The sequence below is a fragment of the Ptychodera flava genome, assembly GCF_041260155.1.
Source record: "Ptychodera flava strain L36383 chromosome 3 unlocalized genomic scaffold, AS_Pfla_20210202 Scaffold_25__1_contigs__length_14229661_pilon, whole genome shotgun sequence".
Lineage (NCBI taxonomy): Eukaryota > Metazoa > Hemichordata > Enteropneusta > Ptychoderidae > Ptychodera > Ptychodera flava.
Genome location: NW_027248279.1, coordinates 13,286,789 through 13,575,146, shown reverse-complemented (window position 1 = coordinate 13,575,146; position 288,358 = coordinate 13,286,789). Strand labels below are relative to the sequence as shown.

The 288,358-nt window shown below is 37.9% G+C and overlaps 8 protein-coding genes, 1 long non-coding RNA gene and 1 pseudogene across 9 annotated transcripts; 5 read left to right on the top strand and 5 right to left on the bottom strand.

The window, feature by feature from the left end:
- Nucleotides 1–54,439: 54,439 nt before the first annotated feature.
- Nucleotides 54,440–59,914, top strand: LOC139125450 (tripartite motif-containing protein 2-like). The gene is made up of 3 exons (XM_070691531.1): nt 54,440–55,812; nt 55,848–56,448; nt 59,816–59,914. The coding sequence occupies exons 1-3, from the start codon at nt 54,440–54,442 to the stop codon at nt 59,912–59,914; spliced, it is 2,073 nt and encodes a 690-aa protein (XP_070547632.1).
- Nucleotides 59,915–70,812: 10,898 nt separating this feature from the next.
- Nucleotides 70,813–75,605, top strand: LOC139125219 (zinc finger protein 678-like). Its single transcript, XM_070691318.1, has 2 exons — nt 70,813–72,147; nt 74,198–75,605. Exon 2 carries the CDS (start codon nt 74,211–74,213, stop codon nt 75,219–75,221), a length of 1,011 nt encoding a protein of 336 aa, XP_070547419.1. The 5' UTR covers nt 70,813–72,147; nt 74,198–74,210; the 3' UTR covers nt 75,222–75,605.
- A 26,601-nt stretch (nt 75,606–102,206) lies between these two features.
- LOC139125449 (sepiapterin reductase pseudogene) lies at nt 102,207–103,079 on the top strand (annotated as a pseudogene).
- A 6,630-nt stretch (nt 103,080–109,709) lies between these two features.
- On the top strand, nt 109,710–110,060 carry LOC139125448 (kiSS-1 receptor-like). The gene has a single exon (XM_070691530.1). It carries the CDS (start codon nt 109,710–109,712, stop codon nt 110,058–110,060), a length of 351 nt encoding a protein of 116 aa, XP_070547631.1.
- A 6,322-nt stretch (nt 110,061–116,382) lies between these two features.
- Nucleotides 116,383–117,813, bottom strand: LOC139125329 (uncharacterized). Its single transcript, XR_011550198.1, has 2 exons — nt 117,488–117,813; nt 116,383–116,605 (listed from the first exon to the last, which is right to left on the bottom strand). It is a non-coding gene; the product is annotated as an uncharacterized lncRNA (long non-coding RNA).
- A 13,779-nt stretch (nt 117,814–131,592) lies between these two features.
- Nucleotides 131,593–137,464, bottom strand: LOC139125480 (uncharacterized). The gene is made up of 2 exons (XM_070691550.1): nt 137,142–137,464; nt 131,593–133,616 (listed from the first exon to the last, which is right to left on the bottom strand). The coding sequence occupies exon 2, from the start codon at nt 133,472–133,474 to the stop codon at nt 132,071–132,073; it is 1,404 nt and encodes a 467-aa protein (XP_070547651.1). The 5' UTR covers nt 133,475–133,616; nt 137,142–137,464; the 3' UTR covers nt 131,593–132,070.
- A 30,713-nt stretch (nt 137,465–168,177) lies between these two features.
- LOC139125607 (sortilin-related receptor-like) lies at nt 168,178–212,295 on the bottom strand. The gene is made up of 23 exons (XM_070691704.1): nt 212,128–212,295; nt 210,698–210,905; nt 210,087–210,272; nt 207,610–207,698; nt 206,406–206,587; nt 205,164–205,359; nt 204,782–204,907; nt 202,079–202,161; nt 200,776–200,948; nt 200,047–200,273; nt 192,997–193,249; nt 190,975–191,113; nt 186,006–186,209; nt 185,191–185,304; nt 184,442–184,558; nt 183,050–183,178; nt 182,367–182,489; nt 181,824–181,940; nt 180,199–180,344; nt 172,479–172,649; nt 171,158–171,304; nt 170,466–170,608; nt 168,178–168,298 (listed from the first exon to the last, which is right to left on the bottom strand). Exons 2-22 carry the CDS (start codon nt 210,857–210,859, stop codon nt 170,582–170,584), a joined length of 3,111 nt encoding a protein of 1,036 aa, XP_070547805.1. The 5' UTR covers nt 210,860–210,905; nt 212,128–212,295; the 3' UTR covers nt 168,178–168,298; nt 170,466–170,581.
- LOC139125608 (sortilin-related receptor-like) lies at nt 212,128–235,191 on the bottom strand. Its single transcript, XM_070691706.1, has 7 exons — nt 234,919–235,191; nt 221,814–222,056; nt 220,969–221,130; nt 219,691–219,758; nt 218,192–218,372; nt 216,878–216,984; nt 212,128–212,303 (listed from the first exon to the last, which is right to left on the bottom strand). Exons 1-7 carry the CDS (start codon nt 235,180–235,182, stop codon nt 212,291–212,293), a joined length of 1,038 nt encoding a protein of 345 aa, XP_070547807.1. The 5' UTR covers nt 235,183–235,191; the 3' UTR covers nt 212,128–212,290.
- A 4,606-nt stretch (nt 235,192–239,797) lies between these two features.
- On the top strand, nt 239,798–240,316 carry LOC139125447 (medium-chain acyl-CoA ligase ACSF2, mitochondrial-like). Its single transcript, XM_070691529.1, has one exon. It carries the CDS (start codon nt 239,798–239,800, stop codon nt 240,314–240,316), a length of 519 nt encoding a protein of 172 aa, XP_070547630.1.
- Nucleotides 240,317–243,133: 2,817 nt separating this feature from the next.
- On the bottom strand, nt 243,134–279,916 carry LOC139125446 (uncharacterized). The gene is made up of 9 exons (XM_070691527.1): nt 279,806–279,916; nt 272,819–274,118; nt 272,107–272,598; nt 271,687–271,874; nt 271,230–271,305; nt 270,233–270,487; nt 268,861–269,577; nt 268,179–268,265; nt 243,134–245,521 (listed from the first exon to the last, which is right to left on the bottom strand). Exons 2-9 carry the CDS (start codon nt 272,892–272,894, stop codon nt 244,716–244,718), a joined length of 2,697 nt encoding a protein of 898 aa, XP_070547628.1. The 5' UTR covers nt 272,895–274,118; nt 279,806–279,916; the 3' UTR covers nt 243,134–244,715.
- Between the last annotated feature and the right edge of the window lie 8,442 nt (nt 279,917–288,358).

The window sequence follows — 288,358 nt, the reverse complement described above, 5'->3', positions numbered from 1 at the left end:
TCGGACTTGATTGCAACTACTCTCTCCAAGTAGTGCCGGTGGTGGCTTGGTTTGTACTGTGATTCATTTCTTTTGCATGTTTTATTGTTCATTATCGCTCTTATCATGAAGGACACATACCACAGACTCAGCCTTAATCCTGAGTTTTACATGTAGCAATTGAATATTGTTTACCATGATGTTTATTTTGGCTGAAACTCAACATCTAATGATAAAACATAAATCAAAGTTCTCATGTTTTCCATGTACACTTCACTTTAAGGAAAGGCATTTTGAAATATATAAAGTGAATTTTATTTGTCAACAAAGTACATGTAACAAAAATTTCAAAGTTTTTGAATAAGTTTTTCATGGTTAAATTTCTTTATATATATGTGAATTTAACATAATATTTTTTTAACTGATCAGTTTCTATTTGATACACATTTTAAATATTGTGATCTGTTGATCTTACCGTGGTCTTTCAAAGGACAGATTTTACAATTTTTTGTGTATTCCATTATCAGATTGTTCAGAACCAAGTCATTCAAAAAAAAAGCTTCAGAACAATAATTGCTATGGCCAATTTCATATCATTCAGCAATTCAAAAAAAAAGAAATCTTTTTGCATGTACATCTGCATGAATATTGAGATAGATGCTTCCTTTGTTCACTATAATAATTTTTGTCAAAATTTTCCTGCAGTATAGCACCTCATGTAATTTTTCAATAGAAATTTTAATTCAGAGACGATGATTAAGTATACTGATAATTATTAACTAAACTTTAGATTTTTGCTCAGAACTATTGCAGTAGACTTTATTGTCCTTTAGGGAAACATGTTTTGATGTTTTGATATTAAATATAGTTTATGTTCAAATGTGTTTAATCCCGTTGTAGCTTGTTGCTGAAAATATGCTAATTTTCTATAGATGAAATTTATACTGATTTTTCTACTTTTCAGTGATTTTCATACATGATAGGATTCATTAGTGAAAGGCATAGAAATTCAGTTCTCACCTTTTTAGATTTATAGTTACGATGCAACTGATTTGCATGCACCTACTTTGATATCGTTTAAAGGGGAAGGTTACCCAGTGATTATGTATTCAGCAATAAGAAATCTATAACAAACTGGTGTGAAATCTGTTTTTGTTATTAATTTTCACTTACTGATAGCACGATGGCATCCATTTGAAAACCTTTAGTTATAGGTGGAAGTGACGTAAGAGCCTACGACTGCACTGACACTTGTGGGGCTTCCTCGGCTGAAGACTACGGGGAACTCCTATAAGTGCCAGTGCAGTCCTAGGCTCTTACGTCACTTCTACCTATACCTATAGTTTTCAAATGGGTGCCATCGCGCCATTGGTAAGTGAAGGTTGATAACAAAGACAGGTGTCGCACCATTTTTTCATAGATTTTTTATTGCTGAACATACAATCTCTGGGTAACCTTCCCCTTTAAGATAATAATAGTAAAGATGGTTACTGTTAGGATAATTAGTGTAACGTGTTATATAGACTTCAAAGTTACAAAGTTGCTTAGTACAAAGAGTAATCGGATAAATTTTCATTATAAGATAACCAGGTATGTTCGATAAAAAAGGTCCACAGATTGTGTCTATTGCAAAGCCATTGGATGTTCTGATCACACCATAATTACACCCCTGTCAAAATTTGGTACTTCAATTTTAATATTTTTGAGGACATGGTCATGTTAAGAAAGAAGAAATGGTAATATTGAGTAATCTCTAATGGATTACCACATCTTTCTGTCATAAAGTCTAAGTTACAAACCACATTACATTTTTTGCAATATTTAAATTTTTCACCAGAGGAATTTCAACTACTGTCATTCATTCATGTCAACAAAATCAAGAGATACATTGCATTATTTTTGACATTTTCAACATTTTACCCAACTGTACCATTTTCCTATTTATTATGCCAACTTGTTCTTTCAATTTTGCCATTCATATTGTCCACAGTACAGCCTCATTAAATATTCATTGCTTTTAGGTACATTAAAGAAGGACTTCTCAGTTGAAAAATATATTTTTAAAATTATTTTATTCTTTAATCATAATGTAGTACTTGCATTTAATAATTTTGTACTGTAAAAGTTAATAGTAAAACATATTTCTGTATTGCAATATTTGAAATGACAGTAATATTGTCCTTTCATGACTTTGCTACTATTGTTGTTCAGTTTGTCAACTGCACTTTCTTGCTCAGCTCCCTGAATTTTGTTGAAATATCCACTTGTCAGCCTATCAGCATGATCTGTATATTTACATATAGATCCAGACTTCATACAATGCATCGGTCAACTAGTACAATTTTGACTATAAAGGTAATAGACTGTTAACATGATAATAGTAGACATTTCAACTTGCTTTTGGCAATAGAACAAGAAAATGTAGTTAATACAAAGAACAGAAATAGGGCAGAAACCAGTTGTTACAGCTACTTTTAAAGTACATATCAGTATTTTACTAGAAGTAATTGGCCTTTAATGCAATATTTTTCATAAGTCAACTCGGCTCAGTTATCTCAGAAAGATACATTTATGTAAACACTTTTTTAAAAATATATGTTATTTTATTAATACAAACTTTGTTTAAAATTTATATAGCTCTCAACTTGTTTTATTTGTGTATGAAGGTGTTGTCTGCTGATTTTACCACACTTGTATTGCTTCTTTCTCCTCTGTAGAGGTCCAACTGTACCAGAGAGAATATGGACTTTGATCAAATCACTGGATAAAAAAGTTAAGGTACATTTTATCAAAGGCTGAATGCACTGGATTATTTTTTGTATGCTGAATCCTAAAAGTACAAATATGAAATCCATTGCATCAGCTTTATCAGTAAAGAAAATGGCCCAATAAAATTGCATTTCCCCATGCACCATTTTTGGAGCCTCTTTGTAGGGCATTATACATATGCCACCACACAAAGCCAACAAATTGTTGTTGGCTGCAGTGGGTGTACACTGATTTGCCGTAGAGCCATGTTTAATCCCATCTAGCTAACTACTTGTGACCTCATTGTCATGAGCTCGGCCTGTTAGCTTCCTTGACCTTTGATGTCTACCCCCTTCCCCCAAGCTGCAGGTTGTCTGTGAGAGGTCTGTCTCAGAGCTGCAAGATGTCTGCAAGGTCTGTCCCAGAGCTGTGGGTTGTCTGCAAGAGGTTTACAAGAGATTACTCGCTAGGTGATGGGTTTTCATCCCGTATATGCATGCTGTGCCTGAACAAGGTGAGAAGACTTGCTAAGGTTCGAGAAACGATCGCAACGATGGGTGCACGAATGCGGGAAGAGGAACGTAATCTCTCGAATCAGATCAGTGACATTCACAAGTCATCACTGCCGGCGAAGACTCCAGAAAAAAAAGGAAAAGAGAAGTTGCGTTTACACCAACGCCGAAACGGTTCAGCAAAAAACCTAACGAACATCGCTCACCAAACGCTCGCGCTGGACGAGCACCTGAGCGCCGGCGATCACCAGCTGTTTTGACTCGTTTGTTTGTGCCCCAGCAAGGTGATAAAAATGGTGTGACTGTTTGGACGCAAACATATAAATCCAAAGATGAGAAGGATTTTCATGTTAAGGTACGTTTAGTACGTTTGGTTTAGCTTGGTCAGTGTGTTTTCAAGTCTTTTAAAGCCCTATAACTATCTATAAGTTATAACGATTTCATCTTAACACGATTGAAAATAACACCCTGGGCCAATAATCCGACTTCTCAGTTTGCTCAAGAGCGACAAGACAAAGAAAAAGATCGAAATGTAGGAAAAAAGGTGCACCACATAATAACGTTGTTCATTAGAGTATGATTTTTGGTCAGTGACACAAAATAGCAGTGGAATCTTGGATATTTCCATTAGTTTCGTTCATGATTGTAGCAACTGCAATTTATTGTATGATTTCCTCATGCATTATGGCAGACTTAGCCATTTATCAGCAATAAGTATGGTTGTTACTCATATACAATCTATGATAAACATGGAGCCGCAGTTTGTCCCAAACAACAAAAAGTCATGATGATGATGATTATTATGATGATAAATAAAGGATGTTCTTTTATTTTTTTAAGATAATGGTGAAATACAATACCCAGGTTAAAACAAAAATCGTCACAGACAAGGACATACAGAAAATTTGCAAATCTATAGTCAATGGAAGAGGTTTTGCAAAGATGCTGTACCAAAGCAGCCGTTTAAGGGAACCTATTCAGAAGGAGTTTCTATCAAGGTTATCCACACAGTGTCAACAACTTGTAAGCAAAAAAAACCCATCTTATCTCAGATCTACATCACCAGATGATCTCCTTAGTGTCAACTGGGAAAAAATTACAAATGAATGGAAAGAAAGGTAAAATATTTATTTATATCTTTCTGTTCAAAATTTTAACAATATTTTTTCATGAATAATTATAATTTTGCATTTGTCCTAATTTCAATGTAAAGTTTTTTCCTGTAAACATAATGAAAGAAACTTTTTCTTATGAGTAATGTTATAAATTATTTTTTTCTGTAGAGCACCGCTGCTATATAAAACTCTAGTGGCCGTAGCAGCTAAGAACCCAAACATGCAGATCCCAATAACCGTCATTGCCTATCATGGAAGTTCTCTGCTCTTTGAGAGACACCAAAACATGTCTTTGGTACAGCACGCCATTGGCATGGTTTTAGATCATGGAGGGGCAACCAATGAAGTAAGTTTTCACACAAGTAAAACGCAAGACAAATTTTAGGTTGTATGTAATGACACTGTGCCTGGATAACATTACATGGAAACTTTCAATATTAATTGTTATCATGTAATCAAGTCACACATTATAATAATGCAAATACTGTTATTTTTTGAAAAAAAACAATCAGTTTTTTTTATCACATGCATCTTTATGGTACATTTCTTTGTTCTGGGAGCATTATACCACCTCCGTGATTATACCAACATTCATTGTCTTCTTTCCATTGTTATGATGTGTGTGACTTTAACGGCCACAACAGAATTTGTGAAGTAAGGCAATACTGATCTTTAATTCCTTTTTTGCAGACTGTGACTATCATGAATGAAATTGGTTGCTGTGTCTCAGCAAGTAGCAGCTACAAGAAAACCAGATATGAACTGTAAATGCTCACTTGTTTCATTATATATTGAAGTTATGTGTAAATTTGAACCGTTGCCACATGTTTGCACTTCATTGAAAGTATTATGATCAACATAATGAACAATAATCACCGCCGATTAATTCTTAAAGGTCATGAAGTATACAAATATGTAATTAGCTGAAATAAAAATATCAAAGTTATTTGACTGCTCTTATTGTATCACCACTTTCTATAGCAAGTGTAATTACTGTTGGCCAAGTCCTTCAAGCCATATAGCCTAGCTGTGAAAGCTCATTAGATATGCAAATTATAAATTAGCTGACGTGAAAATGTGAAATGACTTTCGATATTGTTTAACCTACTACCAGGTATAATCATCAATGTACATAGGATGTTTTGCCAACTTTGATCAAGTAAATCCCAGTATATATCGCTAATAAGCAAAGTTCATTAAATATGCAAATTAGGAATTGGCTTAAGTGAAAAGCTTAATGATTGTCAATAATGTTGTATCATGGTATCTGTAATATGTGTAGCAAATTTGTCAACTTTGGTCAAGTCAATTCAAATATATATCTCTAATTAGGAAAGATCATTAAATATGCAAATTAGGAATTGGCTGAAGAGAAAATGCTTAATGACTTTCAATAATGTTGTATTATAGTGTCTTTAATGTACATAGCAAGTTTCATCAATTTTGATCAAGTCAATTCAGATAAATATCCCTAATTATGAAAATTCATTTAATATTCAAATTAGGTTTTGGCTGAAGTAAAAATGTCTTTTGACTTTCAATAATGTTATATCACAGTATCTTTGATGTATATAGCAAGTTTCAATAACTAAAATCAAGTTAATTCAGATATATATCCCTAATTGGGAAAGTTCATTAAATATGCAAATTCGGAATTGGCTGAAGTAAAAATGCTTAATGACTTTCAAAAATGTTGTATCATAGTGGCTTCAATACATGTAGCAAGTTTCATCAACTTTGGTCCAGTCATTTCAAATATATATCCCTAATTAACAAAGTTCATGAAATATGCAAATTAGGAATTGGCTGAAGTTAAAACGCTTAATGACTTTCAATAATGTTAAATCATAGTATCTTTAACATACATACCAAGTTTGGTTAATTTTGATCAAGTCAAATCAGACATATATCCCTAGTTAGGAAAGTTCATTAAATATGCAAATTAGCATTTATCTTTCATGTCACCCCTTAATGGTTCCCACTGCTGATATATCTTGGTGTGATCAACATTTGTAACAAATCTCATCAAATTGTGTGTAGTTGTTTTTAATGTATATCCGTTTTTTCTAAAATCATTAATTATGCAAATGTGCAAAAAGTATGCAAGCCACACCCACCAAAAACTAATCAGTTCTTGCCATTAACTAACTGAATATATGTACCAGATTTGATTCTGATCTGATGAGCCGTTTTTGAGATATCGGACCAACAGACAGACAGACAGACAGACAGACACACAGACACACAGACGGACAGACAGACAGACAGACAGACAGACAGACATCGCTGCGACATATGCTCACGTGTGTAAACACGTGAGCAAAAAAGGCAAGTTTCGATGAAACATGCACAGTTGATTGAGGAGGGGTTTACCAAACCAGTCATCAACATTGAAAATATAAAAGGGGCTGAGGCAGTTTTGTCCAATTTGCCATCAGAACTTTGTACAACTGAAACTGTGAACAAATCACCAGTATCATTTCTTGATAAAGAAACACTGGACTTGATACACCAAAGTGATGCAGAACTTAGAGATTGTGACATTAATTGTGTCACAAGTGGTATTGTTGAGGTGCCATGCCTTCAAACACCTATGTCAGTTGACTGTGATGATACCACTGACACAATGGTGAATGCTCACACATCACAATTAGCTAGATTGTGGTACCAGTGAAACACAACATCCTCCATCATTAGTGTCAGCTGATTATGAAAGTGCTATGAATGACATGGTTTCATCTTGTTCATCACAGTCAGCAAATGGTAGCATCAATATAATGCCTTCTTTCCCTGTATCAGTGTGCTGTGCAAGTAATGATAATGCTATAATCCAGCCTGCTGCTGCATTAGATTTTCTACCCTTTTGTAATAATGGTGCTGTCGATGAAAACTTCTCCTTTAACAGCTTTGCTACTTACTGTCAAGCACCTAGTGCATACACTTTTGCTAATTGCAATCAAATTGCAGCTTCTGTTTCTTCAAATAAGTGCGGCTCAACAACAACCACAGAGAGCAAGGGTAATGTGGTAGTTTTGAGTCACATAGCAGCATGTGATTTTAAAGAATCAGTCACGAACGTCAGAGCTCAGTCTTCCTATTTCATCAAACAACAGGTCAATTCTGTCAGTTTTTCTCCATGTGGTGCCTTCTATACATCTGCTTCTCAATGCAAAAGTTTTGATTATTTGACATCGTTTGCAAAAAATTCCCCTGCAGCTGGAAAAGATATTCCTTTTGAAATCATTGGGGACAATTTAGATTTGACTATAACCCCAACATATATGACCTCAGACAAACAGCGAAAAAGTCTCCATTGGTTTTTGAATGTTGGAATACAGAAACGAGTGTTAGGTGATCATTTGCCAGATGGCAAACCCAAGGATGATATTCTTAAAGTACCTAGCACATATTTCTTGCCTACTGTTGAGGAAATCAATGAATTAAATAGGGACTTTATCTTCCATACTGTTAAAAGTATGGTCAAATATCTTACATTTTTACAACCATATAGTGAGTGTGTTCCAAGGTGTATAACACATCCATACATGAAGGAGACATCAAAGAAGTCTGACTTTGTCATCTGTGACTTAATAGATAAGAGTGAAAATGATAGTGAAGGGATAATACATATCGTTCAACAAATACATGAAAAATATGTACCTCATACAAAGGGGGATAAGCCCAGAGTTCTTAGCAAAGTTGTGATTGGTGGTGATGTTTTGACTAATGAAAGGGCGTACACCGTACAGATGTCAATGTTTAATGGAGAGACAGATTATGAGACACTTGCAGGAATAATTCACAGACCTGAAGGTTTACACAGGGTGATGAACTCCATACGGGTATGCCTTGGCTTCACATTACTTTGCAGAGGAAAGCAAACCTCAATGTCTTGTTTCAAAATAAGTTTGCCTTTGTACACAATTTGTAATTTGCAGTTTGCAAAATAAGCAAGGACCTTCTGTGTTTTACAAGAAATTTCCTAAATTACAATACATGCACAAACTGACAGTGACAGAAACAAGAAAAAAGAGTTTTGTTTTCTCTGCACTTCAGCATGTTGTTATGTAATGCATGGCATGTCCAGGCAGCAAAAATTTGCTGCTCTACAATATCAGCATTACAGGCCATAAGTAAGGATATTCTGTGTTTGCATTCCCTTAAAAAGTTTCACTCTGATATTTCATGGAAAATATTGTGTTCTATGACTGTCAAAGTCTCTGTATCTAAACAAAAGGCAGATTTTACTAACTTTGGCCTATAAATTGCTGTACAAGCTGCCCATATTTGCTACAACAAATATGGCTGCTACCATGAAAACGCCGGTCAAAATTCGACTGGATCAGAATTATGTTCTAACACAGGTATCCGAAAAAAAACATTGGTACACGAGACGGGAAACATAAACTGAAAGGATTAATCCAGAAGTATGGGGAAATAGAGGTTATTGAAGGCTGGCTGTGCTATTGCAGCGGTACTTGTTGCGTGTATCGAATGCGCTAGGGTCATCGAGGTCATCGCCGACAGTGGCGTTACCCCAATGACCCGAGCACGTTCGATACACACAACAAGTAATGCTGTGATATCACAGCTAATTGAAGCATACTTTGTTGGAACTGTGAACGACGATTGATTTCGATGGATAGAATATGGTGTCCGAATTTCGTGAAAAATGCCAGGCATCATGTCGACGTTCTAAAAGTATTAAGAGGTGTGCTAAATCACAGTGGCTAAATCATGGAGGTAGAAAACTTTCTTTCTACCTCCACGGCTTTGTGGTACAAACAAGAAGTTGGTGTCAAGTGAGCCTGAAAGTGCGAAACCCAAGAAAGATGAGAAAAAGTTACAAGTGTTACTTTCATCCAATCACAGTTTGTTTTATTTAACCCAATAGCGTCCATGTTTACATTAGCCGGTACCTGACCCTATATTTCCCCACGCCCTCTACCGGGGAAATGGGTCAGGGAACCAGACTAGACTAAACGTCAGCATTCCCACATGACACATTCCATTTCCCAGGTGACAGGCTCCCTGTCGCGCGCACTACCCCTATCGATTCTCCAATCAAGTGGCCGCCATATTGTATTTGTCGTCTGCCCCGACCAAAATCGATCGGGCTATTCGGGGATCCCCGAATAGATACGCGCGCAGAATCCCCGACCCAATCAAGTACGAACTTAGTTGGCCTGGGTGCACCGGTCTACACCGGTCGTCCCAATCAAGTCCACCCTGTGTGAAGCCGAAATTCGGTAAAGCGCCCTCGGGGCAAATTGTGAGAATCTTTTGAAAGAGGGCGCTGTCAAACTAATCGTCCAAAGTGTACACCCATTGTTTCTGGCGATAATAATGTGGCTTATGGATAGAGCCGACCATATATTTTCCAGAGAAAAAAGACACTTCTAGCTTTCAAAGATGTTACTCGAATATATCTTGAACATAATAAATCTGTCGGGTGAAAGCAAACGCTGTTGTAATTGATTTACCGAAAGCCTTCTCCTTCACGTTTTCGGTCAAAAACTACACATGGCTTTTAATGTCAATCTATTGGAGAGAAAAATAATAAATATCTAACGCTTTTTATTGTATTTCTTGTACTCTAGGTTACTATCTTCAAACGTATTGAAAGTATAGCGTTTTGTTCGTTTTTTTAATTGTGCAAGTATATTATTTGTTAGTCACTTGTACTCAAATTGTCATAAAATGACCGTAACTAGTGCAAAGTAATTTCTGTGAGTATGTAGACCTAAGATTACCAAATTAAACCATGATAAACTCAATTTCCGTATGTGTAAAATATCTATGATGATAATTTCTTGTGCATTTAACGGATTTGCAAATATAGACCAAACGATTGTACATTTTAATCGATACATTCGCAGTGCATTGTAATTGTCAGTATTAAAACTACAAATTCTTGTTCGGACTGTAATTTTCAGTTTTATTTTTTAGGACGACAAACCATGTGTGCTTCATTTCATCGTTATTCATTGTATACAGTGTTATTATCCTGGAAATAGACATGCATATTTTATAACTACTCTCATTTGTATCCAAGATCAGTGTGAATACCTTTCTCATTCTTTTTCTCTCATCAACTTTAAAACGATTACTGGCATGTACATGTACATGTATACATTAATTGCGTAGTTATGAAGATGAACCATTTCGATCGCCATTGAACTGTTGTCAATCACTGTAAACTGATAAAACATGTATACCCTTCCATTTTTATGATGCAGTCTAAGTTTTATGGAATTACATTTTCATATTCTGCACGGCACTGTAGCCTGACATAATTCTCTTTTTAAATGTATCACTATTTGAAATAATTAGTTTTACTTTTTTTGAAAAATGATAAAGAAATTGATTAAATAATACAATTCAGTATAGAGTCTTCTATTGTATACTGCCCTCTACGGTAAAACAGCTCGAGTTACTTTAATGGGAGAAAGCTAGATTTCAACGATCTTTAAAGATAATTTAACCGATCTCTAGGATTATGAAGAGTACATAATTTTCCTCGAGGTATTCTCTATTGCCCACGTCAGCTGAACTTAAATTGAAGTGGTTATTTACTGTTGGAGATCAGTTCATGTTGACATAAATTGCACAAACGGCCGACACGGTAAGTATGGTTATCTTTACAATATTCTCAAGTGAGGCCAGTCACAGTCAACACTGTTTTTTTTACTTCCGTTAAGAATTGTTCATCCTCTACGGAGCAATATTATTGACATCGCTTCGTACTATTTGATACATATTTCAATATGAGACCATTTCCGAGTGGACATAGCTTTGTTTTCCGAAGGACGAGTAGTGTAGATTCGTCTAAAGACGGATAGGTAAAGTTGACCTTGAAGGAAAGTAATTTATAAGACAATAAAGCATTCCAGACAGAAGCCACCTCCAGATTGTTATGAGTCAAAATATTATCGTATAATCAGTGAATCGCTGCTTGGAAATCTTCGAAACTCAATGTTTTCTTTGAAAAATGACTCTAAAGCGTCCTTTGTACCATCGACTTCAATACTTGTTGCTCTGTTAACTGCATTATCGTTGATATGAAAAGCAAGATCTAACTCTCTTAAGTTAAGTAACAAAGACGTGAGTTTTGGACGAGTCTTCTGAACCAATGACAAAGGATTATCGCAAAAAGTGAAAATTGCTAAAACATAACACGCACCTGTGACTGTAATTAAAACTTTATTCAATCATACTTAATAATTCAATGTGTAATGAAAATGGTAATAATTCAATTTTACAATAAAACACCAAAGAATAATCAAGTCGGAAAATCACGGAGGTATCTCCGGGAAAGAAAAATCAGCCAATAGGAACTGCAAGAAGCTTAAATGTGGCCTAAGGACTTGCATACATCGGCTAAAGGCACCAGAATGACATTTCTTATCCCGGTAGTTCCTGAGATACACTGAAGTAGGATACAGGTTATCCAACGTCATTCTTCAAAAATGAAATCTTGAAATTTAACTTTCAGTTTTCTAGTCATGTTTAGACTGTAAATTAATTTCCTAAGTATGAATATGTTCAAGATGACATTCCAAACCCAACACGGCAATATTAATTTTTCCAAACCCACAACAATGTAATATTTTGATGAGATTGTGTACTACTGGACTGTCCTTACAAACCATCAGATCTCAATTACACCAGAGACAAACGACCGGTACGGTTCATTTGTCAATGAAAAGTAATTGTAAACCCTTACCTGTATATCCTATGATAACTCCAGCATTATTTGCAGAAAATATTTCCATCCGATCACCATTATATACTCCAAATTTTAATTGTTATGTACGATCAACAAACGTTTGCAAATACCGCAACTGATGTCCTTTGGTGGTATTTAGAGAGAGTTCTTTTGAAAGCTTTAAGGACGCTGTGACAGTTCCTTGTTCAAACATAAGTATTCAGCCATTACATCATCCCGGAGCTCCACTGTATCAACCTGCTTCAGAATTTTAGTAAGATAATGTTGGAATTCGTTTGAAAATAAAATTAATAGATTTAGCATTGTAAAGTTTCTCTCCCAGAAATAAGAAAAGGTCATTACATTTTATCGATGTTTTGACGTCTTTAATAGTCATTCCTTGATTTCAATATTTTCTGTAAATGTGCCGATGTATTCATTTTGTCAGTAACTATCGGATAATGTATTTAAGTAAACGATTTTAAAATTTATTTGTTTGTAATATCAATGGAGATGTCTTTTATGGAGTGTTTATTCAGTTACATACTACCAATGTAATATTACACAAATATCAATCCGTAGTTTTTCTTATATGTTAAAAAGGAAGCGGTGAATACAATAATAAGGTCAGCATGTATTATATCACATTTTTTCATGCAGTGGCACTTACTATTATTACAAATCAACACACAATTTATGTGCAGTGTGTGCGTTTTAGTCACTTCTCCCTTTGATTTTTCCATAGTTTACTTCAACATTGAAACCATGATGGCTTGTGTCAAGACGGTCGATATATATCATCATATTCTCTGACTTGATATTTTCTCAGTCTTTAATAGATTACTTTCGCCTATTTTCAATGGTGTAGACTCCCTTACGTTTTTTGCTTGCAAGTTTACTGCTCTTAATTAAGTTCTGTCCTTAATTTTCCACTCATCCTTTATGAAGGGCACAGATATTATTATACCTGTGAGTTTTTTCTTATCAGTCAATCGGAGATCTAAGCTTATAAGTATTTCTCTCCATATGTACAATCATACATAGAATTGTCAAAATTGTAACATCAAAATTTAAGTACTAGTTACTTTCAATTTGCAGCTCTATGTTCTTTCTGCAGAAACAACGAAAAGCTTAACTCCATATTTTACATGATTGTCAACATGTGCAGTTTTTTATGGAATCATTTTTTATGTTATTGAACCAAAAATTAAAAGTAAAAAAAAAGACCAAAAATATGGCAGATCATACCGTGATCCTAAACTTTCTGTTATTGTGAGTTTCCTACTTCTTTATGGTAAAAAAGGAACTACCCAGCATACAAATGATTTGTTAACTTTGTACAAAAAACTGAGTTTCACATTGCCGTTACAAAAGAGAAAATGTTTGAAAATAAAGTGGGGAATTTACAGTTCTAATATCCACCGAGATCCATGCACAACAGACATGACACATGATAATGATAATGTATGATTAATGTTCAATATTTTATTGGCTTCTGTAATGTAATTTTTCTCAGATTCAATAAGATATGTATTAAAATCCTTTTGATAACTATATAAAAAACTTTCAATTTTCAAAAAAAACAAATATGGGCAGACGAGAGTAACGTTTTTAAATAAGAATATTTTTTAAAGTTGGTTAACCACTCTCACTTCAAATATGAAGATTGAGTAAGAATGCAACGATAATTTGCAATGTCTTATGTCATATTAACGCCAATAGCTTGTTATTTTGCAACTTTAAACAGCTTAGTGAATTTCTCTTAGTAAACGTCATTTGAAGAGTTGAAATCGCGGAGAAAGAGCGAACTATGTGTTATAATTTTAGTCTTCTCCATCGTTAATTAATAACAACTCTGTTATTAACTCCGTTGTAATGATTACCTACCTTTGTGCGTGATTGTACTTCCATGGTACTACGATTGTACTTCCATGGTACTACGATTGTACTTCCATGGTACTACGATTGTATTGTTAAAAGTATCTATGTCACGCTTACGCATCATCCGTACGTGCGTACATACACATACGCACACACGCACACACACACACACACACACACACACACACACACACACACACACACGCACATACATACATACATACATACATACATACATACATACATACATACATACATACATACATACATACATACATACATACATACATACATACATACATACATACATACATACATACATACATACATACATACATACATTCATATTGAATACAAATCTTTCGCGACAACTGCCTGCATTTTCATGTTCTTTTGACGGAAAGTCTTGATATTGTGTCTCAGATGTTTTGAAGCGTGTCTGCTAATTGGTCATTCCACCAAGCAAACGCGGAGATTAAAAGACATCGTTACTATGGAGATAAGTTATTTGAGAGATGTGAGAGTCAGACTTGACCACCTGAGCCAGACACTGATACTTGCTTAACTGAAACTTGGATCATTCATTTCTTCTGTGCTTTATGTCCCTTTGGAGACACTCGAGGCATTCGAATTGCACGGAATGGATTTCAGCTGTGTCCACTGCATCAACGGACGAAACATCGACAGCTACAAAATCTCCGTCTACCCGTTTTTGTCTGCTGTCGATTAATTAGCAAGGCAAGATGAAAAGTTTGTAAAACCTTATTTATTCACTGTAATCATTTCAACTGTTTGTTTCATCACGCAATAGTTGGAAACAAAGAGACTTCTATACATTTTGATGCTTTGAGTTTGACAATTTCTGGAAAAGCATATTGCTATATATGGCAGTACACGTATGCGCATGTGACTGCAAAGAGTTAATATAAATTATACATATTATACGTCAGTAAATCGAAGTCTTTCAAGTATTATTTCCCAATAGAACGAAGTTATTATGTTGTCAGCAAATTTTTTACAATATTTCAATGACCCTGCAACGTTATCGTAACTTTTGATGTCAGAGAGGATGCGTTTTTGCAATTCTAAGTATTGTAGTTGAATGGTGGTGAGGTGGAACACGTGACAGCTTTGATGCCAAAATACAGCTTGTTACAGAAATGATACACGTGATTTCTCAATCAGGGTCAAAGGTGATTAAGGAAACCCGTCAGTCTGCGTACGCGTAGTATGTCTTCGTTGGCAATATGTCTCATAATTAAACACGGAAAACATAGACAAATCCTTTGCTGGATCCTAGAAACGCAACCTAAGGAAACATGAAATTACCTGACAACCCTCTGACCTCACTTCGTTTGGACATAGTCACTGTCTAAGCGTCCCATGAAATAACATAAACCTGGGGCGTCGCAGCGAGATAATTCAATGAAATATAATTCTCATTATGGAAATAATAAACTTTATTAGATTACGGAGGACGGAAATAATTATTTGAGTGCTTCCCTTATCTATTTTTGATTTGATAAATTAATCATATTTCAGTCTGCAGCAGTGTTGGTGCAAGTGATACAGACATTGCTATATCGTCAATAATTTTTGAACGTTGGCGACACATGTTTTTCATCTTACTTGTTACATTTTATCATAACGTATAGGTGCGAAGATTTGTATAATCGTCGCTGGAATGAGGATCAGCCCTGTGCAGCAGTAGAATGCCCTTAACATCTACTACACTGTATCTAAGACTCATACATTTGTGAGTCTGAAACTGTATTGCTGAAGCCATTTAACTTTAACTAAACCCAATTCATACTGTTGCTAATGTGTATTATGAACCATACTGCAACCACCTCCAAGGACTTGCCATCAATTTTTACAGAAATGGTCGTTAGTAGTCCCTTTAATTTCAAACGTCCATGGTGCGGAACTTTCTCTAAGTATTCCAGGCAGGGCAGCGATGTGGATATGTCGCTAAATGTTTTTAAATTTTATTCGCTTGGGACTAGCATCTTCAGTCTTGACGTTTTCCTAAAATATGAATTGTCAATCGGAAAAATGGTATGACAGAGACACATGAAAGGTTTTCACGGTAATTTTTTATTACAGTTTTTTCTATATGTTCATTCTTTACTTTACTGATCAAATAGCGCGAACGCCGTGATCATTTGCAAATCCACAGTCTGGTTGTAGTCTGACCGTCTTTTACTGTGATGCAATGCCGGTACGCTTCATGGTCTATCATAAATTACAACAGATGACAGTTAGTACATCAGACTTTGACATGCCGTCCAAGTGTCTCTGTATTTGTAAAGACTGTGTATACTGGAAGAAAAAGTAGCGACGAAGACATCTGGAGACAGAGATCCCTTTTCGAATGGTAGATGTATTGTAGTTTAGATCTATAATTCCTTCGGTACACAGACCCGCACGCTCATTCTTCATTCAGTGTATCAACGGAAATTAGGAAGAAGATTATCACCTGATCACGATCAGTCGCTTCCTTTCTCATGGAATTATATTCAAAGAAGTCACAATCTCGTTTGGGAAAAATACTGGCAGCCCTCTCAATTATGTGAAACATGTACAAAACCTTTGATTTAATTTTGTTAGGCTGTTTAATCCTGGGGTCTGGAAGATTTTCGGAAAAAACATATTCCCAGCAAATGCAACTGAAAAAAATTCAGTCAGAGTACGATTGAAAAAAAAGATGAGAGAGTAGGAAAAAATAATGTACAATGGATAAAAATAATGCTACCTCATCAATCTTTCAGCCCCCCCCCCAAGATATCATATGGCCCACCCCTAAATGCAGTGTCAGAGAAGTATAGTGCAGTGTAGTGTAGTGTGGCGTAGTGTAGTCTTGTCGATTGTAGTGTAGTGTAGTGTAGTGTAGTGTAGTGTAGTCTTGTCGATTGTAGTGTAGTGTAGTGTAGTGTAGTGTAGTGTAGTGTAGTGTAGTGTAGTGTAGTGTAGTGTAGTGTAGTGTAGTGTAGTGCAGTGTAGTGTAGTGTAGTGTAGTGTTGTGCATTGCAGTGCTGTCTGATCACAAGGACGATGCAGCCCTTGTTTGTTCTTGGCGTTGTCGTTTGCTACTATAGAAATGCTATTCCAGTCCAAATGAGAATGCAGTCTGACATGTCGAGCTCTTTACATCAGTAAACCGAAGACTTACACTAAACAAAAATTGAAATAACTTCTTTCAAACTTTTCATTTGAAATTAATCCGGATGATCTAGTGGCGATCTTAATCAACCTACCACAGCATCCCTGATTAGAAAATATTGCACATATCCCAGCCCTGGCAGATTCGAAAAACAAGAAAATTCCATTTAAGTATCTTTTGCCGCAGGGCACTTCAAAAGCACATAAAAATCAAAGAGGTAAGATACAACAAAAAGACAAATAAATTCATTCAAGTTTTGGAGAAATACATCTCTCATAATTTTTTGCGGAACAATTGTTATTTTAATGTAATTATATAGTTTCTATAGTTTGGCATATGTAGACAGTTGTTTGGCAACTACAGACGAATCAGCGATATCGCTTGCTTATTATTTACACAAATACACAGTGTATTGTTTTTAGTAGTCGTCTTATTCCCCGGATATTTCATTTAAATGAATTTCTTGCGTGATTCGACTATGTTGCTCAAAGGAAATGACAGTTGAATAAAACCCGTATGAATACGTCATTTCCGCTCTAATCATAATACTACAATTTGATTGGTGTTCAGAGTTTTAGAACAAACTAGCATGACATTGGAAATTAAAATGTCAATCAGTGGCGTGCCCTTGAACACCTTAACAATGAGACTTCATCGGAAACTTTCGAAGTCCCTCGGGTACCTTGTAAAATTCATCAGCTTAATTGTTGTCCTTTTGCTCAATGGTAATCAGTTACACGTCAAGGACATGATTGAGATAGGAAATGTAACAATTGCCAATCGGAGTATTTCAATTTTTGATAGTTTCTTGTCCGGTGGAAGGGTCGGAAGAAGTTTCCGAAGTTCTCCGAACGCAACATTGAAAGCTTCGACTCTTATTCTCTCCCTGGTCGCATGCGCTGTTCTATACTTGGCAGTGGCCCTGCGTCTGCGACGTCGTTCTTCACGCGTGAGGTGAGCTTCCTTGCGACCGTTTGCACCCATGTTATGGTTCTCGTTTTGAATCTCGTTGTGATTTTCATTGACTTCCGCTTCCGATGAGATCTCTTCCGGTTCCTGTTTAATACTTGGTAGCACCATCTTGTGACGACACAACGTTTATCCTCCCGGGCTTTGCGCTCGGCCGTTCACCAGAAAGTGGTTAACCAGTTCTGAAATGAATCAGATATTGATCTGTAAAACTTCCTGTGTAATCACTGTGTGTACAAACACTGCCATCGTGTCCGTTGTGCACAGAGGGGGAAATTATGACTTGAAATTTATAGAGATACAAGGGTGTGTCACAGTCGTTTGGTGGGCTATTCAGCTCTAGGACTATTCGCCCCATAGACGAGTGTACAGAAGCGCTTCTGTACACTCGTCTATGGGGCGAATAGTCCCAGAGCTGAATAGCCCACGAGGGACTGTGGGTGTGTGCATTCATCTTTGCCTCACACTATCGTCAGCTCAGCCATTTCTGTCATTTCGTTGAGAATAATGAATCCAATTATTTCGATTACACAATGTACAGATGAAACTGCACAATGGCATCTTACAGTCTAATCTCTTAAACACAGTGCTTAGGGATGGGAAAGTGGTGGAGAAGAAATAGCGAAGTAAACGTTCATTGTCTTCTACACTCATGCCGATGGCGAAATATTCCAAATATCCATCAATCCATCCATTCATCCACCAATACATTCATCTATCCATGCATTCACACATCCATCTTATTTGGAGACAGCAAACGTACATGTATTTGTTATGATGACCCGATTTTGCTATGGTTCAAAGCACGCAAAAACGATCAAATCACGTTATCTGTTTGGCAAGGGTAGACGGGTAAACTCATGAGATTATTCGTAAATAGATTTTCGCGACGTTTCCTTTGTTCTCTTGGACGCTTAAAGACCGTTGTCAAAACACGGCAATACATTAGTAACTCCCTGACAAAGTCATATTATTATCACAAAGGAAAATTCAAGATTTCACTGAACGACGGGGCTAGTACTACTTCACATACTGAATGCCAACATTTCCTTTACCAAATAGCCCTTTCTTCTCTAATTTGGTCGTTGAAAACATGACACTGTCGTCATAATTTAAAACCAACAGCTCTTTGTGCAACTCTCTCTCTCTCTCTCTCTCTCTCTCTCTCTCTCTCTCTCTCTCTCTCTCTCCTCTCTCTCTCTCTCTCTCTCTCTCTCTCTCTCTCTCTCTCAAAATTAATTCATGTTAAATCTGACAAATATGCTATCATGTGAAACTTTGAATTGATGTAATAAGCTCCCATATGTGCCGAAAAGCAATAAATATGAGTGGTATGACCATTACTTGATGGCTGTTTTTTTCAGACATGTCAATTGAATATTTGCCTTGAAAAATGTAAAATCATTATAACGGGGACTTTGTTGCAGTTAATCAAGCAATTTCTACTTTCTGACCGGTAACTTTAGATGCTCTTTCAAACATTTTACAAGTTGTAATGTCAATAAGCCATATTGTCTATATTTAACACTTCCGCTTGCCAAAGAAAACTTTTGACATCAACGGCTTCACTTCTTACCTGCCACAATGACTAGCATTTATATAAGGGAAATAATGAAGTCTCGTGCTAACATTACTTCATCAGGTCTCCAGGGGATTCTGAAGACAACGACAGATGTTCACATTGGAGACTTATGCCCTTATGCCCTGTGGACACCCTCCCCACTCGTTTACTAATTAGCGATATAGGTTTCTACGCCCAGGGGACTCTGAAATTATTTTAATGATTTTGTTAAAATCGTGACTGCCATATCGCTGAGACCAAGGTCCCAGAAGAGCACACTTTAATAGTAGAATACCTATTTACGGTGAAGAATCTTGTAAAATGTGTCGTTACGCGGAGAAAATGATGTTCTCACATTCTGTATAGGCCCTACTGTGTTATTACAAAGAAGGAAAATGAAACTCTAAATCTTCGAATAATTTTCCATTTCTTACTAAAGCATTCCCATCTTCTTTTGTGCAGGATTAAAAAAATAAAGTTTAAAGGTGAGCTAAAATATGGAAAGCAACTACAAATATAGAGTGCAGTCATTCAAACTCGCCAGTACATATAATTGTACAAGACTGTCGGTTGAAATGCGACCAGATTCAGACTCAAGTTCGTTTGGGAAAGACTCTTTTCACCAACTGTTTTGGTTGTTGACGGATAGCCAAGTCCGAAAGAAATATACATACACTTTGCTTAAAGCCACAATTCCTAATCCCTGGTGCTCGTAGTTGTTCTTGTTTGCACCGATTGTTTTGTTTTCCCTGAATTGAAAGCTTCGTTCAGATAATCGATTTATTTGGAGTTAACGCTGATACTTTTCGTGTGCTTTTAAGTTGGTATATATACTTCGACAATGAAAAGTACCTTCGTTAAATGTTTATTTGTATAGATAGCCTTATTGACACTGTGTGATTTCTATCTGTCCCTGTCTGTATCGCTGATGCTCTAGAGGATGATGTTTCTGCCATAAAGAAACCAATGGAAGATAAAATATGACAAACAGCAGCAGGTAGAACATTAAAATGGTAACTTTCGTCTTTCCCAGTGTATCGTTTTCATTTATAGTACCATATAACATTTACAGCTGACTGAACGTAGCGTTCTGCCAAAATTGAAACCTTTCAACTCCTGAAAGTTGTTATCGTTGACGTTAACATCACTGTAAAGCTACACTGTCTATTTCACTGTCCTCGATCCGCGACAGACTTTGACCGTTACAAGACAAAGGACTTTAATGCTCTTTATCAAGAGACAAAAAACTGCACCTCTACATAGAATGCAATATTTACGATACAAAGTAAATATACATCGGTAACAAAAAAATTAAGTTACGTAAAACACGATTTGGAAATGACACTGCGGCGTGAATAAGTCAAGACATTCAACTTGATGAAGATCAGAGGAAAGGATATCATTTAAAGCCTTGGTGGAGATTTTTATTCACACCTTTATTGAATAAGCTGGATAATCAGGACCAATTTCCAAAATTTTTGTTCGATTTTATGATCCTTTAACACGATATATCGAAGAAACAGGAGCATCACTGTTGGTCTTAAGGAAAACAGAACCCTTGAAAGACAACTATTATCAAAATGGGCGACTGTTTGTTCCTTGGTCAGAAGATTGACTACCGCTCTGAGTGACAGCGCGTCCATTATTGGGATAAACAAAGGAAAGCGTCCTTTTACAATAACTTGATTGGTTTTCGCGCATTTGACCGAAACAGTGCACTAATTAGAATGTGCAATTATCTCTTAAATTAGCGACGCGTGTCTACTTTTGAATTACTTTGGCTTAATTAGGAAATTAGGGTTAGTATTATGACGAAATGCCATATGACGATTTCCTTCAACCTGAGTATGATCTTGGTTGATGCGTTAAATCAGTCTAAGACTTGAACCTTTGCTCATTGTGGTTATGACGTATTGCCTTCAATTTTGCAAATTGTAAAGAGAGAAGTTAAAAATGTAAAATTCAGGTTCAGCTTGCAAAATTTCGCAGTCGATTCAATTTCTGACGTGTGTCGTGGTGATATTCGTGTTCGCCACATACTAGTACATTATGAACGCTTTATTTCAATGACAAGACAAGTATTAAAATGTTTCATACCGCGTTTTTTGGAAACTGAAATCGGCTAAGCAAAAGTTGGTTGTTTAGGCTGTGTACTTGTCTTTTGTTTTTTTGGTTATTTATTTGTTTGATTGACTGTTCATTCGTTTGTTTGTTCGTTTTGGGATGTTGTATAGACTAATGTTTGTAATTGATAATGAAACTAAAAAGACTACGATGAAGTTTCATAACACAGTCGTTCATTAACTACTAGATTCGAAATACTACTTTACTAAAAACAAAAAAGGAGTACATATATTCCGTCAAATCTAGCTTGAAAACCTGGAATTAAAAGACATTCCTTGTTTTATAACAACATTATATTACCACCATGAAATGTAAAACCAGAGATATTTAACTTGCAGAATCATTTATATTTGTGGTCGTCAGTTTAGCTGTCTGCCTGCATGTTCATCTATATGTGTCTGTATGTCCGTCTATGTTGCTGGCATTTCTCGTGCAAAAATACCCCGTCTTGTCTGTCGCATTCTTCCTGAAAATGCAGCAGGGCCTTGAGGTGTCGTGAATGGGTAGTGATATTCAAGGGCATCTCATGGTTATTCAGATTTTCACGCGTCGTTGATTTCAGAAAGCCCCTCGTATGCGTCAACTGTGATATGACGGTAGAATGTACATAAATAGAATGTACATAATTGAAGGGGGGGAGAGACACTGTATCAGGGACGGACGAGAAGGCGACCAGAAAGTCACGGAGATGCAGTGAGACGGACAGATGTACAGAGACTTCGACGAAGAGGGAATATTTTTGAACTGTGGAGAGACAAAGACTTCCATGGAAATGTGGATCAACCTTTTGAAAGCCTCGATGACTCACATATTCAACGTTTAATCGGAATGGGAAAGAATCCCTCTGGAAGTCGTTATGTCTTCTAAATGTAGACTTGATAATCCCATTAGAGCCAAATGCAAACGTCACGAGACTGAAATTGGGCTGATTTTGTCAATATAACGAGGTTTCAGGTGTTCAGAGATGGTCATCGTCAAAACCATCACAAATGTAAGTCAATATCTCTGGTAAGTGGTCAAGTAACCGACACGCATTAATTCTCATCGAGGAGAAGTCTGTCCTAGACATTATAAACTATTTTATGGTGGATGAATTTTCACAAAACAAAATCAATTTAGTCCATTCTTTTGTTTCATTATATTCGCCAGATACGGTGGTGTCCCACCCTTTACGGCACGCTGACATCGTTTAAGAATTCTTAGTAAGATTTTGTTCAGGGGAGTCTTCATGGAGTTGATGAGAGAGCGGCACATTTGTTTGGAGCTAACAGAATTGTGTCGCCTCTTTGTCGACTAGCCGTTGACGATTTCAAGCCTTTACGGCTCCTGGTGTTAATTGATCGGTAAAGTGACAAAATGCAAACGGTGCAGCGGTCACATATCGGCAAATTTTAGGAGCCGATCACCTTGATTAAGTTAGAATACTCTACCGACATGACACCCCAATACTGAACTTGCAGCCTGTGGGCTTTAACGAAATATTTCGATCGAACTTTTTTATTGTGTTTTAAAAAAGGAGGAGAAAAGTCTCCGATAGGAGTTTACCGTTGTGGTTTGATAAAATAAAATACATACGATGTTTGCGACCTGGTCATTTATCGGCACAGTGCTGTATCGCATAACAAACTACTAAACACTATCTATAGTCATTGCTGCCGCCGAGTAACAAAACTGGATACAGGATCTTTACCAGCAAGAGAAAAATGAGGCCACGATAGCCACTTTGAAACGAAAAAAGAACGCCGTTTCAAAAATTATTTGTTCGATTTGAAATAACATAGTGTTCACTCTTTACTGTTTCTGTCATGAAGGTTACCATCACTGTACCATCATTTTCACGGAATGAAATATATTGCAATTCGGATTCAGACGGCTTATAAATTCAGGTTAGAAAAAGCCGACGATTCTATGTTTTTTGTGTGCTTGTATGTCAAGGCCGGCACGACAACAAAAGCCATTGACACAGTGCTTTGTGAGTTTTTCAATGTCTCCATTCCTCAATGAACAAAGCAGAATTAATCCGGGACAATTAAAGTTAAACCCCCCGCAGTACCAGAGATGAATGTCTTGGCTTAATTCCTGCTAATACCCTTTTTGAGTCCCTACTTTGAATAAATCTACCGACTTAATCTTCCCCATACCAAGTAATCGCTCATTTCGGTGCTTTTTTATTATCTGACGGGTCCGTCAACATTCCAACCACTTGCCAAATGATTCCATTATTAAGCAGATTCGTCCTTTCATTGGGTTTCCAATAAATGTGTACCAAGGACATTTTTCACTTTTCATTTCCTTTTTTCTTATGTTTTATAAACTCTACCGTATTTCATATGATTTTATGTGACATTATTCCATTTGAAGCTCAAGCCGTCTAATCTAAATATTTCAAATTTCGACCAGCCATTTGGATGAATTTCGTATGAATTTGGGATTATATATATATATATATATATATATATATATATATATATATATATATATATATATATATATATATATATATATATATATATATATATATATATATATATTAATTAGTAAACTTGAGTTCAACAGATAGCTCCCAGTGTTGTTCATAACATGGTTTGGTAATAGCGGATGAATATTTTTACACACTTCTACTGATCTGGTTGTATATTTTCTGTTTATTCTGTTGGTAATTTTGACACAATGTTTCGTCCAAAAAGTAGGAATTCATCAGGTGAAAAGAAGGCCATTCTTTCACCTAAAAACATTACCAACGCAATAAACAAAAAATATACAACCAGATCAGTAACCGTGTGTAAATATATGCATCATATATATATATATATATATATATATATATATATATATATATATATATATATATATATATATATATATATATATATATATATATATATTCCGGATTTATTCTGCTTTGATCATTGAGGAATGGAGATCTTAAAAAACGCACATAGTACTATGTCAATGGGTGTTGTTGTCGTCACGGTACCGGCATTGAACTAACTCTATCGAATACAGCCATGACTTTGGTAGCAGGTAGACGTTTGGTTCACGAAAATTTGGATGAAATGATTAGCAGGACATACACCACGCCGGTCGATTGATATGATGTTATTCATTTTCTGAGAGTATTTCGGTCGTTTCTATGACAATTTTTATTCATGCAAGCCTAATTTTGTTTCAAATAAATACCCACAATGGTTTTACATGAGATGAGTTTCACGATATTCATTGAAAATCAGAACTCGAAGACACTGATGATTTGGAAAATGTTTTGTCCGGAGGATCAGTGTATGATAAATGAAACAAACGGTGCGATCACCAAACTGTTATCTCGACGTCATTTCCGGTATAGATCTGCTCTATGCACGTACTAGAAACAAATATGCCGCTGATTACTGTATGGTGCTGTGGGGACGCTCAAACGATTTCGTTTTTAACACTTACAATATTTTTTATTATTTCCTGTATGTTGAAATTGGCAATGCCATACCAATGAAGACTATGTGATCGTTTTTCGTTGATTGAATAAACCTTTGAAGTCAGTTTCAGTTTGAATGCCTGCAAAATCTCCGAAAGGTAAACCAGGCGATAATATCGCCATGAGAGAAAACGGGTTGATGAATTAGTCTCATGTTAGGTTTGTAGCATATGAAATACAGAAGACGTGTAGTCGTGTTTTTACTTTTTCGTTCATCCACCCATATTTTCATAATCGTTCGTTTTCCATCCGGCAAAGGTGAGAAAAAGAAAAATCATTTCAGAGTTGGCAACGAGAACCAGCTGACGTGGTTTTGTTGACTTTATGTTAAATATTACTAAAAATCGAAGGCGATAAGCATTATGGTGGAAATACTTTGAATACCCTTGCAGTTTTTTCTACATTTGAAATGAGAAATAATTCACTGTCATCGACATGAGAACGTTGGGAAGTCGTCGCTTACACGGCAATTACAGCGTTGAAGAGATTTTGACACCTACTTAACAGATCTCAATATAGGAGGAGCATTTCTCACTTTTTGTTTCAAAATGTTTATAATCCGACAGTTAATACTTTGCTGCCATAAAGTCGTGATTGACATGAATCAGAGTCGCAGGGGTATTTTTTTCGGACGTTCTCAAGATCTCAACCTAGCTGCGAGGATATAGAAATGTTGAAAATAATGTGACGTATCGCTTTGTCCCTGTAGTTCTCAGACACGTGCGAAGTCATAAATCACACACAAACTATGGAAATGTTTAATAGGTTTGTGCAATTGCAGTCATAAACGGCAACAACTTGCAGCATTTCGATAATGATTCAATATCGGAAATACTTCACAGTAACGATATCATGCCCTTCAAAAAAATGGCAATTTTACGACTGACTCGCAGCGTGGTGAGCTAGTGGGTTATACGTGACTTTCCTACAGCGAACAATCACCACTATACAGTTGCCGATGAGGAAACACTTCATTCTATTGGGCGTATTCGTCAGAGATTCAGAACGGATGGATGTAACGATTTGTGAGGGAAATGTGTTCATCGAAATGGTGCCAACTATACCTATACGTTCAGCAATAAATACAACGAAAGGGTTAGCTGTATGGGGGAAGGAAGACAATTTCGATGAATAACGGAATGTGTCTATCCCTTCAAGACACGAAAGCGTATGAAGTGAAAACTACCAAAGTCGTGTTCTGTGTTTCCAATTTGCAGACGACAATTTATGATTCACCTTGGCACATGACCTGTCCAAAGTTTGGCTAGACACACAAGGAGTTTTAAAATGCATGGTCTGGTCTTCCAAGTAAAAAAATGGACGTAGTATTTATTTCGATAGTTTTGAAATTTCCATGAGCATTTATGCACAAGGTAATGCACAATTTAAATTAAATTTTCTGATTATTTGCTCTATATAGAAATTATTAACCAACCGCACAGAGTACACAATTCAAGCATAATCGGTGACGCTCGGTCGTTTCTCCACGTTATACTTTGAAGACAATTTTTATAAATGCGCAAACGTGTTCAGAGAGTTGCAAACATTTAATGAAGAGAAGAAGGGGACACGAATTAAGTGATTTTCATTCACGACTTGTTGCATTTTCCTTCAGAAAGTCGAGAACTACAGGATGTAATTTCCCGCCAATATCCGCGCAGACGACAACTATGAATGGCGGAATTTCTCATTCAGGTAATTGATATTCTAATATCGCTGAATCATTAATTATTTATAAATATTTATTCAAGTCCTTGACATCATAATAGAAGTGAACATTACAGAGTGACGGCGAGATCGTGTCTATTGTTTACCAGGCACTTCAATTTGCTAATTGCTATTAATATGAAAAGACCGCACAAGAACGGTTAATTTTCTTTTCCGTCAATAAATATTTGTAGCGTCGTGTTCTGGTAGGATTCGCTTCCCTTTCGTAAATATTTGTAGTTCCGATCATACTTTACGCTTTCCTGATTCAGTGATGGTTTCAGAGACATCGATGATGTGACGGACGGCTGGTCCCGTTGAATGACAGACAGGCTCATCATGCGTGAAGTAAGAATTAAAATCATAGTGTTTTCGCGTAACGTTTCTTATGTATACCTGGTTTTTATCTGAAGTTAAATGCAGAACTTTAAGAAATAACCGATATTCAGATGTATAAATTTATATTTGGGATTTGTCAAATATGTGCTAAATTTATGGTGGTATGAGTGACAGTCAAGTATACTTTTGACTTTTGCTTTCGTCTCGGTTGTGCATCAGTCACCTCGAAAAAAAGGTCATTTTGAAACTCTGGAACGAGGGTCCCAATTTTCCCAGTAGCCCCCGGGATCGCTTCTGGGCCTCGTCTTGTTTTGACAACATGGAACAGAGAATTTTTTGCGGATAAATGACGACAGATTGTGGAGGCCATTCAAGGGGTTAGTTCAAAAAGACGAGGACAAGGTGGATTACTAATTTCATTATAGTTCACAACGAGTAACAGGGTTTGTATCTGCAATGAGCTGGAAAGCCAGAGAAACGACGACTGAATTATTGGGTTCTAGTGTAAAACCTTTCATTGTCATCGATTCTTTCTGCTTTAAATTTCTGCAAAGACTAGCCTATATAAGGAATACGCATATTTCGAGTGACTCTCTAGAAGTGTCAATACTTGTAAATTTTAACATTTGTTTTAGTATTTAGATACATTTTGTAAAAACCCGAAACAGTCCTCATACTCTGGACTCTAGACACACACAGAATCGCAAGGCATGATAGCTGTCCATTGAGTTATCACCTTTTGTTATTATTTAACATAACCAGGTTCTATTTAGACATAAATTGCATCCACCATTTATCTTATAATGACATTCATAATTTTTTTCTATTCTACGTGTTTCTTGAAATCTAAATGAGTCGCTAAACCATAGAAAACACAACAGATCGATTTTGGAATAGAAAAATTGGTGAAATAAGGACTATAGTTTTAATTTCAGGACTTTAAACACATCAAAAGAAGCTTATCGTATTTTTCAGTTTCTTGTTGTCATAATTTAAAGATGGTTTGGTTTGTTTTGTTTTGCTGTTTCATACGAGTTAATGGAACAAAATGGTAACAGTACATCAATGTAACCGGTTCACAAAATAGCAATGTTGGTTTCACATTAATATCTAGGGCCTATGAACAATGTTATCCGACATGGCCGTCGTTAATGTACCATCTCCTTGCTGTAGCTTACACCATAATGAGACAAACTCTCGTCTCAATAGTTTGCCTCGCAAATTTCTCAGTAAATTGTCTCTCTTACTAATTGATCGACCAAATCAAATAATCCATTCTTGTTTGAAGGAAAAAATCCTGAAAGTTGGCATTCAATTTTGGATATGTTACAATCTCCGACTGTGGTAAAATTCGGTGACGTCTGCCGATAAGATTAGATTAATACAGGCGGGCGGTACAAGTTCGCGCCAATTTCACTGAAATGTGAAGCACACGTTCGGCACAAGTACGGCATAACAGCTTGCAAATAGATGAAGCGTCCAGAGTCGTGGAAATTACAATTAAATTGGTTAAAACCACTACAGCTATAAATAATGCGCGGACGCACCTTTCTCTAACCCCCCTCTACTCTTCCCATTAAGTGCATCGGTTGATATAATTGCTTATTTCGGCTTTTCGACACGCCAAGTTTAAGAGTAAAACTCGTGTCAGATTCAAGCACTGTCTTGTATTCACTATGAAATTTAAACAAGATTTCTGGACGATCGCGATGTAGAAACATGGCTATTATTGTTGTATTTCCCAGCATTTATGGATATTTAGAGTGGCGACGTTGGCCGCAACACGCCTTTCTACCAGATGATGTGTTACAATGACGCAATCTGTCGGCTTTCGCGTACTCATTACCGAAAGACGCAACATCACCATAGTAACAAGTAAGCGTAGGAGCGGAACCGCATAGAAGTTGGCAAATATAATTTTCCTGATGAAATTTGAAAATGGTTAAATGGAGAAGAAGATTGCAACGGTGGGGTATATCAAAATGAGAAAGGAGAGGAAAATGATATACATGCAGTGTTTGCGAAATTCACGAAAGAGGAAATTTTGGAACAGATGCAGAGGTGTAGTTCAGCGCCAGATTGAGGGATTTCTGACCCAGTGCCATTTTCTAACAGACCGCTTTTAGAGCGTACATAGCTTATCATTCAACAATGATTAATTGCAAGTGTTTGCCACTCAGAGATATAATTAAGTAAATGGGATGGGGTTTTTTTCTACATCCAGAGACGAATAAACTTGACTAGAATACGAATCTAAATCATTTTTCCAAGACAGGATGTTCACGTTTGGAGAGTCGAATCCGCTGCATGATTGTGAAATAGACAAATAAGAAATGTATCCTACATACATAACGTGCACGGCCAGAAATAAACGTTTTGAATCCATTATAGAACGAGATTTGCTTTCCAGTTCACGTCCATGCTTCCAGATAAACATGCATATTTCATCCCAATTTTGTGCTTATTTTTATAATGACATACTATGCCATTACTATAGTCATAAATAATGTCCTTTCAAATTTATACTCTTTTTGCCTGTCCATGAGATGTAATTTCAACCAAATCTCTCTCTCTCTCTCTCTCTCTCTCTCTCTCTCTCTCTCTCTCTCTCTCTCTCTCTCTCTCTCTCCTCTCTCTCTCTCTCTCTCTCTCTCTCTCTCTCCTCTCTCTCTCTCTCTCTCTCTCTCTCTCTCTCTCTCTCTCTCTCTCTAGTGGACAAATTCACACTTGTACAATGACTTGCCATGTAATTTGAACTGACAATACTTTTTCAATTTCCCACAAACTTTATACGAAATCGGATAGAAGTGGGAGGCGAAAAATACTTTTTATTCAGATATTGTACTCTCGTAAATAAATGTCAACGATTGAATGAAGGACTTTTTTAGAATTCGAAATCGTCGCTGTTTTTTTTAAATCTAGATTGCAGAATTTGTTCGGCAGTATAATATCAGACTTCATGTTTATATTGACGAAAATAAAAGGAAGATTTCAACCAACTTGGGTTTTTTTTAAATTTAAAAGGGCCTCACACCGTCAAGGTGACATCATATCTCACTGTCAGAATTAAAGAAATCGCATGTCGGTCCTTTCGAATTGTAGCGAGCATTTTATGTGCCAAACATCCCTCGGGAAGTCTAACCAATTTACCGGCTTGACTGCCTTTTCCCATTTGTCTGTGTATTTTAGGGACTCGGGCTGAAATCTTTCACTTGAAAAAATATTCTAGAAGATGTCTTTTTTTCATAGATATGACACAGAGGCTATAATGGCAAAGAAATGGGATTATTTTAGTGATGTTTCGGAATAACGGTCATGGAGCTTGTAACGTGGAAATCATCTACAGGGATTCGAGTCTAAAACAAACACATTTGACACAGGATGCTGAGTTCATCCAAGGCAAATGGAATTAAAATAGAAACAGAAAGGCACCGTCGAATAATGAAAACGCAAGCTTGATATGAAATGTTCATGATATCTTTTATAAAATGTACAATGTATTAGCTGACGTTGCATCCAAGATTGTAACATTCGCTGTTTTACGAATACGTGTCTATGAATACTCTGCACAAATTTGCCGATATTTTCTTTCCTGTGATGAAATTTCGTCGGTTACTATTTCATCTGTCTCTCCCTGCAAGAAGTGATGATCAGCTTTCAGAAAGCACAGAACACAGACGTGACATTAAATTCCATCTATGGATATTGACGGTATCGTTGGTATCGAGTGCTGAAACAGAAACACCAAATACCGATAGTTACTTCGGGCCTTACCTGATGTGTATCCAGACTGCAAAAATGTCGGTAGAATCTGCGAGATGGTTGAAGACAAAGATGTAGTTGAAATATTTGGTCTTAAGTAGACCTTTTCTTAATATTTTCCTTCGTTAGTTTCCCAGGTTGGAGACTAGCCCTCAGGAAAAAAGTCCAAATAACGTAATAGTGTGTGTAGGGTTTCACGGAATAGTGCGAGAAATTTCTCAAGAATCGTGTGCCAACGTCCTTCAGGGAGGCTTGATTATCCAGTCTCTCCGTCTCCACCCTGCCTCCGTAACTTGCTGCTAGCAACCGCCTGTCCTGTTCGCTGCTTTCCCGACGCTACGCTCGACAGAACCAGATACAGGTCGGAAAAGGCTAGCGTTGCCTGGATGTAAAGTCATTCAAATTGGGGGAAAATACACGTCCCTCCTCACGGTCCCTTGCTGAACGTCCTTCTCTTAGATGCTCGGCTCGCCCTTTTATATCATGTCTTCAGAGCCACAAAGGAAAGGGAGGCCCGCTTGTTTATGTACGTCATTTGTGCGACACGCTTCCTATTCGCTTCATTGTAATGCAGCAGCCAGAATAGAGTAACTCTCCCCAGAGACCTCTCAACCTGCTAGTTCTTTCTTCTTATTCGCTGTTTTGCTAATCGAATACGGAGTTTGGGTCACACCCCATTGCTTAGCTGCCAAGAATCAGCAAATGATACCGGGGCCCGTAACCATGAATAGTCCTTTCCTTCAATGATTAGGGGCACCAGCAATTTGAATGATGAGATCGAATTTTTCAAATATTTGCGATATATTTTCAGAAATTATCACTCGCAGTAATTCTTTTTTAAAGCTGCTAAATCGAGGCAAATACCAGCTTGTCCTATGATTCACATAAAAAGGTCATTTCTTAATCCTAATGCGACAGAACGGGCAAATTAGTTCGCCCTATTCAGAGTTAGGGACCGGAAATCCACTTCAACTCATCCCTCCGGCTATTTACTAATTATACTGCGCGTCTGATCAGCATAAATAATAGAACGTGTCACAAAGTCAAAGAAACACAAAACAAAATGTCTTTTATTTGCCGGAAACGTCAACTGTCACACCAAAGTTAGCTTGTCAAACCATAGCCAGACAAATTCTACGTACACGGCTCAGACTCCTGTGGGAAGTTCTACACCAAGGCGACAATTTCTGACGCTTTTATCTTCTAAAAGTTTATAATTTGTCAAAAAATTTCCAGGAGTGGCAGAGAAAAGTTACAGGCGACTTTTTCTTCCAGGCTTCTGTCATCGAACTTGTTGGAATTTTCACCAAAACTATATGCTTTTCTGTTTTCAACACAACTTATTAACTTATTTCTATGATATCAAAACTTCTGTCATAAGAATGTAGAAAACAAGACATGTCTTTTTTATCGCTATTTTTACAGCTTGTAAATATAATTTCCTCTAACAGAAGCGCAAAGCCAATAATGATAGGTTTTGCGCAGATGTAGTAATTATGGTTAAAACCATCAACATAATTATCAATACTTTTCCTTGAAGGGGATCGTTAGGTCTTCTATCCTGGTGTTTTAAATGTTAATATTAATAGTCCGACTCAGAACGAGTCGGACTTCGCACTGAAAAAGTGAATACGAAAGCAAATTTCGGGAACAAATCTTGATCGGACTGGCAACAAATTAAGAGGAGGCGCAACCGATATTTGTTCTGGCACGCTGTCTGCGAAAGGCCCTGTCGTCTAAATTCATTGCCAAGGCCCAGTAATCGAACACGACGGCTGGCCATTCGCATACTAATTAGATTTGTTAATTTAGGAAAATAATCATGCCATAGAGCATGTCTCGGTCGCCAACTGTTGTTTTTTGCACTTTAATGTATTTGCAATTAGAATACTAGTAGTTCTCTGAATGTAATATTCCTTTGAAAAATAAACAACAACAAGAGACTGATCAGCTAGACAAACAGGTGAGGTGAATATGTTTTGTCCCGAATCAGTGGAGATTGGGTATACCAGAAGAATCTATTTTCATTTGTGACTTTACTTTTCAACCACAATGTCACCGTGCAATATTCAGTGTGTTAGTGTCAATTATCTTCATGTTTCCATGCAAATACTGTTGATAATATATGCGGCGGGAAAATTACATAATGCGACAATATCAAAATGCTTGATATCAACTCAACCAAAACACACGCTCAGTAATTAATTCCGTTAAACAGTCAATGCAGGATGATTATGTTCCTCTCTACACAGTATGGACTTACCCATTGACAAGCGACGCAAAGCAAGGTTCATATCCCGGTACGTTCGCCCATCAGCGGACGGTTGTATCGGATCTACAGTCGGAATAAAATATTTATTGTCGATGGGTAAAATTTTGCTCCAAAAATGATTGCAGAGTTAATAATCTTTATTATATAAATTTAAATGCAAGGGAACGGGTGGAATTGGTTGACCTAGTACTAGCCTCCGAAGGTTAATTTTCAGCTTAGGTAGCAAATTGGAAGTTTCCTTTCCTACACACTCAGAGCCGAGATCAAATGGATCTGCCGTAACAAACACGCATGACCTTTGACCGTTAGTTACCTTTTCTTTCCCGAGGGACTGAGAAAAGTTCGTAGGAGCCAGAGTGCATAATTTATGTTTTGAATCCGCTCTAAAACGTCGACAGACTGCAGCATGATAGCAGAAGATGGATACATCACTAAAACTAAATTGACTCTCGCTAATCTCTTCACACAAAGGATTGAAAACTGTGTCATAAATTATTTTCAGCCAGCATAAGTACAAGTTTACTTACCATTTCAAAACGGTTCCTAGCGTTGTTTGCCCGAAATTTACCTAAAATTGGTTAGCTTTTCACCGGCAGGAATGCTGTTAATCAAGTCCGTTTAAAATTTCTGCAACATTTCGCGCAGACGACAATTTGTGGCACGCTCAGACGATCCCTCGAATGAGTGAGAGGACGAGATTTTCTGAGCATATGGCGTCCCCTTTGGACATTGCTTCCTCTGACATTTTGATACGCTACAACAGCGTTATGAATATTATCGTTTCGCGCTCGGAGGACTGGGAGCTGTGGTATCGATTTCAAACCTCCATTTGTCAGGCCTTGCTAATACTTCGTATCAAAATGAGTTTTATAAGATAATTTGGCGCCTTGTGACGTGGCGTAACCTACGCCATCAATCTTGATATTGAACATGAAAACCATTTGACAGGCTGGAGTTGCAAGAGCGGCGCACACGACTGACGATAGTTAAACAGAACAAGCTACTCTTACACCACAGAAGCTTACATAAGCTTTTATTCGGTATTTTTGATTAAATGCATAATGATGAATGCTAACTATGTCGCCAAATGTCACTTACTAAAACAAAACAATTAAAAAATAAAGAGAGAGTAGGTAAATCATATCACATGGTGCAATTATAAACTAATAGTGGTTTTCTAAAACATTGACAACAGGTTTTATTGTGTGTATGGCCAAATACAGAGTGGCATACTGGCTCTTAGCTTCTCTTCAAAAAAATCAAAACAGTTTGATAAAAAAATTGTATCCGTGTGATTAAATAAGTGATTGTCTCTTGCATTCACCGACACCCACACTCAAATGCACGTAACACTCTTTCGGAGATGACGTCTTAAAATTGTCGATGGAACTCGATTCGTGTTTGCAACTTAAAGAAAAATGAAACTGATTCGCTGTTCTGGTATGTTATATATTTTTATCTATTTTATTAATTTTATTTACAAATCCATTCAAAAGTCCAAGTCCCAATTACATCTGAGGCATCCACGATCCATTAATCAATGAAGCCATGGACAGTAAACGCCTTGCTCAACAGCGGAACACCATGTCTATTTCATTATCAATCGATCGTTTCGGCGAAGGCGGATCAAATGTAGCCAGTTTAAAATTTCTCTTCCTACAGAGAAAGATAGACACCATGTTACTTTTGCTGATAAATATTGGGCGGAAAGAGTTGACCCTGAAATAAGCAATCATTAATGCTGTCCCTTTTTAACTATGTCTTGTTCCAATGCCGAAAGGTCATCGGAAATGGTCCGCCCTTCATTTTAGAGAGTAAACATAGATAGATATTAGAAATATTGCCTCCTGACTTTGTGTGACTTCTTGAACAAACACCGGCTGTTGGAACCATTCTTGTCAATCTGTCCATGAAATTGGAATCTGTACAGCGTGATCTACGATGAATTTCGTATCAGAAAAATTTGCTTTGCTCAGAAAAATCACTTCGCTTTTTAAATGAAGTATTTGAAACGGGGACTTTGCTTTGACTGTTCTTGGACAAATGACAATTTGTTTATAAATTTCATTTTTCTGACAGAAAGAAGGATTTTCTTTAACTGATACATTAAAGGAGAAGCCAATTGTTCAAAATACCTGTGATCATTATCTCCTATACAAAGGCGAAGAACGCAGAAATTCATGAAAACATGTCACTTATCTTGAATCATAAATTCAAGTTGATACTATTGGCTTGATTTAGCTCCTTGTAACTTCACTTTGTGTGCCCACATGATCCAAGACTAAAACTCCATTCGTTAAAGATCCCCAGCCCGATGTGAGGCTGATTTACCAAGAGTAAGGCGAACACAAGTGATTTCTACACGTACCATTCATAAGATATCGAAATTGAATGGCGTCCTATTGTGCTATATCCGTTGATGGAACGCGCATTGTTGACTTGACCGGCGACTTACGTAGCGCTAACAATTGAAGCAGACTATCATAGTGGTAATTGACAGTGTCATTATTGTGAGTTCTGTGCATTCCGTCGAGTTGTACTCTATAGCTTAGTAAACCCAATGCTGTCTTTGTTTCCTTGAGTGTGTCTGCTAGCGCTCCATTATCATTACCATTTGATGTCTGCATATATGTCTACAACCGTTTCTACCTTTGCCTGTATTTTTCTGTCATGATTGCTTCACAGTTAAGGTAGCAATAGCGTTGCTGCTCGTGTGTCCATACGTGTTCGGGTTAGCCCAGCCGAATAGATTCCCGCTCATTTGAAATAAACTGTGATTTCAATGTATTTGGCAATTGACGTTTTCCGTCACCATTCATATCTCCTTCCGTGTACTTTCCTTTCCTCTCTGTCTCCTTGTTTCATTTTTGTTTGTCTGTCTGTCTGTCTGTCTGTCACTCTGTCTGTCTGTCTGTCTGTCTCGTCTCTGTCTCTGTCTCTCTCTCTGTCTGTCTGTCTGTCTGTCTGTCTGTCTGTCTCTCTCTCTCTCTCTCTCTCTCTCTCTCTCTCTCTCTCTCTCTCTCTCTCTCTCTCTCTCTCTCTCTCTCTCTCTCTCTCTCTCTCTCTCTCTCTCTCTCTCTCTCAGGTCGTAATGACGCCGCTGGACAGATATTGGGTCTCTCAGATTTGTAATTCTTTTTCTAATCTATTACTTGTTGGGCTCATTTTAAAGCTGTTTGAGTACAAAAACTCTTAACCGCGTCTTAGTTTTTTTCGAAATGTTATTTTTCTCAAAGAGTTAACATAGGGATGACGGCCATTTTGAATTTTAAATATCCGTAAAATTTAGATAATTTGTTTCTCTAGCATAAAACTTTGCGGGTGACCACTGATTTTTATTCTGATCTGGTGAGAGATTGGTTGAAAGTTTCAATAAGGAGAGTTTTAGCAAACGGTTAAGTATTTCACTTTCTAGGGCGCATACTACCCTATTCACATTGTATCCACTCTCTTTAAATGTCATGGTCTACTTGTCAAAAGTATGTGTATGTATGTATGTTGTATGTATGTATGTATGTATGTATGTATGTATGTATGTATGTATGTATGTATGTATGTATGTATGTATGTATGTATGTATGTATGTATGTATGTATGTGTTATGTATGTATGTATGTATGTATGTATGTATGTATGTATGTATGTATGTATGTATGTATGTACGTGTATACTTATCTACCTATCAATCTATCTATCTATCTATCTGTCTGTCTGTCTGTCTGTCTATCTATCTATCTATCCATCTATCTATCTATCATAATCGCACCAACCTTGATAACACGGGTTTTCCGTTTACCTGTCTCTCCCCTCTGAATATAAAGCTCGTTTTATATCTACAGGTATAGTGGAACGCGACGAAGAAATTTCAAATGTTGTTGTTCGGAAGTGAACGTCCTCCGCTTCGCGCTGGCCGTTCAGAAGCCTCAGCTGCATAATGTCAAAGGTCAAGTTTAATGCTGAGACGTAAATTAATCGTCTTCACAATTTTTTTCTGTGATTGTAATTAGTCTACATTCGTACGACTTGAGATGTTCAGCTTTGTTCTCGAATAATTGAAATATGAAATTAAATTAATGCCTTACACTGCTGATTGTCACTGTGATAATAAAATTAACTTAAGGTAACAAAACAAACAAACTAACAAAGGTAGTGACGTTGAAAATCGAGAAGGCATCGTCAGTGTCGATAAATCGTCCGTTCACGGTATATCTTTGTCTTCTCTCTGTTTAATTATTCATTGCTGGTATTATCCAGGAAATTACGATATGGAACGATGTAATGGGACAGACGCGTATTCAGATAATACAGAGGTAAATTTCAATACCAATAATGATATTTTAGAGGGATACTACAGTGAGCATCGTAAAAAAATAGGGGTATTTGAAACTTTCGAGCGTCGTTCGTTTCCTACTATTTTCATTATTATTTCCATGAATGACGGCTCTCACGGATGCAAGATATCTGATGTGCACAGCTGGTCAAATCCTTTCTCCATTCTGACATATAGGATATAACATTGACACACTTAATTACGTCAACGTGACCGTGTACTTTCTCAACTGATGAAATATCTTTAGAGATGATCTCGGACAAGGGAAATTAAATAATTAATAAAACCTTGCATGCACCAAGTCGAAATCAAAGATCGGACCTTCACGTTGTCACAGTATTACTCAATGAAGCTCTAGGTTGCATCTAGGTCATAAGGCCAAAGTAATTAAATTCTTTCTTTTGCGGCCCCACCCGCGTAGGTTTTCAAGGTTTTTATGAAAAACACACACAGTGTATTTGAATAGGAAATTTTAGGATATAACCGCTTAGCTTTTCTGAACTAATTTTTTTATATTATGTTTTATTTGCTGCAATCAAATTACTTTGTGTTAATTTTCTTGTGTTTGTTTTTCAGCCGCTTAGACGCGCACCTTTTCCCATTTAGATGGACGCAAAACAAAGAATTTAATTTTTTTGGCCTAACTTAGTTTTTGTTATCATACATACTCTTTCACTGACTCACTGACTCAAGCAATCAATCAATCAATCAATCAATCAATCAATCAATCAATCATTGCATACAATACTTAATCAGCGATAAGCTATTCCAGGTCAGCGTATTGTAAAAATAACTCCTCATAAGGATGCGGTGCCATTTTAAATGTTCACCGAATTGCCAGATAGATAATATTGGACGTTGAGATTACCGAAATAAAACGCTTCGATCAAACTTATAAAATCATAACATGTATCATTCTAGAGAACAGCTGAAGAGTATGTTTTGCTACACAACAGAACACGATCTCAAGTATAGATAATTTAAGGAGAAGGCTGAGAGCGTAAATCGATTTAATCTGAGCTGTGACGGACTTGTAATATAATGCTCTGACCGGGACAGATATTACCTAAGTGTATAGACTGTGATAGTCCGAATCGGTCATTTCAGATGACCAAATGGAACTAGTTTGACGAACACCATACTCGAAATGTTACCTTGGTGAAGCTTATCTGGCTGGAAGTCGATTTGTGGGAAATTCCGAAAAAAAATCTGATTCAAACAAAGTTTTTTCAAACAAACTTTACTTGAAATGCATAGAAGCAATAATATTGACCAACGATATTGAAAATTATCCTCAGATAAGATTGATTGATTCTCGGGTTTGATGCACAAAAAGCAATCAACGATTTTTTTAAGTTCTGCTCATTAACTGGTGCATTTTATCGCTCACTTTAAAATAATCGCATTAAGGGAAGAAATTAAGTATACACATTGGAGTAGAAATGAATACGAATTCACGTTTCCAACAAATGCCTTCACTACATGATAAAACAACAAGAAGACGATCATTGACCACATCCCAAGACAAACTACAATGTGAAAGTATTTAGGACTTGTTGTGACAATTCATGCTTTGGGACTCTTCTTTAGGAAGAATTCCTTTCCCCTAGACTACGCTGCCGATTTCGGTCTGTTTTATTTTCATGAGAATTTGACAAACGATTCAAATTATTGACCTTACAATGTAAGCACGTTACGAGTGTACTAAGTTGCAACCAATATGTATGAGAGGAATTCAATAACTAGGTTGATCAGACAGTTATTACACTGCTGCTTGTCGGTCAAGGAGGTTTCAAACTTGATGCAACTGTTGGCCTGACTGAAATAGTAGATAATGGGTAATACCTTGCTAACCCGTACCTTGACTACACGACCTAGCATTCATTTACTTCTCAACACCACACGTGGTAAAGAAAATCGCCCGCGGGTTCAAAGCAACAACAAACCATCGCCAATGAAGGCTCATTCGTTCAACCTGAACGATAGAAAAGAATAGAGGCATGCAACATGGAGCGACGTGAAGATACTTGTCGATTCATAACAATTACCACACTTCACAGAGTCAAAATATTTAGAAGTAAGATGTTGATGGGGAAAAGCAGATCTGTATCTTTGAGAACCAAGCTCAATAGAATTGAGTACTCAGTGATTGATGTTAGAGAGGTTCGTCTCTACATTCGCATTTCACAATAAAACCATTTCAATTCCTGTTTTATTGTAACAGTCACATCATGAAGATTGTTGCGAAACGATTTCTTGGAACGTGCGTACATAAAAATAACGCAGCAATCACCAAATCATTTGTGAGTCGATTGTCAGGAATAGAAATAAGTTTTCTGTAGAAGTGACAACGGTTAGTGGTAATGTGACGGAACGATGCCGCTATACAATAGCATGGTGTGTCAGCAAATTTTAATTTAGAACTGAAGTATAGAAACGATATCATCTCTTTCTGGAATGAGGACAAAATCTTTCATGGCTTTCCTGCAAAGCAGAAAAATTACTTTTTACGAATCATAACCAATACCATACGAATTTCACTCCCTCTATTTCCCTCGATTAAAAGTAAAATAGTTCAAAGAAATCTAAATTCTCAGAGAAAACTTGAAAAAGGGAAACCGAACGATATTTAATCCGCCGAAATTCATTCGACGTCGCTGATCAAGCTCATGATATTTCGTGGCCCTTTTACATTTATTAATAAGTAATTTCTCACAAATAATGGCAATGAAACATTCTATAAACCATATGTACCTCCAACCGGCAGTCAAGAAACACCTGTGGGCGAGATTGAAAAAGGGTATTTATGTGGATGTCTATTCGTGAGAAATATAAATGAAATATTTAGAGTAACATTATCCCATTTGTACTTTATTTCCCGGTCGTTTACACCAGCGGAGGAATTCCCGCTTCATCACTGACTGGCACGCGCTTTCGGCCGATATCAAAGGTTGCCGTCGCTAGCGGCAACGTTATTTCAAAATAGATATGGTAACGCTAAGATAATTGATATGTTTTGAAAATTCGACACAATAATTATCATCTTCGTCCATCTCCTTTTGTATCTGATTTTCTCACTGCCCGCCCGTCTGTCAGACTGTCTGTCTGTCAGAAGATCTGTAGATATATTGTATAAAATTGTATTATTGTATATATTGTATACTTGAAGAAATGCGTGTTCTTCAAGTAAAAAGTAATAATTTTGATATATTTACTTAAGTTTCATTTATATTGCAATATTAAGAGATATGTCTGAAGATTGCAAGATGTATGAAACTTAATATATATGTATACATACATATATATATATATATATATATATATATATATATATATATATATATATATATAATATGTGTGTCTGTGTGCTTTTTTATGTCTATGTGTGCATGTGCACAAATGTGTGCGTGTTTATCAATGTGCTTATATATGTATTTTCGCTGACCCGTCTCTGTCTGTCTGTCTGTCTGTCTGTCTGTCTGTCTGTCTCTGTCTGTCTGTCTGTCTGTCTGTCTCTGTCTGTCTCTGTCTGTCTGTCTGTCTGTCTCTGTCTGTCTCTGTCTGTCTGTCTCTCTCTCTCTCTCTCTCTCCCTCCCTCTCTCTCTCTCTCTCTCTCTCTCTCTCTCTCTCTCTCTCTCTCTCTCTCTCTCTCTCTCTCTCTCTCTCTCTCTCTCTCTCTCTCTCTCTCTCTCTCTCTCTCTCTCTCTCTCTCTCTCTCTCCTCTCTCTCTCTCTCTCTCTCTCTCTCTCTCTCTTTCTGGTTTACTCGCTCAAAGCAATTATCAGTCTAATAGCAGCGTATGAAGTCGACAGATGGCGAGGAACGACCAGGCCCTGATCGCAACGGAAATAGAATTGTCTCTAATTCATCCCCGTCAAAAGAACCGCGAGGAAGATGAGACGGGCAGTGAGCGACGGATGCACCAACTCGCCAAGTTTTAGCCCCTGTCAACATAAAGCACTACTTTGAAGGATTATCGCATGGGAACGTGTAATCGCAAAGATGGGATTTTTTAATGAAAGAGAACTCCGGAGTAGATGCTTGTATTATATATTAGGGTGATTTCCAATAAAGCGGGCATTTCTCGCCCCGGCGTGCATATGCTAGCATATGGAAGATTTCTATAATTCAGGATTAGCAGAATGCTTTCTTATGAGCGCCACTTCGTCAATGTATTATTTATCCTTATTAACAGTGCCTAAACGGAAGTACTGTCTCGTTATGTTGGTACACTGCCGCTCACCGTCCCCAGTAAATCCGCCACATTTTGGAAAATTCTAATCCTTTTGGGCGATTTAATTGACTGTTTTAATACTGCGTGTTGCGCCCTCGTTAGGGCTGCCATGTTAGACTGGCAAATAAACTAGTGTTATGGCGCAGTGTATCAGGAAGAGAGACTTCGGTTGGGAGTCAGACCGACAAGCTGTGCAATTCGGTGAGACTAACACGGAGTGACTAGGCGAAGTGAACGTCAGTGGCACGTTATAAGTATTTTCTGCTCCTCAAGAAACATTCAAAGACAGTAAACGCAGCGCCAAAATGTACCAATCAAACTTGTTCGGAGTGAACAGATGTGAATTCAAATACATTTTATCGCAGCCTATTCTCTGCTATATCGCCTTGAATGTAACGGCTGACAAAAGCGGCATTGAGCGGCACATCCAGGGGTCGATGACACAATAGAGGCAGAAAGTCATCCAGATTTCAATGGTCGCACAAAAATTCGGAAAAGTCAAACTAGCTTCTAATTGTTAACTTGCGGATTGTAAATGTTGAAAGGCCGGAACGACGGTCTGCCTTGTTCTGGATGTGTTCACGTACACTGGAAATTTACGAAAACAGATCGGACACGTGATCGTTGCGATCACAGCGTCGCCACATGTCCACGCTAATTACATGTAGCTTATTGTCGTTATTTATGAAGAGGGAACAACTATCGGTGCCGCAACGACTCAAAACATGTAAACAGTTCAATAATTTTGAGCGATTTTTTGGACAAAATATGTTCGACAGAGATCCACACAGGCAGATGTTACACTGATGGCATCACTATCACAGGCCAAGACCAGCGTCCCAGAAAAATATCGAATATACAAAATTGAAAGTAAATGTCAGCCTATTCTGTTCGTTGAACACAGTGACTGTATGGAGGGAGACTCTATGAGTATATTGACGATGGAGAACCCGAAACACAGAATCAAATAATTTTTAAATCTGCCGACAGTGGTTGTATGGTTAAATCTTATTCATCTATTTCCAATATCTTACATCAAGTGACATTTTATCCCGGCAAAGAGAGGATCCTGCGGCGACACTGTTAAGTGTGTATGTAAGGTGCGACATATCCGTCTACAACTATGTGCTCTCGTTCAGTGAGTTGACAGACTACAGGGCCAATAACTTTCCCATTGCAAAGTATTGCAGGAAAGGAAATACACCCCGTTGTCATGACGCATACGTGGAAGGGAAGATAGCACACTGAAAATAAATGCGACGATATTGGAGGAGAACAATATGTAAGTAAAAATATGAAAATCAAATTCGTAAAAAAATAACAAATGTCTCGCGACATGTATACTCTAATTCTGACACCCTCTTACAGACATTCAGACACAGGGTTTGTTGCAGAGAGAGAGAGAGAGAGAGAGAGAGAGAGAGAGAGAGAGAGAGAGAGAGAGAGAGAGAGAGAGAGAGAGAGAGATATGATGAGAGATGAATGATGATGGTGATGATGATGATAAGGGACAGGCTGATCATGAAGTAGGCCGACAGGGCGCACGGGGATTTGAGACTAAAAAAGAGAGGCTATAGATCAGCTATGATACTGTTCAACATTTCCCTGGAGTGTCATGACAACAAGGACTGTTACAAAAATAACAGTTGCCAATTTTGTTTTGCGAAAAGGTGCAGTCACTCATGAAAATAGCTATTCATATGCAAATTTCGACATGGAACTGTTCAGTCACGGTTGACCCCCTAGCTCGCATTAAAAGAGAAGCGAACCGAGACTCCCGGAGCATTTAGTTCGTTAGAAGCGTTGGCAATATTTGTCCACGACATCTCCCTTGGGGAGATAGAGAAAGATGGATAAAATGTTGCAGTAACTATGAACCATACTTTGCAGATTCTCTTGGCTCTTTCTGCATGTAATGCGTGTTTCTGTTAAAGATTGCCAGCGATCACGATGACGGCGTAAACTTTCAACAGATGAACAGTCTGGTTGAAGAATGAGGCGCAAAACATCGTAGCTATATGCTACTGTGCAATAGTCACGCATTCGTTGAGTGTCACACTTTCGATTCGACTACTGGGGTTGTTTTTCGGATGCAAATTTTTTCTCCCAATTTCGCCTAATTATTTAATTTTTTTAATGAATGAACGAATGAATGAATGAATGAATGAATGAATGAATAAATGAATGAATGGAGAGAGTTTGAATAAAGTTGAATTAGATTACTGATCAGTGCTGCAATTCAAATATTACACTGACTTTATGAAAAGAGAGAGAAAAGTCGCGAACACGGCTTGCCTACTTCATCATTTACGTTTTTCATGGCCGTAGCGTACGATCCATCGTTACTGATCATCAGTGTTTTATAAAGGGTAACACATTGTTTTAAGGGCACAAGTAAATTTCATCGAACGAAACAACGAACGAACAAACGGAGAAACTAACAGAAATGTCAACAAAAAAGTGAATGAAAAAAGAATGAACGGAAGGAATGAAGAATAAGCATACATGAATTTGTTAGACTCGTTGAAATACCTGTGTTCATAACTACGATTTGAAGTCACGATCGCGAGCAATTTGTTTTCCTCGTATAACAAAGATTTTTGAACTGTATCAGGCATTTTGGCAAAGCCCAAATTTACGGCTTGCGACGGGTTCAAAAGTTACAAAAATGTCGTCAACATTATGCATCAAACTTGACTTTTTTTACTCGTCGAGATATATCTGCGCATTGTGTTATGGTTCTTTTCGTTCGGGCTGAAGAAAACTCTTGATGACATCTCACGATATGCCGCATACGTGACGTCGATTTGGAAAGTAAAAAATAAATATAGAGATATAATTGTCTGAGATGTAACTGCCGCGACAGTCCCCCCCCCCCCCATGCGTCGGTGTAAAACGCCGTCGAGACACCACGCTAGGTAGGGTTTCTAAATTTCATGTAACAACTTGTAAGAACACAGACTTGATTCTAAGCCTGTTTGAATTGACAAATCTGCAATATGAAATGTTCTCTCTCTCTCTCTCTCTCTCTCTCTCTCTCTCTCTCTCTCTCTCTCTCTCTCTCTCTCTCTCTCTCTCTCTCTCTCTCTGTACCTAATTTTGTGATTTACCAAACTGACAGTACATTTTCTGCCTTCACTTCTCACTCAATTGATCGCAATCTTAGAGATGACTTTAAATGGCAGATCATAAGAGCAACTTCTCATATCTCACCGACGATTGTCATGACTGATCTGACCACAGGAAATTGGAAATTCTGAAAAACAGACTCAAATCGTTATAATTGGATCACTGCACACCTGTGCCTTATTTGAACGGACTTATACTTTACAAAGCTTGCCTGTAAATTCACGCTGCGAACAGATGCTCTCCTTCATTGTTGGGTTTAGCTGTTTCAATATTCTATGTGCCACTGTACTGTGGTGTCCAAGCGTTCGTCGCGAGACACTTCTGTGATGTCTTTTGTGGCTATGAGGTATTGCACACGACCAGACAAGACACTGTAAGATAGCCACATTTGAACAATGGTAGATGAGAATGTTCCTGAACGATCAAATCGGTGTGTTTCTAAAAGAGTCGCTGATCGTGATCAAATCAATTCATCGTCTCAAGGTGTTCTCTCTTCGAGTTTAATTATTTTCCTCAATAAAGGGAACACAGTCCTTCTAGAATATTCAAGTCCATTCTTAATTCCTAAAAGCTTGAAATGGGAAGAGGTTTCACACATCTTAACTGTTTCCATCCCATGGACGATGGCTTTGTTCAGCACTCTCTTGATGCCCGCCATCGTTCCAGGTCTACATCTAAATCGGCAGATTTTTCTCAAAACCGTTTAAAGAGTCATCACAATTTAAAGGTGAAAAATTGAAAGCTAAGTATTAATATGGCAGAGATACGCTTGTATGGATACAGGGGACGATTAGACTCAAAATTCCATACGAGGGATATAACACTGTCAAGATACACACACATGTACTGTAATGTGTCAAAAAACCAAACATTTCTCAGGACGACCGCTAGCCGTTTGCACGATGTGCGTTTCCTTCGCGACACAATTCTGTCGCCATGGAGACTGAGTCAACGAATCTACCGATTCTGTCCCTATTTATAATTTACCGCGAAACTAATACTGAATTAATCTCGTTCAAAAACCGACTGATTACCACGTGTGGAATGAACTGTACACTCCCAACCTGCTTATCAATATCCGCCATACCCTCGGGCAATCCTCATTTCTTAATAAATCAAATAGGATAGGCCGGAAAATTGTCGTCTCCATCAAAGGAGACAGCCCACGGCAGATGGGGATAAAATGTTCTCGCGATTACTAGCCCATGGCTTTATTGTAGAATTATTTTTGCTGTATTTTTTAGACATCTTTCAAAATATCTCCTTCTGCTTGCCAGTGTAGAAGCACATTGCCATGGATGAATAATATGAACTCGTATGGGATGAAAAGTCGCTTGACGCATGCTCTTTTATGGTAAAATAGTGAGACTGATTGCTGTTGCTTATGTAACTACAACAACAACAACAACAACAACAACAACAACAATAATAATAATAATGATGATAATAATAATAATAATAATAATAATGTTGTTGTTGTTGTTGTTTATTTATTTATTTATTTATCTATTATTTGAAGGCGTATGCCGTTTGCTTCCAAATATCTACTGTGGATATCAGTAAATTAGAAATCACTATTACACGTTGTGACAGTTCCTGAAATGGTGAATTTTAAGTCATTGCAGTTCTCGATTGAAGTTTTCATATTGTATACTTATGTGTTAAGTTCAGGCTACTCAGATACTCGGACTCTCAATCTTTCACGATACTTTTCTAGTCTCCCACTTGCGGTCTTCATTTTGAAGGTAACAGAGTAAATAAAGTTTCCATTGGCTTATTTTTGTGAAGATTAAGTTTTCATATCGTTTGCTAATGTCTTAAATGCACTCTAGTATCATCCCACACACGTTTCGAAAATGTTTGAGTCCAGACAGGTTCTATAATATCAAATTGGCACAAAACACAAATGTGTAAAAGATAAGTATCTGAAGTTTTAAAGTTTTTATAACCATTTATGACCGATTTGTTGAGAATTTAAGGTAGATAACATAGATACTACGACTCTAAAATCTTTACAATACTTTTCAGGTCTACCACTTGCGGGGGCTCATTTTGAAGCTCACGGAATCTTTTTGTGAACATCGGAAGAGTGAATTTCCTCACAGAGGTAAACACATGGATCAAGGTCATTTTGAATTTGAATTGTGGGTAAATACTGCGTAATTTATTACTCCACTACCAAATGTTGCACATTGACCACTGATTTTATTCTTGATTTTGGAATGGAATGTTTTGAAGTTTAAAAGGAAAGTTTGAGCAAAAGTTTGTCTTTAAAATTCGAGGCGCTCATGGCCTTAAATTGTAACATTTCGCACAGACTTGGAGGTATTTCTCAGCGAGTCTTCCATAAAAACCCCTAAAAATTTGAATTCATAGAGTTCTTTAAATGTCGTTCAAGGAAGCACAGACATTGAGAGTTATAGCGTCATCATCATTGCGAAGCGGTAGGGCGAGTTTTAATCCTACATCCTAGACAAAATACAATTGCACTTGGGAACTTAGAAAGCTTTTATTGTGTATGTTAATAACCAGTAAGTAGGACATATAAAAGTCGATCTTGACTACTAATTAAGCGAGGGCAAGAGTTTTCCCGTTGGTGGCTTTTAGAGGGTTCCACGGTCAGACTATATGACTAGTGACAATTCACTGTTTTAAGAGATCCTCTAAAGCCATCCTGAATGTGTCATTAAGTGTGACACGTGACTGAATGTCGGAAACAAAGATACAAAAAACCAAGTGGTTAAATTGTGAAAATTGAATTGACATTTCCGTGCCGTCTTCCTGTAAAAATTGCAGTAATTACAGTAATTAGCACTCTGGTTACCGTGACAGTTAATCAACGCGTGTCGCTTAATCGGAAACTGTAATTGCCAAGACAGTCTGCCATCACTATCCACACTTCGCTGCAAGTCAAATCTCTCAACAAGGAACCTGATAGTTATTGACGCACTACAGATAATGCGTCAAATATTACTCCGGCCTTTTAACGTTTTGATATTGTGTTAAATTAGGACCATTTAGGATCATTTTACAGAAAGTATATATATATATATATATATTATATATATATATATATATATATATATATATTATATATATATATATTATATTATATATATATATAATATATTGCCATAAAGCATATGTCGGAATATATATATATATATATATATATATATATATATATATATATATATATATATATATATATATATATATATATATATATATATATATTGCCATAAAGCCATTATGGTGATAACCGGGAGGGCACATTGTATACATTTTGTGTGTGTGTGTATATATATATATATATATATATATATATATATATATATATATATATATATATATATATATATATATATATATATATATATATTATATATATATATATGTGTGTGTGTGTGTGTGTGTGTGTGTGTGTGTGTGTGTGTGTGTGTGTCTGTGTCTGTGTCTGTGTCTGTGTCTGTGTGTCTGTGTGTGTGTGTGTTTGTGTGTCTGTGTGTATGTGTGTCTGTGTGTGTCTGTGTGTGTATACATGTATTTGTATAATGTATATTTCAATATATATTTATGCATGTATATATGTATGTGTCTATGTGTGTGTCTTTATATGTGTCTATCCATGTATCGATCTTTGTAAATATTGCCATGACTGACATTGTCATACGTATGACTAGGAAAAGAGGAGACTTACAAGTGATATGTCGTGTAGTTCAAAGTGAAAGTTTTCTTCTGTAACCTATTTACCTATTTTTGTTGTGTACTCAGTGGAGGGACATGAGTGACTTGTGTCATTTTAAGCACTGGCTGAACAGAGTCCTTCGGGGTCAAATGTCAAGGAACACCACCTGTGAATTATCTGACCGGGCTTACTGTCACGTGAAAAACATATTGTTTCTTATGTACTTGGGCCTTTATAGTTTCGTGAACAGTTGTTGTGAAGTTGTTAATATATCAACTGTTCGGCTCGTCTTCACAGCCATGAACAAAAGACAATTTTATAACAATAAAAGAAAGATGAATTTTCGTCTTGGCAGTTGATGGAATTCTATGGGTATTGGGTATTTAAAAACACGAATATTATTTCAATTGTAGAATTGAATTCTTATTTTGAAAATTTCATAATTTCATGCTCATTTCAAGTTCTTGCTCATTTCGCTGTGTAACAACAACCAAATAAATACATAAACAAAGAAGCAAAACGTGTATATTCTCACTGAAGGTAAGACCTGCACAATGTCAAAAACCTCACTTTTAGTCATCTCAGCGATGGCGAGAGAGAAAGACCTACAAGATTGTGACAAACCCATGCAAGATAAAACTAGTTAATATTGTTTGGTCTTCTATGCGCTGTGACAGTTGTGTGATTTCGTTCACTTTAGTAGAGAGTTGCACCATAGATCGATCGTGTAAAGGTTAGCATATTTATATCAGCTCCTAATAAACCATTTATCAGTGGATGGTTCTAATGACAAGATAGACGATCTTTAGACAGGTTAGACAATCTTAGAATTTATTTTTCCTTTACAATGTGATTTCATGTCATCATGACTTTTGGATCGTTCCTCTCTTGTCAGTTAACCCGATGTTATCCTTTTCTTCCACAATGCAGTGCGTTACTGCTGTTCTTGATATCATCTTGTTCAACTTCATGTGTCGATTTTGCAAAAGTCATTTAATCAATTTAAGTAGAGATCGTCTTACTAATAAGTTAAAATCCATTGTTTCAATTGTACATGCACTGTAATTTCACAAAAGTAATATGCCCTGAATGCTGGGTGATGACTTGAAAGGCCGTCTACAGCGCAACTTTCCCATTACCGTTGAACAGATTAATGGTCTGAAGTCCAAAGAATTGCCTTGTTAGGGATACAATCTGTTTAAGTGTAGCGAGTCGTCGTGGGATCTGGGCCTGCGGTGTACGAATTGACAGATACACTAACCCACCGCTGAACACACAAAGAATTTTGACGACAGACTGTAACATTTCCATGAAAGATGAGAAGAAACGGCAAAGGTTAAAACATTATAGGATAATGAGCAAACTCAATTGCCTAGGGGGCCCTAATCAGATGCCTAGGGGGGCCTAATCAGATGCCGTCAAAAAGAAACGATGCGTCCATTGTGGTTCGCAATCTGTCGCTAGTTTTGCCATGATGTCTGCCATCTTTGGATTTCACAGTGTAACAAAATTCCGTCTGAGCTAGTCATTTCACAAAAACTGGACATCATTTATTCCTTTTTCATTTATCAGTTTATGTCCTTAGTTCTTTGATCTTTCTTTACAGCGTTTTCAGAGAGAGCGACAGAGGGGGCAGAGAGGGGGGAGAGGGGAGAGAGGGGGAGAGAGGGGGAGAGAGGGGGAGGGCACTGAGGAGAAATATCGAGTGTATATTTCATCGGAAACAAGTTACTCATATGGCTGAAGTTCATGTGCAGTACAGCTACCGGCGTACGCAGCGTGACATGGTGATGTCATCATGACACGTGTCGCCTATGCAGAAACACGGAAACGATTAGGGCCAAGCTACTAATTTCGTGTCTGCCGCTGAGCACCGGTAAATCAGTTTTCCTTCTCATTCATTGTAATTTGAACGACGTTCACGGAATTAAAAGATATTGGGTGGTCGTCAAGGGCTGACTTCCATTCTTCCTCACAACGTTGAAGCCGTGTCCACCCGTCAGCAGTACTTTGTAGTCGTTTGCTCCGAATATTCGTGGAATGAGGCGATAACACTTAAAACAACAGCAGAAGGCGTTGCTGTTTAGTGTTCTGGAAAGTGCCGCACACTAGACGCAATATTACTGGTTTTACATGTACGCCCTGTGATTTCAACCTAACACTTGCGTTTCTTTCTATCCTTGAAAAATAAATTTAAAGTAATGACATACAATGGTAGGATGTTCAATTTTGGGGTAGAAATACAATAATGGCAGCAGATTGCTTACTCTCGGCGGAGTGATCTTGGTAGCAGATTGCTTACTCTCGGCGGAGTGATCTTGGTTGGCAATCAACAGCGTTTAGCCGCTCTAATGCATTTTGCCGCCGGCCATTTTCAGACCACATCTTGAACAATCCCCTGTATTGTGTAACACATCCCATATCATCGACTTTTCGAAGATGTCAATTCATTTTAAAACAGCAATTGTCTTCTTTGTTTTGACAAAACGTTTTTCAAAAAGCCTAAATATGTGCAACTTTTCTTAAAATTGTGAAAATTTTACCACCAAACTAATGTCATGTACTATTTCAAATTAGGAATTCTGCTTGATATTACACTGATATAAGTATAATGTATGACTAAATTTGTACGTACAATCAATATCTTGGCGTGCTGCCTGAATATGGCCACAAATATTCAGGTTTCTAATACAACCTGTACATCTTATACCTTCTAAGGCAGTAATACAAACATTATGTGATTAAACTGAATCTTCCATATTCATCCACCAACATTGTAATGTAATGTCTTCTTATACTTTATCGTCTTAGTCAGCTGTCACGTGATACAAGCATAAGAGTTCTGAACTTGAAGGAGGCACTGTTAAAATTGCCCGTAAAAATACAATTGCCAAAGGTTTCCATGTCACTGGTACGTCAGCGTGACGTATAAATATTTACAAAATCAATATTGCCCAATAGATTCATCCTGGATTCCATCGAGAGAAAACCTGGATGATATATTATGAACGAAAAATACAAAACGATGAATATACTGGGCCTCAGTGACATATCATGGCTTCCCTTTAGCAACTATGGAGTTATTTTATCTCATAAAACTTCCTTATTCACAATTTACCGGAAATAAAGAAGGTTGAAAAGTTTGGTTACCGCCTTCCGAGCAATTACCGTGAATCACAACGAATCAGATCACAACGATGGAAATGAAAACAGAATGATATCAAATACACAAAATGGAGACAACGCGATTTCTCAAAATATTATGTTCCAAGAGTTCTGTAACTTTCAACCCTTTATTTGTTTACTACATTTTCATATCCAACATCAATCACAAATTGTTAAATCAGTCTATCTATCTATCTATCTATCGATCGATCGATCAATCGATCGATTGATCGACCTTCCGATCTATCTGGTATCTGTCTCTCTGGCTGGCTGTCTATGTCTGTTCGTCTTATTTACTATCTGTCCGCATGCCAGTCTGTTCGTAAATTCGTCTATTTACTTATCGCTAACATGTCTTTTAAATAATTACAACGTATTACACTGGCTCTCTCTTACGGTCGGGGATCTTGGCAAAGACCAATAATTTAGCGTTTCAACAGTGATTACAAGTTAAAGGTTATTATTCCAAATCGCAGTCAATTGTTGGTTGATTCGGCTGAAGAACAGAAACCCGAGGGAATTTTGATGATATGGAAGTTATGGCTGGCATGTCAATCAACACGCGCCATCACTCACCCCCACTCCCTCCCGGCGGAGTATTCGTCATCGATATTTAACTGGGTCAGCTGAAGGCAGAGATACACAGAGGGCGTGGTTTCGCACCTACTTTCCAAAAAAGTACCGAGTACTGCTGTAAATTCATTTTTACCGCATACCGTTTTCATCGGAAATTTCTAACATATTCTGAAAAGGTAAATATCCGTTTATTGTGTTGGAAATTATCGTCTGTCATGGGTCCGAAAATTATCGTCTGTCGTGTGCTCAGAAATTTAAGTTTGGTAGCTCATATCGATAATTAATATTACTTGATTAATAAATATGAACATTTATCTAAAATCACAGAGATAATGCTAGGCACTAGGGAAATAAATGTTGATTGCAATTTTAAAAGTACAATTCAAAGCCATCGTCACATGGTGATCTTGAACTGTCAGTTCATGGTTCTAGAAATTAAGTGACAACGCCAGCCCGGACTTAGGTGAAAGAGTCTGCCCTCTACGGTTAGTATTGACATTTATTTCGTTTGCAAAACTATATTGTATTCAGGCCTCTCACTCAACGGTATGGCGATTTCTCGGAGTCAATGATAGCGTTACACGCTCCTAATGCACAGACTAAAATTAATGTTGATGTGAAGTCCATAGAAGTCAAGGAAGCGTGATATGCCTAGATCATAATAGATGACATCATTCTAATAATTTCCTTATAGGCTTTGTTTGTTGCGATGTGCACGCTGGAATTATAAAAAACACACAACAAACAAAGAATAATATGACACAAAAAATAAAATGTGACGTAACGTACCATAATAAAATATAACGAAATCATTGAACGAAGAACTTTCTGGGAATCAATGACGTCATTAAACATTAAATATTCATGTTGTATCCACAAGCTGGGCTGCAGATAGTCAAAGTAGTGGAATTTGATTTGTGTTCCTCTTGACAATAACATACTGAATACGTGACCTTGACATCAATTAACCAGCCCTTGAATCTCTTTTCTAAGGATAGCGATACGATATTTCGAAAAATATATTTCCTTGCTCTATTCTCTGAGTACAATTTCAGGAAATCCATTGTCTACTATGGTTTTGTCATTCTTCTTTGAATTTCGAACGGGACGAACTTCTATTAGATGTAGCGTATAGCTTTACAGCTGACGGTCTCAACGTTTGTTCAAATTTTTCATGGCACGGCGTTTGTAAAATCTATTGAAAGTAAGATCGATAGCTTTCAATGAGAAAAGTTACATGAGTTTTTGCTTTGAAGTGATATCGTGAGGACGATGTGGAATGGAACGTAAACTACTGCGACTGTATTTGATCGGATACATTTACTCCGACTCTATGGAACACGAATAAACCATGGCTTCTACCTCCATGAATAAACTATTTCTCTCTTCGATGACAATTCAACCATCTGATAGATTCTATCAAGTTGTAACCTTGTCCTGACATTGGTTGCCGGGTCACATTTAGGGACAAGAGAGAAGGCGATCGGATTAGAAACTTAGTGACCAAGTTTCAGCATCGATAAGTGAACTTTGGTCATGTTCACATCCAATGCTATGTAGATAATGAAGTCCGTTTGGTTTGTTAGCAAGGCAAGATTATTTGCAATGGTTTCATCTGTGCTGACGATCATTGACCATGTACTCGGCTCAGCAACCGTCACCGTCATAAACTGCAAAAAATCAGAAAGGTTCTGTGGAATTGAATCTCTGCATTTAAATTGATAACAAGGCAAGTTCGGTTAAAAAGTTCGTTTGATACACGCCGATAAGTTGTTTGAAAGTCCAATCTGTGACGTGTTGTCCTGAGACAACCTGTACACCTCTATTTTGACCCACAGACCTTATCGCTTCGAGGTCTATTGACCCATGGAGGTTGACCCAAGGACGCGCGTACTTACACTGAAGGATGACATCATAGGTACATTGCCGATGAATAGCGAGGTCAACAGGTGGGTACTATGGAAACAACTGGGATAGGCCGCCAGTGTGTGAAAAAGTAAAGGACAAGATGGCGTCAAACGTTTCTGAAGTCAAACGCCAAATGAAAGACGGACTCTTGTCATGCGCAATCTGTTCCGAAGTTTACAAGACGCCTAAGGTACTGCCATGTCTTCATAGTTTCTGTGAGTGTTGTCTTGAGAGATGGCTGGAGAAAAATGACGGTAAGCTGACCTGTCCGAACTGCAGACTTCGCTGTTTGCTTCCCACGGACGGCGTGAAGGGCTTACAGACTAACTTCCACCTGACAGAGCTTATTGAATATGTCGAATCGCTTTCTGACGCTCGTAGTCAGCTCTGCAAAGCTTGCCACGTCAATCAAGCGGTATCTCACTGTCCGGAGTGTTGTCAAAATCTGTGTAGGCACTGTTCCCTTACACATGCCAGTTGGACTGAGTCCAAGGGTCATAAAATAATATCGCTGCAGCAGCAGCACACTGGACGGACATGTGAAGCCAAGGCCTCCAAAAAGGTGAGCTATTTGTACTGTCCTAATCACATGGAGAATCCCACCATTGCCTACTGCACTACCTGTGAAACCCCGATCTGCAGAACATGTGCAGCCGGGAAACACCGTGATCATGCGCACAAGACAATCCAACAAGCTGCAGAGGCTGATCAAAATGTACTAAAATTCCTAAAACGAGAATTAGAACAAGCACAGCAGAAAGTTCTGGCGCGACAAGACGACTTATCGAAAACATGTGACACAATGGAAACCATTCGTGTCGACCTTGAGACTAAAATAGAACGCCACACTCAATATATAATCGAGAATGTTTTTAAGAAACAAGAGGAACTAAAGAACGACTTGAAGACTCAGATCACAGAGCGGCAACAGGCGATTAAATCTCAACTTGAAATTCTTGAAGACGATGGCCGATCTCTAACAAGTGCTGTCAGACTGACAGAGGGCGTAATGCAGTCTGAGGGCTTCCGTCGAGGGCTGTCCACCAACAAAGCCATTCATAGGCACATCAACTACCTCCTGACAAAAACCTGCATTTTCTCGGATGACGTCACACGAATCACTTTCAAACCAAATTTTGATTTCCTTGAACAGCGACTGGGCGAAATTGTAACGTCTTGCGATTCCCAGTCGAACGGGCAAGTTCCTGTGGATGACACGACGAAAGGTTCCAGTGGTGTGGAGGACAGCGTCAAAGTTCAGCAACGCTCACATGATCTTAAAGAAATGGATGGATTTAAGGACGATGATGGAGTGTTTTCTGTTGGTGGTGGTACGGTCAGAATTCTTGGGAAAAGCGGCAAAGGAAAAGGAGAATTCACCTTTCCAAACGGACTTGCGGTGAATCCAAGTGACGAACTCGTTGTCGCTGACATGGACAATCATCGGGTTCAGATCTTGAACTGGGATGGAAAGTGCCGAAAAGTGTGAGCTTTTCGACTTTTTCCAGGCCATTCGAACCTTCAAACGTTGCTGTGTCAACAGAAGGCATTTACTTCATTACGGACATCGCAAACGGTCAAATTGTCGTCTGTGATGGCGATAGTCATCTACTCACCACCTTCGGTCACGAAGAATCTCTCAAACCTGACGGCGTCGCGCTGACGAAGGACGGCTTTGTCATCGTAAGCGACCTGCAGAAGGCGGCACATTGCTTGAGGAAGTACACTGTCGACGGGAGACACGTCGCCGTGTACGGGAGGTACGGCACCGGACCCGGAGAGTTCAACTGTCCGTCATCGCTAGCAGTCAATAGTCAGAATCAGATTCTGGTTTCGGATGGAGATAACAATAGAATCCAGGTTCTCGATACTGAAGGATGCTACGTATCGTCGTTTGGTGGCGATCAACTGAGTGGGCCAGGCGGGATTGACGTGGATTTTGACGACAATGTTTATGTCTGCGATGACGCCGCCAAAGTCTTGAAGTATGACAAACAAGGAAAGTTCCTTGAGACGGTTGTCCAAGAAGCAGACATTGTCCCGTTCTACGTGAGTGTCAAGAAAAGCAAACCAACGTGTCTGGCAATCAGCGAAGGCTGTAACAATATCGTAAAAGTTGTTACATTACGAAGATGATGTCATGTGAACGCTACTCAAGTTGCCCTCTCCCCTGCAAATGGTCATCGCTAACTATCGTCAGTACTGTTTCAGACACTGATCAGTTCTTGAACAACACGTCACTCGTGGCAATAAAAGCCAGACTACCCAGTCGTGTTCAATTCAGACGGAACTTCCCGCAAACATCAACAGACTAACTCTGTGATATTGTCCGGCTAAAAGCAAAGTGAACGATTTTCTAGAATTCAACATTCACAGCACTGTGTAAAATAAGTTAATGTGTTCTTTCTGTGGTACGTATAATCGCTATCAAGTGATCGCGAGGTATTTGAAAATGCAAGATGTGTTATCTTGAAAACTGTATCCTTGACGTCATCCTAGTTAAACGTTAAATGTGAGAATCGTATCACAGCCCCTCTACTATATGATGTGGACTCTACGTATCATGATAACTCTACCAGCTATTGAGTATTGTCTCTGGACTGCGTACCAGGGTTATGGATTAACCAGCCTCAGTATATCTGTAATTGTCTAATTATATCTGTAACCGCTCATTATCTGACACAAATCTTGCTTAAATCATGATCTGTAAATAGGTTTATATTGTTGCTGACTTATTTTCTAGGAGATTACATCATCAGCAGGTTTATATCTTACTTGTAAAAGCTCAATGAGAGATCAGTAGTGACAGACCGTACTAGAAATGCGATGCAATATGACATTAAATTGACCATTAAACTGGTCCAATAATTGTTTCCATTCAAGGTAATACATATCAAGGTCCATGGGACATTTGAGATTTACAAATTTAAGTAGGACAATCCAGAACCACTGATAGTTAGTGGTGGTACCAGGTGTCTGGAATGGGTAAGCGTTCCCTGCTAGCATGCTACACCCGTCAGTATTGGTCCCAAAAATCGTTTCCCCAATGAAACAATAATAAACCGACAGTGCGAATGTACGCCCTATGTAAGACCGCAAACGGTTTCTCTTGCACATAATTATACTAAACTTGATACAAAAAGAATGATTTCACAATTCAAACTTCATAAACCTTAAAATTCGACTGCTGAAACTAATTTGAATTTAGAGGCCTTCCAAAAATTTTATTTTCGCTTTTTTATATATAATCGTCAGGGAAGGTTTTGGTCATGGAAAACATACGGGTTTAAAAATCCGAATAGGCAGGGTCATTTTCAATCATTAGCTAGCAACACTGCCGTATTTATCAGTCACTATGCATAAACGATGAATAAAGAAGTCACTTGAGAAACAGACCTAGACAATCCTCTATCTTAATTATTTCAACAAAAGTTGTTTTACTTCGGTGAATTCGAATTCGAATTCAGTCATTCCAAGATATACATATCAGACAGCCTGAGTGCATCGCGCTGTTGGAGTGAACGCAACCCGCTGCCCGGAGTTTAGGATAACGCCCATTGCACTGATTTGACTAACGTATTTTCACGTTAGGCAAAAAAAAAAAACAATAATAAAAAAAATAAATAAATTGTGCTGTTCCGATAACATGGTTTTCAAAAATAGGGTAGATAGGTCGGCAGGATTTTTTTCCAAAAACACTAATTAGGGATAATTGGATTTTCATATTTTTCAAATGTCTCAAAAATGTTAGGTGCCCAATAGCTGAATGTTGCGATATTACAAATTACTCATAAAAACAAGTGTGTAACTTAAAAAGAAAAGCAGATGAGCTTACATTTGCAGATCAAATAGACATTACTTCACCATCCAATTATCCCAAATTAGTTCCAATCGTGTTCAAAATATTTTATTTTTAAATATGCATTTTCAGGGTTTAGGACGAGCAAACACTGGCCACAACATTTCTGAAAAATGTATCATACATGTAAATGGGAAAAAAACATAAAAAAACATCCTCTTTCGAGCAAAAATCAAATGCCAGGTAACGTACCCACTATACGGTTACGGGGGTTTTCTTTCTGTTTTTACTCCGGGCCATGGTCATGTAGCTCTAAAAAGTTTAGGGTCGGCAGGTAAAAAATAGGGTAGGCCGGGTTATCGGAACAGCACATTTTTTTAGTTCGCCCTATCGATATCATGTACACGAGATTGGCCTTTTTGAAATCACAGACTCGGACCAATTCTACAACCAGTCCTATCACGCGATGACTTTACAGAGAAACCGAAACTACAAGATTCCAAGATATCACAATATTGTCCCAAGGAACCATTATAATGGCATTGCACTTATCAATTACGTTTAAGTTTTGCCGCATGCAACAACTTTCCCAATACTGTTAGTGCAAGATTGGAGATTGGTTAGTTTTCATTTATGCAGATTATATTAATTACCGTTGTTTCCATATTAAACTTTGATGCTGATGATTCTTTATCAATGTGGAATATTCATGAACCTCTCATCTTGCATTGTATATCCCAGTGATGTAAATTTCCGTTAATGCATTCACTTTCAATGCGGTCACCTTTCACCGCAAAATAGAATAAAATGAAATTATTTCTACAACGATGATCTATTCTGCCAATATTTTTGTTTCATTGTTGTCGCGGAGTCTTAGCGATATTTCTTGCCTGGACATTTCCAGTGTAGAGAGTGAAAACTCATTAAGTTGACTCTGATTAGCAAAATCAGTATATATTCATGAACTCTGTGTAAAATCTATATGCCTGAACTTTGGCTCTTTTCTAATGGCATGCACAAAATTTGCATGCTCGTCTAAATTATGCATGAGCCTAATTCATTTCTAACTTTACTTTTAGGCTAATTTTTTCTAAATTTGGATTGATATTTCTGTAAATACGGTAATTTTGTCTTAATACAAGAAAAACTGAACAAATGGATATGAAATTTGAACTCCTGTTCTCGAAATATTTGACTCTGTCAATTTTCTAGATGTCAACTGTACATAGATTTTTGTGTTTGGTCGAACACGGCAGTTTACTTCCAGTAATGTAGGGGGACTTCTTTTGATTAAAGTGGTTGCTGCACTATCAACTTTTGTCACGTGATTAGGCCCTCAACTGCTGACCTATGATTTGATGCCAAAACTTAACTGACATCTCAACAATTGTCAACTCTACTTCTTGCGCTCTCGATGAGACGCATTGGTGTCATTCTATCGTCTCAGAGCAGTGGGACTGGGGTGTCACGTGTCCTGTGCTTGCCAAGAGATTGGTTGACACACGTTCACGACGTTTACACTGCTTTTGAAACCCTATCCTGCGATTTGAAGAAAGAAAGAAAGAAAGACAATATTTAGTTGATTTTTATGATATACTGACGGTGCTAGGGAGTCGCCTGTGATGCTTATGTGTGTCTGATTGACTGTTCTCTGTCTGTTTTTGTGTGTCGTTGCAGGCTGGTTTTGTTGAACTGCCCTCATCAAACACCAAGGTCTGTATGTACGCCACCAACCGCGTGGCCACCAACGAACCATGCGGTAAAAACGAAAGATAATTCAGTCTTATCTGTAATGGCGCGTTGTCATGGCAGAATCATCCTGAGAAATGTTGGTATGGTCGTAATAGAGAAAAACGTTTTGATTATTTACTCAACAACGATTATCTATGAAATATTTAGTTATAAAGCGGCATTGCTTCGTATCTGACAAGTCGAGTTTCTGCCGTTCAGAGTGCAATTATGGAAACAATAGACACTGACAACATAGAACAGTTTCTAGCGGCACACAACGTACAGCTATGGGACAAGAGATTAGGTTTTTTCTGGTGGCCTACATGATAGGAAAAGATCACTATCGTAAAATACAACATTGTCATTTTGAAGGCAGACTGTTTGAGAATTAAAATATCTGTGTACTGGATTGAACTTGAATCTGTTTGCCATGTATTGAACGCGCCTCGTATTAGACAAACTCTGAGAACAAAACACCAGGACGTGTGAGAACTCCGTTTATTGTTAGACACCTTAAGACCTTTAATTGGAACGATGTCATTGGGTCAGATAAGGATGACTTTTGAGTGGTACATTCAACGTGAAGCTATCGCTGATCCATAGATCAAGAACCCGATCTCGCACCTTGGGAATGGCTTTAAGGTATAATGTGCCTCGGGGACAGATATTTTTCCACAACTTGTCTAATCTACCGCTTGTGGGCAATTTTTGAAGATCGGAGTAAGGCAAGTTACCACCAACTTACGAGTAATTTTGAGAGAATGGAAACAATATTTCTCGAGAGTTAACACGGGGTTAGCAGCCATTTTGATTTTCAAATACATTTATGGCAAATTGTTTCCATATGGTACTAAAATTTGACCCCCGATTTTTGTTCCAGATTTTGATAGACAATTGTTGAAAGTGAAAGCTTGAGCAAACATTTGAGTATTTCACTTTCGAGGCGCATATTAATCCCTGACAAAACTAAAGAAGACGATGTCATGACCGAACAATTTTACAACGCGACATTATCCAATACTTTTACAACGCGACATTATCCAATAGGAGGCGCCCTAGGAAAACTTCAAATCGACATTATCCAATGAGAAGCATTCTAAGAAAACTCCATTCTTTTCAAAATCAGCATTTGACAAGATATCCTTCAGGATGCGTCTGATCCCAACTTGACATCTCCCCTTGACTTAGCGTTCAAGCTACAGAAAAACATTCAGCCGTCGTCAAACTTAAAGTGTTTGGATATAAAATAATCTATTTTCTTACGAAAATCACATCCTAGTAGTAGTCGTCATTTATTTTATAAACCATATTGCCGAAATTTGAGATGTGGTTAAATATTTATGTTAATGGGAAAGAAACAAAATCACCACTGTAGAAACCACGCTCGTTTATTTTTTAAGCTGGAAGTGCAAATTGTAAATATGTACCAATCTTGTTTCATTTTAAAAAAGGTTAAGTTTGAATGGAGTGTCATTGTGCGTACTTAGTAACTCACTCACTGTTTAGACGTAATTTCTATTGGGTCGTGCATTTCCGTTTACCCGGGTTGGAATAAGAATCATGCCAAATTGTCACTTTTATGTCGAGTGCTGTCGAAAAATAATCATGAAAATTTGTGCGGTGAGTAAATGTACATAACACTAGTAAACGCCGTTAAGTAACGCATCTGTGACATTAAAATGTTTGGAGATCCTGTCATTTGCATGATAAATATGTCATTTGCGGATTTGCTGTAGCAATGCGCATGCTCGTCAAGTTTTAATAATATTTCAGAATTCAAATATTACATTGAGAATTTTAACTCACATAATTTTAACTTTCAACTAAAATACTCCATTCTTAATTTAATACTCGAAACACCTGTTTCTTCGTGTAGTTGTTGAAGTTTGTCATGGACCACAAGACAAAACACTCCATGATTTTCCAATAGAAACAGAACAATATAGTGTGGTCGCCGTACTCATGGACAACATCGTATAACATTTTTATCGGCACAGGCTGTGCTCAATACAAACAAGTCATTGCGGTTTGTTGAGTTAGAAGTGGGTAATTTACTCACCCATCCGAAAATAAAACTCGATTTTTGAGTTCTTTATTATCCAACAACGACGTCTGCCCTACCGTTACCAAGGAAACCCTAGTGCAGCGCGGCGCGGCTGTTCGCACTTTAAGTGCCGATCCCAAAAATGATGATCTTGTTTTGAAAAAAATTCAGACAGCTACTTCATGCTCGTTGATACTACCTGACTTGAAATTTGTATGTCTCTTTTATACCACACCAATTTCAACGAAAGGATTCAATCGATAATTTTCCATCGATATTTTTCACTGAAAGTGTGAAAGCTCCAAGTGATCTATTTTCAATGACCCAAATATCATAGTTATCGAGCTTTTTCTTGTGTGTATATACACGAAAAGATTTTAAATTTCATGTAAATGATTGGAGATAGTTTGTCACTGATACAGTTGCACTCTGACCCCCGAAAGTAAATAAAGTAGATTTCAGGATTTGAACATATTTCTATACAGTCCATAGCACTTAGATTTGTCCAATCACCAGCCTTAATGCGCTGTTCACTTTATCATTTTCGCGCACATTTGTTTATGCAAGCAATAACGAAGACTTGCTTCGCCTGTCTCCCACAGAAAAGTCTTGACAATCACATCAAAATAGCTTTGAAAATTCAAAGTGTCCACGTCTCCCGCAACCTGATCCTGTTTGTGCAATGTATTGAGTCATGAATCTACCCCGGAAAGACATAAACGATGTGATTGTTAATAGATGTTGCAATTCGTTTTTAAACTCGTGCTTCAGGTAGAGTACCATGGACGACGAGTCAATCCTGTGACCTCCTTTTCAAAATGTATTATACCCGATCGATGAGTGGACGTTTATGAGTTTACGCCGAGTGGTGGGAACTTTTACTAGGAAAGTAAGTCACTTTAAATCCAAACAGACATGCCTAATGATGTGGTCTTCATAATGTCTGAGTACATTGAATGGATAGAGGTCGATTCTGTCGCATTGGTGGTAGTGTGTGATCGTGAAACGAAGTGAGCATCGCCTACGCGCATGCGCCGGAACGAGATACATAGAAGTGTACGTTGACAAAGGTCCCGACCATGGCGAGCGAATTACGAACTAATCTAAAATCCGAATTGTTACGACACGACTGTCGATTGTGGTGACTTAAAAGACTTATCAATAAGTATTTAAAGACTCAACACACACTTAATCATGTCTTGATAATTAATTAAGACATTAATCCATATTTTTGCAAATAATGCAATTCTACCGTTTCTAAAATAGTAAACTTTGCTTCTGTCTATCAATATGTATGGAGAATCAGGGATTTCGGAGATTTACATCTGGTAATCGATTGAATCTTCAACTCCGTCACTCCTGGATCCGAGCCAGTGCATTTCCGCTTTACAAAAAATGTCCATCATCTGCATCAAGCTGAAGACCAACCTTACAAGCCGTACAAATAACTGATTTCTTCTCTTCAGTTTGTATCGCAAACTTTATGCTGTCGATTCGATTCACAGAACTCATATCGTCTTTACTGCACTGTGTGCCTTCATATGTCTTAGAACGTGGAGATGGAACGGCCTTGCTATTTCCAAGTTTTGTGTGAATATACGTTATTAATTTATTAATTTATTGATTTATTATTGTTATTTGAATTAAGGTCTTACTTTCATATTCATGTTATTCTCAACACTGAGTAAAAGAACAGAGGAATAAGTCATGCCACAATCATGTAACTTGGGCCATATTTATTTGTAGATAGCCTTCCATCGTCTACGTCAACGTCGATCAAAGCGCATGTCTGTTGCCCCTTGCTGCATACTGCGAAGGCTAGGCTGTGATCTGGCATAGGACCTGATGATACACTGAAATTTTGCTCATTACATTTGCCTTGACCTTGACAAAGACAAGGATCAAATCCATGATGCAATACAACGGCCAGCCTGAGACCCGTTAACCGAAACATATTTCAGTATGATGTTTTCGAGATTTGTAAATATTTGTGGCATCTTTGAAGAAAGGTCTTTACCGACAAACTAAAACCCTTCACTGCTTGTACGCAACATATAGTTTTAGGTTTGTTATTTTTTTATTTATTTTTTATTTCTGAGTGATATCTAGACATACCAGAATGCTCAGTTGTATCGTGCAATCACAGCCATGCATTCATCGGCTTGTACCTGACCCGCTAATCAGTCTGATCTAAGTACATCAAGCGACAGACTGGAGCTTGCAACCAGACGAATGTCTCCTCTAACTCTAGGTTGGTTCAGGGTTAAAATGTCACAAGCTTTTATCGAACTGTCACATCGTAAGTCGACACAATGATGCCAGGCCTGACACGACGCTTTCTGTCAGTCACAGTATTAAAATTCAGTGGACACTCCAGATTCGTGATGTGATTTGGAGCTCATCCGGAATTAGCATTTGAAAAGATTGACACGCTGGCGCTGGGCAACGCATTTCACATCAAAATATGAGCAAATGTCAAGATGTTACCAAACATGAATGTTCCATGAATGACCAGTGTATCTGTTCCACAGTACACTGGGAGACTCCGCAGTTTTGGTTGTACTATACTGGCATTTCAGAAATCCATGTGAGCCTTCCTTCTGAATGTATGTGTCACGTGACAAAGATGCGGTTTCCGCCGACTCACACATAAAGTGCAGTATGAGCATAGAAACACTAGGTGCATGTTAGCTGTCATCAGGCATGGTGGCGCAAATACATATCAACACTGATGCAGTTTAATAACGTAGACACATTCACTCATGCTATAAGAAAAACACGCCACGTATTTCTCTGTATTCACCACACAACAATCCCTCTTCACAAAGCATTCTCTCCAGTTCGTTTGAAATAATGCCATGATCCCGTGACCGAAGCTTATCAATATGATCAATAACGCTGAGCGTGTAAGCATGGTAGCTGACCTGTGATCGATCCATCACAACATCTGATTTAATCATTTTAGGGTGAGTTATGAACTTTCATCAATCGCATCTCATTTTTGGTGACCTTCTGTCAACTTTGTAAAAATAAGCTTTCGAATAACATTCATATTTCGTCTTCATTTTTGAATATTAGTATGTCTAGCCTAATATATATATATATATATATATATATATATATATATATATATATATATATATATATATATATATATTATTATTATTATCATTATTATTATTATTATTATTGAATGAATTTAGAGGCGAAAGGAGCAAAGAAATGGCAACGGAAATATAATCTGAAGGTGAGAACCGACAAAAATACGAATACATTATATAGTACGAAATTAGTGGGAAGATGTAAGATATTAAAGACACATTGAGAGAGAGGAGAGAGAGAGAGAGAGAGAGAGAGAGAGAGAGAGAGAGAGAGAGAGAGAGAGAGAGAGAGAGAGAGAGAGAGAGAGAGAGAGAGAGAGAGAGAAACGGAGTATAATCTCTTAATGCATGATCAAACAATAACTCTGGAAAATTAGTCAGCGCATATTGTGACATAAGTGGACGGTGGCGTGATGGTCCATGCCGCAGACCACAACAGCCATGTACCCGTGCTGACTCTTTGCCCACAATCCTACCTCGTCCGTATGAAAGGAAGTTTGAACAAAACACAACCACATTTCAGAAATTGGAATTCGCAACCTCTGGGGAGATTTTTGTCAAACAACTCAATACCGGCTGTTCGCAATCGCAATAATAACACTATATATCATATTTAGTCAGATTTTCCACCCACAAAGAGATGCGCAAATTCGGCTGTCATTATCTGGTCATGCCGTAAACACGGATTAGTTCCACAGGCGGTTCGCTCTGTCATCGGATTTGGCAAATCTGACGACAGCTGACTGACCAAACCCAACATTTCCTTTGTTTTGCCTGAACTCTACATCTCGCGGCGTTTCAGGGATAATAATATTTTTTGTTAATCGTGTTTTTAGTTTATCCTCCGCAACCCGTCATCTCGGCGGTTTTGAGTGTTGACGCTTTCAATCGCGTCGTCTCTGAAGCACTCCGTTTTTGTTTGATAGAGAGCGGTGCAACAGTTGCTGTGTTTGTTGATAACTTCGCTTAATTCATTTTTCTATCATTCTATTCATCGCGTCAAAGTGGATCATAACCGTTTTTGTTTCCCCGTTTCCATACGAGTGAACTTAATAGTACCAGCCTTGGGTTTTATTATTGAAGTTAAATGGAATCGGAGCTCACAGTCACGGGTTTATCAACTCGTTGCCGTCAAATCCACTCTCAATGTGACACATCTTTTTTAAATCCAAATTCTGAATCGCTGCGCCCCGCCTGCCTCAAAGACACCATTTAGGGCCAACTAGTTATTTCGCTATATACATTAGACCCATTCTAAATACAACCTGTGCATCACCCCGTCTGATAGCAAAACTTTTTTTCCTGTCTCCGAATTTGTCAACGATTGTGGTCTGATTCTGTATAATTCAGTAAATAGAGCCTCTTCACTGCCCTCTGCCCCTTCTTTCCTTTCTATCCGCCTTTCATTTCTGGCCACAGCTTGGACTTTCTGCTTCTGGGCCTGCCTGGCTGGTTGACTGACTATCCCTCCGTGGCACTGTGACCGCGCATTTCTATCAACGTAACTTTCTTAAACCCCCATCACCTCACATCTGATTGCCCCCTCTACGCGTGTCTCGATGCCAGTATCTGAACCCTGGATGGTTGTCCTCCTTCAAAAACCCTTCTCGTAAAATCAACAGTGTCGTTACAATGTGTTCACTAACTACACCCTATCCCCTCTACACAGCAGGTGACGATAAGCCCGGCCAACAAAGCGGTGTTCTCGACAATTTCCATGACGACGGCGCGGTACGTAAGCGTTGTGTTGGCACAAACCAGTAACTCATCCGACATCAATCACCGGTCATAATGCACGCTACACTGGCCATGTTGAATTTAGCTATTTAAATCAACGATGCTTGCATGAATGTTATGTGTATGTCCTCGGATGATTCACTTTCAATGGATTCTGTGTCGAATGTGTAGTTTGTCCATCGATCTGTCAATCAACTACGTTTTCATTGAACATGGTAATTGGCAAGTCCTACATTAACACCGTTGATAACACATCTATCCGATGGTTTTGAATTACCGATTTGTTGATCAGCAATTTCTCTATCAAGTTACACGATGATGTTTATATCTTATAATTGATTGATTAATTGACTGTTTTCGAGGGAACTTATTGACAATGATTTATCGATGAATTTATTAATTGATTGATTGATTTATTTATTTATTGTCAGTTGATTTCTTATTGATAATTACAATAAATGAAGGTTGACTAATCAATACATTCGGTCACTTGTGCATAATTTATAAATAGACTTTTAAGCTGATCGATCGATCAACCAATCAGTCAATCAATCAATTATTGCATTTCTCTGCAAATACTGCTACCTTCAAACATCTAAGTACAGAATATTTCATTTTATTTTCTTTCAGTGTCCACTTTGATATTAAACTATTCAAAAGCCGTTTTTTTTCAGAAAGGTAACGATCAACCGAACAGTGCACAATACACAGAGCTGATTTAAAATTCGTCAAGCCTAAAACTTTATCAGCAAATATTTATCATCGAATCGTTTAGAATGTATTTGCAAAATAATACGTAAAGCCATTAGTAACAGTAAAAGTGTGAAGGATGTGACGTCATCCATAGTAAACTCCTATTACACCTTGCTTTCGCCCTTCTTGTGAGAAAAAACTCTCTCTGTCACTTTAAGGTTGCCAGTGGCCACCAACCTCACAGAGATGCACAAGTATATTAGTGAATTAATGTTTGTCTAAACACTACGTCGTTTGGTAATTCATGTGATTCAAATCAGAGTTCAAATTAAGTCAGTAGTTAGATTTTCAGTACAAGAATCAATCTCTTCATTTTGTGTCGTCATGGGAACAATTGAAACGGGATTTTGTCCTGTTTTCCCTGATATGAATGTTGTGTATATGATGGACAAAAAATCAGGATATTTGCATAAAAAATCACATGGGATTTAAAGAGCGGGAAGTGGCTGCACGGCTGGCACATTGCAGTGAACACGGCAGATACGACGTATGGTTTTGTGACACTGAGAATAAACCCCGCTATTATACGTTGATTGTCTGCATGTTAATTTCATTAATACGCTTAAACTGTCCATTGATATGCATACATCGAGTGATGGGACAATTTGAAACTTTGTAATTAATAGATGTCGCTAATTGATGGTAATATTTGCTAATCCCGTGCCAAGGACTGGCTATGCGAAAGCAATACTTTGGGGAAACGAGAAAATTCACGGAGCGGACAAGCTGGTACTGCGCCGTGTGTCACACAAGCTGTCATAAACGAACTGCAGAGACAAGCTATGTCAACTTTTTAGTCTATTTTTGTTCGGCTACACGGTAGCTTTTTGAAGATAAAAAGATATAATATTCCGAATATTTTTAGATCACTTTTAATGGATTTTCACATCTGATCATCTGTTGTAGCGATACAAAGAGCACAAGATGCCACACTGGTAACGGATATCAAAAATAAATACTCTAGGCCACCAGGCATACCAATTAGTTAATCGTCATGGAAAAGTTTGAACAATTTACTCTTCTTTGATGAAACATTCATTTTTTAAAATATCTTATGCATGGCTAATTAAGTTCTCTGATCACTTTGGAAATTAAAATTCATTCAATTTTGAAGATCCTCTTGTCTAATAAACTTCTATTGTTTTATCCAGCAGATTACAGTACAACAAGTGTGTCTGCCTAATTAACCGTCGTTAATAGTTGCCCGCCCCCCTTCGTTTTCGAATGTCAAAAATTACAGGTTTTAAGTTTGGTTATTGTGCTTCGTATAGGGTTTGAACAAAGTTGATATTGGCCAAGTTCAAATAAAACTGTCTTCTAGATTCGCATATGATCTCTCCGCGTTACAAGCATAGATATTTCTAGATCAAATCGGCTTCAGGTAAAGAAAAGGTCTATTTTACGGCCATATGTCATGTCCTCTTGATTTTCTTTGTAAGTGAGGCCGCTTAGATTTTTGATCCCGATGCTTCCAAGAAAATTTACAATCAGATGGCGTCCGCAGAAACGTTTATTCTGAGTTTTTGGAGAGAAAGAAAGGCCAAATCTCATTTACCTTTCGGTTCACAAATCGCACCGAAGTCTAAATCGTTTTCATGTCGGCACATAATATATCGGGAAGCAGCGAAAATATATTAGGCCGCAAGTCGATTGCTGTGTGCAAGGTCTTGAAAAAATCACCAGTCGATTTGGTCAACGATCAGTATAGTGCTGAAATTTATTCAAGTAAAATATTTCGATCTCTGGAATTGAGTTTTTGTTTTACGTCAAGGTTTACGTCAAGTGTTGTTATCATTAATGTTGTTATTGTTTTTGTTTTTTGTTTTCTTTAATGAAATAAAAGTTCCTCTAGTTACTCGAAAACAGGTAATCTGATAAAACACTATTCGTCCCATTAAGGAAGTTTCGTACAGTGAGTGAGTGAGTCAGTAAAAAAATGCCAGGCATCCAGATGCATTAGTTTAGGAGACAAACCGTCAGCAAACAAACGTGACTGCATCTACCTTTTTTAACTCTTACTTATCAACTCTTAATGAACCGGTAGCACACTTACTCTACGCTAACCATGCCAGTCGTGACTTGGAGAAAAGCTACTCATTCACTTAAAGTGAGCGTCATCAATTATACGACGTGTATTTTTTCACGACCAACATTCACACCACTCATAGAGGAATTCATCGACAAAATTACCTCATACTTTTTTTGTATTTCTTTTCTTATGTTTTTCTGAAGAACGTCCGTTAACGTACAAGTTAATGTCACTTGGGCAAGCACGTACAAGTCAGTATCACTGGGGCAAGCACGCACAAGTCAATATCACTGGGGCAGACACGTACAAGTCAATATCACTGGGGCAAACACGTACAAGTCAATATCACTGGGCCAAGTCAATATCACTGGGGCAAACACGTACAAGTCAATATCACTGGGGCAAGCACGTACAAGACAATATCACTGGGGCAAGCACGTACAAGTCAGTATCACTGGGGCAAGCACGTACAAGTCAATATCACTGGGGCAAGCACTTACCAGTCAATATCACTGGGGCAAGCACTTACAAGTCAATATCACTGAGGCAAGCACGTACAAGTCAATATCACTGTGCAAGCACGTACAAGTCAATATCACTGGGGCAAGCACGTACAAATCAATATCACTCCGGCAAAATTAGAAATATTAACTAGGCCTCCATATGATCATTCTTCCGGCTTTTAAAGTTTGAGGTTGGGATTATCACTTTATGGTCTTGTTTTTTTTCCATAATTGTCTTTCTGCCGTCCACTATCTATAAACTGATTCAGCATACAGCATGTATCTACGTACTCAACCACACAATAAATCATCCTAGGGTAACAGCAGTGTCGCCAGTTATTCGTCTCCACATTTCACTGTTGCTTGGTTACACGTTTCCATGCCGACAGTATGAATACTTGATTAAATAATTTGCAATGCAAAAACGAAAGAGTAAATATTGACGACTTAGTGATGAGACGGCGTGGAAGAATGTTACTTCGTCAAGGTTGATAATATTTTCTTCTCAATCTGAAGTTTTAGAACTCAATTTTGCGGGCGGTCTCTTGTCGGACGATAGATTACCAGTTTTGAGTAGTGAACTCTATTTGCTAAAGATGACGGTTTTGAAAACTGTCAACCTGTTGACTGATCCAGACCTTACTTGATAATCCGCTTTAAGTTGCATAACTAAATGTTAACTGAGAGTTTAGAAGTTGACGTATGTTCGTTACGGTGACGTAGAAGTCAATAAAACAAGATTTCATAAAATATTCCTGCATCTGTTTCTTTGTCTGTATGTCTGTATGTCTGTATGTCTGTATGTATGTATGTATGTATGTATGTATGTATGTATGTATGTATGTATGTATGTATGTATGTATGTATGTATGTATGTATGTATGTATGTATGTATGTATGTATGTATTTATGTATGTATGTATGTATGTATGTATGTATGTATGTATGTATGTATGTATGTATGTATGTATGTATGTATGTATGTATGTATGTATGTATGTATGTATGTATGTATGTATGTATGTATGTATGTATGTATGTATGTATGTATGTATGTATGTATGTATGTATGTATGTATGTATGTATGTATGTATGTATGTGTAGGTAGGTAGGCGGGTAGGTATGTCGTTACTTGTGTGTCTCTCTCTTTGTGTCGCCATGGATGCGAATCATTGATACAGTTGTTATACATATGTATTGATCGTTCCATTTTCTTTTTTCAGCCAAAGTTCCAGTCATATACTGTTCAATATTATGCGTAACGTCGACCATTCTTATTCTTGGAACTGAGTCTTTTTACGCACTCCGTAAAGTATAAAATTGAGCTTGATTCCACACTTTAAAGCCGCAAGGTGTCATTAGGTTGTATCGCATATTGATTCTAAATCGAGGAAACTTTGACATGCCTATATTTAGATTACATGATTAGAGTCGTTTGATTTTTGAAATTTTCCCACGCATCAATGAATAATATCAACATGTTTATGACAACTCAACAGGTGATTCCGATGGGATGGTAACACTCATCGACGCTATGGTATATCAATGCCCGTCGATAAAAACAGCTTATCACCTATAGCTAAATACAATCTGGCAGATATTGAACTGTAGTTTCATCATTTGTATCAATTCTTTTGGCTTCTACTTCACATGAACAGAAACTTGACAAACCTTTATGCACCATCCCTGACGCTTCACCGCCCAGTTCGAGAAAACGCTCTCACAGAATCCACGACATTCTGTGGAGACTGTTCATTGAATTTGAGAATCGTTTCGGACCCTTTCTAGGCGTTACCAGACACTATCCCCTCTTTCACTGTGTTTTTGTAATGTATTCAAGAGCGGGACGTCAGCTGTTCGCTCCTAAAATCATCGAGCTTTGCCGGGCGTGTAACACGTGTGAATGAGATGGTTCGCAGTTTGTTATATAAACCGGTGACGGAGTTTAGACAGATCAGTGCCCAACCCTATTCAACGTATCAAACATCGAGGTTCTTTGGAAATCTGTAATTGTATGAAGCGATTTATCAATGTCCCTCGGCTGAGTTGCTGAACACAGGAGTATCGGAAACCTTGGCCAATCATACGCCGACCCGAGTGCCGTTAAAGAGTAAGTAGAAACCGCCACTTTACGACGTAACAAGTACGAAGTGGTAGCTCTCTGAAATCAATATCATCTATCATGATTGTTAAATGAATCAACCTTGTGTTTGCTTGCTATAGCTCAAAAAATTAAAAATAATTGCGGTCTATCAAATGTTTAAGTGCGGATCGTCGGAAACGGATTCTCAGATGAAAAAATTGGATAACTATGATATATTGCCGTGGACTCAAGAAAAAAGGGGTTTATTGTACAGCAACAAAGTTATCGTGGTTTGAGAGTAGTTATCGTGGTTTGAGAGAGAAAGTTACAAATTAAAGCAACCGGATCGCTCTCATTTTCTATGGTCACACATCAAAAAAGAACACTTTAGTGTGGAAGTCAATTACAAGTAATTTACATTTTCGATCTATTTTTTGAACATTTTACCTGAAGCGTACTAGTGTTTCCACTTTCGCCTTCATTCCGTGATCCATCATAACGCTTGCTTGTCTATGTTTTCTAAAATCGATCAACGAGCGATATGGTGCAATGAAAACTATAAAAATGTGTTTCTATGCAAATTATTGTCTATTTATACCCTGCTATTGTATCATGTGTTTGTAATGCATTAGTAATCTGAAACTGCAATATTTTTGAATCATCAGACGCGATCATTGAACACTCTGATTTTTCCCGCAATGAAAGGATGTGAAATATAGAGAGAGCACTTGGGGTCTCAGAAACCCGGTTATCATTAGCATTTTCAAAATTTCGGCCTGTCACTAGTCTGATTTCCTCTTCAAAGCAAAACCTGATACCACATAAATACGAACAACATATATTTGTCATGAGTGGGAAACTTTATGTGTCGTTTTGTTCAGTTTAAACAGACGGATTATTTTATCGGCGTGGTCGGTCTTTAAACGGATATATATATATATATATATATATATATATATATATTATATATATATATATATATATATATATATATATATATATATATTATATATATTATATATATACATATATATATATATAATATATATATATATATATATATATATATATATATATATATATATATATATATATATATATATATATACAGACCACGCCGATAAAATAATCCGTCCATTTAAACTGATCTGATGGGTAGATGGACGGAAAGAAATATATATAAAGATAGATAGATAGAGAGATAAATAGAGAGATAAATGTGCATGATTATATGTAACTACAGTATTGTTAATACCCTGTAAAGAAACATCGTTAAATTTTTCTTGTTCTATGATTTAAATGGCCCTTCTACGCGTGCGCTGTAAAGAATTTACATATTCATTTCGGATATGTTAATCAGGGTGTGCACAGACCTTCAAACGGGCGAAGTTTCTTTGTGTTACTAATCGCCCAGCCACGGTCCATGAATTAAAAGAAGCCCATTAGGTTCGAAACAAGGGATTTAATTATCATTTGTACAGATTTTTCGTCAGCTTGCCCTACAAAAAAGTGAGTGAAATTTTGAAGCGCTAAATTCCCACGATCTTGCAGGACGATCACATGTTCCTCTGACCATTTAGTGGAAAACAGTAAACGTGACGCATCTTATCATATTTGAAATTCTGAAAATATCGATGAGCCCGAAATGTAACAGATACTTTCTTTCTGACATGTGCTATGATTGGTTTCGTCGATAGGGAACAGATTTTTGTTTTCTACTTTCGTTTACGTCAGACCACAGAAAGCCGCGCATTTTCTTTCTTCACGCGCTTTTTTCTGAAAATGAGAGAATGGTTTAGGGGGTTGATACAAAAAAGGCTGTCCTGGTTTTAAACACTGGCATTTTTTTCTGTCGATACATTTAATATTTTACATTCAGACAATTCGTTGGTAGTCTTCAATTAAAGTTTACAATGTTACAATCATGTATAGTTTACAATGTCCAAAGTGTGAACAAAGCCTCCGCGTCATTTAAGGACAACTTGAAGGAGAGCGTAATTATTACGTCAGCAGACGAACATGAAAACTGCAAAATATAATTACAACAATTATATGATTATTAAATTGTTTCTTTCAGCAGCCTCATCGAGATGAATGTCTACTTCCGACCACTTCTTCATCACTGCGAAACACCCGGATGTTTAGGTGCCTGCAAGAGACAGCTACCGACCCCGCTTATCATTCCAAAAGTCCCGCTACGGCTCGTCCGTTTCCCGACACTTGAACGGCCGCCTCCCTTCACTCCGACGCCGTTGGCGAAGACGCTGTCCGAGGAAGAGAAGACTTTTGAGGAGCATCTGTTTGAGTTGATCCGTCGGCGCGTTATGCACACCAGAGGCAAAATAAGCAATCACTACAAATGCGAGGGTTGTGATAAAACCTTCACTAATCTTTCCACGCTAACCAGGCACCGACGTATTCATACCGGTGAGAGGCCATACCAGTGCGAGCTATGCGACAAGGCATTCACTCGTCTCGATTATCTTCAAGCCCATCGTCGCATCCACAGCAAGGAAAAACCATACAAGTGTAAGGTCTGCGACAAAACCTTCACCAACCCGTCTAACCTTCAGAGACACTCGCGCACGCACACCGGGGAGCGTCCGTACAAATGCGACGTCTGTATGAAAACATTCACCCAGCCGGCCCATCTGCGATCTCACCGTCGAATCCACAACGGTGACAAGCCGTACACCTGCAAAGTCTGCGAGAAGACCTTCACATTCCCGTCCAACCTGCAGCGACACTGGAAGATCCACACTGGTGAACGACCTTACCAATGCGAAGTGTGCGGTAAAAAGTTCATCCAGCTGGCCCACTTACAATCCCACACCCGCATACACACCGGCGAAAAGCCGCTACAGTGCGATCTTTGCGGAAAGCGATTCGCCCACTACGGATCTCTGAAGTACCACAAGACGAAACACGGCGACGCCTGTTCGGCGCAGTCAAGCTCGTCATCGGAGAAGACACCGTATGACGTCATCAAAACAGAGGCGCAAGACGTCGATGACGTCAGCAACACTGACTGCCACGATAATAACCTTGGTGATGATCATGAGGAATCTGATTTTGAAATTGACATTATGGACGCCGAATGAAAGCTAGATATAACAACGACAAAACGTAACCATGACATTTTCAGATCAACATCGATTTAATCCAATCAATTTTCACCGTTTTAAGTTTTTCCCCTTTCTCTTTCATTGACGTAGTCAATGCAGATTTAAGATTAACAGCTGTCCTTTACAGTACTAAGACTTTCCACATATAAAGAGAAAATAAATAGAGTCGGTCAATGATAAGACAAACTTTGCATATTTAATCTTAATTTCCCTATCTTCTGCCTTTGCACTTTTTCTTAAATACCCTTGTAGAATCGTTCATGACGAATTTGAGTGTAAATATTATTTATTTAAAACATAATCGTGTAACTATATTTCATTTTCTCATTTGTTTAATAAATCGTAATGTTTTACATATTATCTGCCTTCAAATCATTATTAATATTTCTTGAATTTCATGACGGTGCTATCGATTTGCAAAGATAACGAGATAAATATTGATCATTAAGAGATAGATGGGTGTTGACAGATTGCAGACAGATCCATTTTGCCGTAGACCTCAATCGTAACGATGTACGATTTAGCACAGCAAAGACTCAACGCACATTGGCAGTTAATTTCCCGCCTAGATATTGAGATTATTGATTGGAAAATGATTCCCAGTGCACATGCCTATACCCTTTAGAAAATGTTTGCCTAGTGAGAGATAGTTAAAAATCGACGGTTTTGTCGTATCTGAACCGTTCCATTCGCTCAAGTAAACAGAATGAAAATGTTATCGTTAAAAATGAAATTACTGTTCTCACTCGTAAATTGAATAAACAAAATGACGATATTTACTTTTGATCCATGTCGTACCTGCTTTCGGTGGCCTGTGTATACGAATCAAATAATTCAGTCTTCACAGTGAGTTTCATTTTGAAACGACCATCTCTATTGGAGCACATTCCATGCACCAATACGTATACACAAAGAAAGACATGCTCTGATTGGCGAGTGGCTATAGGCTGGTGATCGTTGTGCCTAGTCTCAATTCGTGCCCAGCGCCTATTCATGCTTGTTCGAACGACGAACATCAATACGCATCAACGAGGGAGATGGGTACACCGGGGACGAGACATTTCGACCTCGAAGGCAAAAACCGCTTGTGAGAGACGGACAGAGAGAGTCCAAAAAAGACACATTGAGAGAGAGAGAGAGAGAGAGAGAGAGAGAGAGAGAGAGAGAGAGAGAGAGAGAGAGAGAGAGAGAGAGAGAGAGAGAGAGAGAGAGAGAGAGAGAGAGAGAGAGAGAGAGAGAGAGAGGCAGGCAGGCAGACAGACAGACAGGCAGGCAGGCAGGCAGGCAGGCAGGCAGGCAGGCAACAGACGGTGTTAGAGGCTGACGGAGACATACAGACGGTGTTAGAGGCTGGGAGAGAAAGACTGACAGACAGAGACATACACAGCGAAAGAGACGCAAAGAGAAATTTAAAGACACATTTTGAAAGACACATGTACAAGACGTGCGCATGCACGGATACTTGACGACACTGGTCAAATCAATCCTGATATGAATATCCCGTATGAATGGAAACACGGCAACATACTTACAATGCATAACGTTAAATGATTTAGTCTTTACAAACCATTTACCACCAGACAATTCTATAGCCTACTTGTGGCGCCGATGAAGCGTCATTCCCCACATTGGCCATCTTTTGTACCGCAGAACGCGTGACTGCCCGCAGTATTGAGGACCGTGTACACGGAAAGAAAGCGTGGTTTCCGACAAAGCTGTGCTTTGTTTGACGATTGTAGCGTGGAGGGACGTTTCATTCAACGCATATATATCGACACAGAAACATTAGTTATAGTAGACAATTAAAAAAATAACAATAAAAATAAAACCAAGGACATCAGCCAAAGAGTAAGGACGTCGCTGTTGCCATGTGTGATTTAACTATATGCAAACGTGTATATGTCCTGAAATTCACTGGCCCAACCCGTAGGCCTAAGTCCTTGCGGACTATTTCGATAAAAGATTATGAAAATGAAAATATAGTTAACATGACGACGAAATAACAATATACACGGCATTTAGTAACGGCAAACATAGACTTAGCTTCAAAAATCCAAGTCTTTACTTAATTTTTTTATCTGTTTAAGAGTAAGGAAAAAAATGCGTGTTTCTGGTAATAAGCCTGCGGGGGAAATGAAATGCTCGTCGGTCCTCAACTTTTTGCTTTTTTTATGTTTTATTTTAACCAATCAAAAACAGCAAAATTCGCATCGAGCAAAATGATGCATGATTTTTGAAACTGAGAAAAAGATTCAGTATCAGAGATTAAAGGTAGAAGAATTGAAGACTTTTGCTCGAACTTTTCTCAATAAAGCTTTCGACAACTCCCTTACCAAATCAAGGATAAAAATCATGGGTCGCCGTACAAAATTGGTACTTGAGAGATAAATTACCTTTCAAGATTTCCCGATATTTGGAATTCAATATGCGTTAACTCTATGGGAAGAAATACAATTTTCGATTTTCGAAAAACTTAAACAGTGAAAGCTTTTCTTACACCAAGAGCTTTGAAATGAACCCCCCCCCCCCCAAGAGAAAGTCGCAGATCAACATGGAATTGACAAAATTTGAAAATCCGAGTACCTGTCCCAGAGGAGCGTTCTACGTTAAAAAAGGATAGGTAAGCAACTTATTTATCATTTAGCCTTATCGAAACGTCACTGTTCCGTAAGTATTGGTGACAAAGTGATCAAGATCATGAATAAACAGTTTATACCGCTAAATGCCTGCTTACATCCGTTAATGAGATTTTAAATCCATTTTATTATGTACATCTACAACATCCCAACTTTTCGAGAATAATTTCACTATCAAGAAAACGCATTAAGTAGGGTCTACGCTACCGCAATGCCATCGTAGCGTAATGTATTCTTATCAAGACAAAGTTCAGTTTCATTGTCAACAATATACATTGTAAACAAACTGTGAAAACAAGGGGGTCGTTGGAATCGGTCGTGTGCAACTTTCATGTTTACAATGTTTCCATGCATTCCCACGTCAAAATAGCTCAGTTCCACATAGCGAAATTAATTGTTAACAAACATGTTTTAAGGTAGAACGCACCTCGGGGACAAAAATTCAGGCCTTCAAATTTTATCATTTTCTTCTGACCTACCACTTGTGGGGGCTCGTTTTGAAGCTCTTGGCAAAAGAAAAGTTTCACCGTCTTAGTTTTTCGAAAATCGAAAATTTTATTTTTTCTCATAGAGTTAACACAGGGATGGCGGCCATTTTGGATTTCAAATATCGAGAAATTAATCACAAGTTATTTGTCTCTCTCATACCAAAGTTTGCACGGTGACCCTGATTTTTATTCTTGCTTTGGTAAGAGAATGGTTGAAAGTTTCACTGAGGAAAGTTTGAGCAAAAGTTTAAGTCTTTCACTTTCGAGGTGCATATTACCTTAACTTAACTGTGATTTGGCCGTATTATATACAGACAGAGAACTGATATTATAATCTTAACGTCTTTTGCTTGTTCCTATCTATGTGACTGTGGAAGAAATTAATACTTGGCATTATGTTTCATTTGCCCCCAAAAGAGTGGCACGTATCGTGTACTTTTGTAATGTTAAAGGATATAAATGTGGGGGAAAAGCAAGTCACGACACGTTGGTGTCATCTGTAGCAAACTCTATACTCACAGTTTTCGAAATAAATCTTTTATGCTGCAGTTTAGATTTCCTGGAACACGTCGTGACGGGGAAAAACAATTGTTTATATATTGGTAAATCGTGCAGAATTTATGATCAGATGTGACTGAATAGAAGAGCAAATGCATAGAATGAAGCATCTGTATTGACGTGGCAACATTCAATATTTCAATTGCCGTTGATAACAAGGATACTATGATGTCAATGTTAGACGTAGTCGCCTACAAGTTGTCACGTGAACCAGTAGACATTAATCGTCACTACGAAGGAAGGAAATTTTATCACTTGTCGTGGAAATCACATCCATTCCCATGAGCATAATTTCATAAAGTTTAGACTAAAAAAAACCAAAAACAAAATCACATTTTGGACATTTCATTTGCTCATCAAGCCAAATGAATAAGATTTCTATCGTATTTAATTATCTCGAAATCACATGGCTAAATAGCAATCGATTGGTGACACATTGGGGTTATTTACATAACAAAGAGTGAGTAACCGGTTTCTGCTATCGGGTTGCGGTAGAACGTGATTTAACTTCCATCACCAAAATTTAATATTTTATCGCGTTGAAAACAACTCTGCCACCATTGTTTGTTCGGTTATGTCAGCCTGCGTCAGCGGTGCAAATAATTTTCTTGGTATAAAGGGCTTCGTAGGGTTAATAAACCTTGGTGGAAGGTGTCTAGAATTCTTTGTAAATTTGTTATTCTACGCATTGATGACAAACAAGGAATTTCCAAAATCATCTCTTTTTTCTGCTATTTGTATTGTCATTATTCTAGATATCTAAATATTTGTGCACATTTTATGTCGTAACATTAATTAAGGAGGATTTTTTCACACAACCCCGGGGGGTAACTCCAATAGATGGCTATACGGGGAGGGTCCGCGCGAAAGGGGTCGTTTTTTTGCACTGTTTGGTATCAGAAAGGGTATACTTTTCACGAGGTGTTGGTATGAGAAAGGGTCCGGTTATAAACACAAACTGACATTTGTTAAAAAATCATGCTGTCAACACTGGAAACCCATGTATCTACATTCCAGATCTACCATCAATATTTCCGATCTGTCGGTTTGACTGTTGGTACCCGTGGTACGCAAAGCAAGTCAGTCGTATCTGTATACGTATGGTATTGTATGGTATCAGATAGCTGTGGAAACGCAGCTATCTGTTGGCGGGTAGGGTGAGTTGCTATGCGGGTCAAAGGTCAACCCCGCCACTCACATGGCAACTCACGCTACCCGCCAAGAGATAGACTTATTTGTTCGTTGCACTATCGTACAAATGAACACAATAGGATCTCTCTCTCTCTCTCTCTCTCCTCTCTCTCTCTCTCTCTCTCTCTCTCTCTCTCTCTCCTCTCTCTCTCTCTCTCTCTCCTCACTGTGTCCAGGGTCTCTTTTTCTCTCTCGCCCATCTCGCTATCTCTCTGCTTCATTGCTCACTGCTGCTTTCTGATGACTCTTTTGTTCCTGTCCATGAATAATCTCTCTCCGACCATCACCGTCTACGACAGAAATTCGGCGATGTATGTCTGCTGCTGGATTCCCTCGAGGGAAGGGTCGACCACTTGGCTGTCAAGCCGTCCGCATGTTTGGTAGTCTGCCCGTCTCCTTGTACCATTGTCTCTTCGTGTCTTCGAAAATAACTTAAATACTTTTTATTTCACCATGTCATATGGATATCCGCTGAATGGCGGCTTTTTTCAGTTTTTTTTCCGGCGCCAATTTAATCTGCATTGACTGACTCGCTGTTTCATTCCTCTAATATGTTACTCTCTATCTTGGCGTAATGACGTAGTTATCATGTAACAGATGCAGGCTTTTTATTTTGTTAAGTATGTCGCCTAACGGTAAAACACACACCAGGTCTGTGTGTATGTTAATCTGAGTTTTAATTAGTGTATTTTTATTTTTATGTTTTAATTTTCCCTACGTTATCGCACTTCTGAAGACGACACCTTGAAAATCAACAATAATGCTGTAATACCATTCAATGCTAAATCTCGGAACACAGCACAACACCGTTAAAACGAACAGCCGGTCACAGTGGTGCCACAAATTTTTTTACAGAGACTAAAACATGTTACCAGTATGTGACCTATTCATTCATTTCTTCTCTACTAGACATATACCCACTTTTCAAAATTTGATAGTTTTCCTTTTGAAAAAGAATAAAAATTTATTATATATCCGGGGATAAAAGGTCTTCTCGATGTTTAGAGAATGCGCACTATATTTTGTTTTTTGAAACTGACAATGCAAATTTAGATACATCATAGATGAGTGGTCAACATATTGTTTTAACTAAAATCATCAATCTGTATTAGGGATATTCAAATCCCCATGAACGATCACCCTAATAAACCCCCGTGAGACGTAGCCATGGCAACCATACCAATCAATCACTGAGACAAAACTCACTGTTGCCGCTGTGATTCATAAAAATGTGACTGTCTTCCCCCTTTTTTTTCGTGAAATATTGCAAAGTGCGCTGGTTAATCTTCTTTGGAAAAAATGTCATCCGACAATAACATGGTGTTCAAAGAGATGGTGTGGACTATTCGCCGTTGTTTTGTTGTTTACACACTCGAAATCACACATAAAGTTATAGGCAACCGTAATCTGTGTTGGTACACTTTAACTGTGCCATAAAATCGTTAAACCGTAGAAACGATTTTCCCGGATCGGAATTTATTCGCAAAAACAGAAATAAAATGAAATTTGGAAAAAAAAACATCAAACATTTTCAGGTATTACGTTGTGTCGGTGTACTGGCACGTGTTGTGACGAGTCTAGGGAAGGAAATTGGTCTGAAAGGAAAATTTGAGTGTCTCAGGGTGCTTCTATTTTACACAGCGATTTGTGCTTTTATTGACTGTATTTAATGCCTAGAGTGTCGTTTGTCATGTAAAAACTTGCCCCACATACAACGGCTCATACAGCAGTTCGCTTTTCGAAGTTTCAAATTCGCCCGTGTTGTATTTGATGAGATTACACCTTCATTTTTGTTGTATATGCAACGCTTAGGGTGGAGCTGCATGTTCCCAACACAGGTTTTACAAGGAATATTTCTCAATCGAAGATGACAGGGAAACCCCCTCATACTATATATTTTCAAAAAGCAGAAAATCTAATGTTTAGTATGATAGTAACAGTTTACTCAAAGAAAGAAGAGTGTGTATATTTTGGGTAAAAACCTCAATTTTGGTATTAATGATAAAAATGAATTTAGTCAAAACTGGATACTATTTTCTAAAATGTAAAAATGTAATATTTCACCCGAAAGAATAGTATATGTAGGAAAAAAACGGCTATTTTATTTTGCATTATCTATCCTCATTCTAAAATGGCAAAGATTGAAAGACTGACACTCAAAAAAGTGATTAAAATCATGATTAACAAAATTAGAATTCTCTTATTCAAAATTTAAAAATTTTATTGCCATACAAAATAAAATCTTTATTATATAGCATTTAAAGAATATAATATGGAAATTTCAGAAAATTTGACCGGCCAGAGTGGCGCTAAATTCTTTGAAAATCTTGAAACTGGGAGAAAAAGAGAAGCCAGAAAATCGGGTGATTTGCATACATTTGCATAAATTAACACGTCTTTACCATCTAACTTACGACTGCTTGACAAGCTAAAAGGTGAATCCAACCAATATTTTAATCTTGGGTTGACAAATTCATTGAAATTGAATAAATATTTGCAAAAATGTTATTTTGAGCAAAATACGGTGTGTTGGGGTGCATCGCCCCCTCAGACACTGGTCATTGACATTGACTGAGGGTCACTTTTGAGATGTATATTTATAGAGTAAGCTTCGGTCGAGTTGTTTAGCAGTTCAGTATGCTTTATTTTCAAAATATTTTTACCATTTATTCAACAAATGTCTACACCTAGACACGTTGTGTTACAAACTAAACTCTGTCAACAGGTGACATAACATTTTTATTTGATGGACAAATCTCCATGGAAACATGGGATCTACAGCACTGTGAAGCACCGAGTCGACAATAATAAAACAAAAATAAAAATCATATACATTGAAAATGTATTCCGATTATTCCATACACTTTCAAGTTATTAAATATCATGCATTGATTTTATAATGATATTTTCCAGCATGGTTATTTCAATCATTCGCCATCTCCGCTTGTATTAGAAACCTAAAAATGATCTCCATCAACTAAATGTATCCCGCTGCGGTCAGTTATGGGTTATAGTATATTATCATAATCGTTGAAGATCCGACAAAGCCCGCCCTACTGTGTCCAAAACGACACTATTTTTGTGTACTTTGAATTCGCATCGCATCGCAATCCAGATATAAACGACAAATTTCAACGAAGAAAAACAAATTAAAATATTGAAATGTTCGAACGACAATTCGTGGTGCGGAGAAAAACAGAGAAGCAGTAATCTGTGAATGGTACAGTGGATAAACGACACAACGTGTTTAATGGACTGAACATTACAAATATTGGTACAAGATGGCGTCATACATTGCCTCCATCTGTGGCCATGTTATCAATGCTCTCTACATCCCTAAGTAAACTCAATTCAACTCTTTCCTTGTCTTCATATATCATTCATATTTTACAAACAAACTATCTTCGTTTCATGTAATGGGTAATCTTTCGTTATGAACCCACTCAGAATGACAATTTGTGGAATTTATTAGTTACGTGACGACTTTACAGCTTCTCTTGTCTTCCACGGTACTCTCTCTCTCTCTCTCTCTCTCTCTCTCTCTCTCTCTCTCTCTCTCTCTCTCTCTCTCTTCTCTCTCTCTCTCCTCTCTCTCTCTCTCTCTCTCTCTCTCTCTCTCTCTCTCTCTCTCTCTCTCTCTCTCTCTCTCTCTCTCTCTCATATTACTTTTTGGTAGAAAACTATCATAACTTCTATTACGCTTATTACATTATATATAACCTCTTTTTCTCTACGGTACATATAGCAAGTCTTAATAGTGAAGTGTTGGTTTCCAAGGATACCGTGTGAGAAGGTCCCGGGCGTTGTAGTCTGACCACTGCAGGGAAAAAACGAACTTAAACATTTTGCAGGACTCAACTGACAAGAGCTACCGTAACATATTTTGGATCGGCAGGTTTCAGTTTTAGTTGGAAACAACGTAGAACGTTTTCTTTACCTTTAGTTGCGATTTGTACATCAAATTATCAACGCATGTAAGTTGAAACATGGCCAAATCAACATGCTGGCAGCAAAGTGTACGGTGTCACATGTGAGCTGAATCTGTAGCATGCTCCATTACTCGCGTATTTAATTTACCGGAATACGTTAGTGGTAGCATTAGGGATTTTCTGTTTCTTTTCCTGATTAAACACAGCCCGGAATGTGGCTTGCGCTGCGACTAACTGGGCTAGAATGGGCGGGTATTCTGCACAAAGTCTAAAATGCCCGCTACAATTAATACCCGTGTATGGATTGAGGTTGGAGCCGACACAGCTGTGCTCTTACTGTGTTGTCATTGTGCCCGCTGTATAGCATAAGTAAATAAAATACGAGCGACGTACTTCGCAAATTGTTGGCATTAAGAACGAAGCACAACGTGTTGTCTGTAATCGCTGGCTACGGATTTGCTTCTCGTTGAAAGTAACACACTCACAATTATACCTGAAAAATAACGGCGTTTGAGAGGCTTGCGTTTTGTATTAAGTGTACTACTTAACATAAAAGCTGACTCCATTGACATTTTTTCGTTGTCCTAGAAAACCAAAAGTAGTGTTAAGGTGAGAATAAGAGCACGTTTCATTTCGCTGAGGGGAGAGAGAGAGAGAGAGAGAGAGAGAGAGAGAGAGAGAGAGAGAGAGAGAGAGAGAGAGAGAGAGAGAGAGAGAGGAGAGAGAGAGAGAGAGGAGAGAGAGAGAGAGAGAGAGAGAGGTGGAGGAGGGAGGGGGAGGGGGAGAGAGACAGAGAGACAGTGACAGAGACACAGACAGACAGACAGGCAGAGACAGAGAGAACAATGAAGGGTATGGGGAGATAAGGGAGAGAAATTAGAAGCAAAATGCATATACGGACAATCATACATAAATGCGTACGTGCCTACATACATACATATACACATACATACATACATACATACATACATACATACATACATACATACATACATACACACACACACACACACACACACACACACCACACATACATACATACATACATACATACATACATACATACATACATACATACATACATACATACATACATACATACATACATACATACATACATACATACATACATACATACATACATACATACATACATACATACATTAATTATTGCATGCATGCATGCATGCATGCATACATTGTCAGTCTGAGAAATCTATTTGAGATCATTTAAATTTTAAAACTCAGTTTTTATTTTCATATATTCGTGCAATGTATCAGTGTGTTGGACATTCGCACTGAGTAGGCTAACAACACAGTTTTAAGGCACTTGTTGTGACTCAGCCTTGACTTAAAACAAATGGATCTATTGTAAAAGTTTCCACGGGAATGAAATGACCAAGGCAAGGTGTGATTGTTAATTTCAAATAGAACAAATGCTACAACAAGTGGTTGAAGGTTGCTGCTTTCAATTGACGTATTCACAATATGGTAGTAACTGTTCTACAACAGTTCAAATCAGTGTACAGACTGCACCGCGATATTGTCCGTGTATACTACAACAGTTTAGTTCACTTCAGGTCGCAGAGTCACCCTGAATTCCTTCGCAACACGCTTAATTCCTTAATAATAATAAATCCACACACAAGTAGGGGAAAAAATTCGTCGTTCGAAAAAAACGGCTTCGTCAAAACAATACCGTCAGTGTAAAATGCGAATCACGTCTCCTGAATGTCAGTGTTTCTGACGAAACGTTCTTTTCGTAATAGTTGCACAAAAGGTAGGCCATCCGAACTTTTTTGCTGGATAGAGTATTTTGATAGATCTGACACATTAATTCGCTGAGGGTGTATCACTGCCCGTTGTCGTGTTCCTACGCGGCGCGATGGTGAAAGGGTGAAAGTTTTATGTAAATTCACTCTATTCAAGCTGTATTCTCTCATTTATTATCTTCACACGAAGAGTTGGTGTCATTTTTGATTGCCACGTCAATCTTTGCATTTCGGTGAATCGAAGTTACTCAATTTGTGGCCAGCTCCACATTGCTTCTGTATTCCCCAGGGACACATCACACGGCCGTGGAGAAGAGCAAATTAGAACACGGAATCCGAGATTAGCTCGCCTTTCGGAGTTCGTCACTGCTGTTTTCGAGCTTATAGTTAACGTAATCCGTCGATAAAAGACATGAAAAAGTGTTTATTTGGCATCGCTGTCATCTGGCGCCGTCTACACTATTCGACGGCCGACGGATTTTTCACCATACCTTTTATGTCGAGATTATGTTTTTTTTAAAAAGACAGGGCGACCCCACATCGTTCGTGATTTCTAAATCTGCTCCATGAAAAGCGAAAAAAATCATAGCCGGCCTTTGAGCATGCTCAAACTAGTTGATGTACATGCTTTGTGTGTTGGTGTGTTTGTACGTATACCTCTATGTGAGTATCTATCAGTGTTGTGAGCCAGACTAGAGAATTCTATCAGTGTTGTGAGCAGACTAGAGAACACTATCAGTGTTGTGAGCCAGACTAGAGAATTCTATCAGTGTTGTGAGCAGACTAGAGAACGGGACGCTCAAAGTGGATCAGGCATATGCTTGCGTTTCTAAAAATAATTAAAATCTGTCCTGCTGGCTCTTTTATGATTGGGACTGATGTGGCAGGCGACGACATCAGCTGCTATTGAAGTAGATAGTGTTTCTATGCACTAGATTTTACTAATTTTAGAATATCAAAATGTCATATTTTCCAAGGATAAATATTACACAGTATTTGTTGGAGCCTTTCTGCATACATCATAACCCTTGAGTACACGCGTGTGTGTGTGTCTGACTGTCTGACTGTCTGTACTGTCTGTCTGTCTGTCTGTCTGTCTGTCTGTCTGTCTGTCTGTCTGTCTGTCTGTATGTATGTATGTATGTATGTATGTATGTATGTATGTATGTATGTATGTATGTATGTATGTATGTATGTATGTATGTATGTATGTATGTATGTATGTATGTATGTATGTATGTATGTATGTATGTATGTATGTATGTATGTATGTATGTATGTATGTATGTATGTATGTATGTGTGTGTATGTGTGTATGTGTGTATGTGTGTATGTATGTATGTATGTATGTATGTATGTATGTATGTATGTATGTATGTATGTATGTATGTATGTATGTATGTATGTATGTATGTATGTATGTATGTATGTATGTATATTAGTTTGTTTGTTCTTAGTTTGTTTTTTGTATGTAGTATTTACTTATCTCTCTACCTGTATAACATCAATTCCAATAAGAAAATTCTATAATAATCTGTGAAGCAGTCTCAAGTAGCGAGTGGTTCAGTCGGTTGACAATTATAAGTAGTTTGTATTTGTTCAAGGCATATTTACTTAATTCAGTACTCTTATTTACCCTTGTAAAATTTGGTCAAGACCTAAAAACTACCAGAACTCATCAAATTGACAACTTGCTGTCCATTTATTGCCGCTATTAATATTGTCAGTAAATGAAAAGAATAGAGGAAATTTTAAACATATACTACGAACTTGATCCGCTCTTCATTCACCAGTGTGATTCACTCTGATTTGATGATGAAATGATTTGAATTTGATTTATTATGATTTGAAGATGAAGTGATATAAATACGGCATGCTGACATACAAGCATTCCGCTGTAAAGATGTAGTATATTCATTAAGGTAATACACAGAAATCTATGTTTGCAGTAACCAGACGTATCCCATTGAAAACCGTAAAACATTTTATACGCATTTTCAAAATAATGACGCATGATTTTGCCGAATTTTGTGTGTTTTTGATAGGTCAAACTCAAAGAAACATGAAAAATTAAAAAGAGTTCCCGACCAACCCTATTTCATGGAGGCTGGTTGATGGAAATACATGATTGTTTTGTTTTGCTTTTTTGTCGCTCCTCATCTATAAGCATCGCCCTTTCACAAAGTCCTTGCCCTTTGTACGGTAATCCCATGTAAAAGTACATTATTACAAAAAAGACACTCGAGCTAATCCTCTGTCTTAATGACATCTTTACAGCAATGAACACATTGACAATTGATAAAAAATGAAAACTGAATTGAAAAAAAAACACTTTTTCTTTATTATTCTAATTTAATTGTGTAAAAGCTACCATCGTTTACTTTTAAAGCATTTATTTGTCTTATGAAAGCAATAATTATTCTAGGCTCTCAGAAAGTAGCTATTTTATACCGTGAAAGCTAACCATACGCGTTTTTCTTGTTCATTGTTTTGTTGTTCACTGTTTGTGTGACAGTGGTCGGTAGAATTCATCTCAAGAATTCTTGTATCGGTTTTGAATTATTTACGCCACATTATCAGTTAGAATTTCACCGTTAATTAAAATTTAATTTTGTCCTTGTAATGCTGTAAGCTCCCACAAGGTGTTACATGTTACCAAGCTGTCTTTTTAGACCCTTTCTAACATGCTCAAAGGCCGTTTTACGAGACACAAAGTACCGGGGCTAGATTATCGACTTAGCCCCCGGGTAAAACCACCCTAATCGCTGCAAAATGTTGAAATTGTCACGCGCGTTCTCACTCTTGTATAGTGACACTACAGCCGCCGTGCTGAAGTTCCGAAATAGTCGCACTATTTTTACAGAATGGGTATTGTTACAATAGCCAAGGTGGCACGACGTCCATATATCACATTTATAACTGTTTGCTGGGCATACAATCGATTTTGAGCCTTTTCACATCGACTTTTCAGTGTGCACTTTTTGGAGGTAACATGTGCGGAATCGATGAATACGGGACCACAAGGTTTAGAGTAAAAATGAGACTCCCATTGTTAAATAAACGGGTCCAACATTTTTACTGGTAAGGTGCATGAAAGTAAAGTTTACAACTTTGTGATTAGGATTAAATTTCGCCAATTTTCAAACCACATTTTGAGGCACGAGAGGAAAAATGCAATTTACAAAAAACGCTGGCATTATGTTTCCGAATCCGTGAACCAGGTTTCAAAACAACAGTAACGGACTAGCTGTAGACCGGAGCAATGCATGCAGGGACACTGTGGTAGCGGTATTGTTATGGGTCACTTGAATCGTGAATTAAACAGCTTTAATTGTTGTGGTAACGTATTTTGTATAAAACGTAAAAAAGTTATTGTTTGTGACTATGGTGTGCTCAATGGAATTTGGAAAAAGTACGTTCTCAAATCAAATCATTACATTATCGTGCAAATTTTACATCAAAAAGAAATTTTCTTCAAATTATCCCCTATCAATTTTCAAATCAAATTGAATGTCTTCTAAAATTGTGTACCTGACATCAACCAAAAAACAAAAGAGATGATCGACTTCTCTTTCTACCAGAAACCATCAATATTTTGACTGGAATGAAGGGTATATATTTCTGAGACCTAATAAATAAAGTAATATTGCACCACGTCTGTAAAACTGGATATGCTGAAGTGAACAGACAAAGCCAGTACAAAAACCTGACACTTATTGCATCGCGAATCAAAGCTTAGGTGACGGCATTTTTAAAATGGTGGGAAAAATTAATGTCCCGGAAGTTTACAACCGGTATAGGTCATCAACGGGAGATTCGTCAATGCGTATACAACATACATTGGATGTAACTTATGGACGGGGTGGGGGTAAACTTTAACGATCTTTTGTGAAAAATTAAGTGGAAAAGTGACTTTACCGCATGTTTCAATTCTTTATACACGAACGAATTTTTTTCAAGGCGGCAAAGTTCATTTTAACTCCATAGGTCACACACGGGCATGATATATGAGAGTTGCATGCAAATATGAGAATATTGGTTCTTTTGTTCGTTATACCTCGAGAAGGGGGAGCAAATTTGGTACATAGATTGTGTTTTATAATTGCCAAGAACAAGGGAAATTTTATGCTCGGTGGAGACATCAGTTTTTCATAATCAATGGGTCAGAAATAAGAAGTTCTCCTATGACTTGACCTGATTATATTATTCATGTTATAGATGCCAAACATAAAAGATATGACAATTAATAAAACGAAGATATATCGAGTCAATCAATTATGGATTTTTATATTTTGAATTCTTTCAATTTTAGAGCTAAATATAGAATTACTGTTGAAAACGTGACGAAACTTGCACATGTTACAGATAAAAACGATGAGGTTATTAAAGTAAAGTTGCAGTATTCAAAGTTAATAATAGCACAACTGTTTAAAAAATTAAAATTCCTGAAAATTGTTCCGACTGTAACGAAACCGTCAGAACACATACTATAGTGCTAAAAAGATATTACATGTATACGGGCTTACGGGGTGAAAAGCCCAAATGGCTATGCATTTTCTGCGCTTTTTTACTTTCAATAATTTTATTTAAGTTTTATCTCACTGTGATATATATAGTACTCTTCTCATAACAAAAAGCAGTGTCAATGATTTTATTGTCGAAAACGTTATGCAAATATAAAATTTTAACCTCAATTTGAAGGGCGCCCTCATCATACACCAGATACTGATACGCAGTTATTACAATAGCTTTCTTCAGTAGTATAAATTTGAAAGCAATAATATCGGTGAATAAATATCCAACAGTCAATATTTCCGACTAAGTTTTCTTTCCCTCATCATGAATATAATGTCCAAATATTGATTTGAAGCCTCACGTTAATGGATATATTTTGTGGTATATACCATAATATTATTTCTACAATCAAATCTTTGCATAATATTCGTGCACAGGTGTACATGAAACACAAATCTCCAAGTGACTAAATGACACGAAATAATTATATGTTCGAAAGAACAATTTGAAAGAACATGACAATATCTCTTAAACTTGGAATTCACTCGTAGCAAAAGTTCAGTAATGGCAACTATTTTGAGTCGGAGTAGTCGGTCTCATTTTACTGTTTCTGCAGTGCATTATGGGTATTGATAAATTATATAAAGTTTTTAAAGATGGCTGATGGAAAACGCGGGTTTAATGTCAACTCGTTGAAAGACATATCACCATTGGTTACAGGATTTACGCACTAATTAATTAAAGTGATAGAGATTGAGCTGAGCACGTGACAAAGAGGACCAATCACAAACAACAGTGCAAGAAAGCAGCCCTTGAAATAGCTCTTTGCAGTTGGAATACCTTTCAGGACACATTTTCTATTTTTTTCGTAAAGAGATCATGAGAGTTATGCAGAGGTCAACGGCGTCTGTCAATTTGTGTGTTTTTTAAAGTTTGGATCAATCCCAAATCGAGCTGCATAGTCTGTTTGTCTGTGTGTGACGTCAGTACTCTTTACAATAAACACGGAAACTCAACGTTCAGTTTTGAAAATGATCCAAACTCAACTCATTGATGTTCAGTTTGTTGTCGACGCCAATTTGAAAATATTATTTTTATAGTCATCTAATGTCATCATCATCATCATCATCATCATCATCATCATCACCACAGCAACTAGAATGCTAAAGGAGGGGAGGGAATAATGTTATCGCCTTTTTCATAAAATGTTTTATATTTGGAGTATTTTTGAACAAGGCATTATTGTTTAAATCCAATGTAATAACAAGAGGCAATGCTAATGTTGTTACTATGATGGACCTCTACCTGCTTTGTGTTTCCCATTAAACTATTTTAAACACTTTTATCGGCACTATGAGTGTAACCTGGTTATCTGTTCGGTATTTATATACTCAACACCAACATGCTACAGAAGAACGCCCAGTGCGTTATATTAGAGCGCTGGATGGTGAGGTAGCTGGAGTAGATGTATGTAGATTGGTGTGTTCCTGCATAAGGCCAAATAATTAAATTCTTTGTTTTGCGTCCCAACCCGCTTAGGTTTTTAAGGTTTTCATAAAAAAACACACACAGTGCATTGAATAGGAATTTTAGGACATGGCCGCTTAGCTTTTCTGAACTAAAATTTTGTTACAATTTTTCATTTGCTGCAATCGAATTACAGTGTGTTAATTTTCTTGTGTGTGTTTTTCAGCCGCTTAGACGCCTACCTTTTCCCATTTAGAGTGGACGCAAAACAAAGAATTTACTTACTTTGGCCTTACGTAGAAAGTCACTGTAAATCCTTAGATTGACACTGGCATGATCTTTAAGATGACAACACAAAACCTTTGAAGTTGTAAAGGCAAACACATGCCAGACATAAGAAAATTTACATCATTGATTTTATGAGATTAAAAACAGAGTATCTGCCTATTGGTGTCTTTTGCGATCAACGCTGTGCGATGTGTTACGCTGATTCAAATGGCTATACTCCACTCACCTCCTGCAGCACAAATACGTTCATTTCGTACAAACAGTGTATCTATTGACAGCTTTTGGAATACAATATGATTTGATACTTAACCGATCAGCTCTTTTTACAATTAGTAGCCTTTTGTATCCTATTATCTTAACGTTTACTGAATGATGAAAAACATTCCCGCCTAAATCTCCTGCTCGTCAGAAATGCCACAGCAAAGTGAATTTTAAGACTGGCTGTTGTTGCAATAAAACAACCATTTACAGATATATCGGAGGGATCCTGATTAAAACTAAAATCATGCACAGATCGATGCAGGCATTTTTATTTCGATTCGTGTTCAGCTTTAATATTGGTTGTTCTCTTCTAGGCAAGCCTTGTCGACAAAATTATCAAAGGTGAGAGTTCATTCGGGTTCGTATCGACGGCAAAGATGAAATAGTCTCATACACCGTGTTACATTCATAATCGCAGGACCACTGACCAATATCCATGGAAACAGATCCTCGAATGTTGCGGACAGATTTGAAAATATGACGTAATGCGTGTGTGATATATTTGTGTTATGAAATTGATGAATTTTAAAGACTGTAGTGACAGTGTCGTTAGGCATTTTACCTCCGTATAACTAACTTGCTTAGCTGTCTGTCATCTGCACTTGTCGTCTGTTTCTCTCTTAACTTTTATTTTACCTCCCGTCAGGTTGTCTTACTCACTTTGACGTCATCATAGAGCACAGATGTCAACTTCAGAACTAGGTTGACACTTTTAGATTTTTTCAAGTATTTGTTGTCTGCCCTTTCGGACACTCTCGTCTGCCTGTCTGTCTGTCTGTCCGTCTATATGTCTGTGTCTATTTCTGCCTGTCTCTGTCGGTCTGTCTGTCTATTTCTCTCTCATTCTCTCTCTCTCTCTCTCTCTCTGTCTCTCTCTGTCTCTGTCTCTCTGTCTCTCTCTCTCTCTCTCTCTCTCTCTCTCTCTCTCTCTCTCTCTCTCTCTCTCTCTCTCTCTCTCTCTCTCTCCTCTTGCGGCTTTTGAAACTACGAAAAATCGTTTAATAGAATTGTCCCCTGCTCATGATGTTGAATCGCCACCACTGTACTGAAGGAGAAAGGCGGAAAAGTAGTGTTTAACGTAATTTGGTGGTCCATTATTCATGTAAGTTCAATGTCGAACTTTTCTCCATTGATTATAAAATAGGAAATGACCGCAAAAGTACACATCAAGAACAAAAGATGAACTAGTTTTGCATACAGTGTTCTTTAAAAACAAAACCCCTCTGAATCTAAATTGTCATAACATTTGTCGCTTGCATCCAGGCTCTATTCCCCAGGTAGCCATGCTGCCAACCAAATATGCAGCGAAGATGATACCATTGTTATGGTAACCGCCAACCTTTTCTCCATCATATTTTGTCCATTTCACTAATCCTCTTCCAGTCAGTCTGTTTATTTTTCAAAAAAGACCCATTAACGAGTCGAATTGATTCCAACTTGATCGGATTAACTTGTCCTATTGCATGGAAACAGTTGGTATGGGAACAATATTAATTCAGACGTGATTTTTTTTCTGTAAGTGCAACACAATTTAAAATTGATATTTATTTTAGGGTAACTTTTTTAAGTTCCATCAACAGCACAGATGGGTAGAGTTGGAGACAGAATAGCGACCTTCCATTTAGGATGAAATGGTGAATGGGCATGGCTGTTCTGATAAGTGGTTACACCCCTCCTGAGAGATGTCATGGTTCACACAGTATGTATGTATGTATGTATGTATGTATGTATGTATGTATGTATGTATGTATGTATGTATGTATGTATGTATGTATGTATGTATGTATGTATGTATGTATGTATGTATGTATGTATGTATGTATGTATGTATGTATGTATGTATGTATGTATGTATGTATGTATGTATGTATGTATGTATGTATGTATGTATGTATGTATGTATGTATGTATGTATGTATGTATGTATGTATCTATGTATGTATGTATGTATGTATGTATGTATGTATGTATGTATGTATGTATGTATGTATGTATGTATGTATGTATGTATGTATGTATGTATGTATGTATGTATGTATGTATGTATGTATGTATGTATGTATGTATGTATGTATGTATGTATGTATGTATGTATGTATGTATGTATGTATGTATGTACGTATGTACGTATGTATGTATGTATGTATGTATGTATGTATGTATGTATGTATGTATATATGTTGTTTATATATATGTATACCCACGTACGCACGCACGCACCTACATACCTCCTTATCTATCGATCTATCTATCTATCTGTGTATGTATATATGTAAGTATCGATGTATTTATACGTACCTGTGTAGTTTTCGTATTTATGCATCACTGATTATATGTATATGCATTTATTTGTTTCGAATTCCATGTGTGTGTGCCTGCCGCATTGAAATGACCATGGATAGCTATGTGTAGGTAACTTGTCATCGCCATAGCTCATCGTCTTTTATACACACTACGGGAACAAAAATGGATTAATATGTGTTCTTGTCTTTGACCGACTAATTTGAAATTTTAATTTAAAATTTTTGCTCATTTTATGCCTCGATCAAACTCGATTATTGATATATCAATAACGACGTGTGCTGGCAATTTGATGGGTCAGAGAAAGCGCCACCAACGTTCTTTTCGTATATGTTGTTCCTGTCATTCATTGATTTACCGTCATAAGATGCTTCCAACGTTCATGCAATGTAGCAGAGAACTGTAACTTTTCTTCGTTGTTTTACCAAAAATAAGACGATACATCGATGGTATTGGCCCACCCTTCAAATCACAATATACCAACAGCTTAGTTCGGTGTGTAACTGACTTTGTTCCTGGAGTACATAGGTATGTATGACTGAAAGATCCGTCGCTCCGAGGACGCTCCCGACGCTCAACTCCTCGGGGGGGGGGGGGGGGGGGGGGGGGGGGTAGAAAGCGCCCTCGAGCGACGGATCTTTTAGTCTAATAGGCATGGTTATACTTAGACTTCTATTATATAAATCATGTCGTTTGATTTCATTCAAGTATTTTCGTAGTTTGCCTTTTACACAACGAGAACCAACATCGCTCGATGCGTTGCAGATTTTTTAAAGATCTCGGTGTGTCTACGAATGCAGTTCTGTCGCTTTACTGACACGAGAATATCTCATCTGAGCGAAGCTTAGTCTCTTTTGTAGAAATTATCTAATGAGTTTCATAAGTTGACAACTTTGTTCCACAAATAAGACTAACATAGTCATTTGTGTCGTACGTGAGAATGTACGGCTGGTGAACATTGAGACAATTTTTAAAACTGATATAGGAACATTGTGAGACTGAAGTAACATTTGCATCAACTTTGCCCTCAAACGTTGTCACCTCGCAATGCGTTGAATTGAACCCGTGTTTACAAAAAAGTCAACGGCCAAACCTTAATCTACATTCAAGATTTGCCTAAGCCCTACATATTCGGTCGTATATATCGCACTCCGCATGGACAAATCAGCGTATCGAAGTATAGGCTGACGACATGGAGGAATTTTCGCTTTCTCAGGAAAGCGACACATAAACAGAATCTTAGATTGGGATTTCCCTCTTGTATATAAACAGATAACCTAACAGCATGACGAAACAATTTAATCTTTCAATGATAAGTGACTGTCCGTGAAAATGACACTGGTCAGATGAATGATGTTAAAAGAAAAAATTAAAGTTAGATAGAATTAACTTTAATTTGGTAAAACGCATTTCTATCAACGCGCTCTTATTCTCAGAGCCTGTATGATGTTGTTAACCAATGACCTATGACCTATGAAAGACATGTACAGTTATCGGCCCTTCAAAGCACCGAAAGTATCAACTTTCGACATTATTTAATGCTTTTACTTTCAAACTACGATAAGTCCATGTAGGTAAATTTAATATTTGGTATATGCATACACGTATTATCAACCCACGTTCAACTGAACGTTTAAATGTGACCAAATAATCATTAAAACGGGTGCCGCACTCGTTTATTATAAGCTTATAATCGTAAATAGTGTTGTGACTGCCTGTACAGACACGCGACGCTCCAACAGCAGAGAGAATCGACTCAGATATAACGAATATAGCAAGCTCTATGGTCAGGGTGGCGGTTTCAAATCACAGTTGATTTTTCCCTAACTGTTTCAGAAAACAACTTCAACACAATTTCCATTTTGGGTATAATCGGCCTTGAAATATCGCGAAAATCCCAACACTTTATATTAACTAATCCGTCGCAAGTTGGAGATGAGAGTTGCGGTAATATGGCTTAGTGGTGAATAAAAATATAGAGAAAGATCGGAATATTATTACCATGGAAACACCAATGCTAAATTAACAGCTTTTTGACTATAAAATGTAGTAGCAAGATGACACACTTGTGACAGAAGTAAGAAGAGTTAAATGCTTATGTCAACACATGGAAAAACTCGTTAAATTTGCACTGATGCCGAGGCTTCGTCAGCATCGGCATTTGGCAAGATGCTTACATACAGAAAGTAGAGGGCGCTGTTTTACAGATTTGACGCCGACGTGACACCGAAAGTATGACCGCCTGTCCATAAATCACATGGCTATAAATTTATCTCTTGTTAGATTAAATCTTTGGACACTTCAAAATTACCGGCCTTCATTCGTCTGTGACGGCTTTGAACCGTTCACTTCCACATAAACCCAGCGTGTATTTGTATTAAGCAACTATATTATATACATCTTTAACAGCTTTCTGAAAACTCACCCACTAGAAGATTTTCTAAAGAATACCATCCATCCTGTCAACATTTCCGCTCCCTTTAGTTCCTTGCGATTAGGTATTTATTTATTTATTTTATTACACTTTTACTGAGCGACCGAGTTACTCAAGGAGTAATTTTCGGCTCAGAAGAGCCAAAATCTCAAAAAAGAACAAAACTAATTACTAATTACAGAGGAACATTTTCTTTTATAAATTGTTTCACTTTCACCTTAAACGTTGTTATATTTGGAGCATGTCTTAATGCACTGGGTAAAGAATTCCATACTTGCGATGAACGATATTTAAAACTTCTCTGACCCATACATAAATTTGCTTTTGGAATGTTAAAATCCATTTTTTCTACAGAACGTGTATAATATTGATGAATTCTACTTCGGAAGATTAACATATCTGAAAGATATTGCGGAGCATTACCTGTCACACAGTTAAATGTTAAAATTGCAAGGAAATAATAAATTCTTTGTCTTACTGACATAACATTGAAAAAAGAAAACAATTCTACAGAAGGAAAATCATAGGGCAATTCAAAAAGTACACGCAAAGCTCTCTTCTGCAGTGTAAAAAGTTTCTCTAGATTTTTCTCAGTCGTGTTACCCCATACTACGCAACAATAATCTAATGTGCTTTGAATTAAACCATAGTATAAAACGATACGATAATCAATGGGTATAAAAGAACGTACCCTGCGTAAAAGGCCAATTCTTTTGCTCAACGATGTACACATGCAATTTATATGATCATTCCAAGATAAGCTTTCATCAAGAGTTACACCTAAAACCTTTGCAGATGAAACACATGGTATAGAAAATCCATGAATGTTTACAGATAAGATACATCTACGATCATTTAAACGATTTAACCTATAAGGAGTTGTAACCAAAAGACTCTTTGTTTTCTTAACATTAAGGCGCATAGAATTTGCAGAAATCCAGCTCTTGATAGGTACAGCATCATTATTTATAGTATTGTTTAAATCATCTATGGATTTCCCACGTGCAAGCAACGTCTGATCGTCTGCGTACATATGTAAATGAGAAGAAACTACAGATAATGATAAATCATTAATAAAAAGTGTGAATAAGAGCGGTCCTAAAATAGAGCCTTGTGGAACGCCCGCTTGAACGAGAGCTCTCTCAGACATACCGCCCATATAGCTAACAATTAAATGACGATTGGAAAGATAAGATTTGAACCAACTGAGAGCTTCATCACATACACGATAAACTGACAATTTCTTCAAAAGAATTTTGTGGTCGATTACATCAAAAGCCTTTGAGAGGTCAAGCAAGAGTATGCCATTTAAGTATCCGTCATCAATATTGCATAAAATATCATCTGTAAGGCGTAACAAAGCAGTTTGGCACGAGAAGTTTTTCCAAGACCTGACTGGTTATCTAACAGCAAATCATTACATGACAAATAATCATACAGAGCAATGTGAACATGTTTCTCAAGTATTTTCGAAAGAGCTGGTAAGATAGAAATAGGACGATAATTCGCAAAGTCATTGACACTTCCTGATCCTTTGTACAATGGAACCACTCTGGCACATTTAAAGGCGTTCGGAAAAACAGACTGAGATAAACTCATATTAAATAAACGTAGAAGAGAATCAGTAATTACAGGAGCAGCAATTTTCAGGAGTTTGCAATGGACATATCTAAACCAGTACATTTCGCCTTCAATAACGAAGAAAAGACAAAGTTACTTGAAATAGGAGGGATTCTAAAAACATGCTGATTTCTGAGTAAATCATCAACAAATTCCTGTAACTTTACAAAAATTACCAGAAACAGAGGAACAGTCGAGATGACTATTAATATTTGTAAAATAATTCATGAAAGCGTTAGCAATGTCAGTTGGTTTACTCAAGGACAATCCATCTTTAGAAAAAATTGGGCTCTTACAAGTATTAGAGTTCATGATACTATCATAAATTGCCAAATAACACAGCAGGATTAGAACTCTTACTACATAGGGTATTCACATAATACTTCCTTTTAGCTTGGATAATAAGGTGAACGACTTTGTTCCTTAAAACCTTATACTCAGACCAAAGATTATGAGAATCACATGATTTAGCGCGTTTAAGAGTCTTGTCACGCATTTTCATAACATCTGAAATCTCTCTAGAAAACCATTCTGGCTGTTTGAAACGTTTAACACGTCTTTTGACAAAAGGACAATGTAAGTTACAAATCTCATTGAAAATCGAAATCCATGTATCAAAAGCATCGTTGACATCAATAACTTTATCGAGTAGAAACCAAGGTGCGTTACTTAAGTCAAGCAAGAACTTCTCAGCAGAGAATGCTTTGAAAGATCTGTACATAATGGATACATGAGAACCAGAAAGTGGACGAGAAACCTTCAACTTACGCCTTGTTAAAACAGGAAAATGATCTGATAAGCACGATTCGAAACGTAAATATGATCTAAGCTAGACTTGGATGCAGGACGAGTGATACCCTCGACAAGTTGCACCATATTAAACAATAATAATGACTGGTAAATAAAGTGGTTAAAGCGCAGTGGTCGTCCGCGCTGCGCGTGCGTGATTTTTTTGTTGATAAACATAAATTTTTGTAAACATAATAAGTCTTCTCAACTTCAATAGGAGTGAGATGGGAGCACTCTCCCACTTTGTTAAGGCCTTTGTAAGACTCAACATCATGCAATAGTAAAATATTAAGATCGGAAACGAACTTCAGTGGTGTATTTCTATCTATAAACTCGTGTAGAGCTACGAACATTGGGACACTACACTCAGCACATTATGTCGCTGAGTTTACTGCACTCAGACACAGTGAACAAAAAGCTTTGATCGCGCGCGATCACGCTGGTTGTACACCAATGCTATGTACGCATTACAGTACAGTGAAAATACATAACTAAAATGATCAACATTGCCTATATATGTAGACCAGCAACAAGCACAATGCCTAACACAAAAATTACACTCAAGATCATGATCGGCAAGCCAGAGTAGGACACGGGAGATGTTGTTGGGAGACGGTCACATCGTTGACGTAAACGGATATAGAAAATCCGGTCCCACCACGTACCGGCCCGCGACGACTTGGCCCACAACCAACTGTTGATCACCATGTCTTACTTCTCCTAGTATTACGTGGTAAGAAATAGTAAAATGACAGGAAACAATAGACAAAACGAGCGGGTTTTCGCGGCATTTGGCAGGAAATTGCACGGCTACACCGTGCATAGACGTATCGAGAGATCCTGTGCCCCGGTCCTGTGCACGGTCATGGCAGTGATCCAACCGCTAGCTGGTGTAGGCCTACCGGTGCTGGGCAAACTTCGTTGTTGTACCTCCTGATTGCCGGGTAGGTCTGAATCCTCTTTCAAGTGAGATAACCCCCACATAACAAGAAGACCTATGAAAGGTCCTTCGCTTGACTTGATACCTGTACTCGGAATTCTCGTTTGCACCCCAAACGGGGTAAACTTTGTGGTTGAGTTGGATTCTCCACAGCCGAGTGTAGCGCGCCATATACCCGTTTGACACGGACGTTCATACAGACCACGGAACGGAACAGATGCAGAGATGCTTCTTGCTGCAGCGGGCATTGCTCTGCGAGCTGTAGATTTCTGTAGTTTGGTTGTTGTCTTTGTACTCCTGTCGGGCCTCTTGAAATGAAAGCTCTCGTCCTTGCTAGCGATGTCGAAAACTAGAGCCCGGTCGTTGATAGTCTGTTGGCGTATACATGCGTACATGCGTACGTCTAGCTCTATGGCTCGAGCGATAACAGTAGCCGAGCCCCATTCAACTGATTCAAGAAAATCATGAGCAAATGTGATCTCAATCCAGCGTGCAATTATTGTTCAATATTCAGCAGATATTTAACTTAGATTAATTGACCTTTTATTGCGTGTTACATTTGGTTAGTTGGTATGCTTGTGACAGATCAGCCGCCGTTTTTTACAAGCGGCAATATCGCAAACATTACAATCAACCCGTAACATGTGCGGCGTTCTTGGATTTGTTTTACAACAGAGGGGGACCCCCTCAGGAGGATGCCTCCAACTTACTCATAATATCTATATCAACATCGCGTGTGGTGTTCGATGGTCGATACACAGAAGCAATAAGAAAGGGTTTACTCATGTGTGGTGTTATTTCTAACCACATATCTCGAGATGATCACACTCAAGATCATAACGTCTTTTTGTAAGGTAAATCAGATCTGATATAGGAAAATATGCCAGACAGTCTAAAACATGGAGAAGGAATTGTCACATTCCTGGCCACTGGGAGTGTGGGATCGACGGTGTGGGAATCTATGAATCTTCCCACTCCCTACATTTACTGGCAATCGCTTGTGCATGTATGTCATGAAATAGTCAACATCTCGCTAGGGTGATTCATTGCTTGAATACATGTTGGATAATTTTCTTTCAATATTTGTGTAGCACTGTTAGAATCGAATGATCAGACGGGTCATCATGATAGACATGGGAAACTAATCACGATGATGGACTACTCTCCGGTGTCCTTGGTTGCATGATTAATATGAGTAACTCTCTCTCGCTCTCTCTCTCTCTCTCTCTCTCTCTCTCTCTCTCTCCTCTCTCTCTCTCTCTCTCTCTCTCTCTTTCTCTCTCTCTCTCTCTGAATAAAAAGCTTTTCCAATACTAGCATAATAATCAAAAATCCGTGTGGTCTGGCTTTGGCCAACATTCATCATTCAAATTCGATGACCAGCAAAACATAAACAAATCCGTACACAGGAAGATATGTAAGGGGGGGGGGCTACTCTCCATAGAAAGGTGTACGGGCATGTCGCCGCCCGATTGGGTCACTTTTTTACATTAAATCCCTAAACATGGGTCGATTTTTTTTATCCGAAAATACCCTAAGCATGGGTCGATAACGAAGCAAATGTCCGATGCTTTAGAATACCTTCACACCCAACAGAATAAAGGTGAAAATTTCCCAAATTTTGTCGAGTAAACCCTCAACAATGGGTCATATTTTTGGAAAGGACAAAGCATCTGTCAAGTAGCCAGGCTGTGTAAAGTTGATTATGGAGAACTGAAACGACGTATACGTGCATACACGTACATGCAAATATGCATAGAATGATTTGTGACATGTTACAAGTCATGACAGTGCTGAAAAGCAGTACCTTTGACCTGCAAGTTGTCGCAGACGATAGTGACCACGCCATGGCCGTTTTCGGTGTGCCAACTTTCTCTCTGATTACCGGTGCTAGCAGGGGTATAGGACGCGGAATTGCTGTCAATCTGGCAGAAAAAGTTGGAGAGAATTCACTTCTTGTTTTGACTGCCCGATCTGAAGAGGGTTTAAAAGAAACCAAGCGACTAATTGAGGAGAGGCGTGGCGCTGGACTCGAGGTCCGTTTGGTTGTTTGTGATTTGAGTGATTCGAGTGGCCTAGATTCTGGCCTTTCTGCCATGTTTAGTGGAGTCAGCAACGGTACTTATCAACATGCTATACTAATGAACAATGCAGCAAGTGTCGATGACGTTACGAAGACTGTTCATCAACAGACAAGTCCCGAAAAACTGGAGAATTATTTCACGGCCAATGTCATCTCCATAATTCGCATCATCTCAACATTTATAGAGGCCTTCCCTCAGACGACCGAACAGCGCCGTACCGTGGTCAACATCACATCAGGCGGGGCATCCAGACCTTGTGCCGGTATGTCACTGTACTGTTCGTCGAAAGCTGCCAAACAAATGCTGTTCAAAGTCCTTGCTGTAGAAAACCCGAGTATGCGCATTCTGAACTATATGCCCGGTCCAGTCGACACGGATACCCACACTTATCTGAGAGAGTGTGTGCTCGACCTGAATGTGAGACAGATGTTGGTAGAGTGGCATTCCAAAAAGCTCCTGATTACGCCTGAAAAAACTGCTGCTGTTCTGATGACGGTACTTCAAAATGATTCCTTTGAGAATGGAAGCTGCGTCGACTACAATCATTTTTCTGATGTGTAGAAATTCTGACGAGGTATTTTGTGGACCGCATCTGTGACTACTTTGGATGTTGAGCTACTATCGCCATATGATATCATATCATATCATATCATATCATATCATATCATATCATATCATATCATATCATATCATATCATATCACATCTCGCACGTCACGTCACGTCACGTCACGTCACGTCGCATCGCATCGCATCGCATCGCGTCACGTCACGTCACGTCACGTCACGTCACGTCCATCACATCACATCAATCACATCAAATCACATCGCATCGCATCGCATCACATCTCACATCGCAATCGCTTCGCATCGCTGCATCACATCACATCACGTCACGTCACGTCACATCACATCACATCACATCACATCACATCACATCATATCATATCACATCACATCACGTCACGTCACGTCACATCACATCATATCATATCACAAGCCATATATATCATACCAGTATATTGATGGCGCGAATACAGCGATCTGATTGGTCGAGACGCGAAAAAATACCACAGCTGGCACACGCACGAGCTCTCGACAAGAGCCAAAATTTTTTGTTTGACATTCTATGCCAAAATTTCAATATACTGTTATGATATAATAGCAATAAATCATACCCAGCGAAGGTATACCACTCGATTTTTCCAGTTCAATTCATATATGCTGTTGCTATTGCTCATGCATATATTGTCGTGAACTGGTCAAAATCTCGCGGTATACCATCGCTGGGTGTGCTTTATTGCTTAATTATGCCACACTCAAGTCTAGGTAGGCAGCAGAGCCTCGTTTTGGACCATATTCCTATTACTTCATACACAGACTAATAATGTTGACATTTTACTCTTAAAGTGAGGTTTTACAAACAGAGTCCAGCAAACTTTGACAAACTGTTTGGTGATTCAAATATCAAGCATTGTATTCATCTCGATTATTGGTAGAATAAATAAATCCTGTTGAAAAATCACTGTGTTTTGTACAGTTGCCGTCACAACGAATTTCTTGCTGAACATATATACTTACATTTGGTGTACTGTATTACACTCCACCTGCCTCTGTCGCACTGGATTGCTTGAAGTGGCTGCTCACAGTGTGTGTGAGGGGGACGGTGTCTGTGTGTGTGTGTGTGTGTGTGTGTGTGTGGTGTGTGTGTGTGTACGACAAGCATATGATATGTGGTGTGTTTCTATAAATCGACGCACTCCCTTACCTTGCCTAAAGTTGACCGAGAACGCCACTTTCAATTTTCTTGCTTGGCATCATACGTATTGTAATAATGAACCAAGTAGAGACGTAGTCTTACTACACTGTTACTTACGTCAGTATCTCCACCTAGTAAAGAATATACTGATGTTATCTTAGTTTAACTAGTACCATTTGTCGCATCTAAGCTGTTTCTCTCTTTGTAAATGTAATTTCCAAATTAATTTAAACCACATTCATTAGATTTTGGAACCAATTGTAATTCTCCGAATTTTGTAGAATGAAGATTGTTTTCGAATAGAAAGTACTCATCAACATACCTACTGTCTCAGGTTTCGTGATTCTGCGAGCAACTCTTTCAGCTTCTGTATGAATAATTCTCAGTTTTTCAATTCGTAAGATTACACGATAAGAGATAACGAACGCCATAAATCTTCCACTGTCGGCAGGTACTACTAAAACAGAGCAAATTCTGGTTCCTTGAAGTGCTTGACAGAGACTTTGATTATTTCACCGATGACATGATGAGAACAAAAGATGAACTGAAATTACCCTTCCGTCCAGACAATATCATCAAACACAGTATCAGGCATTTGAAAGCAGCCTGAGTATCAGAATTGTCAAATCTAAAAAAAAAAAAAAATGAGAAGTTGAGTGACGTAGGAGACAGCCGCCTTGAGGGTACGAAGACGTCTATTAAAACAGCCCAGCATTATCTGCGAAGTACGTATGATTATACAGACGGTACTAATGCTGACTTCAGGATGAAATCTCGTAGTCGGGAAAAGGGAAATAAAAGCAAAGCATGTTTTCCTGATTAAAATGATGGCAGTGTCCCAATTCCGTGGCAGTTACACTGATTTACTAAATAAAACCAGCTCCCGGACATATCTCTTAGAAACTGTTTAAATTTTTAAAACCCCCTTTTTATATATGTTTTTACATTTTTGTTAATGTATCATATTTCATTTGTCTTTTATGCTTTTGTGTACGGTGTTCATATCTTTTTATCTTATCCTTTGTATATTTCTTTCCGTCTTCTTTATTTGTATGTGTGATTTGCTTTTATTCTTTTGTGGAGGGTCGCTTTCTATAGGTGTTAGTCACCATTGCGACTCATCCTCACTGTGACATCATGTCAACGCCAAATAAATAAATAAATAAATAAATAAATAAATAAATAAATAAATAAATAAATACAAACGAACATCGAACTTTACAGTGTTCTCTTTTGTCTTGAATTGGAGAAAACGGAAAGATTTGGCCACTGTATAAAATTCATGCGCTCCGGCGGCATTTTAATCAAAGGGCCAAGGAGTGCCCGCACAACCCCTGGGTTGTCGACTAAACAGCTACGAAAAGGTTCCGTCGTCATTGGAAAAAGTTTAGAAAGCCAACGAAAAGCAAACAAAACACAAAACAATTGCCTGCACTTTGGATTGATGTGGGGTCACTCGGGTAGAACAGTTTAACGCATTCCATTGTTAGCTGGTTTTGGTCCCGACTTATTTGATGTAAATATCGAGCCGATGCCCGGTTGTTACGAAATGTATTCCTAAAAGAAACAAGCGCTCTTAGGTTTTTAATTGTTGCCAAAATCTGCCGGGGGGGGGGGGGGTTAACCAAATATTGACCTGCTAGGCGGTTGTGTATGGAGAAAAGGTTAATAATATGCTTGAATATGAGCTAAATCTGTAAGGTAAGTTTATTTATTTGAATTTCAAGAGAAAAATTCGACCACTTTGTGAACTGTATTCGCTCCGGCGGCACTTTTAATGTTGGGGAAGAACGAAGAGCGCCCGCACACGGCAGGGTCCTTGACTCTTCTCCGAGTAAAATGACAACATTTTCTGACGCTCACTTGTCACCACTCTACACATCCCTGAGAACATAGAAGTTCTTTCTCATGTATTCGGTGTTTTGCTCTTGAACAAGACACTTTACTCCCATTACTCCATCGCCAGTTGGATGATGTATAAATGAAAAAATATGTAGAATTTATTTATTTATTTATTTAACTTTATTTACTGTCGATAACATGTTCGGCCAATAAGGCCGATCTTCCACAAGGTCGACATTAAAAAATTTACAGAATGACAGAGGAAAAAAAAAAATACAAATACTAATACAAGCAACAAACCAGTAAAAAATCAGGTCAAGAAAAAAAACAGCAATTAGGACAATAAGACAACTAACACTACAACAAAAGGCAAGAACATATCACACCCGATCCATGAGGAATTTATACAATTGCAACTTGAAAGATCTCAGATTTGGGCTGTTTTTCAAAGATGAGGGGAGTTCATTCCAAAGGACAGCGCCAGAATATGAAAGGCTTTTTCTCATTATTTCCGTTCTAATTTTTGGCAAGTACAAATTGTTTGTTGAAGTTGAGCGCAGAGACCTGGATGAATGAACGTTAGCAGGCTGGAAAAGATTACTCAAATAATTTGGACACAAGCCATTGACAATTTGGAACATCTGGACCCCTTTTTGATAAATCAAGCGACTACCAAGTGGAAGTAGGCCCAAAGTTTAAACAATGGACCAGTTGGTTGATCCCATTTAGCCCCACAAACTAAACGAATAGCCTGTTTTTGCAACTGAAAAAGTTTGTTACAGTAGGATTGATCACAATTTCCCCAAACAACCGAACAGTAGTCGAAGGTTGATTCAATATAACATGTATAGAACAATCTCCGTGCCCGTAAGGGCAAGAGATGTCGTATTCGTCGTAACAAAGCCAATTGACTAGATAGTTTACCACGCAAGGAATTCACATGAGCGCTCCATGAAAGATTGCAATTCAGAATTACTCCTAAGAGAATACAAGCATAGGTACCCTCAGACGCAGAGGAAAGGGAGATTTGATTTCACAGATCAAAGTATTTTGTACTATAAAGTATTTCTTGAAGTAATTATCGGTAACTAGAACGACTGAGGATTTTATAATACCATCCAAGTTCGACGCTATTTGATGAGCCTTCTATGTACTGCGGTAAAGATATAAATGGTTTACTCTGAGTCTGGCAGAAGAATAGCAGTTGTGTAACATCACTAAGGAAGATTCAGAACTTCATGAAATTTCATGATGAAAATTTTGACTCTTTGAAATGAATGTTGACACACCTTTCAAGTTGATAATCGGTGAAGGTCAATCAACTCGCAAGTGTAAACCTTTAGTGGGGGAATTTTTTTTGACAGTCGAGTTGCAGCGCCTTCCTGATTTACATCATCGCGAGACTTCATAACATGTGGAAGGAAGTGTGATGCAGAAAGAGTTATAATAAACGCAGACCGATAGTGATCAACTATTTGTTTATTCTCTGAAACAGTTGACTGAGTCAGACCCGACCATTTTTCCAGGGCCTTCAGAATATAAACAAGATTTATTGCCTTGAATCAATGCACTTTCCATAATAATAAATTCATCTGTTAGGAGATGGAGCATTACATGTACAAAATGAGGAGTCTGGTCAAATGAGACGAGATACAAAAGCAGCATTTTAACCCAATTATAGCAGCATCTTTTCGTTTAGTTCACGGTTTTTGTAAAGTTTTAAACTAACCTCATGTATCTTGCTCATGAGGGATGCAATCGCGCTTGTTATACTTGCTCAAAATCTAAGATGAAATGAAATGAAGATATTCTGATACAGCTGCGATTGTAAAACTATTAATATTTTCCCTGTGTACTTGCCGAATGATAATTACACAATATTATTATGATAATCTGACCATTGGTGTTCATATCCCTGTACTATAATTAAAGCGTGGAAACAAAACTCGCCACTTACCACCGGGGCTTTAAAGTCACTGCAGCGAATACCTTCACCTTGAAAATCCACACCATTGGCGTGCAACTGAGGGCGTTGTTTCTTGGTGATTGACGGAGATCAGGAGAGCTAGACAGAACACCAACGCGATGAAACGTCATCAGCCAGTCTCCGATATCCGTCTTGATTTCTTTCAGAATCTTTCAAATCACAACAAAGTGCAGACGTGGTTAGTAGTATGGCTCGGAGACTTTTGGTGGCAACGTTGAAAATACTGTAGAGTATGGAGTCTTGATCATCGACGTTGAGGTGAGTTCAGCCTGTCCGATATGTTTAGATTTCACTGCTATTGTTTTAACAATCCTGGAAGATTTTCAGAGTCACCTACAATGGCAAACAGAAACGTTAACATGTCCAAGTTTCTCTCCCATTTTCTCAAAAAGAAATTAATTTATTATATGGAAAACCGTAGCTGTCTTAAGTGACGCAAAACGATAAATTTGATGGGCATTCGTTGCAAGGTGATAGGCATTTGTTAGTACTGTGATTGACATATATTATATTGAGATGGTCAATCATCATATTTCGATGGGCATCCATGATAATGTGATGCACATTTGTTATAAAGCCATGTGAATTCCTTACACGATACTGTTCATTTCTTTTCTCCTCATGGGCATTGATTATATTATGTTGTGTATTCCCCGTATTCCGATGTCCATTTACTTTACTTTGATTGACGTCATTCTTTTCATCGTCATGTGCATTTGTTATGTATTTTGATGGGAATTTGTTATATTGTAACGAGCATTTGTCATATGGTGATGGGCATTCGTTAAAAAGTGATGTGTGCTTGTAATAACATAATGAGCATATGTTACATTGTGATGGGCGTTTGTTAGATAGTAATGCGCATGTCCAGCTGTATGTATTCGTCTTAGTATAATGAGCATTTTTATATTGCAATTAGCATTTGTTTTATTGTGATGTGGATTCATTGTAGAGAGATATGGAATCTTTGTGACAACGGTGACCGTAAACTTTCTATTTATGAGATGCAAAATATTCAGTTGCATTTTACCGATAAGTTTTGAATCATGACACTTAAGTTTCAAAAGACATTAAACTAAGAATTGAGTTTCTCACCACATAGTACGTTTATTGGTGAAAATACCAACACTTTATAGTATCCTCTATGAAGCCAGTAGCCTATAATTCCGAGAAAGGACTGGACTGTCCAGGGAAGTTGTGGGATTTCCCGCCTGATCGGCGACAAATACACCAGAATCTGAAGAAGTAGAGTGCGTATCAAAGAAAGATGTCAGGTCTTCCAATCATGTCTTGTTTATTTTCTATGACAAGCTTGAATGACACAAAGCTTCTGAACAAAGCAGGTCTTCTTACTGTTGATATTGGAAAATTCGACTGCAGTCGGAAGTGGAAAGGGAGTTTAGGCCGAATGAATATTCGTATCCACAAAACATTGGTTGAAAGTCATGCAACGTCCAAGCCACATTCCATCATCAACTGTTTACAAGATTGTTATAATATGCTGAGAGTATTTTTCATTACATTGCAGGAATTTATCGTCAAAACCAATCGACTGAGTTTACATCTCTCGTTTATCATTACTGCAGTGCAAGTCTGAAGCGACGATGGAGTCCCACCTATGGTCGACGGAAAGAACACCTCTGCTTTCGGATCAGACACAAGATTTGGTAGCCCGGTTGTTCAACGACACTGATTCCGATGCAAGGGCAATCACTGGAGCAGAAGAAAGGCTTCTTGAGGCGTTCATTCTGTCATTGGCCGTCGTCGTTGGTAGCCTCGGTAACGCCTCTGTTGTCTTGGCTGTTGTTCGCCACAAACCACTCAGGACGAAAGTGAGATATTTGATCGCTAGCTTAGCTTTGGCCAATTTCGTCCATTGCTTCTGCATTCTACCGATGGATGTGATGTCCATCGGCCTGGGTGGCTGGCCACTACTTACGTACTCTGTGAACTAACCAGTTCTGTAAGCCACACGTTGGCAATGACTACTGTCCTCCTTCTTGTTTTAATCGCTATCAACCGTTATTTTCACATCGCCCGTCTATTGCCGCTTATCGCTCGGTGTATGGTGGTAACAAGATAAGGTATCAGTTAATATCGGTATGGTTCATTGCTTTGGCTGTGCCCAATGTTCTTGTTTCCTGCGGCATCGGCAAGAGGGGTTATGACCCTTATCTGGACATATGTAATATGGAGAATACAGCGCCTGGTTCTCAACTGTACGTCGCTATCCTGGTACTGACATTATTTCCTCTATCGATGACTACAATCGCGCTCTGTTACTTCAAAATATACACCTTTATTCGGGCATATCGGATCAGAATACAGCCGTCCAACTCGCAGGGTACCCATCAATGCAGCCGTTTCCGACCAAAGTCGACAGAGGTCCGGATTGCCGAGGAAAGAAATAAAGCTTGCAAAGATCTCCATTACTGTCGTTGCCTGTTTTGTCTGCAAATATTTACCCAGCTTCGTGGCGTACGCTGTAGATCCACATTATCAGCGTGTCACCACTGCAACGCCTGACTGTTTATATCTATCTTCTGAACGGTGCATAAATCCGTACGTATACGCTCTGACGGAAGTATCTTTCGTCTTCGCCGCGCACCGAGCAAACTGTCATAGCGTGAGAAAAATCCTTTCAATACTTCAACTTTCGAACTGTTCGCTGCAGTGGTCTAGTCAAACGGCTATTGCATGATCCGTAATGCTTCATCACTGCCAGCCCTACATTTGACTGTAAGTCAAAAATCGGTGACAGGACATCAATTGAAGAACGAACAAAAAACAATATCAATTGTAGAGATTTGGCTTGGCTACCGATGTAAAACATGACCTACTTTCAAACAAGAATACACCCTCTCTCTCTCTCTCTCTCTCTCTCTCTCTCTCTCTCTCTCTCTCTCTCTCTCTCTCTCTCTCTCTCAAGCCAGTCGTTGACATTCCATCATTTCAAAATCTAGAGGTGAGCTGAATAAACCAGCCTACTGCGCTGCGGTTTCGGAAGACCAGGCAGTTTATGGACATTTACCTGAGATAACAGATTCTCAGTCCAAGTCTTGTTATTGTCAGTATAGACAGTACTATACTAGATAGGTAGTACAGGAGAAGTCGGTGTTTGATGTTAAACTAATGTAAGCCAAGATACCGACAGTCGCAGATTAATTGACGTGAAAAATGTCAAAAGAAAACGGCTATATTATAATATACCTAGCTGCCATATTTGATCATATCGCATTATACGGAATAGCATTAGTTTATGACTACCACTGTATGTTTTCCTTGAACGAAATTGGTTGAGGCATGTTGCCCCAGTAGTGACTAGTTTTGACTAAAATTCGTGATTAAAATTGTGGTATAACATTTTCTTGTGCAAGTAAAGTACCAAACTTTGAAGCCTTTCAATTTCAAAGAAGAGTCATACTAAGGAAAGTCATCCAAACCATCCGGGATCTTTCTAAGTGACAAATTATTTTCTGATCGTGATAAATTTGATCATCAAACAATTGTCTCCAAATTGTGAAACATTCAAAATGTCACGTTATCATCTCTGAGAAGTAAACGAGTTAAAACAAATGAACCCGGACATAAGCACACGTGTTCCTTACCTATTAAGTTTCTGATGTGTTTAAGAAGTAACATTCTAATTTATATGTTATCTGCATGTTGTACTATTTGCTTGTCTGTAATTTATTTCCAAACTTTATTGGATCGAATTGTTTCTGCTTTGATTTCAACCAGAATCACGCAAATCATTTGTATTTTGCACAAGTAGTTGCCGAAAACTGTTTTCGTATTTTGTTTACCAGGGTCTGACAACAGAGAATCTTTAAATATATCTGTGAGATCTGAACAATTGATAATGATTGATTTTGTTATGTAAGAATATCGGAAATCAAGTTAATTGTTCACTTAAAGACTAAACATATTTGCAATGATTTGTTGTGTGTATTGATCAGGTATTTCGTCATGTTAGTAGCAAGGATTGTTTTCTCTCTGCCTTGTGTCACTTAAGACATTCAAAGTTGAAAACATCATACCGGGCATGAATTATACGACAGGCTTTTCAAAATCTAAATATATATCGTAAGACGAAACTTAAAAAAGTTACTATTACTTTGTTTGCTCAATAATTGAATAATTGTCATCCATATATGGGTAAATTAAAGCTATTATTACATATATGTATTGCAGTATTCCATGTTGCATGTGAAAAAATAAAATTCGTCTTTTTCAAGCTGACATGCAAATAGCAAATAAATACAAAAAAAAACCCCCAAAGTCATCCTGGTGTCTTTATTTAGGGACCGAGCACATTAACGGGCAGGGGGGGGCGGAAGAGAAAATGGGGGGGGGGGGCCCCGGAAAAAAACAAATAGCGTCAATGACACTGTAGCTCCCATCATGGACTGATTAGTGTTGTTCTCTGGTCAGATATTTGAACATGTGTGAAAGGGATAAAGTGCATGAAGTGAAAATACTTAAATGTAATGTACTGGAGACAGTGAAATATGTTTAATGTATTTATTCAGCATATAAAATGGAAAAAAAAATACAGAATTAGATATATCGAATACTGTGATACAACCATTAACTCAACAAGTCATTTACAATGACATAGTCCCCACTTGTAATAGGAGTATTAGTCTTGATGGGGCAGGAAAATGTGGTCATTAAGAAGTATCACTGGAGTGTATATGTTGAGATCTATGGGCACATAGGTCTATGTCGTTGTTCCCAATTTGAAACACATGAGGCATGTCTAAGTTATGGTTCTAAATCGGGAAAAAAGATCAGACCTCTAGCAGTATTGGCCAGCCAAGAAATACATATGCGCATTATAAATGAGGTACAAGATGTGACATCTTAAGGTCTAATATCCTATCAAAATTGCAGGGTATAGAACTTGTGGTTACTGAAATATGCATATATATGTATAATCAAGGTCAAAGGTCATCGAGGTCACATGACATTTTGAAAAAAAAAATTATATTGCTAATTAATCCCTATATGCCAAAAAATCAGATCTCTAGCTCTATTCGCTTGCCCAGAATTAGATGTGTACATAATTAATGAGGTAAAGCGTGTGTTGTCATAAGGTCTCCCATCCTACTAAATACAAAGGACATAGCACTTGTGGTTACTTATTTATTGACATAAACATATATTTTAGGTAAAAGGTCATCGAGATCACATGACATTTGGTCAAAAAATTTCTCTCCTATAGTTATCCCTATATACCAAAAATCAGACATCCAGCTCTATTGGCTCGCTCAGAATGAGATATGCACATAATTATTGAGGTACAGTATGTGGCGTCATAAGGTGTCCAATCATACCAAACATGAAGGGTGTAGCACTTGTGGTTACCGAGTTATGGAAAAATATGTATATTTGAGGTCAAAGGTCACCGAGGTCACGTGACATTTTGTCAAAAAAATTGTTTTGCTAAGTTATCCCTATATACCAAAAATCAGACCTCTAGCTCTATTGGCTCGCTCAAAATTAGATATGTGCATAATTAATGACGTACAATATGTGGCGTCATAAGGTGTCCCCATAGCTCATACCATATACCATACATGAAGGCTGTAGCACTTGTGGTTACTGAGTTATGGACAAATATGTATATTTGAGGTCAAAGGTCACCGAGGTCACGTGACATTTTGTCAAAAAATTTGTATTGCTAAGTTATCCCTATATACCAAAAATCAGACCTCTAGCTCTATTGGCTTGCTCAAAATTAGATATGCGCATAAGTAATGACGTACAATATGTGGCGTCATAAGGTGTCCCATCATACCATACATGAAGGCTGTAGCACTTGTGGTTACTGAGTTGTTACTGAGTATGGACAAATATGTATATTTGAGGTCAAAGGTCACCGAGGTCACGTGACATTTTGTCAAAAAAATTGTTTTGCGAAGTTTATCCCTATATACCAAAAATCAGACCTCTAGCTCTATTGGCTCGCTCAAAATTAGATATGCGCATAATTAATGAGGTACAATATGTGGCGTCATAAGGTGTCCCATCATACCATACATGAAGGCTGTAGCACTTGTGGTTACTGAGTTATGGACAAATATGTATATTTGAGGTCAAAGGTCACCGAGGTCACGTGACATTTTGTCAAAAAAATTGTTTTGCTAAGTTATCCCTATATACCAAAAATCAGACCTCTAGCTCTATTGGCTCGCTCAAAATTAGATATGTGCATAATTAATGAGGTACAATATGTGGCGTCATAAGGTGTCCCATCATACCATACATGAAGGCTGTAGCACTTGTGGTTACTGAGTTATGGACAAATATGTATATTTGAGGTCAAAGGTCACCAAGGTCACATGACATTTTGTCAAAAAAATTGTTTTGCTAAGTTATCCCTATATACCAAAAATCAGACCTCTAGCTCTATTGGCTCGCTCAAAATTAGATATGTGCATAATTAATGAGGTACAATTTGTGGCGTCATAAGGTGTCCATCATACCATATATGAAGGGTGGTAGCACTTGTGGTTACTGAGTTATGGACAAATATGTATATTTGAGATCAAAGGTCATCAAGGTCACATGACATTTTGTCAAAATATCCGAGATATCTGCGTGAACGGATGGACTCACGGATGGACGAACAGACGGACATGACCCAATCTATAAGTTCACTGGACTTCATCCGTGGGGACTAAAAATGTGTCACTGCATCCTTTTGCAATATGAATACGATGAGAAACTAAATTTTTATTTTTCGTGGCCTTATACATGGGAGTCTATGGAGATCTGCCTTATACATGGGAGTCTATGGACGTGTAAACTAAAAATATGCAAATTTCACCACGATTTGCCCAAATTTGGGAAAGGTCACTCCTATGCACTTCCATACCAAGTTTCAAAATCAATCGGACTTGTGGTTTCAGAGCAGGAGATTTTTTGACCAAAAATGGGAGAAAATTACAAAAAAATTCATGAAAAATAGCAAGTCCAAGATACTGACCCAAGATGCGCACAATCATTTCATGTCAGCCCAAAGTACTTACATGCTAATTTTTCATGTAATCTGCTCAGTGGTTATTGAGTTTTTTCAATTTTGACTGTTTTTACATTTTTTCACTTAATTTGCATATTTTTGGCAATGACAACTTCATTTGAACAAAATCTCATCTACAGCCCATCATCCATGTACACACCAAATATCAAGATGAAATGTACAGCGGTTTTGGAGTTTTTGATGTTGACGGACAGACATACAGACATACAGACATACAGACATACAGACGTACAGACATACATACATACAGACATTTTCCTAGCCTATAAGAATAGCTTCCATTGCCATATATACATATGGCTATGGGAGCTAAAAATGAGTGTTCTTGGGGTGGGCCATGAAAATTCCAGGGAAAGTAAGGGGTGGGCCACCAAAATTTTTTACACCATGACAGACAGAGAATATTTTTCAGCATTTTTGTTCCCTGTTGAAGCTGGAGTTCTTGTTAAACTTCTTGTAGCATGATGAAATACCAAGTCTTAAACCTCACAATGCAGTTGTTATGTGTAAAATGAGCAATATTATTATTGAAAATTGACTTCATTTGTCAACAGTAATAATGGTTGGTAATGATACAGAGGCTCGGTTGAAACTGGTTATTTCATCATGCTATAGGAATCCCTTATAGAACAGGAATGCCTGTCAGTACCATGTGAAATTAGCATTCACATGGCTAGTTGGCATGGCTTAATGCATGTGCATAGGGAATAGGCAGTCAGGCAGTCCACATTCATTTCAGAAGCACGTGGGTAAAATGTGTATAGGCCGAAATATTTAAATGAGCTAGCCATTCACATACATGTGAATGAATGGTTATTCTGAATCCACTCACATGTATGTGAACGAATGGTTATTTTGAATGACATATGAATGACAGGGTCATCCTGGCAGAAAAAGAGCACCATGAAAAGTACTGATTTGACACCCGATTTTACTTATTTTGATGTTGCCGTTATGAATTTGGTAAACATTGTTACATTTGCATGTTTGCAAGGTGTAAGCAAACATCAAATAAGTGAAATCAAATTCCAGTAAAATCAAGTACTTTTACACAGCCTCTTCGGTGAATTATATGATACAATTGGTTGGAGATGTAATTTAACCATATTTGGCCTAAAACTAAGACAGGCCAAACAGAGTTAAAAGCAACTCTGACTCACCTGAACACAGCAAACACAAGCAGACTCACCTTTCCAAACGTTCAAAATAAAAAGCACAAAACATATCTGTAAGTCTGATGACCAATTTAATACATTTTTGGCTTCAACAAATTTCATAGACACAGTGAAAAGTGATTTAGTCAAAGATTAGTTTTTAAAAGAGTTCGTTTAACTCTGGCCAAGTCTCGTCTTTCATGTCCTATTTTGTTTTGAAATTTGACATTGAAGACTTCTTTACGTAAGTCATGATTATTCTTGCCAAATTTCTCTTGGGCCTTGGCTGACATGCACACTGAAATGAAACAGAAAGAAGAGAATGAACTTAGCAACATTTATTAAGACGACAACTTTACAATAAAGTTTCAGAACATGTGTGTGATTTGTTACATACACATAGAGGAATTTTTTACATACATCTTTGCGAGTGCAAAATTAATACATTGAAAGTGTAACATATATGTCTAGAAATGTATTGGGCTTGTGTACGTTGTATTGACTTGACTAGTTGCCACAGCCACTATTCCGATTAATTTATGTACATCTTTACAAAGTGAGGGCATCACAATTCATAATTTGAATCAATACAAGAAAGTATGTTAATACATGAGGCAAACAAGTTATTGAACTCATTAAAAATTACAGCTGCTGTCCCTTGAAAATTAAGACGTATCACATTTCTAAATATTTTTTCTGTCTTTCAATACAAGGCTTCTTACCTGGCAATATCATATTAACAATGGATTTTAAAAGTAACCATGTACAAAAGAAGTAAAAAATGCAAGTAAGACCGGGTGGTACAAACAATCATAAGTTTACATAGCCATGTTCATCCTACGATCTACCGGTAGTTTGGTTTTTTTTAATATTTTCATTTCGCCTATTTTTTTTATAGCAGTGTTTTTGCACTGAGTGAGACCATGGACGCAAACTAAGCTTAGGCGTTGTTCACGCCCAGCTTTGTTTTGCGTTAATGGCCACACTGTACACCTCCCTCCGCCCTGTCCAGGTATACAGATACGTACTTTCTTTTCACCCCTAAAGCTCAGGTTAAAAATGTCGGGCCATATACAAAACCAAGCTTCCCAGGAAAACATCAATGTGCAGAGAAAAGCCTCTCTATAAGGCATACTAATTTCGTAATTGCCCTTTATAAATATGCATTTCAAATACTTACCGGATGAATGGAAAATTATCGTCCACGACGACTTGCTATCTCGGTCACTGCATCCAACACTGTCGCGGGGAAATACACTTTACCTTCATGCCAACTGAAACATTACCACTTAGACCTAACTCACTTGCTGTTTTGACTCAAAATGTGTCCTCACTGGGGGAAGAAATGACCGAGAAATCAGCCATAATTCGTGAGATTCAGCTGGTCTGAACAGCCATTACTTCAAAAAAATCTGCGCAATCTCATTTGAGAGATGCAATGTGATATCCGATAACGATCGTGTGGGAACACAAAGCATTGGTCAATTTCGAAAGGTCAAGGGTCGTGATCATGAAGAGATCAGTTAAATACGGACGTCCAACACACTAAGTGAACCCTGTTGCAATTCTGATCAGCCTCGTTAAATCCAAGCGTACTCATTTACGGGACCCTTACGTTCATACCCTGTTGCGTCCCGTCCAGTCTTCCAACACAACTCTTTCCAAAGTCACGACATCATACATCGTCAGAACCGTTAGTCCATCCGGCTCGACTTTTGAACGGTTTGGGGATGAACAGTACCTGTACTGCGTTTCCATTAAGTTTTATGTAAGTTGTAATCGCGAAAGTTTTACAATGGCAGATGCAGAACCGTCGCAAGTGTGTTCGTCGTTGTGTGATGATCTGACGTACATGTACATGACTGCACATCATAGCCAGTTGCTGACGGACGTACGCGAAAACGTGGACCGTATGAGAAAAAATAAATGACAGATCCAACCATATTACGTCTGGAAATGTGAGTACCTTTCAATAGAATGCAGGTTCCGATCATATGGAATATTTAGCGGTGAACATGTGTTTATTATTGCACATTTTGAAAATAAAAATAAACGATGTTTAAAATTTGATCTGTGCTGATTTAATTTAGAGGCTGCTCACAGACGTTTGCAGCCATCTGCATGACTCCCTCTTGTCATATTCATGGTTTATACTGAAAATCCCTGGTCTCGTTTTTTTGAATCGAGATGAATGAAACCAATGCTAATTATATTTAAGGGATAGGCTGTAAACTTCATAATTTTGGCAGAAATTGTGTTGTTCTTCGTACATCGACTACAGGTTTTTCTCTCTTTTCAAAATCATGTTAGCCAGTATTGCTAATGTTATTCTATTTTCTAAAACACGTTCAAATATCCAGTCTTCACAACCTGTATTATGTACAGTCAGCATTGTTATTGTTGGTAAACACATTTTGGTCTGGACTAAACTTCAATTGAACACAATAACAGTGAACTTTTATAATATACATGCACACAAAGTGTATGTTGGTTGTATTGATAATATCAACGAGCTAATTCAACTTAAATTTGTGAACCAATGAAGTAAGTGCAGTTGATACATAACAAAAATATTAACAAAATCAAAAGCTTACAGCTTTATACTGTCACTTTAAAATGGCAAACCGTTGCTTCTGTAGCCACTAAATATTTAATTCTGAGAACAATTTAACTGGTAAATGTGACCCATGTGGCATTTCTATAGTGCAAACATGAGTAATTTCACCTGAAAAACTTAACCCAAGTAAAATCAACTCTACACATGAGTGCCGCCTGATTATTTAAATTAAATAGACAATAGGGATGTGAAAACATGAGAATTGACAACAAGTCAGTCCTTGGAGTTTATTAATGCATGTCTAAATTTTTACCGCCACATGTGTAAGCTACCATTCAATCCATTGACAATCTTCCCTTCTATCATGAATTCAATAGGACTGCTAATCCATGGTTACTTCACATGGCTGAGTCTGATTTCACATTCATAGCCAGTGATGAATGTTCAAATTTTAACATGTCATATTTCCAATACTGGCATGTGGCAGGTTGGACTGCTATGGACTGCCTATTTTTCCTCAAATAACCATTCAACCTGTTCCACACAGGAATGTGGACTGGCTAATAGGCAGTTCAGAACTAGAATACGTAGTGGACACACAGGAAAAAAATACTGAAAAAAAGGGAGGAAAAAATGGCATTAATGGGTCTTTTATAGTTAGCCCATGAAGGACTATTCCAATGGCAGACTGTCATTACAGTGGAGTAACATTGAATATCTTGGGTAGTCATAGAAAGGCAGACACTGGGTGTGGAAAGTGCATTGAAATCACAACGGTCATGTTATACTTTTTCCCCAACATCTGAAAACATCATACAGATACTCAGTTGAAGTAAAGTTATTTTATTTTGTTTTTTATTTATATATTTATTTGTTTATTATTTATTTCAAGAATGCAAGAATGTTGTTTTCACTAAAGCATATATTAAAAGTTATAAGGATTATATATATGTGTACAACTTTGTACCTATGTAATCTTTCTTTTTTGGGGGGGGGGGGGCCACAAAAATTTTGTTGCCGGTGATGGGGGGGGGCACTAAAATTTTTGCTGGTGTTAGGGGGGGGCCTGTAAAAAATATACGCACCACATATTTTCTCTTCCGCCCCCCCCCCTGCCGTTAATTGTGCTCGTTCCCTTATGTACAAGTAATCTCATTGTTTCTATCATTGCACTCAAACAACGTTAAAGGGGAAGTTCAAGTTCACATATGTGGTAGCTTTGGGATTGCTTATTCAGGAAAAAGCCATTTTCGCTATTTATAACTCGAGCAATTTTTTACAAAAACGGGCAAAAATCAGGCGGAAGTTGCGTTTATGGGGCTTCATCAACTTAATGTATTTTGATTCATGGGAAAAAGGCGCCAAGCTTGGCACCTTCATCACCTGATATGGCAGTGACCATCTTCTGGTGGGTATGCTATCGCCACTCACGTTCACGCCGGGCTGTGCGTATTTGCATAACACAAACAAAGTGTCTGCACTACGCACAGCCTTGTGTGAACGTGAATAAATGAAATAACTTTCCCTTTAAAGAGATACTTCTGATACCAAATTAATTGCCACATTTGCTCCCAAAGTGATGAAAATCGGGTGTGGTAACCCGGTATTTTTATCAGGCCATATTCAAATCAAATTAACAAAGGTCTTCAAGGGGAACTACTTTCTGTTTGTAAACATCTCTGTCCGAATATAAAACGCTGCAGACCGTATGTTTCTTATTGTGACTATTAGGACTGAAATTTCTGTTTTAAAAATTTTGACAGATATTGTTGAGTATTAATTCCATTAAAAACTACAGTCTCTTCGCTTTTTGTTTAAAATTAACCTATTGTGTACTTAAAATTCCCTGTTCGTCGCATTTTAGTCGGTCGAGCGGGACCACGTGACGACTACTAATACACAGTAATGGTTTGTTTACGTGTCCGTGAATATGAATATTAACAACTCGCAGTAAAGTAAACATCCTATCTTTTAAAGCTGAAACATTGTACAAATCAAACATCATAATATCAATCACAAAATGAAATTAAGCCCTTGTTGGCCAAGTTTAGACACTTCTTCCAAAAAAATCCCCGGAATTGCCGAAACAGTGCTTGTGACAGCGCAAGTTCTTGGCCCCTGTAGACTTTCGCATGGGGAATTTTCCGTAAGTTTTGACAGTTTTCTCGGGTTTGTTGACAATATGTATGTATGTATGTATGTATGTATGTATGTATGTATGTATGTATGTATGTATGTATGTATGTATTAGTATGTATGTATGTATGTATGTATGTATGTATGTATGTATGTATGTATGTATGTATGTATGTATGTATGTATGTATGTATGTATGTATGTATGTATGTATGTATGTATGTATGTATGTATGTATGTATGTATGTATGTATGTATGTATGTATGTATGTATGTATGTATGTATGTATGTATGTATGTATGTATGTATGTATGTATGTATGTATGTATGTATGTATGTATGTATGTATGTATGTATGTATGTATGTATGTATGTATGTACGACAATTCATATCCAGATATCCTGCAAATTACCACGTGCCAAATGTTAATGTCCTTTCAACCTCAATCAATGGAAGTCTCAAAATCCACGAATTCATTATTCGGGATGTCATAATACATCTGCCTTTCTTGAAGAATAGAATTCTGCCGGAATTAAAACTCCCGCCTGATTACGCTGACAGTGATCGTTTATTGCATTCAAGTCTCGTGATCGAACTACGTAGAAAAATTGTTGTGATTTTTAATGACAGTTAGCTTAATTATGAAACATCCCACCTAACGCCCATCTAATACTCCAGTTTTCTAAGAGAGAGAAGGAGTATGTACGTGGAGGATACGTCACTCGGACAGTGGCGCCACGCATCACCCTGCACTTCTCATTCTCGCGAGCCAGAGCATAATTTCCGCTCCGCTGACCTACGCAAGTCCTCTTAACGGGTAGCGCTAAGCTGTTGCCGTCAAGAGCAAAGGGTTCTCAGGCTCTGATGATGATGATGATTAAACATTTAAAAATGAAGAAAAATAAAAATATATTTGGACTCAGTAAAGTTGTTGTTGTTGTTGTTGTTGTTATTGTTGTTGTTGTTGTAGTTGATAGTATTTGCAGAAAAGTCAAATTATGCGCTGCAAAATTCAATACAGGCTCACTGTAAACATGGAGGTAAGCTACTGACGTGACAGTATATGTTCTATTTCAAAAACAACAGAAACGAGATTACCTAGTGATATTTTCAAAAAAAAAACCACACTGTTTTGCATGGGTGAATGACATAATTACGATACAAACAGGGACAAAACTACAGTAGCAACTGTTGGTATTAAGTTACTGCTTTGATGACAAATCTGACCGAAGAAACCCCAGAACGGACAGATATTCTGCAAACCAAACGCTGTTTCAATGGATGTGACGCTAGAGGGACTGGTTACTTTGATAAAACAAAACACTTTATTTTTTGGTAATTGTCAATGCGGTAAATGAAATCGACTCCGAAAGACATGAAGATGACTCGGAACGTAAAGACATGAAGATGACTCGGACGATTAAACATGCTGGTATATTGAGAAGAAATGTTGGTATGTGTTTGTTTGCTATTTCATTTAAAGAGAGGTCACCCTTTTTTCGAAAGTTGGAATAGGGGTCGGGGTCAACCACTTTTTGACGTTCGCAAAAATAATCCACCCCAGCCTAAGAAACTGACCAGTCCCTAATGGAAGCGCCAGTATCGGAGAAATCAGCAGTAACATGTCTATGTGTGTGGTTTCTATATGGTCGTTGGGGGCTCATGTTAGAACTCTTACAGTATATATGTAAAGGTTTCACCGGCTTATTTCCATGAAAATCGAATATTTATTTCCCCCTTTAGCGCTAACTCCGCAAGTATTTGTTAATATTGTTTGTGAAGCACCGACTTTGTCACAGGTTTTTCATTTTATTTATTTCGAAAGGGAACGAATTCAAAGTTTCCTTATGGCAAGTTACAGCAAGAGTTGAAGTTTTTTTCTTAATTTCAAAACAAGGACAAACAATGAAGACATTTTATGAAAAGACGAGACGCCTTTGAGTTGGAACTCTTATTAGCCTGCTCAGTTTCCGGTACAGATACTACAATAGAAGCTGATTAGGGTAATTACTTTTCACGTCAATGCAATTACCATCTGTACAATTGCTAATAAGGTGAAATTCTCAAGTTGACTATTATACACGATTAATTCTTCCACATGGAGATCAACACCCACGTTTTGTAATGCAGTTAGCCTTGACAACATGATGAATAGAAATCGAACAGCTTGCCCGTCACGTGGTAGCTCGGCAACGTCGCTGCCACTTTCAACTGGTACCGAACCTTATACTCTTATTATCTATTCAAATGTCACGTGATAATAAACAGCTCTAGCAGAAAAAAAATCAACTTGTCAACCGTTGCATGATTACTTGGATCAAGTGCAGCAGGGCACAGATAAATAAACTCGGTACAATGAGAGTTGGTTAAGTTGGTATGCGCCTCGAAAGTGAAAGTGACACTTTCAGTCTTACTTTTACCAAATGATGAATAAAAATTGGGGTCACCATGCAAATTTTGGTACTAGAGAAACAAATTAACTGACATTTACCGGATATCAAATCAAGATGGTCACCATCGCTGTGTTAACTCTATGGGGAAAAATAAAATTTATTTTCGATTTCCGGAAAAACAAAGTGAAAATATTTGTCACTCAAAGCGTTTTAAGATGAGCCGCCACAAATAGTAGATCCAACTTAGGGACTGGTCAGTTTCTTCAGCCTGGGGGGGGCGGTGGATTCATGGGGGGGGGGTCACCCTGTTTTTGACTTTGGTGATAGGGGGGGTCACCATGTTTTTGAAATGCCCAATAGGGGGGGTCAGTGTGTTTTTGAATTTTGACACAGGCTCATCATTGCCTAAAATGCTAGTGTCAGCCACAAATTTCATCATTCAGTTGTATTTTTCGGCGCGCCCTTCGGGCGCGTAACTTTAATAATCGGTCATATTTTTCAGCACGCCCAACTTTAACATATCAAGCATACATACATCAGAGATATCTGTATGTTCAATATTTTTCAGCGTGCTCTTCAAGCTCATTACTTTAATATATCAGACATTTTTCAGCATGCCCTTCAGGTGCATGACTTTAATATACAAGGCATATATATCAGAGATATCAGGATGTTTCATATTTTTCGGAGCGCCCTTCGGGCGCCATACTTTAATAAATCAGAGATATCTTGATGTTTGCTAAGTGAAAGTGTACCATTATGAAATCTGCATTTCATATGAAAAGGATGACAAATTCCTGATACTTTTCTGTTCTCTCTGTGAGAATTCAGTATTAGAAAGCAACATGCACAAATATTTCACAATATATATTTGATACAGTGACTTATTTTAGAGATAGAAAAATGACAAGATATCTTTCCTTCTCATTGATGCAATTATTTTCCTTTGTTTCACAGGTTTTCTGTAGAAAGATGCTTTTTTATGAACAAAATAACAGTTAAAAAAGGCAGTTTTTGTCATTATTAGCTGTGCTTTTATGGTTTCAATGTTACAAGAAAGGTCCTCTCAGACACTGTACACATCAGATTTGGCTAAAAAAGCTCTCTATGGCTCCTCAGGAGATTTAATTGGATGGTTGGCAAGTCTTAACACCCATCAAAGTTTTTGATTCACTGCTTTTTCCTCTTTGATATTATGATTGACATCCATTTCTGTACAACAGTTCAGGACATCTGGTTAAGCAGAGAAAGTGTGAACTACATTCACAGCTCATTCAAATACAGCTCATTCAAAATGTACTGTATTCAAACTTTAAGATTGACACTTTGAAATTCCTATCTTACAACTGACATGTCAACAATTTCATTAAAACATAGAATGACTATTTAAAATATAAATATATGTAAAATGTAAAATATAATTTATAAAATATAAATATAAATATAATATATATATATATATATATATATATATATATATATATATATATATATATATATATATATATATATATATATATATATATATATATATATCCACCTTTTGTTTTATCTATGTCGCGCGGGGGGTCACCCTGTTTTTGAAATTTGGAATAGGGGGTCACCCTGTTTTCAAAATTTGGAATAGGGGGTCAGCCACTTTTTGACGTCGGCAAAAAATAATCCACCGCCCCCCCCCCCCCCCAGCCGAAGAAACTGACCAGTCCCTTAGAATTGTAAAAGTTAGTCAGTCCGGATATCTCTGGCCAGGCTCATTCTACGTTAAATGGCGATCTAGGTTCTCGCACTTTCCACGTCTCCATCACATTTCATCATATACAACACCTTCTCTTGTCTTGTAACTTTCCTATCGCATACAGATATAGCATCGCGGCTGCGTCCGCGCCCTCATCGCCTCATTGTTGCATAAAATTAGTCCTGTGTTGCTCGCTCGTAGTATGGCACCCTTCTCTATCAGGAACAGATGTTACTACAATAAACGTGTTCGACAGCTAAGCGAGCATCAATAAAACAAACACAGAATTGTTACAACTCATGCGGAAATAAACTAAGACAAAATTTAGAAATTGTTACACACAAACAGAGCAAAGATTGAAAAACGTTTTAGCCTTCCATTCAAGAGGGAATTAGATAGAAGCCGATATATCAAAGAATTCTTCGGAAAAAATCTTTCTGTGCCTTCGTGTTTATCCCTGTAATCCAAGACAGTTATATATAGCTTGGGTGTCAACACTGCGTGTGTCCTTGAATGTCTAACAAGTGCTAATCACGATGGCCAGACAAAAAGTGATTCTACTAGGAAATGGAAAATGGTAGGTGACGATGGCGATGATGACGTCATTGTGACGTGTAATGCAAGTGATACGGAAGTAGAAGTCATAAATAAAACATTTCAACATAGTTTATCTTCCGTTTTGTCTACCCGCAATGTTCATTTTCCCTTGTAGCAATTACTTGTGACACCATGCCGCAAAGACATGACGTCAAGGATATCGTTGGAAGAGGATAGAGCTAGACATTCCATCAAGTTGTACAGATCCATGTAATTTGAATTTTAAAAACGGCAATGAAAATGTGGTGTTTGTTTTTCATTTGCCCCGCCGTCATCAATGGATGAATGGATTGGGGAGTTTTAGGCCAAATTTACGTACTTTTTGATTCGCAAAGCGCATAATTCAGTTCAGCTTCTGTTAGAACATCTTGGAATATTTTGTTTTTGTTTTTACGTCAGTTGCTGGAGAAAGCAACGCCATCACTCTTAAAAACGCGCTGTTCTATTGCAGGCCTGGTTCTATTGCAAAGAAAGTAACCATTTGTTTTCGTTTTCACGGGTATCAACTGATGACGTCATTCTGGGCAAGTACAGCATATGGCAGGTAGAAAGTTACCGACCTCTCCGGGAATTTACAGCGGTTTCAGTCTGAATGGGAGAAAATTGGCAAGATGAAAATGAAACGGATTGCTGTCTCTCGTATAGCTGCTGGTTTTTTCCTAACTACAGATGTACACAAAAATCACCTTTTGCTGAGAGTACTAGTATTGATACACAAGCCAGCTTAACAAACATTTTACATCAAACTTTGACCGTTTGCTCGCCGTTTGACAGCTTAGCAGAATAAAACTCTAAGTGTCGTTGCAATTAAACAATAGTAACATAGCTGATTACTGGTCAAGTCTCAGTCCTAATTGAAAATCTAGATAATTTATCGCTGCCTAATAAAATTATGAAATAATTTTTCCCCATGTGCTTTGTTCACGTTACTTGCAAAACTACGTTCCTTTGATTTACTTTCACTGTTATAAATTCAACCGTCGTTCACTTTTGAAATAAATATGAAATATTCTGTCTTTCTCCACGAGGGTATTGTATCACAAAATTTGTCGACGTTGTACAAAGAATGTAAAGGGACATAATTTGATTTTGAGTTGACGCTTTACGGGATAGGCCGGGGAAATTGACGTTTACCCGAATAAATTAAAAAAGTGCTGTAATGAAACAAGCATTTTGCGGTCACTTCCCTTTGTAGGGGGTTGGATGGGGATGGTGTGAGTTATTAAATTACCTGAAATAAGTGTGGAGAATCGATGTCCATAAATTTGCCACTTCCTTTAACATCATTAAATATATATGTTTTAAGTGACCTTAATATGAAAAGTATTTTTCGTAATTACGTGTATTACTGCCCAAACACTTCATAATAGTAGACTGTTCATGTTTTACATTCGGGACGGAAACTTTGGTATGAACTTTATTGTAGGTATTATGTTTTTGAAAATGTGGTACTTTGAAGAATGCCTTCTTTCAGTAATGCCCGCTTCCCTGGTTACAATTCCAGACGTTACCTAAAAAGTGACCAACACATATCTATAATGTACAAAATTATTTGGGATTCACTTGGAGTTAGAGTTCATTGCAATGAGCACATTGGCAAAATAATGCTACCATGTGGACAAAGAAAATACCGAAATCCCGATATCCTAAAGCAGCTAGGAGAGAGCACCCGGAAGTCGCAGGTTGCAGTTTGACAAACACGCAGGACGCATGGGGCAGTTTTGAAGTCGCAGGTCGCATGTCGCATGTCGTGACCGGATTTCCATATGAACGCGATAATTGGGGTGAATGAACGCGATACAGAGGAGTTTGACCGGGAAACTAACTCACTGCGCAGACTCAAAGGTAGCGCTTTCGATCCCCAGGAAAACCTGACCCGAGCTGCCAAATCTCACATACACTTATGCATGTATGAAATAGAAGAGACAAAAGAGAGAATGTTGTAAATTATTATATTCTTTTAAAAAGTTCACCGACTTGAACCATGTCTATTGTGAAGGCAGACCCAAAGTACAGTCGATGTTCGGTATTTCTCCAAGATTGTCGTCAGTCGTTCAAGCAATTTTCGACGCTACAGTAACAATAAACACGCCACAGAGTAACATACACAGAGTGGCAACACTTGCATGCCTTTTGTTCCATGGTCGTCTCGGTAGACTATTGGCTTTTCATATTAAAATGAGCTTAAAAGGTGTTAAACTTTTTGGAGGCTTGGTTTGTGGTTGATAATTACACGAGATTATGCGAAACATACGACGAGATGGCATCGTACTGCCAGTCGCGTAGCAACCATAGTTACTTTGTGAGCTCTCAGGCCAGAAACACTGCCTCACGCCAATCAAAACATAACACGCCAGCAGTTTCATAAACATGTCCTTTCTTGGCGCACGTGTAAAGACGGTATGACTGACCGTAAACCATTGAGTAAAAACAGACAGTATCGATAAAAGACTTTCAAATTTGGTTCAAACACACTCATTTTATATTCATAAAAATATGAGAGGAATTTTTAAAACGGTAAAACCCACTTTCCTGAAGCTCAAACACTCCCGTTTTCGCCAGCACATCAATTCCGATCAGCACCACACGACAACAACAACACAAGCTTTGTCGAACATACTTTCGCTTAACAATTGGTGAAAATCCGAAAATTACCGAAGGGTGCATGGTCGGGGCATAGGTCCGTCGTGACGAGTGACGTTCCGTTCTTCCACAAGAGCGGCATAAATTGCAAAAACCCTAAACAACAAACAAACAAACAAACAAATAATTAAGTTGAATCTTACAGGGAGAAACTTGCAAACACCTGCACGGCAATGTAAGGGACCGTTCAGTTTTTACGGCCGGGGGGGGGGGCGGCAAAATCCAGGGGGGGGTCATCGTAATTTTGTAATCCGCGAAGGGGGAGGGGGTCATCACTTTTTCACTGGTAGGAAAGGGGGGTCACCACATTTTCAAAACCATAATACCTACAATAAAGTTCAATTTATGCCATGGCCATGATCGACCCTCTTTACCGGCGGGCTGCCTTTGGCGGCCCACTACAATAAATTGACTTTATGGAATGGCCCATGACCCTCTTAACGGGCAGATGCCTTTGGCGGCCCACTCCAATTAGGTTTACTTCATGCAATGGCCATGATCGACCCTCTTTACCGGCGGGCTGCCTTCGGTGGCCCACTACAATAAGTTGACTTTATATAATGGCCCATGACCCTCTTAACAGGCGCCCGCCTTTGGCGGCCCACTCCAATAAAGTTTACTTTACGTAATGGCCCATGACACTCTTTACAAGCTAGAATAAAGTTGACTTTACGTAATGGCCCATGACATTCTTAACCGGAGGGCTGCCTTTGGCGAACCACTCCAATAAAGTTCACTTTATACAATGTCCATGGACATAAGTTGTCTATGGAAATGAAGTTAAAAATTGCCTTACACTTGTCCTAATTAACAGACGTTTGCATGGATGTGGCTGGGAAGTTTGTGCACTGGCATCTCTGCTACACGAATAAAGTGCGCCGCGTACCGGAGTTCAAATCCAAACCGTGCGGGTAAATTTGACATATGGGTTTTGGTTATTTTTCAGCCGTGGGGGGGGGGGGGGGTCATCAATTTTTTTCGTGTTACAAATGGGAGGTCATCTTTTTTTCACGGAAAATGCAGGGGGGTCTATATGTTTTTGAACACGGACGACAAGATTTAGCCCCCCCCCCCCCAGGCCGTAAAAACTGAACGGTCCCTAACGTTACCGAGCCGAAGCCGCGATTCCTTGAGCTGCTTATTCAATACTTTTGTCACTGATTCGATGCAATCATTTGACACATGCCATTTGCCTTACAGCGATGAGGTAGGGTAGAGTCGGATGGGATATAAAATGTCCATCTCTCTTAGTATTCTAGTGTCTCTATATAACACCAATAAAAACTGTCGCAAAGGGTATTAAATGAAATGCGCAAAACTGGCAGTGGTACACTCATAATGTTTCCGCGGTAAGGGACCGTTCAGTTTTGACGGCCTGGAAGGGGCGGCAAAATCTTGTCGCCCGTGTTCAAAAAAAGTATAGACCCCCCTGCATTTTTCGTGAAAAAGATGACCCCCCCTTTGTCAGATGAAAAAAATTGATGACCCCCCCACTGAAAAATAATCAAAACCCATATGTCAAATTTACCCGCACGGTTTGGATTTGAACTCCGGTACGCGGCGCACTTTATTCGTGTAGCAGAGATGCCAGTGCACAAACTTCTCAGCCACATCCATGCAAACGTCTGTTAATTAGGACGACTGTAAGGCAATTTTTAACTTCATTTCCATAGACAACTTATGTCCATGGACATTGTATAAAGTAAACTTTATTGGAGTGGTTTGCCAAAGGCAGCCCTCCGGTTAAGAGGGTCATGGGCCATTACGTAAAGTCAACTTTATTCTAGTGGGCCACCAAAGGTGGCCTGCCGGTAAAGAGGGTCGATCATGGCCATTGTATAAAGTAAACTTTACTGAACAGGGCCGCTGAAGGCGTCCGGCCGTTAAAGGGGAAGTTCACCAAGGATGATTTTTACATATGTGCTAGCTTTGTGTCACTTACCCCGGAAAAACTATTTTTGTCGTTTATAACTCCCGCGATTTTTTACAAAAACCGATAGAAATAGTACAGGAAGTTGCCCATGTAATTTGAATCATGGGAAAAAGCGCCAAGCTTGGAGCTTGCAGAATGTGATATAAGGGTCGATCATGGCCATGGCATAAAGTGAACTTTATTGTGGTGACCCTCCCTTTCCTACCAGTGAAAAAGCGATGACCCCCCCCCCTTCGCGGATTCCAAAATTACGATGACCTCCCCCCTGGATTTTGCCGCCCCCGGCCCTAAAAACTGAACGGTCCCTAAGGATGATATACGAAAATATTTAAGTATAGAGTGCGCCTCGGAGACAGATATTTGGACTCTCAAACCTGGGCAATTATTTTCTGATCTACAATTTGGGGGCTCATTACAAAGCTCTTTGAGTAAGATTTTTCATCTTCTTAGTTTTTCAAAAATCGAAAATGTTATTTTTCTCTGTACAGTTAAAACAGGGATGGCGTCCATGTTGAATGTCAAGAATCGGTAAATCTTGGGTAATTTGTTTCCCTAGTACCATAACTTGCGCGGCGACCCTTATTCTTGATTTTGAAAGAGAGAAGTCGAAAGATTCCTTGAGAAAAGTTTGAACCATAAGTTTAAATCTTTCACTTTACCTTTAGATCGTATGTGCCTTAAAACTGACAGAGTAAGACTCTCAGATTTTTATGCTTTGGTCTACGGTTGTTGGGGTTCATTTCAAGCTCTTGGAGTAAGTAAAAATTTTACGGTCTTAGTTTTTCGAAAATTGAAACTTTTATATTTCTCATAGTTAAGACACGGATGTCGGCCATTTAGAAATTCCACATGTCAGTGACAGTTCAGTAAATTGTAGACTTACTCCAAGTCTGTGGGCATATAAATATCAAAACAGAATAGTTGGGGGAATAAACTCTAGCAGACTGTCGCGCTAAGTGGGTAGCTCTTGCGGAGATTGTGGGGTGAACGACTTGGCCTACTTGGCTTGTCGAGAAAAAGCCAAACGACTGTACCGAATTCGACCCCGAATTTTATTCCTGATTTGGTAAGAGAATAATTGAAAGTTTCAGGAGGAAAGTTTGAGCAAAGCTGAAGTCTTTCAATTTCGAGACTCGAACTACTACATTTCTCGATGAAACTTTCAAATATTTTCTTTCAAAGTAAAATAATGAAAATCAGCAGTCACCGTGCAAATTTTGTACTAGAGAAACATATTTCCTGACTATTACCGTAGTAGTTACATATTTTCAGATTTCTTTGCAGGGCGCAATGTCATATTTGTCACGCATTCGTCATATGTTTGACGTTCTACATGTAAAAAGTAACTTGTTAAAAAGTAAGCAACCGCTGAGTTCTTACATTCACAAATTTGTTTTAATTTATCACTTGGAAAACAACTAACAATTATCATCAAAACACTTTCACAAAGTAAACATGGGAAAAACTGGGTCAGAGTCATTCCACCATGGCGGGACTGTGACTGAGTGAACGATGTAACAGATAAAAGCACAAAACCCGATGCAGTAGTACTGAATAAACTTTCATTTTCTCAAGCAGATCATCATCTCTTGACAACAAAAACAACTGTATGTTTCCTCTCACATGTTATTATTGTCATTCATTGCGATCCAAGGAAAGCAATGCTAAATCATTCCTGATTTTGAAATTTGCAAACAAGTATCGCAAATGCACTTTAAAAGTAGGATATGTCGGGCGAGAGGAGGGACCGTGGTCTGAACAGGACCCCTAAAACATCACAGGTTGAATGGTTGAGCGGTTACTGCAAACTTGGTTACTATAAGGAGCACTTTGTCGGTACGAAGATATATTCCAATGGTGATTTACATTATTATCAGTGTGAAGGCATGGGAAGTCAGAGTCAACAGTCTTGCTGACATAGTCCACCGTTGAGGGGGCAGTATCTTTGTATTCTTCCAGAATATCCGGTATGTATGGATGTTTGTCACACCAACGGATGAGGTCAAGATCAAGCTGGCTCGGTGGAGTTTCGTGAAGTGCGCCATCATGGTAACTCCCGGCAGTTTCATTGTCTCCCGGGAAAGAAGTCGCGAAATGTGACTGACCCGGATCACTGTTTGGCGGTGTTATTGGCAAGCTGTAAGGGAAATCACAGAAGAGTCCATGTCGAGCTCTATAGACAATTTCATCGTGTTGCAATCTGTATTGCCCTATGAAGTCTGTGCCGTCAACATAAAATCGTCGAAATGCAGATATATCGACCCATAGAGGATATGTTTCTTTTGTCGGGATCGACAGTCGCTCATTCCTTGCTGGTTCCATTTCATGATTCTCACTCGTACTCTCTCTCGGAGAAGCCGTGGGAATTTCCTTGAAAGGTGTCTGTATTCGCTCCTTGTTTTCATTTTTTAACTGATGGTCGACTTTGACGTTTGTGTCAGAACCGGATGAACATTTCCCGTCGATAAGAAGTTGTCTGAGAATGGAACCATCTCCATCACCATTGTCGCCACCTTCTCGACTTCCTCTCTGGAATTCACCTCCGCATTCATTTGAAAAATCACTCATAGAGGGCGCTACACCATCATCAACCTCCCGTTCCGCCGTTGACTCATCAGATGTGAGCGGACGGACGGCAGGAGCGTTGTTTGTCTCCATGACAACCTGTTGATCGATAGCTGCAGGTACTTCACGGCTGCTTTCTTGGCTGTCAATGTCAGGCGATTCATCTTGCGTGTTGATACGACTGTATTCAGACCGTGGGGAGGTATCGCTGTTGACGTCTTCAACTCTAGATTTGTCCTTTCGCTTGCAGAGTTCCTCGTTGCTTGACTTTGGGTATCCCAGCTGTTCTTCAAGTGTCTGTATGTACTGTATGGCAAGACGTAAAATGTCCCTTTTCTGTACAGCAACAGCCCTGCCTCTCTTTACACTGCCGTTGTTACCCTGGTCATCTTTTTGTATCAGTTCCCTTGGTAATGGCAGTTTTCTCTTCAAGTTACAGAAAGCGTGGTTGAACACCTTCACTCTCTCTCGTTCCTGTGCTGCAGCCCCTGGCCTGACACGTTTCTTGACGACTGGACGACCTTCCACACCGCGCTTTGGCTTTCTTCCGCGCCTTGTCGGCATGGTGACAGTCCTGGGGGACTTTTTAGTATTTCCTCGTCTCATTAGACACAATGACACACGACAGTCTGACTTGCTTGAGCAGTGCTAGCCTACTCTCCTGATGGTCAGCGCAATTACGAACTGCTTCAAAATCCGTTCGTTAAACAGAGGTGTGACGACACAGCGATGAAGCAAAAGAGTCTACCTGAAAAATAAAAAGTTGTAACAAAGATATGAAGTCTGGAATTTCGTTTTCATAAAAACGTATAAAAAATTGGGGTTCTAGATATTTCGGCACCAAGTCGTTTCGGTCTCTCAATTTCCGGCTCTAAGTAGTTTCGGCACCGCAACCCAAGACGTTTCACGGTTTCGGCACCGCTCTATTTGCAGGCTTGGGGAACAGCAATGGAACTGGCCCTGGCAATAATTATAAACCAATAAGGCTATCAGTACTTTCTACAGTAGCGAGCGAGTATTTGATGTCAGTCGCACCATGAAGCTAGAAACTAGCTGCATGGTCGCACTGAAATGAGATACGACAGTTTGATAGGGACAGTAGTGACACAAGTTTATCGATAGCAAAAGCCGCCGACACGGGAAAGTTTGAAAGCGGTGCCGAAACGGCACGGTAAAATTACACAAAATGCAAAGGTCGGAAGGCAAAGGTCAAGCTTACGAAGATAACTTGTATATCAGGCAGTCACTAATTAGTTTGGAAAAAAATACAAATCGAAACAGGGATGCAGAAACGTCTTGGATCGCTGTGCCGAAACGACTTTAGGCCGAAAATTGAGATGCCGAACGATTCTTGCCGAAACGACCAGTTGTACGTGATAAGAGGATTATAGATTCACAGAAACAAGCCGTCAAATTTGTTCAAACATTATTTCACATTGCTCCTACTAGTTGCTCTATTTTATATGTAATTTCAATTTCCATCTCTCGATTGGTTTCGAAATACGTGATAAGTTCAACGTCAATGTGTCACAATTAGTCTTCACTTCAGCACGGAGGTAAAAAAGACCTATGACTACAGAGCGACGTTGAGCGACTTGCAGACCCGTTCGCATCATGTGTGGGCGCTCCACAAGGAAGCTTAAATTGGTTTCATCCACACCGGAAGCCGAATGTTAGGATCCGCATTTCGTAGGTTTGTGTGAAATCTAGTTTGTAATGTTGTATGGCAACCATATGAGAAAGAAGCCAACGCTGTCCAGAGTTGTTGCTGAACCGTAGAGGGCGCTAAACCAGTGAACATACCACTCCCTCGGTGAACTGTTACAATCTGATTGGTCGCTTACACCATAGACTCTCGAGAGTCTATGCTTACACTCAATCTTAGATACACGCGGGTCTTTGATGTAGTAAGAATGTGTACCCTACTCCGTTAATATATCGTTTACTTTGCATTATTGCTAGTCATACTCAACATCTTTTCGGAATGTGCGTTGTCTTGACATAGTTGGTAATTATCAACAGGAAAAGCAAGTCAGCTTTCTGACAGCTGATAAACCAACGAAAAAGTGTGAAGCGGTCGGATTAGCCACTGACCAAAAGCGTGAAAATAAACTTGACAATCATTTGATAACTATGACAATGAATAGGACTACAGTTTGGGGTGGCATTCTGGTAATTAATCTGTTTGTACCTACAAAACAGCTCCAGTTTTGTTTGGTTTTCTCACGAAGCTTGAGAATCGCGACAATAAAATCAGACACAGTCGTCCGAAATGTCGATACCAGCGTGTTCAGAGAAGGTATATTCATATCATCATCCCACCATGGGGCTAAATTAAACCAAAAGCTTCGTCGTTATCGCATTTACAAAGTATCTGCTACATACACCATTTCTACTACGGCTAACTATTTCGACACTTATTTCCTTTAAAGTGAACAAGACAAGCGATCTACTGAAGTGTAATTTCTTCCATTCATCACAACAGTTTCCATTCTTTTCTACGATGGGCGGTGCAATTATTGATGTAATTTACCTCTATATAGTGCAACGTTTTCAGGGTGAACCGATATATTCGATTATTTCCTATTATACTGTAAAAGCATTAAATTTCGCGAGGATTTGATTTCACTGTTTTGATGTTTTAGATCTTTACACTGATTTGCAAGTGAAAAAATAGAACCAATTTCTAATTTAGCAGACAGCACACGTTTTGAATTGTTGTATGCACAGTCGTTTGTGGTTCGATACACGACGATGTCCCCTGTGGTATTTTTATATGCATATATCGGCCGTCGCCATGCATCGAACCACAAGTGACTATATGGTTGTATGTATCCCGTTGGAGTTATATTTATTGGCGCAGAGATATGGACCTCCTCGTACTAGAATACTTTGAAAAGGAGAAAGAACTTGTGAACTTGTAAACGATGCTATCGCAATCCTTTTATTGAAAAAGCCATTGACATTGAAATAGTCTGTGAGTTTTAAAGACAGGAACAGCAGAACAGATGGTATCACACCATGTACGTGAAAAAATATTGTTTACGTCCACGCAGAGTCTCTTCACCCACTGTCGTCCAGGTCAATGCAGAGTGTGTGCGACAGCGAGCCTCAGCGAGCCAGTTTAGACAGCGATCAATGAATTAATGCTGACGTGCTTGTGATTAGTTATTATTCTGTGTTTTTACAAATTTATGTGGCACTAGAAAAACTTCTGTTAAAGTGATATTACCGAAATCATGTTGAAACACAAAGACGTACCAAACGACGTTCTTCCTATCGTAAATAAGGCTATTCGGTCCAGTAAATTTCGACCATTGCCACATGGTGTTTCATCTGGTATGGCTTTTTACCTAGCCTTGTGCTCTGATCAACCGAGATTGTGTTATTACAAGAACTGCTCTATCAAATATTGTTGAAGAGTGGAACTTTTGGTCCAGACCAGAATTCAAATGTGAACTATAACAACGTATTTTCCATATATAGACGATGTGTTCTCGAGCTAAATACTAGTTTCTGTTTAAGTATGTTTGAGGAGTAAACAAAATCGTGCAACGGACACATAAACATAAAAAGAGTAAAAAAAATCGCTACTGGCACTTCAAAATTGCGAAGCCTCTGAATTATTTCAACGAGAACGCTTAAAACGGTAAGTTTGTTTCATGGAAGTCTGTCATTTCCCTCTTTCTTCAGAACGTTGGTGCACGAGCACACATTGACAGTTGCTGATTTTGAGGGATTGAAATGATGAAAATTCGTTTGTCAAATGCAATTCAATTTGATAAATTCGCAGAGCAACGCTGAGGTACATTTACCGAAAAGTTACAAAGCCGATCATTTTCAAAGGCGTGATGTTTGCAAGGGTGCTGAATTCGTTTCCCCTTGTAGACGGCTAGAGCCGAGAACGCTTTGCTATTTTCGCGTCGACGCGTACCCATGGTGGGCGGAGGCTTCACAGGCTGCCTGGCGATTGCCTGGGCCATGGGGATAACAGCATGGAGTCACTTCCAAGGGAGACGAAGAGAGATGAAGGCTTTACCCATGACGATAGCAGTAAACAAATGTTGCTCTCACTATCCATGGCTTTCAAATATCGAAAACTACACACAACACTTTGGTGTACACGTTTCGTCTAGTGTATGGTACATTGGCTATGCTAATGGCACCGTGGAAACTACAAACTGCATGAACCGAGCTGTCGGGATTTACCAAGTCCACAAGATTGAAGTTGACTGAACTTTTAGAAAAACCTTGGTTTAGTTGTGGTTCTTACCTCAACCAGATGATCGACCTCCCGAAGACACTCCTGAAATGCGCACCAAACAGTTCACAGTCGTAGAGAAGGAAACAAATCTGGTTCGCAATTCTTCGATGGCATGTAAGCTTACAAGTCGTCCGTCTAGACACCGCGGCGATGAAAAATCCATTTGATATCAATTACTTCTGTTTGTTTTGCTGTTGTCACTTTTCGTTTTTCGGCGCGTTTGAGATCAGAGAGCCCAACGCAGATAGCTTGATGGGTTCCTATTGGCTGTGCACGAGATTGCATAAGAATGGGGCTCGACTTGTGGTCGTTTGCAGAACTTTGATTGGATGCGTCAGAATGACGTATCAGAAGCATAAGGAGAGGCAGTACACGCGTGACATCGTAAAAAGTAATTGCTCGGGTAATTAATGACTTGTAGCTGTGGTAATGTGTCGCAACTTTTCGATCCGTAAACCTAGAAAATAGCTCGCCAACATGACATGGCCCGATGCTCGTAAAACGCTAGTCAATCAACTACCATTTATACTAAGCGTACCCAATAGGTGTGAATGGTCTCGTCACAGCGGGGCTATGTCTGAAAATACTGAGCGGTTGATGTCACCATGGAGGTAGCAGAGATGTCACCATTGTCTGACATTTGATTGTGCCCCTAGTCAGACAGCTGAGTTTCTTCCTTCTTGTCGCAACGTATCACGACAAACGACCTCTCACTGAAAAAGTAATTTTCTTGCTTTGAGCAAAATAAAAGTTGTCTATCAATGATAAAAAACATCTTTTTTTTTTTGGAAAAAAGGGTCATCTCACATTGGTCAGAACACAGTTCCTCTACACCAAAGGCTTTTGGTCGGACCTTTTACAACCCTATGCTGAACGAAATGCCTGTAGCGACGAGATATAGTTCTGTTTGCACCAAGGAGTCATCTCCATATTTGCACTTTATTGCTATTTGATTTTAAGAGCTACCTTTGAAAAGTCAGATCTATGTTTTAATCGACTTGTTATTATATGCATTTTGCAACATAGTGGTGGTCATATAAAGTTTATCAGCAAGCACTGCTGGCAATCGGTTCAGGTCATTAAACTCCACGAAGTCGATTCCACCATTTGCTTTGTTACGACACGGAATGATAATTGACACATAAAACTGGCCGAAACAAGTCATTAGAGGGCGGTAACATCATTAATGATGCACGATGCACCATTTAGATATGGCAGCGGATAAAAATGACTATTATCCAAACAGGTTATCGGTTGGTGATCGCAAATCATCTTCGACCCTTACACCAGCAGACTTTTAATCCCTTGTTGAGACGGTGAGAACAAGTGACTAGTGTCCAGTCGTGGGAAACGCAAATGAGATTACGAAACTGAATAGCTTGCGACGGAAACGCTGCTGATCCTACCATAGCCAAGCGGTCTAGGATATGATCCGACCAACATCATCCATACAGGTGGTTTTCTCTAGCTCCACTGCGTCGAGTAAAACTCGCAAACAAAGCATACTTGTCGTATCCCTGTTTTAGGGAGACAATTTTTTTTACGACTTAGATAGCGCAGACTCGGTGTAGCTCATTTGAGTGATTTCACAAGCGAATTACTGATATGATTAACACTATATGAAAAGTAATGTTAACAATTATTATGTTTGAGTTAAGAAACTTCTTTTATTAAGATAAGCCCAATGGCCGGAATGTCCCACAGCGCCTACTTTGTACCGTGCAAAGTTGGCCCGTCATAGCGACATAGGCGCGTCAAGCTTGACACACTCACTGTGGACCGTCAGACCATTGAGGTCTCTGCTACCTCCATGGTCAACCATCGTCGATGCATGTTACACGATGATAAATCCAAATTATTTTCTATCTTTCATAAGTATTATATATCTACCATATCCATATTTCATGTGGTTTGCAGAGAAAAACTGAGAAGATGCAATGCCATGCATCTGCATTCATAACTTACTGGTCCTTTCTATGGAACTGGCATCATAGAATCACATTACAAGGCGACTTTTAGATGAAGTGACTTGGAATGAATTGACACTTGTAAGAAATAGCGCTCGGCGAAGTGGTTTGGGACATGTTTGTCATACTACCCATGGAACACGGTTTGTGGCACAGGCGCTCCTCAGCTGGTTAGTCTGCTAAGTAGATAGATTTTCGGCTAGATTTATCGATCCCGTAGTCGATATGCCCGCCACTGCAACCTAAGCGCTCCTTAGCTGGTTAGTCTGCTAAGTAGATGGTCCTTCAAAATTGTGAGTCAAACACAGTGAAGAGGCATCAGGTTAATTTACAGTCTGCTGTCTTGATTTACGTGTTATTGATAGAAAACTACACTAATAGGCAAAATGGTCATGCCCTCTTCATTTTGTCCATCAATATTGTCTATTCTTGTCTTGTAGTATGTTTACATATCTATCTATACTGTCTATCTACATTATCTTACACTGTCTATTGATAGTCTATATTCATCCACCGTCTCTGTTGAATCTACACTTTTTATCTACACTATCTATCTATACTGTCAGTCTATCTACAGATGGATTTTTACACACGCAATAAGAGCTTGGCTTTTTGCAAGCAACTTTTATTACAGAAAATGGTAAATTAGAATACATCAGTGTTTAACACATCAGTATTAAAGCCCACAGATAAGCTGAATTCCATAAATACAGTGACTGGATAAAATCCACCATTGTGAGTTTACATATCAGCTCCTCCATAGTCTGATAAACACTGCCTAATTTCTGAGTACTTTAGACCAAAACAGGCAGCACTTTCCAACATAACAAGTCTTTGGTGAAATTCACAGACTCATCACTGATGTTCTAGTCCAAACCCTTTAAAATCTGATAATTTCTATACCACCCAACTGGCCCCGAAAAACCCAACCCCTTGCTCCCAATATATACAACTGCTTACAGCTTGGTATCTGCATTTATAAGCCGAGAAAGAAATTTGAATATGAACATAAACACACCTGGTCTGTCGTCACTACACTGTGAGATGCATTTGGTAGCATCTGAGTCCAAGTACAGGTGCTGCTGTGTGTTCATATGTGAAAACATTATCCAGTTGTGATATATATAGAAGTTTTGATAGTATACTGAATGACACAATGTCTTTTTTCTTTCTTTTTCACTGATTATGTTTAACAGACAAAACATTGTAATATTACGTATGATATGCAAAATATTACTGAAAACATCACAAAAACTATTAAATGTCATCTGACTATAATTTCAATGTACTGATTTTTTTTTACGAAAAGCTGAATTTCTATGTTAACAGGAATACAGCTGTAACTTTTGATGTTTTTATCGCTGTGTATTTTTGTTCAAGAAAACTGAAATGTTCTTTTCCGTTTTTTGTCAATAGTATGTTAAAATGCCGGGCATCAGCCTTGCATTGTGAATACCATACTTCCCTGTTACTGTTGATAACCAAATTGTAGTATGGACTGACATTTACTTATGGATGATAACACTTGGGTGTTACACTTACAAATACTGGTTTTGTTAACAAGCTGAACATCACAAATTTTAGTGTAATTCATGGAGAGGAACAGGGAACCGTTTTACAAAGAGAACAAAAATACATCAAAATTGATCAAAAGTTACCTCTGATAAACTTTGTATGAGTACAATTAAAATTTCACACCGTATAATTTGCTGAATGTAATGTCATGCGAAAAAGAAGGCAAAATAATCTGTACCATAGCCATCCAGCTGAAGTGCATATTGAATAGAATGTTACATTGTTAAAATTTAAATTCTGAACTTTGGAATTTTCTTGAATGTCTGCTTGTTGCAGACTGTAAATATACTGGTAGTGTTTTTTAAAAACAGTAACAGCTGTAGGATTTTACAAAGTGTTTTTGTCTTCTCTGCTAATATGCACTGCTCACTGAATACCTATGATATTAGTGTATCCGTAGCAATAATAATGCAAAACTGTCTTGACCAAGATGATACTTTTCAGTATTAAAAGTGCACACACACTTGGGCTGTGCACCAACTTGTCCCTAGAGTCAATGGGAATGTTTATAAATTTACACAAATGTTGTAAAGATTTACCATTAGTCTGGAAATATACAGATATGGAGCGATCACAAACCGTCAAAACCTCTGTTGGCCATGGCAGCCCCTCATTCTCTGCAGTGCTGTGAACACAGCGCCCTCTAGCGTCACTTGCAAAGTCTGCTCTTGGTAATTGACAGGCACAGGTCGTCTCTCAAGAGAATTTTAAACAAACACTGCAAATTCAAACTTTGATTTGCAAGCCTAAACAAAATACAATTGACTTTCTAAACAAATGTCTGTAAACATCTGAATATACTCACAACATCAGTCTGAGAGAATTATTAACTGCCTGCTACCTGACTACAAAGATATAGAACTTTAAAACAAAGAAAAGAAAAGCAACGTGTTATCTTCAATATGGATTCATACTTGTATGAGTGTAATCATGAAACTGAAATGGCAAGAAAAGGGAACAACAATAAAATAGATTGAGAACTTGAAAAAAAATTGAATGCCGCTAGAACTAACAGAACAGATGAGGTTAAATGCTGTAATCTGATGGATAAAACTAACATGAAAAGTGAAGACATCAAACATGACATCAATAGTGTGCTGGCATTCCTAGGGTACAAACAATGGACTCAAAGAAGTCAAAAATGGCAACTACAGCAATGACATTTTCATTGCCATGTATGCTTTGGGGTTCTAAACCTTAATCAGGAGAATTTCACTGAGTGCTTCACCATGGTGTCATTGTTGAATAAGGTGAACAGAAGGAATTTTGCAGAACGATTTCTCTGGGGAGATAAAATTTAAAACACGATTGTACTTTTTGGCCAATATTCTTGATCAAAGATGTTAGGTACTGCATGCATGGTATCATAGACATTCCACACAGTCTGACAAACAACATAAAATACTTGAATGTCAAAGTAAAGTTGTAATGTAACACCCATCACAACTTTTCTGGTTTGAAGAACACTAAAATTTGCAATTCCTTGGTCTACTTTTAAACCAATAACAACATTACAGTTCACTTTCTGACTTTCTGGCAAGACTACAAAATGTTTGGTCCATAGAAAAGGCGATACAATTTAACATGACTTGGGGGGTATGCTCATATATATCTACCATTAAAGGCACCCTAGGTAAGCAGTGAATACTATCACATGTCAGACATAGCCCAATGGGCTCGGGTATGCTGTTTATCTGTATCTCCTACTGTGTATTGTCTCTTACAGGACACTGTGTGTTTACATCAAGATACCTGTTTCCCATCAGGTTATCCCCTTCTGTATGAGGAGATACAAATGGTATCACCCAGTATTATCACTTGAGGATGGAAGAGTCCATTTCAAACAACAGGGGGTACAAACCTTGCTATGGTTTGACAGAAATTATTGCAAAGCTCAAAGATAAGGTTTCATTTCTGTGTATATACATATATTCTCATTTATAGAAATGCTACATTTTACAAGGTGATAATGCACATCTATGAAAACTCTCGTGTAAATAACCGGAAACAACTGACCAAACCATCTTCAAAATACCATTTGATGTTACACTCTTGTTACTTAGCTATGTGAGACAGACATTAGGATAAACTTGTATTACGGTAGTATGCACCTCGAAAGTTAAAGACTTATAATGCACTCGAAAGTTAAGACTTAAACTTTTGCTCTAGCGTTCCTCAGGGAATCTTTCAATCATTCTCTTTCAAAGTCAAGAATAAAAATAGGGGGTCACCATGCAAATTTTGGTACTAGAGAAACAAATTACCCAAGATTTACTGATATTAGAAATTCAAAATGGCCGCTATCCCTGTGTTAACTCTATGGAGAAAAATAAAAATTTTCGAATTTCGAAAAACTAAGCCGCTGAAAAGTTTTCTTTTACTGAGAGCTTTAAAATGAACCCCCACATGTGGTGTATCAGAAGAGAATTGTAAAAGTTTGAGAGTCCGAATATCTGTCCCCGAGGTGTGTTCTACCTTAAAAAGACTGAATAAATGCTTGCTATGGCAATGCTTACACATCTGCTACCTCAAGGGAGAAGGCAACATCTTTGTAATAAATTTGAAAGCATTATATTCACCACTTGTAAGAGAGTTTAGAAAACTGAGCAGGGTACAAACAATGTTCATTTGTAGTCTTAGCAAAGCCATGAAGCTGGGGCAAGGAAAGCGCATGCTAGAAATGCAATAAATATGTACAAAAGTGAAGAAATTTAAAAGCTTAATCTGAAGAATGAAAACAGCTTGTACTTTTTGGTCACATTTTAACAGACTTTAGAGTTGTGAAAAAAGATATTTATGCCAATTATCAGCCTCTACGTAGCACCTGAACTGCGTAAATTTCCTTGATTACATCTGATTATAGAGAAGAACCAACCATGGTTTTACAGACTATGTTTCTTGGGAAAATCTACATGCGATGACTGCCTTGGGCAGTTGATAGTTGATGCATCTATCAAAACAGACCTCTGTGATGACATAGTGTTTCTGGTTGGTTGCTGAAGAATGGTCGATCATGGTTGCTCTGGGTTGCAGCCATTCGGAAGTCTCCTCTCAAGCAACAACAAGTGGCTCATCATCAGAAAAGCCACGAATCATTGGTGAGTCTTCCTCTTCACCTGTAACAATGTAGCAAAATTGAGTCAAATGTAGCATGTGCTGACATTGTAGCAATCGTTGGTCAATTGTTGGGTAATATGTAACACATATCATGTCATAATTAGCAATTTTTCTGTCAACTGTTGCAGCTTTGATACACTTTTTGTATAATGTCTGATCAATGCACAACATAATTTCTTATGATCAAAGCAACAGCAGCTGATACTGTTACAGCTGTTGAGTCATCTGTAGCAATGAATTGACTCATCCTCAGCAACAGTTGTGTCAGCTGCAGCAAATACATTGATAGTTGCAGTAATATTTGGCTAAATGTTAGTAAAAGTTAAAACAAGAGTAACAACTGCTTTTCATCAAGAGTGATATTGATTGTCAGAGACAAATTTTGCTTTTTAAGCTCTGAGTTTTTATACATTTATGACAACTTTTAAGCAGCCTGAACAGAGGGTACCTAATTAGCATATATTTATGAGGATTACGTTTGAATTCAGACAGCGCCCTCTAGTCGGAGACTGACCGCTAGTAATTTTTCACGGAGATTTTCATCCCTGAATTTTACCGTCATCGTTGGTCAATCGTATCTACTTTGTGGTGATATTGAATGATACTGTTGGACAGTATTCGCATGTAATTTTGTTACAATTTCTATGCTGTGAAACTGTCATTTTAACGATATGATGGGTTTTTGGGGATCGACTGTAGGCCTAAGTTTAGCGATGCCGCAAATATATGCAATGATATTTACGCCCAAAAGAAGTCCTGCAATTGATTTTTCGTGATTTTAGAAATATTCGGAGGTAATTTCAGTTTGGCTCAAGGTCTGGATACAAACTTACAGACATTTAAACTTGACCCGTGAATCGACGTTTCAATCATGGTGGCCTTCACTTCAGACGTACTGAGTTACGTGTTGCTTGTGTAGGCGTTCTAAACAAAGTACTTTGGTGTCTTATTTCTGTACACATGATGGGAAACCCGTGAACAACAGCCTAAAACAGCCATTTGTTCCATATTATACTTGCATTGTCTGTTTACCTTACTTAGCAGCGTGGATGCCCATGCCTCAATTCAATACGCACAATAGCTGTGGAAACACAGCTATCTGGTTGGGTAGCGTGCGTCGCTATGCGGGTCATTAAAAGGCCAACCTTTTGATGACCTGCATAGCGATGCACTATACCCCGCCAACAGATAGCTGCATTTCTGCTGATACCCACACCGATCTCAACATGGCGTCACTTAATCATGCCGCAAATACATGCAATATATCTTACGGCCCTAAAATTTGGACCACTTACTATCGATACTATAAGGAACAATTTCTTAAAGTTTCAGTTTGGCTCAAGCTCTATAAGACCCTCTAAATTTAGGTTTTTCAGCAAAAGTTGGATTCCAATACACCATTCGATCGTCCGCCTTGGCACGGAATTGTGCCAGCTTAAAAAAATTTTGCACTCTCTAGTCAAATACTTTGAAAAATCTTAATAAATGGTTTATTGTCCATCAAAATCGGTATAGTTAAAAGAAGGATAAGTTTCTGTTTGAGTTCACGGCCTTGTTTTTGAGATTGTACGCAGGTCTCTCTACCACACACACTTCCGCACTCAGCGAGGTAGCGAAAACGAGGCTGTCGAACAGGATAAAATATGCAAAGTTGGTACCCTCCGTTCAGGCTGTAAGCATGTGCACACAACTGCACTTTTATATTCAATTAAATAAGGATACTATCAACGCTAACATCTTCACTAGTTGGATCATTTTTTACAAACCTGACATACAGAGTCAATCTAGCAGACATTATTAATTAACCCTTTGCATCCTGATCCCTGGTACCCTATGATGTCATGCCAACATTTATGTCTGAGCTGGGTTGAAAGGGTTAATACTGTAATATAATCAGCAGTACATTAGGGTTTTGCCAAATTTGAAACCACTCACCGAGACCATCTCCTTCACGCTGAAGGTTGTAGTACCAGACCTGCTGTCGTAGTGACTGTTTGCAAACTGTGTGAAACTCCTCTGTAACCTGTGATGCCTGACAATGAAGATTACCAGTGCCACTGCCAACATTGCAACCACTCCAATGATTGGAGCAACGATGGCGGCCATCTTGGAGGATTTCTTATGATGAGCCGTGTGGGGATCACTCCCTAAATAAAAAGAGGAAAATGTGAATGAATTACATAGAATCTCATGTGACTGTCCTAAGGGGCTGTCGATTATTAAAACATGTGCACGGTAAACGAAACTAAGCGCGTTTGTCATCAACCTCCCTCCCCCCTCCCCTAAACTAAAGTTTGGAAGTGCGAAAATGCAACCAAGTCTCATTCTGTATCTGCATCAAACAATCGGTCATTACGTCGCTATGAAATCACACATACGCTACTGCCCCCCCCCCCCCCCCGACATACCCCCTCTATAATCAATCTCTATAAAGAGCCAACCCAACAATGACGCAACCAATAGAAAGACATGAAACAGTGTATCCAAAATGATTGTTACATTACTTTACCCATGCACTGATTCACATGTATGTCAAAAGAACAGTTAGCGCTGGTACCGCACTGGCCTGGTACACGTGAAACAATGTAGCGATATTTGCGATACAGAAAAACGTGTAGCAAGATATTGCAATAGGAAAACTTGTAGTGCTATTTTTGTGAATAATAATTGAAATACAGCCAAACCCCCTAAACACAGAAGTTACGTTTACCGTGCCCGTGTTTTAATTATCCACGGCCCCTAAGGTAGAATGCACCAAGGGGACAGATACTTGGGTTTACAAATTTTAACAATTCTATTCTAACATACTACCACTTGTGAGGTATCATTTTAAAACTCTTGGTGTGAGAAGAGTTTTCATAGTCTTAGTTTTTTTGAAAATTGAAAAATGTTCTTTTCCTCCATAAAGTTAACACAAGGATGGCAGCCATTTTGAATTTCAAATATTGGGAAATGGAAAGTAATTTGTCTCTCTAGTACCAAATTGGCATGAAGACCCCTGATTGTTATGCTTGATTTGGTTGAAAATGTCACTGAGGAAAGTTTGAGCAAATGTTTAAGTCATCCACTTTCAAGACGCATGCTACCTTGAAGACATCGTACAGCAGTCACCAATACACTGTGAGAAACCTATCATTACAAACAAAGATTTTACAATAAGCTACATCAGTGCAATAAGGTTGTAGTTGGCATTTTTGTTTAAATGACTCTAATATTTTTCTAAATTGTTACGTTGGATAAAATTTAAAAAAAAACAAAATTGTTGATGTACACATTGTTTCAACTTTATATCATGACTTTTACTTTTAGAAAAGTCTAGATTCTGTAGTACTAATACTCAGACGTTACACTCAACATTGTGGATAAAACTGTTTTCACACTGACGACATTTCAAGCAGAATATGTTGCATGTCATGCCCACAATATATCAACACTGATAACATCTCATCAGGTTATGGTGTTTGGGTTCAGAATCCCAGCATTACATTGAGGATATACAATATCACTTCCTATCTTCACTGATCATACCTACTTACCTGTAGCATCTGATAAAGTCACTTGCGCTACGTCAGAGAACTCTCCGTAGTAATTCATGTACTGATCTGTACATACTTTGAAGTTATAGGTCACGTTCTTTTCCAAACCAACGATGGCCGTTACATTGATGTCTGAACTGGTTTGGTGTTTCCAGGACACAGGTTTGTCACCAATTGCCATGAACACAGCATAGCCCTGGACAAAAAACAAAATGGTAGCAATATTGATTAATATATATACAAAAATAATTGGAAAACTATATGTTCTCAGGGAGCTTCAAAATACACCCCTACAAATGGAAGACAAAGAGGTATTTTAAAAGTTTGACAGTCAGAGCAGCAGCTTCAAAAGCTTTCATCATTATGGTAGTATGCACCTCAAAAGTGAAAGAGTTAAACTTTTGCTCAAACTTTCCTCGAGGAATCTTTCAACAATTCCATCCCTGTGTGTTAACTCCATAGAGAAGAATGAAATTTTGGATTTTGGATAACACTAAACTGGTTAAAATTTTTCTTGCAGCAACAGCTTTAAAATGAACCCCCACACGTAGTAGATCAGAAAAGAATTGCAAAAATTTGAGAGTGAATATCTGTCCTTGAGGTACACACTACCTTATCAAAGTATGGTACAGGTTGTACTCACAAGAGACTTGTTTAATATTCGATCAGGTGCAGTCCATTCTAATGTCACTCCAACAATGTCATTGTCTGCTCTGGGAAGTTCAAACACTTTGAGAGATGTTGGTGCTGAACTGCTCACTGCAAATACAATCATGTGAAAAAGTTGTGAATTGAAATTAAAAGAAGCACCGCATGACAATACAGTTGCAAAGATCAACATCTTATTCTTGGTACCTTAACCCTTTGACCGACAAAGTCAATTTTTGTCACCCTTAAAATTATACCTCAGTCAATTTTTGTCAGATTTTTACAGAAATTTTGATAAAACATAGGGCCAAAGTCCCTGAAGCTACTATAGACATGGATACAAATTAAGTATTTCCTGACTGTATGAAATTATCTCACTAAGGTCATCCTACGACGACAAGTAAACTAAATATTAAAGCTGTCTGACCAGCGGTTTTGAAAGAACAAGCAACTCAACAGTTGACAGAGCTCTGTTGAGTTATGTAGAGAATAACCTTTTGTGACACATGTATTGATGAAGAAGGTGGATATCTTTGATTAACATTGAGTTCTGTTTAATAAGTTGAGACTGTACATACTCAGAGAAAGCACACTGAAGAGACAAAGGTTTGAAACTTAAGAAGTTCAAGGTCATCAAAAGCATTATAAGGAATCATGTTACACTTTCATTGCACTGTTTACACAGATTGCATAATTGCTAAATAGCACATGAGGAATCTTTATACAGCCCAGCTTTACCATAAAAACCCTATCACTTTGACCACTCTTTTAATTGACCACTCTATTTTTTTCCTCAAAAAGTAATTTTATTTTATCCTTACCAAGTCAACCATAAATGGAAATTAGAACTTTCTCTATCTCTATCTCTATCTCTGTTGACTATTTTGAGCAATTTCTTTTAGATAACATACAGGGCACAATAAATGACGGTTCAGAATATGTCAAAGTTGGGATTCAGGAAAGTTGCCTTTACATGTTTTAATCCTCCAAGATGGTAAGCATTTCACTATGAACTGTCAAAAAAAGTTGAACTTTCTGATAATTCTACACTAAAATTATTTTGGCTTTGATGATTTCCTAATTAATTCAATTATTTAAAATCATATTAATTATTTTTTTCTGGGTGAATTGATAGGGTTTATACAGTACAAGAATTACATACAATGTAAGTCAAATTTTGACCAAAAATGACAAAAAAATTCCTTAAAAATACAGATTTGCATATTTCATCACAATTTGAACAAGTCTAAGTTGGGTTACCCCTAGGGACCTGTATACCAAATAACAAAGCTGTCTGACCAGCGGTTATGAAGAAGAAGATTTTTTAACCAAAAACACCTTTTTTGGCATTAATTTGCCTATTTTCAACAATATCAAAAATTAAAAAAATAGTTTCTCAAAATCATATTTTTCATCTACACAACAAATATCAAATCAGTAAGTACTGCGGTTCTCAAGATATTTGAGTGGACGGACGCCTCACAAACGGACATACATACATACATACATACATACATACATACATACATACAGACTGACGACGGACGCCGGACGGATACCCATCCCAATAGCTTCTATAGACTATAGTCTATAGTAGCTAAAAACTGAGGCCAATGAAATGTTGTGTGCGTTTGGTCCAAAATTATCAGAAAAATTACAGAAAAGTTCATAAAAATTGGTAAAATGTTGGACTGAAATTTTGGTGGGAAAAAATACAGCAATCAAAGGGTTAATATGATTTTGCCCCTCAGTGAGTCTGAAGTCCAAGGCAGAGGACTGTATTTTCAAATATGGCTGATTTCCACTGGTTGAATACGTAAGATTACTGAAAATACAGTAAAATTTTAACTTATCCAGGAATTTCATACAAAAGTATGACAATTTCAAAACACATATGATGTTACTTCCTTTCAAAAACAAACAAGAACTTTCTTGCCATGAATATGTTTCAAGTTTGTTTTGAACATATTTATTTTGACCATTATCTCAATTCTTGCTTTGGAGAGAAGTCAACTTTTCACCCAAAATGCACAGCAATATTCTGTAGTTTGAACCCCTAGCTTTTCTGAAATTGTTAACATTTCTCCAGATGATAGAATCCATGGCAGTGGTTCCTAAGTGCATTTATTACATGCCTCGATGTGAGTGCAAATCTGTGCATTGATTTGAATAGGAACATCTGGGGAGTTAGCGGTCCGTGTGAACGATGTATGGACTGGTTTCCATGGTTACCTGGTCCAGAAAGGCCCTTCAATGTTTTCAATGACAAAGTAGATGCTTAACGCTAGATATAAAATATCCATGGGCGCACTGCTATTTTGACTTTCGTTAAAATCTGTTTGATGTTGTTTGAAAATGCCCTGCATGTAACTAGGTGTCATATTGCATTAACTGTGAAAAGGCATGTAATACAAATATTATTGCCTGAATACGTGGGTTTATGTGCCCTCGCAGCAGGAGACAATTTGCCCTCCTGGTGTCGGGCAAATTACCACCTGCTCTCGGGCACATAAACCCATGTATTCAGGCAATAATATATAATCCTGGTTTCATCTACAACACATCTTCGTAGCCTTCTGATTTACATGTTACGTCATTTACTTTTTGTGCCGCACACACAAGTTGTGCAAATAACACACAGTAGATAAAAAAGAATCCAGTCTTCTGACAAAACTACCAGTAGATAAAAATTAAATACAATGTATGCAGACAGGCGCAAATCAGTTTTTTATAAGACGTATAGATAAACAGTGAGTGGAATTAATGGATGCAGTCACTCAGACATTTGTGATAGACAGAACTGTAACTTTTAACCCTTTCACACACATGGTTTGTCCCAAATCCATTGTTTTCTATGGTAAAGTTGGACCTGTATACTGGGAACTGGGGGTGAAAGGGTTAATCTACAATGTTATCAGTGCATAGCTGGTGTGTGCTGCACAAAAAAGTACAAGCAACATAGAGGCAACAGTTCCTGTATCATGTGTAATTGTGACGTACATGTTGTAACGTTGACTTCTTTTGCAATCATAGCGGCAGTCATTTCTCCATTACTTAGTTTGATGGTGTAAGGTGCCCCTGGGATCAAGCCTGTGATGTTGTAAGCCAGGCTGGTGTCTTTGGTGTCCGGAACGTTGACAGCCTGGAACTCTATTTGCCCAGCTTTGGGAATGCCATAGTAAATCTTGTATTTCTGCAATGACAACATGCTAAAGGTCATATAGAGTAAATGCCATCTGTTTTCTCCTATAGTAGACTTCGAGGATTGGCAATGGTAGTCATTTAGCCTTTGAGAACTGTAATTTTTCCCTACCAAAATTGAAGCACAATGTTTTACTCATTTTTCCATTAATTTTTGATAATTTTGGACCAAACAGACATAAATTTTCATTGGTTACATCTGTAAGTTAGAATTTTGGGTAAAATCTGAAAAAAAGTCTAAACCTTAAGAAAATTGTCTGCCTCATTCTTATATAGGCAACAAACTTAACCTTGGCACTGTAATTTTTCCCTACCAAAATTTAAGCACAATGTTTTACTCATTTTTCCATTAATTTTTGATAATTTTGGACCAAACAGACATAAATTTTCATTGGTTACATCTGTAAGTTACAATTTTGGGTAAAATCTGAAAAAAGTCTAAACCTTAAAGAAAATTGTCTGCCTCATTCTTATATAGGCAACAAACTTAACCTTGGCACTTTAACCCTTTGAGTGCAAAAGTCAATTTTTGTTACCCTAATAAATATGCCTCTGTCAATTTTTGTCAGATTTTGTAAAAATTTTGATGAAAAACTGTGGCCAATCAAATGTCATGCTCATGTGGTCCCTAATTATCAAAAAAGTACAGAAAAGTTAATAAAACATCTCACTCGCGTGCGTAAGGTGAAAGTGCCGTCACTCCGCGGTCAAGAATACCGGTACATCATTACACTGGCTGTCTTGGCCAGCAATGTGCTGTTGTAGCAATAGAAACAACAACAATTTTCATGCAATCAAAGTCTTTGTATACAAATCTGTGTTATTTGTCGACAAGCTAAACCTTAACTATTTCAGATCAGCATAGTGTGCATGACATATGCTGGAAATTAAGCAAGTGAAGCAATTGATTTGACTATGTGTATGTCAACGTAAACTGTCCTTGTGCCAGATGTATATGCATTGTCTGGCTATGGAATCCACTGAGAAAGACTGACAGACAGGCAGACAGACAGAGCCAGTCTAAAAGTTCTCCAGACAATGTAGGCGAGGAAGAAGTATTTTCAGACTATAATAGGCACAATTCTAACCAGTTTTGTTGGCAGGTCTCTAGGTGATCTCCATGTGACCTCAATGGTGGTGAAATCTACAGCTCTGGCACGAATATCACGCGGCTGAAGGGAAGGATCTGCAAGATATAATCATTACATATCATTTGGTTTTGGGATCTGTGATCTGGGAAAGGGATCTGTGGTCACACAAGTAGGACAAGAATGGAATGAAAAAGGACTGTGATCAATTTCATGCAAGTTCAGTTTAGAACAGCTTAAGGTAAAATGCGCCTCAGGGGACAGATATTTGGACTCTAAAACTTTTACAATTCTTTTCTGATGGGGGCTCATTTTAAAGCTCTTGGTGTATGAAAGATTTTCCCAGTCGTAGATTTCTGAGTATCACAAATTTATTTTTCCCCAGAAGGTAAGTACTAGAATGGCAGAAATTTTGAATTTCAGAAATTGGTAAATGCTAGGTACAATTTGTTTCTCTACATCTTTTTTTTGACCCTACGTTTTTGGTGAGAGAAAAGTTGAAAATTTCAAAGTGGAAAGTTTGAGCAAAAGTCTGTCTTTCATCTTAGAGGCACATACCACTAATAAGAGGTGTATTTCTTACTATGGTGTTACATTTATTACTCTCAATGTGTACTTATCTATTGAACACTTTGCAAACATTTGTTTCCCATTGAATTCTAAATCAGTTGAAACAATTTGCTTTCTGTTTTATGTCATCAGGAATATACCATTTGAAATCAAATGAACTATGTAGGACTTGGTGGAGAGGAACACAACCAATGCATAGTGAGTATTCTTGATCCTTTGTCTGAATGTTTATCAGACAAAATCATTGACGATCAAGTATGCTTTGACACTCTTTACTTTGGTACAGCCGACTGCTTTCAATATATTGGAGAATTCAAGATGGAGTATGACAAGAGCTAGTTACGTACCAAATTGGGTCGCCCCTACACAGGGAATACTTTGTGGTCCTTTACCGACAGGTCCAACAACACCAACTTGGAATATATACAATACATCAGACTCCAAACCAGGCACTGTAGCCTTGGTATCATTCACAATCTCCTTAGGTTCTGTCAAGTAATGGCCACTCTTGCTGTAGTAGATTCCATACATCTGCACACGCAAGAAAACAAACCAATCAAAAATCATTCTGAAAAAACACAACTTTTAAACTTAACTTGCAATTAGAACAATACATTCTCTTTAGCAGACAGAACAAGACCCTATTCAGCCTATGTGTGGTGTAATTTTTCCCTCAAAAATCATGGTGCAACATTATATCAATTTTTATGAATCTTTCTGTAACTTTTTTGATAATTTGGGACCACAAGTGGACACAAGTGTTAATTGCCGACAGTATTTGATCAAAATTTTGGGAAAAGTCTGAAAACTCTTGTCTTGATCTGAAAAAAAAAAATGGTGTTATATTTTATAAAGGTGATTACCATCAAGGAATGTTAGCACTCAATGGGTTTAACCCTTTGAGTGCCAAAGTCGATATTTGTTGCCTGCAACAATTTCTTTCAGATCTAGACAATATTTTTTCTTATATTTACCAAAATTTTGGTCAAAAAGTGTAGCCCATAAAAATTTATGTCTATTTGCTGCAAAATCTTGGTAAAAATTACAGAAAAATTCATAAAAATTGGTAAAATGTTGCCCTGACATTTTTGGAGAAAAAATACAGTGCTCAAAGGGTTAAAGCCACAATAACTGTGAATGTGTAATAAACTGTATTAAATATCCTAAGTTTTGCAAGTTTTCTTTGAATAAGACCCCATTAAACACCGAAAAAGTGTACAAAGTGTCGAAAGTGGCATGTAAATTAAAAGGTTTTAACATCATTTTAGATTTCAAACCATTTTCAAAAACTAATTATATGATATAGAAAACAAAGATTACAACAACAAAATGTCAGCCATTGTGTTGTGCATTCAAGTAAATGGCATCATACTTGTTTCCTGTATAATCACACGTGTATGTGCAGGAAATACATTATATATATATTGCATATAATAATTGGATGGTGAAGTAATGTCAATCTGCATATTGCATATATGCATTTTTGTACTTTTCCATGTGGGCACCATATTATGAGTGCAGCACCCGTTTAATATTTAACATGTTAAAGTGCATAGGCATGGTCAAAATCAGCGAGCAGTGATAATTGTGTACACACCATTCAGTTAGCACATTAACACAGACAAACTTTGGTTTGAAAATAAAATCGTGAAAATAATGCATGAAATTCGCAGCTATTGTGGCTTTACAGCAACAGCTAATGGGGCTCTGAGATATGCCCTTCAGAATAAAAGCTTACCCAGTTATGGGAGGTATCATTGATACTCCATGTGAGCTCAATGGTATGAAATCCTGTTGGTGTAGCGTTTAGGTTTGTTGGTCTGGGAAGCGGATCGCCTGCTATTGTCACACTAGCTGGGTCACTCTGTAAACTCTCTCCGTCGTCGTTGAAAGCCGTCACTTTGAATATGTAAGTCACACTTGGGGATAGGTCCTTCACTTTATGATGAGAAGGGATAAAACAAAAACATTTATTCTCATGAAATTTTGGAAAAAATATGTTTCAAAATTCTTCATTAAAGCAACATTAAAAAGCCTTCTTTATGACAGAAAAAAAAATTCGCTTCAACAGTAACGTAATGGACAATAGAATACATGTATTGCAGAGCATATATAACACAATAGGAACTAATTTGGGATAACTGGATGGCGAAGTACTGTCAATCTGCAAATGTAACCTCAACTTCTTTTCTTTTTAAGTTATACACTTTTTTATGAGTAATTGTATTATTGCAACATTGAGCTTTTGGGCACCTGTTACTTTTGAGAAATTTGAAAAATATGAAGATCCAATTATCCCAAATTGGTTCCAATCGTGTTACCTATGAAGACTTATTAGGTAACGAAGAAGCTCAGTTTATAAACACAAAAGCGTTAAAAGGGTCTACATCTACCTGTTGTTTCTGTAAGTGTTGTGTTACAACATTTCACATCCCCTATGACAGTATCGTCTGAATATGGCCACGCATAATATATATAGTACAGCTAAAAAAGAAAATAAAACACTATGTTGTGGATTATAGTAGGATGGAATATGTTGCAGTGTTTTGCTTCCCATATTAAGGCCAAATCCTGTATTCCATTGGATGAAATGCTTATTTATTGATAGTCTTGCTTGGCTCTACAATTTTATTTGATAAAATGCCAATGTATTAGCCATATGGCACAAGACCACTAATTCACTTCCGGGTTTGTTACCCACGAAGATAGTTTGGAAGAAAAATAGTGCAGACCTTGAAGTTTTGATACCTGCATGGATGCTTGTTCAGTTTGAACTTTAATGTCAAATATGTTTGTAAAGATATTTTTCTGCCTGAATCAAAATGCAGACTGTTGTGAATAATGGCTGAAGCATTCTGTGGTAATATGAGTTCCAGGGCTAATAGAAATCATGACAATAAGCCTGAATTTTGTCAAAAACACCACTGAGGACACTATTTTCACCACTATCTCAAAATTTCCGTGGACTTGCCCACATGAAAAATTTCATCTGTAGTCAGCTGACATTGACCTAACACCTGTTAAGAGGATTCGTGCCGCTGAATGTTTTAAAATAGGAAAATCGAGCTAAAGGCTACTGTGGTGGCCTATGGGAAATTAATTAGTGGTCTTGTGCCATATAATTCAAATCCTGTGTTTCAATGAATGAAATGCTTTCTAAAATGTCCTTCATATCTTGTTTCATTGGATGAAATGCTAATTTATCTACTACGTAATTATTTGCAAAGAAATTCTAATCTTGTATTTCATTGGATGAAATGCTAACTTATCTACTATGTAATTAAAATCTTGTGTTTCACTGAATAAAATACTAAACTATTTGCAAAGTAATTCTAATCTTGTATTTGATTGGATAAAATGGTAATTTATTTGTGATGTAATTTTAATCTTGTATATCATTGGATGAAATACTAAACTATTTGCAAAGTAATTCTAATCTTGTATTTGATTGGATAAAATGCTAATTTCTTTGTGATGTAATTCTAATCTTGTATTTCATTGGATGAAATACTGATGTTTAGCACTACAAACAGTTCACTTTCAATGATTTGTAAGCTACCTTGACTTTGCTGTCTGGCTTCTTCCATTCCAGGTGGGCAGTGCGGTCTTGGCTGTTCCCAGTAGCAGTCAAATCAGTCGGTGATGCAGGGATATCTGGGCAGACACAAAATCAACATAAAAATTAAATCGTTTTAAATTACGCATGAAGTGATGCATGGTTGTTCATCTTACTAGTGGTGCTTAGGACATGGTGGCAGAAAGTTTCAATAATATCTGTACTGCAAAATAAAAATAAGATTGCAACTTACTAGGCGTCACTGTGATGTTCTTCAGTTCAGTAAACTGACCGACCCCTGCTGGCGTAATTGCTGCAACCTGGGAAAAGAAATCAAACAAGAAAGCTCCATCTTGTGCAGCGGCTTGGAAGGTCATAGCTGACTGGTAGATTTAAATAATAATCAGCAACTTAAGGAGCCATAAACAAGGACTATATTTTGGCTGATTGGCTATTTATAATGGTGATAATGAAATTTAGGCAAAAACGTAAGTTAACAAGCTTCTGAGGCACTGCAATTGCCAGAATTTTCACATATTTCTAGTATTTTTCAGTTTCTTCTTCTGCTCAAAATAATACCCAAGACATGTCCAATGTTCAGTTTGTCAACAAGGTCTGTATATGTTTACAATTGACTTCCAGTCTGGACTAAAATTCATCTGTCAACAATCACATTGCATACTGTAAACAATTTGTTATTTTCTAAACCAAGACAAGGTACAGTCAAAGCTGAGTATTTATTAACTCTTCCAGGCCTAATGTGATGACGGTCAAATACAACCTAAACACAGTCACATGGACCAAGGAGTAAATTGTGTAGGGTGGTGGAGAAAATAAAGTTGAATACATCCAACTGATAAACTAAAACCTGGTCATTGTACTACAGTAGCAAACTGTTATATGTTATGTAAAACATAACACACAATGAGTACTAAAACCTGGTCATTGTACTACAGTAGCAAACTGTTATATGTTATGTAAAACCATGGAGGTAGTAGAGAAGGAGTCACAACTAGGCGGAGATCAAAGGGACCATGTGTTTTGCCGCTGTTTGCCTTACAAACTACTCCATTAGCACCAACGGGACTTGCGAACGCGTTTTCTCGGATTTAGTAAACAAGATTAAGTTCGTTCGGGTCGTTCGGGTGTTTCGGCCGTCCCTCGGCAGTTGACAGATCTTCAAACATGGCGTCACGTGTCCCAGCGTCGCGTCGGGAAGTTCGAGTCGTTCCACTGATTTTGATGTACACAATGTTAAAGAGGTCGAGGAACAGATAATTGAGGAAGGGAGCTTTTGTATCTGCAAAGGCGCGGAGACTGAGTTGATGATAGCTTGCGATCACAAAAAATGCCAAACATCGTAGAGCAGCATTGTTGACACGCCAACTTTTCCAAATCCAGTTCTTGGTTCTTGCCGTGTTTTATCATGTTGTACTGGCATTAATGATAAGGTTAAATAAGAAAGCATAGCTTTTAACTGCTACATCCATGACTTTTATGAATGGTCGCGATATAAAAACAATTCGTACGATGCATTGAAACAAAGCGTCGCAGCGTCGCCTATGGCGTCGCTGGCGTCGCGTCATAAACACCCGGGAAACGCTACAAGTTTAACCCACGCTCACGGCAGTGCTGCAGTCCGCTGCACCATACTCAGTACATGATTGAAAAGTTCGTGATCAGAACTTTCATTCTAACAAGGAAAGGTTCCTGCGATCGAATGTAAAGTATATAAAAAACGACGTTAAAATTACCAAGATTTTGAGAATGAAAAACTTAAATTCCTTGTAACTTCACTTTTCGTGGACGGAACGTGTTGGTTCTTACACTATCATGACGCACTTGACCTAAGCTACGCAAATACAGTCTTTGCGCATGTGTTATGACACTGTGGAGAAACTGAGTCGCATTAGCAAACCCAGGTTAATTTCACTCGGTTCGGTTGTGAAGGTACCGTCGGCAACGCAGATGGCGGGAAAGGGGTTTTAAACAATGGACATAAAGGGATTAAACCAATGGTGAACAATAGTAATAAACGTAATTATCTCAGTTGTGACTCCTTCTCTACTACCTCCTGAATGTTATGTAAAACATAACACACAGTGAGTACTTTGCTACAAAAATAATCTCAAGCATTGCACAATGGCTTAAAGGTGTAGTCACCTGTAATCCAAATATGCCCATATATGGTCAAAGGGGCATTCCTTGGTATTCAAAATGCCCATGTGAGGGTGCTTAAAATCTGTGATTGGTTAGATTTTCTCTTTCCATGGTAACTGTGACAAAATTAGAACAGGTAACAGTACACCTTACATGCAAAATAACTCTGTTAATAACAGTATAACTGTTAATACTGTACCCATTATCAATGGATCTGCCATGGCCTTCTGTAGGTGTTTTGGACTCAAGATGGTCATCACGACAGACAACCCTTTCAATGTCCTGTTTTCAGTAAAACAATTAAACTATTTTCCCTTAAGCTACTGGGTTAAGAAACCTGCATAGCTCTACATGAGAATGTCAAATAAAGCTTTAAGTTACCTGGAAGAAGTAACTATAACGTCCAACATATATCGTTGTATTGGTTGCAGTTGGGTCCATGACACGTCTTGGTATGAAATTAAATTCTCCGGCCTTCCTATACAATATCTATCAGGAAGGTACAAAAAATATTGTTCTAAAATACATATAATTTTAAATGTAGACAGAAGTCTTGAGCACTTGATAAAATGACTGAAAATACATGTACATATGTATTATGTATGTACATACGTATAACACACACACACACACACACACAGATATATATATATATATATATATATATATATATATATAATATATATATATATATATATATATATATATATATATATATGTATAGGATAAAGCCCGAGTACAAGGGCTCTTCTGGTATATAAAGTCCAACCCAACGATAAAATGTCGAGGCCGCAGGCCGAGACATTTTATCGTAGGGTTGGACTTTATATACCAGAAGAGCCCGAGTACGAGGGTTTTATCCGACTTAAAAACTATCGCCCCTAACTGATATATTTTCGTTTTCAATGTGTTTACGTCAACCGTCCCCTTTGTCAATGTAACATGTTTAGGATATGAATTAAAACTTTATTTGTGAAATAGCCCTCCACATCGTCGTAAACCACGCCCTCTTCGGCGAGTCTTATCACCCAACGCCGAAAGGCCGTGGTATCACTGGCCACGTTTAGCGTTCACGCATTGCTGCAAGGCTCTATGATAGTCGAGGAAAAACCTACGAGCCAATCAGATTGCCCGTTACAGAGCTGATCTTGGTGCTTACCACCACACAGCAGCGTTCACTGTCGACGAAGAGCGCGCAATGTGTAAATGTTTAATGTTTTTGGACTCAACCGCTCTATTCACACCAAAAAGACGCCATTGATAATTATTTTACAAGGAAAAGATGGGTTTCTTTGCACAAGGACCAGCGGTGGCAAGTCTGTATGCTACCAGGCATGGCCTGGCAGGCCGTCCGGCCCATCGTGTTTCACGGGCGTTATATCGAAGGGTATCGCATAACTGGAGCAGCTGGCCCCACGCCTCGCTATGCACAGTGTCCGAACCAGACGTAGAACAACACCGCTGTGTAAAACCCGTTGGTCAAAACTATTGATCATAAATTTACTTTACCACAAGTTATGTATAAACGTTTATGTATCGATCTCTTCATTAAGGTTCACACTGAAAGCTTTCTTATCGTGCTGTGGGTATACATGGAGCTAGAAACGTATGAATGGTATATTGGGCCCTTTCATTCGAGCTGGTGCTCCGCGATACAAATCACAAATGTACGCTAGGCTCCCGATCGTCTCAACACTGCCGAAATCACAGATCTCGGGAAATTGCGTAGTTGTTCAAGTCCGATTATGTTTCATTAATTCATCACAAAAGTTACGCTTACAACGGAATCAAATCAAGAGAGGTTTAGTCTGTTCCATGGGTTTGCAGTTCAGCTGGGTACGAACACGTATAAGCTTATGCGTACACTCGCTCAGTACAGTGTGACCTGGTGACAATATTTTCGGACAGGGTATGGTGAATTTCGCCCAAAGCCGTTTCACAAATAACGAGCAGTACGAAATCTTATTACCATACCCTTCGAAACTTTATTGTGTTTATCCTAAAACTGTTAACAGGACGGAAGTGGTATTTGGGGGGTCAAAGTTGCCAAATTGTTGACTCCATGGTGAGTGCGTAGTAATCGGACGTCGTATTTGGAATGTGATTATAGGGGCTAAATATTGATATTTTGAAACTTCAAACCCTCGTTTTTCAATTTCGATGTGTTGAGAAAACTGTTTGTAAAGATTTTGTGATAAATTAGTTACGTTCACCCATGGACGACGCAACTATATTTCGACGTGTATGGTGCTTACATCGGATATGGGCTGTCTCTGTGTGTTGCTTTAGATCGTACGGTGTGTTAACTTCGCGAAGTTTTATAGCGCCCGAAATAGCTTCTACCGAAAAAACTAACTATTCAAAACGGGACAGCAGCGTCACCTGACTTAATATGCGGTATCATGAATTGTAAAACGCTATCAATACGGAGCAAAGTGAGTACAACGAACAGCATGTCTTTGAATGTCCGAACCGAGATCGTCCGAAAATAGTCACACTGAGTGTACCGGGACGACCTTGCAGAGGGACCGGGTAGGGTTCGTTGATGGCCGTAGTCTGTGTACCTATCGAAGCCATAGTATTCACATGGTGTCGCCGTTGCTCTCGATCATGACAGAAAAACAGTCAAAATTTTGAAAGCTGTCGGATTTAATGCAACATATATCGGAAGAGGTGCAACAGAACCAGAGGATCTCAGGCCCTGAAAGCTCGATTGTGTACACACAGACAATGAGGAGCTTACTACCCGACATGACTTTGTAAAACGTATTCGTGATTGGCTAATTCTGATGATATGTTCTCATGAATAATTAATTAACCCCCATTCATACTTCCGCAGTTTCCCGGCGTTATATGCCAGAGCTTGATTTTTGCGAAGGTCACCGGAGCTGAAATTATCGCTCTGGCCTGCGAGAATGGCCCTCCAATGTAATGGAACATCCTTTCAATGCCCTAGAGCACATTATATAAATGCCCAAGGGCACAGCAGATTTTGTGTTGCAACTGGTTTCCGCTGTGTTACCAAATTTGAATATTAAAACGTACCAAATGTCTACAGAATATAACATGTTCACTTTTGATTGGACAGTACTTTACTACGGCGCTGTCATTCGTTTCTGAATTTGGTGACCAAGGCTTTATGAGTAAATAAAACACCCTGAATTGAGCACTCTGATTGGTCAATCAACAGTAGATAGTTTTTAAATATATATATATATATATATATATATATATATATATATATATATATATATATATATATAATATATATATAATATATATAAGAAACTGTAGGAATTCAGGTGATCCCCAGTGGAGTGTGGAGTGGGTGAAGATAGAAGAAACTTGGGTTGAAACACACTACCACACCTGGTTGTTAGGTTCCAAACGTATTTATAATAAATACGTTTGGAACCTAACAACCAGGTGTGGTAGTGTGTTTCAACCCAAGTTTCTTCTATATATATATATATATATATATATATATATATATATATATATATAATATATATATATATATATATATATATATATATATATATATATATATATATATATATGAATGAATGTATGGTTGTATGTATGTATGTATGTATGTATGTATGTATGTGTGTATGTATGTATGGGTGTATGGTTGTATGTATGTATGTATGTACGTATGTATGTATGTATGTATGTATGTATGTATGTATCATAGACAGTCAAGAAAAAGGATGGAAAGCCGCAGTATTTCCTTTGAACGAACTATGCTGGAATAAATTATGTTGGATTTGCATACCTATTGATAAACAAATCCAATTACCATCCAACTGACGTAAAATCTCGCGAAACATACTTGCTGGCCTTACTTTCAGTGTGTCCTAAACGCACTTTTTCGTAGCAGAGAATAATCCCATTCAAAAGGAAAGCAATGTTTTGTTGCATTTAGGAATAAATTAATCTTTAGGATAAGTAAATCAGACTATAATCGGAAAGACAACTTTATTCTGAAAATAAGTTCAATGAAGTATTTTCACTGCGAACTACCGGATGTCAAGCAGCGGCTATCACCCAGCTGATAATTATGCAAAAATCGATTCACATATTCTAATTATTCCAAAAGAGATTGCTCGTCGCTTCTTCACAGTTCTTTTGTTCTTTGCAGTAGCTTCCCATCCTCTTTCTCGACTGTCTATGTATGTTTATATGTATCTATGTATGTACATGCACACACACATGCATATATGTACACATCTACGCCCACTGTAGGCATACATGCAAAGATGTAGACATACTTTATACATACAAACCAATTCAATACACACACTGATACATACTTGCATAGATGTGTCTGTACACATGTACTTTTTCTACATTACAGAAACATCATCGCTGTCTTGAAGATATTTTCATTAGCTTTTAAAATTTTAAGGATGGAAATTCTTGGGACAGAAATTATGTGAGAATGATTTTGTTTTACCTCATAACCTATCAAAGTTCCATTGGGAAAGATGGGGCTTCGCCATTTTACTTCAACTAAAGCAATTTTTGGATTGCCATGGAGACTAAAATCACCTGGAGCACTTGGTACTGCAAAGGCAAAAAATGAGTGAAAGTATTGTAGAGAGACGAAAAAGTTCAAAGACTTGAAAACAATCGGTAAGTTAGTATCCAAAATTAGAGATCTAGTAGCTAAAACTTTTATGATTTTTTCATGATTTTTGTTTTTTTTACTATCAACTACAGTTTCTTGTTCTACTCCCTATGGCATTTTGTAATACACAGTATTCAGCTGGTCAACTCAGCCTGTATACGCATAGACTGTATTGTTGTTGTTGACAAGTGAATTACGGTTTGGACTAGAATTCAAATGTAAACAAATAACTGTGTATTTTACACAGTTACATATGATGTGTTGACAAGCTATAGAGAGTGTGTCTTAACACACTGTGGGGATCAAGATTTGCAAACAAACTATGAGTGTCAAAATTATCAAAGGTTACATCTACCGGCCCTGTTAGAGGTTCTAATTTCCAGTATGAAGCAAAAAAGAAGCAGCAAATTCTTACAAAGTTGATCATACATTTCTACACACTTGAGAGAGGTTAAAGAAGACAGAAAAAGACGAAAATATTTGGTGTTTAGTACTCACGTCCGTCATAAGTTCTCCTTTGTACAGTCTCCAGGGTTGGATAAATTTGACCAGTAACAGTATTCTTTACTGACACTTGGAAGACATAAGTGACACCAGCTTTCAATGTGTCCAGGACAACTTCTGAAGGATCACCTACATCTGGGGACACTGTTGTGTTAGAGCTTGAAGAGGGATCATTTAGATCACTGTATGGAAAAGATAATTGCTAATTACTTACTCTGCAAACTTTACGATACTATTTGTCGATGTCCTAGGCTGGTTGATTGAACTATTCACCATAAGTTCAAAGAAAGATATCGTTGTTCGTACACATGTTCAAAATCCATTTTTCCATTCTGTTCCCAGGTCAAATAGCTGTAAGTTTTGACGATTTTCTTTACTGGACAATTGCAAGCCAGATAGGCAAAGGTTCATTTGCATGCAACATACCATCAAGAGTGCAGACTGTTAATATTTGAATACAGGCGCCGTGCAGAGAATGTGCACAGATTTTTTATGGCAATGCTTAAAGCGTATTGTGATCTGTCACTTTGCATTCAACCAACAAAAATTAATTGAGATATCTAACTTAGGTTTCCTCTGGCAATTACTGGAAATGACGATTTTTTACAAACACTAGAGGATATCAAACATAGTGTTCTTGCACCACTCGACTGACCATCTGCTGAAAAATCAATTTTTTTTACATTGTAACTTTCACTGGGGATAGCTTTTACCTTATACTTATATTGGATCATATTCTAGACTTTTTAATCCTTACACAATGATCAGTTTGAAAAATTGAAGTTTGACTTCCGCTGTAGAGCTGCATAAAGTGCCCTTTGACCCCACAAATATGTCATTATGTGACCTCTATGAAGAGTAGGTCACTGCTCTGCGCGGAGTTTGTGGGAGTATTTCTCTAAGTGAAACCACCCATGGTCCAAGTGCATGGTGCATCAAATAATACGGAAAATTAATTGCTAATTGTGATATGCAGGGACAGAATATTCTTTTGATCTGGTTTTTTATTTTAGTTACTGATTTTTACATATCTTGGAAGTTAAGCCTTATTTTTTGAAAAACAAATGTCTAAAACCAGCCTTTTTTCCTGCCTCAATTTTTTTCACTTCAAACCCTGTGCTTCTTTATCTACACAAGTGTTTATATTTCTTTATTCATTTTTCTTACTTTTAATTTCAAATCTCTCACTTAGAAATGCCTTCGGTACAAGAAAAGCAATTAACTTTACCCAAAGTCGACGCATATGACAACATTTGGCATATTTCAAAACAGCTTGGTCAGACATGGCTGAAACAAATTTGTACATGTACACTTCCTGTTACAGTGGCCCGATATTAATCGACAGAAAATAATGTGTTAATGGTTGTGTGTTTAAACTTTGTTGACAGTGTGAAATAAGTCAAAAACTGTTCTCCAAAGTTTGCTGAAAACGATTGAACATAAGAAACTGCTAAAGTCTGATCTGCACACAGCCTAGCTGTAACTATTTGTTGGATCTAGCCTAATATTGAACACTCACGGAGTATGAGCAGAACAGGGCACTTTGCCTACAATGTGTATAGTGGTAGACTGCCTAGGCTGAACGGGCCTACTTGAACAGTTCCTCTGAACTTCAGTATGATCAGCAAAGTACAACTGCCAACGTGGGAATGGCTTCCCATAAAAACATGTGTGTAGTGATATCCAAGCATTGCAATTTCTTGCATTTCTACTGTACATAAATATTGCACTCAGCAGCCATGCTATTTAGCAACCAAGATTATGTTTTTCAAAAAATCACAAAATATTCTGTGATCGTCGGGCGGACTTCAAACTTTTGGCACATACTCATCGAAGTATTCTTTTTTATTGTATGTCAAAATTTTAGAGTATAATTTTTGCACAATGTTCAGTTTAAAAATTAAAGTTGAGGTGGTTGAGCAAGATCAAAACAACAACCTCCAATTTTACAAACAACAGAAAATCCTACCAAATTTTCATAAAAAAAACCACTTTGGTATGCCTCTACAGTATACTAACCCTAGACTCGTAAGAAATCAACAATGTACAACCTGCAAAACCTTCGGAAATGACGTGAGGAAAATGACCATGTTTTTTGGCCAAATTCAACTGTCAGAATGACTGCGCTGTACTGGTCGTCACATTTGAAACAGAATTCTCTATAATTACATGCAAATGAACCCTTGGCTGTCCGGCTGTTGCAAGTCCTTGTTCTGCTCCCCAAAGCATATCAAAACACTCGCTATTTGGCTGTCAACATGGCATCTACCCACATCAACTGTAGTCTTTACATTTGGCTCATCAATTTGATCCATAGTTATACCTGCTAGCCCTTCATTTGGAATTTCATTCAACTGGGTACTTGAGTCAATACCGCTGTGTTTTTAACATGAGTAGCAATACAACTGAGTAATATACAAATGATCTATAGTATATTAAGTCTGAAATGGTCTAGCTGTGAAACAAATTCTTTATTTGTTAAATTAAACTAGTAATTCTTACTTTACTAACATCTGTAATATTTTGCCCACAAAAAGACGCATACAGGACCTTGATGTCTAATGAATTCTATGAACATAATTATAATAATCACAAAACCATGTGATTACTTCATATTTAAAGGGCCTATGACATGCCCCTTACAACCAAACGTAAAATCACTCTTTGGGTCTTGAAGTTAGCCTACGTCACTGTCTTGCATTGCGTATCGCCCCCTTGTCCAGATAAAATGCAAGTAAAAGTTACGGGTGGGCGTGTACCCCTAGCCAAACTTGTTCGACTTTTTTCTGCTTTTCGAAATTGAGCCGATGACTTATCTTAACACGGACAAACAGTCTTTCACACCTTGGCAATCTCATGTCCGTAAGTGTGTGAGGCAAGGGCTTCCTTTGCTCAGAACGTACACCCAGCGCGCAGCGCACGAGAGAACATCGTGAGCATTAGTGCCTAAATGTTTTAGTTTGCTATAGTGACATGGTCTTTTCAGGATATTACCAACGGTCACATACGGCGTACGGCCGATCGCCTTGCCGATCATGTAAATTAAAATGACTGAAATTAAAATGACTTGTCAGGCTATCTGATTAGGTGTACTATGCTTTCGTGCCAAATACGGGAAATTTCATCGGGAAACACTTGCGCCAGGACGCTTCCCGTCTCTACACAATTGTGAATATGGTGAAGACGGCGATTCAAAATGGCGACCCGACAGTGCGGCGACAAGCTCTCTTTGTTTTTCTTCATCAAAACATGTACAAAATAGGCCTAACGCATCACTTTTTGCAGGATTCGTTTGCTCTGAAAATGCACGGGAACATGAGTCGATTGCATCATTTGTCTCGTGCTCCAAGGAAATGATAGTTCTGTCAAAGGTCGACGTCCAACACAGCTACACTCAGAGTGATAGTTTTCGGAAAGGGTACTGAATTTTGCCCAACCAAAGCCATTTCATAAATGACGAGCACTACGAATTCTTATTGCCATACCTTTTGTGTTTATCGTCAAAGTGTTAACACGATGGAAGTGGTATATAGGGGTCAAGTTGCAAAATTTTTGACCCCGTGTTGAGTGCGTAGTAATCGGACTGCTATGATTGCAGTAGTCAGACGTCGTATTTGGAAAGCGAGTAGGGGCTAAATGTTGATAATTTGAAACTTCAAAACCCTAATTTTCATTTTCGATGTGTTTAAAAACTGAATGTAAATATTTTGTGATAATTAGTTACATTTAATAGACGACATAACCATATTTTGACGTGTTTGGCGCTTACCTACCGGACATATGGGCTGTCTCTGTGTGTTGCTTTCGGCACCTTTTATCGTATGGTCTGGCTAACTTTGCCAAATTTGTATAGCCCGAAATAGCTTCTACTAAACAAACTGTCCAAAACGGGACAGCAGTATCACTTCACTTAATATGAGGTCGCACAACTTGTAAAACGCTATCATTACGGAGCGAAGTGAGTCCGACGAACAGCATGTGATTGAATGTCCAAAAACTGAGGTCGTCTGAAAACTGCACACTGAGAGTACTGTACTGCAGCTACAACATGCAATGCATTGAATCGAAATACTAAGGCGCGGGATTGCTCCACTTTTTATAAAATAAATTCAACCGTGAAAAGTTCAAACTGAGACTGATACTGTCTTATTTCATACAAAGAAATGAAACGTAGCCTCATCGTACTTTCAAATCTGTCCCGAGAATTCCATTGCTTTCAATGCACTCGCGCTTTGTCCTTCAGAGTCAGAATCTGACTCTGATTTGGAACCACTCGTCCCCTAGCTGAGTTTTTGGAGGCAAAAAATAAAAACTTTGGAAATCATGTCATAGGCCCTTTAAATTTCTGTAAGCTGAAAAAACTGCAGCAATGTAGATGGATAAAGACACACATTGAAAGCTAAAAAAGGGACAGACAAAAGGGTGGCAATTTGGTGCTGCAATACTAACAAATATCATGATATGAAAGAATAAATGTTAACAACACTCACTGCCAGGACAGTACATAGCCAAAAGGGAACTTGGGTAACTCTTCCGGCTTTATCCATGACACCATTACTGACTTATAACTTAAAGCTGATACTTGAAGGTGGCGTACTTGATAGTCTGTGGCTGTGGAGACAGGAATAATCAACTATTATGGACAGGAATATTTAATTGTTATGGACAGGAATATTTATTGTTATGGACAGGAATATTTAATTGTTATGGACAGGAATATTTAATTGTTATGGACAGGAATATTTAATTGTTATGGACAGGAATATTTATTGTTATGGACAGGAATATTTAATTGTTATGGACAGGAATATTTATTGTTATGGACAGGAATAGTATGGACAGGAATACTCAATTGTTATGGACAGGAATATTTAATTGTTATGGACAGGAATATTTAATTGTTATGGACAGGAATATTTAATTGTTATGGACAGGAATACTCAATTGTTATGGACAGGAATATTTAATTGTTATGGACAGGAATAATCAACCATTATGGACAGGAATATTTAATTGTTATGGACAGGAATACTCAACTATAATGGACAGGAATACTCAATTGTTATGGCCAGGAATAATCAACTGTTGTGGACACTGAAATGTCATCAATAATCAAACATTTCTCTTGAAATAATGAATTGTAACCGAATTTCAACAAACTATGTAATAATAATGTAATGATTAAGAATAACTAACTGTGAAGTATAATGTTGAATGGTGAAACTAAAATGATGAAGTAACAGGTTGAATAGTAGAATGTACAAGAGAATGTTGAAAGAGACATAGACAGTCTAGTTGTAAAATTGAATTCAGATTAGCAGGGCTTGAAATTAACTTTTTTCCCTGGTAGTCCACTTGGGCTAAAATTTTCTGAAGTTGGTAGCCCAGTGACAATGACTGGTAGCCCATACATATTTTAGTTCAGCAGTGTTCTCCCAAGGATTTTTTTTACAAGAGAACAAAGATGTGGTGTGAAGCACTACTAGCGACTGCACAAGCAGTCGCGGGGGAGGTCAGGAGGGGGTTGTCCCTCCTCCTGCCATTGGAGCTTTTGAAAAATGGCGATTAAAATGGTGTTATTTGGTGACACTTCGGGAGTATTTTTTCAGATTTTTTTTGCATAAAAATTTCAAAGAAAAGGAATCTGAGACAGTATTCCAAAACTTTTATTTCAGTTCACTGATTTCAATGAAGATTACATTTTTTGAAAATGAAAAAATAGCGACATACATTAACCAAGTCGAAATACATAAACACTTACGTGTTCTCAGCCTAATACATGTCCAGGCCGAGCCCTTATAATTGGTCATTTAGCCTTGGGAGGGAATAATCCAAGCGAAATTCTAACCTCCTTGAAAACTTCAGTATACTACACTGTCCTAGGTTATGACCCTCACTCTCCTTGGCATGTTTATTCAGCTAAGTAGGTTCGCTAACGTCACGGCCCGTGTGGATGTCATGCAAACATGGCTGTCATCGAAAAGTTTGCACATGGGCTTATGATCTCGGATGACATCACAAACTCATGAAATTTGCAAGATTGATAAGAATTACATTTGCAGCCTGCATGATCAACTCACACGCTTGCATACTGCTTGTCAATCCCACTCAACTTTTTTTCTCGTAAGTTTTATTGGTTTATTTAAAAAAAAAATAAATCCCTAACATTTATGGCAAGGGAGCTCAAACTTCACAAGAGGGCCCTGTTACCTTATTCAGGGAGAACAGTGTTCAGAGATATCTTTTTTCTTTAACCAGACAAGAAAAGGCTATTTTCTAGATTCTGCTCATAAAGTGAATTTTCTAGTCATTTGATGTGAATATTGCACACCTTTAACACCCAAGGAAACAGGACTGTAATAGCTCATCCGAAAGTGACAGACTGGACATGGTATGCTTAGTACTGACTGAATTTCAGGTCCCATGCTTTGGTAGTCCATCAGGGCTATCATTTCCAGGACTTTGGTAGGCCGAGAGAAAAGTTGGGAGTCTGTGGACGATGGACTACCGCTAATTTCGAGCCCAGAATAGTAAAATAGAAAGCAGTTATTTTGGCATGGATTGGACACCATAAACAGACATCATCCGTTATGATAATTGTCATGACATCATGGGGGGTAGAGAAACTTGCGTTTCCAAGAAAGAGACTTTAGGGATAAAAAGTCAACACACTGTCCGCATTAAATTTGAATATTCCACTTTCAGTCCGTATTAAAAAGTAGTGGTCCTTCGCTTGTATGACTGGACGATTCCATTTTTCAGGATGTGATATACTTACAGCAGCCTTTTTCATCAGAGCCATCCAGACAGTCTTTGTGGCCATTACATTTGTATTGGTGTAGATACACTCTCCACTCCTGCACTGCCACTGGTCACGGTTACAATACGACATAGTTACTGGTGGTGCCCTTGTACTGGTATCTACATTTGTGAAAATATAGATAATGGTAGTGTCCAAAACACTGCGCTCCAGTGAGTGCTAGTCGTACATAAGATAACCCAGATCTGTATGATGGCTAAAGGACTGTGAGGTTGTAAATGCTTATACCGGTACACAAATCAGTATTATCTATTATAACAACTTTGTCAAAGTTTCTGTATACTGATGTCTTATCACTGAAGGATTTCATGTGATCTGACTCACATAATGGTCGCCTGATGGCCAAATTATTTGGTAGCACCAATCAATAAAATGAAACAATGTGCATATGGGTGTGGTGCGCCAAGTCTGAAAGAAATCATCTTGGCCATATCTTAGATTTCAGTGAGAAAGGACACAGGATGGATGCTGTAATGTATATAAATCCCATGGACAAAAAAGTAATTCCTTTCAAAACTCCATTTCTGGTTCTAGCAGGCTTCTCACTGGCAAATAGGGTGCAGTAATGGGGCATGTGTGATTTGTATGAGTTAATGCACCATGAATGTTGTGTGACATTGAGTGACAAAATATGCCACTTCACAACTTACAATAGCGACAATTCTGCTCGTCATCTCCATCCCTGCAGTCTCTGACTCTATTGCAGCGATACCATGGTGGAATACAACTGCCATCCCAGCAACGATAGTTTGGATACCCGCACATTTGAGTGGGCGCCACTGTCGTGTAGTAGTTAGCTGTTTTCAGATTTGATTAAGAAATCAAAGTCATTATCACAGACAGACAACGATGCTGGGTGTGTAATAAAGTACTCTAGAGTGTGTATGATGTCAAGTGATTGAAAAAAATATCTTTATGGTAATATCTGACTAAAAACGGGAAATTCATATTTTTGCTTCAGCTTTTCTCATAGAAACTTTACAGTGTTCATTTTTAACAAAGAAGAAAGAAGTGTGCACATTTTTGAATAGGAGAACTAACTGGAATTTACTACTATTTGAATATCAGACCGGCCACTATATCCAATGTTAACTCCATAGGTTAAACCTATGATAGAATGCACTGGGACGGATATTTGGACTCAAATTTTTACAATTCTTTTCTGATCTACCACTTGTGGCAGCTCATTTTGAAGCGCTTGTGGGAAGAAAAATGTCCAGTGTCTCAGCATTTCGAAAAAGTCAAAAATTTTATTTTTCCTCATAGAGTTAACAAAGGGAGGGTGACCACTTTGAATTTCAAATATCTTTAAATGTTCGGAAATTTGTTTCTTAAGCACTAAACTTTTACAGTGACCCCATGATTTTTATTCTCGATGTGGTATGAAAACTGTTGAGGGTTTATAGCTGGAAAGTTTTGAATAAAAAGTTTAACCCTTTCACCACCATGGTTCCACCCAAACCCATTGTTATCAATGGTGATCTTGGACCTGTATACAGGGAACTGGGGGTGAAAGGGTTAAGCTTTCACTTTTGAGGCACATTCTACCTTGAATCCGCACAAATGAGAAAATTTTAGTTTTATTTACACCACACAATAGCACTGATTGCAAATGACATCATTTTTCTCTCTCAGTAATATGCATATTGTTTGTCTGCATTTTCCGCATAAAGACGAAAATGAAAGCTGCTGGTGTTACAATGGCTACTCAAAGTCACACCAATTCATATAAATTTATGGCTCCGACTGCAAGCTGCTAAAGCAGCCGCGCATGCAACAACAAAGTTTATCCAACTTTTAGACAGTGTTGTCTGATGTCGCGCGTGCAGCTATATTTAGTAACAAGCCTGAAATCGTGATCAATCCTATTCAAAGTGAGTCTGTACAAGTAACTGACAAGAGAGGTCAAATGAGTGTGTTCTGATAATAGTTGTACATGGTATCTTAATTGTTACAGTACGAGATACTCACTTGGGCATCCCCACTCATCACTATTGTCACCACAGTCATCATACATATCACACACCCAGCTACGGGGTATGCAGTGTTCCCTAGCATACCGACCACACTGAAACTGGTCGTATCGGCATGGCTGTATGGTTGTATACAAAGGGTAACGCTCTGTTGTTGTTGTGGATCCATCTGTCAACAAATTTCATGAACTCTTGGTTAAAATAATCATTATTATACCGGTATTACCATGCCCGGTCCATTGTGTTTTGATTGGTTGAGCTGAACCATGTGACTGCGCACAAATACACAGTAATGGCTTGTTTTCATGCCCATGAATATGAATAATGTCGTAAACATAATAACTTTACAGCTAAAACAAAAATTGTGATTTGTACAAATTTCATAATCAACCACAAAATAAGGTGGAGCATTTGTGGGCCAAGTTTAGACGCTTTTTTTAAAAAAAATTTCCAGATTTGCAAAATTTTGGCAGCGCGCACTACTCACTGTCAGGTTCTGGCGCCCCTTTGTCGTTAGCACAGGAAATTTTCGTAAATTTTGATGGTTTTTTGGTGTTCGTTGATAATATAATGGAAATAACAGACTCCGTGCTGACCATTAACATTTATTTATCGGCGCGGGCGAGAGGAAAGCCAAATTAACGGGCTCGGCAAGCCTGGCCCATTAATTTTTGGCTTTCCTCTTGCCCTTGCCCATACATAAACGTTAATGGTCAGCCTGTCGTCGGTTATTTCTATAATAAGAAGACAAGTGACCCAGCAGCTGAAAAAAACCTCTTTGTTCCCCTAAGAAATATGCACATTTGTACATATTCAAACATCTCTTAATTGGGCTTCCCTAAGATGTTATGTAACGAATTTCAAAATTGTCAGGAAACTGTTGTTTGACAAAACAATGGTGTTACAAAAAATGATAAAACCCAAAAAAATTTGGATATGCATAAACTATGTATATATTGTATATTTTTATTGCATCTCTACACTGTGTGATCAGAGCCTTTAGCTAAAGGCTAATTGTGATAATAATAATAATTAATAAAGTATTATATAGAATAATAACACCAATAATAATAGGTTCAATTTCCGTGAAAATTTCACCATAAGGGTATTTTGGGTCGAAAAGACCAAATATGATATCGATTTCACTGCCCCATGTTTCCATGGTAACCATTTTAGGTGTTGAAAATTTTCAGTTTTTCTAATATCCCTTGAAAAGTTACTTTGATTGATATGAAAATTATTTAGTGGGGAAGTTCGGGTCAGAGAACACAAATGTCAGACTTATTTTAATGTTTCGAGTTGCCATAGTAACTATTTTGGGATTGAAAATGTTACTTTTTCCCTAATTCCTATTAAAGAACTATTAATTGATGTAAAAAATTGATAATAAGGGGTTTTCTGGTTAGCACACCAAATAAAATCACACTCATTTTAATGTGAGATGTTTCCATGGCAACCATTCAGGAGTAACAATTTTTTTTTTCAGAAGTCCCAGAGCTTCAATGAATTGTTTTTTACATTTCTATATAATACTTATAGCCCCTAAACTTGTAATAATAATAACGATATGAAATATAGCTGCAAAGCAGCAATCAACCGGGTTTCGAGACATCTCGGTCAACAGGGGCAATAGAGAAATACATATGCAAAAAGATGGGAGGCTATGGTAGTATTTGTGAAATCGAGGTCAAAAGTAGTCGAGGTGATGTGACATTTGTTAAAAGAATTCAATGTCATAGTTATCCCTTTATACCAAAAATCAGACCTCTAGCTCTATCACCTTAGCCTGGAATTATATATGTGCATAATTAATGAGGTCTTGTCATGTTCCATATTGACAATTGAATCTATCCCGTAGTACTGCCTGTGTACCAAAATTCGGATCTCTAGCCCTATTGGTTAGCCTAGAATTAGATATGCGCATAATTAATGAGGTCTGGTCACGTGACATATTGACAATTGATTTCTATCCCATAGTAGTCCCTGTGTACCAAAATTCAGATCTCTAGCCCTATTGGTTAGCCTAGAATTAGATATGCACATAATTAATGAGTCTGGTCATGTGACATATTGACAATTGATTTCTATCCCAAACTACTATCTGTGTACCAAAATTCGGATCTCTAGTCCTATTGGTTAGCCTAGAATTAGATATGTGCATAATTAATGAGGTCTGGTCACCTGACATATTGACAATAGTTTCTATTCCATGGTAGTCCCTGTGTACCAAAATTCAGATCTCTAGCCCTATTGGTTAGCCTAGAATTAGATATGTGCATAATTAATGAGGTCTGGTCACGTGACATATTTGCAAGAGATTTCTATCCCATAGTAGTCCCTGTGTACCAAAATTCGGATCTCTAGCCCTATTGGTTAGCCTAGAATTAGATATACGCATAATTAATGAGGTCTGGTCACCTGACATATTTGCAATAGATTTCTATCCCATAGTAGTCCCTGTGTACCAAAATTTGGATCTCTAGCCCTATTGGTTAGCCTAGAATTAGATATGCGCATAATTAATGAGGTCTGGTCACTTGACATATTTGCAATAGATTTCTATCCCATAGTAATCCCTGTGTACCAAAATTCGGATCTCAAGCCCTATTGGTTAGCCTAGAATTAGATATGCGCATAATTAATGAGGTCAAGGTCACGTGACATATTTGCAATAGATTTCTATCCCATAGTAGTCCCTGTGTACCAAAATTCGGATCTCTAGCCCTATTGGTTAGCCTAGAATTAGATATGCGCATAATTAATGAGGTCTGGTCACGTGACATATTGACAATTGATTTCTATCCCCATAGTAGTCCCTGTGTACCAAAATTCGGATCTCTAGCCCTATTGGTTAGCCTAGAATTAGATATGCGCATAATTAATGAGGTCTGGTCACGTGACATATTTGCAATAGATTTCTATCCCATAGTAGTCCCTGTGTACCAAAATTTGGATCTCTAGCCCTATTGGTTAGCCTAGAATTAGATATGCGCATAATTAATGAGGTCAAGGTCACGTGACATATTTGCAATAGATTTCTATCCCATAGTAGTCCCTGTGTACCAAAATTCGGATCTCTAGCCCTATTGGTTAGCCTAGAATTAGATATGCGCATAATTAATGAGGTCTGGTCACGTGACATATTTGCAATAGATTTCTATCCCATAGTAGTCCCTGTGTACCAAAATTCGGATCTCTAGCCCTATTGGTTAGCCTAGAATTAGATATGCGCATAATTAATGAGGTCTGGTCACGTGACATATTTGCAATAGATTTCTATCCCATAGTAGTCCCTGTGTACCAAAATTTGGATCTCTAGCCCTATTGGATAGCCTAGAATTAGATATGCGCATAATTAATGAGGTCAAGGTCACGTGACCTGACCCAAAATATTTCGGTGAACATTAGCAGCCAATGATCGTCTATGTCGAAAAAGAACCAGACTCCTAGCTCTATTGGCTAGCCTGTGATGGGCATTTGTAAATCTATAGGGGAGGTCAAAGGTCACAGACAAATGTGAAAAATAATACTTTAAAAATCTTCTTCTCAAAATCGGCAGGGCCTATGACCTTGAAATTTGGCATGAAGAAGCCTAGCCCTATGGTCTACAAAAATATCTAACAGAATTTTGATTGGTTTATTTTTATGCAAATTAAGCCAAGTTGAAAGTTTAATTTCAATATGGCTGCCAGGTCACGTGACCCATTGTTATGGTCATGTGATCAAAAAATTACTTGTGAGGAGTTTTACCTATGTGCCAAATTTGAAGTCTCTAGGTGCAACAGTGTTCGCGTGGCAGTTGCATTTAGAGGACGGAAGAAGAAGAAAAAGAATAATAATAATAATAAATATAGCTGCAAGCAGCGATGACCGGGTTTCGACACAAGTAGCAGCATTAAGACAAAAGAAAATTAGATTATGCACATAATTAATGAAGTACAGGATGCAGTGTCATTAGGTCTCCCATCATACCAAATATGAAGGGTGTACCACTTGTGGTTATCAAGTTGTGGACATATAGGTATATTTAAGGTCAAAGGTCATCGAGGTCACATGACATTTTGTCAAAAAATTTTTATTGCTAAGCTATCCCTATATACCAAAAATCAGACCTCTAGCTCTTTTGGCTGGCGCAGAATTAGATATGCGCATAATTAATTAGGTACAGGATGTGGTGACATAAGGTCTCCCATCATACCAAATATGAAGGGTCTAGCACTTGGGGTTACTTAGTCATGCCCATATATGTATATATAAGGTCAAAGGTCATGAAGGTCACGTGACATTTTGTCAAAAAAATTGTACTGCCAAGTTATCCCTATATACCAAAAATCAGACCTCTAGCTCTATAGGCTGGCTCAGAATTAGATATGCGCATAATTAATGAGGTACAGGATGTGATGTCATAAGGTCGCCCATCATACCAAATATGAAGGGTGTACCACTTGTGGTTACTGAGTTATGGACATATACGTATATTCAAGGTCAAAGGTCATGGAGGTCACATAACATTTTGTCAAAAAAATTGTAATGCTAAGTTATCCCTATATACCAAAAATCAGACCTCCAGCTCAATTGGCTGGCTCAGAATTAGATATGCGCATAATTAATGAGGTCTGGTCACGTGACATATTTGCAATAGATTGCTATCCCATAGTAGTCCCTAAGTACCAAAATTGGGATCTCTAGCCCTATTGGCTAGCCTAGAATTAGATATGCGCATAAATAATGAGGTCTGGTCACGTGACATATTTGCAATAGATTTCTATCCCATAGTAGTCCCTGTGTACCAAAATTCGGATCTCTAGCCCTATTTGTTAGCCTAGAATTAGATATGCGCATAATTAATGAGGTCTGGTCACGTGACATATTTGCAATAGATTTCTATCCCATAGTAGTCCCTGTGTACCAAAATTCGGATCTCTAGCCCTATTGGTTAGCCTAGAATTAGATATGCGCATAATTAATGAGGTCTGGTCACGTGACATATTTGCAATAGATTTCTATCCCATAGTAGTCCCTGTGTACCAAAATTCGGATCTCTAGCCCTATTGGTTAGCCTAGAATTAGATATGCGCATAATTAATGAGGTCAAGGTCACGTGACCTGACCCAAAATATTTCGGAGAACATTAACAGCCAATGATCGTCTATGTCGAAAAAGAACCAGACTCCTAGCTCTATTGGCTAGCCTATAATGGGCATTTGTAAATCTATAGGGAGGTCAAAGGTCACCGAAAAATATGAAAAATAATACTTTAAAAATCTTCTTCTCAAAATCGGCAAGACCTGTTACCTTGATATTTGGCATGAAGGGGCCTTACCCTATGGTCTAAAAAAATTTAGGACAGAATTTTGATTGGTTAATTTTTATGCAAATGAGGTCAATTTTAAAGTTTATTTTCAAAATGGCCGAAAGGTCACATGACCTTTTGTTATGATCATGTGACAAAAAAATTACTTTTGGTGAGTTGTACCTGTGTACCAAATATGAAGTCTCTAGGTGCAACAGTGTTCGCGTGGTAGTTGCAAAAGAAAGGCGGAAGAAGAAGAAGAAGAAGAAGAAGAAGAAGAATAATAATAATAATAAAAAACAGAACGATTACAAGAGGGTTTCGCACCCATGGTGTCGAACCCTAATAATATAGCTGCAAGCAGCGATGACCGGGTTTCGACACAAGTAGCAGCATTAAGAGCAAAAAAAATTAGATTGTGCGCATAATTAATGAAGTACAGGATGCAGTGTCATTAGGTCTCCCATCATACCACATATGAAGTCTGTAGCACTTGTGGTTATCAAGTTGTGGACATATAGGTATATTTAAGGTCAAAGGTCATCGAGGTCACATGACATTTTGTCAAAAAAATTGTAATGCTAAGTTATCCCTATATACCAAAAATCAGACCTCTAGCTCTATTGGCTGGCTCAGAATTAGATATGCGCATAATTAATGAGGTCTTGTCACGTGACATGTTTGCAATAGATTTCTATACCATAGTAGTCCCTGTGTACCAAATTTGGATCTCTAGCCCTATTGGTTAGCCTAAAATTAGATATGCGCATAATTAATGAGGTCTGGTCACGTGACATATTTGCAATAGATTTCTATCCCATAGTAGTCCCTATGTACCAAAATTGGGATCTCTAGCCCTATTGGTTAGCCTAGAATAGATATGCGCATAATTAATGAGGTAAAGGTCACGTGACCTGACCCAAAATATTTCGGTGAACATTAACAGCCAATGATCGTCTAAGTCGAAAAAGAACCAGACTCCTAGATCTATTGGCTAGCCTATAATGAGCATTTGTAAATCTATAGGGAGGTCAAAGGTCACTGAAAAATCAGAAAAATAATACTTTAAAAATCTTCTTCTCAAAATTGGCAAATCCTGTGACCTTGATATTTGGCATGAAGGAGCAAGGCTATAAGGTCTAAAAAGTGACTGGAGCAGAATTTTGATTTATCATTTGTTATGCAAATGAGCTCAATTTTAAAGTTTATTATCAAAATGGTCGAAAGGTCACGTGACCTTTTGTTATGGTCATGTGACAAAAAAATTACTTTTGCTGAGTTGTACCTGTGTACCAAATATGAAGTCTCTAGGTGCAACGGTGTTCGCGTGGTAGTTGCAAAAGCGCGACAGAAGAAGAAGAATAATAATAATAATAATAAAAAACAGAACGATTACAAGAGGGTTTCGCACCCATGGTGTCGAAACCCTAATAATAATAAAAAACGGAACGATTACTAGAGGGTTTCGGACCCGTGGTCTCGAAACCCTAATAATAATAATAATAATAATAAGTATCCCACAAAATGTACAAATGGAAATTTCATCATCATTTGTGAAAAACTAAATTAAGATCATATCAATAATTCTAGATATCAAATGTGATTGTCACAGGACTATAAGTTCCAGAGAAGCATATTTTTGAAGAATGGAGCTAATGAGAAGTAAACCTATATGAAGCTGTATATATTGTATTTCAAAGCTGTATGAGAGATGGGAAAACAGCATTTCAAAGCAATATGAGTGAAATTTTCACCCTTTTTGTTTTGTTGAACATCAATTTGAATATCACAATTCTATTCTGTGACATTTGCATGAGGTCATAGGTAACCATGGGTTTAACAGACTGATATCATAAAATGCTGCTTTTGTGGTTTGCTGTCATCATTTAAATGTAAAACCAAGGGATGTAGACAATTTCAATTACAGGTGGCAAAAATAAAAGTATTGCTGTTTACAAGTTGAATGTCAGCACATTACGTTTGCGTAAAATGTCCTGATTCCTACTTAACCTGTTCACCAAATTCCCTGTAAACAGGTCCACACTCACCATTTATTACAATGGGTTTGGGCTGAAGCATGGTGGTAAAAAGGTCAAAACTAAAATTTTTCACAGCTGGCAAAATCTTAATGATAGCCAAGTATTTTTAACAGCTTCTGGCTATTTTCTACATCCCTGCAAGAAATGCATTGAAACTTATTAACATTCTGAGTGCTGTTATTTTTCCCACCAAAATTTAAGTGCCACATTTTACCAATGTTTATGAATTTTTCTGTCATTTTTGGAATATTCTTGGACAATGTACATTAAGTTTTATTGGCTACAGTGTTGTATCAAAATTTTGGCAATCTGAAAAAATTGACTGGGCTATATTTTGTTGAGGCAGCAAAACTTGACTTTGTAAGAGTTGAAGTTTTCATACTCACCGCAGTCATACTCATCCGAGTTGTCTCCGCAGTCATCACATTATCACATTTCCACCAGTAGCTGATACAATTACCGTTAAAGCAGGAGAACTGCCACATATTACAACTCCCTGTAGGACGTGTTGGCTGCACTGTCGTTGATGTCACTACAATGATAAACCAAACACACAACATGACGTAACAATCCTTAATAAATTGCTGTAACAATCTTTATCTTTGGTTATCAACCTTCACTCTGAACAAAATACACATGACACATTCCCTGTGACTAACATCTTTAGAAAAGTACACGAAAAGTTTCTATCATGCCCTGATATTTTATCAAATCATCATAAATTCTTTATCTTTAATTAATGATTATTTGCTCAGTTCTTACAACTACAACTGTCAACTCCTTTTTTTACTTATTTCTCAAATTACCAGATACATGAATACATTTGATGAGACCACAAAGTCGTTTTGGAATTGCTGACTTGCAAATGTTTTTCTCTGTATTTTGTTATGTTTATCTGTTTATTAGAGCTGCCGGCAAATGGCATTCATTTCCCCTATGCCAAAATAAAATATCATTGTGGAAATTACAGTGCTAGATGCAAATAATTTGATGCAGGATTTCTGGACGTATCACACAAATATGCAAATTAGAAATTAATTAACATGATACTGATAAATGTACTTATACACACTTAAAGCAAGATGAACTCAACACCTATACCAAGTTTTAACAATCTGAAGAAGTATTTCTTGACGTATCAGCCTAATTATGAAAATTCATTATATATGCAATACGCAATTAATTGACATGATATGATTAATGTCTTTGCATACTACCACAAACACTTTGAGATCAACATCAGTACAGGGTTTCATCATATTTCCTTTATTAGAGAAATTCATAAATTAAGCAAATTAGCAATTAAATGACATAATCCTGCTAACTGTCTGTGCATACTGTTACAGCTCTGTACCATGTTTCATCAAATTTGAGTGGATATTTCTTGACATAGCACCCTAGTAACCAAAATTCATCAAATATGCAAATTAGCTATTAATTGACATGATCTTGCCGAACGCCTTTGCACAAAGTTACAACTCTGGTACCTATACATCTTAAGAAGTTTCATTAAAATTGAGTCAGTATTTATCAAAATATTAGTGGAATTATGAAAATTCATAATTTATGCAAATTAGCAATTAATTGACACAATACTGACAAATGTCTTTATGTGCTATTAGAGCTGTGTGTGACCAACATGTGTACAAAGTTTCATCAAACTTGGTGCAGTCTCTTAAGAAACAGAGCTTTTTTTCAAAAATCACTAATTATGCAAATTAGCACTAATTATGCATGCCATACCCAAAACAATGGACGTGCATATGTATGCTATAGTGTATTATCCTTGTACCAAGTTTCAAAGGAATTGGCTCAGCCATGTCTAAGATATCTGCGTGGACGGACGGACGGATGGACGGACAGACGGAACCCAAACCATAATTCCCCCCGGACCTTGTCCAGGGGACTAAAAAATAATGAGAAAGAGACATCTTTATTTCAAAATTTGTGATTAACTGAGCAGAACAATGACAGATGACTTTGATTTTCACCAGGTCAAAGATAGACTCACCACAACCAGTTTCATCGCTGTTATCACCGCAATCATCCTCTCCATCACACTGCCAGGAACTGAAGATACAATTTCCATTTCTGCAGCTAAACTGGTATGATGAACAACTCAGTGTAGCTGTCAGGCAAGTGATACAGGATATCAATATCAATTATCACAAACTTCCTTCAATGAAAATACAGACATTTGTGATTGTATATGCTTGTGATTGTGGAAGTAACCCATAGAGAGCCACAGACTTTCTACATAGATACAGACTGATGCTAGACATTGGACAGATATCCATATATTTCATCCATCAGTGTTAGACCACTTTTTAAACTCTTTCAAACACTACGTCCCTGTAAAGAGTTCTTACTTTGCTTGGAAAAGAACCATGCTGTAGCAAATACAGCACTAAATGGGATCGAGCTATAGTACTTCTACATTCTATCTTGAATCTCCTGTATGGTGGCTCATGGTTGTGTCCACTGAATTGTGAAGGAAGGGGGATGAACCACTCAGACTTCTACAATAGGGGTGAACATGATATGTACTACTTACGACAGGAGGGTCCTTCATCAGAGCCATCATCACAGTCTTGGCCACCATCACAATGCCAGTACGATGGAATACACTGACCATTGGTACATTGAAACTGATTGGCGGAACAAGACGACACAGGCGCTGTTCAAAGAAACACAATAAGAGCGTGAACGGTCTGTCTGAGTTATTCAAAAATAGCGTCAATCATTGACATATCCCATAATATGTATGTCTAAGATGAACCATAAACCATCAATTCAGTAGTTGTCTACAAATATCTTTTTTTTTCATCTTGTAAATGTTGACTAAATCAGAAACCTACAGAAAACATTCACACAGCGTTCAACTTCAGCGCCGACATAGTTTTGTAATCTGGAGGCATACTCTCACCTGTATCACATCCTCCTACGGACAGAAAGCTTGTATCACTTTACTGTGGCTACATAAGGTGTATTACATCAACTGTATGATATTACATCAAAGACAGTAATCAAGAAGTGAAATGCTACCATACATACTCTGTGTAAATCATTATCTCAAACCTCATTGTATAAAGGTGGCATGTCACCCACATTTGTAATTATTTAAAAGGGGGATTTTTGATTGGATAATGGATTCAATCACGCCCTAGAGAAAATACTGCTTGTTTTCAAGTAAAGTAGTTCATAATGATGAAAGATATAAGATGATAAGGCACTAACTGGTTCGGTAGGAACAATCCACCTCATCTGACATGTCATGGCAATCATCATCGTAATCACAACGCCATCTCTCTGGAATACACCTTCTGTTTGTACAGGTAAACTGTCCTGGTTGACAGGTAGGATAATCTGTGAAGTTAAATAAAATGATATCTGTAAGATTCCGAGGAATATTGGAGACCTTCCTACAAAATGTGTATAAAATACTTATAACAATTTTACAGTGGCATGCATCATGATAAATGCTAGCCATTCTGAAGTTAAAATGCCTCTCAGAGTCAATGAAATCTTGGAATATGGACTCGTCATTTTTCAGTACTTTTCTGGTCTACAGTACCATTGTAGGGGCTCATTTTTAAGCCTTTGGAGCAAATAAATTTTCACTTAGTTTTTTTGAAAACCAACATATTTAATCATCCCCACTGAGCTAACAGGGATGCTAGCCATTCTGAATTTCAAATAGTGGTAAATCTTAGGTAATTTGTTTCTTCAGTACCAAACTGTGCATGATAAACCCTGATTTTTATACCTGATTTGGTAGGATAATGGTTGAAAGCTTCTTTAGGGAAAGTTTGAGGAAAAGTTAGTTCTTTACTTTAAAGGCACATTCTATTTTAATTTTATGAGTAGAAATTTGGATGTTAGAGCAAAAATACCGCTTTTCTCTCTTATTTAGTGTGGTTTTACCCTATGATATTGTCACAAACTATTATTAGCTGTGCAGGGGGTTACAATGTGGAGTCAAAAGTCTTTAACTCTCTCATCTACTTTATTACATAGCTTGAAAATCATGGCTGAAGTTGAAAAGGCTGAATCTTCCGCCAACCTATTGAAGGGTTTACAGTCATTGGCGCTGTTACCACAGGTTGCAGGGAGCCAATATGACAAATACATATGATACTCTATCATGTGAAAGGATTACAGTTGCTAAGAGTTGTGAATGTCACACATTACAAATTATCCCTTGATTTGCTGTGAGTAATATAGCAAAGCAATAAGCAGTAAAAAGTCAATAAAAGATACCGTTACTGGCACTTTGAAGGGACATTGTAGTTGTTTATATACATCAACTTTAGTTTCTCATTCTGATCCTTAAAGCATGATAAAACACCTATTAGTTAGCTTGTCAACAAAGTATCTATATCTATAAAATGCACTATTTATATTTGAATTCTTGTCCAGACCAGAATTCACTTGTCAACAATGACAATACAGTCTACACATGAGTTGACAAGCTGAATACTGTATCTCAACATGCTTTAGGGAGTCGAATAAGAATTTAACTGTTGTGGACATGAAAAACAACAATGTTAAAAAAAGGCGTCATGACTTAGAGCTACTGGGTCAGTAGCTATACATCTATGAGGAAGAATGAATGATGAAAATACTCACCACAGCCTCTCTCATCTGACCAATCGTAACAATCATTGTCAAAATCACATTTCCATTGTGGAGGGATACAGCGACCATTGTCACATGTGAACTGTTCTGGACCACAGGTTTGATAGGCTGATGAAAATGAACCACAGGGAGAACCAAACATTAGGAACGACCATTGGGAGGGTGGAAAATTAGGGACAACCACAGGGACGCGCAATCATTAGGGACAACCACAGGGAGGAGCAAACATTAGGGACAACCACAGAGAGGAGCAAACAGGGACAACCAAGGGAGAAGCAAACATTAGGGACAACCATGCGGAGCAAACATTAGGGATAACCACAAGGAGGAGCAAACATTAGGGAAAACGACATCGTGTGCAGACAAAGAGGTGGACTCAGACAGGTATGAAAAGTCTAAAGATTTTTCAAACAAGAGTAAACTGATAGGATTAGTAAACCCTGCGTTTCTTCTATGGATATCAATGTGTACAAAAGAGTTGAGTAACAGAACTTAGAGACACTCTGTGTGAAACCAAGTGTTCACATGGCAAGATCTGAACTCATTACAGTACAAGAAATTAAACTATGTGACTGGAATACATTAATAATTTGAGTTCTCACATTATGTTCAGATCATTTTATCAGAGCATTTCATTTCCTGAAAACATGTTGTCATTCCATGTCCAGAGAAATTTGTGGCATTGCGTTGAACATTATAAAGCACTGTACTGTTGCAATGAAATGAGATGCAGTACTTACGGCAATCTACTTCATCTGAATTATCACCGCAATCATTGTCACGATCACATCTCCAGCGATGAGGAATACAGTGTTCATTGCTGCATGTGAACTCATCATTGGAGCAGTTGGAGCCTAGGATACATACAAAACACATACTGGTATATATACAGACAATAGCTAACCTTATGACAAGTATGACTAACTTGAACATAACCAGCCGAACCATATATCAAGGCCATACTGGTATTTTAAGTGATGTGTGTGGAGCTAAGTCTTACTGACTAGATAACAAAAGTTTCATCATAATTCTATGGACCAATGGACACATCTAACTTCAATCAACCCCTCCCCCCTACTTCCTATAACCAGGTTCATATCCACCATTGATAACAATTGTTTGGGACAAACCATGATAGTAAAAAGGTCAAAATTGTTTAGTCTGCAGACAGTAACTGTCAATAATTTGACTCTCCAGTTGACTTCAAAAACATAAGATGTTGAGTTTGTTTCTGTTCCAAGTTAATACTGATTAATCTACAAGCCCTGAACTTTGGATATCGTATGCAGAGACAATACAGCCTTCCTGTATTATCTGTGCAACCTCCCATGGTCCGGAGCATGTACTTTTCCTTAGAAACTTAGGTGGACTGTTACCCAGAGCAGAGTCTGATGCATTCAAAAATTTCCACAGTAAGCTGGCTATTTTCTACGCAAATGACATGGATATTTAACCCTTTCACCACCATGGTTTGACCCAATCCCATTGTTTTCTATTGTAAATTTGGACCTCTTGACAGGGAAATGGAGGTGAAAGGGTTGACTGAACCACACACCTGCTGAAGTGATACAGCTACCATTCACCATGCGTTCTCTTGATGGACATTCACACATCTCAGATTGGTCAGGGCGTGTCACTGTCCTGGTGGCGTTGTCACAACGACATGATCTGGAGATACCACCGTTATCAGTAGGCTTGACCAAACAAAGTTGACTGCATTGCCCGTTAGAGTTGCCGTCACTTGAACATGGATTTTTCCCTGAATAAGAAGTGGATTCATATCAGATTCAGATTTAATAGATGTAGCTTTACCAATAACCATATTTGCACTGGGTTGTCACCTTGCAATACTTTACATTGTAGAAACACCAGCCCAACGTTTGTTTATATTTTCATTCTTTTGTTACACAAGACAACATTATCGTTTTGTTCTTCTTGAAAGATCTTAATTTTTGCTGAAATGCAAATCATTAGCCCTGTAATCACAACCCATTGAGTACAATATGAAGTCCTGTTATAAACAAATGAATTATATTCCAGACAAAATTCAGTTGTCAACAAAAACATCAGATAGGACACACGCGTGTCATTATTTGAACAATGTACACCATATGTAAAAAATGTGGTCATATTGCACCAACAGGTACAGTTGTTTGTGTGACAACACGGAGAAATCTTGACCTAATTCTGTTTGGGGACTTCAGAAAATAAAGTAAAATATAGGCACTGGGACTCATTGCGTTTATTTGTATAATTCCTGTACCTAAGGCGTCAAGGTGAGGGTACCGTGAAAAACCCGATCAATTCGACCACCCTATTAATTCGACCACCCATTTTTTTCACCAAACATAATTTTATTTGGGCCCTTTCAAATCGACCACCGACTAAAATTTGGACTTTCTCGATCTCTATTAATTCGACCGAATTACATACCCTTCAAAAACTTCCTTCAGTTGGTGAATGAACGATATTTCAAGACATCGAAAACCACCGTTACGAATACGATGAACCACGGGTCAGACAAAAAGGCAGAAATGAGAACAACAAAGGGCTTTGTAAACGGCTTTCAGATTGGTTTTCATTGGGTCACATGATTATTTTCGCTGAGTATGAAACCTCAGTGATTTATAGTGAGCTGGATCTCAGTCGCCCTCTTTCGAAATCTGCGTGAAGTTTCAGCGTGTGTGAAGTACCAACCCTCTAGTCTCTGGTTTTGTCACTATTTTCTCACCTTAATATCGAAGAAGTAAGAATAAATTACCTACTTTCTCCCTTTCTTATTGTCTTTTCCGAATTCTTACCATCCCGTGTCGATTGAAATTTACAGACTCTTTCTGTGTGTGAATCAATATCCCTTCCTAATTGGACAGATATTATGTTCTAAACCACATGTTGCTTGTTCCTAAAACACATAGACAGATGTGCCCCGTGCACTAAAAGGACGAGTTTGCGAAATCTTTTGCGAACGCTGAAAAAATTGCTGAGGAAAATCGATGTTACATGTCAGTAAGTACGGCCGCCGCCGCCGCGCCGTGCGTTCTTACCGACTGGGAACAGAGCCCGGGGAACAGAGTAATATTTTCAAATGCAAATGGGGACAGTGTCAAGGAAAGAGTAAGACGACGACTTATTTTTTCAAGCTGAAGAAATTGCTCTTTCTGGCTGTTTTAATGACTCAATCGAATATTTTTGTACCCAATTAATAAATCATAGACAATCTCAATTCTCGGTTTCTGGCAATTTTTGTCGACCGATAAGTCTTTTCATCTTCAATATTCCATTCTAATTTCACCTATATAATATCCTAACCTCCTGTGACTTTCCTTCTAAACGTTGATTTGCCTTGTGCACCAAAAGAGATGCTGTATTTTATGCCAAACGATGAAAAGATCCCTGAAGAAATAACCATGTATCAGTCAGTACGCCGACGGCAGGCGAAACCCGGACAGCCATGCCGATTGGGGACAGAGCAGAGTAGATCGAAACGCAAACGGGGTATTATTATAGGAAAGGCGATGACTTATTTTAAAGCTGAATAAAGTGCTGTCTCTGGTTGTGTAAGTCTGTCGATTGAAATATCTACATTTTGTTCCCAGTTGATTAATCATGGGGGATGGCAGTCTCGATCTCCCCTTTATGGTTCGATATTTACTGACTCGTTCCTTCTCATTTTTGTCAATCGATGAAAGCATTTTCGTCTTCCTTATTCAATCTACTTTGACCGATGTGATATCCTGACCTACAGTGTCATTAGTTTTGACCAACGTACAAAGACGCAGCCCATGCGCCCGGTTGACGAGATATTTTGCAAACGTTTAAGAAATATTATTATTTATTTATTAGCCGTGTTCACAATAATGACACTGGCTCAGAAAGAAAGAGAAGGACAAGAAAATGTATAACACTGAAATATTTGGACACGTACGGCCATACTGCATGGGGGCCCGGGAGACATCGATGTCAGTCTTTCCGGACTGTTTACATGTAGCTTAGGGGATATCAAAGGAGATGAATCAGTTGGTTGAATAAAACAAAAGTTTTCAGACATTTTTATGTCAATGTTGTAAATGTTGGACTTTTGATTCGATTGAGAACCAGAATCACCTACGAGAGATGTCTGTATTAAACACGGACGCACAATTCGGAATAGTTTGTTGTGCTTACTGCCGATCTCAGTCGTGGTGTCTCTCTCCCATAAAATTTCAAAGCTATAGGCCTACACTTGTCGTTTCGATTCACAGGTAGCAGTACAACCGATGACCAGATATTAAACAAGTCTAAGCAATTTTACGCCGTGAACGTCCTTGAACCTATGGACGTGCCCATTGTTTTACTGCGCCCATTAGCGTGTAAACCCCTGCTCGTTCCCAGCAGAGTACTTTTTTAAAGTTCTGTACATCAGTGTACACTTTGTGTATAAGCCCTAAACCTAGTTTAATTCAATTATGGAAAGGTATTAGTAAAGAATAAAGGGTCGTTACAGTTGCTAAAATTGCGAGAAAAATGGCACGTTTTTCCAGTACTTTTACAGTTCTGTGCTTTCCATCCCCGTTACTCAAATAGAATAGTCCTATTCACAAGCGCTGTTGTTTTAAATCACGTCCAGGATGTGCTGTTGATTTTCATTCTTTCGTGCAATTTCATTGTTTGAAGCAATTATCCTTTCATTTGACTGCTCTGTGGGACTCTCTGGATATGTGTTTTGGATAAAAGAACTCGACAGTGAAAGACATAAACTTCGACGGTGATAGGTATACAATATCGGTTCGATGTGCGAAGATATACAGATTACAAGTTATTTTAGAAGTTCTAAACCAGTAAAAAATTTTCTGCGCGCCACTTATTGATCGTGTCTTCATGTGAACGTCCTTGAATCCGTGACCACGACCATTGTTTTTGAAGTGTTCGACGGTCGATGATCGGTAGATTAATATGTTACTGAACTATCGTGTGTTTGTTAGCATGGTTTGGTAATAGACGGTGTAGTCTGTAGAGGCGATACGGCGAAATCCCAAGGCCCAAGAGAGCATGTGACGTACATCGCACGCTTTCTTACAACGAACGAGCCGTCGGTTTCCAGAGCTACGTGAAATCCGGCCTCACCGATGTCCCTGTCCTGATTCGGAGAACAACTTTCAAGCTGCGAGTTGAGGTTCAGATGTCCGATTTTTTCATATTCAAAAGGCTTATTGATTCACAGCGAACGCCCGTCTTGTTTTTAGCACATGAGGGCAATTGAAAATTCAAAGCCAAATAGCCAGTGGGAAAAAATTCCACCGGACGACTCGCTCTCACCAGCGGTCGCAATGAAAACAAAATCGAAGTCTCTGAAGTCGGTATCATTGCTCCGCCATGTTTACTGTTAGTTGTACGGCCAGTTTAAAGTCACAGATTTTTCTTCACGGCAAAATTCATATAATTGCCATACCGCGAAGTTCCCTGTGCAATATGTCTTATGTCAATTTGGCAGCAAAAGCGTCACGGACATTCGATCGATGGTGATACACTTTCTCCAGGCCGTGACATGTCACCAGTTACGAACTTTACCGGTTTTCGATACGAAATATGCAATATATTATCAGCATGTTCACGTTGTGTTTTGAGTCTGATATCGAATATAACAGGAAAAAACTAACGATTTGAGAGACGATAGAGACCATGCCCGATACGGAAAATTGACATCAACTACTTGCATTGAGCAGTGACCTGAAACTTCAGACTTATATATAAATGTCGACAATATAAAATATCGAAATACCGGAGAGGGAGAGAGAGAGGTTTACGCTGTCGCGATTTGATTATACTGTTTCGGATATGACTTCGGTATAGACGATACACAGACATCGAAAATGTACACCTACTTTCCAGAAATTCGACTAATCTTATAATAAGAGTAGAATAAATATAAAAGTGTTGGTTGAAGTAAATCTTCAGATGTTGGTTTTCCAAAGTTAGACAATACTTACAGAAATATGGTCATCATAGTCTTCTCTTAAAAACTATTATCTTCAACACCACGTTTCTTATGATCGGTGATGTCATTTTTATTATTTTTACAAACTTTCAATGCATCAAACGCCATTAGACTATCTCATCTGCCTGTCAGGGAGTTACTATATATTTCCAAGGGCTGGCACACGATGTCAACTTACGCGTCGTCCGTCGAGCGGCCGGTGGCAGTGTCACAGATCGCTCCGTCTGTAATCGCGGCCACTTTGATTTTGATGTGACACCCAGGTGTGTTTGAGGTTTTTTGTTACCTAATTTGTCGACCTCAAAAAATTCACAGTCCATGCTTTGAAGCAGTCTCAACATGGCAAACATGTCTCGCGTAAATTTCATCCTCGTCGTTCCAATTAATTCGACCACTAAATTATTTCGGCAGTTTTAATTTCCTAATAAATCGACGATTTTGAAATCGTAATTATTTTTTTCTGGTCGAATTGATCGGGTTTTTACGGTATCTAGAACTGCGTGAACACGGAAAGGATTATGGTGACATGGCAATTCTGTTCTGTTCCTACCTCTTTGTGAAGACTGTGCCAATATTTTCAGATCCATCACTGAGTATAGATTATCCACAACGGTGGTTTTTCCACTGCCATCATACTTGTTGGCTCTCAGTATGGCCTTCTTGTACCAGTCATCCCAATAAATATGATTCTGATTAAACAAGCACAGAAAAGACAAAATCATTTGAAAAATGATGGAAATTTATTACCAGTAAGCTGGCACTAATACAACTAGTAATGGTCATGGTAAAAGTTTTACGGACAATAATCATCTTTTTTATTTAAATATTTGACTTGTGTAAATATTTACTCTCTGCTTTCCACCTAAACATTTCTAACCAATAGTTGGGTTTTGGTTAATGACTAGATAAAGGTAGACTTGGTTCAAGTCTGTGATTTGTGAATGTTTGACTGGAGTGAACGCAATGATTTGTATTCTGCTTTCATGTGAAACGCGCGCTTGAGTGGATGTGATGAGTAGGGTGAACGCCATGAGTGGAGTGAACGCTATATAGTGGAGTTTCACCCGGAATCACAGACTTGGCTTTCTTGCGCGATCTGCGTTGCTATCAATTATTCATGAGATGACGTTTTCTTTACTCATATATTATTCATAAGGTGACATCACTAAATTTTACACATTGGGAGGAGTTACCAATTGACCCTAATGAACGTGCATAAAACTCACATGGCGTTGTTGACAAAATGTCGAGTGCGATCTCTCCCACAAAAGTCAGCACGACCTCTGGTGTATCACCGAAAACGCGTAAAAATATCTTTGTTGTTTGTGGGGCCCATGTCGAAAAATGCGAATATCGTCGCCGGTTATTCAAGGATGGAAAAAGACACCGTCCTTACAGTTGTAGCCTGTTCTCTTACGTGCCCAAAGCGATGGAAATCAAAACAACATGTGGGGCGACTTCGTATGTCAGTGATTTTCCGCTGCCGGTTGGTGCGCAGACGAACACATCTTTTCCCTCAATGTAACTCTCAACAAGCTTTCTTTGGTAATCTCGCATGATTAGCGATGGTCGACCGATCAGTTGTAAAACGCGGTTGATGTACGAACTTGATGCCATTAGGCCTATTCGCCCAGATATAAAACGTACTCGATGTCTATCTTTGCACGGAGATGACAACGAACGTTTTAATGCATGCAGAGGTTTATTAGTATGCGTTCTTCTTATTGGCCAGAATAACGGCGGGGGCTGTCAATCATTTTGTATTTGCTTACGTCACTGTGTACACAGTCCGTCTCACCGCCTGTACTTTGCAAGAAGTCCAAGTCGGTGAATCCGGCAGAAACTAACTCACTACTGCGCAGACTCAAACGTGACGCATTCAATCGCCGGGAAAACCTGGCGTGAGCTGCCAAATTCCGGATAGGTTTGTACGAAATAGGAGAGACACAAGAGAAACAATTATAAATGATTTTATTATTTTAAAATTCACTGACTTGAACCAAGTCTAGGGTATGAGACTATGATAAGAGACTAGAGCGAGGGACATGGGACCAGTGTGGACAACTACACTTAGGGACAAAGGGTTAGTGAATAGGGTTTGAGACTAGTGTTTGGTACAAGTCTTAGGGACAAGGGTTGGTGAGTAGTGCGTGAGAGTAGGGTTAAGGGCCAGGGTTAGGGTTTATGTTCATTGAGTAAATGTCTGAGGTTACTATCCTAGTTTGTCATTAGATCATAATGTGAATCTCCCTTAACATTTCTGCACAGGAAACAGTTGGGGCTGGGCTAGAGTAAGTATCTGGTGGGTAACATGTCACGGGTTACCAATCTGAGAGTTACACAACTGTTTACTAAATCATTTAAAATAATTGTTTTGTAATTCAAGGCAATGCCCACAGTCTTTGCTATGATTTTAATATTTGCCAAGGACTGTTTATGACAAAAGATTATCCTTGAAAACTGTATGGATGAATCATTTTGAAATATTTGCATTTCATTTTGGCATTTTTATGCCATTGTTACCATTTGTACTCCCTAAACTTTCACAAGAAAAATTTGGAAGTTTTCTCACCTTATATACACCAATAGCATATGGATGTGGGATGTCTTCATTCAACAAGACCTGTCTTCCTGAACCATCTAAGTTTGCTGTCTCAATGCGGTCAAAGTAAGCATCAGTCCAGTACAGTCTCTGAGTCTGGTGGTCAATGATGATGCCATTGGGCCAGTGGATGTTGTCGTCAATTATGATGTCACTGCGGCCTCCGTCCATGTGACCTTTGCGAATGTGAGGCTGATCTCCCCAGTCTGTCCAGTACATATAGCTGTACAATACATAGCAAATGTGTAAGATGACAAGTGTTTGATACTATTGTTACGTCGGTATTCAAAAACGTTCAATGTCAGGTTTACAAGTACAAAGAGCTGGTGTAAAAGTCAAGACAATCACACCCTAAACACATTAACAAACTTTTCTGAGGACATTTGAAGGCATACATAAAGACTTTCTAGCAAATTTCATTTCAATCACAGGTAACACCTCTTTGAAGGGCTCATGCATTATCATGTAAGTAAAATGCCATAATTTATTTTAGTAGATACGATATAAAATGTCCTATTTATATTATTGCCAGGCTATATATACTCGCACGTCTCGATACATTTTCACAAACAGTACAGAAATCAGTTTATGTCATAAATACCCTTTTCCACTAACAGTACATGAGACATGCTTATGAAGTTCTTTTTTTCAACACATTACACAAGTGTGTCCTCATACAGTCACAGGCAAAACTTCAAACGATAATTTTAAACCTTTGAGTGCTGTAACTTTTCCCACCAGAATTTTAGTGCAACATTTTACCAATTTTTGTGAATTTTTCTGTAATTTTTTTTTGATTTTTTTGAACAAATGGTCATCACATTTCATCAGCTACAATTTCTTATCAAAAGTTTGGCAAAAATCTTTAAAAAATTGACTGGGATATATTTGTTTAAATGCAACAAAAACTGACTTTGGCACTTGAAGGGTTAAAGGGAAACCTAAGTCCAGCGACTTTGACAGTTTATCCCTTCCAAAATCACCCTTGAGTAAAATGCAGCTCAAATTTGCAACATAATTGCACGCGCTGACGACTACGTCACGACGAAAAGAGAACTTGAAGTAGACGACATTTATGGAAATGAGCCCGGAATTCCATGGGCGCGAAAGGGCTCATGGGAGAAGCGTGCGTGACGTCATCGGCGATACAGACGATTGTAGCTTGCAGCTGGAGGATTACTGTGAACAGTTCAGCGCGTTCGTAAGACGACATGGAAAGTTCGGACAGCGATATTTCTGACATCGAGTATTACTTTTCCCTGACTGAAATCAAACCATACTAATTTGAACCTGTCCAAGATATGTAATAATTAGAAAGCATCTCAAAACATCGTTCATATCTTGGTTGTTTGCGTTTTGTGTATGATTCAGCGGAGGGAGTCACTGTGCTTGTACAGACCCCGAACTGGATTGGAGAGACTGAGTGACCCTGCGATCCTTCAACGCTACGTTTCTAAAACAGAGTTTTCTGTATCAGTCGCTTAAAATTAATTTTTGGTTCGTGAATGATACGGAATGATTGACTGATTGTATGTGTTACCGTGTAAGTCGAGCTTGGCCAGATCTTTAAGGTTGCGAAATCTCCGATATGTATCAGAAAATATTTATTCGCGATTTGACAAATCTATATAGTGTCGTCTGTTTTTCGAAGCTGGTGTCGAACTTAGGAAGTCGGACTTACTCAGATCTACAAAGTGATGAAATCGCCGATATAATGAATATTTGCCCGCTATTTAAAAAAATAGCGTCAATGACACTGTAGCTCCCATCCTGGACTATTTAGTGTTTGTGCTCTGGTCAGTTATTTGAACATGTGTGAAGGGATAAAGTGCATGAAGTGAAATACTTAAATGAAATGTACTGGAGACAGTGAAATATGTTTAATGTATTATTCAGAATATAAAATGGAAAAAATACAGAATTAGAAATATCGTATACTGTGATACAACCATTAACTAAACAAGTCATTGACAATGACAGTCCCCACTTGTAATAGGAGTATTAGTCTTGATGGGGCAGGGAAATGTGGTCATTAAGAAGTATCACTGGAGTGTATATGTTGAGATCTATGGGCAAATAGGTCTATGTCGTTGTTCCCAATTTGAAAACACATGAGGCATGTCTAAGTTATGGTTCTAAATTGGGAAAAAAGATCAGACCTCTAGCAGTATTGGCCAGCCAAGAAATACATATGCGCATAATAAATGAGGTACAAGATGTGACATCTTAAGGTCTAATATCCTATCAAAATTGGAGGGTATAGAACTTGTGGTTACTGAGATATGCATATATATGTATAATCAAGGTCAAAGGTCATTGAGGTTACATGACATTTTGAAAAAAAAATTATATTGCTAATTAATCCCTATATGCCAAAAAATCAGACCTCTAGCTCTATTCACTTGCCCAGAATTAGATGTGTGCAAAATTAATGAGGTAAAGCATGTGTTGTCATAAGGTCTCCCATCCTACTAAATACAAAGGACATAGCACTTGCAGTTAGTTATTTATTGACATAAACATATATTTAGGTAAAAGGTCATCAAGGTCACATGACATTTGGTCAAAAATTTCTCTCCTATAGTTATCCCTATATACCAAAAATCAGACATCCAGCTCTATTGGCTTGCTCAGAATGAGATATGTGCATAATTAATGAGCTACAATATGTGGCATCATAAGGTGTCCAATCATACCAGATATGAAGGGGTAGCACTTGTGGTTACTGAGTTATGGACAAATATGTATATTTGAGGTCAAAGGGCACCGAGGTCACATTACATTTGTCAAAAAAATTCTCTCCTATAGTTATCCCTATATATCAAAAATCAGACCTCTGGCTCTATTGGCTTGCTCAAAATTAGATATGCACATAATTAATGAGGTACAATATGTGGAATCGTAAGGTATCCCATCATACTATACATGAAGGGTGTAGCACTTGTGGTTACTGAGTTATGGACAAATATTTATATTTGAGGTCAAAGGTCACCGAAGTCATGTCACATTTGTATTGCTAGGTTATCCCTATGTACCAAATATAGTTATCAAAACAAACCACCAATTGTATGAAACATGGGCCTAAATACAGACAGACTGACATTCACAGACTGGCACAGAGTGATGACATTGACCCCAAGTGTGCCTTGGCCCATGGAGAGTGATAAAGATATAACAAAAAGGTGAATGTAATGATAAAATAGTTAAGTATATAGGCCTACAGACACTGAGGGTGAATATGTTACAGCAATTTGATTAGTTTCTTTTCGTTTTCTACTTCTGTGATAATTTTTAAGACAATCAAACTGCAAGGCAGTTTTAATATTTAATTGACATAATTAAATTTAATATTTAATATTTAATTATTTTATATAATTTAATTGACATACATGTTATCTTTTACAAGCACACAGCAAACTGTTCTTGATTTTTCATTTACAATATTTGACATAGACTGAAATACATAACATGCAACCAATATTTACATTTTGCCCATGCACCAGATACATGGAGAGATTTCAACATGCAATCATTAACTCAGAAACCCTATAGGGAAAAGTAAACATTGTTTTCTTCCAGAACAGCTGGTATATCCACATCTGGAGCAACTTACAAACTTAACCAATTACACAAGGATGATGACACAAGAGATAAAGTTAAACTGTGGTGAACTTGACTATTCCTTTCAAATCCTTACCTAACTTGATTGACATCCTAAACTAAAATACACTGCATGTTTAATGGCACACAAAACAAAGATTGATGAGGAACATCTTTTTTATCCGATACACTGTACATTCTTTTTTTCCCACTATCCCACCTTTTCTTTTTGACAAACCTTCTGTGGCTGATTTTTTTATTGACATTTGTTTGGATTTTTTTCAAAATCTGCCAGGACCCCCCCCCCCCCCTCCATCACTCTTTAACATTGAAAAAAATAATATATTTGTTGGAAACCAAACCTGCTGAAATCACCTCAGCTATGTTTTCTCATTATTTTTTACCACATTTCAACACCAAATACAGTTTACCATTTCAAATGCTTACTGAATCACAACATTATCTTAAACATAGGGCCAATGTCCCTGAAGCTACTATTGACATGGATACAAAATTAAGTATTTCCTGACTGTATGAAATCATCTCACTAAGGTCATCCTAGGGACCTGTTAACCAAATATTAAAGCTGTCTGACCAGCGGTTTTGAAAAAAACAAGCGACCCAATAGTCGACAGAGCTCTGCTGTGTTATGTAGAGAGCAACTTTTTGTGACATATGTATTGATGAAGATGGTTGAGATCTTGATAGCTCATTTCAGGATGGCCTGACCTAAAATGGCAACATTAGCTGCAAAAATACAAAATTGAGATTTCATCATAATTATGTATAAAAATGTATACAAAATATCAAAGCTATCACATGAGTAACTTTTGAGAAACAAATTTTTGACCAAAAATGGCAAAAATTGACCAAAAATACAAAAATTGAAGATTTCATTAAATTTCACTATATCACACTAGGAGAACCCCCAGGAACCTGTATACGAAATATCAAAGGCATCAGACAAATAGTTTTTGAGAAACACATTTTTTGACCAAAAATGTCAAAAATTGCACCAAAAATACAAAATTGCAGATTTCATCATATATTCTATATATCATATTTAGTTTATCTGTAGGAACCTGTATACCAAATATCAAAGCTGTCAGACAAGCGGTTTTGATGAAATAAATTTTTGACCAAAATGACAAAAAAATTCCTTAAAAATACAGATTTGCATATTTCATCACAATTTGAACAAATCCAAATTGGGTTATCCCTAGGGACCTGTATACCAAATATCAAAGCTGTCAGACGAGCGGTTTTGATGAAATAAATTTTTGACCAAAAATGACAAAAAAATTCCATAAAAATACAGATTTGCATATTTCATCACAATTTGAACAAATCCAAGTTGGGTTATCCCTAGGGACCTGTATACCAAATATCAAAGCTGTCTGACCAGCGGTTCATGAAGAAGAAGATTTTTTACCAAAAACGCTTTTTTGGCACTAATTGTATATTTTCAACAATATCAAAAATCAAAAAAGCACAATTATTTCTGGTCAGCCCAAAGTACTTACATGCTAATTTTTCATGTAATCTGCTCAGTGGTTATTGAGATTTTCAATTTGACTGTTTTTACATTTTTCACTTAATTTGCATATTTTTGGGCAATGACAACTTCATTTGAACAAAATCTCATCTACAGCCCATCATCCATGTACACACCAAATATCAAGATGAAATGTGCAGCGGTTTTGGAGTTTTTGATGTTGACGGACAGACATACAGACATACAGACATACAGACATACAGACATACATACATACAGACATTTCCTAGCCTATACGAATAGCTTCCATTGCCATATATACATATGGCTATGGGAGCTAAAAATAGTATCGCCTTAAAGCTTGTTGTAAGGAATGTGTTTCATACAAGACCAGCCCAAACTCCCGATGATTTCCGATATGTCCTCTGTTCAAGTCCCGATCGCAAAGTAAAAATGTTTACATGTAAAGAATGTAATTTGTGCAAGGGCCTCCCGAGTCCCGATGATATCCGATCGGCCCTCTCGACGAAGTCCCGTGTGGACATTTAATGACAAAAATGCTTTAAATGTGAAAAATATATTTCGTGCATTAATAAATCTAATAATGTAAAACATACAGTATTCTTGACTTCCGGCCATGGATGCTATTTTTGAACTAAGAGTCGGACAGAGGTATTCGGGTGGTCAGATCTGTTAGGTGGTGAAATCTCTGATATACATCGGATATTTACCCACGATTTGACAAAGTATCGTCTAGTATCAGAGTTAAAGTCCTAAGTCGCCGATATTTATCGGATAAATATCCGTGATTTCGTAGACCCGGCATGCCAACACCACACAGTGCAAGTAAATCTAGGATCGTCTGGTATCGATATTAGCCTAGGAGTTCCGGCGCAATTGATATTTATCGGGTAAATATAATATCGGCGATTTCTCACACCGGCGTGCCGAGACACAGTAGGCAAAAAGTCATTCCAATATCTTGTATATCAATATTACAAAGTATAGTCCCAAAATTGCCTATATTTATTGGTTATATATCGGCGATGTGGCAGACCCGGGATTTCAAGATAAGAGACGCTTTGTGTAGTTTCGTCTTCGGATTTTAGAGTCCCGAAATCGCCAATATTCATATTATCTGGTTAAAACCGGCGATAGTAGGCTGACTCAGCATGTCAAGATACGAACCGCATTGTGTAGTATCGTCTTGTATCGGTATCAGAATCCCGAAATCCCTTATAAAACAATCATCCTGAAAGAATTAGAACATAACGTTGTATCTTTTACAGATCATTAAACTCGCCCGACTTTCTTTAGCCACTGTCTTCGAAAAAGCTGTTCTGTGGGAAGACGGTAAAAGCTGACTCCGTTTGTTCTTCCCCGAGTGATTTTTGCATTCAACTGAACAACAGTTAACTATTTTTTATGCTACTGAGCATTAAAGAGTCGTAACGTGCAGAACTGCACTCCTGCAGTCATAGACTCCAATGCTTGGTAGGCTGTCACACACGTTCGTGTATCGCCGATGACGTCACGCACGCTCCTCCCATGAGCCCTTTCGCGCCCATGGGATTCCGAGCTCATTTCCATAAATGTCGTCTACTTCAATGTCTCTTTTCGTCGCTCCGTAGTCGTCGGCGCATGCAATTATGTTGCAAATTTGAGCTGCATTTTATTCAAGGGTGATTTTGGAAGGGATAAACGGTCAAAGTCCCAGGACTTAGGTTTCCCTTAAAGTGCACAAAAACACGGTCACAGACAAAACTATTGTAAAGTGCACCCTCATACAGTCACACAAAAAGCTATTGTAAAGTGCGCCCTCATGCAGTCAAAGACAAAACTATCGTAGTGTGCCTTATACAGTCACAGGTAAAATCAAATAACACAGTTCAATGTGATCTCATAGGATCACATGACAAACTCACCCTCTCAGTGGGTCTATTGTCAATGCTCTAGGGTTATCCAATGAGTTGCTTTCAGTGAACAACTCCCTACGATGCAAACCCGTCTTCCTTGCCACCTCAATCTTCTTAGTGCCAGAGTCTACCCAGTATATGTTTTCAGCCAGCCAATCGTACACGATGGATTCCACGGTATCTAAACGACCCGATACAATGGTTTCATGCTCACCACTTCCATCAAGGCACATACGCTGTTGACAAATATGGCAAAGCAAACATTTACTCAAATACTGACAAAGTTACAATACCTGTTATTTCACATTAACTCAGCTGAGTCCAATATCACATTCAAAGTTTCACTGAATTGGCTCACACCATACAGACAATTGTCAAACTACAAGAGACACCACAATAGGAGATTGCCGAAGACACAATTCAAATTCAAAGAAATGCCATATTTCCGATAGAATAAAACTATTTGTTAAATCACATCACTACACGTTCAAACCTTCATGTGATATGCCTTGCAGATATATAGCTTTAAAATGACTGAGCCAATTTTCCTTCAGGAAAACACCACCTTTTATAAAAGAAATGATGGATTTTGATCATATACAGTGTTTGGTCAGAAACTATGTTAACATCTTCTGTATATCGATATGCTGTAAGGTCAGGTCAAAGGTTGATGCTACGTTGGTTTAGTACATGGTTAAAGATTAAGATGGCATAAGGTGACAAAAGGTCACGGCTAACCTTGATAGCATCCTGTATCATATCAGCCCAGTAGACACAATTATCATCATAATCAAAATCTACAGCTATGGCATTCTGTAGTCCCCTGAGAGGTAACGTCTCCTCTCGGTTCTCACCAAGGATATATCGCCGAATCTCAGTCCTCATGGCATATAGAAGAAACTCCGGCTTTTCTACAAAAGGAAATAAGTTTTGAAGATTGACAGTTAATTCTTTGCAAACTTCACAACAGACTGCAGCTACCGTTATTATTGTATTAACTTATGGAGGGGTATATAGAGAATGTCTTCATGACATTTTTTGAAGAAACAAAAGGTCTGCAATACTGATAATGCCCCATATTCCATATCTGGTTGTATCATATGGCTTACAAACAATCTATCGAAATGCGGCACTATCTTGTTGACTTGAACAGTTCATTGTGAAGAAAAGGAAAATTGTGTAACTGCTCTCACTTTTATCCCTTTTCCCTGCCAGACAGTATCACTTCCTAATCAGCCAAATCAGTGAAAAGCGGTATTGAGCCAAAACTTTACATATTTCCACCCATTTGGCTTGGTCTGTTCCAGCTTTAGTCCACAAAAATTATGTTTACAGTACGGTATCTGTGATTTCAGGGGTTTCGGAAAACTTGGCAGGAAAAGGGTTAATTTGGTCATCAACTCCATTGTACAGTCGTCTCATTAACCTACTTGACAGAAATCCTCCTGGCTGCAAAAACATTGATTCATTGACCTGTATACCCCTAATGCTTGTAAATGCTCCAAAATCAGTAATGATAACAATGGATCAGGGCCAAAACACTGGGTGGTGAATGGGTAAAAGGTAGGATGCACCTTAGCAAGAGCAGGGATGTAGAAAATTTTGGTTACAGATGGCAAAAATAAAAATACCGGCAGTTACAAATAGTGAAAATGGACATGTAAAGTTTGTGCAAAATGTCCTGATTTTTACCAAAACTAAATTTTCACGACTGGCAAATTTTAGCTGACAGGCAGTTGTTTTTGTCGGCTGCCGGCTATTTTCTACATCCCTGGAAGAGACACTGGGACTCAAATATTTTCACAATACTTACCTTCTCTACTGATTGTATGCACTCATTTTAAAATTTGATGAGTAAATGAAGCAAACATGCTCTTGTTTTCATTCAAAGTAAAAATTAAATACCCTGATTTAAAATTACGATGGCATCCACTTTGATGTTTTTGTTTTTTTACTTGAGAAGAAAAGATCTGGAGCATAAGTCTGAATCATTCTTTTTGGAGGTGTATACAACCTTCATTTAAAGGGTGAGTATTCTTACCAGCAACTGGGCAGGAGACCTGGTCTGCTTCATATCGATTTTCAAGACCTCCATGACACATATCACCGGAAACTTTACGGTATCTTTGAAAAGAAAGGACAGCGACAGGTAACACAATTGTCACATTTAGGGTAGAATCCACCAAGGGGATAGATACTTGATCTTTCTAAATTTTACATAATTCTTTTGGTCTATCACTTGTTTGGGCTCATTCTTCAGCTTATGGATTAACACAAGTTTTCTCAGGCTTGTTTTTGTGACCATCGAAAATTTTATTTTACCCCTCAGAGATAACTCCGGGATGGTGGCACTTTTGATTTTAAAAATATCGGTAAATGTTGGGTAATTTGTATCTTTGGGACAATATTTTGCAAGATGACCCATGGGGATTTGTTTCAAGCTTCCTAGTGGAAAGATTGAGCAAAAGATTAATTTTTTTAAATATGGAGGCATGGACTACCGAGTTCAAATATCCTTCAATGATGCCTTCACAGTATTCTTCATAATGCATTTAAAATTTCAGCAACTCTTTAAACTATCCTCTCCTACAGAAGCTGTATCACTCACTCAGGGTTTTACATGACGCGCATTTCTGCGTCCTTTACGCATAAAACCGGACGCAGGACCCCTCAAAAACTAAACCACGCGTCCCTTGGGACGCAGCAATATCTGTTGCTGGTGTACACCTTGCGAAGCTGCTGAACACGTAAAAACACATCCCAGTAAACCTTACCGACCCCGTACTTTAACCCTTAAAGTGCCGCGTCGGTTTATAAAACCGACACGGCATTCTCGCTCTCAGCGCCACGTCGGTATATAAACCGACAGTGATTGCGTTCTATGCTTATGCCTAACTTAGCTATGCATTGCCGAACTCAGCCAGAAGGAGGGTATTCCTGACCCTTTGAACCCAGTTTAGTACCATATAAGGACTAAAATAATGACATCATGCAGCCTAACGATCGAAAATTCCAGTAATTTATGCGAACTTTCTTCAAAAGAGGTCAGCGGTTTTCATGAATATTTATTATAATCAGGTCTGCAGTTTCACGGCCACAGTGCATTGAACGAAACACGTACGTACGTTTTGAAAGCTTTACCATGCCGTAGACACGGAAGACAACTATATTATGCCAAGCTACTGCCCTCTGGGTGATAGAAATGATAGATTTTACAGTTTTTTTGAGAATATTTTATGGAAAAATGACGCGATTTGGTGACCAAATCGATCGCGATAGTGAACTTCGAACGTATCCGGCGGCCAAGATGGCGGCACTGTGTGATGCCTAACTCTCGACATGGAACCCGAGGTTAAGGTTTTCGAAGTCCAAAACATGCAAGATTGAGAAATTTGTAAGGATTCGGTTAAATTGAAGTGTATTTTGTGAATTTTCAAGCGTTTGACTGCCAAAAAGCCCCTTTAAACTGTTGATATTTGACCTCCGGCCGTCCTGAAGCGAGACGGCCATAACAGTCGACCCGGGTTGTAAATGAAATGTAGTTGTTCTGAACTGTTGACATTGCGAGACATTTCCTACGTGTTACGCATTTTTTTAACTGAAATAAACCGGACATGAAACTTTTTTCTCGATACTTAGTGGTTTCTTTCCATTTTGTGGCGGATTTTGTGGCGTGCTTGTCAAAAAATGTGATCAAACTTGGCGAACGGATTGACTAGTATGTATGGTAGTACGAGTCCGTGACTCGATAAGCCACAGATAGTTACACACGCGTACGTGAATTAAACTAATGTAAGTTGGGTCAAACACCAAAATTAATCGATAAAAAGGTTAGTGAAATGTGTTTTTGTCTTCAACTCTTCATTATAGTTATACAGGCGGTTCAAACTATACAGAGTCAGTTGAATATGCCCTATAGTTGTGTGCATGTGTTGCACAATAGTTACCCCTCCATGTACAATATGGAACCTTGTTGTCTCTGTGTATGCAAATTAATACTAATTGAACACAGTGAAGACCATGGCATTGATAAACTATAAAACATTTTTGTGAAATAAATTGGGACCCCCATATTTTGATGTAGGACTCCCATTTTCTAACACCAGGAGTCCCAGGGACTCTCAAAAGTTAAAAGTGATGTAAAACCCTGCTCACTGATTCTTTCATTGGACATTACCACTTGTAAATCCATATTTCATAGCAAGTGATCAATGACAGTTCACCTAACACACTGATTTAGATGGACCATTATGATTTAGATGCACACACACAGTTCATGGTCAACTTGAGAATTCATTCTAAAATCATCACCACTGCCACAGTGTGCTGTTTTTCTATTTCAAACAGAACTGCCTCAACTCAAAATTTAGAAAGTCGATGCCCAGTAACTGTTCTTATGTTTGTACAAACAATGCATTTCTTCAATTTTATTTACTGGATGCACATCAAAACGGCCAATGATTAAAATGTTCAATTGTATCACATACGGTACAATCTGTCACATGATTTCATTTGATCAGCTGAAAGGTAAATTTTATATGAAGTATTCTTTGCTGTGTGAGGCCATATTCCCTTTGAACCAAGTACATATACCTGTCTCTTTGACCAATTTCACATGAATTCCTGCCAACAATTTTCAAGCCACTGCCTCCTAATTGACCTTGACCTTCTAACCAGCATGTATGAACTCTGTCTGTCTGTTATGAACACACTTCAATCCTTAATCACATGACCTTTGACCTACCCCTTGCTGCGTCTATAGAATGTCCCCTCTGGACAAGGGACCGGTACGGCAGATGGATCTATGCCACTCTCCTCATCCGGCTGACATATATCAGTCCAGTAGTCATGTTCCCTGTAGCCAAAGTCACTGAAATGTACAAAACACACGACAACAGTTATCTGTCAGTTGTAGGGTGCTTGCTGGTACAAATGGTGCGTCTGCGTAACTCTCTTTGTACACCATAATGCACACCACATCATGGAAGCAGTAAAATAGAACTCCTGCAACCAAGCCATACATTGTGCATACACAGCACTTTATTACAGCATTTCTAAGTAAATCATGTGTCATGTACCAAGGCTTACACAGATACATGTAGTATATCAGTGGTAAGACAACTTACCATTCAAAATCTTCTCTGGTACACAGACAATACTCTTCAGTGATTGGTCTATCATAGTCCTGGCCATTGAAGCATTTGGCATGGGCAATGCGTCTTTCAAATGTCTGCTTGCTTCCCATCAGGCACTCTGAGAGTTCACCAGGTCTTTCTTCTCCTGGAGACCACATCTTGTAGTCATCTGGTCCACACTTTGATTCTGAAACAAATCATTCACTGTATCATCTGTACTTCAATGGTGCCCTCAGCATGTCGTCTGTACTGGTAGGGGGGTCCCTAGCTGTGTCATGCACACCAAACTAGACTCCCTAGTGCTGTGGGCTGATCATTGTTAAAGGTATACAGTCACATGTAATCTAAATATGCCCATATATGGTCAAAGGGGCGTTCCTTGGTATTCAAAATGCCCATGTGAGGGTGCTGTTTTTAAAAAGTGGCCATCCGCTTAAAATCTGTGATTGGCTAGATTTTTTCTTTTTTTCGTGGTAATTGTGGCAAAATTGGAACAGGTGACAGCATACCTTTAACTGTGTCCCACTGCTGTTTATTTTTGGGGACATTTTGCACATTTTGTGGACAACATGCATCAGTTGTCAATCAAATTTTGTATTATTTCTTAACAAGTTGGTTTCACTGAACAAAATTCAAGCTACTGGGGGACCATGTCGCTATGCTTGAATTTCAGGCAATTGTAACAGTATACTGTATCTGCCGCCAATCTGAGCTCAGACTACAGTCAAGCAAATTATGATATCAAGTGCAGTGTTTTAATTACTTTTAATCATAGCTAGCTCTGAAAGTATGTAAGTGTAAGCCTCAAAATAATTGTGCAAAACAAAGGTCATCATCAGTAATAGATATTACTTGCAGACTACACCCATCACAGTCCACTCATAAGTGTGCCCGAGGAGACCAGCAGTACGCAGGAGTGCGGGACAACAGGTTCCATTTTGGGGAACATTGTCACAAGGGTGCGTCCTGGCGGCAACACTGTGGTCATATATTGACCAAGGAGCATAAGCCCATACACCACTGTATTTTGTGCATGATTACTCTATTGTATACCTTTCATCTCTTAAGATGAAATGTCGCGAGATTTTACTTGCACTCGTGACGTAATAACCGTGTCACCACTTGTCTTCTACCAATGGTGACATGGTCATTATGTCACTCTTATTTTCCTTCGCTGAACAAAGAAAAATATTAAGAATAATATATAATTATTGAAAAATGGTCAACACTTACCAAATATAGATGACAGGTTGACTTGTATGATCATCCATGTATGTCTCTCACCGACCTTTGACCCAAAGAGTGTGAACACAGATGTGTGTTCACCAGGTTCTGTCATCAGCCCATACACTTGCACTTTGAATTTGTCAATGATTTTCAACGTGGTCCAGGTCTCGCCTTCATTCCAGCTGTATCTGTGAGTGGATGGCAGGGCTCGAAATTAACATTTTATCATGGTAGTCATTTTGACCACCACATTTTAAATTTGGTGGTCATTTCAAGGAAACTGGTAGTCAATATTTTTTGAACTGAATTATATTATCAGGCTTTTTGTATTCATGAAAAGAGAGGTCAATGTTATGATGGGAGTCTTTGAACATGGCTGTACCCAAAATGTACATGTCTGTACAGTGGATAAAAAAATAATACCTATGTTGGATAAAAAAAAACTGATTTTGCCAACAACTTCTCATCTACTGACTCGTGCTTTATTGGAACCCAAATAACATGCAAACAGGTGGCACAATTCGTTCATGTTGTCTATCTTGCAATCGTATTTTTATACTTGCCAGAGTTCCAAAGTGATCGCTGCGTTGTCTAATGTTTTGTAATGATAAGTAGAAGGATTTTGAATTTTTTTTTCCGTTGCGAGAAATATTTGCATAAATGTTGCAAAATGAAATTTAGTTTATTGGCACCTATGAACGTTATGTGTATCAATTTCTTCAAGGCCGATTGCAATGTTGTATTGATGAAACGGTACCCTCGCCATCAGACAAACCGGCAACCGCTGAAATACTAAACTTTTTCCATGGTGGTCAAAATGACCACCAGTTACAGAATTTGGAGGTCAAGCGTGGAAAAATGGTGGTCATTTGACGCAAGACCACCGCTAATTTCGAGCCCTGCATGGGTGTATAAGAATGTCATTGACAGTCTGAGAAATATCACCTCAACTCATAGAAAGGAGATTGTGATTTAAATATTTCTGGGAAAAGGAGTAAGTACAAACAAAGGATGGTATATCTGAACTTCAAATACAGGCTGTACCTATCATGTTATACATACTGTCTGCAGTTTGCAAGGCTAATACTTTAGTCTTCAACAAACATTAGAAACACAAATCAACTATTACTTTATTTTGGAATAAAATTAGAAATATTGTTGGTGGTTACGGCTACTGTCCCATTTAAAGTTTGAACAGACAATGACTCACTTAATAGTTTCGGTAGCACCAAACTGTTTGACAGCCACTATCAGTCCACCATGATCACCAAATGTAAACAAATAATTCTCCTTTAACACCTGAAAAAATATGGTTCCCATAAAGAAATTAAAGTTAACACACAGAACATGATTTACACTTGCTGAATAATGTGCTCCCTGGTAATATCCCTATTAAACAAATCTGTTTGTCTTTGTGTGCATTCATAACAAATAAACAGAAATGTGCATTTTTTACTGGACTCATAGAGTTTTTACTACTACAGACAATGGTTTAGACAATAGAAAAGTTGAGGAAAATAGTCAAACTATAGACAATGGTTTGACAATAGAAAAGTTGAGGAAAATAGTCAAACTATAGACAATGGTTTGACAATAGAAAAGTTGAGGAAAATAGTCAAACTATAGACAATGGTTTAACAATAGAGAAGTTGAGGAAAATAGTCAAACTATAGACAATGATTTGACAATAGAGAAGTTGAGGAAAATAGTCAAACTATAGACAATGGTTTGACAATAGAAAAGTTGAGGAAAATAGTCAAACTATAGACAATGGTTTGACAATAGAAAAGTTGAGGAAAAAAGTCAAACTATAGACAATGGCTTGAAAATAGAGAAGTTGAGGAAAATAGTCAAACTATAGATAATGGTTTGACAATAGAAAAGTTGAGGAAAATAGTCAAACTATAGACAATGGTTTGACAATAGGGAAGTTGAGGAAAATAGTCAACTATAGACAATGGTTTGACAATAGAGAAGTTGAGGAAAATAGTCAAACTATAGACAATGGTTTGACAATAGAGAAGTTGAGGAAAATAGTCAAACTATAGACAATGGTTTGACAATAGAAAAGTTGAGGAAAATAGTCAAACTATAGACAATGGTTTGACAATAGAGAAGTTGAGGAAAATAGTCAAACTAAAGACAATGGTTTGACAATAGGGAAGTTGAGGAAAATAGTCAACTATAGACAATGGTTTGACAATAGGGAAGTTGAGGAAAATAGTCAAACTATAGACAATGGTTTGACAATAGGGAAGTTGAGGAAAATAGTCAAACTACAGATAATGGTTTGACAATAGGGAAGTTGAGGAAAATAGTCAAACTATAGACAATGGTTGACAATAGAAAAGTTGAAGAAAATAGTCAAACTATAGACAATGGTTTGACAATAGAGAAGTTGAGGAAAATAGTCAAACTATAGACAATGGTTTGACAATAGAGAAGTTGAGGAAAATAGTCAAACTATAGACAATGGTTTGACAATAGAGAAGTTGAGGAAATAGTCAAACTATAGACAATGGTTTGACAATAGAAAAGTTGAGGAAAATAGTCAAACTATAGACAATGGTTTGACAATAGAAAAGTTGAGGAAAATAGTCAAACTATAGACAATGGTTTGACAATAGGAAGTTGAGGAAAATAGTCAAACTATAGACAATGGTTTGACAATAGAACAGTTGAGGAAAATAGTCAAATTATAGATAATGGTTTGACAAAAGAGAAGTTGAGGAAAATAGTCAAACTATAGACAATGGTTTGACAATAGAGAAGTGAGGAAAATAGTCAAACTATAGACAATGGTTGACAATAGAGAAGTTGAGGAAAATAGTCAAACTCCAAATGCTGACATCATATATGTGATGAATATGAAGAAGGGATGGCTTGATTGACGGTTTTATCAGACATGCACAGACACATACATACATAGATACATACATAGATACATACGTACATACATACATAAGTACAGACATAAATACATACATACATGTATATAAATACATACATACAGACAGACATCCAGACATACATCCATCAATCCATCCATCCATCCATACATACATGTACATACATTCATACATACATCCATACATACATATGTACATCCATCCATCTGTCCAGCCCGCCATCCATCCGTACATACATAAATACATACATACATACATCCATCCATACATACATAAATACATACATACATACATACATCCAGCCTTTGATACATACATACATACATACATACATACATACATACATACATACATACATACATACATACATACATACATACATACATACATACATACATACATACATACATACATACATACATACATACATACATACATACATACATACATACATACATACATACATACATACATACATACATACATACATACATACATACATACATACATACATACATACATACATACAGACGTAGACACACAGACACAAAAACCAAGAGATTCACATCCACATGACACATACAAATTCATAAACACATACACATTCACATAGGTTATGCAAAGGCATATATAGTCTAACTACAAACAAACACATTGTAAGCACATACGCTAACACTGTGAACACATACACCAACATTATAATACACTTTAAACGATAGTTTTACAAACTAAATGATTGAAATATGATGACATTCATCCAGAAGTTTGAAATACTCACTTCAAACCACTCGACACCAGCAGTAGTTGACAAAAACACACTGGGATTTTGTTTCATGGTTTCACCGACAGATCCAGTGGCCATAATGAGACCAGGGGCCGACTGTTTAGACATGATTGGGTATCTTCTAGAACCAGGATATAACTGACTGAACTTCTGAGTCAAGTGAAGTGAACACCTGGGATTCTACAGACAAAAAAGGCACATCAAAATTTGACTTGGACATGAATTTAAATCAAATTTATTTTACACTTTCTTGACGGACATATTATCATCAATGAAAATATTGGCATAGCAGATCCATCCTTATTTTGTAGAATGCAGATAATATGGCATCCAAACGTACTGAATAATAAATATATTACTTGTTTTTGGCCAGAATGGCTACAGATAACGGTATATCATGTGACAATTTTAAAAACTTTCCCTCACTGTGCCTAACGTAAGCAGCAGAAACATATTTCTGCTTCATTTTTGAAAGTGCAGCCAGTTTTGACGATTGCATTAAAAAGGGTAAGTTCACTGTATGAACACACGTATCATTCATGCAATTATCCTAATCCACTAACTCCTTACTGAGTACTTTTCAAGTTAGTAGGTAGAAAACGTACCCTGTCACACTCAGGAAAGGGTTTGCCCTTACTGTCTCTAGAGGGCGGCATCATTTTCTCCCATACACCTCCTTTGTCAAATGTTATCAGGGATACCATGTTTTCTTCGAGGAATCCAGCGTTTGTGTTGTTGAACTGTGAAGCTATGTAGATACCCCTCATACCCTCTACCTTGTGGATTTCAGCAAATGGCGTGTCTGCGTAATAGCTATTCAAGACAAAAATCATCATCTGTCAGTAAAAATATCATAGCATAGTTTAAAGGTATACTGTCACCTGTTCCAATTTTGCCACAGTTACCATGGAAAGAGAAAATCTAACAAATCACAGATTTTAAGCGGGTTGCAGATTTTAAAAACAGCACCCTCACATGGGCATTTTGAATACCAAGAACACCCCTTTGACCATATATTGGCATATTTAAGATTACAGGTGACTGTATACCTTTAAGGCAATAAAAACGGACAAGGTCCTAGTATTCAAACTCTCAAATTTTTACAATACCTTTCTGATCCACAGCGGACATGGACTCATTTCAAAGCTCTTGCAGTAAGTATTGTTTCCAACGTCTGGTTAACATAGGCATTGTGGCCATTTTGAAATTGGTTCATTTACGGCAATTTCTTTCCAAAGTACCAAAATTTGCACAGTGTTACTTATGAGGTTTTTTCCAGTTACTTTAATGACTTGCCAACACAGCTTTTTATGCACAAGTTATTTTTGACAACTGAAAGTTGAAATTAACAATGGACATATTAACACAGACTTTCATTTTATATTACAAGTGATTCTGATAACTACTAACCTTCAACTAAATGGAGTACCACAAAGGTTTCAGAATTCAGTTTCATTGAGGAGTTGCAGAAATATTTTTTATTGTTGCAACCATGCAGACTTGTCAGATGAAGGATTTGTACCAAGGGCACTACCTTGGTAAATTTTACAGGTGATTCAATCATGTACACACCAAGGCTACCATTGTTATGTGAATAAAACTAGGAACAACAGAATAGGTACCTGAGTTCTAAATCATTTCCCTATGTACCGGTGATTCTGCAAAATGGTTTTTACTTTGTGTATTAAGTCGAGCATCCAGTAAATTTGCAAAAGCCATTAAAAGCATAACATTATATCAACCCTTTGAGTGCTGTAATTTTTCCCGCCAAAAATTTTGATGCAACATTTTACCGATTTTATGAATTTTTATGTAATTTTTTCATAATTTTGGACCAATTGGACATTATATGTCATTGGCTACAGATTTTTATCAAAATTTTAGCAAAAAATTAGGAAAATATTGACTGGTGTACATATGATAAAGGTGACAAAATTTGACTTTGGCGCTAAAAGGGTAGATACGGTAACTAAATGGTTAAACCTCAGTGAAAACACTGAGATGTCCATGTATCTCTACAGATAACTATCCATACCTCAACCAAGTGTCTTTACCGGGACCTTCAGGACTGAAGTAGACAACATTCTCCAGTGACAATGAGAACTCAATGCCGGCAGATTCTGAGATGTAGAGGTGAGTTACAGCTGACGTCTTGTTGTGGTTCACACAGACAAAGACTTGGTGTTCTGACGCATCCGCTATGTAGAAATCCTGGAAAACAGAATCACAGACTTTAGAATAGGTTTGAATATAAGCTGTGTTTATAGAACATTGGGTCTTACTCTCCTATTTTATGTATTATGACCATCCTTGGGAGACCTCATACTTTGGAAACAGACCCTCTAATGTAAGGTTGAAGTTTAACATGAGTAAGCTTATGATGTATCAATTCAAACAGCACTTGTAAGAATTGTTTATCTGTCAGTTCAAGGAAAATTGGCACATAGTTGACTAAATCAGTCTGATCATTGTGGACAGTGAAACTATCGCCAGCAGTCCTGGGTCCCTATTGTTACAATGCGCCTTATGGTTTGATATAAAGATGTCTGTGTTTGTAATTGTAAGGCTTCATTGCGGTTTGAATACAATCCACCCCACAACGAAATAATCACCACATTTCATGTGATACATGTCATAAATGTTTATCATCAGGTGACTGGTAAAGTGAGAAAAACGCTGTTTACTGCATGGGAATGCAGGCGAGCTACCGTAACCGCCATTTTGTTTTACGGAAATCAAAACAACAAAACCAAATGACCGACCTCTCCAAAACCTAATGGATTGTTCATTTTTTTGAAATAGTTAATGCAGGCTTCACATATTAAAGTAAATATCAGTGGTTCTGGTAACAAATGTTCGAGAGAACACAACGAGAATGGGTATGAAATATGGATGCCAAACCATAATGCACATACAATCCCTAATCCGGTACTTCACACGTTAAAACGATACACATTTCCCAACCAGTGTGTGGAGGGACTGTGGTCTAACAAATGATTTATTTCTCCCCCCCCCCCCCCCACTTCCTTGATCAGTGAGAGTTTAAAAATAGCGTCAATGACACTGTAGCTCCCATCCTGGACTATTTAGTGTTTGTTCTCTGGTCAGATATTTGAACATGTGTGAAAGGGATAAAGTGCATGAAGTGAAATACTTAAATGAAATGTACTGGAGACAGTGAAATATGTTTAATGTAATTATTCAGAATATAAAATGGAAAAATACAGAATTAGATATATCGAATACTGTGATACAACCATTAACTCAACAAGTCATTTACAATGACATAGTCCCCACTTGTAATAGGAGTATTAGTCTTGATGGGGCAGGAAAATGTGGTCATTAAGAAGTATCACTGGAGTGTATATGTTGAGATCTATGGGCACATAGGTCTATGTCGTTGTTCCCAATTTGAAACACATGAGGCATGTCTAAGTTATGGTTCTAAATCGGGAAAAAAGATCAGACCTCTAGCAGTATTGGCCAGCCAAGAAATACATATGCGCATTATAAATGAGGTACAAGATGTGACATCTTAAGGTCTAATATCCTATCAAAATTGCAGGGTATAGAACTTGTGGTTACTGAAATATGCATATATATGTATAATCAAGGTCAAGGTCATCGAGGTCACATGACATTTGAAAAAAAAAAATTATATTGCTAATTAATCCCTATATGCCAAAAAATCAGATCTCTAGCTCTATTCGCTTGCCCAGAATTAGATGTGTACATAATTAATGAGGTAAAGCGTGTGTTGTCATAAGGTCTCCCATCCTACTAAATACAAAGGACATAGCACTTGTGGTTACTTATTTATTGACATAAACATATATTTTAGGTAAAAGGTCATCGAGATCACATGACATTTGGTCAAAAAATTTCTCTCCTATAGTTATCCCTATATACCAAAAATCAGACCTCTAGCTCTATTGGCTCGCTCAGAATTAGATATGCGCATAATTAATGAGGTACAATATGTGGCGTCATAAGGTGTCCCATCATACCATACATGAAGGCTGTAGCACTTGTGGTTACTGAGTTATGGACAAATATGTATATTTGAGGTCAAAGGTCACCGAGGTCACGTGACATTTTGTCAAAAAAATTGTTTTGCTAAGGGGCGACGTCAAAAGTTCAATGAAGGATAAAAAACTTAATTCTTTTAGTTTGGGGGTGGGGGGGTTTTGACCTAAAAAAGTTTCTATCCTACAAATCGATTTAAGGTAAAAATTGCCAGGGGAATGAATATTTTGAAAAAATAGAGCAGAAATGCACACTTTCGTGTTGAAGCCAGCGGAGGGAGTTGTTTTAACACGGTGCAGAGCTGCACCTGGCCTAGTTAGTGTAAACAATGCAGGCTGTTGGCCTCTGTTGCACCATAGACGGTAGTTTCTCTACTGTCTATATGGTTGCACTCAGAATTTATAATTGTATTTTGCTTCATTTCTGGTGCACGTGTAGTCCGCCTGAATGGAGTAGTGTGAACTGAGTTGTTACAACCACCAGGACAGTTGAGATAGTTTTTATACCTCTGGAAGGAGAAACCTGGACTTTATTGTTGTTGTTGTTCTTGTTCATTCATTGTTAGTATGTTGTATTTATATTTGATGAAACACAGAGTGTGTTCCCAATCTTAAGCCCCACTAGCTTTATCTTTTAGCATTATTTTTATGATTTTACTTTCAAACTAAAATAAGTTGGTGACAATGTAGTCATTTAGGTATGTGTACACACTTATAACTACCTGCCGGGGCTATATATGCAATTTTGAACAAGATAAAGATTACACTGCGATTAAATGTTCGCCCAAACATTAAATCACTGCTCTAGCCCCATGCAGAAAAGCTAAAACCTTGATACTATGCATATCTGCACTGAAATCTTCATATAAACTGCACAGAGTAGTCCAAATTGTAATGCATAGGGGTGAATGTTCTGATCCTTTTTAATATTACCAATTTTTGAAAATGCCAGGAAATCAAAATGACCGTTAAAATTTTAATTTACATGTGAAATGTTTCTGAAAGGAATGGTTTCCTAATGCAGTAAAAGTTCATATCTCTTCAGAGGGTAGATTTCAGAAAGGAGAGAATAGGTAGATAATTTGAGGTCAACAAATTTCAAGAGTTACAGCTAGTGGGGCTTTAACGATGCATTACTTTATTTCACCCCTAAATTGACTGATCCTAGCTTTGCTTTACATATAGAAAGAGCCTGGCAACAGGTTCAATATAAGTCAATTAAGTTTCTAGGGGGGTGGGGGGGTTTGGGGAGAAACTAAGGGAATTAAGTTTTTTATCCTACATTGAACTTTTGACGTCGCCCCTAAGTTATCCCTATATACCAAAAATCAGACCTCTAGCTCTATTGGCTCGCTCAAAATTAGATATGCGCATAAGTAATGAGGTACAATATGTGGCGTCATAAGGTGTCCATCATACCATACATGAAGGCTGTAGCACTTGTGGTTACTGAGTTATGGACAAATATGTACATTTGAGGTCAAAGGTCACCGGGTCACGTGACATTTTGTCAAAAAATTTCTTTTGCTAAGTTATCCCTATATACCAAAAATCAGACCTCTAGCTCTATTGGCTCGCTCAAAATTAGATATGTGCATAATTAATGAGGTACAATATGTGGCGTCATAAGCTGTCCCATCATACCATACATGAAGGCTGTAGCACTTGTGGTTACTGAGTTATGGACAAATATGTATATTTGAGGTCAAAGGTCACCGAGGTCACATGATATTTTGTCAAAAAAATTGTTTTGCTAAATTATCCCTATATACCAAAAATCAGATCTCTAGCTCTATTGGCTCGCTCAAAATTAGATATGTGCATAATTAATGAGGTACAATTGTGGCGTCATAAGCTGTCCCATCGTACCATATATGAAGGGTGGTAGCACTTGTGGTTACTGAGTTATGGACAAATATGTATATTTGAGATCAAAGGTCATCAAGGTCACATGACATTTGTCAAAATATCCGAGATATCTGCGTGAACGGATGGACTCACGGATGGACGAACAGACGGACATGACCCAATCTATAAGCTCACTGGACTTCATCCGTGGGGACTAAAAATTGTGTCACTGCATCCTTTTTGCAATATGAATACGATGAGAAACTAAATTTTTATTTTTTGTGGCCTTATACATGGGAGTCTATGGAGATCTGCCTTATACATGGGAGTCTATGGACGTGTAAACTAAAAATATGCAAATTTCACCACGATTTGCCCAAATTTGGGAAAGGTCACTCCTATGCACTTCCATACCAAGTTTCAAATCAATCGGACTTGTGGTTTCAGAGCAGGAGATTTTTTGACCAAAAATGGGAGGAAAAATTACAAAAAATTCATGAAAAATAGCAAGTCCAAGATACTGACCCAAGATGCGCACAATCATTTCATGTCAGCCCAAAGTACTTACATGCTAATTTTTCATGTAATCTGCTCAGTGGTTATTGAGTTTTTTCAATTTTGACTGTTTTACATTTTTTCACTTCATTTGCATATTTTTGGCAATGACAACTTCATTTGAACAAAATCTCATCTACAGTCCATCATCCATGTACACACCAAATATCAAGATGAAATGTACAGCGGTTTTGGAGTTTTTGATGTTGACGGACAGACATACAGACATACAGACATACAGACATACAGACATTTTCCTAGCTTATAAGAATAGCTTCCATTGCCATATATACATATGGCTATGGGAGCTAAAAACTGAGATTAATTAAACAGGTGATGAAATACTAGCAGACTTACCAAGCTGAGAAGTCTTGATGGAAACTGGGCCTGCTGAAATGGTCCCCTTTCATGGGATACCCACAGTGTTTAAGAGTGTAGTTGGTCTCTCGGTTACCATACACAACCTGTTTAAGAAATTAGCATGAATAGAGGAAAACAGTAAGAGACAAGGTAGTGAGTAGTGTTCAATGCAAAGATATAGTCACAGTAGACTAGGTCTGTCTTGTTTTCATGACATTTTCAAACAGATGAGAATTTCATCCACATGCCAATGGATTGCTATGTGTGGGAGAAGCGCCCTCACCCATTGTAGTGTTCCACAGCCCACTCAAGTTGGATGACTATGTAGAATTCCAGATCAACCTGTTTGTTTTTCACAAAGTTTACATTAACAACGCATGCACTCAAAAGGTACCTTTTACACCATTTCAATATGCAACAGTTTTGATGTCATCTTCAGTATTTACATTGATTATTTTTATATATTTGGCTTGCAATGTTTGTCGAACGCTGTTGAAGGCCTTCTAATAAAGCTGGGAAGAGCAGCAATAAAGATTGCAAATCTTGAAATTTAATTCTCTTCCTACCAGGCTCTATAGACAAACCATAGAAATAAATAACACTTGGGAGAAAGAGGATTGGTAGCTGATAATCAGATCTTTATCACTGTATGTATAATTTATGAAAATTATTATGACTATGTCCCAAAGACAGAAACGTATCACACTCTTTTTTATAAGAATGCAGAAATTAGTCAAAACCTAGGAAACGTCTCACACATAGACACCCCTACCTTGCAATCTGTTTAGCCATGGAAACATTTACTATCAAAATGATTAGTATGGATCATATGGCCTCTTTAATTGTAGTGAATTTTAAAGTAAAACACACCTCGGGAACAGATAGTCGGACTCTCAAATTTCCACAATTCTTTTCTGATCTACCACTTGTGGGGGCTCATTTTAAAGCTCTTGGAGAAAGAAAAACGCTTGTTGGCTTAATTTTTAAAAAATCCGAAATTTAATTTTCCCCTATACAGTTAACACAGGAATGGGGGCCATTTTGAATTTGAAGTATCCCAAAATTTCAGGTAATTTGTTTTGCTGATTCAAAGCTTTCCACGGTGACCCCAATTTTTATTGTTGATTTGGTCAGAGAACGGTTAAAAGTTTCATTCAGGAAAGTTTGAGCAAAAGCTTTAGTCTTTCACTTTTGAGGCGCATACTACCTTAAGACAATTATAACCATTTCAAAAGCTTTGGCTAGTGCGTTCATATCCTGAACAAATACTTTATAATGTCAAACATAAAATAAAGTCCATTCTGTACTTACATTTTTCCTTGTAGCAAACATATACTCATCATTGAGTTCAAAGTCTTCAACTTCAGCAATGACTTCATGATCAATACTCTCATAGTCAAAATAGTCATCAGAATAGATTATGGAAGACTTCCTGCCAGGTTCCTGACGTTCAACATACACCCTCTCCGGCGGATCATATCCGTCTGCTCCCCTGGAATATTAATGGAAAAAGGAAACTTCAATTGTCAGCATTCATTAGATGACTGGGATCAGTGTGTGAACTAAAGTAAGTAGCTTGGCATATCTGAGAAATATGATTCTTATTTGTCTTTTCCAAATCTTGAAAGAAGAACTGCTTTTCTCGTATAGCTTGTGATAACTTTTAATCTATTCAAAATGTATTTATATCTAGATTTAAAGATAAAAGATACAGACATCTCAAATCTAAACTCAGTATTTCATCCAAGATGCTGGAGTGAAAGGATCAATGCTTCCCCTGGCCATTACTTCAAGACAGATACCTGAGATATTTGACAGAATTTTGAGATCTGTCAATTCATGCACTTTCAGATCTTCATGCATACATGAGGTTGATAAGAAACCAAAAGTTGTTCATCTCATAAACATCACAAAGGCAGGCACGACAACTATACAACGTGACATCTGTTGGACAGTTACTTGGCGTAAAAAGTAAAATTTATGTCACATGTTAGGGACAAGTTACATTTTAAAATGTGTGTATGTACATTGTTTCCTCGTCATGTATGGATACCAGCGAGCACTTTTACACATGCAGTCATTTGTAATTGCACAATACTGTCATCTTGTCATACCAACGGACTGAGAATCCTCCATATGTTTATTAAGGGGTGCATAGCTTGCCAACATGCACAAACCATACAACTGTACAACCCAGATGAAACATTGCCCCAGTCTACCACTCTGATACACCTCAATGTTTGACAGAGACTAAATACCAAGTTATTCAAAATATAGGCAAGCTGAGACAGACGTGACACACTTACCACCAAAATATACACAAGCTGAGACAGACATGACACACTTACCACCAAAATATACGCAAGCTGAGACAGACGTGACACACTTACCACCAAAATATACGCAAGCTGAGACAGACGTGACACACTTACCACCAAAATATACGCAAGCTGAGACAGACGTGACACACTTACCACCAAAATATACGCAAGCTGAGACAGACGTGACACACTTACCACCAAAATATACAACAGCTGAGACAGATGTGACACACTAACCACCAAAATATATGCAAGCTGAGACAGACGTGACACACTTACCACCAAAATATACGCAAGGTGAGACAGACGTGACACACTTACCACCAAAATATACGCAAGCTGAGACAGACGTGACACACTTACCACCAAAATATACGCAAGCTGAGACAGACGTGACACACTTACCACCAAAATATACGCAAGGTGAGACAGACATGACACACTTACCACCAAAATATACGCAAGCTGAGACAGACGTGACACACTTACCACCAAAATGATTTGACATTTTCCTGCATCACATGCCAAGTCTCTCCAAAGTCTTCTGACTTCCACAGCTACAATAGAAGAGAGAGAAAATGACATCAAGCGTATGACACTAACCAATTAGTTTCCTATCTATGCCAGTCATGGGACAGCCTGATATTAACCTAGGGTTGTGTTGTCTCTGTATATTCATGGAAAGGGTCAATTTGTTATCCATTCATCAGAATTAGAAGTGGGCTGGAAATTTCAGGGGCAGTGTATTTTTTAATGTTTCACTGCAATTGAGATTGTCAAATCAATGCACCTAAACATGGGGAAAGTTTGACTTTCCACAGTTCAATCATTGATATCAAAACACAAACACATAATTGCACCAGTGTACATGGAGACAAAACCACAAGTACATTATTGCAGTTCATTTGACTGCATACACTCCACGTCTCATGGCAAAGTCTGCCAAGACCTTGCATATTAGTCTAGAGTTTATCCAATCAGAAGAGTAATCTCTAAGGTCTAGTAGGACATGCTGGCATGTCTCAAATATTCAAGACTGTTTGCACCTGATCATTTCAAATCAATGGATTAGAATGTAGATTTTGAATCATCTCATCACAAACAATGGGATGACACAAAAAGGGTTGGTATTGGTACGTGGAGGCATCATGGGCCAGTGTACGTGGAGGTATCATGGGACAGTAGCTAGAGCAGTCGACGCACGATCACAGGATGGTGAGTTTGAGCCCTGGCATGGCTATGGTGTTGTGTCCTTGAGAAAGGCACTTTATTCCTCATTGCTTCTCTCCACCCAGGAGTGATGGGTACCTGGTAGGACAGTGGTTGTAATGTGTGCGTTTAGCTCTGCTGTGCTTATTGGCTGCACATGTGAGCTGTTGTTTGCTCCCCAGGGAGTTGAGTGGTATCACATCAGGTCTAAAGACCAGGGGTAATAATAATTGTAGAGCGCCTTGATCACATGTACTTGTGGATATGTGCGCTATATAAGAACCAATTATTTATTATTATTATTGCATAATATAATGACTCACAGTGATAATGTATTTTACAGCTAGTATTAAGCAATAATGGCGAGAAATTCTTCATGTACAAATGATTAGTGAGGAGAAATTTTGAAGAGAAACATTTATGAAACTTCTACCCGATGGTGTAGCTGCCAGACAACTTGACAGTTGTACAAACTACATGTCGGCCAATTCAGGGAAAGGTGGAGAGATAAAGAAATAGAAAGTAACACAATTCCTTCACACAAACTGACTATCTTACCTTCTTTGATGGGTCATCAGAGTCCATACCAAGGACCACATTTGCATCTGTTTTGTGCGTAGATAGCAGAGTTGGCTTGAAACCAGGCTGCACGTTTCTGAAGTTATCGTTAAAATTTCTCATCACCCAGATTTCTGAATGGATGATGTCTGTGAAGATGTACTGCAAGATAAATGAGGCATATACATACATACAGTAAGTCTTGGCTTATACGTTGTGGTATTGGATGAAATCACAACAGGAGTCTTTTTTTCAGGCAATATTACCCATGATCATCATGTCAACCATTGTATTTTCATAGTTTTGTGTGAGGATCTACCATTGGCTGTAAATCTCACACATGTAGAGATTTGACCAATCACAGAAGTAGACTGTTTTCAATACAAGTTGAAATGGCTGCAGAACAGAATTCAACTGCAGAGTTTTTTCAAAGTGTTGCCGGCAATGAATGCCAAGATTTTAATTTATTCATAGTTGAATGATGATCTAAAAGTGTTGATAGGAAAATACCTTGAGGTCAGAGGTCAGAGTTTGAGTGAGTGTTTATCATTGGAATGTTTCAATACAATCATTTGGATATCATCCTTGTCATATTAATGTGAAGCTTAATTAGGTCAATATATTACTCCTTCAATATTTTGATATTGAAACTAAATGTGTCGTTGCAATACTTGATTACAGCTACATGTAGGCCTGAATGTACTGTACATACACATGTATTAAAGTGAATACACTTTGCAAAACAGAACAGAGCAAAATTAAGGCTCTAAACTTCACTTAGAAAATAAATTCCATCTGCTTGATAGAATGTCTGCTCTGTGGATGTAAAAAATGAGAGATCTTACCCGACTGTTATCAGCTTCAGTGTGGTAAAACTTATCAATAATTGAGTTTCCACCATTGGATAACTTCATGTTATCCTGCTTGGCTTGAAAAGTCTGACCATAATCCGAAGAAATGTAGACTTGACTTGTGGAGAGAGCACTGGGTTCCATGTCTCTGGTCAAAGCTACAATGACGTCACTGCCTGCTCCAGCCCAGTGAACTACCATTTCATTGTGATGACCATCAGATAGCTCATATTTAGTCTGTGAAACCACAGCAATAATGGTGTCTTGCATTAGGAGCAACTCAACAGACAAAGTTGTTGTTTTGGTGTGTTTACTTGTATCAGTCAGTTTTGTATTAAGATGTGATACAAATATGGTGAAATACTAGTCTATAAAACATGCATCTACACTCAATCATAAACTTTACCAGATTCAATCCACATCTACTATCAACACAGAGTATATATTCTCCCTGGCTAGTAAATTTCATGACAAGAAAAGTAATCTTGTTATGTTGATGAGATTCTTTGTCTTGCTACAATGGCTCTAGGGAGAACATTGCGTTACAGACAGAATGTGTATTTAGTAAAACCATATCATAACATGGCCAAGCCATGTTACTGGGAATCCCTTTATTGTCAAAAATCACACACTTGGTAGGGCATAAAGGAAATTATGAAAGTGTTCAAAAATCATTCGCAAACTGCATCTAAGCAACACAGTGACCACTTTCAATTATTTCCAGTTACTTTGTTCCCCATGTAAACTAATACTATATGTGACATCAGACCAACTTTGGCACAATATTTGTTAAAATAAACTTGAATAATTTCTTCTACTGTACAATACATGTAGTTCTTGAAATGGTGATGGTGATGAAAGATCTACGGCTTGTCCCTTTGTTTTCACAAAACAATACACAAACATTTCAAAGAAACATTTCACTTCTAAACATTTAGAAGAATGCAAAAATGTGTCAAATTCAAACTGCAGTTCATTTCTAGCAATAATAACGTTTTTCCACTTCTTTTGTGAAGCCACTGTTAGCTGAACTGTAAGCTGTGAGGATGATAAATTATAGTGTTGATCAAAATCTGATGCAAACCATTTTACAATCTCTTTAAAGAGATTTCCTTTACGGGAAAGGCTTTAAAAACCAACATAAGTTTTTGGTTTTGCCACTGTAACACCAAAATCTCACAACAAATAACATTAAACTGTCAAAAGACTTGTGTAACTGCTGACGATTTGAAAGTTCAAGAGTTGTAACTCTCACTTTGATAGCTGATACAATGTTAAGTTGACCTTAAGTGAACTCTAGTGACCTTAAATGACCTGTGGCATCCCAAACAAAGGCATCAAGTGGTGTTCCCACAACAACCACTTTCAAAAAGAGACTACGCTTTGAAAAGAATGACAATGAGAGATACAGACAAATACACTTTGATTTACAGCACCAACATGGTGAACGGACAGTGTGCACCAACCCATTATGACATGCTAACACTTTGCTGCACAACTTTCATTACTTTTCTTTATTTTAATTTGTGACTCATGATGTTTGTGTTATAGAGCTACATGGAATGACTGTGCAAAACTAACAATGACAAAAATTCGAAAAATTGTGAATGTCCTTGCACTAGTGTTTAGCTGTTGGCTCTTCTCACACAGTATTGACAAATACAAATTTGTCAGTTCACCATTTACTGTTGCTACATGTACATACATGTACCCTCACTCACTTGTTTTCTTCACTTGAAGTAATTTCAGTAACTCATACAAATTTTAAATAATTATTCCTCCTGGACTATGACTTTCTATACATAATTTCTATTTTGTATCACATGATTTCCATTCTGTATCACATGATTTCCATTCTGTATCACATGATTTACTCATTGTGTGTATTTTGACATCACATTAGCAATGCAACAATGCACTATTGAATAGTGTTACATGTTGGCTCTATTCAGCTGACCTGTAGGTAAGGGCTTTTCATCTCATCTTTTTTACAGTCCGAGAATGAAATTCCAAGCCTGAAATATGACACTGGTAATGCCTTGAATATAGTCCCGGCCCACTGACTAAAGTTCAACCCTAGGCTAAGCGTTAACCTACTTTTTCTTACAAGTGGTGAGAGTTCACAGTAACAACTCTTCTGATACATGTACATTACACCATTCAATCTCTCTCCAAACATTTCAATGTATGTTATGCATTAACGGTGATACTTTCATGCTGGAGGCTTCCCACATGGAAACTACAGCTATACTGACAGTTTTAGTACATTGAGTTGAAGTTTTCTTTTTGAGATGCGTTAGACAGAAACAATTATTTCCTTCCATAAAAACTGGGATTGATGTACACACACTGGTACGTGAAATACAATGTGTGTATCTGAGCTGAGAATAATTCATATATGAAATTACACAGCTCCATATAGCCCTACTGTACCAGTAGATATCAAGACCATGTCATTTGCAACTCATTTTATTTACAACTCCCTATTTGTTACTCATGCTGCTTGCAACTCATGTTATTTGGATTCACTCATGTGACTGATGCTTCTCTAACATGTAATGTGGCTCATAAATGTAGGTTGGCTGAATATATAATTGACATGAACCAATCATTTCAAAATAGAACAATTAGATGCTCAACAGCCTTAGCTTCAGACTCCCTAAGTTGCTATGAATAATTCAAATCTATAAATCTGCTGTCACGTTCTAAGCCCCTGCTCACTGGGCACCAAATTTTAGATATTTTGTCCTCTGCATGAGCACATCAACACAGATCTGTGTTGACTTTGTTATAAATCAGTTTCCTGGTTGTGACGTCCTAAGTATCAGTAGGAGACAGCTCAGCACTGGGTCATTTCAATCCATTTTCAAAATAATACTAAAACTCAAAACACCACCTGTTGCTGTTGTTAAAATTAGCAAAATGAAGTCTTTAAGGTGAGCATATGATATGCTACATGTCAGTTATTCACATAGTCAAAGACATCTGTTTCAAAAAAAAAATATTGAACAAATGAGGCTTTCATCCTCTTTTTTCAACACTGAAAACCTAAAAATTTATTCAACCAAAACATTTTCAAAGCTAAGATTAAAAATAATTTAAATTTTCACAATTTTCCTGTCTGACTTGTCACCTAAGTTACAAGCCGCAGTGTTCGCGGTGACTTTTTTTTCATCGCGTACGGCATACGCATTAGTCTGCTAAAATTGCGTAATGGCTGGATTTGAGTGCATAATTTCACTTCCGTACTCGATTGATGAAAAAACTGACTGCAAAATACAATGTGCCGTTGAATAAACCTACCGGTACACTACATATTCAGATTATACGATGTAACGTTATTTTAATTAAAACAGTTTAACGAACAACTTGAACAATGTTGAAACGTAACAGCGAAGGGTATACATGCGACCGTCAAAACACATCGGGCAACCCAATTAGAGTTATGGCAGCTTATCCAGACCCTTCTGCAGTGTTCAAAATTTATCGGGATTCTGACGAGCTCTACCGATGAATCTTTTTTTTCACGGACTCGTAGAGCAAAGTTGAAAGAAAACAGATTTGTCTGCTTCGACACCATGCTGCATATGTGCTTGATCAAAATTTGGGAACAGCGAGACGCGATGATCGTGCACGGTTGGCATTTATATAATTTGTCGCAACATTTCTGTCAATCACTCACTTTGTTTCATAAGTTTCAGAAACTATCGCTTGCCTGAAAATTAGCAAAGTAATTCATAGGCACAGCTGACATGATAATGTGCCTAACGTGATAACGTGTGAACTACGATGCCGATTTTTCAGACAACGCCCAGAGAATCCGAAACTTTCCACACAAAATGAGTGATTGACAGAAATGTGTTGCAACAAATTTCGTCTGGTTGTCGCCTAAGCACAGTCTTTGGGAGTGCTTTCGGTGTTATCCTTTGCGTATAGAAAACGCATAACAATGAAAAAAATGCGTAGAGAGTCAATTTCAATGCGTAAATACGCACGATTTTTGCGTAAACGCGAACTCTGCAGCCATGTTGCTCTATGTGTTGTGAAATGTGGAGTTTAACCAATGTCACTCTACAAACGATTTTCACTATCTTGGCATGTCTTCTGACATTTGCCACAAACCAATTCAATGTAGGTACTGGGATTACAGATAAAGTTTGGGACAGAGTAGGTGTCCTGGTAGCTGAAATTGTCAGGGCTAACTGCACTAGAGCCATGTCATGTGTATATCAACTGAACTAAGCAAATAGGAAAGATTCACACATACAAAACCAATCAATCATGTTACAATTGATTGTTAAAGGCCTGTGTTGTCACCAGATTGTCTCATCAGAAAATTTACCAAGCAGATTACATTTTCGATGGAAAACAAAAGGCTATCACACCTCCATACTCCTCTCACAGACTAGAACGAAGGCGATCCCAGGCATCGCGAACAGTGCCTTTAATTAAAGGAACATAAGCCTTAACTTGTGGCAAGTATTTCAGTAATAGTATTCTGCTTCTGTATATCAACTATCATGTCTAACCCTCATCTGTTTGTCATGCTGAAATTTCAAGTATTCTTTCTGTCAACACAGCTTGTATGTGTGTAGTGATCATTGTTTATTGTTTACAAATGAATTCTCGTCCGGACTTGAATACAATTTTCAATAATAACAATGTAGATTATACTCATATAGGTTGTGTTGATATGCTAAATACTTGGCATTAAATTACAGTTTAGGAATTAAATGCAGAAAGTGTAGGGGAGCCACAAAACAAAAGTTCTGAAAAAATAGCCAAAAGATACAGCTTATGGAGCTTTAACTCGAGTCTCCACAGCCCTTCCATTGGATATTACATTTCCATGTAACTGTGGTGTTATGATTGCTTGTTATTGTGTACATTCTATTCAAAGTGACTGCTGTGCATAGTGTATTCTCAGTGACTGCTGTGCATAGTGTATTCTCAGTGACTGCTGTGCATAGTGTATTCTCAGTGACTGCTGTGCATAGTGTATTCTCAGTGACTGCTGTGCATAGTGTATTCTCAGTGACTGCTGTGCATGGTGTATTCTCAGTGACTGCTGTGCATAGTGTATTCTCAGTGACTGCTGTGCATAGTGTATTCTCAGTGACTGCTGTGCATAGTGTATTCTCAGTGACTGCTGTGCATAGTGTATTCTCAGTGACTGCTGTGCATAGTGTATTCTCAGTGACTGCTGTGCATGGTGTATTCTCAGTGACTGCTTGCATAGTGTATTCTCAGTGACTGCTGTGCATGGTGTATTCTCAGTGACTGCTGTGCATAGTGTATTCTCAGTGACTGCTGTGCATGGTGTATTCTCAGTGACTGCTGTGCATGGTGTATTCAAAGTGACTGTTATGCATAGTGTATTCAAAGTGACTGCTGTGTATGGTGTATTCAAAGTGACTGCTGTGCATAGTGTATTCTCAGTGACTGCTGTGCATAGTGTATTCTCAGTGACTGCTGTGTATAGTGTATTCTCAGTGACTGCTGTGCATGGTGTATTCTCAGTGACTGCTGTGCATGGTGTATTCAAAGTGACTGTTATGCATAGTGTATTCTCAGTGACTGCTGTGCATGGTGTATTCTCAGTGACTGCTGTGTATAGTGTATTCTCAGTGACTGCTGTGCATGGTGTATTCAAAGTGACTGCTGTGTATAGTGTATTCTCAGTGACTGCTGTGCATGGTGTATTCTCAGTGACTGCTGTGCATGGTGTATTCAAAGTGACTGTTATGCATGGTGTATTCTCAGTGACTGCTGTGCATGGTGTATTCTCAGTGACTGCTGTGCATGGTGTATTCTCAGTGACTGCTGTGCATGGTGTATTCTCAGTGACTGCTGTGCATAGTGTATTCTCAGTGACTGCTGTGCATGGTGTATTCAAAGTGACTGTTATGCATAGTGTATTCTCAGTGACTGCTGTGCATGGTGTATTCTCAGTGACTGCTGTGCATGGTGTATTCTCAGTGACTGCTGTGCATAGTGTATTCTCAGTGACTGCTGTGCATGGTGTATTCTCAGTGACTGCTGTGCATGGTGTATTCTCAGTGACTGCTGTGCATGGTGTATTCTCAGTGACTGCTGTGCATGGTGTATTCTCAGTGACTGCTGTGCATAGTGTATTCTCAGTGACTGCTGTGCATGGTGTATTCTCAGTGACTGCTGTGCATAGTGTATTCTCAGTGACTGCTGTGCATGGTGTATTCTCAGTGACTGCTGTGCATAGTGTATTCTCAGTGACTGCTGTGCATGGTGTATTCTCAGTGACTGCTGTGCATGGTGTATTCAAAGTGACTGCTGTGCATAGTGTATTCTCAGTGACTGCTGTGCATGGTGTATTCTCAGTGACTGCTGTGCATGGTGTATTCTCAGTGACTGCTGTGCATGGTGTATTCTCAGTGACTGCTGTGCATAGTGTATTCTCAGTGACTGCTGTGCATGGTGTATTCTCAGTGACTGCTGTGCATGGTGTATTCTCAGTGACTGCTGTGCATGGTGTATTCAAAGTGACTGCTGTGCATGGTGTATTCTCTGTGCATGGTGTATTCTCAGTGACTGCTGTGCATGGTGTATTCTCAGTGACTGCTGTGCATGGTGTATTCTCAGTGACTGCTGTGCATGGTGTATTCTCAGTGACTGCTGTGTATAGTGTATTCTCAGTGACTGCTGTGCATAGTGTATTCTCAGTGACTGCTGTGTATAGTGTATTCTCAGTGACTGCTGTGCATAGTGTATTCTCAGTGACTGCTGTGCATGGTGTATTCTCAGTGACTGCTGTGCATGGTGTATTCTCAGTGACTGCTGTGCATAGTGTATTCTCAGTGACTGCTGTGCATGGTGTATTCTCAGTGACTGCTGTGCATAGTGTATTCTCAATGACTGCTGTGCATGGTGTATTCTCAATGACTGCTGTGTATAGTGTATTCTCAGTGACTGCTGTGCATGGTGTATTCTCAGTGACTGCTGTGCATAGTGTATTCTCAGTGACTGCTGTGCATAGTGTATTCTCAGTGACTGCTGTGCATGGTGTATCTTCAGTGACTGCTGTGTGGTGTATTCTCAGTGACTGCTGTGCATGGTGTATTCTCAGTGACTGCTGTGCATGGTGTATTCTCAGTGACTGCTGTGCATAGTGTATTCTCAGTGACTGCTGTGCATGGTGTATTCTCAGTGACTGCTGTGCATAGTGTATTCTCAGTGACTGCTGTGCATGGTGTATTCAAAGTGACTGTTATGCATAGTGTATTCTCAGATGGGACAATGCCAAAGGCACAATGTTATATGTGTGCCAACCACAAGGGAGGGGAGTTGCTTGTTTCAGTCCAAATGTTGTGCTGGTTCTAATCAGAGTCAGTGGGAAACAACCACACTGACTGCCTGTGCTTATCATTCCCATGCCGGCTAATGAAGCAAAGATGAAAATTGCAGATTGGAGAAATTTGGAGAGAGATACGACAAAAGTAATTTCCTGCCTGTAATTGAAAAGTGACATCAATAACACAACAAAGTGCATCTCGTAGAAAAAAATCAACAACAGATAACAGTTGACTCATCAGATTTCTGTTTTGATCAAGACAGATGATACCAACTAAACCCTCAACAATTTTGCAAATCAACAAACATGTAGAGTTGTAATTAATTCAAAAGGATATAAAGGACAGGTTTTTGAAATTGAGGAAAATCACTTGTTTTTGATATGACAGATATTTAGCCAACTCTTTTAAGACGCTACAACTTGTTTTCAACTCTGCAATGGTAGGAATATTATTTCTTGTAACTTTCACGCTCATAACAAGAATTCTATAATAATCATGCAAATTTGATGACATCATTCACTTTCATATGTACATGTTTACATGCTACAGTGTATGAATACAATTTTGTTGAGATATCATATCATATCTTGGGTTTAATATTTCTTTGGTGGGTGGCCATAAAGAGGAACTGGAAATTTAGTTGACATGGCAATGCCAGTCAAGCAAACTACATGAGTAAATACTATGATGACACACTGCATATTTTATGAGTATGTTCTAGATTAGTATCTGACAAACAAAACAACCTTCACTATTAATTTTTTTGAAGTAGTATTCTCACCATAGCAACCAAGCCCTTTTTGACATGGTTGTTTGAAAAGGTCACTCTATAATGTAATTGACTCTGTTCACTGCAGAATTGGTATCTAGGTACACAGCTACATTCAGGGCCAGTCACATGGGGCAGTCATGCAGTGTTTTAGAATTTAGTTTCCTGGTCTGTTAATTGTGACTCGCGAGCACTAAATGACAGTTTGTGAAGAAAATGAAGATTTCATCCTACTGTTTTAGTGAAACTTAAAAATTTGGTTGTTTTGTTTTGTATTTGAATATCTTCTGGGTAACAGTAAACAATGGCCACAGTACTTCAGGCGTAACAGTACACTACAGATCTCATTACCAGCCATTGTTGGTACTATTTTAATCCATTTATAACAATATGTCTCCATCTTGTCTTTTTTAAGGCAATTTTCTACTGTAGATAGTGATTGTGTTATTAGCTGGTTGCAAATACAGAGCAGATGACTGTTTCCTAATTTAGTTTTTACAAACGCAGTTGTCTCTAGGTAGAGATACCATTTGGAATATCAACTACCAGTATTGGTACTAGTTATTTATTTCTAATTTTTTCACCAATCATAAAAGAGAATAGCATAAACTTTCCTCAAGGAAAGTTTGAGTCACAACTTTCTGTTTCAAGGTGCATAATGATAAATTCAAATCTTGATTAGTATCTTGTGGAAAAATAGGCAAGCAACTATTTTTTTCCTCAAATGCAGGAAAATCTCTAATAGACTTGATGCCTTGTAATTCAGTAGCAAGAAATAAACAGGAAAGGTTTACAAGACAGGTTCATATTGACACTAAACAACATTCTGCTAGTTGCAACATCTAAATTTCATTATTTTGCAAAATTCGACTTCATTATTCATGCACACCTAACAAGAAAATGAAAGCATTACAGCAATTGAAAATACTAATGGATTGCATTGCTAGACATCTGTCAGATGACATGTACCTAATTTATTCTACTCAATCCTATTGTCACATGACAAAGACGGAAATCATAAAATTACTGGTTCTCGGAAAACTTGCTATCCGTTTCCTGTTCTCAACACTGACCCTCAGTCTTTGAAAAGTGATTATAGACTGATCTAAGATTGTACTTTTCAGCAAAGCACACCTTTGTTTTCACCTAGCTCTGCATGGCAGGGCTGTGTGTTACCTAGATGTAGAGCTGCATGGCAGGGCTGTGTGTTACCTAGCTCTGCATGGCATTGCTGTGTGTTACCTAGCTCGGCATGGCAGAGCTGTGTGTTACCTAGCTCGGCATGGCATTGCTGTGTGTTACCTAGCTCGGCATGGCAGGGTTGTGTTACCTAGCTCTGCATGGCATTGCTGTGTGTTACCTAGCTCTGCATGGCAGGGCTGTGTGTTACCTAGATGTAGAGCTGCATGGCAGGGCTGTGTGTTACCTAGCTCTGCATGGTAGGGCTGTGTGTTACCTAGCTCTGCATGGCAGGGCTGTGTGTTACCTAGCTCTCCATGGAATTGATAACATGTACATCTCTCACTGCAGCTCTGAAAACTAACTGTTTGTATCTGCTGCCATTGCAATGTGGAGTTTCTTCTTAACCATGGCAGCGGACATGGAGAGTTTTCCTCGTATAGAGACAAAAGTTGGCTTTGCGTAAATTTACAACCGTGGCCGTGCACATCATGCACCCAGATAAGGTAGGTGTACTTTGAAATGAAGAACCAAGCAAGTCTTGGATTTAAAATTGCTTGTTTTCACTGTGAATACCTTCATCCAAGGAACTGATGCAGAGTCAGTGTGGTATAGTCTATGGTATTAAGCAGGGCTGTGGTGGGAGGCGTTTCTAATAACTCATACATGTAGCCCTGCGATGCAGAGTTAACCCTTTTCCTGCCAGACAGTATCACTTCCCCATCAGCCAAGTCAGTAAACATAGACGCCACTCAGACTCATCATATAAGCTCTTTTTGGTATTTATATGTAAAACCAAATATGAGCTAAAAAGAGGTATTGAGCCAAAACTGACGTATTTTCACCCACTTGGCTTGGTATGTTATAGCATCTTAGTCCAAAAAAGTCAACTTTACAGTATTTATGTTTTCAACAGTTTTCAAATGTACAGTATTATGTTAAAATATACCATATGGAATATGTTGTTTTCATTAATTTTAACCATCTTGACCTGATGGTAAAATATGGACACTGCCGACTATGTGTCCAGTACTTCAAAATGCAAATGTATTACACTCATTGAGAAGATACCATTACTTTGAATCACAAACACTCTAAAGCCAAGGTTCTGTTGTTAATGGTGAGATGTGAAAATTAAAGTATCTGATTTGGTACATGTATCTGTTTTGAATTACATTGTAATCACACCCCCTTGAGTCAAGGGTCAGTGTTTGTGAGAGAATTGAGAGAATATAAACAGATAGACCAGACCACTCACTGATTGATTATCACATTTCATAAACAGTAAAACTGTGAAAGACAAACATGACTGACATCATGCAATGAATGACCTACATGTTCACAAAGACACATTATATGATACATGTAACTCATCTCTTATTATCTCTAACTTTCTCATGGATGCCACAAAACTAATGACCTGGACATAAAATGCTTGATAGTGTATTTGTAAAACAAAGAGGAACTCCATTTCCCCACACAAACTTGACATATGTTGTCCTCTTGATATACACAAAGTCTGTATTGAATGTATCTCTGGGAAAGATATTTGGATGTTAAAACATTTAAGATACTGCATCGATCTACCACTTGTTGGGGGCTCACTTTGAAGCTCATGGCATGAATAAGTTTTCATACTTTAGGCTTATTTTTTGTGAAAATCTAATATTTCATTTTTCAAGCTATGGAGATAAGATGGCAAACAATTTGAATTTGAAATATCAGTAAACATTAGGTATTAATCATGTTTCTATGGTACCAGATTAGGAATGGAGACCTTTCATTTTTTTGCTTGATTTGAAAGGCAGCTGTTTTAAAGTTTCTTACACAAAGTTCAAGACTTTAAACTTTGAGGTGTATACTACTATCACAAATAAAGTTGCAATGGAACTGTGATTTGTTTGTGTAAACCTGTGATGTTGGTCCTGTTGCTCCCTACTTGTAAATGTACATGTATGGACAGTTGACCAAGTTACATTGTATTTGGAAATCACAATCTTTCGGCATGCCTAAACTACATGTATGTCTATTTTGCTGGTAGTTTGTGTCTGCTTAATATCCACTAATTTTGCAGAGAAGCAAAAACTCTGTTTCACGTTTTCTTTACGATAGCATTCAATAGGTGACTAGTGTTAGTCATCTTGCCACAGTTTAAAGGACTTCAATATTATAACATTTCAAACATAGAGGTACAAGCAAGATCCCAACTTTTGTCTCTCGACATGGTATGAATATTGTACATTGTAAGTCTAATTGCCACGTCCACACACTAGACTCTCACTGCCCCCATATTTACCATGCACCTTCCAATCTCTGCAATTCAGTGTACACAGACCTACCCTCAAAGGTCCAAGGCCAACTCTTACTGATCCATGCTATATTGACCATGACTTTGTCAAGGGCAAGATGAAGCCACCACTGCATAGCAACAGAGGGGCTGTGACAGTGTCTGCAGCAGGTACAAGTACCAGACACACAAGATCTCAAGATGAAAATACAAGTTCCAGTTTGATTTACCAAGTGAATACAAATGACACTTTGAGAAGCTTTCTTCCTGAAGATCTGACATTGTTTTGGTATTTTATCCTTTTTGATACAATCAATACTCTTGATTTTGTTACTTGCGATGTGACACAGCAGGATCATACTGATGCGCAAGTTATAAAATAAATGTAAAAAAAATTCAATTGTTTTGCTAAAGTTTTGGGAACATACTGTACAGGATGCACTGCAATGATGGACCCAATCAGCATTACATGCAGTTGGTAAACTCCCTTCTGTGATTGCCTGGATGGAAAATCACGAGAAATCCTTGGTAACACAACTATACCATATACGCTATAATGAACCATATAGTGGCCCTAAAAATAAGTTTTAATTCAATTTCTGGTATGAGGAAGTTATTATCAACAAAGGAATCCTTAAGGTTTCTGTTTCCCTTTTCTATTGTTGTTGTTGTTGCTGAAATGACGTAATTGTTATTAGTGACTGCAAGACTAGCAGATCAATTTGAAAGAGTCACAACTCAATGTTTTAAATACCCTGTTCAGTGTTATTGAATACAAAGTAGACGCCACACCGCGCGGTGACTGCCACAAATTTGGTAAACTTGGTCCCGAAACGAACATCGAAAGTAACTTTGCGGGGAGGTGATGGGCCAGAAACTTTGCTTCACTGTGGAGTAAAACATTTGGAACAACGATGTCAAAACATGTGTCGCGTCACCATTTTACAACAGTTGTTTATGTTCAATTATGTGATCTGTTTACATTGTCAGCTCGCACCACATACAAACAATTTCGAAATTTTGCTCTATCACTTCCACAGCATGTACATGGTTGCATGCGATGTTAATTTTTCATAATTATGACATCGAAATACAGTAATAATGAGCCTGAAGCTAAACGTATGGTTGGCGTGACCATGAGTCGAGTCTCCATGCTCCGCTTGTCGCGACCTCGACGGCAGTTGGGGCGACTCGCAGCGATTTCGAAGCTGTTATCCAATTGGGTGGCTGAATCTTACCAATATAATGAAAACAATACAAATAGACTCCCTAAGTGGCTGTGAATAGTGACAATCGACCAATCAGATATAACCTTGCAAACACGCTGCGAGTCAGCCCCGGCAGTTCTCTCAAGCAAACAGGCAGTTGTGGTGACAAGTACTTCCTGGTACGGTCTATCGAGATGATGCTTTAGGACGAAACTTGGGGACATCGAAAACTGTTTAAAGCTCATAAAACTCTTAGATATACCCTTAAATTGGTATTTCGAAAGAGCAACTTTGGTGTTTGATGAGAAAAGTAGGTTGGTATACTTACGACAATCTGGGCAGCCCCCTCATCGTGTTGGCTGCCGTCTGCGGACGATGTATCACGCACAACTCGGGATAAGGTCTCTGCGACGAAATTGTCCACGCTGTCTCCTTCCTTAGCATGGAACCTCATATATTCTTTCCAAGGGTCTCCATCATCGTTTGCTAGGTGTAACGTCTTGGCGGCAGAACCTAGCCGTCTGCCGTCGACGAAAGGCACGGTTGCGATACAACACAACAAGAACGCGAACCCCACCATCGCGGCCGCCATCTTTGAATGCCTGTTAACGCATTTGTTAAAGTACGGAGGGAGAAACCTACGCGTTTAAAAATATAGTTCAAAAATAATGTGAAATCTCTTAGATTTATTCCTAGTCCAATGACTGAAAAGACATTTCGCGCAAAAATTCATTGAAACAGAAAATGTTACAATATTTGATGTTTTAGAAATACCTAAGAAAAGTATCTAATTGTTATATTTTTCATGGGCAACCGCGGAGTAGTACTATTATGTCATTACATAGAAAGTCGGCCTACTTTTTCTCTCCAGGTGAAATCAGGTGATTCACATTGTCAATTAACATTACGTTATGTTCAATACGAGCAAATACATATTTCATTTAAGTTACGAAAAAAATGAATAAAACAGAATGAATAAAACATAATTAATTACTGATAAGGCGGCAAACATGTTGCTCAAAATCAAATGCCTTCTCTCTCTGCCAAATAAAACTGGCCGAGGACACTAGCTTTGTGGCAAAGGTTAAAAAAAACTCCATCACTTTCGTTGCATTCTGCGGCAAGGATCGTGTCCATAGAAAGGTGTACGGGCATGTGTCGCCCGAATGCGTCAGTTTTTCACTAAAAATCCCTTAACATGAGTCAATTTTTCATCGTAAAAACACTAAAGCACGAGTCGATAACAAACTTTGAAGCAATGCTTTAGGAAAATCTTCATATGAAAATTCTCCAAATTTGTCGAGTAGGGCCTAAATCCCTAACAATGGGTTATATTTTGGAATATACAAGGACAGATTTTTTCGACTCGTACGGCACACCCTGTATTAAAATATCAGGAGTACCCCTCCCACACAGATACCCTGGAGTTGTAGTCTGAGAAATAAGAAACTGTTCATAATCGAAGACAATAATGAACAGAAGACAAAATCGTAATAGAGATGTTTTATTGTAAATTCAAACATTTTTTCTTGTGCATGTGAGTACAATTTAAGGGGAAAGAAATTGCTATTCGTTACTGCCCCCCTCCTACCGCGGCATTACTACAATTTGAAAATGTCTTCCTCCCGCCCGTTAGTTTTCTCTTAGTCCAAACTCCTTTAGCCTATGCAAGGAATCTTCTATCGCCCCCTCTTCTCACTTTAACTCCCAACTGCCATTTCCAACAACAGAAAATCTCAACTGCGCCATCTCTTTGCAACTTACTTCTTTCCTGTCCCTCGGCTAATTCCCTGAACACATAGAGCGAATATCACTGTCCGCCTCATTGGGTGTTTTTTTCCGAGGATACTTCATAGCGACCCGGGGGGGGGGGGAGCGATAGCCGACTTTTGCCCGCCTAGCGACGCGTTTGCCACCCACTGATAGAGACACAAATTGTCCGTCAAGAAATTGCTTCCATTAGCTTTTTCATAATCAGCACAGTCACCTGTGTTCTATTCTGCTATGCGCCTTGATAGACGTACGTGTGTACTTATGCCTGAGAAGAATTACGAAACTTGGTACAATGTTTAAGGACAATGAGAGGTAGTGCATATTAGTCTTGAATTTTTAATTAGTCATGTGACCTGGCTACAATTTTGAAATGAAAATGTTTTTTACTATCCCATTTGCATAAATTTTGACCGATCCAAAATCTTTTCGCAAACTTTGTAGGCCATTCTACCTAGATGCTATATAATAAGTAAGACATGTACACACGTCTGTGGGGGCGCAATTAAAGACGCAGTGCGGAATAGACCACAGATGACAGTGCAATCAGCGTTGTTGACAACTCCTGTGTATGGATGGTCCGTTTTCTTCGGGATAGACGCGTAATCATATTAAAGCTTTGTATATCAATAAGAAGACATGACACCTGTCGTGTGCGGGTCTTCGCAAAGTTTGCCCCATCACGGTCCAACCTTGCTGCGAATCCGTAGCCTCTGCCACTCGGGTAGCTTGGTCATACCCCACTCTCATATAGCAGAACACGTCAAGGAGTGGCAGGGCTCGTTTTCGCAGCAAGGTCCAACCACTCTGAGTGGAGGGACGTTAGTCTGAGTGTGGTAGACTCTCACAGCCCCTCGTTCACTCGTTCGTTGCGCAGCTCTATCCTCAACCATACGGTGATGCGCCTTCAACGGTCTTTCTAGCAAGCAAGGCTCACCGAGGCAACCGATGTGATTCAGTAATGTTGCCCGCCACTGCAGAATGACTACGGGATCAATAGATCGAGCAGAAAATCGACCGATCTAGCAGACTACCCAGCCCACGCGTCCATGGGCGCCTGTGACTAAATGCTCAGTCAAAGCTTAAAGGGAAACCTAAGTCCAGCGACTTTGACAGTTTATCCCTTCCAAAATCACCCTTGAGTAAAATGCAGCTCAAATTTGCAACATAATTGCACGCGCTGACGACTACGGCGCGACGAAATTTATGGAAATGAGCCCGGAATACCATGGGCGCGAAAGGGCTCATGGGAGAAGCGTGCGTGACGTCATCGGCGATACAGACGATTGTAGCTTGCAGCTGGAGGAGTACTGTGAACAGTTCAGCGCGTTCGTAAGACGACTATGGAGAGTTCGGACAGCGATATTTCTGACATCGAGTATTACTTTTCCCTGACTGAAATCAAACCATACTAATTTGAACCTGTCCAAGATATGTAATAATTGGAAAGCATCTCAAAAAATCGTTCATATCTTGGTTGCTTGCGTTTTGTGTATGATTCAGCGGAGGGAGTCACTGTGCTTGTACAGACCCCGAAATGGATTTGAGAGACTGAGTGACCCTGCGATCCTTCAGCGCTACGTTTCTAAAACAGAGTTTTCTGTATCAGTCGCTTAAAATTAATCTTTGGTTCGTGAATGATACGGAATGATTGACTGATTGTATGTGTTACCGTGTAAGTCGAGCTTGGAATCTCCGATATGTATCAGAAAATATTTATTCGCGATTTGACAACTTGAATCTATTATAAGCTTAGTGTCGTCTGCTTTTCGAAGCTGGTGTCGAACTTAGGAAGTCGGACTTACTCAGATCTACAAAGTGATGAAATCGCCGATATAATGAATATTTGCCCGCTATTTAAAAAAATAGTATCTTCTTAAAGCTTGTTGTAAGGAATGTGTTTCATACAAGACAAGACCAAACTCCCGATGATTTCCGATATGTCCTCTGTTCAAGTCCCGATCGCCAAGTAAAAATGTTTACATGTAAAGAATGTAATTTGTGCAAGGGCCTCCAGAGTCCCGATGATATCCGATCGGCCCTCTCGACGAAGTCCCGAGGGACATTTAATGAAAAAAAATGCTTTACATGTAAAAAATGTATTAATTCGTGCATTAATAAATCTAATAATGTAAAACATACAGTATTCTTGACTTCCGGCCATGGATGCTATTTTTGAACTAAGAGTCGGGCAGAGGTATTCGGTGGTCAGATCTGTTAGGTGGTGAAATCTCTGATATACATCGGATATTTACCCACGATTTGACAAAGTATCGTCTAGTATCAGAGTTAAAGTATTAAGTTGCCGATATTTATCGGATAAATATCCGTGATTTCGTAGACCCGGCATGCCAACACCATACAGTGCAAGTAAATCTGGATCGTCTGCTGGTATCGATATTAGCCTAGGAGTTCCGACGCAATTGATATTTATCGGGCGAGGTAAATATAATATCGGCGGTTTCTCACACCCGGCGTGCCGATACACAGTAGGCAAAAAGTCATTCCAATATCTTGTAATATCAATATGAAATTGCCTATATTTATTGGTTATATATCGGAGATTTGGCAGACCCGGGATGTCAAGATAAGAGTGACGCTTTGTGTAGTTTCGTCTTCGGATTTAGAGTCCCGAAATCGCCAATATTAATATTTATCTGGTTAAAACCGGCGATAGTAGGCTGACTCAGCATGTCAAGATACGAACCGCATTGTGTAGTATCGTCTTGTATCGGTATCAGAACCCCGAAATCCCTTATAAAACAATCATCCTGAAAGAATTAGAACATAACGTTGTATCTTTCACAGATTTTTAAACTCGCCCGACTTTCTTTAGCCACTGTCTTCGAAAAAGCTGTTCTGTGGGAAGACGGTAAAAGCCGACTCCGTTTGTTCTTCCCTGAGTGATTTTTGCACTCAACTGAACAACAGTTAACTATTTTTAATGCTATTGAGCATTAAAGAGTCGTAACGTGCAGAACTGCACTCCTGCAGTCACAGACTCCAATGCTTTGGTAGGCTGTCACACACGTTCGTGTATCGCCGATGACGTCACGCACGCTCCTCCCATGAGCCCTTTCGCGCCCATGGGATTCCGAGCTCATTTCCATAAATGTCGTCTACTTCAATGTCTCTTTTCGTCGCTCCGTAGTCGTCGGCGCGTGCAATTATGTTGCAAATTTGAGCTGCATTTTACTCAAGGGTGATTTTGGAAGGGATAAACGGTCAATGTCGCTGGACTTAGCTTTTTTAACCGTGTCTTTGTTCAGAAGCGTTGTACATCTAGTACTATTCTTTATCCGTCTCGTGCGTATGAGATAGCCAACCTGCCAGATACTGCAGATACATAAACCTTCCTTCGATGAGATTAGCATTCATTGGAGGAACTATTTTACAACAACCTACACTCGACAAACTGATGAAGATCCTGACTCCAAATGTACGAAACACTTAAGGGATGCCCGGACGGGATGACAGAAGCATTTCTGGTCACATCTCATCTGGTCGACGACTCAATCGATGACAGAATCAGGACTGTTAGTCGGCCAATAGCGCACTCTGAAGTAAAGATAGTCGATGAAAATCTCCGTATACTTCCTATCAACAATAAAGGAGAAATCTGCGTCCGTGGTCCAAATAAATTTCAGTGTTACTATGGCGATGAAGACAAGACATCTGCTGTAAAATCTCAGAGTGGATGGTTTATGACTGGAGATGTTGGAATCATGTTTGATGACGGAAGAATTCAGCATCTTGGGAGGAAAGATGATTGTATACGTATGGCAAGGAATGCTTTGAAAATCTATCCTATAGAAAAAGAGAGACACCTGGTCGGTCACTCCAATGTAGAAATGTGTCAAGCAGTGGCTGTCCCAGATGAGCAATTTGTCAATGAGATTTGTCTGTGTCTTGTACTGCGTCCTGGTGTAACACCAACGGAAGAAGAAATACTTTAAATATTGAAGGACAAGCTTGACGATGATTATGTTCCTAAGTACGTCCTTTTTTGATAATTTCCCTCTAGGAATCAATGGAAAAATCGACCGCAGACGGCAAAGATGGCTATTAACACATTGAAGAAATAAATTTGTCGGTGTGAGTAACATTCTGTGGTGATGCTGTGTTTTTAAAGCTAGACTCCATACCACTTCTTGTTCGCAAGCCTCAAAGTATAAAGTTGATACCGTTATTTTAATTCAACTGGGAATTATTGATTATCATTAAATAAAATAAAAGTTAGAAGTACACAGTCATATAAATGTTGGTTACGGGAAGCTTGAGTTTTGCCAATCATGAATAATTTTTTATTAGTCTAGGAGATGCGAAACACCAACGATCAAGTGTTGCATTTCAGCTTCAAAATTGATCAGCTCTTTTTTCTGTTTGTCATTTCAACGATTGTTAGTCGGTATAGATCTTTTAAAAGACACCATTCTGTTCAGAAGCATCCAAAGCAGATACTGAGATCGAGAAAGATAGGCAAAGTAGATGTATCGATATCATTGTTCATATCGCTCATCTGTGCGGTTTGCGTCAACATGCAAATACTCAAGACAATGACAACTTCACTATAAGTTAAGCTGGTGTGTACAATACAGGAAATCACCCGGAAATGCTGTAGGTTTACATTATCCTGGAGATCGGTATGAATCTGCCTTTCCCTCATTGAAGTGATACACTTCCACTGACCGTGGAGGGCAGCATACAATGACAATTAGTTTTCTTATTTCAAGGGTGCCTCAAAGAAAGGTTTTCAATAAGTCGATGGATTCATGAAGTCTTGACTGCATCAGATGTTGAATCAACAGGCTAAGTTTGAAACTCTCAATGTTAGAGTAGTTGTCATTTTTTTGGCTAAAAAGAAATTTGTGCATATTGAATATATTCTGGTATCATCATCAACATTTAAAAAATGATGACAAACCAATAGTTGACGATGCTGTTGATTTTGCCAACAATGTAATGGAAGTTTAGATTGAATAAAATCTTTGTTGTTGAGAGTAATAGAGTATGATACTGACTCATATGTCTGTTGTGCTGGCAATTATTTTCGTTCTGTGTAATTTTGACAATACACATACCATCTTGCATCATTCAAACATTGTTTCATTCACACATCTTTTGCTTTGGAATATCATGTCACGTGATTCATTGAGTGTGACGATGTAATAGAATCCCCCAATTCAACGAGACTTGCCTGTTGAAGTTTTACACGGATTCCATGTAGTCATCATAACATGAAATGGATCATATGCCCTTCCTATCTAACCATCATAGTGTGTTTTCTTGTTGACGTGTTCATTTCACCTTTAAAATGTGAAGCTACACTTACGCAATACTATGTCATGTGATCCATTTCGTGTTATGTTGACTACATAAAATCCCACAAAACATCAACTTACAGGTAAGCATTGGTTTTCCACGAATCCCACCAACCTTTAAATGAACTCACGTAAATTGATAAACGAGGGGCTAATCCTTGGGTAAAGTTGCGTATTCAACCCATAAACGTAGATACATAGACATAACATTAGAGGGACCATGAAGTCGTCATTCACACAAGCGATCGCATCGCTCTCAGTGGCCATATATTCATTTGTGTGATAATTTATTGCGTGCGTTACGTTGATGAAAGACAAAGAAAAGTGTGTAAATAGCATTTTCTGAAAGTTTACGAGTTGACCCTTCTCAGTTTCTAAAGATTGCCCGACGTCGGGGAAAGAATTTGAATAAATTATTTGATAAAAATCCTGATGGTTTGCATTTGACAGTTTCACTTTCTCTGTTGTCTGTTATAAATCACTGCATATCCATCCTGCTGTGCGGTAAACTACCACCAGCCTTCTTGTATATAAATATTTCATAAATATATTCGCTATTCATTATTTTTGAATTTCCCAAGGAAAGATTTTGAAGAGCATTTGAGTCGTTATGTATTTACATTTAGTTCAGCATTTGCAAGGGTCAATGAGATTGATACAGAGATTAAACAATCATATCGTGTTCACTGATAAAACATTAAGATGCCAATAATATGGACCATCCATGATATGGACCGTCCATGATATGGACCGTCCATGATATGGACCATCCGTGATCATCTAAACAGAAAGAGTGAAGTAAGTAAGTGAATGTCATCTGTATGTTACATGAAGTGAAGACAGACAATTGCAGTTCTGCATGGACTAGGAGAACAAAATGCTTCTTACACGAAATTATCCTTACATTTACCGACGTATATATTAGTGCTAATAGTGGAGATGAAACGACACGCTATAGAAATTGCCAAATTGATAATGTTTGTACATTCACGTTAGTTTTGGAAACAAGCAGACTGAACGTGAACGTGAATGTTAAAGTGAAGATACACAGCCAATTTAAGGAAAGAAATCAAACAGGTTAAGTTACCATCAGCAAATTCACAGTCGTCGGGGAGGGGGGGGGGGGGTACTCGAAATTTCAGAGTTTCCGATGAAATTCCTCCGACACCCCCAGGCTGTAAATAATGACGGCTTCCTAAAGGAAGCTGTTGTATCTTTCACAGCGTTTTCAAGAAACATGGGATAGCCGTCCAATGCCATGGTGTGTCATTTCTAATTTATTTGGGGTTTTAGCAGTAAAAGCACTCTATACGGAATTTTCATATACTTGATCGATTTATTTCGTCATATTTAAAAAAAAACAAACAAACAAAAAACAAACAAAAAAAACAGTAAAACAAAACAATCGAATATAATGCACCAAATGCAAGAATTACGTTAAGCTACATACAGTACTGTGAAGAATATGAAAACATAAGTACATAAAAACGTAAATTGCATGTTAAAAGGAAGAGGAATATATATTTTGTCAGTTTACAGTGATTGACACAGTTCCAGCTGCAATCGAAATGGCTAATCTGTATTACAGTGTAATTCATGTATACATGTATAAATCAGTAATCATTAAAAATTGGTGACAGATAAAATTGAACAAATATTCACACTGATCTTGGATACAAATGAAAGTTGGTATAAAATATACATGTCTATTTCCAGGATAATAACACTATGTATAATTCACCTGACAGATTTATTATGTTCAAAATATATCTGACTAGCATATTTACAATTAAAATTTTCTTCTGTCAATAATTCTGGAAGTCTTATCGTCGGCTGTATCCGTGTTAAGCCACAGCCTCCAGCTTTCTTTCAGAAACTTTGGTGTACACTTTTGAGTTTACACGATGAGTTTAACAGCGCCCTCTTTCAAAAGAATCTCACAATCTGCCGGAGGGGGCGCTTTACTGAACTCCGGCTTCACCGGCTTCACTCAAATTTCATGATGGCATGGCCGGCCCTCCCAGCTGGCCTTCACTTGCTCACTGTCAGATCATGGACAGTTTGGAATTTACCACCGCGATCAGATGGAATATTTGTTGCATATTATGCAGGAGTTATCACAGGATATACAGGTAATGTTTTACAAGTACATTTCACTGACAAATCAACCGTACCGGTCGTTTGTCTCTGGTGTAACTGAGATCTGATGGTTTGTCAGGACAGTTCAATACACAATCTCATCAAAATATTCCATGTTGTGAGTTTGGAAAATTAGAAAATCGCTGGTTTTTGTTTGCAATGAAACTAGTCAGTCCTAGCAAAGTACGGAAATCAATTTTTAGTCCGATAGCACGTTTGGAATTAAAACAGTTGAATTTTTAACACTGCATTTTCAAAATCAATTGATTGTTTTCATTCATTCATTATGAAAGTTACTCATATTTTGTTCACAAAAAATTCTCATCATGGATTCTGGTCACTATAGACAAGTCTAGCGACCCATACACAACAAAATTTTAGCCCACACTTGATGTCTAAATTTTGTAATTCTACCAAAAATTGAGAAATTCTTATCATGACCAACTTTACTTGGCATTGCAGTGACGTCACCAATTCAAACTGCTCATTGCAATCAATGCATTTATGAAAATGTCAGAAATTTTTCACTCAAATTTTTAAAACTTGGTTTTCAACCACCATAAACGTGTCCATCGAGTTGTGAAGAAGAAATTTTTAGCCCACACTTGATGTCTAAAATTTCTGGATTTTGAGAAAAATGGAGAAAACCTACTGACCTACTTTACTTGAAGTCAACAAAACAATCGATGACATCACCGATGCAGACCGTCCATTGCTTTCAATGCATTTTCAAAAAATTCCTGAATTTTTCATTAAAATTTTCACAATTCTGATCCGGATGCACATGAAGTTCTGTGTCGAGTTGAGGACAAGAGATTTTTAGTCCAAACTTGGGGTGTAGGATGTGAAAAATGTGTTAAAAATGGTGATATTTTGATGAGATTGTAATGCATATCTATGTTGATACAGAGTATACTCTGATTTGGTGGACGGACTGATACCACGCTGTGAGAGCAATTGTTGTTGTGATGTCATCATTGACTGCAATGAACTCTGGGTAATACACAACACCTTCAAATAATACACAATCCAATTGTCCATCAGATCTCAGTTTTACAATGCCATTACTCTGCCTTGTACAAATATAAATATTGCCGTGTGAATCGACATCCAAGCCTCGTGGATACTCTAACCTATCATTGCGATATGAATTCAGAAAATTCAAATCAGAATCTAAAACATGAATGACATGTTTGTCTCTATCTGACACTAAGAGATGGTTGTTGCTAGTAGCCATTACAGAGTGTGGATCACTGAATTGATCACTGACTCTTGCAACAAGTTTTCCATCTTTGATGTTGTATTTGATCAAACTTTTACCTTTGCTGTCAGTGACAAAAATAAATGCTGCCATTACAGTAATGCTCCTAACCTCAATGTCTGCACTTTGGGGAATAATTTGAATAATTTTTTTATTTTGGTCACAAATAATTATTTGGTTATTACCGATGTCAGTGATAAAGAAGTGACCATCAGGGGATATGGCCACATCCAATGGCTTGAATTTTTTGTCAAACTGACCATCAAATCTGATAATTTCTATGACCACCTTATTCTTATTGAGTATTTGTATGCGGTGGTTTTCTGTGTCACAGATCACAAGCTGATCTCCATGCCATGCCAGACCATTGGGTGAATTAAACTGTCCTGGCTCTGTACCAGACTGCCTACTGCCCAATACCTGCAATGTCCACTCAGAACCTGAGGAGTAACAAAGAGGTCAAAGGTCAACCTAAATGTAAACAATACTGCAGGTAAGTTTTCACTTCTCTTATTATTTTGAAATTTATTGTTGTTAAAGGGCCATTATTTGTAACTTTTGACCATTTTTTACCTCGGAAAATTCCAAGTTGGAGGCTCATATTTGTTGCAAAATGTTGTTTTACGAAGAAACAAACATGACTATGTGATGTTACAGCCACACAAAACTGCTAATTTTTGTTCAAACGTATTGCCCTTCCGAGCTCGTTGTTGACGTCTGGCGTGCTCAGCGTGCTGGTGGGGAGAACGCAGATATGGTGACGCCGCGATCACGCCAGATGTACAAGTTCACGTTTATTGTCGGATCAAAACAACATTGCGTCGTGGATTGCCAGACATCTGGCTACGCATGGTGCTCAGACAATGGACTACGACGTAAGTACCGGGCATAAGTAATGAATATTTATTTGAAATTGCTGTAAATAACTCGCGCAGGTGCAGAAGAATGCCTACGTTGCAATTCGCGTGTCAACAGTTTGTATTTTCTGTCCGGACAAAAATTGAAATTTTCGTTGTAAAATCACATGTTATTTAGTTGTAGGGCACGTAATGTTTCCGAATAATATGCGATTCTCTGTTATTTGACAGGCTATTCAACATGAGCCAGTGATCATTTCAATCAAAACTAACGGAAAAATCGCCAGAAGATACAGCTAATGGAACTTTAAGATTTTTCTTCTGTACAACAGGAGTGAAAGATTATATCTATAATTTATTAAAATGTTACTGCCATTTTACCTGTGAAGTACAGAACAATTTTAATGTCAACCTCAATGTAAGCAAAACTATTACAAGTAGGTTTTCACTTCTTTTGGGGAGTTTATCATTGCAATTTTACCATGACAGTAAATGTAGAGTTTATTGTTTCACTTAGTTGTCATACAGGGATATTCTTTGATGAAGTCTACTATGTCAACTGTGGTCAGTCTTTGGTTTTGTTGAAATTATAACACTATTTGAAAATACTTACATTTTAAAATGTGTGGAGTTTGCTCAAAGTGTATTTTAGTATGTTTCTCAGAGTTACAAACTCAAACTAACCAATAATAAATCATAAAATGTTTTAGTAAAACATTTTATGATTTATTATTAGTCTATAATTTTTGTGTATTCATTTCAAAAGAAAACATAAAAATGTCAATGGAGAATTGAATTTTAGTGCCTTGTTTTTGTTGAGTCACATAGAGAGGAACCGTGAATTTAAAATTATTTTATGTATTTTCCTTCTTGATTCAAAACATTGCTCTCTTAACTGTAAAAAAGAATAATTGAACATAATGTATGGGCAAAGTGCAAGTTGTACATAGTACAATAACCAAACCAAAAATTGAAATTCATCTTTGCAATTTGAAGTATTCTCATTTCTTTGTTTTATTGAGTCTTTTTTAACTTCTTCGTCACAGTATTAAGGGACATCTTATTTTAAAACTCTGACCAAGCATTGTATCTCAGGCTTCACAGTCAAAATTTGTAATGTTTTCTGCGATGGTCTTTGTCAAAGTCTTTGGGATCATGACGATAGAAAAATATTATTCATAGATTTTTACCCATGGCCCTATAAAATGGCATTCACTTGGAATTTCAAATCTTCAATGAATTTTATTCATAATTATGTGTCTTTTATTGATGTATAAGTTCATTTTCTAAAAGCACACATACCAAGAAATACAGGATATGTACTGAATGTGGTGTCAGACCACTGAAAGTACTTTGGTGGGTCAGTGAAAATTTTAGTTTGGTTTACCTCAACATAACGAATATTCAGGTTTATTATCTGTATACATAACCTTCATTTTCACACTTATTTTGACCTCCATTACCAATTTGGCGTTGTCAAAATATTTTTGCTTCATCAGACAATATTTATAATGATTTTCAGATCGGCAGCTACCTTATCTGTAATATTGTAATTCTTTGCAAAACATTTTGCAGTACAGAGTTATCCTATGAATGTTAACAAAATTCATGACAACTGGGAATGAATCTGGTTTTCTCTCAAAACCTTATTTTTTAAAAATTGTTGTTTGAGATTATCTTGACAGTTGAGAAATAGCAACACAGCATGTACATCAAAGTAATCACAATGATCAGTCTGACTTGTATTCTAAAAAACATCTCAGTTTAAATCTGACATATCAGTTCTTTGTTATTCAGGTCAATCATAGAACTCATCAATTCAGTGTATTGTTCTTCTGTACATGACATTGATTTTACAAGAAGTTGAATTTTTGTGTAATGTAGTAATTTAACTAAATACCCCCTATAGGGACATGTACATACAAAATTAAGATTTGTGATGACACAGATCTAGATTAAAAGTCCACAGAGTGAGGCCCCCTTTACAGGATACACTACAGTATAAATTAAAGCTTGCATGACTCAAATTTGCACTTTGAACAGCCAGAGTTAAACTTGTAGTATTATCTCTCTTGGCGAATCATGAATGTATTCAATATGCAATCACACTATCATGAGATGAATTAAATTTCTGCTGGAATGACAACTAATTATTGAAAATGTGATAGCTAAGTCAATTTTGAAACATGATATACATCAATTTGGAACCAGCATTGACTTTGGAAGCTCTTTTTATGAGTGTAGTTAAAGAAGAAGAATTAGCATGAGTTGACTGGAATGACAGTTCATATTGATAACTTCAGCTCAGCAAAGTTATTCTTGAAACATGATGTGTATTGATTTCTAGCCTGTATTGACTGTTGCACCCCCTGTTATGAGTGTAGTTGAAGTAGAAGAATTTAGCATGCACTGTTTCAATGGATGTTAATTGAAGACAAATGAAATTGTGTTTACTGTTTTGATGTTTATTTTGAGCTTTGATGTTTTTCAAAGCTCAATACCAACTATACTTTTACCAATAATCCTAATCTTATGGATTGTGTTTGACGCTTGCATGTCATTATAAATAAATAAATAAATAAATAAATAAATAAATAAAAATAAATTTGATGTATTTGCATTAAAGGGCCAGTAGCTGAAACTGTTTGTGACTTTTCCTGTCCTTTTGGTTAGGGATTTACACCAGTGGTAATGTGTAAATAATATTTAGGGAAAACTATTTCAACATTGCTTCCATCATACAGTGTACATGTCTTCAATGAATATAAATGTGTTGACACTATGCAGAATGTCAAATGCCAAATCAATTATGACAATGAAATTCTTTTTTTTAGGGTTGTTTGTATCTTTGGCTGCATTCACAAAAACGGTGGGGGGGGGGGGGGGGGGGCCTGGAGGAATTCAGGGTATATGAAATTTTTGGGGGTAGCAGATGGGAACTTGAAAGTTGAGCTCTGGCAGTGGGGACCTGAAAATTTTTTGAATGAAACATTATATATTATTGCCTGAATACATGAGTTTATGTACCCGAGAGCAGGTGACAAATTTGTATTACATGCCTTTCACAGTTAACATATATCATGACATTTGGTTACATGCAGGGCATTCTCGGACAATTTTACCATTATCGACCACATCAAACAGATTTTCACGAAAGTCTAAATAGCAGTGCGTGCATTGATATTATAATCTTGCGTTAAGTGTCTAGTTTGATGTCGAAAATGACAAAGTGCTTGACTGGACCAGGTATCCATGGAAACCGGTCAATACATCGTTCATTGGCCCGCTAACTCCCCGGATGTTCCTATTCAAATCAATGCACTGATTTGCACTCACATCCAGGCATGTAATAAAACATTTTAATGTCATTAAATTGTTGTAATATTAGTAATAATTAAACTAAACATTATTATTATTATTATTATTAACAATTTTGTCATATTTTTCATGACTTTGTCTAAGCGTGTATGATTTTTTGTAAAAAATCAAAGCACATGAGCCTAAGTAACGGGGCAGAAGCTGGAACTGATAATTTTTCAATATTTCTGTGCAATATATGTCAATTACAGTTTCTTGCTGTCTCCCTACAGCATGCTGAAACACACAATATTCAGTTTGTCAACAATAATTCTGATTATTTATGTAAAATGTATTAGGTGATAAATGATTTACAATCCAGACTGACAGTCAGTTGTCAATGATACAAATTCACAGCTCATGTGACCCAAACTTTTCATGAACTGCATCAGAGGCAGAGCTTTCTCGGTCACTGCCAGTATGCAGTGCACTGCATTTGACAATATTTTTTGTTCAGTTTTACAACAATGTCCTTGTTCTACTTCCCAGCATGTTGAATTATCCAGTATTCAGCTTGCCAACACAGCCTGTGTATGTGTACTACTTGTACACAAGATCAAACCAGAGAGCAACACATGATATGGAAGATCAGGAGACTTGAAAGTATCTGGAATTTTGGAATTGTAGCATATGACTATAATCAAATATTAAAGAAAAAAGATGGGGTCACCATGCCTAATTTTCTAAATTTTCACATTCTCATCGTAAAATTAAAAAAAAGTAAAACTTTGAACTGAAAAGACTGTATGTAATTTAATGAAAAAATGTGCAACTAAATGGAATTATTTATTATTTTTACCAAATTTGCAATTATTACACCCAAAATTTCAGAGATTAATCTCTGAAATTTTGGGTGAAAGAGAGATTAATCTCTGAAATTTTGGGTGAAATAATGGTAAATTTGGTATTTATGTATTTATTTTATGGAATATTTTAGCCTTAAACTTAAAGTTTTGGCAATACACCCATCTCACGCTCCATATGCCATCCTGGATTGCCGGGTCAAAGGTCACTTTGGGAAATAAAAGTCAATACACAAAAGTTGGCTATTGACACGTGGGACTCTTTCCACCAAACTTTACATGATTTTAGCAAACTTAAATAACTCATGCTTCTCAGAATGTTTTACTCAGTCATTGGTACGATAGAATGGACAAAGTTGCAGGAGATTTTTTCGTAGTATGGTGTGGCCCGGGAGATTGTGTGGCATCAACGATCGAATGAAGGTGCAGCCATCTATCTTGTCATACACTGCACGCAATGTGCAGATGAAATCCAATTCATCTATTTTTGTTCGCCTTTGTTGGCATTTTATACGTTCGCTTTGGAAAGTCATTTACCAGTGTCATGTCAGTTACTGGCTGGAAACTTTCTACCCTGGTATACTTATGGAAAAAAGACTCTTGAAGTTGAACTTGGGCTTACTGACTATGGTCTACTTGACCTTCAACAAAATGACCTCCCTTTGACCTAATGTAGTTGTTACAAAGGCAAAGACAAGCAAAATGGAAAGTGAAAGTAAAGCTGTTTACTTCTGTGTTTTGTTATTACTGTAATATAGCGACTTTAAGTTACTGAACTGTCAAACATATCAAACATGTAGCAATTACATTTGAATTTGACACAGTGTTTCATCTAGGATGCTACACCAGGGGGGATTGGTCCCCCTCTACTGGAATTTTTGAGGGGGATTATAAAATTTTGGGGGTATTTAACTGAAACATATAATGACATCTTTATACGTAAGTTTTAATGTTGCAGTGATGTCACTTGTGACATACATACTACAAGCCATAAATCACTTGCTTACACAATCCAAGCTGCTGGCTGCAAACACCATCCTTTTTAAGATTTTTTCAAAAGTCAACAAATTTGCGTATCACTGTTGTGAATGCATAGGGCTTCCAAGAGTGGTGAACAGCTCATTAATATTCATAAGCATTACCATTCTTAAAAAAAAATTATAGCATATTCTGTATGCTAAAATATTCTGTATGTTTGTTTGTACATATTCTGTATGTTTGCTTTTTTAGGGCTTAATGTATATTCAAACATAAAAATTAACAACAGTTAGCCATTCCCACTGTACCTTCAAGGGATTTTTTTTCATTTTTCACTGAACTGTCTGCACTATAAAAAGCAAGAAAAAACTCTTTTGTAGTTATAAAGGAATGTTTTGTAGCTTCTGAAAAAATAACGTACTTGTTTGTCACGTTTTTACTGTGCTTATATCATCCCTGACTACTGTAAGTTTGGATCAACATTGCCCTATACAAACCAGTTAGATGTATTTTTCTAGTGACCTAGCTGGTCTTGTAGTTTTGTGCGCGCGCAGACTCAGTAGAGTTAAAATGAACAACTTAGAGGGTCGGACCTTAGTCTGCCGAATTTTGAATTTTGAGTTTCTCGACGTCAGACCCGCTCCAGTTGCTTTTTGTCAGTCATTTTAGAATGGGAAAATAACAAACAGAAAGGTTGGTTATCGCCGACAGTTAACTTTAGGGTTTATTTGCCCCGAAAAATAAGTCAGTGTCTGTTCACTGAATTCAAAAACTGGACCCATTGACACCACAGCTTGCTTTGTGACTTTCATTGCATGCAGTCTGCACTGAACACGTTTCTGTGACGGTAAGGCCAGAGGAAAAAAAATCTTGTTCATCGGATTTTTTGGACCAAGGTCCAGGAGCGGCGAGCGAAAATTTTTTTTTTAATTTTTTTTAGGCCGAAGGTAAACGCGGTTCTCTGGCATTTTGCACAGATGCAGAAAAGGCAAGATAATTGTTTCCCTTTTTACCAGAAATATCTCAGACAAGAAACACTGATACTGGTAACTGAATTCAAGACTATATTTCCCAACAATAACATAGGCCATTACATTCACAGTTAGTGTTTGCACAACATATTCTGAATATTTCAACATTCTCTCAGAATAAAACTGAAATGTACAGCAAATCACTGAAATGGTATTGTCCTTCAATATTGTCCTGGTGGGACCTAGCATCTGAGTTTTTTCATTTTACTTTGGCCCCATGTTTTGACCTCTTTACTGTCTCTACACGGTTTACACAATGGTCTTAACAACACTGTACTGTGATTGGAGTGAAGTTATATAGTCATCATTCAGATCGTACTTTAACATCGACGCAACCATGTGTTTTGTCATTGCCGTAATTTTTTATACTTTCGATGCAATTTACATTCAATCGGATGCACCGTCCATCTGCAGCGTTCTCACCAGGCCGCGATTCCGCGACATTCTCGCGTATTTTTCTGTTTTGTCGCGGATTTCTTGGGCGTGCGCGCCAATAGTGGCGCGCCTTTGAAATTATAAACTTTCAAGATGCCAGCCGTACGGCGCGGCCGGCCGTATCATACAGCCAATACTTCTCACCATGGACGTAAATGATTGACGCGAGTAATTATACTTCCTGGTTGAAACCGAGGCAATCTGGAGGCAATACCCGTCAGAGGGCGTACTTAAGCCACAGTCACTTGTGATTCGATACATGATGGCCGATGTGTGGATGCATTATCATTACGTATACCACACAGCGGCCGTCGTGTATTGAACCACACGAGACTGTGGTAGTCTGACGCACTGGACGTGGTGTTCGCCTTGCATGCATACCGGTACATGTCCACGGAATTCGCGGAAGCTGGAGGCGTCATGGGCACGATAAATATTTTCATAGGCTACGACAACGATAATCCGAACTACGAAAACACAAGAATGTAAAGCTTGTATATCCCTAAGGAATTACATGAACATTTTTCGAAAACAACGAACTCGAAGCTGGTAGCATTATACTGTGAGTTCCGCATGGCAACCAGGGTCTTGACGGGAACGACGTTATAGTGTTCGTGCCGTTGAGATTCAGTGAATTTTTGTTCTCGAAAAATAACGCAACTTTGTCTGAGATAATTTTTAGGTCTTTGCTATGTTTGGAATCATGTATAAACTTCGCGGGAGATACGTGTTGTGTGATGTTATCAGGCATTTGCTGCGTTCCTCGCCCACGTGACCTAGTACCTACGACTGGAAATGATCGACAACTGGCCCACTGCCGATTGATGATATTATTCCAAAAGTAGTTCCGAGGTCTAAATGTTGAATAGTTGGAGGAAAGTTCTTTTATTATGCAAGCAATTATCAATTCTTGGCTTGCGCATGTGATAAGTATATTATTCCAGGCGAACTTATACGTGAGAACATGGGCGTCTTTTTTCCATGCTTCAATCAATTGACAAAATTTGTAGCCTTGGCTGGCGACCAAAATTTCACGTCAAAAGTTGATGATTGTTTACAAACATCATAGGGATATGTTTCCTGATCTAAATAAATGCTGACTTGGCCTATTCCTTCTGCTGGTTGTGAAAGGGGGTTTAGTGTGCGAAAAAAAAGTAACTCATGACAGGAATCAACTGGGAGCTGAACGACTGGACACTCCAGCAACTACTGTTATTGTAGAGGGCCCCGAAATGGACTTTCACACTGGAAAGAACGAAAGTCCCATAGACTTTTCATTAAAAGCACTGATATTCAATATCAGTTAATATTTTCACCGAATGTTTACAAAAAAGTTGTTAAGTTGAATGAGTTGTTGAGTCCTTTATTTTTTCCATGCATAGAATAAGGTTCGTATTCGCAGTTTGACTTTTTTATCATATTTATATATTGTCTCACAAAAATCATCCGTTGTCCCGCTTTTTTTGGTCAGCGGGACAAAATGTCCCACAAAATTGTTTTCTGGTGAGAACACTGCATCTGCTGTCACGATCTTGTTGAACAAATCGCCGAACGTAATATCAGGACAAACACTGAATAGCGTATTTAGAACTAACTGTTGGCCATCACATCGAATGTTGGCGATCAAATTAATACTCATGATGTGACATGTACTAACCTAACCAAATCGACCCACTTTGCGTCGTGATTCGCCAAATTCAGACGTCACAACAACGTGTTGGCGGTCAACTAAATAGTCCGTACAAACACGTAGGAAGTCTCATTAAAATCCCGTGCCCGCGAAAACCCGACAAAGTGTAGGGCGCCACCAGCGGCAGTACTAAACATATTTGTAATGCGGAAGTAAGAATTTGCCGCGATCCAAAAAAAAAATTTCCAAATATGCCAAAGTAGAAGCGGCGATTCCGATGAACAATTTATTTTTTCTTCCTGGCCTAAAGTCCAAATTTTCGTGTCAATTTTGCTATCAGAATTATTTTCAGAGTGTTACGGACATCCATATGATGCATAAAATGTTCAGTTTGTCTCCTTTTCTGAATCGTACAGAGATAATGTGACACAGAAACTTTATCAGGCTAGGGCAACGAACTTTTGTGAACGTAACTCTCAACTGGCTGACAGGCTTTCATATGCAAAATCAGCGTACGGAAATTTACGCGTGGTATTGTTTCAACAGCAATTGAAGCAGTTCAAAAAATATCAAAATCAAACTAAAATTAGTCCCTTCCATGTAAATGTTCTTGTTTATACAATGCCCATTGCCACACAATTAACAGGTGCCGATAACGGGTCAAATGCATCGAAGTGTGACACCCATGATAGCAGCCATTCCAGCCAGCTCAGAGCAGTGCACGATGTGTCGCCCCTTCTACCTGTGATTGGCGGCGCGCAGCCTTCCAAAGAGGGGGAATCGCGCAATCGCGCAGCCTAGATGAAACACTGTTGACAGATAGAAACATGTGTTTGTATGAGTGGGAGGTATCATCAGATAAAAGTGTTTATAATAACCACAGCCTGTATATGATGGGATTAAATGATCCACTTGATAAACTGTCATTGACATGAATTCACACAATTTCTTAAAGACTTTCCTATTTTTCAATACCTAGCAATGTACCGGTAGAATTAAATTTTGTGTGTGAGCTGAAAGTGTAGATACAGAGTTGAATTGATCAGAGCTAGCAGTGTATACAGCCATCTTCAAATTTCCTGGAGAGGGTTTATTATGATTTTATACCTCTCAACCATCTCTTGCAGGATTTAGGAAAGATCTTAGGCTTTTTTATTCACATTATTATTTCTGCAGGGAATTTGTCCAGAAACTGTTCGCAAGGGATGGTCTTCACCTTTACCAACATGGTACAGGTTTGTTGGACTCTGTCTTTTGCAGGGAATTGTCAACAGTGGAATGAAATGTATTAACTGATAGAACAATGTCAAACTTTCTTTCTACTTGCAGATCAGATGGTAGCACTGTCACCAGGCTTACTTAGTCTGGTAAGCCAGAAGTGAAGGTGACTCTGCCTGAGAAAGCTAGCAAAGATTTGTGTACTGACAGTGAGAATGTCAGGGAGCTTTTAGGGTGCCAATAACTGTACTTTTCCAAGTAGACAAATCAATATGATCTAAGGAAGGCGAAAATGGCAAATCTTGAAACTTGAATATGTCCATGAAGCACAGAAATATCACCAAGACAAAGAAAATTAACATAATGTCTTTTGACTACAGTCACACTGTTACATCGGTCACTGGAGTTCATTCACCAGAACTGAGTAAGAATACACTGGAAAAATTCAGTGGTGACAATTCAAAACCAATTTCAAACGGTGATCAACTAAATGACACTGTAACGTTATTCAAGCAGCACAGATATTACCAGCTAAAGATATTTCCCAAAATAGCTGGCTTCAAGTAAACTTTAAGTGAATGTTTATTTCTTTCAATAGGTAACAGGATAGATGTCCTATACTGTCCTGGTCAAAGGGTAACTACATGTATCAACTATACTAAGACTATGAGAGGGATACTGTCAATTATTATGACAGTTTTAATCACACTATATCTAAGTCATTTTTGTGCCAGGTTTGTTCATTCTTACAGATTCAAGGCAAGTCTGTCAGAGTTAACCACATTCCAGTCCAGCAACCAGAGGGGGGTACAGATTGTGGCTTGTTTGAAATATTGCTTTCACAGTCTCATATGCATCCATTTTCACTGTTAGATCATAAACTAATGAGTGAGTACCTACATAATTGTTTGGAAATAAAACCAAACATATTTTGACCCATTTCCAAAATGTAGATCCAAAAATAGACAAAGGAAACCTGAGGTAATTCAATAATAATGTTTATTGTATTTGCAGACATTCTGAAGGGAAAAAGATAATTACACAATATGATGGATGCAAGCAATGGTATGCAGACTGTGTAGATATCCCGGAAGATGTTTTCCAATATGAAGATGCCAAGTGGAGCGGCAGAGTGTGCAATTATGAACAACATTCTTTGAATTTCACTTTTTTCTGTTGGGAAAAATATACTCATATCCATGCAGAAATATTCTGTCTGAGGTATGGCTTTTATTTAAATTGTAAATAGCAAACACACAACCACACTTTATATATATATATATATATATAATATATATATATATATATATATATATATATATATATATATATATATATATCGAAGTATACATATCCATGCAGAAATATTCTGTCTGAGGTATGGCTTTTATTTAAATTGTAAATAGCAAACACACAACCACACTTTATATATATATATATATATATATATATATATATATATATATATATATATATATATATATATATATCGAAGTATACAGATGTCCTCGAGGGAAATTACAGTGCTCATGCAAAAAGCAGAGCGTTATCAATAAACAGATTACTTCAAGTACAAAGTAATGAAATCTATTACTTAAGTTGCATGCATCTTGCAATCCTCAGATAGAGTAAAAGAATTACTAGCTCGACACTTTTACATATATGATTGGGACGAACCATTCTATTTGTAGGTAGTGTTAAAATTCGATAAATAATATTTGTTTTGGTGGCGACATTTTGAAACCAACTCAGAGCGTTTGTTTAACAGTGTAGATTTGTCAGCATTGATAATGTGCAGCTTTTCTGATATACAAAGATTACATCGCTTGTTCATGTTAGAGTAGCTCAATGCTTTATCAATGATTGACCATGAAATGTCAAAGTCTTGTCCCTTATTTCTTAAGTTCCATACATATTTTGATAACTCGGTGTCGTTTTGTATCTCTTGTTGCGGAACGACTTCATGTGATTAGTGTAGCGCGTCTTGAAGGTGTTATCAGTGAGGCCGATATAAACCCTCTCTCCGTTGTCCTCCGTTGATACGTTGGCCTTGTACACCACGCCTTTGACTTGACAGTTACCCTTCAAGGGGCATGCCGACTTAACCCTGCAATTGCAATCAGCTGGTTGGTCCTTACGCTGTTCTCCGGAGATTACCCTCTTATTGTGCGATTTGATTATACTTGCCATATTCCTCATACAGCTATAACTCACTTTAATTGTGTTTCTGTTGAAGATCTTGTGAAGTTTAGACCCCTTTGGAAAATATTTATCGACAAGTTGGAGAAATTTCCTGCCGATGTTATAGTTTCCACGTTCTTGCTGAAAGGGGGGTTGAACCACGTGATATGACGCTTCTTGTTATTGCTTCTCCTCGCTGATTAGTTGGTCTTGATGAATTCAATTTGTTCGAACATATATATATATATATATATATATATATATATATATATATATATATATATATATATATATATATATATATATATATATATATATATATATATATATATATATATATATATATACAGTGTTCTCACCAGAAAAACAATTTTGTGGGACAGTTTGTCCCGCTGACCAAAAAAAAGCGGGACAACGGATGATTTTTGTGAGACAATATATAATATGTTAAAAAGTCAAACTGCGAATACGAACCTTATTCTATGCATGGAAAAAATAAAGGACTCAACAACTCATTCAACTTAACAACTTTTTTGTAAACATTCGGTGAAAATATCAACTGATTTGAATATCAGTGCCTTTTAATGAAAAGTCTATGGGACTTTCGTTCTTTCCAGTGTGAAAGTCCATTTCGGGGCCCTCTACAATAACAGTAGTTGCTGGAGTGTCCAGTCGTTCAGCTCCCAGTTGATTCCTGTCATGAGTTACTTTTTTTTCGCACACTAAACCCCCTTTCACAACCAGCAGAAGGAATAGGCCAAGTCAGCATTTATTTAGATCAGGAAACATATCCCTATGATGTTTGTAAACAATCATCAACTTTTGACGTGAAATTTTGGTCGCCAGCCAAGGCTACAAATTTTGTCAATTGATTGAAGCATGGAAAAAAGACCCCCATGTTCTCACGTATAAGTTCGCCTGGAATAATATACTTATCACATGCGCAAGCCAAGAATTGATAATTGCTTGCATAATAAAAGAACTTTCCTCCAACTATTCAACATTTAAACCTCGGAACTACTTTTGGAATAATATCATCAATCGGCAGTGGGCCAGTTGTCGATCATTTCCAGTCGTAGGTACTAGGTCGCGTGGGCGAGGAACGGAGCAAATGCCTGATAACATCACACAACACGTATCTCCCGCGAAGTTTATACATGATTCCAAACATAGCAAAGACCTAAAAATTATCTCAGACAAAGTTGCGTTATTTTTCGAGAACAAAAATTCACTGAATCTCAACGGCACGAACACTATAACGTCGTTCCCGTCAAGACCCCTGGTTGGCACACAGTCCATGTAGCCGACAATGAGATGCAAATGATATGCGGTCAGGTCTCCTCAACTAACTTTCAGCTGGTTCTTCACTTTCTACTATTTTTTTAGTATTTTTTACAAAGGCACAGACTTATTCTACCTGCAACTTAAAACTGATAGTGATTTTGTAGCTCATTCTTTACTATTTTTCATAGTTTTTGGTAGCCGGTAAACACACTTCGTGTTCGTGTCGGCTACATGGACGATCTGCCCCCTGGGGCAGGGGCACCTGGTTGCCATGCGGAACTCACAGTATAATGCTACCAGCTTCGAGTTCGTTGTTTTCGAAAAATGTTCATGTAATTCCTTAGGGATATACAAGCTTTACATTCTTGTGTTTCGTAGTTCGGATTATCGTTGTCGTAGCCTATGAAAATATTTATCGTGCCCATGACGCCTCCAGCTTCCGCGAATTCCGTGGACATGTACCGGTATGCATGCAAGGCGAACACCACGTCCAGTGCGTCAGACTACCACAGTCTCGTGTGGTTCAATACACGACGGCCGCTGTGTGGTATACGTAATGATAATGCATCCACACATCGGCCATCATGTATCGAATCACAAGTGACTGTGGCTTAAGTACGCCCTCTGACGGGTATTGCCTCCAGATTGCCTCGGTTTCAACCAGGAAGTGTAATTACTCGCGTCAATCATTTACGTCCATGGTGAGAAGTATTGGCTGTATGATACGGCCGGCCGCGCCGTACGGCTGGCATCACGAAAGTTTATAATTTCAAAGGCGCGCCACTATTGGCGCGCACGCCCAAGAAATCTGCGACAAAACAGAAAAATACGCGAGAATGTCGCGGAATCGCGGCCTGGTGAGAACGCTGTATATATATACCAATATATATATACCAATATATATATACCAATATATATATATTATATATATATATATATATATATATATATATATATATATATATATATATACCAATACAGCTAGAGGTCTGATTTTTGGTATTTAGGGATAATTAGCAATACAATTAAATGACAAAATGTCACTTGACCTCGGTGACCTTTGACCTCAAATATACATATTTGTCCATAACTCAGTAAACACAAGTGCTACACCCCTTCATGTATGGTATGATGGGACACCTTATGACGCCACATATTGTACCTCATTAATTATGCAGATATCTAATTTTGAGCAAGCCAATAGAGCTAGACGTCTGATTATTGGTATATAGGGATAACTTAGCAATGCAATTTTTTGACAAAATGTCACGACCTCAATGACCTTTGACCTGAAATATACATATTTGTCCATAACTCAGTAACCACAAGTGCTACACCCTTCATGTATAGTATGATGGGACACCTTATGACGCCACATATTGTACCTCATTAATTATGCACATATCTAATTTTGAGCGAGCCAATAGAGCTAGAGGTCTGATTTTTGGTATATAGGGATAACTTAGCAATACAATTTTTTTGACAAAGTGTCACGTGACCTCAATGACCTTTGACCTGAAAATATACATATTTGTCCATAACTCAGTAACCACAAGTGGTACATCCTTCATATTTGGTATGATGGGAGACCTTATGACAACACATGCTTTACTTCATTAATTATGCACATATCTAATTCTGGGCAAGCGAATAGAGCTAGAGGTCTGATTTTTGGCATATAGGGATTAATTAGCAGTACAATTTTTTTTCAAAATGTCACGTGACCTCAATGACCTTTGATCTTGATTATACATATTATTCATAACTCAGTAACCACAAGTTCTATACCCTCCAATTTTGATAGGATATTAGACCTTAAGATGTCACATCTTGTACCTCATTTATTATGCGCATATGTATTTCTTGGCTGGCCAATATAGCTAGAGGTCTGATCTTTTTTCCCGATTTAGAACCATAACTTAGACATGCCTCATGAGTTTCAAATTGGGAATAATGACATAGACCTATGTGCCATAGATCTCAACATATACACTCCAGTGATACTTCTTAATGACCACATTTCCCAGCCCCATCAAGACTAATACTATTACAAGTGGGGACTATGTCATTGTCAATGACTTGTTGATACTAATTTGCATAATTATTTGTTCAATAATCATATTTTCTCAAAATAATATTATCATATCTTATGAATCTTCCTACATAGGCTATTGAATCAACTTTGTGACAGATGCTGAAGATTGCTTATTTGCATATTTGGTGACTTTCCTTACTAGGGATGTACAGGTGGTTTTACTTCACCAATGTTGGTGGAACTTGCAAAATACCGGTATGTAAAAGATAATGTGATATAAAAGTTGAGAAATTTGGGCTAATTTTTTGGACTAATTTTCAATTTTTCAATCTAACAAATTTTTCCTCCAAAAGTTATACCAGAATTTTTTTTACTTTTATGCGTGCATGCCAAGGATTTTTCATTCCAGTTTGACTAAACCTCAAGGTGAATTTTTCTGGGCCAAATGTTTGACAAAAATATACTAGTACTCTTCTCTAAGAGTTCTTGGCAGATAGTGTCTGATGTATGACTTCCTTCACCTTCAATCCAATTGGAGCAAAGTATCAGAGATGTTATTTCTAAAGGTTTGGTAAATGTCTTGTTGTTTCTACTTTATATGAAAATGACATGTAAAAAATTGCAGTGGTATATTCATTGGTATATCAAGATGATTGTAACACTGATTTTTTAGTTATGATATGGAATGTTCTAAATAAGCATAGAGTTGATGTTTGAATATATAGAAGAGACAGTCTACTCTTGATTATTAAATTCTTATTTGGTTTGTTCACATATGGAACCTCTTGTGGTGGGCAACAAGCATGCCCAGCTTCCTCTGTGTGGACATTTTACTATTCAAGATGTAAAGTTCTCTTTAGTTTCCTGATTATTGTTCTGTCAGTAGGTGCAGCAGGATTTTTATGGCACAGCCAGTTATTGTTTCCACTTTCAGTTCGGTGAACGCAGATCTGTGTGCAGTGTGTACAGTGCTGTGAACACAGGTCTGTATACAGTGTACTGAACACAGGTCTGTATGCAGTGTGTACAGTGCTGTGAACACAGGTCTGTATGCAGTACTGTGTACAGTGCTGTGAACACAGGTCTGTATGCAGTGTGTACAGTGCTGTGAACACAGGTCTGTATGCAGTGTGTACAGTGCTGTGAACACATACAGTGTGTACAGTGCTATGAACACAGGTCTGTATACAGTGTACTGAACACAGGTTTGTATGCAGTGTGTACAGTGCTGTGAACACAGGTCTGTATGCAGTGTGTACAGTGCTGTGAACACAGGTCTGTATGCAGTGTGTACAGTGCTGTGAACACAGGTCTGTATACAGTGTACTGAACACAGGTCTGTATGCAGTTTGTACAGTGCTGTGAGCACAGGTCTGTATACAGTTTGTATACAGTGCTGTGAACACAGGTCTGTATGCAGTGTGTACAGTGCTGTGAACACAGGTCTGTATGCAGTGTGTACAGTTCTGTGAACACAGGTCTGTATGCAGTGTGTACAGTGCTGTGAACACAGGTCTGTATACAGTGTGTATACAGTGCTGTGAACATAGGTCTGTATGCAGTGTGTACAGTGCTGTGAACATAGGTCTGTATGCAGTGTGTACATGTGCTGTGCACACAGGTCTGTATACAGTGTGTACAGTGCTGTGAACACAGTTCTGTATACATTGTGCAGTGCTGTGAACACAGGTCTGTATACAGTGTGCACAGTGCGTGAACACAGGTCTGTATGCAGTGTGTATAGTCCTGTGAACACAGGTCTGTATGCAGTGTGTACTGTGCTGTGAACACACGTCTGTATACAGTGTGTACAGTGATGTGAACACAGTCTGTATGCAGTGTGTACAGTACTGTGAACACAGGTCTGTATGCAGTGTGTACAGTGCTGTGAACACAGGTCTGTATGCAGTGTGTACAGTGCTGTGAACACAGGTCTGTGTATGAAGTGCATACTGTGCTGTGAACACAGGTCTGTATACAGTGTGTACAGTGCTGTGAACACAGGTCTGTATGCAGTGTGTACAGTGCTGTGAAACCACAGGTCTGTATGCAGTGTGTACAGTGCTGTGAACACAGGTCTGTATGCAGTGTGTACAGTGCTGTGAACACAGGTCTGTATGCAGTGTGTACAGCGCTGTGAACACAGGTCTGTATACAGTGTGTACAGTGCTGTGAACAAAGGTCTGTATGCAGTGTGTACAGTGCTGTGAACACAACTCTGTATACAGTGTGTACAGTGCTGTGAACAAAGGTCTGTATGCAGTGTGTACAGTGCTGTGAACACAGGTCTGTATGCAGTGTGTACAGTGCTGTGAACACAGGTCTGTATACAGTGTGTACAGTGCTGTGAACAAAGGTCTGTATGCAGTGTGTGCAGTGATGTGAACACAGGTCTGTATGCAGTGTGTACAGTGCTGTGAACAAAGGTCTGTATGCAGTGTGTACAGTGCTGTGAACAAAGGTCTGCAGGTATGCAGTGTGTACAGTGCTGTGAACAAAGGTCTGTATGCAGTGTGTACAGTGCTGTGAACACAGGTCTGTATGCAGTGTGTACAGTGCTGTGAACACAGGTCTCTATGCAGTGTGTACAGTGCTGTGAACACAGGTCTGTATGCAGTGTGTACAGTGCTGTGAACACAGGTCTCTATGCAGTGTGTACAGTGCTGTGAACACAGGTCTGTATGCAGTGTGTACAGTGCTGTGAACACAGGTCTGTATGCAGTGTGTACAGTGCTGTGAACACAGGTCTGTATGCAGTGTGTACAGTGCTGTGAACACAGGTCTGTATGCAGTGTGTACAGTGCTGTGAACACAGGTCTGTATGCAGTGTGTACAGTGCTGTGAACACAGGTCTGTATACAGTGTGTACAGTGCTGTGAACACAACTCTGTATGCAGTGTGTACAGTACTGTGAACACAGGTCTGTATGCAGTGTGTACAGTGCTGTGAACACAGGTCTGTATGCAGTGTGTACAGTGCTGTGAACACAGGTCTGTGTATGAAGTGCATACTGTGCTGTGAACACAGGTCTGTATACAGTGTGTACAGTGCTGTGAACACAGGTCTGTATGCAGTGTGTACAGTGCTGTGAAAACCACAGGTCTGTATGCAGTGTGTACAGTGCTGTGAACACAGGTCTGTATGCAGTGTGTACAGTGCTGTGAACACAGGTCTGTATGCAGTGTGTACAGCGCTGTGAACACAGGTCTGTATACAGTGTGTACAGTGCTGTGAACAAAGGTCTGTATGCAGTGTGTACAGTGCTGTGAACACAGGTCTGTATACAGTGTGTACAGTGCTGTGAACAAAGGTCTGTATGCAGTGTGTACAGTGCTGTGAACACAGGTCTGTATGCAGTGTGTGCAGTGCTCTGTGAACACAGGTCTGTATGCAGTGTGTACAGTGCTGTGAACAAAGGTCTGCAGGTATGCAGTGTGTACAGTGCTGTGAACAAAGGTCTGTATGCAGTGTGTACAGTGCTGTGAACACAGGTCTGTATGCAGTCTGTACAGTGCTGTGAACACAGGTCTGTATGCAGTGTGTACAGTGCTGTGAACACAGGTCTGTATGCAGTGTGTACAGTGCTGTGAACACAGGTCTGTATGCAGTGTGTACAGTGCTGTGAACACAGGTCTGTATGCAGTGTGTACAGTGCTGTGAACACAGGTCTGTATGCAGTGTGTACAGTGCTGTGAACACAGGTCTGTATGCAGTGTGTACAGTGCTGTGAACACAGGTCTGTATGCAGTGTGTACAGTGCTGTGAACACAGGTCTGTATACAGTGTGTACAGTGCTGTGAACACAGGTCTGTATACAGTGTGTACAGTGCTGTGAACACAGGTCTGTATAGAGTGTGTACAGTGCTGTGAACATACCGGTAGGTCTGTACATTAAAGATACTATGATACCACAACATTATTGAAAGTCATTTAACATTTTTACTTCAGCCAATTCCTAATTCAAAAGGTTCAAATTTGCACATAAATGCAATATATAATGAAACAGGTGAGCATTTTCAGTTCATATCTGGTTATCTATGTTTTCAAAAAGTGAACTGACTGTATAGTCCTTGTTCACTGATTTCCAATGAGGGAACAAATTCAGTACAATATTAGTGACTAGCACTAGTAAAAGCAGTTGGTCTTTTATCACATTCACTATTTGTCAGTTACAAGTCATTTTTCATGTCAAGGAATGCATACACCTTCTGCACTTTGACCATTTGACACCAACTTTGCTGCAAACCTGCTGTTGTCTGTGGCAGGGTAGTCACGGGTATATACATATTATTACTGATAATAACAGTAATTAACAGTATTAATAGCTATGAACAGTAGATACAGTAGGTAACAGTAATTCACGGGTATATACATATTATCACTGATAATAACAGTAATTAACAGTATTAACGGGTGCGTTTGGGCATATATAACCGTTCTCGTCAGGAGAACATCCGACGAGGGCGAGCTTCCGATAGCTGTTCTTGTTCTTGACGACCAAACGACACAGCCTCGCTTTGGCTGAACTTGGTACAAATGTGATTATAGTCACGGCAACAGACAACTGTCATGAAGGAGATCCTGTTTCTATAGTGGTAGCGCTATATTTTAATCATCGTTCATACATAAGCTTTACCCAAATATTACGTTGAAGACGTTCGTTGTATTTGTACAACAGTTTACTCTCAAAAATTTTCGACAACACACCAAAAACGAAAAACATCACATGTTTGGAAAGATCAAACTTGTAATAATAATTCACCTATCTCGACTTGTATCCTGAGACGTTTTTCATACAATAGCAACATAGCACTAACATTTTCATTTTCGCGCGGCTGGTTTCCGCCATCTTGTTCTCGTCTGCTCCCGGATCAGACCAGGGTTGTGTTCTTCGTTCTCGGAACGAAGATCGGCTATTTCCGGAAATTTTTATTTGGATGTACAGTGAAAATCAGAGATTACAAAATATTGAACATCATTGTTATGACAGAAAGATATTCATTTACTCAGATATGTCTAATTTGCCTCGATCATTGCACAACGTCACACCACATTGTACCTGTTAAAATTCTCAACTTTTAACATAATTTTTACTTTTTTCAGTTCATCACCAAACTTGTCATGGGGAGAGAAAGTTTTTTATGTTATAGCAAATCAGATGAAGTTCTAGTTTGAAAACTGAAAGGTAAGCAAAAAGTATTCAACTCACTGTGCCTACATGATAATTAGGGGAGAGACTTTGAAATTTTTGATCATATAGACGGGGACTTGAAAATTTTTGAGGGTATTGAGGGGGATCTGAAAAAAAGGAAGATTTCAATTGCGATTCCTCCAGCCCTAAATCCCCCACTAACCATTTTTTTTGAACGCAGATATATAAGGCTATAGGTGATTGGTAATTAGTTATTATTTACAGAAAGTTAAGGAGTCTAAAAATATAGTGCCATTCTCTACTTAATTGGCTGTTTGAAAATAATAAGGACAATGGAGTTCAGCTAAATATTGGCGAAAAGTTTCTGATATGCTGCATATAACGCTGTTTCAGTAAAGATCATCAGTATCAAAAGTCTCACAATTCAATTGCTACATTTTGCATAAATTTGAGGCATTCCACTGAGTATGTTGAGCTAATGTGTCATACATGCTAGACTTTGTCCATGTAAACATACAGAATGTAACTTCAGTACGATTATTGATAGCCGCATTCGTCTCAACTTTTTATTCTGTAGCCATAGTGATCACCTGATAAATGATTGAACTGAATAACAGATCACTTCCAAGTTTTAACTGGTGATGCTGTATATATAGCTGAATGAGGTCATTCAGATCATTCTGGGTACATCAGGACAAAGAAACATTCTCACAACAGATATTTATGTTTCATACATTTATAAACAGTATCCTGCAAGCAGAATTTAAGCACAAGTAAATCATACAACATTGCAGTTCTTTCAGCTGAATGGTTTTTTTACCTGAAATTTGTCATTGATTTAGGTGTCATTACATGTACAACAGCATTTCACAGAAGCACTGGTTCCTTAGAGGGCAAATAATCTAAAGTTTGACGCTGTTTCTCTATCTAGTTGATTTTAATGTCACCCATAGTCTCTTGTTCATCTCCTGAAAGCATGTCTAGATACACAGACCTGGGCCTTTTAGACTACTTAAGGATGAACATTTAATGAGGTGATGATAACAGTAAACTTGAGTCACACATCAACATATCGTTAAATAGTGTAATCAGGCTACAATTAGCCCAATAGCTAAATTCATATTATGATAATTTAGCTTTCAGATGGTATCGTGATACTGCTTCCCCAAGTACTGGAATAGAATACTTTTCAAAGGTAGATATTATTAGCAAACTTTCATATGTTTCACACTGAGATACTTGGATCAACTTTGCAGATACTATAAATACCCTTGATCATTATTGTTTGTTCACAGATTGAAGGAGACTCTAATGGCAAGCAATGAGATCATCACGCAGTTATTCACTACAAGACATCAACTTTACAATGGAATGACTGGATCTATTCTTGATTGTGTTTACAGTCAACGTCAAGGTGAATTAGCAGCCTGACATGTTTTCATGTTTTACTCAATCAAAGTAAAAATTACCATTTCTGTAGTAATACATACTTGGTTATGATTGAATGATAACGGACTTTGGTTACAGGTGAAAAAATAAACATGAGAAAAAAAAATATTCCTTAGTATATTTTGAAGTGATTAGGTGTGATATGATAGAAATGACAGTAAGTTCATCTCGAGTTTACATTTCTTAAAAGTCTTTGATGTAGAAAACATCTGATACTTGTACATTGATTTTGATTGCATGATACCCTTGATGATCAAAGCATTGATTAAGACAGATTAAAGCAAATTCCTGTTTCAAAATATCAAAATATCTGTGATGTAATTTGGTCCCCTTCAACTTCAAGGTCAGCTTATTACGCAGTCATTGTAAAATACTTATGCCATTAGAATTGCTATATTGGACATTGTACTCAGAAAACTTTGATGAACATATTGTCAGTTGATAATAACAAATGCATTCATATCCTTTGAAACATATATGTTGCAATTCACAACAGAATATACAATCATTCCAAAAAATTGTAAGATAGGGATAAGATATCCCCCTCCTCCATCCAACCAACTGTAATTAGCAAAGTCTTATCTATGAACTCGCCCATCTTGCCAAATGACATACATACTTTTTTAGCCTAAAATACACAGTATATCGATACAAACAAACAATCACTCAGACTTGTCCAACTCTTACCTCCATGTTTACCCTCAACTGGCTTCATCGTACCAATGTACTTTGTACCACCAATAGGCTTTGGTTCAACACTGGAAGAAGTTTCCTCTGAAACAAAAAGTTGTATGGTGTTTCAGACATAGCAGAAGCCCTTTTTGTCTGATGCTTTCATCTTGGATTCTGGTGATGCTGAGCAAAGGTTATATCGCATGCATGAATGTATTAATGCATAGAAATGAATGAAAGACAAAGGTATATCAATCATATGACATATAGTCTGCACTCTGATTGGTGTTCTCTGATTTAGAATATTGAGAACAACAGTTTACATTACTTCATTTCTTAGTCTCTTCAGTTTGCAGCAGCATCAGTGTGGTGGAGATGAAAAAATCAAATCTCAGCTGGTTTATAATGGTGTTACATGTAGTAGCTTTTTATGCAAAATATATCCTAGGTTAGATTATATTAATATAAAGATTTGGTCTTTGACTAAAAGCAAGCTCATTGTTCTAATGTAAACAGTGCTTTTTTATCTCTACTTATATATTGAAATTACCATGAATACATTTCACATGTAGACTAGTACAATTTGTATATAGGGCAACCATTGTGGTTGCCTATTGGAATATTGATATCTAGAGTGTATACAATGATCTCACATATCTTTCCATCTAACACATTGACACCATATTCATCACCTTACCTGTTGATATGGCTTCTGATATCTGTTCCAGAGTCTCCTCAGGCAATGATGGTGTACATGTACTCTTATCTACTCTGGGAATCTCACTTTGTTTACCTTTGGATTCTAATTCTTTAATTCTCACAAGCTGACTTGTTATTTTTTCATCTGCCCTAGCAAGCTCAGATTGCTGTTTCTTGTTCAAATCTTGCACTTTTATTGCTTCCTTTTCTAAATTTTCAAGTCGTTGTTCCAGATTACTTTTTTCCTGCATTGCTATGGTAAGCTTATCTTGAATTTGCCTTGAATCTAATGCAGCTTTTGTACAAGCTGTTTCTGCTTTTTTAAATTCCTCTTTCTCTGTCTTTAACAGACCCTGTACAATTTCTACTTCCTGCTTAGCATGTTCTAGTTGCAACTCTAGATTTTTCTTTTCTTGCACAGCTTGGTTCTGTGCTGTATTTTCACTCTCTAGCTGCCTTACCCTATTTTCTACTGTTGATAAATTTCTCATTAATTTAGTGATTTCCTCTTCCCTTTGTGTCAGTGCAAGTTTGAATGCTTCATTCCTGTCTGTCAGATCTAACTCTAATGACCTTTGACCCTTCTGATCTACATGTACCAGTGTGTGACTGACTTTATATGGAATCAAACTCCTAGCACGTAGACTATAGGGTTTAGCTGATGACTTGATACACAGTGGTGCTTTGCCGTGTTTGAGAAATTGATCTGCCAGACCTGCAAACAGAAGACATGGTTAAAGTCATTGTGTGTAAAATAACACTAAAGCCCCACTGACTGTATCTTTTAGCATCCTTGTATTGATTCTGCTTTCAAGCTAAGTTTGTGAGAATGTACTACTTTAGGTGTGCGTATACACGTATTATTAACTACCCGCATGGACTGTATAATACAATTTTGATCAAGATAAAGATTACACTAGATTATATTTTGCCAAAACATTTAAATTGCAGCCCATGAAGAAAAGTGAAGACCCTTACTCTGCACATCTGCCCTGAAATCTTCATGTAAACTACATAGAGTAGTCCCATGTAAAGCAAAGGGGTGGATGTTTTCAACTGTGACATTGTATGCCCTGTTTCCTTTGTAATATTAAATTTTTAAAAATGATGGGAAATCAAAATTTCCGTTCAAATTTGAATTTACTTCTTTTCAAATGTGTCACAAAGGAATGGTTTCCTATTATAGTAACAGCCCATATCCCTTTAGAAGGTAGAATTCAGAGAAAACCAAAAGAGAAAAGGAAGATTTTCTGAGAACAAAACGTTTCAAGAGTTACAGCTAGTGGGGCTTAAATCCTAACAAGTCAATTGACAGGGGTATAAAGTGGATTGCCACCTTTCAAACATCTTACAGAGTCAGGTCATCTTACCATACAAATCATGTGTTTCACAGTCAATGTCAGTGACAAAGAACTCTCTAACTCCCAGCACTGACAAGATCTCCTGTCTGGTGGATAGGATGTGTTGAATCTTCTCTGTCATCTTAACCATGAATTGTATGAAGTCCCACTGATCTCCTCTCAGTGCTGTGTAGTTGTCAACATTGAATATGGTAGGTAGGTACATCTCAGCAGATGGAAGGAGTCTGTAGGCTTTGATGGCTTTGAAAACTAGTAATTGTGTATCTGTAATATGTAGAAAAGCAGTGCTGTAAAGTTCAAGTCCAAGATAGAAGCTTACTTGTGTAGCTATAAACGCAGCAATCTACAGTAGCAGTTTTAGGATTAGATAATACAGTTTTGAATTATGACTTTAGTGAAGAAGACAATGTTAATACTCTTTATAAAGTTAAATTTTAAAACATTCATTTTCAAGTGTTCTCACATAATTTTTATATGGTAGGGTGTCTTAATTCTCCATAAAAATTGAAATTGATTTACCCACAATCCCTCTTTTGCGAGATTGTGATTTGAATATTCTGAATTTTTGGAAATTTCATGATTGATTAGTCATAAAATCTTACAATCTTGGTTGCAAGCTTTCCTGAATATTTATTACCTAATTAAGTGTTGGATTTGACATTTCTTCACATGATTTAATGTATAATGAAAAGGAATATAACAATAATTCATCAATACTAGTATGTTTTTGTGCAATCATATAAAGTGGATATACACTCATAATGATGAGAGTTAAATGTAAGTCTAAAATTGCAGGTAGATGTATAAAGATTTCATGTAGATGAAATATAGTCGATGATGCCAAAATCCTGGTATATTTGAAAATTTGTGAATGAATTTTGTTAATCTATTTTTATTGTAAATTGCATTTATTGTAAATGAATTTGGTCAAGTAGGTAATTCATTTTCATCGGTACATAAAGTGTGTTTGAAAAGGGCACTGCGGAAGCATAAGATCTTGTCCAACCTGTTACTCCAGATTTGTCACCAGCTGCAAGCACTGCTTCTTCAAGCCTTGGCCCCGTGAAGTGTGGCTCTTTAGACTATATAATACAGCACAAAGAAAAGGATTTTATGGCTTTGCACGATTGGTGACAACTTGAAATTAATATGTCAATGAGAACTAAAAGTTGTAAAATTGCCAAAAGTGAAAAGTTTCATGTTAATATGAGCTAAAAGTAAGTGACAAGTATCTTTGTTTATGCAATTGAAATGATTTACTCTTGATTTACTGCATCCATTCGTCCATTAGTCAAAGCAATGTTTAGTAAGTCTGTTTGACATATACACCAATAGAATACGTTTGAGTGAATTCTGATAAATCTATCTATTATTATGATTCAAAGTGTTTAATGGTAAGTATATAATGATGTCACTTATAGAAGCATTCATAACAAAAATCAATTTATGATACTCAAACTGACCTCATGCTCAACTTCGCTGTCCCTCATAATGGTATCAACGTCTGATGCTCTCCCCAGACTTTCTCTCTCCACCATTGCAAAGTTTTGAATATCTCCCGAACGTCCGTGATTGAGATCACTGTCACGTGGCATATACAATTTAGCCCCTGATTCAGCAAACTGACCACTCACATTAGGTATTCCATATCCTAAGGGGTAAATATTACTGACAGTAATGAGTTTTGTCACCTTTAACATTATCTTGACCACCAAATGTCTTTCAAACACTGACATTATCGATGTATCTGCCTATTTTTATCTCATTAGCAGAAAAATCCTAAATTACTTTTACGCATTTAGTAATCTGAACAAAATATCATGCATTGACACGGTTGTGGTGCAACTCTTAATATGTGATCACACTCGTTGTTTGAAACTTACGTTGACAGAAAAAGTGGTCAATGGCATCAAACTGTTGCTGGTCATAGGTGGCTTTGAGTTTCAATGGAATGTTGAATCTCTTAGCCAGCTCTCTCATCTCATCAGTTATCAGCAATGGTTCAAATGCCTTGGCAAATCTACCATTGTGACAGGCTGACTTGAATCTGTAGAGATAGAGTATACCCAGGAAGTTGACCGCCATTCCGAGGGAACTTGCATGTAAATTGCTGATACAGTAGATTCCGAATTGTTTTCGTTGGATACGTATGTTGATTTCCTTGATGTCACCATTTGCTACTTTCCTGGCAATTTCTTCAGCCATTTCCTGTATGCGTTTCTCTACCAAATCAATTTGGTGTATGCGTTTCTCTACCATTGCGATATTTGAGTCATCAACTGGGTTTTGCTTCTTCAGCACCTCCAATTGATCCACCAGCTTTTGTCGATACAGTAGTCTTGTACTCAAATCCAGAGTAACGTCTATGTCAAGAGCTAATTGACAGAAAGTAAACACAAACTCTTGTCAAAATTAAGGAAATAACAACCTTACTTAAGTGCAACATATCTGTGTAAGAAGGACAAGAATAATCATTTCGTTGCAGAGTCACTGTCTAAAATAACTTGTACATAAAAAGAATGGCCGCTTCTCATTCAATTACATGTGATTATATTCTCAAAACTTTAAGAACGCAACTTATTTTTGTATACTTACTTTCTGATGGTACTGAGTCGGCCGTTAACAAGTCAGCTACTCTAGCATAACTCTGCTCTATCTGTTCGCTTTTCATGAAGTCTTTCTTCAACTTCAAAGCATGCTCGTATGTGTCATCAGCATGTTGGATCACCTTCACTACTCTTTTCCCCCATGCCTCGTTATCTTCGACCAGACTGTAATTGCCATTATTGTAGAAACATTCATCAATATAGTAGCTCAGTTGCGATTGCTTATTCAGGTAGGTAGGCACACCGACTGCTATGCTTTCTAAACCATAAATCCAAAGTCCATCTTACTGTGAGGAAGGAGACAAATGTGACATTGGCGGAGATGGGATATTAAGTCGATAATCGAACAGCTGGCAATGATATTCAATTTCAATGATGTACTCTTCATTTTCTTTCCAGAAATCTCTCTATGTCCTTAACAAATTGTACAGAGACACCTAGTAATACATTCATATTACAGTTCTCAGTCCAAAAACGTTCTGATCACGTGCAATCATGTCAACCACTGCTGCAAGTTCATCATATTCGCAAAGGTCCTCCTCGATATTGGAGCTTATGTAGCCATAGGACAGTATAACGAGTTGTTTGATGTTCTTCGGTGCAGTTACTCTCTGTTGGCTGTAACAATTTCCAGTCTTTGGTAGCAGAAAGATGTGGCTAATTGTAGTTTCCGCTGCTCTGTATACATTTTCAAAATAATCATGCATACACGGACCGATTGAAATCACGGCATCAGCTTCCTTTGCCATCCTTAGCATATCACTCTGGAATTTCTGCTGGTTATTGATTGTTTCCTTCGCACAATGACCAGGATGAAGTACGTTGATTTGGTAAAGCTTGGCGTCAGGAAACAGAGTCTTACGGATGTTAGCAGCAGCATCAGCAGTGGATGGGGCATACCCGATGACGAATTTGACGTTGTCAAGGTTCTGCAAATCGGTGTAGTAACTTCTATGGCAGTACAGCCAGCGAATATTAATAGGGTCCCCCTCAGCATCAAGATTCTCAATTCTTTTAGCAGGGATCAAGGTTATGCCAGCTTGTTCTGCATCTCCGACCTGTGCTTCATTAACAGTGATATCAAGCACAGTAGCAAACCCTTCCAAGCTTCCCTTTTGTCTTGAGCAGATATCTTTGAAAAGATTTCTGTGAAATTCTGGAAGACCGTATTTCGCAGTATCCCAAGAATCAAAGACAACGAGGGCTTTTCCCATTTGCTGTGCCAGTGTGTTATCTTGCCGCTGACTGTTGTTACCCTCAGACGCAGTGTTATCAGCCATGGTGCAAAACTGAAAAAAACAACAAACAAACATAATTTCCGACGGCATCCAGAGGTTGCCAGTAAAGGTGTACGCTATGTACGCCTCTATGCTAAGGATAGTAGTTTCATTTTCATACAATAAAAGTGAGTTCAGGGTAGGTTTTTAGTGATTCACACTGTCAATAATTTGGATCACTCACTTTCAAAGACATTACTTTAGACTATTAACCAAGTCATATTACCTAAATTGTAAATTTGTTGTCATATTTTAAACCGTTCTTGTCTACCTCTATAACTACCCGCATTACAACAAGCCACGTTACAATGTTAACAATGAGTTATTACAAGTCATGTTTGTGCACAAATATTTTTGAAAAACCTCTTTATTCGGGCAAGAATAAAGAAGCAGACAGTTTTCCAATGCCTACCGACTTTTCATCAAGATTTTGAGACATGCCAGCTTGTTGCAAATGATGAAACTTCGTTTTTCTCAAGTTGTAAAATTAAATAGTCCACTGGTAATATGATATGGTTTCATATCTTCAAGGCTGTAAAACACACTTGCCAGCACCAATAGTGAACACGATCCGTAACTTTAATGATAGCGCGATTTAAACCCTAACAATGTTGCCTTTCATATTATATGAAACGTACTTGTGGGAAGGAAACTGTGAGCAAATTAAGATTAAATCAATGCACAGATTGAACAGAAAAGAATATAATTTTCGAGTGATTTTATGTACTACTTAGAATTTAGTGCGTAAATATACAGCTCATTGCCGGCTTACAGGCAATTGTATACATGCACCTTTTGATAGACTTTGCCAAAACTATCTATAGTGATATAGTACGATATAATATTTAATACGCATAATAAACCATAAGTGTTGATTGAATAAAAGGTCGCTGATGCATGTTTATGAAGACAAAGAAACGTTTGCATAGCTCTTTGCATGCTTTCTGCACCAATGTTGTGCTCTGCTGTCCCGGGTCCTGTACTCAGGCTGATCAAACAACTGTTTCAGCATATCTCCTTGTTTCATTACTCCGACAGTGTCACCCTAGATCAAGATATAGACTTTGCTAGGGCGGAAGGTCAAGAGATATTTTAGTTGCACTACCAGCTAAGCTTTGCTAAATTTAGGTCTCAAACAGCTTTTTACAAGGACATCTACTGAAATCACCATTCACTATACCTACGAAAGCTGTTCTAATTGTTATGGGGACGCTACAGACTGCGTATCTGTTAACGTTCAATCAGTCGTTGGATCAGCCTAAGTATAGCACCGTTAGAGCAGAGCACAAATTAATTGGTCAGAAGGGAAGAGACCTTTTAAAAGAGTCTGATTCAAATCATAAATACCGTATGGAAGAGACTTAGGATGTTGAAATTTAAAAAGACGTTAACAATATGGGCGAACAGCTTCAGGATACAATCTTTTTAAGTTTGTTTCACTATTGCAAACTCCAACGATATTGTATTCACAGATAAACATATGAAATATTAACATCTAAGTCGTGTTCAATTTTCACGTTTTGCAGTATCCGGCTAAGGGCGACATTTTTTATTTTTGTGTTTCTCACCTCTCGACCGACCGTAAATTTCAACTCCGACACGAAAAAAAAATGTTTTATTTGCACCGCCTCTGCAATCATCCTAGCACAGAACAGCACCACCATCATCATCAATTGTGAGATTGCAGCGACTCAGATCTAACTAATATGTCGTAAAAATCACAAACTACCTAAGCCTATATCTTATTTCAACAGTTACTTTAACGTAAACTGATAGACTTCCTTTCCATAACTGCACAAATTCAATGTACGGTTATATAGCAATCATATGTCTTCACACTTTTTATTTTGTGGGTTTTTACGTTTCCAGAAAACGTTAATTGCTTGAACTGATTTGGGTGATGAATGGCCTAGGGTCTTTGCGAGATCCTTGTTGCAAGCAACCAATTTGAACTGTTGCCTAGCAAATGCAAGCTTTGACATATCCTGTGAAAACTGTCCGAGGGCAGTTTGAATTGTCTGATCATAGATCTGAACAGAAGATGGTGTTTTTTCAATTGGATGTTACGATGTTGTCGGCAAATTATGTCTTTTTTATCATCCTGAAGGCAGCGTCTGGTATTCAGTGGAAGTGAGACGATGTTCTCTCGTCATCTTTGTGACGGTTGATCGGAATATGACTTTAAAAACCAAAATAATCCAAATCATACAGGGAACTTTCTCTATCAGGAATACTTTAATTTTAAGTGACCTATTCTGTAATAAACATTTTATCCAAACTACGTCCTCTACTGCATAATATTTGCTGTGTAAACCAATGACAATGCACGTGCGCGAGGATGGGTTAAAGTGAGAACACTACGACAACTTAGCTTTGTCCAACCAATGTTTGTAGAAAAGAGGAGTTCGGTCAAGTAGTTTTTAATCGCCGATGTCATCACTAAGTGTGTAATATCTTGTGAGGTCGAATCAAATTCAGAATTTAATGTAAAGCTATCAACCATTTATGAAAAGAAATTGATTCTTTCGACCCAAAATGTTGCAACTGACCCGAAAAGTATGCTCATTAAAGTTCCATTAGCTGTATCTTCTGGCGATTTTTCCGTTAGTTTTGATTGAAATGATCACTGGCTCATGTTGAAAAGCCTGTCAAATAACAGAGAATCGCATATTATTCGGAAACATTACGTGCCCTACAACTAAATAACATGTGATTTTACAACGAAAATTTCAATTTCTGTCCGGACAGAAATACAAACTCTGTTGACACGCGGATTGCAACGTAGGCTTTCTTCTGCACCTGCGCGAGCCATTTACAGCAATTTCAAAATAAATATTCATTACTTATGCCCGGTACTTACGTCGTAGTCCATTGTCCGAGCACGTGCGTAGCCAGATGTCTGGCAATCCACGACGCAATGTTGTTTTGATCCCGCAATAAACGTGAACTTGTACATCTCGCGTGATCGCGGCGTCACCATATCTGCGTTCTCCCCAGCACGCTGAGCATGCCAGACGTCAACAAACGGGCTCGAAGGGCAACACGTTTGAACAAAAATTAGCAGTTTTATGTGGCTATAACATCACTAATCATGTTTGTTTCTTCGTAAACAACATTTTGCAACAATATGAGCCTCCAACAAGGAATTTTCCGAGTAAAAAATGGTCAAAAGTTACAAATAATGGCCCTTTAAATTATGACCTCAGTCATGCATATGTGAGTGAAGTACGCAGCTATTACGAACCATCACCATGTACAAAAAGCCAAAAGCCAGCAGTGTTGATAAGAGTGAGTAGTGTGTTGTCATGAGCAAAATGAGTAATTGACGTTAATCTTAATGAAGTCATCCTGAAATACTTCAAACCAAATTGAAGGATTTTGAACACGTGAGATAAAATTGAAGAAAATGGTACTAAAAACCTAAGTTATATAGGCTGACAAATGCTTGCAACATTCGCGATGGTCTTTCTATAAGCTTCAATGAGGTAATTTCAACTAAGTTGAGCACCAAAGTCTATCAATTTTAGGATAGCTGAAACATATTTAATATATCCATCGTCATAAATGAGAGATTTATGCTAAAAGTGTGCTATTTTTTCAGTTCTTCAGTATTTTTTTTTTTTAATGAACAAGAGCAGACCGATGTTAGCAACTTCCTGCCCCCCACCCCCCCCCCATTGCCACTGCCTAGATCAAATTACTGGCGAGTGACAAAGGTAATTGTACTGTACTGACGTTTGGCTGTTAAATGAAGAGTCGCATCTACGAAGTCGGATAGAAGTATTAGTACATTGTAAACTAATGGTCACAAATGATAACCTATGGTGTTAGCACTTACAGCCCAGCAACATAAAGCCTGTCAATAGCCGATTTGTCTATTGACAGACTCCTCTCAATAGACATTCCGTAAAATTAATGGCAGGACGCGGAGCTGGGTCAAAGGTGGCATTCATTAAGTCAAAGTTCACAAAGGCTACTGTCGTCAAGACGCTAGCAACAGGTGCTCATTGTTATAACGAAGAAATCGTATCAACTATAGCATTGAGATAAGTTTGAGCTAAGTGTCATTGCTTTTAAAAACCTCAGACTTTTCATAACGAATCAAATACTTTTACAATGTTTAAATCGTAAGCAAAACATGTGTCCTTTTTCATTTGTTAAGCAAACATTCAAAACACGGGACGTTATTTGCTTACCGTTTCAGAGTAACTTCACAATTTGTTACTACTAAATAGGCTTTGTCGGATTTGAGCTGTAATATACCCGAGTGAAATTATACTCCATACATTGACACTGAAATATCAGAAATTTTTAATGTTAATTATTTCAATTTTTATTTTTTTAAGGGAAACTTCATATAAAATGCAAACTTGAATTTTTGTTTTGTACTTCAACAACAGCTTCTTGATGCATTTTCTAAACGTATTTTTCGATTTGTCAAAACACTTGTATATGTAAAGCCACATAAAAGCTGATGACATTGAATAATCCAAACTTAATCTCAACCCAGGCTTGCTATCGCGTTACACTTTTCAAAGCCTTTATTACAGGCAAACTAAAAGGTAAACACTTTCACTGAAGATCAAGCTCTCTAAAGGAACACCAATTTCAACTCTGTTATCGGCAATTGTCGTGTTTTGTTGTTATATTGTCCGATCGATGAAACTATATTTGGCAGTATCATTGAATTTGATGTACTTTTACTGTTTTTTCTTACCATTCATGGTTATCAATGTATGTTATAGGTTTATTGATTAAGGTCACGCCAATCAAAATATGAATGTGACTGTGCATAGCAAAGACATAATCTATACAAATATCAACAAGGATGACAAATGAACGTTTATGGTAACACATACAGAAGCAATTTGAAAGAAGTTTATACTGAAGGTAAAGTGTTGCATTGTGCTGTATAATTAATCAAAGCAGACTGTTAATTGTCGTTAAAGCCTTTCCTCATGATTATTTTTAAGGTAGTACGTGCCTAGTAGAGGGAAAGACTTACATGCGTTCCGCAAATTTTAAATCGTTTACGTTCAAATAAAGAATAAACTTCAGAAGGTCAATGTGTAAACTTTTGTACTACCGATATTGGCGATATTTAATATTCAAAATGGCCGCCATCCCAGTGTAAGGTCTATTGAGATTTTGAAACATAAAACGAGCCCACAAAAACGGTAGATCAGAAAAGTACTGCAAACTTTGCAGTCTCAATATCTGTGTCCGAGGTGCATTCTATCGAAAGCTCATATGCGTGTATTTCACAATATTTGGTACATATTGGCCATGTCAACTACTTGCGCGATGTTGCAGCTCTTCAAGCGTCTATTGAGTAGAGTTTTAAATGCACGCGAATTCTTGACGTGGTGATCTCATTATAATTTCCCCAGCTTCGTTTTTGTCCCTGATAAAGTCGATTGTCATGAAACTTTAACAGTATCCTATCATATAAAAAGATTACATTTATTGAACACTTTACCTTTCAATTGACATTGTTATACCATTTTCTGAGTTTGTTTCTGTTAAGATAAGCGGACAGAAACTATTGAAGAAATTAAAACCCTTCCCTTTAGTTAGGAATTACCTTTGTACCAGTTCATGACGCTTTACGTCGTTACTTTAAACATCTGACATTTACAAGTGACTCGGGACGACGATAGCAAAGTTGATAACAAAACCAATAATCAGAATGTGCCTACCGTGCTTAAAGGTGATTGTCTCGAAGAGTCCAGATAAAACCTCAAAAAATGGAGTCGTAGTGTTGAACTGGGTGAAGCTATTTTAAACCAAATATTTCCCCTTTTACAGCTATGAATAGCTTAGATTCATTGAAATCATTATGTCTGACCACTGAGTGGAACGACGCCTTATTTAATTGTCCCAGGTATTGTGGTTGAACAAAGTCCAAGCATACGCATGCATATTTGCCTTGTCACCTGACGAGGTCACGACATGTATACCGCTCAGATGAGTTTAGGGGTGAACGCACTTATCTGAAGACTGAAACTAAGAGGTGTCTAAATATTGCCTTTGATTATTCTATTTTTATCAAACGTGTATGCTTCTTTTGTCGAAGTATATTGCTAAACCCAAGGTCGCATGTGGTTTGACACACGGCGATGACTACTGTGGTGTGGAAATTGGAAAAGTAGGCGGCCGCCGTGTATCGAACAGCAAGCGAATGTGGTCAAACCTGACTTGTACAAGATATAGCAATCGATTATGGCAGCGCCAACAGTCATTGGGGATTCGGTTTCAAATTGCAGGGCTTACTTTCATAACTATTGTGCGTTTGATAACTCAATGAATTCATACGGAAGAATCGAAGCGTATCAGCGATGCCGGGCATGAACTTAAACACTAACTAAAATGTTTCCTTGTAGAAAACCTTCTATCTCCGTCCTATCTAAACGACTCTCACGTTTGCTGAGATAAAATCGACATTGCTTCTGTATTCCCTTCGCTTGTGAAGTAGCTTACCCGTCTGAAGGTTTCAGCCAGCGACAGGGTGAGAGTTACAGTTATCGTTCGCCCAGTTAAAGCGATGAAATTCGTTTCTTCGCTTCGATAAAGTGTGTATGTGCGATGTATGATAGTGAGCATGCGCGCGTGAGTGCTTCACGAACTCTACAACGTGTTGAGAGGTCTCAGTCAGAAAAATGCAACAACTTAGCCGGCTATTGAACCACTCTTTTTTGGGAGTGGAGATTTAGCCGATTGGTTCTGTCTCAGGCCTCTCAGCTAGGCGACTGATGCCGTATGTTGTGGGTTCGAATCCGATTGAAAACTATCCGTATTAAATGATTTGTCAAGATTCACTTTTACTCTTCTTATAACTTCATTTTTCATCACAGATAAATCTTGGCAACACAATAAAGCTGATGGTGAAATCAGGGATTTATGAAAGGAGTGCATATAATTCCGCATGCGCACGAAAACTTCCGCTGACATTGAGGAACTATTAGTGCAAGATGCGAGGTATAATGATATTCAAATATGCAGATTACACTAATGAGCATTGTTTCGGTATTAAAATTCTATGCTAATGACCCTTAATCAATGTGGAATATTCATGTGCCTCGGATCTTGCATTTTATATTGAGGAAAGGGTCTATTGTGGACTTTGGCTTTCAAGGAACAATGTAGTCGGTGGATAGCACTTTTCAGCCTTTGTTCAATGAAAGCGGCACAACATCGGTACTAGTAACTTCGACGGGCGGTACTCTTGCTTCGTGAATGAAAGATCAAACATGACTCTAACTCTCTGCCCAAAAATATCAAAAACTCCCTTTGCTACGTTGCTTCTGTCATAGATGCTACAACAGTGATCTGGAGTGATCTATTCCACTCCATGATGTATGAATGAACATTAACACATGTCATGAGATGTGTTAACAGCTGATGCTATTGTAATTAATGTATGTGTAAATCACAGCCACGTAATCTGGTAATGTCAAAAGGCTCGACAAAGTTTCAAGTATAGCCGAAAATTCAAGACGCCGCAAAAAAGCGACAGACACGATCACTAGGTCTTCCCAGCGTAAACTTAATCAGTTTTTACTTGAAACAAAAGTGAGAAAATATGTTATTTGCAATGAAATAATTGTAACAATCTCGACCAGAGTTATTCATTTTTTGGATCATTTGCCTAGCGAGTGCAAGGCTGCCCTGGCAGTTATAGCCATAACTCGGCGAGCGTTGACGAACAGAGTTTTTAAAATATACGTTAGCTGATCTGATCGCTGATTGCGTAAAATAGAGAAATCATTATATCTAAAAGAAAATGACCTGGTATCAAATAAAGGAAAAATACACTGGGTGAAGACCAAGGTTATTTGACAATATTGTTTATCACCCCTAGTACACTAATCACTTTTTTAAGGATTCCTATGAGACAAACCATACACAGTGAAATGACTAGACGTCAAAATGTCCGGTGTTTACTTGAATATAGGTACAATATTTACAGAAAAATGAAAGTATTCACATAAGTTCGTTCGACAACTGCGGCTAAGGGGTTTACGTAGGGCTGAAGATTGAGGAAACTTCATTTAGAGGTTATAAACGACAAGCGAGGGTATTTGGTTGCGGCACAGAGTAATATCATAGACAGAGTGGCAACACTTGCATGCCTTTTGTTCCATGGTCGTCTATTGGCTTTTCATATTAAAATGAGCTTAAAAGGTGTTAAACTTTTTGGAGGCTTGGTTTGTGGCTGATAATTACACGAGATTATGCGAAACATACGACGAGATGGCATCGTACTGCCAGTCGCGTAGCAACCAAAGTTACTTTGTGAGCTCTCAGGCCAGAAACACTGCCTCACGCCAATCAAAACATAACACGCCAGCAGTTTCATAAACATGTCCTTTCTTGGCGCACGTGTAAAAGACGGTATGACTGACCGTAAACCATTGAGTAAAACCAGACAGTATCGATAAAAGACTTTCAAATTTGGTTCAAACACACTCATTATATATTCATAAAAATATGAGAGGAATTTTTAAAACGGTAAAACCCACTTTCCTGAAGCTCAAAACACTCCCGTTTTCGCCAGCACATCAATTCCGATCAGCACCACACGACAACAACAACACAAGCTTTGTAGAACATACTTTAGCTTAACAATCGGTGAAAATCCGAAAATTACCGAAGGGTGCATGGTCGGCACTCTTCGGAAAAGAGAGCCAAGAGCTTCGCGAGGCGAGGCAAACATGGATTGCTTACGTAACCGCTTCACGCCTTAAACAATAGCTGTTGCCACTCTGTCTATGATATTACTCTGTGGCTGCGGATATAAGACCTCTGGGGTGAAAATTAGCATATTTGGCGGGAATAATCACGTCGCTTCGCTCGGTGATTATTTCACCCAAATATGCTAATTTTCACTCCAGGTCTTTATATATCCGCAACCAAATACCCGAGCGCACCGTTTATAACCTCATTATAATATGCTAAGTGGGCCGCCGCAAGCGAAAAGGGCCCTTCACAGTACAATAAATTACCCACAATTCTCTTTGATTTGTATCCTTGAAGGTTACTTTTATGGGAAATCTACAGTACTGTGCCCTTATGCACGGTTACGTCATTTTCAGTAATTTGCATTTGAGTGCTCTCACATGCAAATATTGTCGCCCACACTGACGGGGAAAATTAAAATATCGTTCCCGATCTCGCGTTTTCGAGAACAGAAAGCATGAAATTTAGTACATCGTGAGAAAACACAACATGCTTATGTCATTTGTTCGTAAAATTTGATTTTTTTAGCCGGAAAACTTGACATTTACGTTCTAGCATATTTTGTTCCCGCCACTTTGTTTACGTTTTTCCACATGACCTCCGTGCTAATGAGGTCAGGGGTACCGAGCGAGAAGTCTTGATGCACAGGCGCTCCTTAGCTGGGTAGTCTGCTAAGTAGATCGATTATCGGATCGATCTATTGATTCCGTAGTCGATATGCCCGCCACTGCAACCTATATACTCACAAGGTGTGCAACAGAATCACTCAAAAAATACACCACCCAATCTGTCAACTGGCCGTGCGCTCGCACAAAACATTAAAAACTACACTCCCATATACCTAGTTGGATCACAAATTTAACCATATCCTCGAAAATCACGTCGATGAACGTGTTACTCGCATCATCTTGAAGAAATCTGCCGTGTTTTTTAGGCCAAGCGCAGTGAAATGTGGCCTACAGAACGATTCTACCATATGATGTAATTTATTCCACTACTGATTGGCTAATCAACGGCCAAAACAAAGGTCATGGCAAGACGTTATTGGTGAAGTACACAGTTGAACCAATTAGCAGTGGAAAAAATGACGTCATATGGTAGAATCGTTCTGCAGGCCGCATTTCTCACCGCGCTTGGTCTCAAAACACGGCCGATTTCTTCAAGTCAATTTGGCAGATCCCATTGAATTTGATGTACTTTTACAGGTTCTACCATTTACATGTATCGATGTAAGTTATAGATTTAAATATTAAAAGTCACGCCAAATAAAATATGAATGTGTACTGTGCATAGCGCAGACATAATCTTTACCAATCGTTATATATTTAACATTATGCAATACATTACATATTTCTCTGCTGGGAACGAGCATTTATTGAAATTTTGAGTGAAGGAGATCCTTTTCCGCCATGTCGATCGTACAATACCAACGAGGAAGATGAATTAACGTTAATGGTAATACAAAGAGAAGCAAGTTTGAAGAGGTTTGTACAATGGTTAATGCTACATTATGCTGTATGATTAATCAAAGCAAACTGTTAAAATTTGTCGGTAACAGCCTATATTCATCAATTTTAAGGTAATACACGCCTAGTAAAGGGCAAGACTTGCTCATATTTTCCTCAAACTGTAAACCATTGTCTCTAAATCAAGAATAAAAATCTGAAGGTCAATGTGCAAACTTTGGTGCTATGTGACCGATATCAGCGATATTTGATATTCAAAATGGCCGCCATCTCTGTGTTAACTCTATTGGGATTTTGAAACAAAACAAGCCCACAAAAGCGGTAGATCAGAAAAGTGATTTAAACTTTGCAGAGTTCCAATATCTGTGCCGGAGGGGCATTCTACAATTAAGGCCACATGCATGTATTTCACCATATGTGATACATATTGGCCATGACAACTACTTGCAAGATGTTGCAGCTCTTTAAGTCTGTATCAAGAGCTGTTTAAAATGCTCTCAAATTGGTAAACTAGTCATTTAAATTTTCCAGCCCAGTGTTTTGTTCCTTATAATGTGCATTGCAATGAATTTTCACCTCATGCCAGCATTTGAAAAGAATACATTTTGGTACACATTCCCTGTTAGATGACAATTTTACAAAATTTTTCTGAGTATCTTTCTCTTTTGAAGTATTCATGTAATGTCATTAAGTAATTACCTTTGTATCAGTTGATGCTAGATATCGTTACTTTGAAAGGCGGATATTTACAACCGACTTCAGAAGACGATAGTAAAGACGAAAGCAATATCAATTGACAGAAAATTCCTACCTTGCTTAGAGGTGATATTTTGAAGACTGTGATTACATACCTCTCAAAATGACTTGTAGTGTTGAACTTGATGTAGTTATTTAAAACCAAATATCTGCCGTTATTTTGTCGTAGTGCCTGGTATTGTATGAAAATCAATATGGCTGACCACCAAGCGGAACAATGCCCAATGTGTAGGTTTGGTGATTGATCAAAGTCCATGCATACCTTAATGTTCTTTGCCTAGTCACCTGACGAACTCACGCCATGGCAACTGATAAGATGATTATTGAGGTAAAGGCAGTTATCTGATAGACTTTTCTTCACATTTCATATTTAAAATTATAAATAAACTTTACACCTATTATTTGGGTTCTTCAATTTTTGTCAAACATGTATGAGCTCTTTTGTCTAAGTACAGTTATACCTGACTCCTGCATGATAGGATTATCGAGTGTGGCAGCGCCACCAACGTTGCATTTAATTTAATTATTATTGTGCATTTGATAGCCAAATGACTGTACGGGAAAAATTGAACAATGGCAGTGATGCTTGGAATAAACTTAAATACAAAGTAAAAATGCGTTGCAATGGGGAACTTCCTACCCCCGTCCTATTTGTACCATTCAATGACTCTCATGTTTGTAGTTATTAGAGCCAACGTTCTTCTGTGTTCGCTTCCCTGAGTTAGTTTACCCCTCTGAAGTTTAAGCCAGCGATGATTTGTTGGGAGTTAGTGTTCTAGAGAGCATCGACGGATTTAGCGGCAAGTTACACTTTTGCTCTTGTCATAAGTTCATGTTTCAGACGCAGGTAAATTTTGGCCTCACAATACAACTTAAACAAAGAATGTAGATGCATACCCCTTTCCAGCTTCTATTTGATGAAAGCAGTAAACCATTGGTGATAGTACATCGCCTACATGTAATGTTGCTTCCCTGAATGGGAGATCAAACAGGATTCTGATCTAGCATTGCCGAAAACACTGGAAATTCTACACGCTAGGTTGCTTCTGTGTACAGTTGCTACAACATCGATCATGTGTTCCCTATTCTGCTCCAAGATGCATGTGTGAACTTTCATACACGTCAGAAGATGTATTAAGAGCTGATGTTGTTGTAATTAGTGCATGTATAAATCACATTCACAACCGAACATAATTACTTACAACAATATTCCAAACCTATATTAACCTCCTATCATGAATAATGAACAGTTAAATTATTACGAATTAATCGATTATCTTTGATTTTGAAGACAAACAGCTACTGCCCTAAGTAAGGAATAAATCATCAGTGGCCTACGTCACATACGTGATGCTGCAGTTTCATATATTAACAAAGTTTGTTCAATTGAAGATATCTCAACATGTTAATGGACAGTGCTTAACGATACACTATAGGTAAAAATTGCGAGACTAGAGCGAGAAAATGACGCTTTCTGACCAAGTAGAGTGAGAATTGAAAATCTGATTCTTGCCAATGAATGGGGAGTCTTGCTGATTCTCGCCAATGAACGGCGAGTCTTGATGATTCTCGCCGGTGAATTTCCATTCTCACCGTGAGAATTTGTTCTCACACTTGATTCTCGCCAAGGAGTGCATTTCTCACCAATCTCCAGTGGAGATTAAAATTTTTCTCACCGACAGCGGTGAGAATAAGAACAGATTCTCACTGATTGCGAGAAAGCGTCCTTTTCTCGCTCTAGTCTCGCAATTTTCCCCTATAGTGATAATAATAAAGAGTACTAATCACCTATAAGGATAACGAGAACTTGCACAGAAGTTGTTCCCCCGCTTAATGAATTTGTAAGTGCCAAAATGAATCGCCAGTTGAGAAGCAGATTGGTTTGCTTGATGTATTGTGGGTGGAAATGGACGAAATTGCCATCGAAATCTGTCTATGTCAAAAGGCTTTACATTGTTCAAAAAGTTTGTATCTCGACAGCAAAGTTTCAACTTAAGGTAGTACTGTAGCCAAAAAACCATGACGCCGTAAAACACGGACGGAAACAGACACTTGGTCTTTTCAGCACAAACTGATACAGTATAATAGAATGACAATTATTTGCAGTGAAATAATTTAAGAATACCTGACCAGAGAGACTCATTGTTCGTGACGTATGCCTAGTGAGTTCAATGCTGTGCTGATGGTTGTTGTCGGAACACAGAAATCGTAAACAAACAGAGTTTCGACAATTTCAGGAGCGAAAAAAATGAAACAGGAACAGACGATAGAGCAGATGATGAGTGGGTATATCGGGGTTAATTCTGGGCCATGGGACTCTTCATTTCCATTCCTGTCAAAGATTTCCAGCCCAGGTAGTTTAAGGTTGTCAATATTATATTCCAACAAGTATTGATAGCTGGTACTCAACTTGTTATCCCCTCTGAGCTGCAGTTATCAAACGATGCAAAATAATTTTACTTTTCAAGAGCTCGTATTTTATTGATTAATAAGTATGATTATACACACAGGAATACTTATAAAAGACACATGTATTAAAATATCGGTCTTTGTCCAGTGTTATTTTCCCTTGTATTTAATGCATTTTTTCCTTCTTGCCTTTAACAATTTTCTTTATTTTTTACATATTCTCTCAAGGGGATTTGAAATTTATGTTTTTAGACTGACGATTGATTGAGTATTTTCATTTCAAGTTGTTAATAACGTTCGAGACCACATGATATGCGAGTAAATTAAATAGAGAATGGCATTAGATATGAAAGATTGTACAGACGAAGCCTAAAAGACGACAACAAAACGATACCTCGGATCTCTGAATGGCCATTCATTATATTACAAAGAGGCGTGGCTGACAATTGTAAAGTTGGTTTCCAAGTGAAAACGAAACACAGTCTATCGTATACATCTTTTAATATTCATCTTATTCTGGCCAAAATTTAGAAACATTTTACTTTGACTGCTGACATTTTGAATAGAAGGCAGGTGCTGTAAAGGAACCTAGAACGTAGGAAAATTATTGGACGTTTATATTCAGTCACGCAAACAAATTTCAAAAGTGAAGATTTGTCAATATTTGACATCTAAACGTAGCCACTGTACCTCACGAGACTATGATTAAGAAAATGATTCCGTAGCCAAGACCTTTTTTAAATTACTAATCATTGGTCAACGTATGGGCGCTGTTTGTATGAAATCCGTTTTTATAAAAAGCTTGTTTGCAACTTTTCTTTCGAGAGAATTAGGCATAAAAACGTTTTATTGTAGTTTTAATTATAATACCATCTTTCCACT

Coding starts and splice junctions, on each gene's coding strand:
- LOC139125450 (XM_070691531.1), top strand. CDS start 54,440: ATGGCGTCAAACGTTTCTGAAGTCAAACGCCAAATGAAAGACGGACTC. Junction 55,813..55,847: donor ATCTTGAACTGGGATGGAAA/GTGCCGAAAAGT, acceptor GACTTTTTCCAG/GCCATTCGAACCTTCAAACG. Junction 56,449..59,815: donor GCGAAGGCTGTAACAATATC/GTAAAAGTTGTT, acceptor GTGTCGTTGCAG/GCTGGTTTTGTTGAACTGCC.
- LOC139125446 (XM_070691527.1), bottom strand. CDS start 272,894: ATGAAAAGCGAACAGATAGAGCAGAGTTATGCTAGAGTAGCTGACTTG. Junction 272,599..272,818: donor CGACTCAGTACCATCAGAAA/GTAAGTATACAA, acceptor TCTGTCAATTAG/CTCTTGACATAGACGTTACT. Junction 271,306..271,686: donor ACAGCGAAGTTGAGCATGAG/GTCAGTTTGAGT, acceptor TGTATTATATAG/TCTAAAGAGCCACACTTCAC.
- LOC139125447 (XM_070691529.1), top strand. CDS start 239,798: ATGTACGAAACACTTAAGGGATGCCCGGACGGGATGACAGAAGCATTT.
- LOC139125448 (XM_070691530.1), top strand. CDS start 109,710: ATGGAGTCCCACCTATGGTCGACGGAAAGAACACCTCTGCTTTCGGAT.
- LOC139125608 (XM_070691706.1), bottom strand. CDS start 235,182: ATGGCGGCCGCGATGGTGGGGTTCGCGTTCTTGTTGTGTTGTATCGCA. Junction 219,759..220,968: donor CTGATGACCCATCAAAGAAG/GTAAGATAGTCA, acceptor CTTCTATTGTAG/CTGTGGAAGTCAGAAGACTT. Junction 218,373..219,690: donor AATGTCAAATCATTTTGGTG/GTAAGTGTGTCA, acceptor TTAATATTCCAG/GGGAGCAGACGGATATGATC.
- LOC139125219 (XM_070691318.1), top strand. CDS start 74,211: ATGAATGTCTACTTCCGACCACTTCTTCATCACTGCGAAACACCCGGA.
- LOC139125480 (XM_070691550.1), bottom strand. CDS start 133,474: ATGAGACGAGGAAATACTAAAAAGTCCCCCAGGACTGTCACCATGCCG.
- LOC139125607 (XM_070691704.1), bottom strand. CDS start 210,859: ATGAGGGGTATCTACATAGCTTCACAGTTCAACAACACAAACGCTGGA. Junction 204,908..205,163: donor ACCAGAGAAGATTTTGAATG/GTAAGTTGTCTT, acceptor TGTACATTTCAG/TGACTTTGGCTACAGGGAAC. Junction 184,559..185,190: donor TTCAGATGAAGTAGATTGCC/GTAAGTACTGCA, acceptor CATTTTCATCAG/CCTATCAAACCTGTGGTCCA.